Source organism: Giraffa tippelskirchi, chromosome 11, assembly GCF_054371585.1.
Source record: "Giraffa tippelskirchi isolate mGirTip1 chromosome 11, T2T-mGirTip1v1.2.pri, whole genome shotgun sequence".
Classification (NCBI taxonomy): Eukaryota; Metazoa; Chordata; class Mammalia; order Artiodactyla; family Giraffidae; genus Giraffa; species Giraffa tippelskirchi.
Genome location: NC_137285.1, coordinates 110,075,396 through 110,318,887, shown reverse-complemented (window position 1 = coordinate 110,318,887; position 243,492 = coordinate 110,075,396). Strand labels below are relative to the sequence as shown.

Sequence of the window (243,492 nt, the reverse complement as noted above, 5' to 3'; positions counted from 1 at the left end):
ACCCCACCCTTCGCACCCCAGTCTCCCTTTCATCTGTTATGGAGCTATCTACAAGTAATACTTAAAACCAGAGAATATTTTCCATTTTAAAATTAAAAATCAGTAGCTAAAAAAGCAGCAGTGTCCCCTCTTCAGAATGCTTTGGAATCTGTTCTCCCCACTTTAACTAGTTGGAAAGTCACTCTGCACTGCAGGGGCTCTTGTTGGCAACAGAGATCAACTGCCGTTAACAACAAACTCTAACATGCACGCGTCCCTAAACTGAACTGGCTTCCCGCCTTCTGTTTCAAGCATATATCACAAGTCAAAACGAAATAAATCCAAATCCAGTTTGCAATGGTCCGTCACTAACCCACCTCACTGGAATGAGCTGGTGGCTTGTGGGTTGGAAGAGGGTCTGTGGGGCTGTGGGGTCCCTCCCACTGTCTGGGATCACAGTCCGCCTGCCAAACCAGCCCCGCACGGGCATCCACAGCCTGTCCACAGCCCAGCAGCCCTTCAACTGGGTGGGCTAGGGTAGGGAGCCATCCTGAGCAGCTGTTGAAGCCCAGCCAAGGGCCTGAGAGCACAGGCCTTCCTCTCTCAGACCTTCAATGTCAATCAAGTGTCAAGACCTCATTGGGAGAAACTTCATAGGTGAACACTGCAGGATCAAGAGGTGACACTGGGGACTTTCCAAAGAAATAGAAAGAAGAAACTAACACAGGCCACTCATGGAAAATAGCCAGCAAAAAGCAGGAAGAGTACCAGGTTAATACTTTAATCTGTACATCACATTTTTTTTTTTTTGCAAACCATTACACTTTTTTTAAATTAACTTTTTCTTGCAAAATACTCATTTCATTTTCCCAACAAAATTTTATAAAGGCAAAAATAAAATCTTATTTTGGCAAATGTCATGAAGTTGATACTGGCAGCATATGGAGTTAGTTAAAAATAGACGGCAACTTCTAAATATAGTCAAGATTATTTTTCTGACCATAGTCAAAGACCAATTTTCATTTAAAGTGTGGCTCTACCCAATGGAGGTTTTTTTTTTCCTTTTCAATCTCATTTTCTATATGCAGAATATCATGCGCTCGTGACTCATATAAAGGGCCACAAACACGGCACCTGGTCTGGTGGCCCCTTCCCCATTTTAGGCTGGAAGTCAAGTCATCGTCCTGCCATTGTGGCCCTGCTGGCCATCAGAGATGATGGAGACCTGCTGCCTGCCCTCCAGCCACTGATCCAAGTCCTGGGAAGCTGACCTGTGTTCTGAGGGGCAGGCTGCAAAGGTCCCAGGATTGCTAGCTTAGTGTGGACACAGGGAGTTGCAGGTAGATGCCACCCAGTGTGACGTTTATTGCTTACGATACAAGTCGAAGATGCTCTTCTCGCCTTTTTTGTATTTCAAAGTGTTCTGTATTTCTTTTTTATTAATTAAAGCAAAATTTTTTTTTTTTTTGAGATTAAAGCAAATTTTTTTTTTTTTTTTGAGAAGAGCCCTTTGCTGAGAGAACCTCATGGGCGGGTTGGGAACCAAAGTTCTTAGACATGTTGTTGGGCCTAAGGCAGACCCAAGGCTGAGGCACAGACTTGGGCTCCGTCTCGGTGGAGCTTCACCCTCCAGACCTGGCCATCAGGCGGGCAAGGTCAGGGATAGATGACTACTGCCCCGGACAGCATGCCAATGAGCCCCACAATGGAATCCACTGTAAGCATGTCTCCCGTCCAAGCTCGCCTGCGTTCAGCAGATGCTGGACTGGCTTCTGCTCACCCTGCCCTTCGGCCCCACCCACACCCACCACCCCACAATACCTGAATCTGTGTGTGCAGCTCCAAAATCTTGCATCCTCACCTTCTCGGCCACTGAGCCCTTGAGGTGAACATTATAAAATATATCCTGATTCTAAAATACAGCATCAGTATTGTACAGTGTGTATCAAAAGTGCCTTTGTCACATGTAAAAGGAGTCTGAACTAAAACAAGCAGGGGTGTTAGGACCTAGCCTTGTGGTGAACGCCCCACAGCTGACGGGCTACTCCGTCCTCCAGGCTGAACCCCTGCTTAGCTGGAAGGGGTTTCCTTGGCGGAAGAAGGATTGATCTTTTCGGAGGAAACGGGTTCTGCTGGCCCCTGGCTCCAGACTTCTCTGTGTGCTGGATCACGGGTCAGTCACTGCCTGGGCTGGCAAAAAGCAGAGGAGACAATGAGGGGCAGGACCCCAACCCACTCTGGGGAGCAGGTGGTGGGCTTGTTTGCACACACATGGGACAGGGACTGGCAGGCTAGCAAGACAGAGTGCAGCCGGGCGGGGGCCAGGGCAGTGCGGCCGCTGCTGGGGACGCTCCGCTTCTAGGACTACGGGCGCCCCACCTTTCCTCCACCCCATCACTTCTAGGAAGTCTGCCAGACACACACTGGCCCTGAGACTGGGTCCCCGCTCTAAGAGGGCCATAGGCCTGAGCAAAGAGGGCTCTGGGTTCCAGTTCCTGCCCGGCCCTCCGTTTGCTGAGTCACTCTGGGTAACTTGCTCAGCTTCCGTGGCCCTTGTTTGTTTAATTTAAAAACACGGTGATCGCACCAATCTCCTAGGACCACTGAGGATGCTGGAAGGGTAAAAGGAAATGTGGATGGGCTCTGAAAAGAGCATCGGAGGCCTACTCATGGCCACAGAGGCAACAAAAACTGGGAGGAACAGAGCCTCTCTGTGACCTGGGACACTCAGATCTCTAGGAGAAAACCACACACCCCACCTGTGACCCCAGAGGATGCTGTGGCCTTTACAGGGTCCTCTGGAGCCAAGACCTGACTGGAGCATTTCCCTGGGGTTCCTCAGACACGGGGTCCCTACTGTATACCTCCCGAGAGCCTGGCCCAAGGCCAACCTCCTCCTGCCACCCTCAGGCTGGGGGACACCTGCCCGAGAGCATGCCTCTGCCCGGATGACACACCTCCATCCCTCACTGCACTGCCTTCTCCAAACACCTAGAGCTCCTGAGGTGGCCGGATGGGCCCACGGGTGGTGATAGAAGACTCACGAGGAAAGGGTCCCCACCCTAGTTCTGATACCCATAGCCACGACTCTTCGGGCCAGTCCCTCATGGGCTCTGAGCTGCTCTTCCTCATGTGTAAAATGGGGTGAATATCCCCACAGGGTTATGGCCAGTGCTCAGCAATGTTAACCATAAACACTAGAGAGAAAACCCTACACACCACCTGGCTTGCACCGGTCCCTTGGGGGCGCTAGGCCACCCGCAGGAAGGACAGCTGGGCAGGGAGGGGCGTGGCTCTGGTTCCTGAGATTTCAGGGGCTCTCCTGTATCGGAGCCACTGAACACTGAGTTCCTAAAAACCAACAGCCCCCGTCCTGCCCACCAGCCCGGGAGGTCTCCCCAGCGGCCGCTTTGCCCATGGAAGGAAGCATCAGCAGGTGGACTGCAATCGTCTCAGTAGTAGGGAGGGAACATGCTCAGCGCCAGGAGAGGGGCCACGACGCCAGGCAGGAGCTCTTACTTGGAAGGTGTTAGACAAAGGTGTAGTGGAGTCCGTTGCTTAAGGGGGGGTAAGGTGGCACGGTCCTGGAGGACAGGGGGGCTTTAGGCGGGAGGAGGGCCAGCTGCTGCGCTAGACGGGCAGACAGGAATTAAGCGGTGTGTTAGGCTCCTCGTCTGCTCCCGCAGCTCCAAACGCCCCACTCGGCAGGGCCGCGAAGCTGTGGGCCCCACCGCCCGCCACTAGTGGCCTGGGATGGGGGATACTTCCGTGGGGCCGGGTTGGGGCCTGGCCTGGGACTGGAGAAAGGGAGCAAGAGTGAGGAGAGGCTGCAGCAGAGGTGGCCACTCAGCGGGGGAGTGACTGCGGGGGTCAGGGTGGGAGGTCTGGGGTGCACTCGCCTGCTGGTGGGGAGGAAGCCAAGGACAGTACGTCCACACAGGTAGAGCAAGCACAGGCCAGAGAGGAGGGTGATTTACGGCAGGGCAGGTGCCCCCACTGGACCCCTGGACACAGAGAGGAATTCAAAACCGCCATGCAGGGCCTCAGGGACTCCCAGGATCATCAGGAGGACGGGCCTGGGGGAGCCGCCTGCTGTCTCCCCCCCAAGGACACCCTCTTGGCTGACACACATGCCCTCGGGGAGTCAGGACACGACCTCCGGACAGCAGGGACCTCAGGGACTCTGTACGGGACCAGAGCTGGGGGATAGAGAACAGGCTTCCCCTTGCCCTCAGTCATCCCATGGCTTCTTGATACAACTCTGCTCCCTGGGGCTACCACCTCAGGGCCTGGCGGGCCCCACCCTTGGTCACTTCTAGAACCTTTGGCCAGAGTTGGAGGACTGGTGGGGACTGTGACACCACTTTGCTCTACGCCCACCCCTCACACCTGGCCAAGGGCACCACCTGGACATGCAGTGGTCACTGCGTCTGGGGGAGAAACCGCGCTGGGTGAGCTGTGAGGGCTCACACAGGCAGGGCACGTGTGGGTGGGGAGAGGAGCCAAGAGTCTCTTTCCTAGCTGAGAAAGCCTTTTTTACATATGTGTACATGTACACACACAAATACACATACACTCCTGACAGAGAGAAAGCCTTTTTTACACATGTGCACATATACGTACACACACACACACACACACCACCCTTGGAAAGTCCCACTTTCCAAGTCCTGCTTTCTGGCACAGGCCACTCAGAGGCAACTCTGATAGGTGGACAGTGGCTCTGATTTGGGGACCAAAGCAGAGACCCCAAGGAGGGTTAGAGGGGCCCCTTCTGCCTCGTCCCAGCAAGAAATCCAAGCACCAGAGCCTTTCATGAGGCCAGAAATCTTAGCCTTGACCCCTCAGCTCAGGAGCCAGAAAAACCTGTTCTCAACCAGCAATCTCAGAGAGAGCGGAAGAGCACCACCACCCCCAGGTCTAACAATGAGCCGCACGCACGGCTGTTCTTCAGTTTCTAAGCCGGACGCCTGCTTTCCTCAACAGGCTGGGCTGGGCCCTGAACCCAGGGAGCAGGGGCTGGGGCCCAGCCTCTGAGGCTGCACCCACAGCCTCACCTGCCACCTGCTTGCTGCGCTGGGAGGCCTCCGAGGCCAGGGCGTAGGAGATGTTGATGATGCGCTCCTGCTCCTGCAGCTGCGAGTCCAGGTCGGCCACGCTGTTCCGGTCCTGGCTGGTGGTTGGCTGCAGGTTGCACATGCTGCGGGAGGGCCAGAAAGTGGGCTGTGGGCCTCCCCGCCCACGGCGTCCACCTCAGGAGAGGAGGGTCCCCCTGGCCTGAGGATCTCACCCTTCTGGGGGCGTCAGATAAAAGCAGGACACTTTCTCTCCAGACCAAGGTGCACAAGCTCCTCTCCAAATGCCCAGTCACAGCTTTGTCCCTCCTTTGGGGGATCACAGACCTCAAGGGAAGAGTTCTGGCTCTAGGCTCCTATTCCCTCCAGATGTGAAAAGGCTAACCTGGCTCTGAAAGGGAGGACCTCAAACACTAGCTTTATGTTTCTGAGGCTATAGGGGCTGATGGGACAGGAAAGCCACTTGCTGGGGTCCCCTCCTGGCCTCCAGGGGTGTGGACGAGGCCTCTGGCAGTTCAGGACACGGCTGGGCCCCTGGATCTGGTCTAGACCACAGGCCACTTTCAGTGAACAGTGGCTCTGATTTGGGGACCAAAGCAGGGACTCCAAAGGTCTAGGGTCTGAGTGAGGGAACATAGGCCCTGGGGCTGGGAGCGCCATCCTTGGGGGTGACCTCTAAGTGCGTCCACTTCACTGCCACACTTGGCTCCACTCCCCACACTTGCCAGGGCCACAGGACACAGATCTGGGGGCGAGGACCTAGCATGGCCCTCTGAGAGCTTCACAACCTTCCAGGAGACCTGGGTGAGCTTCCTCGCTGATCTGTCGGTGACATGCTGAGAGCCGGCCTGCCCCTTACAATGAGCAACACTTGCCTAAGACGGAGGCCTGATAAAACACACACATCCTGGCTGGCCCAGTCCAGGGCCCGTTCAGCTGAGACACCCCTGGGGCGGCCTAGCAGGCTGTCAGGACTTGGGCGGTGTGAGGGCTGACCTGGACCGGGTGAGGATGTTACGGATCTTCTCGGCTTTGCGGTACCGCGCCTGCAGCTCCTCCAGGCTGGGCGGCTCTTCAGGATCCAGCTCCACGTAACGCTCGGGGATGGAGACCTTCTCTGGTTTGGAGAGCTGAGGAAAGGACCGGCGGCGGTGGTTGGGAGGCACAGATGTTTGGTTTGAGACCCGGTCCCCCCACCAGGAGGCACATGGAGCCGCCCACACGCTCAAGTATTTGCTAAGACCACAGTGGCAGCAGTTCACCGTGGAGTCAGGATCTACATCTGGGTTTGACTCCAAAGCCCGTGCTCTTTCCACCATACCCGGCACCTCCTACTGGCCAAGGGAAGGGAAAGAGGAAGGCAAAGTAACTAGACCAGAAGACCCGAGAAGGACAGCAGTCACCCAAGACGCTACCCTCCGCGTGATCTGACCTGTGCGGACCTCGCCAGCCCCACAGACCCCCCCTCCGTCCCTGCTCTCTCCTCTGCCTGGGATGCTCCTCTCCGGGCTCCACGGACTCTCTCTCATCCTCCCAACCTCACCTCCAGAAGCCTTCCCTGACCGTGCCTCTCCCTGCCACTCCCTCTGCTTTCTGTTTGTTTCTCCACCGTCTAGCTCAGACACTTGGTACTCAGCAGCCCTTCAGCAAACACTCCTTGGATAGTTAGATGGGTAGGTGGGCAGATGGATGGGTGGCTGGGTGGAGGAATGAAAGAAAGTGACAGTGCCTTTTGTCCCTACAAAAGCCCTTCTGACCCAGACAGGAGGCAGCCACGTTGCATCTCTTGCTCTCAAAAGGAAACTGACCCCCACTCCTCCCCTCCAGTCTCTCATACAAACCCAACAGCAACCTCAGCTTAGTGAAACCTTATTTGGGCCAAGAAAGCTAAAGGCAACTTTTGCACACCTTAGGGAATTTTTTTTCTCCTTGAGTAATAGCAGTACATTTAAAATGAGGTTGGTTGAAACTCCTAAAGACAAGGTCAATCCAATCTCAGGGCAAAAATGGACTTGAATTTAAACCCACCCCTACCTTCCATTCTGGTGAAAGATGGCAAGAAAAAGCACCTATTTTTCCCAATGAAGGCAGGTCCAGAGCAAGGATGCAGATCACATTGCAGGAGCAGGGATTTAGGTTAGAGATAAGGAAGGACTTTTCCCCTTGGCTGGCAGGCTAATCAGGACACCACAAAGCGCACTTCCCACGGCCAAGGCAGCCTGTAGAAGCTTCTTTTGTGAATCTGAGAACTCATGGACTTCTAGATGCTTCAGAGGTGCCAAAGGGAAAGGGGCTTAAGGCAGGGGACTAACCTTGTTAACCCCTGGAGGCCCAGTGGACCCCAGAACCCAGGTACTCCACAGGCGTCAGTCTGCCCCCTCCGGTCTGATCTATCCTTCAAGTTGTAAGAGCACTTCCTCTCATGCAGTTTCAGGCCAGGCCAAGTCCTCACACAAATGTATTTGGGCTATCTGGGCCCTGCACACTTCATTCAAGAGAGTCGTCATTCAGCAAATATTTACAGAGTGGCTATTGTGTGCCAGGCCTGGTGCTGGGTGCATAAAGGTGAACCCAACAGCCACAAACACTGCTCTACAGAGCTTACGAGCGGCACAACACAGGTCTCAGGAGACCACCCTATGTCTTGAAGACCCTGAGTCTGTCATGCACTGACTCCCTTTCTCTTCCCTCCAGTAAAGACATTCCTGGCTGCAGTTATTTGCTTTTCTGGGCCTGCCTGGTCATGGTGTATTTGAGCCACCAGAGGGCGCAAGGAGACTTCAGACCAGTCCTATCCAGGTCTCCCAGCCTCTGCCACACCTGGAAATTTCACCTGTGATTTCTAAACCTGCCTCCCCTTTCCCCCACCTCAAGTCTGATTGCCTAAACTAGCCTGACTGGCCAGATGCAAGACCAACTCCTAGTTTTCCAGGGAACATATCCTAACAATAACAACTACCTCATCACATTCCTATTACGTGCCAGGTCCTGTGCTCATAGCTTTCTGATCACTGCCAATCGTTCGGGCAATGTGCTGAGTCTCATAACCCTCAACACAACTGACATCACTGCTGAGGAAACCAAGCCACAGAGAAGTTAAATGACTTGCCCCTAATTATAGAGAGATGGATCTGAGCCTGCATCACAATGTCTGGACTCCTCTCACCACCTCCAAGCTGTTGTTCACTCATCCTCTGGCCACGTTGAAGCCGAGCCTGTCCCATTCAGGGCAACCCCCCCAGTGCCCCTGGGAGGGTGGGTCAGGCTGAAGTCTGAAGGCCATGCCTCAGAAGGAATGAGGCATGAAGGAAGCCCCCGCCCTCACCTCTCTGCTGATGTCCACGTCATAATCTTGTGGTTCCAGGTCCAATTCAGTGACAGGCATGGCCTGCACTTTCAGCCAGCCATTCTCTTCCTTGTCCTTTCTGTCCCCTTGTACAGCCCGTTCCAGCAGCTGCAGGTCAAAGTCCTGCTCACGCTTCCACTGGCAACAGAATGAGAGGGTGAAATGTAGTCACTTCCTGACAGGCCCTCTTGGGGGGGTCTTGTGGGCACCAGGGTCCTTGGGAAGTTGGGTCTGTGACTCGTTAGGGAAAAGCTGTGTGACCATGGACCTCAAGACCATCTCTGAAAGAAGACAGCAGCGTCTGTGACATGGATGCTCTGTCGTGTGCTGAAACTCTGTGACAGGGAGAACAAGGCCTCTGCCCCTTTGATACAGCCTGACTCCAGACTGCTCATGTCTCTCTGATCTGGCCCTAGAGTGTTCAGACCTCCAGGGTACAGGTCTATGATCCACGACTTTAGACTTACAATAGTTTCCAGGGATACAGGAAGCCCCCAGGTCCCAGAAGGTGACCCCAAAACAGAATCTGGGACAGAGCTCCAGAGAAGGGGTTTGCCGCTTCTGCCACCTGACAGCTCATAGAAGACTTTCTTGGTTCTGGAGTCCTATGTCTCAGCTCAGAAACAATGGAAAAAACAAAACCCTCTGAGGCCCTGGTAAGCAAGTGGGATAGCCAAGATCTTCTCTCATGGGAATTCCCAACAGGACACAGTGAGGGGTGAGGAATACTGCACCCACAGTGGGGCTGGGGAGGCGCAGGCAGGAGCAGCTTAGGACCACTGAGGCAGATAAGCTGCCGTGTACCAGGCATCTATTTAAGTTAGAAAAACCAAAACCATGTAAGATTTAAATCCTAAATCAAACTCAACATTTCCAACTCTGTAACAAGCAAGCTTCACAGAGGGAAACTCTAACCCGGCCACTTTAAGATCCCAACACAGAGAATGGAGACATATATACACATGGCTGAAACTATCGCAACATTGTTAATCTGCTATACTCCAATACAAAATAAAAATTAAAAACAAAACCCAGTTCAATGGTTGGGCTCCACCTGGGCCTTCCTAATCAGCTGTGGCCTTCATCCCCACAGAACTCCATGTTGAACAGGTTGCTAAGAGGAGGTCATGGGCTCAAAGCCTCTCTTTTCTTGAGCAGAAGCCAAGCAGAAACTTCTCCACCCCAGGCTGCCTCCTCCCTCTCACCTCATCCACCTCACAGAGCCCCGAGTGGTCACAGTCGTCTTTAATGTCCCCTCCAGCCCCACTCACCCAAGCCCCAAACCCATAGCCATAACAGCACATTTCACCCATTCATGCACAAGCTCTCAATACTGACTCTACGTCAACATAATCGCTCTCAGGTGATGGCTTCCTACAAAAGTACGAAAGGATTAGACAGTTGAAGATTCAGGGATGAAAAATTAATTTAATGATTGATTCACAAAGAAAACACACATTTTCTGACACGCTCACCAATGCCCCAGATAGAGACAAGTCCTCACATAAACCCAGCCTGATTGCTTCCAGACAGAAAAAGTTCACTGGACTGTACAGTGTATCCTGGGGAAGAACCACGCCAATCCATCATCATTAAGCAACACGTTTATTGGCGCTGAGGCAGAGACTTAACACAAGTCTTTCTAAAGAGAAAAAATTACAAAGTATTCAAGTTACGATTTTTAGATCGTTTTTCTACATTTGAGACATCAGGTTGTAAAAAGTCAGTTTTATCTCATAAGACATTTACTTACAAAGTTTAAAAGTTACTGGCTTTGCAGCTTTTCAGGATATGAGTGTGCTGGGTCTTATCCCTTTGGTGTCTGAGCTAACAGCTGCCGAGAGGCTCTCTGAATACAGATCATAATGTCTCTTGCTATCTTTTCAAGTTATAAAATACTAGAACACGAAGTTTTCCATAAGAAATTGTGCCGATGGGGCTGGAGGAATTAAAACTGAACCACCTCAGACTTGGCAGAATTTATTCAAACGTGCAATCTCTGAAGTCCATGTCTACTATCCCAGTATAAGGCATGGACATTAATAAATTCATCACGCCCAGACCTCTGGCAAAGACCACCACCCTTGGGCAGTGGGGTTGGCTCAGCCTTGTGGGGCAGCTTTTGGGATAAGTGAATTATGAGTCAGTAAGCCTGCATAAAGGGGGCAGTAGAAAGTGAGTCACAAATGGGGGTGCTTGCTAGGCTATGGAGAAAAGAGCTGCTATTGTAAGCCTGGTAACAGGAGCACAGGCCAGTTAGAGAATGGTGGATGCAAATTAGAAGCTTCTGTAAACACAATCAGGCAGGATTAGAGAGGCAATGAGCGGTAATGCTAAAAGCAAAAGAGCTTGTGCAATGAATTAGGGAAAGAACAGTCAGGCTAGAGGTCTAGGGAAACATTTGATTTCAAACAATAGAGAAAAATCCAATGGAATGTTTCCAAAAGGGACCTAAGGCGACTGTGGGCAGGGTGCAATGCCTGGAAGCACCACCAGAGGGCAGCAAGCAGCCCAGCTCTCCTGGGTGCAGGGCCTGTGGGCATGAGCAGCTGTGGGAGACCCCTGCCCTCGGGGGTGTGGGGTGCCACACCCTGCTCAGTTGCTCCCCAGGGCACCTGCTTGGAGGTTGCGAGGCTGGCTGACTTGCACTCCTCAAATCATAGCACCATCTTTCTCCTCCACTGCTCCAACTCTGTATTTCCCAAGTCCTGGGTTCAGGTGAGAGACTGAGAATGCAGAAGAAGGGCCTCTCTCTCAAGCTCCACTGGAGACCTGACCGTGGACGCTTCCTCTGGCTCCTGGGCTCCTGCCATGGCATCCTCACTCTTTCTCTAGTTCAGGGCACCCTCTGACCAAGTCACTTACGTGGCCTGGCTTGTGGGCACACAGCCCACGGGGCGTTCTCTGACCCACTCTCTCGGGGGTGAGCCAAGCTTGGGTCTGGGGGACTCCGGGAAGCTCTGCTCCCTGTCCCAGCCCCGCCTGCCTGGACCCTCCTAACATACTGAGCCGAGGTCTCCTGGGAGCGGTTGGCTGAGGTAGCGGGAAGAGGGGAGCCCCATCCTCTCTCCTTGGCTCAGCGTCCTCTTGCGCTCCCGGACCAGTGCCTTCTGGTGCCGCTTCATGCGCTCCAGCTGCTCCTCCGCGCTCATCTTGCCCCGCTGGTGGTCTCCTGAGTACAGGCGCTCCAAGGCACTCTTGGGTCTCTGAGGGGCAGGAGGGACAGACAGGGCGGCTGGGCTGAGAACAGAGGGTGGCCGCCCACCTGGCTTCAGCCCTGTCTCTCTTACACACACACACACACACACACACACACACACAGACATACACACTCACATACACACACACTCACACACACACACACACACACACACACTCTCCCCTCTAAGCACACTCAGAGACATGACAACCCAGCCCTCACGGGCTCTCTGGCAGCACCCCATCCTGCAGATGCAGCCCTGAGGCCCAGGGCTGTCCAGGTGGGCACCCATGCGCCATGAGATGGACCAGACTCAGGGTGTGGGTCACTGGGTGAGAGCGGGGAGACAGGCGGGGGCCCTTGGGAAATGGAGGGGGTGCTGTGACGCCCCTCTTGGTGGGCAGTGGGGAAGGCATCATAAGCACGTGGTAACAGGGATGCTGAACTGAGGAGGAGCCAGGGCCTCCTCATGGGACAGCCCGTCACCATCCACCTCAAAGCCCTTCCCTCTGTACATGAGGGAGCAGTGAGCCCTTCGAGAACTTCTCAAGGCCTACTCACAGGGTAGGTCACCTTGCTGCTTTTGGCATCTAGACCCCTCCGGAGGGTGACGTAGGGAGCAATGGTGGACGATTGCTGGAGCCTTGACATGGACCCTGAGAGGCCTTGGTGAGGAAAGAGAAAAGCGAGTGGATTTGTGGTGAGGAGGACAGGCCACCAGCCCTTTCTTGATCACTTCCCACTCCCATGAGAGGACCACAAGGACCCAGCCAACAACCCATGCTTCTTCCTCCCCAGGGCCTAGAAGAGCAAGGCCCCACATAGGGAATGAGGGGCTAGCTCGTGGGTGCCCTTTGTCCTTAATAGGGGACAGTGTCCCTGAAGATCTGAGGGCTCCCCACATCTTCCCTCACATGCAGAAGACTGGGCTACTTGGCAGGAGGAAAGAACAGAGGGTGAGGAATGCCCTTCTTCTTGATGAACTCCTATGCATCCTGTATGACCCAACCTGGATGCCCTGCTTGTGAGAAGTCTTTTTAAATGCCCCAGGCAGAATCAGTTATTCCCTACACTCTTCAGTATATTCACTGGTTACTGCACTGACCACAGTGTCAACATGCCTGTCGACAAATTCAACACCACCTAGTTGAATGAATGAATAAATGAAGAAGGGAAAGAAGAAGGTACCAAGCATTCACTGAGTAATTACTATATAACAGGCAGGCACTGTGCCACGTGTCTCATATAGATATTGTTCCGCTGGCCCTACAAGGGAGCATTACCTAACCACTGTGACGGTGCACAACCTAAAGTTTAGAGAAGTTAAGCAACTTGTCCAAGATTATGTGGAGCCACAGTCCAAGCTTTGTCCACTAGCAACATTCTTATCAAGGCTGGTCCCTGACATCTGGAAACAGGCGTCATGTTGACACCACTAGCATTTAGCACGTAGGAAAAAGATTGACGAATGTCCTGCAGTGCCCAGACTCCTGAGCAACAAAGACCTGTCCTGCCCCACAGGCCTCTAACCCTGCCATTGACGTACATATCTAGGCTGAATGAAGAGAACAAGGTCCCCAGGCACAGTGCCAGGGGTCGCTGTGGCCCAGCTCAGCAAAAGCCAGTCCCCTGCCAGGACCAGCTCAGGCCACAGCAAGCCTAGCCAGCATGGTGGGCTGGAAGTCACATAACCCCATAGGTGCCCGAACCACGGCTGTGTGGCCTCCTGTTTCCACACCCTGTCTGCAAAGGAAAGCACCTGACCTCCCACCAAATGGGGGGAGTGTGGCTAACCTGCCCAGGGGTTCCAGGCAGCCTCCCTTTAAAAGGATTTCTGAGGAAGAGAATCTGGCTATGGGGGAAAATGAGGCATGGGTGAGCCTAAGGGCCTGTCTGCTCCCACCCCCATCCGGATAGGGGAGGAGAGTGAGAAGAGGGCCCAGTGGAGGAGAAAGGTGTGTTTGTTTAAAGAAGGGATTCATTGAGTCCTCGAGTGACATAGATGAGGAGAAAACCTATGGAAGACCTGAGATGGTCAAGCTGATGGCAGACAGCCAACATCCCAGCCTGTAGGATGCAGTGGCTCTAGAGCCAGGACACTGGCATTGTACTCTGACTCTATCCCTTAGTGGCTAATCGGCAAGTTATTTCATTTCTCTGGGCCTTGGTTTTCTTACCTCTAAAAATAGGGATAACAACAGTACTTCTCTCACAGGATTATTATGAATCTTAACTAAGTGAATATAAAGGGCTTATATTATAACAACAACCACAATTACCATTGTTCCCAGGGGGCAGATGTAATAAAAGAGGATGAGAATCAGGATGTGAGCCAGATGTAAGGACAGGCCCTGTCTACAGCCCAGAGGCCCCGGACAGCTCCTACCCCATGGAGGCCCCATGCTGCAGGCAGAAGAGTTGGGAGGACCGGGTGGGAGCTGGGGGCAGGCCATGGTGTGGCTGCGGTGGGGGTCCCCAGGAAGACTCCATAGCAAGTCGCGCCTTACCTCTGCCTGGCAGCGTCTGGTACCTGTTCTCAGAGCCCACGAGTCCCAGGGAGGATGGCGCCGTGTCCCCGCTGAAGGTGGCCAGCTCTGGCTCGCTGACGTAGGACCGGAGCTCCACCTGCGGGCAGTCGGAGGCCATCACAGCTGCCCCAGGTCCCGCCGCCTTCCCTCTCCCCACACTCAGCGGGCACCCCAGGGGTCCTCCCTGCTCACCCTGGAGTCCCCATTCACACACTGTCCCTGCTCCCGATCTCGCTTCCTCTCGTCCGACTGCCGCTTGAGGCCCCTCACTGAAGTGTGCCGGATGATGGTGGCCTCCCTCGGCAGCGGGGGCACGGCCGGGGGCTGGTCTTCTGGGCTGTAGAGCTCAGGGAGCGGGGGCCTGGGAGGTGCCTCGTCTTCCTGCTCAGAAACAAAACCACAACCAGTGCCCAGTAAGAGGATGCCGAGTGGCCCAAAGGGCCGGAGCAGGCCACCTGGGGCCTGTGGGGCACGACTACTTCAGCCCAAAGATGCCAACATTTCCCCTGGTTGAGCTGTGAGGGTGAGTACACCTCTGCTCCAAGCCCCTCCTTCCCTCGGACTCATACATCTTCCAAGTGTTAACTATACACAAGTCTCCAAGTGTTAGCTACACACAACCCAGAACTCAGGACATGGGTCCACGCTCTCACTTCACTTGCTCATCTGTATATGACAGCACCCCACCACCCCCACCCCACCACCCCCACCCCACCACCCCCACCCCACCACCCCCACCCCACCACCTCCACCCCACCCCACCACCTCCACCCCACCACCTCCACCCTACCACCCCCACCCCACCACCTCCACCCCACCCCACCACCTCCACCCCACCACCCCCACCCCACCACCCCCACCCCACCCCACCACCTCCACCCCACCACCTCCACCCCACCCCACCACCTCCACCCCACCACCTCCACCCCACCACCCCCACCCCACCCCACCACCCCCACCCCACCCCACCACCTCCACCCCACCACCTCCACCCCACCCCACCACCTCCACCCCACCCCACCACCTCCACCCCACCACCCCCACCCCACCCCACCACCTCCACCCCACCACCCCCACCCCACCCCACCACCTCCACCCCACCACCCCCACCCCACCACCCCCACCCCACCACCCCCACCCCACCCCACCACCCCCACCCCACCCCACCACCTCCACCCCACCCCACCCGGCTTAGACGGAGCTGGCTCATATCCCAGCACAGTCTCTGGATCCTTCAGCAGGCTGCGGATCTGAGCGAGGACCATCTACATCCTCCTGCCCTTTCTATCAGAAATGTGCATGGTTACGAAATATTTCCTCCTGCCTGACCCAGGCACTGAGCAGGCTGTCAGGATGGGTGACTCACTGCTTTCTCCGCAGCCCACTCCCTGGGCTGGGATGAATGTAACTATTTTCCTTGAACTGCCCTGTCTACAATGCTCTCCAAGGGCTGTGGCCTCCCTACAGGCTGACAGCCTGACCCCCGACTGCCATGAACACCCACTCCTGGGACAAATGACCATCCAGACTCTCTCCTCCTGAACTCCCCCTTCCTTAGCCTAATTTTGCTTTGGTTTTCAGATTTTTTCAGAGTTCAGGAAAGGGAGCTGCAAGCTTGTTTTGCAAAGGTTTATCAGCATTCTTCTAGAGTGACAGACTTCATTACTGTGTGAAGGTTAAGCCGCCTACCCGAGATACCCAGAGGCTCTCTGAGCATCAGTGGTTTCTAACCCTGAGCAAGATCTCAGAATTTTACCAATTCCTAAAAAGCCCCCCGGAAAGATAAACATAAACCATTGATTGCCTTTGACTGAAGGGAACAGAATGTCTGGAGATAGAGGGTGGAAGGGAGATATTTTATTACACACTTTTTTATATCCTTTCACAGTGTTGTCTAATAAAAAAGTAAAAGACATTAAATTTAAAAAAATCAAATAAAAATAAAAGAACTATAGCTGCATGCAGCAATGGGATGAACTTCATGAATATAATGTTGAAAGGACACAAGATAAAGAATAAATACAGTTATTATAGATGGGGAAAGTGTTCAGGATACAAATATAGGTATCAAAACAAAAAAAAAAGCAAGGAAATTATGTGAAAAGTCAAGATAGTGGTTACCTCTGGCAGAAAGAGAAAAGAGCCTGCGCTGGAAAGGGACCCACAGGCCCAAGGGCTTCTGACCACTGGCCAAGTCCTATTTCTTGGTCTGAGTGTTGGTATGAAATGTGGAGTCTCTTTTTATTATTTATTAAATTATATATTCATGCTTTATGTCAATTACAGATGAATATCATTATTTATAAAAATAAACATAAAACAATAAACCTGAAACAACAATAAAAAATGGTGAAACTGGTGAACACATATACAACTAGAAGGTGGGTTCTACACCACCCGCTTCCCATGACCCTGACAGCCAACCAAGCTGAAAAGTCTCGCCTCTGAGCAACAGCAACCAAGTGTGAAGAGGAGCCTCTGTGATCATCTATTTCATGCTGCTTGCTCTGCACAAGGGGAAACTGAGGATGCTCAGATGGGGGGCTGGGCCGTCCCAGAGAGAGACAAGGGCTAGAGTCCAGGCAATCCTGCTCCCAGGCCTTTTTTCCTTTGGCCCTGGTCCCAGGGGGCAGGCATCTTGCCTTATGGGAGCAGTGTCTGCCCCAGCCACTCCTGCTATTTGTTTTACTATTTTCTACCTCCTGCCTTGTAACTGGTGCTCCATGACGCTTAGATCTGGGAGTGGGAAGGAGATCTCACGACAAAGTTCACAGCAACCCCGGGTCCTAGCACCTGTCTTCTAGCTCTGGGCTCTAGACCATGGCTGGAAGCAGGTGGATGCTCAAGACCAGGTATGGGAACTCATGTGTTTTAGCCAGCACTGTGCACTGATCTTGTCAGATGTCCTAAGCGTACGGGTGCCTAGCTACAGCTCCTCCAAGCCCTTGTTGGCAAAAACCTGGAGGTCTCCATTCCATGGTCCCTTCTGCAATGGTTTCCCTGTCACTTGGATCAAGCCCCTCATGCTTTCCAGCCAAGGCTGGCCTGGCCCTGGAAACATGAGCTATCGCAGTGCCTGACTGCATCTTCTATTTCCTTACAGCCTCCTGTGCTCCCAGACTCAGGCAAGGGCTTGGCTCCTCTCTGTGCCAGGCAAGCCAAGGTGCTGGCTCAGGCAACCACATGGGCTAAATACTGACCTGAACATCAGGGCTGAATGTCCAGTTAGATGTCAGATGGCAAAAAGAATGGTCAGAAGACGTGGACTGGATTTGCTAATATGGAGACCTCAAGCAAATTTTGAACACCTTGGGCCTCAGTTCTCTTATCTGTGGAATGGGAATACTGACCTTCCTGTCTATACTCCGTGAGGTCACTGTGCAGATTGCACCCTCACAACCTAACACTGTGCTTGGCTGCAGGTAAAGATTCTCTTCCGCTAAGAGGTGCTCCCTGTCCACAGACTTAACTGCGGGTGTGCAAAGAAGCCTACATGGGGCAGCCACACACTTCCCTGCACAACACAGATCATAAACTATGCCTTACTCAGTGCAGTCACTTCCTTTTGCCCTGCCTCAGTCTTCCCAAATGAAAAATGGGAAGGATGGACTAGGTCACCTCTAAGGGTCTTTCCAGTTCTGGGAGACAAAGCCGGATGGCAGGGCCCCCCTACCTCATGGCTCTGGCTGGTTCTGTCTGACCAAGTTTCCCTAAAAGCTTCTCTCCCAAGAGAAGTGGACCTGAGGACAGGGTGGGACACTCACCTGCCAGAGAGGAAAGGACAGCGCTCGGCTCCTGGTCCTCAGTACTCACCACTTGGGGCTTGGTCTTGGTTGGTGACTGAAGGGGGGACGTCACCTTCCTCAGCTGGGGCGGGTGAGGTCGGTACGGCACGTAGGTTTGCAGCTGGGGGAAGAGTCGAACCTCCAGAGGGGTCCTCACGGGGCTGGTGGGAGGGCTGGGCTGCGGGGGCGGCTTGCTCTCAGAGGTCGAGAGTGAAGGCACAGGCGGGTGAGGATGCAAAGGCACCGTTTTTCTCTCTGAGGGGCGTGGAGGGAAGCAAAGGGTGTGATGGAACAAAGACCTTCCTCAGAGGACAAGAGCAGCAACTTATGCCACGAAGACCCAACCTCCCCAGGGCCATCCCCCAGCGCTGGGTGCTGGCCTCCCACAGCCCTTCCCCAGGAAGATGGTCGGCTCACCTGGATTTTTGACCGATTCCACCAGGATTCTGAAGTTCTCTTTATTTGCACTCAGGCCTGCAATGACGTCTTCAATCCTCCAAAGATCCTTCTGTATCTGCGATTTCTCCTGAGGAAGAGGAGGTGGGGGTTCATTCCCTTCTTAGCTCCTCACCAGAGGCTTCTTCCTAGGACTTCCATTGTCATTTCAGACAGAGACCCTCACTCTGGGGGACGGTATCCCCTTGGGGAACCCCACCAGGGCTAGAGACAAGCCTGCTTCACAGCTTCCTGGACAAATGCAGACGTGGGAGAGGCCCCAGGTCCAGGGCAGGAATCTCAGAGGAGCTCTCACCCGTGCACCTTGCCTGTTTCCACCCCATTTAAGAAAAGGCTGCCTTAACTACAGAGTGATTCTATGAGGTTATCTAGAGCAACCAAATTCAGAGACAGAAAGGAGAAGGCTGGTTGCCAGAGGCTGGGAGAAGGGAGAAGAGGGATTGTTGGTTAATGTGTACAGGGTTTCAGGTTTGCTAGATGAAAATCATTCTGAAGACTGAGTGTACAGCAATGTGAATACACTTAACAGTACCAAAGTGTATCCTTACAAATGGTTATGGCGAACTTTCATGTTAGGTACATTTAACAATTTAAAAAACAGACTGTCTCGGGCAAACACGGCAGAAGGGAAGAGAAGGCAAGGACGAGAAGTGACATGATCCTTAGAATATAAAGAGCATCTTTTTAATGACAGAGCTGAGTCCTGGGATTTGGGGTGTAATATAATGGGCAGAGTAGACATTACTTGGCAGTAAAAAGGAATGAAGTACTACATCTGCTATAACATGGAGGAACCTTGAAAACATTATGCAAAGTGAAAGAAGCCATACATGTAAGTGTCACATATTTATGGTTTCATTTCCATGAAATGTCCAGAATAGGTAAATCCATATAGAAAGTAGAGTAGTGGTTGGCTAAAGCAAGGGTGGAGAGTTGGAGTGGGGATGAGGAGGGACTGTAAACAGGACCACGTTTCTTTAGGGGTAAAATGGAAATGTTACACAACTGATTGTGGGGCTGGTTATACAACTCTCTGGATTCACTAAAAAATCAGTGAATTGTATACTTAAAATAGTGAATTTTATGGTATGTGAATCACATGATAAAGCTGTTGTTGTTTTTTTTAATAAAGTACAAAGAGCCAGGCCACATGACCATGTGCATACTATGACAAGTTACAACCAAAACCACCTGGGGAGAGGCCCTAGAAAGAGGTGAGCAGGATCTGCTTGATTAAGGGATCGTGGGCATCTTTTGATGGAATTGTTTAAACATCAGATATGGTATTCTTTTAACTTTAAAGTTATCGTGTCCCACCCCATGGACTTAAAAAGGAAGGCTCCACACCCATATTTGCTCTCAAGGTTCCCTGCCAGCCTCATCTGGAAGAGTTCTCATGTGTGTAATATTTGTGGATCATGGAGAAGCCTGGTGGGCTACAGGCCATGGGGTCGCTAAGAGTCGGACACGACTGAGCGACTTCACTTTCACTTTTCCCTTTCATGCACTGGAGAAGGAAATGGCAACCCACTCCAGTATTCTTGCCTGGAGAATCCTAGGGACGGCAGAGCCTGGTGGGCTGCCGTCTATGGGGTCGCACAGAGTCGGACACGACTGAAGCGACTTAGCAGCAGCAGCAGCAGCAGCTCCTGGATACCTCCCCACAGGGCCCAGCACTGAGCAGGTTCTCAGTACATGAATGCTGAATAAGTAAAAGACCAATCACATAAAACTCCCTGACCAAATATTGCCCAATAGCCAGGACACAGACGTCTGAAGCCTCCCTCCTAAGCAGGGCTCTTCTACTCTCTCTGCCCATCCAACACCAGTGCACATCCTCAGGACTGATGTGCAAAGAGCAGGCTTAATGCTTAGCTTCCCCTTAAGGTACAAAGGTCCTAAGACAGACATGTTACTGAGCTAATGGGATTATCTCTAGAGCTGAGGCCCCCAAGCAGAGGGCTGGTAAAGAAGGAGTATGGGGTTAAGGTCATCGCTCTCTGTCTCTCTCTTCCCCCGGCAGTCTACCTGGCATAGTTCTACCTGTCAGTTCACAATCCTGCCCTCATTTTCCCTGTCACCCCAACATGCAAGAGAAGAGCAGAGAAAAGCAAAGGCCAGAAAACTTGTATCTTTCTCCAAGGATGATAGAATTTCAGAACTGAACAACAAGGTAAAGGAAGCTTTTGGGGGAGCAGCAGAGTGGGGTTTCATTCCTGTGCCCTCGCATCACACTGGGCTGGAGGCTCCTATGTACTTCATTCAGCAAAGGTCTGAACTCACTGTCCGGAAGTAGGGACACCTACAGGTAGCCTCACCTATCACTGACTCTCACAGTCACCTAAAAGTTCTTTTATCCTCTGGCTTCCCTACTCAGGTGGCCGTGAGGATCTTCATAAATAAAGCCACTTATCTTTGCTGAAAAGGCCGTGGGCTTTCTCACAGCCAACCCTGGCTAAAGAGAGGTGAGTTTCCAAGCTTCATTACTGAGAATTTGCATATGGGGCTGCAAGCCTATCTCCAGTGTCAATGATTTATCTAGGACTCTCACAGCTTGCCTGGCCTAGAATTACACCAAAGAAGTTAACACCGAGCCTGCTCAAAGGAAGGCTTTGAGCTTCCCAGGTCACTGTGGCATTCAGGGAAAGCATGAGCAATGCCACTAGGCTAGGTAGAAATCAAGCTGCAGGGTCCTGGCTTCAGACTGGCCTATCTCCTAGTAATTTACAGGACTAAGTTCTCTACAAAGCCTGTGACAAGACCTGTATGTTGTACCCATTTGTTTGGAGGAGGGGAAAAAAGGATTCCGGGCCTTAAGTCACCAAGAACTAAGGCACAGTAGAGATACAAATAGCCAATAATCACATGAAAAAATGTTTAACCTACTAGTAATTAAATAAAAGGACATAAAAGCCAGATGTCCTTTCTTAGCAGGCAGACTGGCAAAAACTAAGGAGGTTGATAACATCAAGTGTTGGCAAGGATTTGGGCCAACAGGTTCAGTACTCTCATGCAATGTGAGTGGGAGGGCAAATGAATGCAGCATTTGAGAGGGCAGTTTCGAGTTACCTGCTAAGGCAATGGCACCCCACTCCAGTACTCTTGCCTGGAAAATCCCATGGATGGAGGAGCCTGGTAGGCTGCAGTCCATGGGGTCGCTAAGAGTTGGACACAACTGAGCGACTTTACTTTCACTTTTCACTTTCATGCACTGGAGAAGGAAATGGCAACCCACTCCAGTATTCTTGCCTGGAGAATCCCAGGGACGGCGGAGCCTGGTGGGCTGCCGCCTATGGGGTCACACAGAGTCGGACATGACTGAAGCGACTTAGCAGCAGCAGCAGCAGCTAACATTTAAGAGGTATACTCAATTCATGGCCATCATTAAAAAGCCTACAACTAACAAATGCTGGAGAGGGTGTGGAGAAAAGGGAACTCTCGGACACTATAGGTGGGAATATAAGTTGGTGCAGCCACTATGGAAAACAGTATGGAGCTTCCTCAGAAAACTAAAAACAGAACTATCATATGGTCCAGCAATCCCATTCCTGGGAATATACCCAGAAAAAACTGTAATTCAAAAAGACCCATGCACCCCTATGTTCATAGCAGCACTATTCACAACAGCCAGAACATAGCAACAACCCATGCCCATTGACAGATGAATGGGTAAAGAAGATGTGGCACATATATACAGTGGAATACTACTCAGCCATGAAAAAGCATGAAATAATGCCATTTGCAGCAACATGGATGCAACTAGAGATTATCATACTTAAGTCAGAAAGAGAAAAATATCATATGATATCACTTATATGTGATTCTTCGGCCACCTTATGCGAAGAGCCAACTCATTGGAAAAGACATTGATGCTAGGAAAGATTGAAGGCAAAAGGAGAAGAGAGCAGCCGAGGACAAGATGGTTAGATAGCATCACTGACTTGATGGTCATGAACTTGAGCTAACTCTAAGAGGTAGTGGAGGACAGAGGAGCCTGTCATGCTATCGTCCATGGGGTCACAAAGATTTGGACACAACAACATATGTGGAATCTAAGATATGGCACAAATGAACCTATCTGCAAGACAGAAACTGGCTTGTAGACACAGAGATCAAGACTTCTTATTGCCAAGGGTGAAGGAGGGAGGGAGAACGATGGACTGGAGTTTTGGGTTGGTAGATCCAAACTATTACATTTAGAATGGATAAACAACAAGGTCTTAATGCATAGCATGGGGAACTATATTCAATATCCTGTGATAAACCACAATGGAAAAAGAGTATTAAAAAACAATGTATATATATATATATATATATGTATAACTGAGTTACTTCACTATACAGCAGAGAGTGGCACAACACAGTGAACTCATCACACTTCAGTTAAAAAAAAATCTCACAAATTAAAAAGGATGTGTACTCATTTCAAGTCAACAAGTCCACTCCTAGGAGCTTATTTTAGATAAATACTCATAAATAAGTTCTGATAGGAAGTTACATAGATGCTCATTGTGACATCATTTACAAAAGCAAAACACCGCATATCACTTAAATGCCCATTAGAAGAGGAATGGCTAAAGAAAGTATGGGATATCCACCTATGAAATACTACGCAGCAGTCAAGAACTGATTCCATTCACTTAGACCAACACATTGGGATGAAGTCTAACACAATTTCTGAGATCATAGAAATCTATAATGTGTGCTGTCCAAAACAGAAGCCACTAGCCACATGTGGCTACTGAGCACATGAAATGATTCCGGTGTGACTAAGGAATACATTTTTAATTTAGTTAATTTTAATTAATTTATGTTTCAATTTAAATAGCTATCATGTGGGGTAGCATAAACTTAGGGGTATCTTTCCTGGAACGATTTCCACAACATAAAGTTATGACAAAAAAGCAAGTTACCAAACGACGTGTTAAGTATGATTCCTCTTTAAGTAAACCCAACTGCCTCCCCCAATAACCTATATGATACTACATACGTGCGTTCATTTGGAAATGCATAGGTCACGGTCTGGAAGGCAACACTGCAAACTAATGGCACTGACCACATGCAGGGAAGGTGACGGGACTAGGACAGAGAAGGGAAGGAAGGAAGAAGAGCTTTTGTGTCTTTTTCTGGTCTTGTTTCTCATTGTGTGGACTTTTCAGAGAGATGCATTTGTGTGTTATCTGTACAATCGAAGAAACAAAAGGAATGAAAAGCTAAAAAAAGAAAAATTACTGCTGAAATTAATGTGGATGGTTGAAGTCAAAGAAGATAAGTATAATGAAATAGTTCAAGGAACTAATAACTAGAAACAATCATTTGAGGGACTCTGCCAAGAATATCCACCTATTTATTTTTAAGCCACCATGCTAAATCTGGGGATACAAAAAGATTAGGCAACAGCTCAAATGAAGGAAAATTATGGGAAAACTCAACAGCCACAGGAGATAAACAAATTATAGGTAACCTCATAGGCCAACCCTGAACCACAGGCAAGAATCTCCTCCACGTGGTCCTGGAGCAAGCTCTCTGGGACCAACTCTAAGTGGTGAGTAAAAGCACAGTGGGGTCTGGGAAAAGCCTCCTGATCCACAAACCTAAACCTTCTCCCAAATTCCTTTAGTTTTCTGGGGTGATGCTGATGTGCAGAGAGTCAATACATTCATTAAATCACTTGAACAAAGAGGCCTGGCTAGAACTAGTTCATCAATTAGCAAGCCTCGCCCCAAAGCTGGCCCAGTATGGTACCTTGTACACAGGAAGCCTCAATTCAATGCTTGCTGACTTCAAATAAATAGAATTATGTCAGAGTCCTGAAGAGGGGGTACAGATCTGAAGCTGAGTTCAAAAGCAGGTTATTTTCCATTTTCAGAATTTTGAGGGTGGGGTGGAAGCCCAGTTGGGCACTCCAATGGAGGAACACTGGCAGCTGGAAGACCCACCTGAAGAAGGAAAACCACACAGGACCTTTCTTTCTCTCACCTTTGGAAGCAGAAGCAGCTATCAACAGGGTGGCCTGGTTTTAAGGTAGGGAAGCCAGGGCTCTAAGGCTGCCTATCCTGAGTGAGGCAGGGGCCACAGCAATGGGTATCACTCCATCTGGTCTGAATTCACAGTATTGAATGTGTGAGGGCTTGATAGCATCTATCCTCAGGAGTCAGGGAGGGGAGGAGATGGGGCTTCCTGCTGCTAAGTGACCAGCTAGGAACCCAAGACAGGGCCAAGGACAAGGAACACAGATCACCCTCCAGCCCCTGTAAGCTTCTCAAGGTCAGTACTGTCTCCTCTTGGGGCTGTTTCCCCAGATGATTAGTAGAGAAACCCTTAGAAAAATGCCGAGGAGCTTGTCTCTGAGAGCAGAGAGGCAGGGGGAGTTGAGGTGATGCTTCTCATGACAGCCTGGCAGTGGCAAGTGTTCCCCAAGAGACAGCTTGGGGTGGTGAGCAGGCTGAGTTCAAGTGGACAAAGAGAAGGCCTCGTAAATGAAGACTCCAAGAAGAAATCAGAGCTCAGAAGGGATGAAAAGCCCTTTGGTCACCTGGAAGAAAAAGGCTCTTCTGTGTTGCTCCTGCAGGGTCTGCTTTAGCTGCTCCACATCTCTTTCTAGCTTTAGGTACTCATTCCAGGCATTTTCCATCTCCTGTGGATCAAAGAAATGCTTCTGATTCTTAGTTATCCCATGCCTGCCCCTCAGAAGGCCCCGAGAGCCCCTGTACTCCTGACCACTGCTGACCCGACTACAGGGCAAGAGGGTAAGAGGTGCCTGATGCATCTCAGGCCACCTGCACTGTCCCATCTCCCACCCCTGTGGGTGCTTCGGTTCCTAGCTCTGGCAGAAAGGGCTTGCACCACATCAGACAGTCAAATAAAAGAGTAGAAATTCTGACGTCTCAGAGTTAACTGCACACAGATCAGAGGAACAGCCATGCAGGCTGCCCTGAGACGGCTGACCCCTTGGGTGTCACTGCAGTCACCCAGAGGCACTGACAGCATGCACCCTAAGGCACCAGTAGAGAGGGACGTGTCACCCCTGACAAAGTAAGCTACTGTCAGGAGGCAGTCTGGAGGAGTTCTGCTATTCCAAGACTCTCACCCCTGGCCACCTTCTCAGGTATAGGTTGGGAAACAAGAAAAGCAGCCCCCTCCCAGCCCATCCTGGGGAGGGCGGGGGTGGGGCTGGGGGAGCATCTACGTACAGTGGACTCTCTGGAGAGCTCGGCCCGGATGTGGACAAGGTCCTCTTGCAGCAGCCTCTGCTGGTAGGCAATCTTCTCCAGGTGCTGGGGCTGGTCTCGGTACTGCTCCATCTGTCTGTGCAACACCTCCAGCACGGACTCTAGCTGGTCCTGAGCAAGACCAGGGCCAAAGAGCAAGAGGATAGTAAGACAATTCCCTGGTGGTCCCCTGCCAGGCCAGAAACTAAACAAACCTGCTGGATCTAAGCAAGACTAAAGAGGCCAGCACCCAGCTAGGGGCCTGAGAGTCAAGGCCTCTGAGTCCAGCTCTGACTTTGTTTACCCACTGGGTGGCCTCCTGGAACAAATCGCCTAACAGTTCTGTGCCTCATCTATAAAGTGGGCATAAGGCTATCCACTCCTTAAGGGGATAAACTATGAGGCTAAATCAAAGAACAGATGGAAAACTCTCTAAGCTGTTGAAGAAGAAAATTATAAGCCAAATCCTGTTGTTTAGCCTAAGAGATTTATTTAGTAATTTCTTCTCAGGTACGGAACCACTGTCATAATTAACATGTTGGCCAGACTAGGACTGCTGGTTAAACCATTTTATTCACCATGAAGTGACCTTTTCAATATTCTGGATTAGATAACAAATTACCTTTCTTAGGTGTTCCTTATAAACTATACTCCTGCTTGAACGCTAAAATTTTATTTCTAAAGTTTAATTTTAAGATGTTTGAATGTTCAATTTATGTATTTAAACTACAATAAACCAAAAACCCTTTATACATATAAAAAAAGCCATGTTCTTTTATAAACTTTTGAGTATCACGAATATAACGCCTTGTTAAAATGCAGAAAAAAATTCACACAAAGTGTCTAAGAGACCAAACATCAGTGGCTACCAGCCCATTCCTCCGCTCCCAGGCACACTTGCTTCCTCTACAGCCAAGATCCTTAGAGGAAAGGAAGCTTGCTGCTGCTGCTGCTAAGTCGCTTCAGTCGTGTCCGACTCTATGCGACCCCACAGACAGCAGCCCACCAGGCTCCCCCGTCCCTGGGATTCTCCAGGCAAGAACACTGGAGTGGGTTGCCATTTCCTTCTCCAATGCATGAAAGTGAAAAATGAAAGTGAAGCCGCTCAGTCGTGTCCGACTCTTAGCGACCCCATGGACTGCAGCTACCAGGCTCCTCCATCCATGGGATTTTCCAGGCAACAGCACTAGAGTGGGGTGCCACTGCCCTCTCCAGAAAGGAAGCTTAGGAAGAGACAACCTCTGCCGCATTACGACTCTGGCCACTTCCCCCAAGGCGGCCCCCCATCCCTGGAGTTCATGGGCGTGGCATCATCACTACAAGCCAGGCCTACCTCTCAGGGCTGCTGGGGAGAGCTGGGTCAGTGCAGAATTAAGGCTGGGGACATGGTATTTGGAAAAAGTAGGCTGAGGTTGCCCCACAAGGCTTCCTCTGGGTTCAGACAGAAACTCCACAAGATACCCTTAAAATTCAAAGACTTTGCTCTGGATAAAGTAATACCTGCTGTCCGGTACTAACACGGGAGTCCAGTCTGTATCAAGGAAAGACAGGATGACAACAGCCCCGCCGCCCAGCCCAGGATTACACAAAACTGATACACACTTTGTTCTCCTTAAGGGCTCGTATCTTGTCTTCCAAGTCCTGGAGGACCCTATCTTGTTCACAGAAGACACTCAGCTTGACCTGTGAACAAGAACAGGTTGAAGAGGGCCTGGGAGGGCAAGGAAAGGGCGCGGCCTTGGAGGGTGACCCGAAAGCCTTTGGCTACGGAACCATCCAAGCCCTGCCTGAAGCTGCCCACCCCGGGTCTGGGGGCGGCGGGCAGGCGAGGGGTCGGCCTGTCACCCTGCTCACTCACGTCAATGTCACTCTCGGCGATCTTCACCGGCTTCAGACTTCGGTCCTTGAGGAGATCCCGGCCTGTCATCTGGGAGGTGAACAATTTAGAGAAGATTTAACCACGGGGTTCAGAATCAGAACTCAGGAGGGAAAGTTTGCCCTACAACAGACAGGTATGGAAATCTCGGCAGTGGTAGGGAGGGTCACGGCACGGAAAGGGGAGAAACGTGGGCAATACCTACTTTATTTTTATGCTTATTTCATTTCAGGGAAAAAATAAATGAGATTTTACTAGTACTTACAAATTTCTCAAAGAAAATATAGACTTTCAAGAATCAATAGTAAAGGCTTAAATTTGGTCCAAATGAGTTCACTATGAATCATAGAAGATTTGCCATTGATAAGAGAGAGTTTTGCTACTAAATCTGGGGTCAAGCATAATTAACAGAAGTCCATGACCCCCACCCGGGGCTACGGAGTGAGTGGACCAAGAAGAACCAGCAAATCCCTTGGGCATCATTGAGCCCTTAGTTCAAGGAAGTCCGAGCAGCCCACACCCCCATGAATATGATCAGCCTTCCTCATTCTCCACTATTTAGCAAGAGGATCTGGTCAAAGGAAGAAGCACCTGGGTGATTCCTGGCTGCGGTTTTCAACTGATCCCTGAATAGCTGAGGTTAGTCTGAACTTGCAATACAAGTTACCCTGTCCTCTCAGGAAAAGAAACCACAAAGCAGCAGACAAAAACCACCCAAACTTAGGGGCCAGCAGAATTTCACAAGGTCTGCCATCTTTTCCTGGACCAGCATGGGCGACATGTCACCTACCACTCACTGGCCCCTACAAAATTAAACACTAATTCTCTAGGCCATGTTTGCATTTCCACCAAATCTCCTTCTTTGTCAAAAACTGCAGGAGCAGAGGGACCTTTTTCACAGATGCAGCCCGATGGCCAAACCATGGTCAGGGATGGCCGGGTCAAGTGCCCCTTGTAGGGGAGGCCATCTTGCTGAACTCCGGTTTGCAGATCTGGCCAGAGCAATGGAGGGTGGAGCTAGCTACAGCAGAGAGAGATAGTGTGTGCGCTATGCAGAGGGTCCCACTACTGATGGACACACAGCTGCTGGAGAAACGGCCGTCACTTCCCCCCTACTCTATCCAGTTTGTGAGTGTGAATCAGAAGCAGAAATAGATTAGAACTCAAAATGTGCGTACCCAGATCCAAAGGTCAAGGTCAAGGGAGAAGCCCTCTCCAGGCCTTGAGCTGAGGTCCAAGTCTGGGCTACAGACCCACCCCCACCCATTCTCCTGCTCCCTTGGGTGGCAGAGTGGAGGACAGGAACCACTGTCTTCTTTATGTTGGGGGAAGTCGGCCCTGGACAGAAGGCCTGGCACTCTGGAAGGCAATAGGCAAATTGCTTACTGCCTCCCAGGTAGGTGAAAGGCAAATATATGTAGGTCAGTCCTAGAAAAAAGTAGAATCCAGCCAAATTCTGCTCTTCAAACTGGCAAATCAGGTGTACATACACAGTCACATACAGTCACAGAACACACTGACCACAACAAGTACCCACAAAAACAGACTGCGCTGGCTCCTGCAGGGGCAGGGGGTGTGTGGTGGGGGAAGGGAGGGAGGGGACTGAATCCTGGGGAACCAGGGACAGCTGAACTTCCCAGGCAGGACATGGGAACCCAGCGGGCAGAGGGTGGGGTCCTTCATTCTGTGTCACAGTCCCTTGCCAAAGTGAGGGGCCATGTGCTGGTCTACTCTCCCAGGGGCTGACCCTAGCTTGCTTCCTAGGAAGAAATCAGTTTCAAACTGAGATATGCTTTGGGGATTTTTTCCTCTTAGCAAAAACTCTTTCCTTTCTGTCACTGAAGCTTTTTTCGGGATGATACGTTTTTGATACTGAAATAGCAAAGGCAGAGGGTCCAACTGAGCAATGCCTCATTTATCCAGCACCGTCAGGCAAGGAATGAGGTATTTCTACACAGAAAGGGCACTTTCAGAAAGCTTTTAAACTTTTTGATGGAAAGCTTTCTAACAGTATGTCCTTCACTGCCTTCATGGAATACTGAATATAAATTTGACCTTTCTGGGGATGAATCAGAGTCATTACAAAAACCAGTAATATAGAATTTCTTAGAAGTTAATGTTCAAGACTATTTGCTTATCTAGCAAAATGCTCCCAAATTTCTGTGCTTTCATTTCCATTTCAGATTGACATAAAATGTTTCTTCTCTCTCTCAGGATATTAGTACTCTCTCTTTTCTAAGAAATAACTTTCTCTTTGTCCCCTCTTAATGGGCGGCTTCTAAGGTGCTACGACTTAGGAATTCAAGTGACCAGGTCTATTAGGGTTAGAGACTCAGCTGACGGGACCCACTTGCTCTTCCGTCTCCCTCCCTCCATCTGGGCCTGGTACCCATCCAGGGACATTCTCGCACACCTGTTGTCTGCCACTACGGGGGGCCTTAGTAGACAATCTGTTTCCCCTCACTTGACAGTAATCTATTTAGGAGTAACTGTGGGGACTGTCATGTTTTTTCTCTGTAACCTCAAAGCCCAGCCCAGGGCCCAAAGTACTGAGGATACTGGAGAAGCGTTTGTCTAGTGAGTCTGTGAATGTAACAAAACCAGGTGTGCTGGCTGTGCTCAGGGCCTGAGTCCTCTTTCTATGAGGCTTCAGAGCAGGGGCTACAGGACAGTGTTTAGATAGCTCATAGGCCCTTTAAGCTTCTAAATTTAGCTTCATTCCAGAGAATCGAGGCCACTAAACATAGTCATAGCAGTACCTTACATCTAATTTTCCTTTTCAAATTGCACTTTGTGAGAGCAATGCTTAAATCCATTCACAACATTAACCATGAGTCCACAGCTATGGGTCCAACTAAGTCACCAGAAAAAGGTAAATTAGTGGGCACTCGTTCATTTGAAAGAGTCTTGGCATCAGAAAGGAATTAACGGTCACCCAGGCATCTGACTCCCCTCCCATACACTCCAAGACACCTATGCTCAGGGCCTAAGATGACTGGACACAGCTCCTGTGTTCCCACCTGCAGCCTCCCTTGGGATGCTATAAGAGCTGGCCATGTTTCAGGCTCTACCTCCGCATCTCTCAAAGAGGAGGGTGCTGGGGAGGTGGGTGTTTTGTCCTAGTCCAGATCTAGAATGTTTTCAAACATCAACACCTTGCCCCAAAGAAGAGCCACCCTAATATCAGGGCTACGGTAGAATCTCAGGACACCCCAGCTCCTCCAAGGTGACCAGGAACTGCTGCTCCCTCCCCAGGAACGCATGCTCTAGGGCAGCCCTCACCATGGAGGCAGACGAGAGAGAATGGGAACACAACACAAGCTGGTGGCAAGCTAGGCAAGCCCCCGCTCCGCCCCCCGACGGCAGCACAAAAGATGGAGTCACAAAACACTACAGATGAGAGGCTCAGCCTGGTGCACCAGCCAAAACGCTGAGGGAACTTCAGGAGAAAGAAAATAAACCGAAAATGACTTGCAGGAAGCCTGGGGGCGGTCAGGAGAGCCCCTGGTTAAGCAAGTGATGGAGTCGGCACTGAGCCAGAAGCAATGGAATGGCCCCGCCTGGAGACACAGATCAGGTCATCTTACGCTTCTCCTGGGCCGACAGCCCCGTGCTGACTTCTTCAGCACTTTGTAAAGCACGTTGATCAAAGGTTCATTATTTTTTATCTGTTCCAAACAGAAAGGCAAATACAACAAAACGTAACAGGTAAGACATCAAACGACATTTGCAGGAGCCAGAATTTGGGGACATGGCAAGGGGAAACCTTAGGAGGATGTGTGTTGTACAGTTTTATTGAGTGGGTCTCAATTGGTTATGCTGCTTCCTAGCCAGTGGGCCTTTCCAGATTTCAGTTCCCTCATCTGTAAACCAGCCTCCTAAGCACTGCCTGGAGGATCTTCGTGAGAGGGCCGATTTCAGTGCCCATGTCCTTCCTGGTTCTGAAGGCAAGAGGGGACTCTGCTTCTTCCTGCGTCCTCCCCCATCACATAATGAAAGATACTGAATCTGTGGTTTAGCGTGGACCGATGCATTAGTCTCAGTGCCGCCAACATTTTCCACCTTTGGTCTCTCAGACTCTCGCCGCCACACCTAAACGATTGTCTTAACAATGACGCCAAATGCTTCCAGCTCCTTTGAGGGACCACTCTCCTCACCTGCTAAGACTGGATCTCAATTCTGCCTCCACCATTGTGATCATCCAGGAGCTTTAAAAAATACTGATGCCTGAGTCCCATTCCAAGAGAATTTGGATACAATTGATCTGTGGTGGGGCCTGGGCACTGGGATTCTCAAAAGCCCTTCTGGGTGAGTCTAATAGGTAGCCAGGAATGGGAGCCATGACACTAAAAAGGGGTTCTTAAATTTGAGCATCCTTCAGAATCACCTGGAGGGTTTTGAATATACAGATTTTCTGGGCCCCATCACCAGTGGTTCTCACCAAGCAGCTCTGGAGTGGGACCCAAGATTTCGCATTTCTGACAAATTCCTAGGAAGTGCTGACACTGTCAATCTGGGGTCACACTTTGAGGATCACTGCTTTGAAATCATGTTTCTCAGCTACAGCTACACATGAGAGACACCTAGGGAGTTTTTGTTTCTTTCCTTCCTTCCTTCCTCCTTCCCTCCCATTCTTTTCTTCTTAAAGGGTGATACCTGAGTATTACCAATTAAATCAGAGTCTCTAAAGGGTAAGACCCAAGCACCCATATGCATTTTAAAAACTCATCTGGTTGCTCTAGTTCACGACCAAGGTTAACAACCTCTCTCCAGAATAACAGACCTCAACTTTCTATGCACAAGAATACCTCCAGAGCTTGATTTTTAAAAACACAGAATTCTGGGCATCATTTCCAGAGATGCCCAGCATCCTTCAGACCTTCAATTTTTTAAATCAAGCTCCCAGGCCATCCTGAGACAGATGATGTCCCAGACCATGACTTAAGAGACTCTGCTCCGGAAACAGACTCTGAACAGAGAAGCCCAGATCTCAAGATCAGTCAGAAAAAGTCCAGAGGCCAGGTACCTGGAGCCACTGATAACGTCCCTCTCCAGGGACAAGAGCCCCTCTGGGGCTGATTGCAACTGCTCCACCTAATGTAGCTGCAGGTACCCTCTCCCCATCTCACTTTCCCAGCTGTGCTTTCCAGTTGCATAAAAATAATTCAAGCTGTCAATAACTGCAAACCCTCACACCTGCTTTTCAGACCTGGCTTAGGTGTAGGGTTCTGAAGACCAGAACATTAATGCCAAAAATACAACTCAGTGAATACAACTTCAGGGCAGGCTTAGTATCAGTACATGGCACACGGAAGAAAGCAGGCAGGTGTGAAGTTAGTCACAGGGTTCAAATCTCAGCTGCCTAACTTTGCAGAAATTACCTCTCTGGGTAATTTGATTAGTGTGGTGGGATAATAATTCATATTTGCTCGCAAAGGATTTAAGTGAGACGATGAACATCAGGTGCCCAAACATTGCCAGGCAGCAACAGATGCTCAATCAATGTGAAATCCTTTCCACCCTGGCAACATCAAGTAAAATGCCAGAGAAGTAAACAGTTCCGGAGAACACTAACACACAGCAGTTTTTAAGACAGTGGAGTCTGCTTCTACTTGATCCTTTGGCACCTCAGAAGGAATGCTCACTTTAGGAGACCAGACTCCACAACACGTGGGCAAGCACACACCACCGACTGGTTCTGGAAGCCAAGCATCAGCTGATGGGACATGAGCTTGGTATACTCAAGTCTGTGGCATTTGGGATAGAGACCTGGGGGGCCCTAGGCCCACCTAGTGGGGGCAGGGAGACTGTCTTTCTCCAGAAAGGCTTAGCTCTCCTCACGAGGACCCAGAAGGAACCTCTCCCAAGAAGCTGGTCACAGCAGGGGTGTGCTGAGCGGCATCTCTGCACCCAGGTTGGGCTACACGCCCATTCAGATGTCAATCTTTCTGAAGGTGACTCACAGTGCAAACCCCGGCATCTTTCCCCACAAGTGCTGCTGGTATGCCAGTGTTTCTCACCTGCTGGTGCTGTCACTGGGGGATGGGTTCTCTAAGAGGAGCTTAGCAACTGGAGTAACAACTATAAGACCAGAGAAGTGCTGGCATCAACACAGCCATTTTCCATGACAAACAGTGACAGTTTCCAATCACTAGCTACTGTTTTGGTCACGCATGGCTCCTAGCTGGTAAAGACACAAGGATGCACCTTGCCTGTCTCTATCGCATCATGCACATTTCCTGGCAGAAAAATCCCAGTTCAGCTCCATAAAAAACCTAATGCATTTGGGTCCACAGTAGTAGAGGCAGTATTGTAAAAGCAGCCGGGAGGCAGGGAGCTTAAGAGCATCAGTTTCAGAGTCAGTGCTACACCCAAGTACAGATTCCTCAGTGACTACCAACACAGCCTTGGAAAAGTCGTTTATTTCTTTGAGGTTCGGTTAGTGAAAAATATAACACCACCTCCTTTATAGGGCTACTTACAGGGGTTACTTAATTGAAGAGAAGTGAAGTAATACATGGTGACTGACACGCATACCCTCTGTAGCTATTCAGCTTCTGTGGGGAGTCAGGACTCAAAGGGCCTTCTGGCTCTGCTCCATTATCCTGTGCCTCAGTTACCCCTCCCCTCTCTCTCAATCCCTTTAGCTCAACGCAGGTTTGATCCTTGGATCTGGAAGATCCCCTGGAGGAGGCCATGGTAACCTACTCCATACTCTTGCCTGGAGAATCCCATGGGCAGAGGAGCCTGGTGGGCTGCAGTCCATGGGGTCACAAAGAGTCAGACATGACTGAAGAGACTTAGCACACACACTACTACAATCTTTAAACAAACCTGAGCTGGATCTCCTCTCTAGGACCCACTGTGAGATCAGCTATCCCACACAGATGGGAATCAGAAGACAGCTATTTCCTGTGACTCTGGCTCAGGCACTTTATTAAGTTCCTTCATACCATGCACCAAGCACGCTGAAGAGTTCTACGTGGTACACTTGTGCAGCCGTGAGCCACGCCCCTCCCATAGGCCCAGATAACATCATGGATGCTCTACAAATATTTCTGTGTGGACTGCATGGCCCCAGAGCCGGTAAAAGAAGAACCCATTCAGGGGGCATGGTGAGGTCAGGGAACGAGGATGTGGGGGATACCCAGGGCAGGTGGAGATCGGGGGCTGCTGATCCTCGCTCCAGGTCAGACGGGGGAGGTGGGCATGGTGGAAGGACCTGCCCAGGATCAGAGTACTGGAGGCTGGGCTGGGTTCCCCATCTGGCCCACACCACCATGTTTGAGCACTTGGCATCCTGAGGCCTGACTGCCACCACCGACAACACTCACTCATGTTCTGCGTGACCTAACGACCACATAAGCTAGAAGACATCCTGGTTTTGAGAGAACCCTCTTTGTTTAGCTCATCTGTGAAAGCCAAGTCTGACTTTTGTTCACTGCACCTTCCTTCCTAAAGCCTAGGACAGACTCAGGAACCTGGACAATCTGTCCCCACATCCCCCTAGCTCCAGCCACACCGGCCTCACCCTGGCTCCCACCGTTCCCTTCCCTTTAATTTCAACCAACCCAAGCCCTCTGGTTCTTCAAGGCTCCGGACACGTGCCGCCTCCTGCAGAAGCCTTGCTGACACAGCAGCCCACAGGGATCCTCTCTCAGATCTGAGCACTGAGCCAGACACATCTTTACACACTCCTTGCCACAAATCTGTGTTATTTCAGGATATTTTCTTTCCCCAACCCAGAGCATTTGGAACCCAGAGCATTTCTCAACGGAAGAAAGCCTGTTTTTCTCTTGCCTCTCCCCTAGTTTCTCCGAGCTGGGTATAGCAAAAATGCTCAAGTTAACAGATAGGTAAGTTAAATGAGCGATTCCTAATCAAAGGGCTCGATCTTGCCTCAGAGTGGGGAGGCCTCTCATCTGCTGCCTGAGGACCCAGCGTTCATACTCCTGCTTCTGCCAGGCTGGATGATGAGCCTGGGTTAAAAATAGGTCAAGCCAGGTACCCTGGGGGCTGAGGGAGGCATGCCCCTGTGGCCGTCACCTGGGTGTCCTCCCTTGGGGCCCCTTGCCCACCCTCTCACACCCACAGCAAATTAAAGGTCACATTCCTTCAGTCTATGTCCTGGCTCAGGCATAAGAAGTGCTTTTCACAGTGGGAGCTGTCAGAGAGCTGTGGGAACAAAACAATAGCAGCTCTCTTCCCGGCGGCGGAATGCCCCTCGCTTCTCCAGCAACTTGCCCAGCTCTCTCTGTGCTCCGGAGGTTGATTTAGAGCCTGAACTTCATCACCTACAGGGAGGGGTCTGGTGTTCATCTCCTAAACACCGGTGGAAGACCATAGTACCCCTCAGGGCCACAGGATTCCATGTGGTACCTGCCCCCCCAGCAACAAAACTGAAGCCACTAAACCCCTGGTGCCTAGAAACACACATCAGGGACACCCTGTGAACCAAACCCACCCCCACCCTACTGGAGGCTCTGAAGAAGCAACTGGGTATTATGTGGAGAAACCTTGTCGTTCTAACCAAGGACAGGAGGAGATCAAGATCGTGTGCCGTCACTTTGTAAACCAGAAACCTGACAGCAAAATTCACAAGAAACTAAGAGCCCAGAGTCTGAGGCTACAAGAAATAAAACTCCTCTGAAAGGGACAAACTTCCGGTTATAAAATAAATAAATCATGAGAAAGTAATATACAGCATGGTGACTATAGTTATCAATACTACGTTGCATATTTGAAAGTTGCTCAGAGAGTAGATCTTAAAAGTTCTCATCACAGGAAAAAAGAATTCATAACCAAGATTGGTGATGGATGTTAATCAAAGTTACAATCACTTCTTAATACATACAAATGTCATTTTGTTGTACTCCTGGAACCAATACGATGTAATATGTTAATTATATTCCATTTAAAAAATGAAATTTTCAAAGCCACAGCAACCAAAGGAAAAAAATCAAAAACACCAAAACAAAACTTCCCCCTCTGATTCAGATAGGAGACATCTTCATTTGAAACCTAGATTCATAAGACCTGCAAGGCCTCTGGCTTTGGGGCTGGTCTCTGATGAGGCTGACACTCTCAAAAAGGTAAGTGCCAAGGAGAGCAGACCCCTGAGGCCACTTACCTTTAGGTCCAGGTACTCCAGGTCTTTCTTCAGCTGGAGGTAGGTATCGTCAGCCTTCAAATGAAGCAGAGAGAGAAAAAAAGCCAGTTATGAAAACCCAAAGGTGTACCTTAAAGTGTGAATCATTTACACGGTGCAGCTTCAGGGACAAGGGACCACAGGAGAACAACACATCCGAGCCACAGAGGAAGCACAAGTGTCTCGGCGCAGCTCAGAGCCCCTCAGCGTGGCGGATCTCACGGGGCCACCATGGGGGGAAAGCCAACGTGCCCCCACCGTGGGCTGGGGACAGTCTGAGGGGGAGGAGGGGGCCAGCACACATCCCATCAGAGGGCTCAGACAGCAGCACGGCTGAGGCAGAGGTGAGCTCCGGACACAGAGCTAGAGGGGTCTACCTGGAAGAGGGTGTGCTATGCTCCAAGCCTGACCGTCAGACCTCTGCACTGCGCAGAGGGAAAGGACCCCTGATCGGTGCAGACTGGTGCCTGGAAGAGGCATGGAGATGACGCAGGTGACCCAGGGAGGTCCCCTTAAGACCTTGGATTCCAGGAGGATAAGTACCTGAGGCTACATAAAGTCCCCTGGAAGTTCTGGCTCCATTTGCTCAGCATGGAGTCAAGGTGGCTGTGCTGGGAGCTAGATCAGGAAGGTCCAGGCAAACCAACCTGCCTGCGTCATCTCTGACAGTCTGTTCAGTTCTTCAATATAATGACCAGAAGCAGTGAGAATAAGAAAAAGACTCTCTGATACCCTAGACCTGGTGCTTTCCATGTAATGGATCACAGAAGCTAACTGTGAGGCAAAAGGACTATGAAAGCTTCAGAAAAATAGTTCCGGCACTTTCTCAGCCAGCCAGGGCTGCGAGGGTGGTTTGGGTTTGGAGCTCTGATGTAATACCAACAAAAACAGGGACTTCCCCAGTGGTCAAGATGCTGTGCTTCCACTGCAGGGGGCATGGGTTTGATCCCTACCTAGTCAGGGAACTAAGATCCCAAAAGTTGTGTGATTCATTTTTTCAATCCCCAAAATTAAAAGATAGACTACAGGTTTGCTGAGATATTTTTGAAGAATAAATAAATAATGCTAAATGTTTAGGCCCTGCTTTAAAGCATAAGAAGGCCTTAAGGACCACAGCTAGGGACACCAGTGGCTTCCAAGATCTTATTTCTGCCGCTAAATTGTCTCCTCACCCATTTCTACTTCCTCAGTCAGCCCAATCCCACAGTAGTAAGAGGGATAGAGCCAAGCAATGTTATTAAAAAATCACCCAAATTCACAACTTAGGATTTTTTCATGTGTTGCCTTAGATTCACTTTTCCAAAGACATTTCCAGGGTCCTTCAGGTCCCACTAAAATAGGACAGGTAAGGAAGGTGACAATCCCTTACCCTCCTCATCTGTCCTCTACCTACTTCTGTGCAGCCAGGAGGCCAGCCTTGTGTGGACCAGCATTTTCTTTAGGATGATGCTCAGGATGTCCAGGAGAATGACTTCCTGGCCACTCAAGGAGCTTGTCTGCAACCCCCCATATCTTGGAAACACTGTGCCAGACAGGACCTGCAATTCAGCTCTGGCTTTGCATGCCCCTGACTGCAGCATCCTGGGCAAATCACTTCCCCACCTGTCTCACCTAACCTGTTCCAGGTTACTGTGAAGTTTACCAGGCTAAGGGGTGTGAGGATGCTCTGTCAATCAGCAGGGCACTGTCCAGATGAGAGGCATGATGCCTTCTTCTGGGCTGACACACACCTTTCAGCATCACAAGGAGTGCCCAAGGTGGCAACAAGGAAGACAACCAGCACAGCCCTTGGACGTGACCACACACCAGCCTGGCAATCACTACTCGCAGACAGAGAAGCCACAGTCCAGGTCCCTCACACCCCATGCAGCCTCCCCCCTGCTCCCAAGCACCAGGGGTGCAGGCCCCATGACGGCAGCACAGTGTCTGGCAGTAGCATCCAGAAGCGAACAGGCAGGAACAAGGGAGAGAGCCAGACAGCAGGACAGACGAGAGCATGGACACGAGGGAGCACAGGCCAGCATGGCACTCCCTGGTCCCCAGGGTGGCCCCCAGCCCTGAGAGGGCCCACCAGCGCTGACCTGGCAGGAGGGAAAGGTCAGCTGGTGCTGCAGTAACTGGCCGATGGCGAAATTTCGCACACTGGCCAACCTGGCCTGGTGCTGCCGTAACTGGGCGAGAAGCAGTGAGAGCTCCTCCAGCTGCGGGTGTGCAAGACACATCGTGAGGAAATGAGCCACTGCGGGAGCTCGACGCTATCATTATTCTTCACCCCGCTGCTGGGACAGCACTGATGCGACACCGGTAAGTAATTATGGCACTAATTCTGTCATTAGGACAAATAAAGGCACCGGCAGAAAGGGTGATGCAGGAAGTAGTGTGTATCAGGAAACAGCCACCAGCAGCGCAGCCTCACCCAGACTTGAACTTTGAAGACAGGGAACTCATCAAAGCAAATGCGGGGAAGAAAGGAGAGATGCCAACAGGGGGGAAACGGCAGGTGGCTGGAGAACGCTGCCCCATAAAGAAGACACACCACATCCTCCTCCATTCCACATTCTCTTCCACTTTCCCCAAGTTCTCCTGCCGACCTCGGGAGGACCCAGTCCTGGCGAGTCAGGCCTGGGCAGCTCATTTGACTTCTCTGAGCGTCAGTTCCTCATCTCTAAAATACAGATTGCCCCTGACTGGCTCCTGGGAGAACCCTGACGAGATAAGCCCTTCGCAGTTCAGTCACCCGGACTGGGACTGCTTACCGATTTTCCATGTAAACTGGGAGCGCTGACAGTGTGGGTCATGTAACCCATGGAGGGCATGGAGCGTCGGTCCACATGAGAGGAGTTCTGCAGGAGAGGAGACGAGACATCACACGGGGAGCCAGGCAAGGCGGCGGGGCCTCTGCCACTCACCTCTGGGGCAGCCGAGCCCGGGGCAGGGCCCCTCTCTCAGCCGGACTCTTTATCTGTCTAACACAGACCCACACCTTCCGCACGGGGTTACGACAATGCCTAACTGTGACAGACCCTCAAAAGCTCAACCTTAAGTCGGGTTCTTATAAATAACTGAACTGGTTGAACACAGACATCTTTCCCTGCCTTCCAAGCTGCAAGAAAGTAGAGTTTGAGTTGTGTGACCCTGTGCAAGCAACTTCACCCCTTAAGGCCCAAGAGTTCTCATATGTGAAATGGGCACACAGGGATCTCCTGCTTTCCAAAAATTTGTTATATGCCACTTTGATTTTACAAAAGACCTACCTTTAGTACCTGTCTTTTGATAACTGAAATCCAAAGGAGATTTTCGCTTTTACAGAAAAAGGTAATTGCTTCTTTGCTTTAGGCCATCTTGGCTTACGAAAGGTTTCATAGGAATGCTCTACCTGCAGGGAGCAGGGTCACCTAAGAAAACAGCACCCACCTCACAGGGCTGTGGCTAGAATTAAAGCCTTCAGTGCTGCACCCAGTGCTACAGTACAGAACTGCAGAAGTGTTACCTAGCATTACCCTGTATTGCTCGAATTCGTGTTTCAATCACGTGAGGCTCCAGCGCCATAAGGCGGGGGCCCGCCCGGCAGCTTGGCAGGGCCTCCAGCGTCTCACCTTGGTGGCGGGGCCCCATGCCTTCCTGGGAGAACCCCCCAGCGAGATGTCTACACTCCTCCTCTGGTCCGGTGGCTTCACAGTGAGCCTCTCTGCCGGCGTGTGGGGCCGCCGGGGTGGGAAGGCCCTCGGGGGTCCCGGGGGAGGGAGGTCCGAGGGAGACGGAGGCACAGAGATGGAGCGGGGCACCTCTAACATGCTCCTGCTCCGGCCCTGCTCGGTGAACTCCGGGGAGCCGGCGCAGATGGGGGCCGTGGGGCTGCCGTGCCGGAACTGCTGGCGCTGCTGCCACTCGTAGAGCTGCCACACGGTGCCGTCCCGGTGCGCCCGGCGCTCCTCGCTCGACATCTTCAGGTGGCTGGCTCGGTCCTGCGCATACTTGTAGTCGCTCGGCAGGTTGCGGGGAGGGGGCGAAGAGCCCCCCGAGGGGTGGCGGCTGCTCCTAGGAAGGGTCTGGTAGTTTTCTGGGAAGGACAGGTGCTGGCTGGGACCCTGGCGAGGGAGGGTCTGCTCCGGGGGCAGGCTGAGGGGAAAGGAGAGGACAGGTCAGGGGACCCGCAAGGGGTCTGCAGGGCTGCAGGAAACGCAGCGGGGCAACGCCACAGAGCCGGGCCCTGAGGCTGCCCTGCCAGAACCCCAAAGAACAGTCCACACAGACGGCCGGCACTTCAGTCACTTCCTCCATGAGCAGAGGGCTCCTGAACCACGTTCTCCATCAACCTTGCAGTGTCAACCCCCTCCACCAGGCCGACTTGGCCACACTACTTCCAGTGCAGCACGATTAACCTGCCTCTCTCCCTCTCTCTCTCTCACCATCGCTCAGCTCTTCCCACGGGTGTCCTGATCTCTAGGAAACGCCTCACAATTTCCCCCAGTCACCAAGATGCTCCCAGCACCAAGTTCTGGAGCTTCTTAAAGGAAGTGGCTGGCATCGGTTCCTTCCTTTCCCCATTATTCTAGTCCAGATACTGATTAACTACTGCCTTCCAGACAACTTGGCTCAGTTGGTAAAGAATCCGCCTGCAATGCAGGAGACCCCGGTTCAATTCCTGGGTTGGGAAGATTCCCTGGAGAAGGGATAGGCTACCCACTCCAGTATTCTTGGGCTTCTCTGGTGGCTCAGCTGGTAAAGAATCCACCTGCAATGTGGGAGACCTGGGTTCGATCCCTGGGTTGGGAAGATCCCCTGGAGAAGGTAAAGGCTACCCACTCCAGTATTCTGGCCTGAAGAATTCCATGGACTGTATAGTCTGCTGCTGCTGCTGCTGCTGCTAAGTTGCTTCAGTCGTGTCCGACTCTGTGCGACCCCATAGACGGCAGCCCACCAGGCCTCCCCGTCCCTGGGATTCTCCAGGCAAGAACACTGGAGTGGGTTGCCATTTCCTTCTCCAATGCATGAAAGTGAAAAGTGAAAGTGAAGTCAGCCAGTCGTCCGACTCTTAGCAACCCCATGGACTGCAGCCTACCAGGCTCCTCCAACCATGGGATATTCCAGGCAAGAGTACTGGAGTGGGGTGCCATTGCCTTCTCCAGACTGTATAGTCTATGAGGTCACAAAGAGTCGGACACGACTGAGTGACTTTCACTTTAACTTTTCAGACAACTTGGAGACCTTTCTATCTAGTCTCCCTGTTGTACACAGTCAACTGCTTGGATCCAATCACTCCTGTGCTCCAAAACCATCAAGGGTTCCCTGCTTATTTGCTGATGAAGCAAAGTCTAAACCCCTTCTCCTGATACTCACGGCTCTCTAGCACCTGACCTCAACCCTCATCGTCCTGCTGTTTTCTCACTGCTCCTCCTAACCAGTCCAAGATCAAATCAGGGCAAGTTGAGCATCAAAGGCCCAACATTTAAAAAGGCACCCCCTCTCAGTTGCACCCCTGCCTCACCCTCCTACATACTTGGGCAACTTGAATCCACTGGCTGTGTGACCCTAGGCAACTTACCTGACTGCTCTCCCCCAGCTTCCTCACCTACAACGTGAGGAACGAACTACTTCCCTCCTAAGGCTGAGCTGAAGAATGAATGAGACAGGCAGAGACTGCAGGCTCCATGAGACGCAGACAGTGGGTAAGCCCTTCCAGCTTCTCTCCTTATTCTCATAGTACTGTTCCTCTTTTCCCTACTTGCATGGGCTCATCTCGCCTCCTGCCAACTTTCAGTCATTCTTCAGGACACACGCCTCTTCCATGGAGGCCTTCTGCAACACCGCAGACCTCGGGGCTCCTGCCCTGCTCTGACCTAGTTACTGTACGGTCTGTAACTTTTCCAAGGTCCTGCATTGATGTAACCTTTTCTTACTTGTAAGCTATCTCTTTCCCAGCCAAGCCATAAATCCTTGGGGGGCAGGAACTGTGTCTCATTCTGTGGTGCTGTCCACGGTCTGAGAAAATTCTGACGCACACCCAGTCCTTCAACAAATACTCCGGCACACAAAAGCTGGATAGGATCATGAAAACCACTACCAACCAGCCATCTTATTTTCTTAAAGGAAAATTCAGCAAGGGGCCAAGTAGAGGGTTTTATTAAGCCTTGAATTTAGTAAGCCAGTCTGAGAGGCAGCATGATGTAAAAAGGACAGGCTTTTAGAATTAGGCCCAGGTGGGAATCCTGACTCTGCCTTTATCAATTTTATCTAACAAACCTTTATATTGTGCTTACCAGGTGCCAGACCTTGTCGTAAGCCAGCACTACTCACAGCATAGTCCAGAAGCCTCAACACCACCTGGGAATTTGTTAGATATGCAGGTTATCAGGCCGCACCCAAAATCAGAAACCCTGGGGCTGAGGCACAGCCACCCGTGTTTTAACAAGCCCTCCAGGGGCTCATGCTGGAGAAGCACTGTTCTGTTTTTAAACTCACTGCATCACTTCCTACCTATAGGACCTCAGGTTAGTATCTTTTATGTTCTCACTCTCCTTACTGTAAAATGGGGCTCATAAGAACCATTTAATAGACTGTTGTGAAGATGAGAAATCGTTGTCATTCAAAAATTGTGACTTTTGGGACTTTCCTGATGGTCCAGTGCCTAAGACTCTGAGTTTCCAATGCAGGGGGTGCAGGTTTTGATTCCTGGTTGGGGAAGTAAGATCCCACATGCCCCATGGTAAAACAAAAAAAATAAAATAGTGACTTTCTTCTCTCTTTTTATTGTTACCTTTGCAATTTGCTGTTGTTTAGTTGCTAAGTTGTGTCCGACTCTTGCAACCCCCTGGACTGCAGCCCACCAGGCTCCTCTGTCCATGAGATTTTCCAGGCAAGAATACCAGAGTGGTCTGCCATTTCCTCCTCTAGGGGATCTTCCAGACCTAGGGACTGAACCCGTGTCTCCTGCCTTGGCAGGTGGATTCTTTACCACTGAGAAGCCAACCTTTGCAATTAAGGAAGGTAATTTTAAGATCTCTTTAGCACAGATTCCTTGAGCTTGTCTCCTTGCCACCAGGTGGCAGATTTGCTATGGATTTCTGAGGGGACTGTGTTTGAGGAAGGGGCAGGGTGGCACCAGTGGCAGAAACCAGGCCAGGGGCTTCCCCCCGGGAGTTCATGACTGTACTAACCACCGTTTCCTCCACCTGAAGCAAAATGCAAACTGCAAAGCACGTCCCAGCCCTGCTCACCCCGTAAACCCCTCAGTCTGGCTCTGCAGCCCATTCCTCATGTCTGCCTATGGCGTCCAGATGGTCAGAGCCCCCTCCACCCACCCACTCACACAGGGCAGTGCCCCAAAGCCCCCAGCTCATCCTCTAGCCTGTGCCCTCTGCTAATACACTGCCTGCCACCCCCTCAGTGCTGGCCATTGGAGGGGTAACTCCAAAGACCCCAGCGTAACAGTGAGTCCTGGTGCCAGAGGCCAAACCACCGCTAACAGATGGTAGAGGGAAGGACACAGTGGATAGGGCTGTAAGATGAGATAAAGATCCCCCGGGAGCAGGGAGGAGCACCCAGAGCAGCTGTCCTAAGAGCAGACCCATTTGCTGGACCCCAACCCCAGCCTTCGGAGAAGGCAATGGCACCCCACTCCAATACTCTTGCCTGGAAAATCCCATGGACGGAAGAGCCTGGTAGGCTACAGTCCATGGGGTCGCTAAGAGTCGGACGACTGAGCGACTTCACTTTCACTTTTCCCTTTCACGCACTGGAGAAGGAAACGGCAACCCACTCCAGTATTCTTGCCTGGAGAATCCCAGGGGCGGCGGAGCCTGGTGGGCTGCGGTCTATGGGGTTGCACAGAGTTGGACACGACTGAAGCGACTTAGCAGCAGCAGCAGCAGCAACCCCAGCCTTATCCAAAAAGAAGACTTTAGACCTCCTGCCCTCTGCCATGGGCCTCCCTGTTCCAAAAGGCATCTACCTACATATTCTGATACAGTCCCTATAAAATAGTCATATCCAAATGTGAAATCAGTTATTATAACCAGTTACTTATGTAGCAGATGGCCCTCACCTGAGCTTCCACACCGACTGCACAGGCCTTTCACGTTTCCTCATGCTAACGTCTGCATCCCTGACTCTACCCCCGCCCCTGCCTTTTATTATACAAGTATGCATTATTTTAAATACTAGGAAAACACAGAAGGCTAGAATTTCAAATCAACCTCATAGAATATGGTAAGATTCTAAGGCTGTATCAGTCTGCCCTTGCAAACCACCATTCTAAAGGAGTTTAATAAAGTGAAATATAATAGACACCTCCATGTACTGAAAGAACTGTAAGAAATAATTCCTTGTGAGGTCTAGAGTCATGAATACAAGATCATATTACAGTTCAAATAACCCTCCTTGCCAAGTCCAACGTGCTCCAGCTAATGAGATTAGCAGAGTCTCCATCATACAGAGCATAGATATCCCTCTTCTGTATTTTCAAATGGAGGAGCTTCCTTTATTAAGCAGCCAGATCTACTTATTACTTGACTGTAAGAGATTATTAAAACATCATTAAGGGGAAAATAAAGATAACTCTGATATGTAATATGCAATCCTTCTCAGATACACGTGAATAATCAAAGACTGAGTGCTCTGTTGACCTCAGAGGCTGACAGCTTTCTTCTCCAAGGGTCGTCTTCAACCCCTAAGCCCACTGAGCACTGCTTCCACCACGAGGCTGAGAGTCCTCTCACTGAGTGCACAATGACCTCCAAGGCCAGTGAGCTGTTTTCATCCACAGACTTCATATCTGCCCCTTAGATAAGAATGGCTCCATGTCCTAGGGACAGTCCAACACCTTCCCCGACCACCTTGACCTCCTTGCAGTTGGCTTCTCATCCTTTAGCTCCTTGCTCTGCCCCCAGCCCCCAACATGTGTAGCAGAATAACCTAGGTCTGTGGGCTGCCAGGCACATTTCACAATCACAACTTGTAACTGCATATCAGGTGCACAGCTTTTGAAAGTCATTTCTGCATCTCTGTCACAAAGGTTTATCACTGGCCATGCCTTCTTTCTGGTTCCCTTCTGCCTTGCCCTCCCAGTACTCTGCCTTCAGACCTAACTTCAAAAATCTAGCTCTATTATGAAGGTCCACCCACCTAAGGCCCATTAAGTAGCTCGGTGAAACCAAAGGCCTCTGCTACTGAGTGCAAGACCAGCAGAGACGGTGATGTTTCAGATTCTCCTTCCAGGTGCCCAACCTCCTCAGAAAGCACCACACCTAGGAAGCAAGCTGCTGACTGGACTCCTTCCAAATGAATCCCCCCTCACCATACCCTGGTTTCCCTCCTCCGTCTCCTACTAGACTTTTTAAGCAGTCTCTGCTTTTGCCCACCCGCTGGGGCTGGAGATCCTCAGGCTTCTGCCGTTGAAAAGTGAAAGTCACTCAGTTGTGTCTGCCTCTTCATGACTCCATAGACTGCAGCCCACCAGGCTCCTCTGTCCATGGGATTCTCCAGGCAAGAATACTGGAGTGGGTTACCATGCCTACCTCCAGGGGACCTTCTTAACCCAGGGATCGAACTCACGTCTGCCAGCATCTCCTGCATTGCAGGAGGACCCACTGAACCACCAAGGAAGACTCAAGTCTGCTGCTGGTCCTCTGCTACTGTTTCCTCCAAGCCAGTTATTCTCAACCCTGAGCGCATGTTAGAATCACTAGGGGTAGGGGGTATTTTGAGAACTCCTGATGTCCAGGCTGAAATTGGGATCATCAGAATCAGATTTCCAGGCAGGGGACACAGGCCTCAGTAAATGTCAAACCTCTCTCATATACTGGTATCACCTGGAGAGACTTTAAAACAGAGTGATGCCCTGACCTTGCCCCAGACCAAAGAAAGCAAAATCTCTTGGGCAGAGCCTCAAATGACCAAACTGTGCAGCCAGATTTAAAAACCAACTGCTTGAGGCATTCAACCCTGGGTGATCTCAACTACTGCCTGGGCATCAGTTACCACCTACATGGCAATGACTTCCAAATCTCTCCCTAACCAGAACTCACATTCCCTAGAACCTATTGCTTATTTCCACATGGCCATTCCACAGGTACCACATTCCTCTTCAAGCTTATTCCTCTCTCCCATGCTCAGTACCACATCTAGCTATTAACCAAGTCAAACATTAAGGTTAACCCCAACTCCACCTGTGGCCCTCCTCACCTTCCAGCCCTGGATAAATCAGTTCACCAAGCCCCGTACCTACTCAGTCTCAGCATCCATGTATCCTATCCATCCCATCCTCACAATCCTCACCATCTTCACTGCTTTCATTGAGGTCTTCCTTGCCTCCTACCCAAAATATGACCAATTCATACTTGACCGTGTTCTTTCCAGACTCTTCTCCACTTAACTATCTTCTATATGGCCACCAGAGCAAGGAGTTAACTGAATATAATTTTCAGAGATAATATGAGGGTGGGGAAACAGGGACACTTTTGGCAGGGGTATAAACTGAGATAACACTGTTGAAGGTCAATTTTGTAAAATCAATCAAAATCGAAATCACATATATCCTCCGACTTAGTCATTCTACTTCAAGTAATCTGTTCTTCAAGTATACCTGCACTTATTTGTAAAGACAATTGGCCATGGACATTGACTGCAGCATGGTTTGTAATAGCAAATGTTAACAATCAACCTAATCTTCCATCCACAGAGAAATGGTATAAAGATCACTGTAGGTGAGTATAATGCAATATTCTGTACCATTTCAAATTAATTATCTAAGTTTATATGTCTGATACGGAAGGAGACCCAAGATATATTAAAATATCTGTATATTCACTGGGATATTAAGTGAAACAAAGCGAGATGAAGAACATGGATTTTTGTTTTGTTTTTAACACAGTGGTTGGTCGTCGGGGAGTAGATCTAGGTTTCTGAAATAAAATAGAAGGGCACTTATTTTTTAGTATTTACCCATTGTTATTATTTTGATTTTTTACCTTATTAGTAAATTACTGACTATTTGAGGGCCCTGAATAAAGAGAGATTTACACATCTAGCTCTGAGTTTGGTGATAAAATTAGTAATGAGTACAGAGAAAACTATGGTCCAGCAGTGAATATTTATATTTTACATTATGTAACTATGTAAAAATTGACTAGTGATCTAAATAAAAATTACAACTATATTATAAAGCTGGAATAAGAGTAAGTGTGTTTTTGGAAAAGAAAAGAAGAGAGGGGAATAAGAGACTTAAATCTTTATTTTCTAGAGTAGAATGTCAATAGCTAACTAAAACTGGAAAATCAAGAAACCAGGCAGTATAAATATCTTATTTGGAAATACAGAAATAAATACTGAAAACTACTAAAAAAACTTGACTGTGTAGTCTCATTTTGGATGACAGTACATCAGAATCCCCTGGGAAATTTCTTCACCATGTACATGGGTCTGCTGTGTTAGAACTGGGAATATGTAAGGAGTACCTAACCTTAAAATTAGATAATTAGGTTAAATTAGATTACCTAGTCTTGAAATTCTCCCCAGCTATCGTGATCCCTCTTCCCTGACAATAGCCTTCAAACCACTGTCCTAAATATTAAAAGCTATCATGCCACACTCCATTTTAAGTTCATCAGTGGCTTTCACTAGCCTTCAAGATTAAATCCAGACTCTTCACTCAGGCTTATCAGGGCCAAACCCATGCCCCTCCTCTCTGCTTCTATTTCTGATTTCTCTTGCTTTTACCTGCCCTAGTCAGCCCCATACTGATTTCAGTTCCTAAGAGTTGTTATATATAAGAGTAAACAGCTAACTTACCATGAGTAGCTTCTGTCTGACACACCATTTCCTCTGTTGGATCTCGCTTCTGTTGTAACACAAAGTGCTGGGCTATCACCTATGCACTCAGGGCTCCCCATCAACATATCCAACCAGATGCCAAACCTCCACACCACCATCCACATCCATCTGCCTCCCAGACATCTCCCCCATTGGAGATCTAATAGGTTCTCAAGTTTAAATGTCTAAAATGGAAACCCTCATTTGCTCCCCAAAACTTGTTCCTAAGACTTCCTCATCTCAGCAACCACTCAGAACAAATTTTGTTCAATTCAAAATTTGAGGGAATCGTCCTTATTCCTCCCTTTCTCTTATTCTGCACATCCAATTCATGGACAGGCTTTTCTGTCTCAACCTTCAAAATGTACCTCAAATCTATTGCTTTCTGTTTCCACCATCACCAGGCTGTCACCATACTGGACTACTGCAACAGCCTGTTCCCTAGGCTCTGATCTTTGTGAATCAGATCACACCGTTTACCTGTTCACAACCTTCCAGCAGCTCCCCCTATTGCTCTTTCAAATAAAATCCAAATTCCTTACCTTGGAGTACAAGGACCTGCACAATACAACCCCTGCTAGCTTTCCAATCTCAGCAGCAAAGTCACTCAGCACTACCTCCTAGGGGGCCTACTAAGCCTGGCACCAAGAACAGCAGCTTTCCCCTTACATGTCCTAGGGCAGTGGCTGTTTTCAATCAGACACAAAATCTGATCAAACAGAACTGACACCTGGTCTGTGTCAGGAGGGAATTGGACAGTATCTCAGCTATAACACCAAGGGCTGTCCTCACCTGACCCACAACAAGGTCTACCAACTGCTCAGGGAGCTTCCACTGTGAGTTCTCCACCATTTAACCTCACAACAGACCACCTGGATCAGATTACAGACCTTCTGAATGGACCAGAACTTTGCTGTCTTGTCTCCAGTCCAAGGCTTGTTTTAGAAGCCTGAGGATGGTGAAGGGGACCTGTTGTCTTCACAGTTTAGACAACACACAGTGGCTTCTAAGGACACTGGGAAAACTGAATGACCCTGAATTCTGCACGTTCAGAAATGTGTCCTAATGAATCTAAAATTATAAAATACAGACAGTGCTTTGCAAAGAGCAAGCGATGTCTTCCCTCTAAATAATTAAAACCACTTCTTGAAGGAATGGGTATAATAAAGCCAAAATGTCAACAGTGCCTGAGCACTTCCCTACGCCTGGAATTAAAAAGGGATCTGTATTTACTCTAATTGCTACAACTATATCCCTGATGCAGAGAAGTAGCGAAGTAAGAGAGGACCAGTTACTATCTATAAGCTGACAGTCTCAAGGTATGCTTCCTGGGGCATAGGGAACCCCCACTCTGTATATAATTTCGAGTGAGCTTGGCAGGCTCACGGACAGGCTCCGAACTCTGTGTTTGCCACTGATCTGTGTGCCCCAGGCAAGTTCCCTTACTCCTCCAAGCCCCAGTTTCTCTGTTTATAAATTGAGGCTCTTACCCTTCCTTGCAAAGTTGTTGCAGAGATTTATGGAGATAATGGGATAAAGAGTTTAAGGTCAGCATGTACCCAGCCTGTGCTAGGGAAGTGATAGCTGCTGTCACAACCTTATTATGCTCACTAGCAGCAGCAAGCCTGAAGCCGTGACTGACCTCCTGCCGTCCCCTTTCTGGGCCTTTGCCCACTGCTCCACGTGGGCCAGGCTGCTCTTCCTCTGGCTGTGCTTCTCAGGGTTGGTCCTGGAAGGAAAGGCCCGCTGGTACCCGGCGGTCCCGTTCTGCTCTCCCGGGCCAGACATGGCGGGCAGCACTCCATTCCTCTCCGCCCGCTGGGGCTGAGCCTGCTGGCCTCTCGGGCCGCTGGGTAAATCCACGAACAAGGCGTCCTCTTCGACTTGTGAGTACGGGGACCTGGCCTTGTTCCTGTCCCGCTTGCCCTCCAGTGGGTCCCTGGAGCGGTATCGGTCTTCCTCCTGCTCCCGCCTCTCGAATCCAAAGGAATCCTCGTGGTTGCGATGAGGACAATCCCTTGCATGTCCAGGTCCCACGTGGCCACACTCTCGACAGGACTCTGCGTGGTTGGCCTGGGGGACCGCCTGCCGCTCCACCTTCTCCGTGTCCCTGCAATGACAACAGCACGTTCAGCCCAGCCCAGCCTGGAACCCCTAGCCAAGACTTGCCAAAGAACACACTTTACACTCTAATTACCTCCAGGCTTTTGCATGGGCTATTCCCTCTGCTTGGAGCCCCTTTCATGCCTACTCCCTTACGCTGCTGGCCTAACTTCTACTCCTCTGGGATCTGGCTTAAATGTCACCTCTTCAAGGAAGCCACACTATACACGATCCCAGTCTAGATCAGGATCTTAGCTGACTCCACTGTCACACTTATCATACTGGACCATAACTGCATGTTTACTCATCTGGTGCCCAAGTAGACTACGAGTTCCTTCAGGCCTGAGGCCCAGATAGCCATTCATCATATGCCCGGAACTTCCACATAATGATGGTACAGAAGAGAAGCTCTATAAACACCGCTGAACAAATAAATGGTATATGTATGACATTCTCATGCCTTTTCTTTTTGCTGTTTGTCCACCTGTCTGTCTGGGGCAGGTTAGCTTGGATAGAAAGTTCCTGAGCCCAGGGTCTCTCCTGCTGGCATCCAGCACAGCCCAAAATACAATGAGCAGCATAATTAACAGTCTTTCAAGATGGTGAGTGAAGAGTCAGCATGGCAATCTCTCTGTATGACCACTTACCTATCTTGTCAAGGAACTGCTCAAACAGGAATGTAAGAACACTGACCTAACAACAATTTTCTGAAGTATTATTAGTCAGATTTCAGAGATAAGGAAACTGAGATACAGAGAAAATAAATTATTTGCCTAAGACCATCCTGCTGGGAAAAAGAGGCACCAGGGCTTAATTCCAGATAGATTGCAGAGTCCAAGTACTGGAGCCATGACTCTCTACAGCCTCTCCATCTGTTTGTCTATGATCCGCACACATGCAGACCTGCAAACTATACAGGAGAAGGGGGTAGCAGTGACAGGTGAGGATGTGAGCTAAGGCTAAAGAGCTTCCGGGGCACAGAGAAGAGAGCCTCTTTCATGGCCCATCTCCCACTGGAAGCGGCCTCTCTCCCCACTCCTTGAGTCAAAGTTGTATCTGCATTCTCATTACTGGGTACCAGGGACAAAGCAGCAGCTCCATAAGCTTAGCAGAATTTAGATTGAGGAGGCAGGGGAACACACTCTAGCCTAGCTCAAAAGGACCAGAAAAATTACCAGGGACCCTTGGACAGGCAGCCAGTAGACTTATACTCCTTGGTAAAAAGGTCCTGGCTTTGACGTCCATCACTTCTTGAAATGGCCAAGGCTGAGAGTTCAACAGAAGAACGAACATCAGAGGTGCTGCTGCATTTATATCTCAACGGTCAGACCTCAGGTGTCCTTGCAACAACCTCAGAACTTCAGCTACCAATAATCAGCACAGACTCAAGGCAGAATCCATCCAGTCAGGGAGCTGGTTAAAAGGTCAATATAAAGTGAAAATACAACCCCTAACACAGGTCTACTTCCTCATGTGTGCTGGCCTGTCAGCCTTAACACAGGTATGGAAACTGAGAAAAGCAATCTCATATCTCATGTCCGTGCGCTACTCCTTGCTTGCTTGCTTGCTGCCTTAACACAGGTATGGAAACTGAGAAAAGCAATCTCATATCTCATGTCCGTGCGCTACTCCTTGCTTGCTGTGTGTGCTCAGTCATGTTTGATGTTCTGCGACTCCATGGACTGTATGTAGCCCACCAGGCTCCTCTGTCCATGGAATTTTCCAGGCAAGAATACTGGAGTGGGTTGCTATTTCCACTCCAGATGATCTTCCCAACCCAAAGATTGAACCCACATCTCCTGCAATTGGCAGGTGGATTCTTGAACACTGCACCACTTGGGAAGCCCCATGTACTCATAACTTTTCCATGAAAGCCCAAAGCTTTTGGGGGGAAAGGATAAGCTTCTTTGGACTTCCTCTATCCATCACTAGGAGACATCTTTCCCCCATCTCCCACCCCTTCTGCTAACAGAGTTTGACTTTTCATTTGGGGATCACCCTACCCCACTCTCAGTACTTGTAGTTTAGGTCCTGCTGACTCTAGCCCCTTTCAATCTGAGGCTCCAAGTCTCAGTGACTGGCTCACAGGCTGACATGTCACCCAATCCAGGCCAATCAGAGCTAGTTCTGGGGCTTTGGCTGGAGCTGGTCTTGGGCTGCTACAACTACATAGGAAACAGCTATCTGAGAATGAGGCTTCCCAGGTGGTGCTATTGGTAAAGGGTGCCTGCCAATGCAGGAGATGTTAAGAGACATGAGTTCGATCCCTGGATCGGGAAGATCCCCGTGGAAGAGCACATGGCAATCCACTCCAGTATTCTTGCCTGGAGATTCCACAGACAGAGGAACCTGGAGGCCTACAGTCCATAGGGAAGCAGAGTCAGACACAACTGAAGCGACTTAGCACACACGCATCTGAGAATGAAAGCAGACGGGGAGAAATAGAATCTTAAAGACTTGTCCTGAACTCCTAGATTAACCATACCTAAATCAGATATACCCTTGGACTTTTTGGCTGTACATCAATAAATTGTTTCTCACTTAAGCTAATCTGAGTTTGGGCTCTGTTACTCATAGTAAAAGGAGTCCTATTACATCTTTTTATATTGACATATTTAGATGGTGACTTTTAAGAACCTTTCCATTCCTAAAGTCCGGTGGGTCTATAAGCTCTAGCAGAAGAAACATGCGAAATATTCAGGGGCCCACACTTTTAAGAAAAAGTAATCCTTTTTCTTTTTTTGGCTGTGCCAGGAGGCTTTGTAGGATCTTAGTTCCCTGACCAGGGATTGAACCCGAGCCTTCAGCAGTGAAAGCATGGAGTCCTATCCATTGGACAGCCAGGGAATTTTCAGAAAAAGTAAATCTTACTCCAAGTTTTTAAAGGGACAACTCTGTTCTACAAAGTACACTTTATAAATTTTAACTTTGTCTTTCTTTTCGCACCTTGTCATAAAAGCCATGCAGTGAAACAAATATGCACCTAAATGGAAGACACTAGAACTGAAGGGAAAAGAGAGTTTCTCCAATTGACAGATGAATGCATAAAGATGTGGTACACATATACAATGCAATACTACTCAGCCATTAAAAAGAATGAAATAATGCCATTTGCAATAACATGGATGGACCTAGAGATAATCATACTAAGTGAAGTAGCTCAAAAACAGAAAGACAAATACCACATGATATCACTTAATGTGGAATCTAAAGTATGACACAAAGGAATCTGTCTATGAAACAGACCCACAGACACAGAACAGACTTATGGTTGTGGGGGTGGGGAGTGGCAAGAGGGAAGGGTGGGATGGATTGGGAGTTTGGGATTAGCAGATGCAAACTATTACACTATTACATATAGAATGGATAAACAGTGAGGTCCTACTGAATAGCATAGGGGGTTATATACAGGAACCTCTAATAAACCATAATTGAAAAGATTATGAAAAAGAATATGTATATATATATATATATATATGTATGTGTATATATATATGTATGTGTATATATATGTGTGTATACATATATACACACATACATATACACATATACACATATACACCACTTCAGTATTCTTGCCTTGAGAACCCCATGAACAGTGTGAAAAGGCAAAAAGATAGGACACTGAAAGATGAACTATCCAGGTCAGTAGGTGCCCAATATACTAATGGAGATCAGTGGAGAAATAACTCCAGAAAGAATGATGGGATGGAGCCAAAGCAAAAACGATACCCAACTGTGGATTTGACTGGTGACAGACACAAAGTCCGATGCTGTAAAGAGCAATATTGCATAGGAACCTGGAATGTTAGGTCCATGAATCAAGGCAAATTGGAAGTGGTCAAACAGGAGATGGCAAGAGTGAACGTCGACATTCTAGGAATCAGCAAACTAAGATGGACTGGAATGGGTGAATTTAACTCAGATGACCATTATATCTACTACTGTGGGCAAGAATCCCTTAGAAGAAATGGAGTAGCCATCATGGTCAACAAAAGAGTCTGAAATGCAGTACTTGGATGCAATCTCAAAAATGACAGAATGATCTCTGTTCATTCCCAAGGCAAACCATTCAATATCACGGTAATCCAAGTCTATGTCCCAACCAGTAATGCCGAAGAAGCTGAAGTTGAACGATTCTATGAAGACCTACAAGACCTTTTAGAACTAACACCCAAAAAAGATGTCCTTTTCATTATAGGGAACTGGAATGCAAAAGTAGGAAGTCAAGAAACACCTGGCGTAACAGGCAAGTTTGGCCTTGGAGTACAGAATGAGGCAGGGCAAAGGCTAATAGAGTTTTGCCACGAGAATGCACTCGTAATAGCAAACATGCTATTCCAACAACACAAGAGAAGACTCTACACGTGGACATCACCAGATGGTCAACACCAAAATCAGATTGATTATATTCTTTGCAGCCAAAGATGGAGAAGCTCTGTACAGTCAGCAAAAACAAGACTGGGAGCAGACTGTGGCTCGGATCATGAACTGCTTATTGCCAAATTCAGACTTAAATTGAAGAAAGTAGGGAAAACCACTAGACCATTCAGGTATGACCTAGATCAAATCCCTTATGAGTATAACATGGAAGTGACAAATAGATTTAAGGGTCTAGACCTGATAGACAGAGTGCCTGATGAACTATGGACAGAGGTTCGTGACATTGTACAGGAGACAGGGATCAAGAAAATCCCCATGGAAAAGAAATGCAAAAAAGCAAAATGGCTGTCTGAGGAGGCCTTACAGATAGCTTGGAAGAGAAGAGAAGTGAAAAGCAAAGGAGAAAAGGAAAGATATTCCCATCTGAATGCAGAGTTCCAAAGATTAGCAAGGAGAGATAAGAAAGCCTTCCTCAGCGATCAGTGCAAAGAAATAGAGGAAAACAACAGAATGGGAAAGACTAGAGATCTCTTCAAGAAAATTAGAGATACCAAAGGAACATTTCATGCAAAGATGGGCTCGATAAAGGACAGAAATGGTATGGACCTAACAGAAGCAGAAGATATTAAGAAGAGGTGGCAAGAATACACAGAAAAACTGTACAAAAAAGATCTTCACGACCCAGATAATCACGATGGTGTGATCACTCACCTAGAGCCAGACATCCTGGAATGTGAAGTCAAGTGGGCCTTAGAAAGCATCACTACGAACAAAGCTAGTGGAGGTGATGGAATTCCAGTTGAGCTATTTCAAATCCTCAAAGGTGATGCTGTGAAAGTGCTGCACTCAATATGCCAGCAAAATTGGAAAACTCAGCAGTGGCCACAGGACTGGAAGAGGTCAGTCTTCGTTCCAATCCCAAAGAAAGGCAATGCCAAAGAATGCTCAAACTACTGCACAACTGCACTCATCTCACATGCTAGTAAAGTAATGCTCAAAATTCTCCAAGCCAGGCTTCAGCAGTACGTGAACCGTGAACTTCCAGATGTTCAAGCTGGTTTTAGAAAAGGCAGAGGAACCAGAGATCAAATTGCCAATATCCGCTGGATCATCGAAAAAGCAAGAGAGTTCCAGAAAAACATCTATTTCTGCTTTATTGACTATGCCAAAGCCTTTGACTGTGTGAATCACAATAAACTGTGGAAAATTCTGAAAGAGATGGGAATACCAGACCATCTGACCTGTCTCTTGAGAAACCTGTATGCAGGTCAGGAAGCAACAGTTAGAACTGGACATGGAACAACAGATTGGTTCCAAATAGGAAAAGGAGTCCGTCAAGGCTGTAATTGTCACCCTGCTTATTTAACTTATATGCAGAGTACATCATGAGAAATGCCGGGCTGGAAGAAACACAAGCTGGAATCAAGATTGCCGGGAGAAATATCAATAACCTCAGATATGCGGATGACACCACCCTTATGGCAGAAAGTGAAGAAGAACTAAAGAGCCTCTTGATGAAGGTGAAAGAGGAGAGTGAAAAAGTTGGCTTAAAGCTCAACGTTCAGAAAACTAAGATCATGGCATCTGGTCCCATCACTTCATGGGAAATAGATGGGGAAACAGTGGAAACAGTGTCAGACTTTATTTTTTTCGGCTCCAAAATCACTGCTGATGGTGATTGCAGCCATGAAATTAAAAGACGCTTACTCCTTGGAAGGAAGGTTATGGCCAACCTAGATAGCATATTTAAAAGCAGAGACATTACTTTGCCAACAAAAGTCCGTCTAGTCAAGGCTATGGTTTTTCCAGTGGTCATGTATGGATGTGAGAGTTGGATGGTGAAGAAAGCTGAGCGCCGAAGAATTGATGCTTTTGAACTGTGGTGTTGGAGAAGACTCTTGAGAGCCCCTTGGACTGCAAGGAGATCCAATCAATCCATCCTAAAAGAGATCAATCCTGGGTGTTCATTGGAAGGACTGATGTTGAAGCTGAAACTCCAGTACTTTGGGCACCTCATGCGAAGGTTTGACTCATTGGAAAAGACCATAATGCTGGGTAGGATTGGGGGCGGGAGGAGAAGAGGACGACAGAGGATGAGATGGTTGGATGGCATCACCGACTCGATGGACATGGGTTTGGGTAGACTCCGGGAGTTGGTGATGGACAGAGAGGCCTGGCGTGCTGCAATTCATGGGGTCGCAAAGAGTCGGACACGACTGAGCAACTGAACTGAACTGATACATATATAAAACTGAATAACTTTCCTATACAGCAGAAATTAACACAACATTATAACTCAACTATACTTCAATAAAATAAACTTTAAATTAAAAAGAAGAGGATTTCTTCAACTTCAGAACCCAGGGGTTATGGGCACAATGTCTTAGCCCAACCAACTGTAATGAGGATTTTTCTTTCAACCTCCATGTCTTTAATGAGAACCTACACATTCCCACTGAGGCGCGCACTTAGGGATAGAGTATAGAAAATAGCCTCTGCTACCAGAGCCAGACAACCCTAAAGCCTGATTTAATCACAGTGACCACATTTAACACTGTTTTCTTGCTGCTGCTGCTGCTAAGTTGCTTCAGTCGTGTCCGACTCTGTGCGACCCCATAGACGGCAGCCCACCAGGCTCCGCCGTCCCTGGGATTCTCCAGGCAAGAATACTGGAGTGGGTTGCCATTTCCTTCTCCAGTGCATGAAAGGGAAAAGTGAAAGTGAAGTCGCTCAGTCATGTCTGACTCTTAGCAACCCCATGGACTGTAGCCTACCAGTCTCTTGAGCTGATTCCAAATCATGGAGTTTGCCAGTCTTTTCTAACCTTGGAGTTAACTTATAACTATAAATCTTAATCCTTACAGTCTGTGTATATATATGAGTGTACACATCCCAACACATGCCAATACGTCCTAAAAATAAAGTTGACTGAGAAAGATACAACTTTTTTCTCAGATTGACACCAGCATTTACTCCAAAACAAACCCTAACAGGGTGCCTAAAAGAATGGGAGTCTGCTTGCCACCCAGCCCTAAGACTTGGGGTTATGAACAACAGCTCCTATTTCCATAGCTGTTGGGCCTTACCCAAGATAAGATAGATGCCTTTGTGTCCAAAATGTTAAGACTATGGCTACAGGCAAAAAAGGTGAAGGGAATGTTCCCGACTCCCCCACCTTACCTGACTTAAACATTTAACTTACTATGTTACAGGATTTAAGGCAAAAGTGTTTTTTGGTCTTCTCCCTGTCTCTTTGAATTCCCTGCAATGTAACACATGACCTCTCAAATCAGGAGACCTGTCACACAATACATCTGCAGTGCTCAATTTAGCACAGTGGTGGGGAAAGAAGAGGAAGTACCCCTTGGCTGTCAGTGACCATGTCATTCAGAGAAGAGGCCATGCACAGCATTGATGTTCAGCTAGGATGACAACAGCCCTTCCTGTGCAGGTCATTACTATTGATGTGAGCACCTGGTATCACTGACTATTTAAAAACCCAAGGAATTCCTGACATTTGGTGATCATTGTGGCCACATGTGTCACTTTCCAATCATGACAAACCCAGAGTGCACAGGATTAGTGCCAGTCAGACCTGGATTCAATAGCTGGCTCCACCCCATAGGAGCTGAGTGATCTTGGGCAACTCCCTGATCTCTCTGGTCTCAGGTTCCTCATCTGCAAAATGGGGACAACAACCCCTACATCCTTGGGTTCTTATGAGGAATAAAGGAGACAATGCACAGAAAGGGCACCGCACTGGGTCTGGTACCTAAAGTGCATGTGTTAGTTGCTCAGTCATGTCTGACTCTGCAACCCCATGGAATGCATCCTGCCAGGCTCCTCTGCCATGGAATGGAATTCTCCAGGCAAGAATACTGGAGTGGGTTGCCATTCCTTCTCCAAGGGATCTTCCTGTCACAGGGATCAAATTCGGGCTTCCCACTTTACAGGCAGATTCTTTAGTGTCTGAGCCACCAGGGAAGCATTTAGCACATCATCAAATACAAATGTACTAGCTTCCAACATCTTTTCCTTCCTTGCCCCCATTTTTTCAAAGTGGCAATGTACCCAACAAACTCACATTTCCTAACCTCCCTTGTAGCTGAGGGTGATCATGTAACATAAATCTGGCCAATAAGATGTGTGCAGAAATTGTTGGATGGGTCTTCCAGGAAAGCCTTTAAAAGAAAGAACACTTACCTGGCTTAGCTAACCTTTCCCTTCTTCCCGCCTAAAACTTAGACTGGAATGCAAGGTGACAAAAATGAGGATGAAAGACACCTGTCAAAATCTGGGTAGAAAGTGAGAAAGAGCCCAGGTCCCTGACAGTATCATGGAGCTACTATATGAGCCAGAACTAACTAACTAGATTCCTGTTAGTGAGCAAACTAAAACCCAATTTGATTACTCTGCTCTAAGTTGAGCTGTTCTATCACTGGCAACCAAACGGAGTGCCTGATACAAGGGGCTGAGCCCTGCCCCATTCATTTTCAGCACATGATGGCAATGCTTTATGTCTGCTTAGAGAAAATCCTTGTTTTCCCCTGCAAGTGGGAAGAACACAAATCTCAGGCTGAGGATACTTCTAGCTTATTCCTGTCCTTCATAAGAACTTGGAAGTTAACAGATCATACCAAGCAGTTGACACTGATTATTATTTTATTCTGCCTCCAAACCCTTAATTTCACCAGGAAATAAGGAATAATATTTACTTCTATCTTAATGTTACACAGATACTTTACACAAACCAGAAATCTCATGTGAAGACCTGAGTGAGAAAAGGAACCACACACAGCTTGTAGGGACTTAGCTAGATCTCAGTCCTGTTAGCAGACACAGCCCTCTATCACAGTCCCACTGGAGGATCCCTCCCTTCTCACCATACCTAAATAACCAAACTAACAGCTCAGGAACAAGGGTCAGGCCACTGACATCCTTGGAGTGTTTGGTCTGAACGTCAGGTGGCAGAAGTTCCTGTCCGGCTACTGAATAGCACAGGGAACTCTGCTCAATGTCATATGGCAGCCTGGAAGGGAGGGGAGTTTGGGGGAGAATGGATACATGTATATGTATGGCTGAGTCCCTTCACAGTTCACCTGAAACTATCACAACAATGTTAATCAGCTATACCCCAATACAAAATAAAAAAGTTTAAAGTTTTGGAAAAAAAAAAAAATTCTGTCCTGGAAAACCAGCTCAGCCTGCGTTGACAGATGCCAAGTCCTGAGCACTGACCCCAAGGCTCAGGAGGACAGTGGGCTTGAAAGCTGAAACCCAGCCTGTGCAGTCCATAGCCTTGTATAAAAGGCTGAAGCAAATGGGTCCAGAGTCTCTAGGAAGCCCGCAGGCAGGCTTGCTCACTTGAATTAGTTCCTAAATTTGATGAAGGAAACGTCTGGAGAAAAATGGGAGACAAGAGTTGATTTCTTCTTTTCCCAGACTTAACCAGGGCAGTTCCCCTGGGGTGGGGGAAGATAGCTGGCTACCTTTCAGGCTCTGCTCTAAATAAACAATAGGTGGATCTGTCCTCCCCCAGAGAAGAGTGAGGCTGAAGGACAAACGAACCACCACACTGCCAAGCTCAGGCCATCACTCCTCTCAGCAGTGGCTACTGGCAAAGTCCCTCGTAAAGTTTTAAGGACCTGACAAACCAGACAAAGAAGAAAGGAAAGATGCATAATGGTTGCCAGGTCTCCTCACTTTGTCCATTTCTGCCTGGAGAATCCTTCCCTCTTCCTCTCCCTGGGTGAGTAACGCTCAATTACCACAGCCCAACCTGAGCCAGCCTGGAGTTCTGGCACACACCGAGCTCACTCACTTTCAGTCTCGCTATGGCAGTTCCAGTCTGGGTCACTTATTTTTTGTGGCCAATGCTTGGCTGTTTTATGCTGGGTCCTACTGTGTGCCAGGAACCCAGCACAGACCATCTCTAACCCCTAGAGCAATCTTGCAAGGTCAGTACTGTCAAGCCCAGAGAGGCTGAGGGCACTCACGTGAGCACCAGATTACTGAAAATAAATTGTCTCTCCTGAAGGATAGGGATTACATACTAACTTACTAACTGCAAAACCCCGAGCTAAAGGACTTTAAATATTATCTCTTCTTATCATCGCACAAAGCTAGAAATATTATTCTTTCATTATAGGTAATGAACATGAAGCTCAGAGTGGTTAAGCAACTTGCCCTGGATCATGTAACCAGTGACATGCAAGTCGCTCAGTTATGTCCGACTCTTTGTGACCCCATGGACTATAGCCTGCCAGGTTCCTCTGTCCATGGAATTCTCAAGGCAAGAATACTGGAGTGGGTAGCCGTTCCCTTCTCCAGCGGATCTTCCCAACCTTAAGATCGAACCCGGTCTCGCACATTGCAGGTGGATTCTTTACTGTCTGAGCCACCAGGGAAGTCCAGCCAGTGAAATAAGCAGGACTCAAATTCCATCTGATCCAACTTGTAAGCCCTGTACTGGGGTTGAAGGCATGTCTTTAAGTTACTTCTGTCAAGGGTCCAAGGAGCTTGTCCAACCTCAGGTGTTGTTCCGTCACACTGTAACCAAAGAGGTCAGGGTCTGAAAGGCCAAAGATTCCATTCTCTGAAGAGAGTGGAGAGAGCCAGAAACGTGTGGGCCACTTCTGAGCAGACTGAGTCCCCACAACCAATCCCACAACAGTGCTCAGACTGCTCTCAGACACCCCAGGTCCCTATCTGAACATCTCTCAAGGAGAAGTTCCATTCATCAAGCTAACCACTCACCTGTCCAGCCAGCCAAACATCCATGCACTGTCCTTTAACTGACTATTTACTATGTGCCAGGCACTATTCTCACTTTTAAGGAACTTACAGTCTAGCGGGGGTGACAAAGAGAAAGCAGGCCAACATAACTTTAGCATGAAAGTTCTATGCATGCGGAACGACACAGTGCTATAAGCAGAAGCATCTAACATACTGAGAGTCAAAGAAGAAAGAAATACAAGTAAGCTAGGATCTGAAGAACGTGCTGAGTGGTCCTAGTAAGGGTGAGGGCCAGGGGAGCGGATGAGCAAGGCCTAGAGGACCTACAGGGAACAGACCCAGCCAGGGATTGAAAGCCATACTAAGGAGATTGGATTTTACTCTAACGGTGACTGGACTATAAGCTCCCTCAGTTCCATGACAGGACTATAGTTACACTGAGACCACACAGTTATGTAGAGACCAGACAGGTTGAGAGGCTGAAAAAAAAGAGGTAAGTTGCCTTCCGATAGGCCCTCCTATCTGAACTGCTTGTCAGTTTTGTGAACTGTAACAACAAGCTGACCTCCTTGCTTAGTACTTTAGCTTGTTGGAGAGGATAAGACATCCTTAGATAAGAGGGGGAAAAAAGGCAGTTCAATGGAGGAACTTGGAAGATAGATTTGAAGGAGGCTGTAGAGAATGAAAAACCAGAATCCAAAATCTGGCAAGTGGAAGAACATGGAAATAAGGGAGAAGAAATTATGGACAGAAGAAGGGAGACGGTGGGCTCTGGCCACGATGCTCAGTGTCCCTGACGGGGAAGGAGTGGGGGCTGGAGAATACTTGTCCATCAAGAGACCCTGAAGCCTGTAGGGAACAAGAGGACAGTGGAAGGAAGTCCAGCAAGGGTGCTCAGCTCCCTCTGGGGTTAGAGGAACAATGTAGGAAGAGGCTGGAGGAGGAGACAGTGGGGGGCAGGCTGAGGGATGGTCCTGCAGGAAGCCTGGGTTGCTGAACCACAGCTCACACTGCTAGGGGATGGGCACATCCTGGAGAGGAGGAGAGCATGACGTGCCCAGAGGAGATTCATTGTCATATAATTCAGAGGATTAACAATGAAACTGGATGGGTGCAAAAAAAAAAAAAAAAAGAATGACGCTGTTAAAACCTATGGGAGCTAGCATGTTGGATATGGAGTATCAACTATGTCTTAGCCAACATGCCAAGTAAGCACTTTACACATTCATTTCATTTTTACAAAAACCTGATGAACTAGAAAAATTTCTTTAAAAAGCATACCTAAATTGCACAAGTGACACAGCTAGAAAGTAGTAGTAGAGCTGCGTTTAAACTCTGGCCTATCCGACTTCAGAGACTAAACCCTAGGAGGAGATAGTGCTTAAGGCAAAAGAAATCGATATAGTAGGAAGTGGCTTGGATATTGGTTGCTTGCACATCATTTATCACATCCCATCAAGTCATTTCTCCTTCCTTTGTCCACAGCCCTAACGTCGCTTGGGAATCCACCCCTACCTCACTTTCGGTCCCCACGGTCAGGTTCTCAGAAGTGAAGCATGTATCTCAGGCCTGTGTCAATCAGCACATGCACTCCTTGGCCACGGTATGTGACTTGGGGAATCAGTGTGACTTAAGCCAGTCTGATCAGAAGAGATCTCAGAGGTTTTGGGTAAGATTCTGGCTCTTTCTTACTGGACTTAACTCAGATGACCTAAGTCTGGGGTTACTGCAGCCATCTAGCCACTAGATCCCAAATCTGCCAGGGACCTCTACACAGAGTTCAGGAATGAATCCAGCCCAGTGGGGAGAGAGATGACTTGTAATGCTACTGTCTGAGCCTTGAACACAGCTGATTTCTAAAGCTATAGTTATCCTGAACTTTTCAGTGATGTGGACCAATAAACTCCTCCCCTTTTAAGATAAATTTGCATTTTGTTACCTGTAACAAGAAGCCCTACCGTACCACATTCATAAAGAAAGAATAAGAATAGAACCATTTGGGTGAGAATCAAGGAGGGAGAGAAGGAAAAGCTACGGTTGGGACTGCCCACGGAACAGAGCTGGAGGTTTCCAGAGCAGATCACCAACGTGGAGGAGAGGCAAGATGTAGTCTTACATGATGAATACGTCTCACTAACTAAATGTCTGAACATCTTATTCTAGAAAAATAGAACATTTAATAAGTCTGAATTCCCTTGGCTGACAATTTCATCTCTCAGAAAATTAAGAGGGAATGCTACTCTGGTTTTACTGAGTCAGAAAGTAGAACAAGTTTTGTTTTGTTTATGTTTTTTTAAACAGGGAAGAAACCTTGGGCAAAGATGATTATGGGACTTCAAGAGTTTATTAAGAGCATAGCAAGAACACATTTTAAAAGTTCAGAAAAAAGCCAGAGATAATAAAATGGCCTGAGATCTGGAAGGCAGCCCAGTGGAGAAAGGGAAGGAGCCTCTCTGAAACCAAAATCTGAGAGTTAATTACAAAATCCTCTGGTAGGAAAAAGTAAAAAAAAAAAAAATCCTAATCTTAGCTAGCAAATTCATCCTAAAGAGTTCAAGGCAGACATCACTTACAATCACAGCACTTTTTCCTGTTAAGCCTGATCTCATTCTCAAGTTATCTTTGACCCAGTGCCCAAGTCAGGCACAAGACAACTGGGCAAAGCTGGGACACAAGAATGAACCTGACATTGCTGGTGGAAACAAACCAATGTAACAACAAAGGGAGCACTCAGAGCTCCCACTATGAGAAATGCATCAAGCGCAAATCCAGTGGAAGGGGCCCACATGAATGACCGCAAAAACGGTAAAGTCTAGAAGGAACTGAGGTTTGTCTATTTAAAACAAAGCAAAATAAAACAAAACTTTCCATTTTCAAAGAATTAAAATAAAGGAGAGGAGTACTTTAAAAAAAAATACAAGACATAGGTATCTCTGCTTGGGAAGATGACCACAGCACAAATAAAGTTGAATTCTTCAACTTCTGAATTTAGTTCCATATCTTCATCAAGGTGAGTGACCTTACCATGAACAATCTTGGTTCAGAGAGACTGAAAGACCAAGATGGCAAGGAAGATGGGGAAAGCCCAGTTGTCAGAACCCCAGGGCCCTAAGAGAACTCAAAGATGGGCTCTAGAAACCTCTCAGACCATCTCTGAGGAATCCAAGAGAACAGGGAAAATGCAAGAATATTACAGACTGACAAACAGTATCTTGGCTTTGAAAAGAGGGGAAAGCAGATTCTCCTAAATAACACAACTGAGAGCCTATAACCAACCTCTGCAAGAGGCCAAGCAGCATTCCCAACTGGGCAGATCTCAACACATGGAGGAAAGGAAGCATCGAAGAAAAGTAAGGAACTCACTAGGAAATGCAGAGAATAGGTACCAGCAATTCACTGCGGAGGAATACAAGTGATCAATAAATATAAGAGATCCCCACCATCATGAAAACACACATTAAAATAAACAGATACCACTTATCTACACAGCAGCTCAGCAAAAATGAAAAAGACTGATAATATCAACTGTTGGCAAAGATGTGGAGAAACGAGCACTCTCACTAGTGGAACATATTAATACAACTTACTTTAAAGGACAGTTTGGTGGTATTGATTACAATTTAAAATGCACTGTATATCGACGCAACAATCTGAAAGCCTCACACGTGCAGAGGCTTGTACAAAGTTTTTCATTACACAACCGTGCTATAAAAGAGAACACAAAATAAACTAAACAACATGTGGCATATGCTTAACTACACTATGGTACATTTACATTATGAAATACCATACAATAGTCAAAAATAAAGTCTGCCCATATATACTGATACAGAATGATTTTCAAGATCAGTATCATTCATGCTATTAAAAAAAGCACAAAAAAATGCTCTATATTTCTATAAGAGCATATATGCATATAAATGAATAGAAAATAGTTTAAAGAGATCCCTGTTAATCTGGTAACAGAGGTAATGCTGGGAAGGTGACTAAGGATATTTTTCTTCACTTTTTGTATTTTTTAACAAGAAGAATGTCTTATTGCATGTGTGTGGCATGGGAGAAGACTTCCCTCATGGTCCAGTGGCTGAAACTCTGCATTCCCAATGCAGGGACCCAGGTTTGATGCAAGTAGGGATTCACATGAAGCAACTAAAGATTCCATGTACCACAACTAAGACTCAGCACAACCAAAATAAATAGTTTTTGATGAACAACAAAATGACCAACAAAGACAAGGAAGCAGTGAGCTTCAGGGATCAGCATGTGCACCAGGAGTAAGTCGTGTCAAACCTGCCCATTTCCTTCTCCTGGGATGAAGGTGGAAATGTCGGTGTCACTGAACAGAGTGCCTGCAGGCTAATGGCACAGACTTTCCATTCATTATCATGCACACAACAGAAAAATTCAGGTTGGATGACACTGCTAGGAAGAGAGGCAAACCTGACTGAATACTTAGAGGTAAGAGTCACTGAGTCAGGGCCCACGGGGTAACTTCCAGGACAGTCTTTGTTCTTGTCCTGTCCAACATATTTATCCATTCTTTCAATTTCTCACTTACTCACTCAACAGATATTTGAGAGCGTACTGTGTGTCAGGTGTGCAGAAGATTCAAAGATGATACCCCTTGAAGCCTAGGATACTGAAAAGTAGACGGAAAAAACCCAGCACGACAAATGCTCAACTTAGGTGCTATGGAAACTCCAAGGGCAGAACCTGACCCCTACCTGGAATCTTGAGGGATGCTCCTAATTACATCAAAGACCTGTTAGTCTCAGGAAAGAGAGTATGAAGCTAGGAAGTACCACTAACACCCCAAATCGCATAAAACTGAGTTGGAAAAGGTGGACAAAATAAAACCACTCATTTGCAGTCACTGAGAATCCGGTCTTTAGGTTGCTGAAGGACACCACTCTTACGAGGCCTAAGAGACCTTTGTCAAAGAGGCCTCCAAACAGAGCAAGATGTCCAGTGAAGAAGGGGGCTCACATCAGGTGAGCACTGGCTAAAGGCACTGACTTTTCTAGAGCTACCCGACCTCCAAGCAACTGACTTCACTCATGTTCATCGTCTGTGCGCTCTCAGGAAATCACCCACAGTCAACAGACTCAGGAACCTCCAAATCCCCGATGGTACCCTGGTTGGCCCATTTGAGGGAAGGGGCAGCTGACAGACAGTGCCCATGTCAGATCCCAACAACAAGGTGGTGGGCTGCTGGTGGCATGTTTCCAGTTTCAAGATCTTTCTTGCTTGTAGGCTCCCTCCTCCCCAGACGTTGCCCCAAGGTTGTCCTTTCAACCCCACACAAGAGGAGAAAGACTGAGAAACACATGACCAGGTTCCAAGGCTGGGCATCCCAGCCTTTTCAATCATTTCACCCTTCCAGCCCTTCCCGTTTCTCTGTTTAATGAGGACAGTGGCCTCAATAATTCCCAGGGGACCTCTCAGCTCTGCCAGCAGTACCTGTAAGCATTCTCCTCTAGGAAGAAGTCACCATTTAAAATTCCAAGAGAGGGCAATGCTTAATAGGAGTGAGTGGATGGTGGAATCTGGGTCCCCCTCCCGCATACGCAGCACTCTGGCAGGGACCCTCCATGGGGACTGACCTCTTCAGTGACGATCGAGACAGCACCTGTGCAGCCTGGTTCATGGCCCGGACCCAAGCATTCATGTCCTCCTGCGTGTCAGCACTGAAGTAGTAGGTCCTCATGCCCGACTGCTCAGCCTGAGAGCTATTATAGATGAGAGCCCGCATCCCAGTGTGCACAGCCTGGAGACAGAAAACAGAGACCCAGGTCAGAGAGGTTAGTGTACGTTTCATTTCTAGGAGCAAAAACCGAGAGATGCTCCAGCCCAGTTCTCCCCTCTTCCAGACTAAATGCCCATGCACCACCCAGCTGATTTCCACACGTGAAAGAAAAGGGCTGGGTTCCCCTTCCTTGACACAGCCAGGCCCAGCAACAGCTGTGTCTGCTCCCCACAGAGAAAGCCCTGCAGCTGTATCTGTTTCCTACTTATCTTACTCCCACTTATGGAAGGGCACACAGTCAATTCAAGGTTTATGTGAGAAAGAGATTTAAAAAAAAAAACAAAACCTCATTCCAAAGAAGCAGACTCTCGGGAATCCCTGTCTCTGTTCTTCTGAAGCACCTGATGACTGGAATTGATTAAAAACAGCTGCTCAACAGCAGATAGTTTGGTGCACATATTCACTGGGCTTCCCTGCTTGGCATGAAATGTGATGTGTGCCCATCAAGGAAGCCGCTCTTCTGGCCCTCCAAAGAGGTACTACGAAGTTTGACTAAGCAGTCTAACACCTGACTGGGGATGCTGGCACACCTACTATGTGTCAGGAAGCCTCAAGGTGCTCTCACATGTTTTATAGGTAGAGGGAACGACCCCTGAAAAGCAACTGGGATGGACCGTGAAGAGGTAACACTAGTTTTCCCCCTTGGGTTCTGATAAGCAGGGCCTTTTAAATTTGCAAGGAAAAAGCTCATCAAATCCACAGAGCAAGATGATGCAGAAAGAGAAAGATTTATGGAGTGTCTTCTCTGTATCTCTTGGGTACCTCCATGACTTTAATCTCATTTTAATCCCAATAGCCTTGAAAGGTAGGAACATTCAGAATCCCTTTTATAGATATGGCAAGTAAAGCTCTGAGAAGTAACTTTCCTAGATTTCCACGCCTAGACACAGATTCTTCACGGCACTTATTACAAGGCATTGTTTATTTTACACTCTTGTTTATCATCTCTCTCTTCCTCGCAGAATATAAACTTGATGAGAGCAGGGATTCTGTCTATTTTGTTCACTACTGTATCCCCAGGAACAGTGCCTGGCACATAGTTGGTGCCCAATAAATATTTTTTTGATTGACTGAAAAGCTGGAGCCAGGATTCTAGACACTCACCTAGGAATGTCTATCTAGACATTCCAGACATGTCCATATCCAGACATGTCACCTAGGGTCTATCCAGAAATGAGTCTGATACAGCTCACTGATCTGATAACCTGGATCCACAATGACAGGCAGATACCATGCAAGGGCCAGTCAGAGAAAGCAAAATGAGAGAAGTGGAAACATGTCTAGAAAATGACATGTTTCTGAAATCACCAGTGGTCATGGATAAAATCTCAGACATGAACTGTAAGCATTCATTTCTCCTCTCACACTCCTAACATCCATGTCCAAAAATGATATTAAATACAAGTCTGCTTGTGACACTTAAAGATCTGAATCCATCCAGCCCAGTGCCAAAGGAGTCCAGGCAAACCCGGCTTGCAGCTAAGGGTTCCTACAGTGGCCAGAGCAAATCTGATTTCCTTTCTTGCACATATAAGGACTCACTATTCTAGGAAGGATTCCTCCTTTTCAGCAAGGTGGAGATGTGGCAATAAGAAGAGAACTAGAAGGGGCTTATTCATGTCTTACTGTCAACTGGCAGAAATTCTTGGAAAAGCTCCCTTGGACGTAAGATCTTTGATACCCCCTTCCCAGACTTTCTGCCCAGCCACAGAGGGTTCTGGGGCAGGCATCTGCTTGAGTAGTTAGTGGAATTCATTGAACCATCACTGACTTATAGAGGACTAAACATGAAATACAAGTAAGCTGAACTGACCTTAACTTGGGAAGTATAAGGAGTGTCACTGACCACAATTCCTACTACAAATGACAGCTTCACATGATCTGTTTAAAGAATATGACTAGCTCCATCTACCCTGACAAAGCTAGATGATGGCTAGTTTCCCTGGAGAAAGCTCTGGATGGGTAATCAACCATTTATAGGGCAGCGATACCAGAGCTGCAGATTTTCAAATAAAAGTACCGAACCCATCCAGAGGACTTAGGGAAGGCTTCCTGGAGAAGGTGGCCCCTGAACACCTAAAAGACAAGTAACAGTTCAGAAAGGGCATTCGAGGTTGTGACTGAAGCTCAAGCAAAGGCCTATGGCAAGAAATGGAGGAAAGGCATAAGAAGAAAGTGGGCTAAAACGTGGCTAGAGAGATAAGCCAGACCTTCTAAACCAAGATTGGGCTCTATCCTGAAGGCAATGGGGAGCCACAGAAGGGTATACAGTGGGAGCATTCTTGAACAGACGTGCAACTGAGGAACAGTGTGGAGGACAGACTGAAGGCTACAGAGGAGTTCGAGGGCTGAAGCAATGATGGCCAACACTCACTGAAAGTGAAAGTGAAGTCGCTCAGTCGTGTCCGACTCTTTGCAACCCCGTGGACTGTAGCCTACCAGGATCCTCCGTCCATGGGATTCTCCAGGCAAGAATACTGGAGTGGGTTGCCATTTCCTTCTCCAGAGGATCTTCCCGACCCAGGGATCGAACCTGGGTCTCCCACATTGCAGGCAGACACTTTAACCTCTGAGCCACCAGGGAAGCCCTACACTCACTGAATGCTCACCATGTGCAATGCATCATTCCAGTGCCTAGTAAGTTAGTTACCATGGGGTGGCGGGGGGGGGTGTGGGTGATGGCAGGCTAGACAGAATAGTGACAGTGGTAGGGGAGAGATGGATTTCAAAGATACAGAAAGCACAAAATTGAAATGGGAGAAGAGAGCAGCTCCTTCCTGTTCTCTTCTTATCCTGTTAATCCCCAGGCTCATGCGGACAAAGGCAAGGACTGTGTCCTTTCACTGCTGTATCCCTAGCATCTATCTCCTGCCAAGTAGAACAACAGAGCACAAGAGAAGTTTGCTGAGTATACATAAGTAAAACACCATGACACTTTGCTGGCCTTCAGCCAGAATCTAAAGCAGAGAGTCTTAACTTTTTTCTGGCATCTTTTTGATGACTTGGTGAATTCTATGAACTCTTCCTAGAAGGTGTTTTCGTGCACAAATAAGATAAAGGAAATATACTATATTGAAATACAGTTACCAAAATATTTTTAAATGTTGCAATATAGTGATATAGGTGCTTCCTTAATCATGTATCACATAACAAGTCTAGTGGCAGATGTAATAATTATTGTAATTTCGAAGTGGTGAAGAGCATAAACATTATTTCAAGATATCTGCAACAACTATAATGTGATATGAAAAAAATCTCTGGTTTCTACTGGTGACCAAAGGCATGGGTGCTGCCAATACCTACTGTTGTCTGCTTTCTCAATCAAAGGAGATGTTATGCATTAAAATAGGAAAGACATGATTTACCCGTGGACACTAAGGTTTAAAAAAGAAAGATATGATTTACCTACTGACACTTATGGGTCTGTAGGCCTCAGGTAAGCAGCCTTTAGTCTTGAGGGAGGGAGAACAGCTCAAAGGGAAGCAGTAAAGATGCTTTCCCCCTCTGGCTGCGTGGGGATGTTTTCAGCCCCAGACCTTGGATCTGCGGGGCCAAGCTTGCTCAGAGGTGACCAGCAGGCCAAGGGAGGCTGTGCCTCCAGTAGGCGCTCTGTGGGGAGATGTCCCAGGTGAGCCAGCAGAACACAAGGCCCGCTGGTGGCGGGGAGGGGTGGGAGGTGGGGGAACAATGGCACCTAAAGGCCACGGAGAGCCCTGCTGGCTCATCCCGCAGACCCAGCGGAGCCTCAGGGCGCATCCAGCACCCCGCCTCCCTGACAACGCCTAGGGGCTGCCAGGCTGGGAGTGCAGTTAGAGAAGACAGACAAGAGAGGAACACATAACCCTCCAGGCTCTGCCTATCTACCACTGCAGATACTCTGAACAATCTCAGGCAAGGTGTCCTAGCAACAGTCAGAGAATTGCAGTTCTGGAAACTGAGAAATGACATCAGAGGCAAGCATAAGGCCCAGGACACAAAACACTGCACACTCCTCGGTAGCCCAAGAACGTGGACCCTGAACTGCCCCAGGCCCACCCTTATGTCCCTGAAAGAATGACACTGCAACCCAAAGGGAAGGCACCTCTTCCACACTCAGGAAACCACAGTCCTTTCTAGAAAACCAGCTGAACATCACCAGTGCTGCCCATAGTAGCTTTTCTTTCCTCTCAGACCCTGAAGACCCCAATCAGCTCCCAAAACGGGCATGCCTTCTGTCTCCCAGACAAAATAGGGAACACTGTTGGTGAAGTCTTATTTCTTTTAAAAAGGAGAGAATGTGACAGCACATAAAAGATGTTTTCCTCGAATATATTTTTCACACCTCCCAATGAAGTGTTAGGATGAAATGTATATATAGTTATTATAATCTGTTACTTTGAAGATATTCCAAATGCTGTCCCCCACCAGCACCAAATCATATATAACAGCGTTATCCCAATTGTTTGCCCAGTAGCAACACTCAATCCTAGAAAGGAAGGTTTTCTAAGGAAGGCGTTCGGCTGCAAAAGACTAGTCTGAAACCCAGGGAACAAAACGTTTTCAGAGCCAACAATGAGCAGGAGAGGCTCTGAGCTATTTAATAGGTCACTATTACTAAAATAACAAGAAGCGTTCATTGAGACATCTCCCACCTCCTGCAATGGGTGTCCAGGTGACCAGAGTAAGATGGGGAGAAAAGCAGAGAAGAAGAGAGAAAAACTGTCTTCCCTCCCTGCACTGCACATGGAAGAGCACAGAGTTTTCGGGTGGGGATCTACCTCCACCATCTTCCACCTCTGGGACTGTGCTAAGCTTCTTCAGCTCTCCGATCCTTGTTCTCCTAATCTATAAAATGAAGCTAATCATACTAACCCCCCAGGCTCCCCACAAGCATCAAACGAGCTAATGTGGATAACAGTAGTTCTCAGTCACAAAAGGTTTTACAGGAATAAGGCAATACCACATCACGCAACATGAAGCAAAGGAGAATCCAGGATCTTCAACCCACAGCAACGCTGGAGTCACTGGAGATAGCAACGGTGGGTAAGAAAGCAGGAGACCCTGTTTTGTTTTGTTTTGTTTTTCTGAGACCCTGTCGCAGAAATAGTAGTGACAGGAAGAGAGAGGTCTAAATACTTAAGCAAGGCTGAGGGTCTCAAAAGCTCTGACACAAATAAAAGCACTTGTGATGGGATATTATTCTTGCTTAAAGAACTTATAACTTTGTTAACATGAATATGAAACACTCAACGTCTTAACTTCTTCCCCCCCACCGCTCCCAAAGAAAACAACTGTTTCTGTGAAGCCATTTCTGGGAACACAATGTATCTTAGGGGCTTTTCAGGTGGCCCAATGGTAAAGAAGCCACCTACCAAAGCAGGAGACGCGGGTTTGATCCCTAGGTCAGGGAGATCCCTTGGAGAAGGAAATGGTAACCTACTCCAGTATTCTTACCTGGAAAATCCCATGGACAGAGGAGCCTGGCAGGCTACAGTCCATGAGCTAACAGAGGAGCTGGACACGACTCAGCAACTAAACAATTACAATATTTCTTAGGACGGCATTGCTGCACTAAAGGAGAGGGACAGTACCTTAAAGGAATACTTGCGACTTATGCGATCCTCAGGGGCCACCGGTGAGATCACGTAGCTGGGCAGAGGGATGCTCCCAAGGACCACTTCTTCTCGGCTGTCTTTGAATGGAAGAACACATCAGGATAACCTCCTGTGGCACCCTCCTTAGGATGGTCCATCCCACAACCCTAGTTCAGTGCTCCTTCTCTCTCCCAGGATGACTGCAACCATGGATCATCCATTCAGCTGCTCTGGGGACCACTGTGCGTGCTAGTGCTGAAGCGACACGGGTGAGTCAGACAGGGCCCTCTCCCTGAGGGTGGGGACACACGTGTAAACACACTCGGTCCCACCTGCTAACTCCTGAAATACAGCAGCACACCATGTGCTGTGGGAACACACAGCCAGGAGGGGCACACAGCCTGGAGAAGTGAAGACGGCTTTGGAAGGTGATATTTAAAGTTTTGTGAAGGATGGGGAAGGGATTCTGGGTGTACACACCTCATGGGCAAAGTTAGAGCAGGTGGGAAATATCATACTTTCTACAGCTATTCTCTTCCTCCCCTAAACCATCTTCGTTACCAGAGGTAACTTCCTAATGACAAGTTAGTCCCTCTGCTCTCCCACACAAGGCACTTGCTGACTGTTCACGGGATACCGAAGGAAACCCGACTTCTTCTGTCTAGAGTCACAGCCCTTTTGCATTTTGGCCCTTACCCATCTCCTGAGCCTTATCTCCTAGTGTGTGTTCTGTGCAAGACTCACTCTAGCCCTGAAGGTCTATCATTCCACCTTCTTCTGCTTCTAGAACTTAAGTCAAGCTGTTTCTTCTGCGTGAACGCCCATCTTCCCCCAAACATGGGCAAAGCTCTACCCATCCTAAAAAGCCCAACTCATATCCTATGTCTTCTAAGGAGCCTGCGCAAGTTCTCTACAATGGAATTAACTTCTTGCTTCCCTTGTACTGCCTAAGCACTTTGGATGCCTTCCAAAGCATCTGTCACAGCCTAGTCTTCTCTTATAATTAGGCTATCTCTTCCTCCATATTTTGAGCCTTACTTCCTTCTCACCTTTGCACAGCCCCTAACTCTATGCACTGGGGCTTCACAAATATTCATACGGCCAATTTTATTCACCAGCTGCTCATCCAATAACAGGGGATAAATCCAGATAATAGGTTACAAAAGATAATGCTTCACCTATACTTCTCATCCCTCCAGATTGCATCAAAGGTGTGCCTATGGCTCAAGTGGGGCAGAAGCTGGAAAAACTCCAGATCTTGAGACCCTAAGTAGAAGGCAAACCAGATTCTATTATTTTTAACTTGACAAATGGCACTTCCAGTGCTGGGACTGATAAAAATGAAGTCACCAACCATCCACATATGTAAAAGTGAACACTTTGGCAGGTTAACAGGTTATTAATTAGCTCGGGCCACTGGTCCAAACACTGGATTTGAGAAGACCACCTTTTGTATCATCTCACCACCCCCTCGGGCACAAAGAGCCCTTGGTGGCCTGAACCTCAGCTCACCTTTATAGTAAAACAAGCAATAATCAGCAAGCACAAACCACCTCCTTTTCCACAGCCTCATCCCAGAACTGTCCTGCAAAGCAAAGAAAACTAGTCAGGGCAATATCTGAGCATACTGCTCCCCCTCCTTAGTTATGTACAACCTGATTCTGGAACCAAGGTTTGCCCATATTCACGCTTTCTTTTCATAAACTAATAAATTTTTATTGCATAGCCTTTCTTTGAATAGGACATTAAAATTTAAATCCAGTGATGGTTTATCCCCAGGAAGTTCTGTTTCCTGTAAACAGTCTAATATATCATAAGCATCCTACTTTTAGAAAGGAAGATATGAATTCAAAAATAGTTCTCCCAGTAAGAAAGAAATCAGTTTTTAACAAAAAGTTATTTATTCATTCATTCATTTATTCAATATGCTATAAAATATCTTCATTTGTACTGATTAGAAAATTGATTTAGCATAGCACGGGGAACTCTACTCAATACTCTGTAATGGCTATATGGGAAAAGAATTTAAAACAAAAGAGTGGATATATGTATAACTGATTCACTTTGCTGTACATCTGAAACCAACACAACATTATAAATCAACTGTACTCCAATAAAAATTAAAAAAAGAAAGAAAATTGATTTACATAGTATGGGACAAAGAATTTAAGTTAGCTAATTAATCAGTGAGGCAAAATTCTCATTTGACTAAGTTATCTACCGTAAGGGACTGGTTATGCTGTGTTTTCCTTCCGTTCAACAGAAAAAGACTTGGATTTTCTTGGATTACGAGCCCATTTGTCTCGTAACAAGACTCTGCCTCTACTAATCTAAAATGTAAATCATTACATTTATTTAAAAAAAAATTTTAGGTGACTATGAAAACATTTTAAATATGGCTAGGGTAGGAAAATAGTAGTTTTAGGGGTCATTTTTCCCCCAAACCTAGGAAAATTCCAGTCACTTTTAGCTATTTAAATTGTCTTCCTTCTGCGAAACTTTTTGACAGGCTTAAATTTTTAAAAATTTTTATCCATTCTCCATTTACTTAAGTGTTAAAAACTTGCTAAGCTCCTATATTTCTTGGTTTTATCTTCTGCATTAACTAGCTGACCTCTAAAGTCTTGGCATATGATATTTACTTTGTTTGAAGAGCTCTTCTCCACCTTTATATATCTGCTTCAAATGTCACTTTCTCCAGGAAGCCTTTCAGGACTCCCCCAAGCACAGTGATACTTTTTCTACTGTGTATCCACAGCATCTACACAGACCTTACAGCTACAGCACAGCCCAGGGCCCCAGGGGCCTGGGCAAGGGGGTGTCTGCTGGGGAGAAGGATTATCTATAATCCCTTCCATCTCCCTCCACATTTCAAAGGAGCCTTTTGTTTAACGGGGACAGGGACGCAAATGGAAAAAGTCAGAGGGTGACCCAGGTAAGAAAAGAGAATGAGAACAGACCTGTGAGGGAAGAGGGTCTCATTAAAAGAGGATGGTGCCAGGGGAGTATTGGCCAGAAGAGGCTGGGCAGTATTGGCCAGAAGAGGCTGGGGAGCTGTGCGAGCTGCCGTGGGGAACAGAACTAGGGGAGAGGGATTTCAAGGGGACATTTAGGAATTTCTTCTGTGTGTTGTACAAGTTAACACCCATCTCTGTCTTCCCATAAAGCCTTGAGTGAAAATATACATCACTGCTCTCAGAATTTGTGTTCATCTGGATAATATGCTACGTGGGAGTCCGTGCTGGGTGATGACATGACCCATGAGAGGTGTCCCCTACAGACCATGACAGGAGGTCCTCAAGTGCAGGAACCACACGTTACTCATCCCTTTGTCTTTGCAGTGAGAACACTTAGAACATGGCAGGCATTTGGTGGGTGAGTGGGGGAATGGATGGATGGATGGCAAGAAGGGAAGGAAGAAGACAGAAGGAACATATTCTCTGACCCTGGGACCTCACAGCCTATCCAAGGCCAGAGGACCAGAGGCAGAATAACTGGTGGTAAAGACAGAGATGAAGGATGGACTATGGGGGGACACAGAGCTGACAGGGTTTCCTGACTGAACAGATGTGGAAGCAGGAGAAGCTGGTGATGGTGCTGAGGCTCCTAAACCAAGTGCCTGGGAGAAGGATGGCACCACCACCATGACCCAGGAAAAGCAGGCTGGGGGAAAAAGACAGGTAGGGGGCTGAGGAGACAGTGAGTTGAGTTTGGCCGATTTGAAATCTGAGGTGCTAGGAAGCTAGATATGTGTGCTAGACAGGAGAAAAGGAAAACATGGGATTTTTCAGGCAAATGATAACAAAGGCTCTTTAACATCAGGATGGCAAGTGCTGGCAGGGGATTGTGGCAGTAAAGCTGGATGCAGGCTGATCCACCCACACTTGGGTCCGAGTCCCAGGACAGCCAGTAGTACCAAGAACCAAAGCGGTGAAGTGGGTTTGGGGAAGGAAACTGCAGCCAGAGTAGACAGTCCACTTACAAACATGAAGAGCAAATCACTTAGCATGATCGGTAGAATCTACTGGCCTCGGACAGACTCAGGAACAAAAATCTTATTATGAGCCCGTTCCCAGCTCCCGGGGGTCAGAGGAAGGAAGGAAATCAGCAAGAACCACCCTCCCTCCTCAGTCTCCTCACCTGCTTGTGTAGCCAGCCCCTCACCACCACTGGAACGTTGGGGTTCCTCCGAATGGCCTGGTCCCTCTTCCCAAAGCTGTGGACTTTATTGCTGGACTTAATGATCTAGGAAAGAGCAGACTCAGTCTCTAGCAGCTGGGATGATTTGGGGAAGCCCGCAAAGCACATGCATGATAGGAGAGCCATAGGCTCCCTGTGCCTTCATCTGCACAGCACCATCCTCTGATCAAAAGAACAGCAAGATGACCGAGAATGGGTGGGCGTGTGGCCACAGCATCCTAATTAAAAGGGGAGTCCAAGAGCTAGCAAGCTTCCTGTCTGGGTCACAGAGAAAACAAATGTAAAGGGATTTTTCAATAAACTTCTACCAGCAGCTGCTGGCCCCAACATGTCCTGTGGCTTTCTGAAACAATGATACTTTTTGGTGACAGTATTTACTAATTTCCAGGTATTTACCCCCCCTTTCTGGTTCCGTCCTCAGTGCTCTCCCTTCTCTACAATGCTGGTTCTCTTCCCTGCTCCTCAGTCAGTGCTTCCACAGCTTGGGCACAGACCTCTGGGACCTCTGTCACAAATTTTACCATGCGGTCTCCAAGACACATGTGAACAGAGGTGTGGCCTTCCCAAGACATGCCAGAGAAATGAAGAACATGGCCAAGGCCCTAGATGTCAGTCCTGGTTCTGCCAGGGTTATGTGACATAACCCCAACTGGCCTCAATTTCCTGATCTCTCATTTGGGGACAATACTTATTACGTGTCTCCTTCACAAAACTATGGTGGAACTGCTGTACTTAAAATGGATAACCAACAAGAATCTGTTGTATAGCACATGGAACTCTGCTCAATGTTATGTGGCAGCCTGGATGCGAGTGGGGTTTGGGGGAGAATGGATACATGCATATGTAAGGCTGAATCCCTTCATTGTTCACCTGAAACTATCACATTATAATCAGCTAAACCCCAATACAAAATAGAGTTGAAAAACACTATGGTGAAGGTCAAATGGGTTTTTGGCTACAAAGGGACTTGGCAAAATACAGAAGAGGGGAAGGCAAGGGCGAGTGGCCAAGAGCTCACCTTGGGGCCAGGCTTGGCCTCCACGGTGGAAGTAGTCCCTGCCGTGGACGTTTCACTGACCATGCTGGACGGTCTTTGGTTTCTCTCTTGCTTCGACATATGTGGATTTGGTCTGTGGAAAGACAGAAGAGAATCCAGTGAATAAGTGGCCAGGCTGCAATGGGAAGTGGAGTCTGAGGTTTACTTCAGGTTAGAACTGGTTGCTGCTGCTGCTGCTGCTGCTAAGTCGCGTCAGTCGTGTCCGACTCTGTGCGACCCCATAGACGGCAGCCCACCAGGCTCCTCTGTCCCTGGGATTCTCCAGGCAAGAGTACTGGAGTGGGTTGCCATTTCCTTCTCCAGGGCATGAAAGTGAAAGTGAAAGTGGAGTCGCTCAGTCGTGTCCGACTCAGTGACCCCATGGACTGCAGCCCGCCAGGCTCCTCCGTTCATGGGATTTTCCAGGCAAGAGTACTGGATAGAACTGGTTAATGGACATTAAACAACCCAAGACAGATCTTCTGGACACCACCTAACTCCAGACTGCAGTCAGAGGGTCACGATGTCCAGCCTACACATGCGCTTCTAGGAATCAAGAGCATGGACTGGTGGGCAGGGTCCACAGCCTGACACCTCACCAAGGGGCCAAGTCACTGCTGCCTGCTGTCGCAAGGCCCCTTCATTTCCTCTTACTCGGGTGTAAGATGGGCACACACGGTTACACCACCACTCTTCACAGCCAGAGCAATCCACACTCCTTACACACATACACACACCTCCATTTCCCTGGCTCCCAAAAAGAGCTGCATATAATTAGTAACAAGAAATCACTCGCTCACACCCACACCCCCAGATACACAGAGAGAATCGCTTACATAAATGCCAGTGGGGCTTGCCTCCCAAAATAGACTACTCAACACAGAGTCCTATTCTAGGAACACTCCATTAGCCCCAAAATAGAGCCATTGGTGATATTAACCCCTTGTGCCATGATATTAACCCCATGTGCAGGAAGAAGTGAGGCATGCCTGGGTCCCCAGTGCGGATGCCCCTGATGTGTCCCCATCAGCACCCAGCAACATCACACTTCCCACCAAGAGGGTTACACTTCCCACTTGCCCTGAGAAGGCTGGTACCCTGGGAGCATCGTGTATAACGCTTAAGAGGTATCATAGAGAACCCTTCTCACCTGCCTCTACAGAGCCCCAGCATTTGCCAGACTCTTTCAAAGCAGCAGCAGCAGCAGAAAATGATTCCACACAATCCAGTCCCTATCCTTGAGCAGCTCAACGCTTGATTCCCAGACCCTGCTAACTCCAGGATCTGTAAGCCTTCCTCAAAGTCTAAGTGCCAGCATTCTCTGGCTGGGTGCCTGCTGCTCCAATGGGTGACAGGATCCAGACAGCTGCAGTAAACTGAGGCCTTTTGCCAGAGGAGTAGAGAAACTGATTTGGAGGCCTGGGCCAGGGCCCTGAGGAGATGGAGCTGGAGGATCCAGGTGAGACACAGCCGAGGAAGACGCGTTCTGGATGTCCGCTCACCAGGATCACTTTTACAGAGGTGCCAGGAGGGAAAAATCCCAGTTTCCACTTTGGAGCTATGCTGCTTCCTTCAAAACCATGGCTACTCAAAGGACAGTGATCCTTGCCAGGCCCCAAAACAGAGCCCCAAAACCCTGCATCATCAGAAAGTCCTTTGCAGAAACAGCCGTGACCACCGTGCTTTCTGAGCTGTACTAGCAGCAGGACCACCGCGGCGGGCACCAGCTTTCCAAGGGGCTGGGCTGGGCTGGATGCTTGGCGGCTAGAGGTGCGAGTCCCACCAGGCAGAAAGATCACTGGCTCCTTATCAGCTCAGGCACTCACTCCGGATTCCCCGCCTCCAGCCTCCGTCCCAGCCAGACTTTTGTCACTGCTCCCCACTCGGAGAATGTCGCCACACTTAGAGCCCGCGCACTGCTGGCAGAGGCTGTATGCAGCAGAGAGAGAACAGCCAACCGCGGGTGGGAAGGGGCTCTGAGAGGCTGCCTTGTCCAGCCCCTGCCTCCAGGCAGAAGTATGCCTGAGACGTCTTCCTGGAACCTGGTCTTGCCTGACTTTTCAGATTCCCAGAGGTTGAGACAAGGAAAAAGAAGAGTTCTTGGCTCATCTCAGTTGTGACAGCTGCATCTCTAAGCCCAAATTCAGACACACAGTCCAACAATAAAAAAGGTTTGTTTGGGATTTTATCAAGTTTAATTGTCTCCCATTTAAGACACTGATACGAGGGTTATTATAGAATACTTGAGAAATACTAGAAAAAAGGTAGAAGCAAAGAAAACTGTAATCATAGTCCTGTTATCCAAAGGAATATCATTTTTAATACTTGGTATATTTACTTTCTTTCCTTTTCCTTTTTTTGCCACACCACACACGTTGCACAATCTCAGTTCCCCAGCCAGGGACTGAACCTGGGCCACAGCAGTGAAAGCCCAGAATCCTAAACCAAGAGGCCACCAGGAATCTCCCTGGTATATTTACTTTCATTCTTTGTAATATGCTTGGGGTTTTTTTTTTTTTGCGGGGGGGTGTCCTTTTTTGTGTTTTTAGATAATTGTGTATGCTAAGTCACTTCAGTTGTGTCCAACTCTTTGCAACCCTATGGACTGTAGCCTGCCAGGCTCCTCTGTCCATGGGATTCTCCAAGTAAGAATACTGGAGTAGGTTTCCATGCCCTCCTCCAGGGGATCTTCCTGACCCAGGGATGGAACCCATGTCTCTTATGTCTCCTGCAATGGCAGATGGGTTCTTTATGGCTAGTTCCACCTGGGAAGCCTAGATAACTGTGATCATATTGCTTTACAATTTTCCATATTGATTTTTAAAACTTGCTGTAATCTAAACATTTTTTTCCTTTCTTCTAAACTCATCCATGTCATTTTAAATGACTGCATCACATTCCATCACCTAGATATGCCGCTGCTCCTCAGTGGGACAAAGAACAGACCATCTGGGTTTGTGATGGCCCGGGAAATCCAGGACAGGTAGCCACGTTTGCCATTTCTGCACCTTACAATCTTGAGCTCTAACTGTAGTCATCTTCCTGTATTCTAACCCCATGTCCCCTCCCACACTAGCTTCTGGGATGCTGGCTGGCCAGGGAGCTCTCCAGTCAAAAGCACAGGAAGAAAGAGGACTTCCCTGCAGCCTCAGGTCGGTGAGGAAAGAAGGTATGGCCACCACCTAGAGAGCCAGGTGTGAATAGATTTCAGCTGAAAAAGGACTGGTTGTGGCCCCAACACTGAACTTCAGTGCGGGACACTGAGGGGTGGGTGGGCAGGGAGAAACACATGAAGAAAACCCCATACTCCATGACTACAGAGACCTCTGCTCAGCAACAATCCAGAGAAAGCAGCTTATTAGGAGACAGGACTAAAGTCCAAAATACATCCGCCCCAGGGAGGGGACCGTGTTGTCTCTATAAACAGGGAGCATGTCTTCACAGGACTCCCCACTCACGCAAAAGAGTCAACCATTACCTGGCAGTTCCTGACCTGGCTCTTTGAAAGAACAAGGCGCATACAGCTTACCCACTGGCCAAGGAACAAGACCTGTGTTCAGGGGATGTTGCTCTGAATCTCTTTGAGTGTGCAACGGTCTCTTAGGTCCTCTGTGTGTGTGTGTGCTAAGTCACTTCAGTCGTGTCTGACTCTTTGTGACCAATAGACTGTAGCCCTCCAGGCTCCTGTATCCATGGGATTCTCCAGGCAAGCATACTGGAGTGGGTTGCCATGCCTTCCTCCAGGGGATCTTCCCGACCCAGGAATCGAACCCACGTCTCTTGTATCTCTGGCATCAGCAGGTGGGTTTTTTACCATTAGTGCCATCTGGGAAGCCCCCTAGGTCCTCCAAGAATGACTAGACTTATGACTTTCAGAAATCACTAGAAGTGATCTGGAATTTCAACTAGTTAAAAAAAAAAAAAAAACAGTGGTCATGCTTGGGACACTATTTGATATTCAAAAATGAGGATATAAAAAAAGACTCAAAAACATTTTTCTTGAATGCCTGAAAAGCTGGCTCCAGTGGAAACTTCCAGAGATCTTTTACCACAATATTCTGAGCAGTGGAAACATCAGTGGTGCATGTGTATAGCCCATGCACACACAGCTCTGAGTGGATCCACACTCACTTGGATGTGGGCATTCTGGTTCATCTGCTTCAGCCAGTCACATCTTACAGGCATGTTCCCCACGTAAAAGTCTGACAGGGCAGACACTAACCTGTCCTCATGTCCTCTGACTGAGTTATACTCTTGACAGGTTTCACTCAAGCAGGGCTCCCTCCCCTAGAGAAGAGCCCGTGCCCCTGAGCAGAGCATCTGTGAAGGTGGTTCGGTTCCCAGCAGCTTGCCCCGAGGCACATGAGTCACAAGGATCCCAGGAGAGGAGACAAAAAAAAAACTGCACACGCTATGGGAAGGCAGACTCCTAGCATCATTAAATCAAATCTATTAACTTAAAAGCCTGTTTGCCAGGTTTCTGTGCCATCCGGATTCCCAAAGTGCAGTGGGATGCTCTGAACAAAGACTTCTCTTTCCTTGACTTGGGCTACATGAATGCTGATTATTTTGCTGGAGGGGTGTGGGCTGAAGTTCAAAACAGTGAGCTCGAGTTTTAACTGAACTGCCTCTTCTCTGCAAAGAACAAAAGAAGATAGAACCAGACAGAAATCAGTCTGGAGAAGCCCAGGAGGAAAGTGACTTCATTCAACTCTGAACTTCCTCAGTGATGCGTCAGGTGAACCCAGGCAGGAAGTCATTTTCTCTGTCCCTCCATTTACCCACCTACAAAAGGAGCTGCTTCTGCTCCCTATGTTTCCAGGAGAAAATGTGTATAACATTGACAGATGTAGTTAAAAAAAAAAGTTATAAATTCAGAAGCCATTTTTTTCCTTTGGGTCTGCATTTAGGTGAGTTTGGTCAATGGGCTCCTCAGCTATCTCTCAGTCAACATCATGAACTGGAACAGATCACAGCAAGACCCCACTGCTGCTGTAATAGGTAGGCTGCCAGGCCAAGTATCACCAACCCTTAGGGACAGGTACACAGAGTCAAGCAAGCAGAGGGGCCTGGCTGTACCTGTTCAGCACCTGCTGTGTCAGGCCCTTTGCTGGCATTATCTCACTTTCCCCTGCAAAGCCAGTTTTACCTTCTCCATTTTGTCAAAGAGGAAACTGAGGCTTAGAGAGATTAATGACCAGCCCAAGAGAGTAGCTGGACTCCAAAACCTGGACTCTGTCACAGAGATACTAACCCATGGCAAGTCCCAAGGTCTGGCAGAAATAGGCCTCTGCTCTTCTCAGCCCCAAGACCAATCCCCAAACCAAGAAGATCCTGGGATGGTGGAAAGACCATGAGCCCAGAATAACAGGATCTCAACCACCCTCTGCAGCTTACTGACTCCTCCATGCATCATACTGCTACTCTGGGCCTCAGTTTCCATTTCTGCAAAATGAGAAAAGAATTCTCATCTCAGAAGGTGGTTCTGTGGACAGAAATGATGCTTTGAAAACCATGAAGCATTACACTCAATGAAAAGCACTGTTTGTGACTATTACCAGTGGAGATTCCAGAACATAAATCTCAGGTACACTTTATTATTTCCAAGGCACTATCTCTTCAGAAAGCTCAGGGTACCAAACAATTAACTTCTCAACAGGAATCATTTCCTACTAACAGCCATTTAAATACCTTATCTGGGGCTTCTCTAATGTGTAATAACCCTATGACTAAGAGGTTGGCCTCTCATTCTTTGCCCAGAAGAAAGATACATCAAGAGTCTTCAAGGCTATGATAGGAGGTTAGGAAGCTATGGGGAATCAGGAATCTCTTACTAGGAAGATATCATTAGATGACATCTGTGTCCCATTAATTCCTAGAGAAACCGGCAACCCAATTCATGCTTTATCTACAAGGATTCTACATGGAGAACTCAGCTAAAATTACTGGGTACATGAGAAGAGGCACACTCACAAACAACCAGCACAACTAGCATTTTTTAAGGCACTCACACCCACCACCTAAGGGGTTTGGGGAAAGCAATACAGAATGAAAAGCAGGAATAAAACAAAGTTCTTGTCCGAAACAGGCGGACACCTCCACACTCCCTCTTCCAAGAAAAAGAGACACTCAGACAGACTGCCAACACCCCCTGTACACTCCCAACATCCTGGGGGAGGTTGTCTGACAGGGGTTTTCATTCAGCAACTATGGCCTCATTACTCAACTAAGGCTTTCTGCATTTCTTCCCCTTCCTCCCCAGCTCCTCTCTGGAATACAAGCTCTAGTTCCTCTCCCTACTCTGCATCACTTTGGGAGCTGGAAACCAGCCCAAACAGCACCCCTCACCTGGCACAGAAACAACCCAGTGAGCCTCGAAGGCGGCTCTCTCCTGCCTCCAAATCCAGAGTCCCACTCTGCCATGTGAGCCTGGTCCAGTCTTCTGCTGTCCAGGCTCCACGTCTCTGTCTACAACAAGAGAGAACCAGACTTTGACCTCTGTTTGCCATTTCAGAGATGCTGCATTCTAACCCCAGCCTTTGGCAAGCCCTCTTCTAGCGTATCTCCTCCTCCTGGATTACCAGGCAGTCACTTTACTCATTAGAAAATAGCCTTTTCTGATGGAGATCTGGGTACTTCCAAGACTAGGAGGAGGTAAAAGAAGAGGACAAGGAGGGAAGTTGTAGGAAGACAAAAATCACTGTGCAGGCAGCAGCTTCCCTTCCACATTCAGCAAAGCCACCACCGCAGCATCTCCCTCAGCACAGAGAGCCGGAGACGTGGTTGCTGTGTGGCAACCACTGAATCTCCGGTGCCAGTGCCCTCTGAAACAGCAGTATCAAGAGCCAAGCCAACACCCAGATGCCTGAATGAGCTAAGGACACCATCATCACCTCTTCCCTTACCTGTGATTGTCACCAACACCGTCTCCTAGACCAGGAAGGAAAACTGAACAGTCAAGTTTCTGCTTCTGGCTTGCAAGGTGTTCCCATTTTTCCTCATTTTTCTGCTGTCATAGCAACCAAATGCAACAGGCAAAGCTAGTCCAAGACTGCCTGTCTGGAAAGACAAGGTGCTGGCTGTATCAGCTACAGACAGCAACACATCAGCCTCGCAGCCCATGGCTCAGCAGACAAGTGATAGGACAGACTCCTTGTCCGAGCTCAGAGTTGTATGACGCCCTCTCTGCCATCCTGGGCTCTCAATCTCACTGCAAGCTTTCACCAACTTGAAACTGCAGGAAGAACGAGAAACAGCCATCTCTGGCAGCAGGAGATACCCTACCCCTAGGCATAATCAGCAAATGCCTTTGGAGAGTCTTGCCCTGCCACCTGCAAAATGAACCCCCAAAGAGGTCAAAGGTCAGGAAGAAAAGATGCACCTTCAGCAAGACAGTATCTTTTAAAGTCTTATCCTCCAAACATCACTCACGAAATTCTAGGCAATTCCAACTGTGGTTTTTTTTCAACACAGTCCAATGAGAAAACAAAGGACTGCTCAAATCCCAGTGGAAGGACCAAGCTAAACTTACTCAGATGCCCAGAATGACAGGCCAGACAGACAAGGGTCCTCTTCCTAGGTTAGGAAACTCCAAGGCGATCTTAGGGGCCTTACAGCTGGCTTCTGAGCACAACAGCAGGCTTCTGAAATTCCAGAACACATACTCGCTCAAGCAGGCCCCATCTCAACATCAAATGCTTGACAGAGCCTGGGATCAGTGTATACAGACTGCTGTCAATCAGCTGCCAGCGTCACGGCTCCAGAATGCTTCTCTCCTCTTCCCCAAGAGCTGCAGAGGCGTCTGTCAGTGGCTTCCTGGGCTTCCCAGCACCAAAGAGAGAATACTCCTGTGCACAGCGCCAGCCACCAAAACCATAGCTGGGAGTTCTCTGCACCCAGGCTTCCACCATAATGTATGAGGGCCCTTGGATGTGGCCCTCTAAGCCACAAGCTCCCAAGTCAAGAAAATCACCGAAACTCAGGAAAGAGACCTTCAGAGGAGACCAACTGATCCAGTCATTGGAAATGAGCCCTGTAAACAGCCTTGAGAATGCTTTCTGGAGAAGAGACTTTGAGGGGAAGCTGGTGCCTTTCAAGCAAGCATGAAGCTATTAGATCAAATTTCATTACTGCAAATACAATTAAAATTAAAACCTTTAAGTAGTAGTAGCCTACTTAGCCAGCACATTAATGCCTAAGCACAGCCAAGGAAGGGGAATGTCTCTCGAAGACCACTGAAATGAGAGGCAGTATGCATAGTAGTCAGAGGCATAGCATCTGGGGCCAGACTACCTGGATTCAAATCCTAACTCTGCCACTTATTAACTGTGTGACTTCTGGCAAGACTCTTAACCTCTCTGTGCCTCAGTATCCATGATAATGCTGGTATCTTCCTCAAAGGACTGTTGGGGAAATAAATACATGGAAAGCACTTAGAAAAGTACATGATAATAAATTATAAGGGCTCTAGGTATTACCTATAAAAAGAATAGTAATATTATTAATGGAAAAAGTCAACTCTTATCCTAAGAAGCAGATGACTTCATTTAGTGTTAAAAATGAGATTCTAGATCTTAAAACAAGAGATGATAGAAAATCACCTCCCTTGAAAATTATGGACTAAGCTAAAATTTGCCTGCCTTTAACTTTTACTCATTGATGCAATGCTTGCCTTCAGCAGCCACACAATAGACATACCCCACTTCCACCTGTCAGCCCTTCTTGAAGACTTCCAGTATATCCTTCATCTTCTCTCCTACAGACTAAACATAGGACAGGGTTTCCAGACCCCTTACCATAATGGTTCCTCTCTCCAGGGGAATCTCAGTTGCTCAACATCCCTCTTGAAATTCAGTACCCTAATCAAAGTGTTTGGGGCTTAGCATATCCTTGGGGCTCCATAAACTTGGAATGAATTAATGAATTAGTCCACAAATATCATGATAAACCAGAATTACTCTCCCCTTTTCTCTACACACTATATTTTTATTAATACAGCCTGGGCTTATATTAGCTCTTCCAAGAGATATTTCCTGTTGGCTTGGGTATGCAGAGGTCTCCCCTGGGGGTCAGGCTGCAGCACCTGTTGACTGATACCCAGGTGCCTTGAGGGTTCTGACAAAGAACTAGGTAGTATAACAGAAAAGGCAAAATGAGAAAACAAATGGTCTAGTCATGTAACAAGAGAAGCTTGTCCGAGCCAATCTCAAAAAGTCCTGCTTCCCTTAATAAATCTGCTCTGTGGATTATTAAGTGTAGTCATTAGTGCTGACCAACAAGTATTTCTGATTCTATTCCCAGATGCCTGGTAGAAAAGCATTTCCCTGCCCCTTTGGCGTGAGGAGTGGTCACGTGACTTGTTGTAGCCAATGAAATGTGAGTGAATGTGCTGGTGCACAGTTCACCGAGTTTCCTTTTTCTTGCCTTTGGCAATCATGGGAGCACAGAGATGCAGGTCCTTCAGTAAAGGGGACAGAGCTGAACCCCTCAGGTGACCTGTGATGGACATGGAGTGAAAGTGAGACATAAACCTTAATTGCTCTAAGTCATTGAGATTTTGTTTGTTATTGTTACCACAGCAGACCGTAGGCTATCCTGACTGACTCTGTATTACTGACACGGAAACTAGAACACTCAGAGGTCACGTCCTCTGGATCTGCCAGATCATAGCTTTCACTTTATTTCTCTTCTCCAAGTTTCAAATCTGTAAGATGGAAAACAGTCTTTTGGTGGACATGTGCCTGGTACACCAAACAGCTCAGGTAAGCCCCACCTGCCAGCGGTGGGGAAGATGGTTATCTGTTCACATCAGTAATGCTTTAAAGGAAGTCACCATGGAGAATTTTTTTCTTCCTACAGGAGAGAGGATCCCAAGATTACCTGACTAAAATCCAAGACTACCTGACTAAGATTGCCACTGTAGCCCAAAGAATGATGGGTTATCTGGAGGAGACTTAAGGATGAACAGAAGAATCCAGGAGTGATTTAGGGGAGACAGGAACAGCAAGTTATCTAAGTCATTGGTTCTCAAGCATTTACCAGAATCAGAATCACCTGCAGGCTTGTTAAAACATAGTTTACAGGGATCCCATCTCCAAAACCTCTGATTCAGTAGATCTGGAGTTGAGGTTTGAGAATCTCCAACAAGTTCCCAGGTGATGCTGGTTCAGATGGCTCGTAGAAGGATTCACTCCAAAAAACCAGGGTGGAGGCTCTGATAAGAGGAGTCAATGTGACCTTAACAGATCCTCTTTGGAGAAGGAAAAGAAAAGAGCCAGTTTTTCTTTTTCTACCAATATATTAATCTGAGAGCTGATATAAAGGACACAAACGGTCACCTCAGTGTTTTATTTTTTTCTCACCACGTATCACACTACAACAAAATTAAGCTCCTCCAAGGGAACAAAGCAGAAATCGTATTCGTTAGCACAGTTTTTAAAGGGAATGGTTTCTGTGAGGGGAAATCATGCCTCACTCACCCTCCGGAGCTCCCCCAGGATTTACCTAGAGGTAAAGCCAAGTCTATTTCAGTAGGAAGCAATTTGGATAATTGGCTGCAACATCCCTCTCCAACCTTATCTCCTTCACAAACCTCCACACCAAGTCAATCTTCTTTCAAGGCTAGTCACACTTGACCCTCACACACATGCATGCTTATCTTCTCTTATCTAAATCCTGCCCCTTCCTCCATGTTAGGGCCAGACACTTCAAGAAAATCTTCCCTCTCTTTAGTCACCATTACAGACAACCAATCGCTAAATCCTGTCCATTTTACCTCCCAAGTAGCTCCAGAATCCACTTGGTGCTCTTCGTTTTCCACTCTAACTCACCTCGTATGGAGTCCCCATGCTCTACCCTCTTGGTCTTTGAATAACCTTAACTGGACAGATCTCAATTTAAAACACGTTTTCCCAGCGTGGAAAGGCTTTCTACGATCCCCAAGGCCTAAGCCAGGTTAGAACCCTCATTTATCAACTTCCACTGAACCCTGTGTTCCCTCTATCCGGAATATTTATCACATTTGTGATCTCGCGTCATTATCTTCCCTACTCAACCATAAGCTCTTCACAGACAGGACCACAATCGTCTTGTTTGCTGTCACTGCACAGTATGGCACAGCCCCTGATGTAGGCACCCACCAAGTATTCAATAAATAAGTGCAGCAATCACCACATCAGTCCATAGAAACCCTCCCTTCCTCTCAATGCCTAAAGTATATTCTGTTTGCTTCAAGGAAATGTCTGGCCATACAGTTGTACCCATCATCTGAGTTAAGCAAGCACCCCTTATGACATCCAGGAAATGAGATCTAGAGGGAAAAAGTGACCCTTCAAAAGAAGGAATGTCTTTTCCTTAGAAACTGGATGGAACTGAGATTAGCTGTGGAGATATTTTGGTAGGATAAAGAGGCCGCCTCCTCAGAAGTAGTCAGGGGATAAAGTCTTCTGTTAACAAGGAGGAAAAGGATGTGTGTGACAGATGTGTTTAGTGATGGAAAATGTACATTTCTCCAGAAGCTCTTATTAAGGCTGGTAACTTCTCAAGCTAAGTGTTCTGATGGATTCTAGCAGACCTTTAATAATGACAGGCGCCCGTGTCTCTGGGATGCCTAAGGACTGGGGGCTGAACTCAATGGCCTCCCCAAAGCCTCTGACCTTCAGGATTCTATAAACAAACTCATTCCAAGCTGGAATTCAGAGAATCCACATTCTGACTTTGTCTTTACACAGCAGTTCTTTTTTGATGTAGGAGATAAGATAATCTTTACCTTGTACCTACTCTTTCTCTAGGAGTATTAATGCTTTCAAAGTCAGACATCCCTCCTATCCGCTACAAGTCCCACAGTCTGGCTGTCATGTCCTGTGGGCCACCAGCACCAAAATAATTGAGCAAACAGCTTCTGACTAGGGAAAGCTTAAACCTGACCAAAGAGATCAGGCTAGGGTGATATCCTGGCTTTTCTACTGCTAGCCAGGCAATTTGGGGCAAGTGACATGACTTTTTCGGGTCTTTGTATCTTTGCCTCTAAAATGGTGATGATGGTCTACCTCTCAGGATTATTGTATTAAATGAAATATGCACAGAAAATCCCCTGCACAGAGTAAGCATGCAGGGAATGCCAATATGATTATAATTACAGATTTCTGGTTTTAAAAGTTTTGTTGGATAATGATTCTAAGCTGAAAACACTGAGATGAAAAAACTGAGATGAAATAATATGTTTAGAATTAGCTTCAAAATAATCCAGTGGTGAAGGGGAGGATATAGACAAAATAAAATTGGCCATGTTTTAGAAACTGTTGAAGATAGATAATGAATATATCAGATTTATTATTGTATCTCTCTACTTTTGTATATATTTGAAGTTTTCTATCTTCATTTATAAGTGTAAGTACTACAAGAGGAAAACACTGTAAAAATATAAATACTGATAATATAAGATTACATTTGAACATATCTAAGTGATGAAACAGAAGAAAATTGGTTTGAAGGGGAAAAAAAAATACCTTTGGGAATTCCCTCCTGGTCCGGTGGTAAGGACTCTGCATTTTCACTGCCAAGGGCTCAGGTTCAATCCCTGGTCAGGGAACTAAGATCCCACAAGCTGTGTGGTATGGCCAAATATATATATATACATATATATGGGCTTCCCAGGTGGCACTAGGGGTAAACAATCCGCCTGCCAATGCAGGAGATGTAAGACACACAAGGTCGATCCCTGGGTCGGGAAGATCCCCTGGAAGAGGGCGTGGCAACCCACTCCAGTATTCTTGCCTGGAGAATCCCATGGACAGAGGAGCTTGGCAGGCTGTAGTCCACAGGGTCGCACAGTCAGATGTGACTGAAGTGACTTAGCACGCACGCACGCATATATATATGTGTGTGTTAAAGAAAGAAAAACCCTTAAAGCCAATGTCTCTATTAGTTTCTCAGACAGAACTGTTTCCTTCAAACAGAGCTGTGTCAAATGATCAGAATGAAGCACAGACACTTGCACATTTTTTTCTGCCTTCATTTTTGGGAGAACACATCCCCAAAATGTGTGCATGGGCCGTACATGCAATTTATAGCAGACAGGCCCTGGGTGGTAGAACCTGCCTCTGAGCACTCAGAAGCCCTGCTGAAATGCGACTGAGGAGCAAGAAGTTCCTGTGTTAGGAAAAGCAAGCACAAAGGACTCAAAATGTTCAGGGACAAAGGGTGCCACCAGCCCTCCTCTCTTCTAAGTCCTGGCTTTGGGCTCCTATACGAGGCTTCCTCGGGAGGCTATACTTACAGTACCTTCAACAACAGGAGAGTGGGTCCTCTCAGAGCATAACTAGTCTGTAAGGTGATGCTTGAGGGGAAAGGGAACTTTGAAGAGGCTCTGACAATACTCATCACAGCACACCCCCATATCATCTCCCCCCTTCCACATCTACCCTCTGAGAGAAGTCTAGAGATTGAAAAACAAAATTCTCGAGTTTCACCTTGAAGCAAACAACCCACTCCAAGCCCCTATGTCTGAGAGAGAAAATAGCCCAACAAGCTTTGTTTTGAGCAAATGCCTTTAAGTTCCCAAGCTGTGCCTAAAAAAGGAGAATACACAAATGTACTTACTCTTCTTCTTGAAGAATAAATTCACTATTTTCTGGAGAAAACTGCCCACTCACAGGATGCCTGAAAGCTGTGGTCTGCTGGTTATGGCTAAAAAGAAAGAAAGAGAGATAATGAATGAGAAATCATGTGAGTGGAAAGGCTCATAGACACAACAACAGCTCAGTGATGTCTGAAGACCCCTGCTCATCGCGGACTCCTCCCAGGGTGACACCGCCGGCCTTGCCTTGGAGAGACACTCTGTCAGAACCCAGCTGCATTTAAAAACCAAAACCCTTCAGCTCAGGTGCCAAAGCCCACTGAAGTCTTGCCCCCAAAACAACACTGGATCTTAGAGACACAGTCCATGACGCGCTTACTCCTACAAACTGACTCCACTCCTACAAACTGACTCGCTCAGCGAAAAGTTACTTTAAGAAGGCACGAGCTGAGAACAAGAATGAAGGAAAGCAGACGGCACTTTCAACAGCTTCCAAAACCCACGAAGCAGGGCAAGAATTCTAAGAATTAACACCCACCCAGAAAAATCTATCTTCTTAAAATTCTTCTCCCTACTACAGAATGTCTTCACTTCAGTGATGGGATATAAATGTATGGGCATGTCTCTGCAACATGACCTGTACAATTTCAACACTGTGCAGTTTCTATCACCCTTTTGATGTGAGGAGGGATCAGCTTCCACGCCGAGTTGACAGACACAACCAGAGTGTGTAGGTGTTTTGTGTATTCATAAAGGCTGCCTGCTTCTTTGAAAGGAAGAGGGAGTTGGCTTTAGAGGATGCTGTTCTGCTCCATGAATAAACTAATCTAACCTCCTCTTTTTTTCTTTAAAGAATATGATTTATGTTAAAATGTTTTTCTCAACTGCAAAATCATAGTTATTTTAGACATTTTAGAAAATATAGAAAGAAAAAAAGTCACCTGTGATCTCACTACCCAGCCATATACATCTGGGTATCTTCTCTTTCCTAGCTTTTCTTTTTTCCTTTAAATCATTTTATTTTTCTTAATGTGATTTTACTGTATTTAGAAATCTGTATACTGCTTTCTTCACATCCAATTAACACAGAAAATTTCCTATGTCATTAAGACATCTTCATTTGAAATAGGTGAATAATAGTCTTATCATGTAAATGTAAAATTTTTTTTCATATAATTGTTCAAAAAATGTTTACTGGCCATCTGTGTGCCAGGTACTGTCTTAGGTCCTAGAGGTACAAAATGAACAAAAAAGTCCTTACACCGTGGTGCTTACATTCTAAAAAGATTTACATTCTTCTAATGCTGGACATTTTAGGTGCTTCCTCTAACCCACTTCCCATTATTATAGTCAATTTATCTTTGCATATATGGGCTTTATCTGCAATTCAAATTATTTCCTTGCATTAAAGTCTCAGAAATAAAATTACTAAATCAAAGGGTATGGTCATTTTTTTAAGGCTCCTAATATAGACGGTTAAAATGCTTTTACTGTCAGAGTCAATATATCATCTTAGTTTGATAGTGTTAAGATATCAGTCTCATCTCCAAATTGAGCCCTGACTCACCCCAGACATTAGTAGGTTTAAATGAGCATAGCATAAAGGTTAAAGAAGAAAAAAAAAAAAATCTCTAAGCCCAAGTCTTTCTTACTCTGCCTGGGGCCGTCAGGGCATCCTGCGCTGGGGTGTCTGGGTAAGGCTGGCACTGAGGTCTGAGCAGCCGGAATTCTAATGAGCCAGATGTGAAGCAGGCAGAGCCATCAGGACAGGCTGCTCCCTGGCCCTGCGACCGTACACTTTCCCCGGCACCCTCTCAACCCTCCCAACCACCGCCAGCCTCCAAATTCTCAGCTCCTGGTTCCAGGCAAAGCCCTTGAAATCCCATGACCTCATCTGGCTGGCAGCAGGCTGTTCTTCCCCAAAAAAGCCGAGTTAAGGCATGAGCATCTAAATAAGGGTGAGAAGCAAGCCCCCTTGACATCTATTTCAGAAATCTTTGTATTGCGTTCATGGGCTAGGCTTGATTTATACCAGTTTCTTTTAGTCATCTCCATTCACCCTAAAGAAGTCCCTACAAGACATCTGAAAAACACTAGGGAATTTGAAAACACAAACTCTAACTTAAACCTGCTTCATTTCTTCCTGGAGAAAAACACTGTTCTGCTCATAATGGAAATAACAATAATTCTTGTCCACTATTAGCTCTAAAAAAGTCTTCTCTTACATAACTTAGCTATTAGTAACATCAACTCCTGCTTTATGAATGAGGAAATGGCTCAGAGAAGTTAAGTGACTTGCTCAAGATAACTTCGTCAATAAGCAATAAGACTGGGACATGAATACAGGTCTTCTATATCTAAATTTGATGCTCTTTGCATAATAACCTGCTGTCCCCTTCCCTCAGAAGTCTGCAGGGCTGGCAGCCTCCTAGGCATGATCATAAGTCCGTAAAAACAAAGCATGTGAAAAACAACAGCAGCCACTGCTATTCTCTCTCCCTCCCCACCTCCTTCCTTCCCCTCAGCCGGTGGCCAAGCTTCTGAATGACAATGCCACCTGTGTGGTACTCAGACACCCCAAAGGCACCCCCAATCAGCCTTTGGTTCTATCACAAGGTCAGCCTGGTGAATTTTTGGCAGAGAGAGGCAAAGAGCAAACCTTCTCTGTGCCTGGAGCAGCATTCAGCAAAGACTTCATAAACACTGTGCAACTAGAATACCAACTCCTAGCTAGGCTCCCCACGCTCAATGTGTACCAGCTTAAATAGGTCCAGAGTCTTGGGTAAACGAATCCTGAGCTGGAAAGTGTGGGCACTATGAAGATTTTCACATTCTAACATAAGAAGAAAGATAGTTTTTTAAAGTGGACAAAAATAGAGCTGTCATTTGATCAGACCTTAGAGGCAGCTCCCCAGCCTTTCTTCCCTAATACGGATGCTGCCCTTTTTGCCAAAAATAATTATCAACCACTGCACCATCACCACCATTTCCTGCACTTACATGAAGTTCTAAGTGTGGTCACATTCATCATCGTATTTGACCCTCCCACTGAGGTAGACAGCACAGATATTTTTATTTCTATATTACGCATAAGGAAATGAAGATCTGGGTTATGGGATGTTACTGGATCACTAAATTAAAAAAAAAAAAAAGGATTCAATACATTTGAGAAAAGAGATGAATCAAAGTACTGCCTCCTGAATACTAAGGTCTTAAAATTTGATGATTTCTGATTAAGTCTGCCCAGCTTGCTTATGGCAGAGCTTCTGGTTCAGCACTTTTTGAGCAAAGAAGAGTTAGGTGCTTGGACTATTTCATTTAATCTGCCTGAACACCCAACAGGACAGGCTGTGTTTCATCAGATCAAACCACAGGTAAGGAAAGGCCCAGAAAGGGTAAATGACCTGCCCTCAACAGTCAACTCCTGTGTTCCTGCAACTACCACCCTTCTGATGTCTTTATACCACTCCAGGCTCGCTCACATGAAATGGAGGTTACCTACTGAACGCTGGATCCCCACACCCATTTGGAGACCACAAGGTCCTCTGGCTTTACCTGCTGTCCTTGACCCCTCAGCCAAATCTCCAAGCTTGCTCCATTTCATGATTTTTGATTTTTTAAAACCCATGACGAATCTCATGTCCTATCACCTTGTCTTAAGACACAGTTAGCAGGCACAGACAGATCCCCTGAAATACCTGTTCTTAAACCTGAATTGCCACCTTGCTCCCCGGCAGTGATGGAGATGGCCCGGCCAGGAGCCAGGTGGCTGGTTTCAGTGGAGCCCAGAAACTCTCTTCCCTCCATACAAGGGCTTCTGTTGCTCTTCAGAAAGTTACTCAGCAAGTGAGATAGAACACAGCCTAGCCTTTATTCTCAGATCCCACTGTTCCTCCTAGGAACAGTCGTCCAGGTTGAATAGCAGTCAGTGTTGCCTGCGAGAGGACCAGGGAGCACGGGTGGAAGGTGGCAGCGAAGGACAATCCCCATACAGGCAGGCCATGGGTAACCATCCATGTAAACAAGCAGGTCTTCACAAGCCCTGGCTGGAAGGACTTGGGTTAGGCCCTAAAGAAGTCTGACAGTCAATGCAGGAGACTTGATATGAGAACAGAGTGGGGACCAGAGAGAACTGCAGGCTGATTTGAACTCAGTAGAAGGAAGAGTCCACCACAGACAGGGCGAGTAAAAGGTAAATGAATCCTACAGCTTCTTGCAATGTTTTTCCAAGTTTAATCTTCCATTCATACAGATTTTGACTATAATGTGAACAGTGACTCTGGCTGGTTAAACATAAAGGTTCCAATTTAGCACAGCCGTCCTTTTCGGCATGGGGAGAAGTTCTGGAGTTTATGTGAATGGTGCTCAAGAGTGGGGGTCGGACCAGCCTGATAAATCTACTTTTCTGCCAGTGGTGGTATTGGTATGCTGAGAGTGTGACAGATCTGCTCTGTCAGCACCAGCTCTTATCTGGCCCCTGCTGTAAGGAGGAGAAGAAACAGCTTAAAATGTAAGGAAAGTATCCGGCCTCAGAGCCCATGGAGGGACTCTATCAAGGCCCTTCTAATTGGTATGCTCGGCAGCAGCTCCCACTCTGGACCTTCTGGCTCCTCAACACAGCTCCCAGATTACTGTAAAAGGATCACCCTGCAGACCTCAAGCCACAGTCAGCACTGCCTCCAGGCTTGTTAAGGCCCTTACTATCTTTGTTCTAAATCCCAGTGTCTCCAGGAAACCAAGGCACCGAGTCACAAAATACTGCTCCTAGTTAGCTCCCCGAATTGATAACCCAAACTCCAAAAACGTTAAGAAATTGCCTCCCCACCTTCAGCTCCCATCTGGGCTGCAGAGTAAAGATGTAGTGGCCAAGAGTCCCGATGGCATCTCTACACTCCCTCAACACTTCTCAGGCAACGTTTGTTCTCTTTTACTTAATTTAGTACAAAGTGTCACTGCTATTCATGTGGCATTTCCTAAGGGGGGCTTAGGATGTTACTGATGTGGTCTTTGGAGCTTGTGCTGTTTTGAAAATGTCAAGCAGCTCTCTGCACACCAGCATGATTCTGACAGGCCCTTCTTCCAGAAACATGAGAAGCAGGCCTTGACAAGCCAACAGATAGTCCCCATCCTCTCTCCAAGTGAGTGCCATCAACACATTACTAACCAACCTCCTTCAATATCCACCCTGGGCACCACATCAGTCCAGAGTCCTGGGGGTCAGAAGATCTGGGTGTAAACCAGAACAAGCCACCTCAGGTCTCTGAGCCTCAGTTCTTCCATTTACACATAGGGAAACGTTGTTGTGAGGATATATGAAAGGGCATCACACAAGGCCTGGCATACAGAAGGTACTCAATTAATGTCCATGGAACCTGGCTGTGTCTTGACAATGGTGGTAACTAACAGGCATCTAAATTGGAACAGGGCAAAACCAGAATGAGTCTCCTCGCCTCACTCCCACCAGACCCAATAATCCTCCCTCCAGGTTTCCCTTTGTCCATTAACAGCATCACTATTCAACAACCTAGGAGGCATCCTCCACTCTTTTACCTTAATCTCCGCATATCATATATTAGCAAGTCCTGCTGCCTCCATCTAAAAACATACTCTGAATTCATACACTTCCTTCCATGTCTACAGCCATACCGTAGTCATCACAGCAGCCACCTAACTGCTCTTCTTGCTTCTACCCTGGCCACTATACCATCCATCGTCCTCACCGAAAGCCTGATGGAATCTTTTAAAATGTCAGATAACACACACTTCCCGTTTAAACCGTACAACAGCTCCACATCACCCAGAGTTAAAATTCAAGCTCCTTACCTTGGCTTCCAAGATCCCAGGTGATCTGGCCCCTGCCTAGCCCCATCCTCTTCCTGCACCACTCTCCTCCTTCCCTATCCTGCTCCAGCCACACTCATCTCCTTTCTCCTCCCTGAACACCAAGCTCTTTCCTACTTAACAACCTTTGTACTGGATACCCTTTCCCCTGTACTTAACTGGTGCCTTGCCATTCAGCAGAATTATCATCTCAGAGCCCTTCCCAACCACCCACTGAAGTAGTAGCTCCCAGTCATATCACATCACCCTATTTTAATTATCACTAACTGTTATTTTTCTTACTGATGATCATCAGTATCCCTGACTAATGGTGTATTCTAGGAGAGCAAGGACCTTGCCTGTCTTTTTACTGCTATTATCAGCCCGTAACAGAGTCTGGATCTGTTATATGTGCTGAATGAATGAATGAGAATTAATGACTAAGGAGACTCCTACTTTAAAGCAAGGTCATGCCTCCAAATAGGCTAGCTAACCCTATAGAAGTCTGGACTCGGGTCACAAAATGACAAGAACTTGAAGGGTCATAAGCCATCCAAAGGCAGTGGCTTCTGCTCTTACTACCTGAGGAAGGATGCATCAGAGACCAACATGCTGAGATTGCTTCATCCTTGGCTCTCTCCCAACTGTGTCACAATATAATTTGGAGAAATTAACCTTCCCCTGCAACCCCCTCTACCACCCCTGCAAAGGAGAAGGAAGTACACTCAGCAGAGAGAATCAAAGCATGGAATGCAAACACCCCGGAGGCAATTACTAGGTGATAAAAAGCACAGAGGAGGACAATACAAACATCACCTGTATCTCCTTTTTGTGAACTGGGAGAGTATTTGGTGTGAAACCAGTAATTTGGTGATGATTATACACTCTCACATTGCTTTCTACTATTTCATCTGTGTTTGCTCTCCTCCCCCTCTCCCCTAGCTCCAGTAAGATCCTAAGTTAACCGCAGGGCTGGGAGCAGTCCTTCACTGATTTCTAACGTATCTCCCACAGCACAGAACAGCAATGCCACGGAGCAGGCACTTGAACTCCTTTATCTCACCAGCCTGAGCACAAACTCACACCACCTTCAGGGAGAGGCTGTGCAGAACCCATCTCACTTTCTGATTTCAGCAGCCTAACGTATCACACATGCCCCAGAGAGAGTGGGGGAGGCCAGGGCCCCCAGGCCCTGATAAAGATCCTACATCCAGGCTGGGAGAGTCCACCAGTCCTGGGGAGCGTGGCGCAGACCAAGGAAGGGCCTTCCCCATCCCCATGATGTCCATGCTTGACTCATACCCAGCTAGGCAGAGACATGAAATTCAGCCAACCCTCAGACTCAACACCCTGAGGGGTAGTCAGGACCTGCTCTCCTCACCTAAAAGTGCCAAAGGGGGCTGAGCCTAGCGCAGACAGAGCTGGGCTCAAGGGAGTCACAAAATTAATGGAGTGAACTGAAAGCTCTCAAATCTTGCAAGAGGGAGGTGTCTCCTTCCCAAGCACTGAATTTAACAGACTGAAGTCTTCCGGCAAAATTTGAAAAGTTCTGTATTTCATTAGGCTCTCCAAGTGTTTTCAGATGCATTCAGTGGCCAATTCATTTCATAAATTACCTCTTCTGACCCAGTAACCCACACCGCAAGCCTCTCTTCTCCCCGAGCCCCCACATGGGGCTCCAATACTTAGGACTGCTGGTTTAATAGCAAGTTTTAATTGTGGCTCCATAGGACTTCAATAACCATGAAAAGACTAAAGCCCAACTCCTGACTGAATGAGGAAATCAAACCCAGATTGCCTCCCTCTCCTTTTTTTTTTTAAAGGAAGTTGGTAGAGAAGCAATGTAATGGGAGTGGGGAGACCAGTTCTGTTACTACCAACTAGTTTTACGCCCCTGTGCAAACACACAACCATGCTGGGTTTTAGTTTCCTCATCTGTCCAATGACGGGGTTAGACCCTCCACCTGGAGAAGCCACCTGAGGCCTCCAAAGCATGAACCCCAGGTTATTCAGAGTCTTACACGCTGGAGTTCAAACCCCAGCTCTGCCGCACACTGGAGGTGCACGACCTTAAAGGAGTTAATGACATTTCCGAGTGCGGTGGTTTCTTTATCTGTAAAAAGAGGAGCCAACTCTAATTCTGCAAGACTGTTAAAAAGAGCACTGATAATGTGCCTGCCCCACAGCAGACACTCAACCTTCAGTTCCTGTCATATTTTTCTTTTGCTAGCTCTAAATCTCCACTCTAACAGAGTTGTTTTGTCTTTTTCTATGTTACAAGCTTCAGTATTATTAGCCTGGCTAAAGAACACATTTTTTTCCCCCTTTGAGTTAAGGCAAAACACTCAGCCTTCTGTTTAAACTTAAACACGCTCACCAAGCCAAGTAGTTTAAGGTCAATAAGCACATTCCTTGAGCCACACTTCTGTCCCTCACTGGTTGGAGCCCTATGGCTCCAAAAACAGTGAACGTGTTAGTCACTCAGTCATGTCTGACTCTTTGCAACCCCACGGACTGTAGTCCACGAGGTTCCTCTGTCCATGGAATTCTCCAGGTAAGAATACTGGAGTGGGTTGCCATTCCCTTCTTCAGGGGGATCTTCCTGACCCAGGGATCAAACCCTCCTCTGCTACACTGCAGGCAGATTCTTGACTATCTGAGCCACCAGGGAAGCCCTCATGGCTCAGAAAGCACAGCCTAAGACAACAGCCTCCCCAGCAGGCTGTCTGAGCCAGGGACACATACTTTACAGAATTTTTAAAACTGCACAGAAACATTTTCTACCTTAAAGAACATCCAGTTTAATGCTTCTATTTAATGCTCTTCAATAAGTCAGACTTCTCAAGTGTAAAAGGAGAAGGCTAGACCAGGTGATGTTTTAGAGATCCTCCAGCTGTAACATCTTAAGAAGCTGAGGCTCATCTCAGAGTATTGCAGGAGCCAGACTGAAATGTAACAACACTGCACATAATTGAAAACACAAAGGAAAGAGGCAGAACAGCTGTCCTCCCCAGTCTCACTTGCCAACAGAATATCCTTTGTAATGACAGCACGGAGGTGTAGTTAATGATACTTTTGTCCTGTTTATTCCCAATTAAACTGGATTTTTTTTTTTTAACTGTAGGTGCTCCATCAAAAACTCCCTTTCTCTCAGTCATGACTTGATTTTCACAAATCAGAATACATCTCAGTAAACCGAATCCGAGAAACCAGTACAGAACTAACCTGCTCTTGGGCTGTCGTTCTCCATAGGAAAGGCAGCAGACGCGATTGCTCTCTGCTGGAGCTCCATGCTATGTCTTCCTAGCGTTCCCAGTTCAAGTCAGACTGGGAGGGAGGCTCACAGCCCACCCGCTCTATTTCAACTTTGGTTCTGGAGCAACTGCCTCCCAAGGTGTTACAAATCCAGCAGCCACTGGCTCCTACTCATTCATTCTCCTCCCTACCCCCTCATCCCCACCCTCCCCACACACAATCTGCAATCTGGCAGCAATGCAGGAACACAGTTCCAGCTGTGAGTCACCGCCCCACTGTGGCCAAGCAGAGCACTAGCTGGGGTAAACAATGAAGCAGGCACTCTGTCTCCAGGCCCCAGTTCTGTTCTTTGAGACCATGGGGTTGGCTGCCCCTCTGGTAAGAGGACATAAGAAATACCTCCGCTTGTGAGCCCTGGAGTCAGAATGAATTGCTCACTGAGTTCTGCTCTGCCACACTGGGGCTGAAATCAGGCCCAAAACAGAGAGCCTTTGGTGGGGAAATGAGGGATCCTTCATCACTATCTCTCACGGTCACGGTCGGGAAGAGCCTGAGCAGTTACCAACCATCATACTCACTCCTAGTATAACAATCTGTGATTCTTTCATCACTGCTTGGGATGGCTACGGTCCTCTCTGCATCAATTTAACCACGTTGCTCTCACTCCCAGAGCAGGCTTGGAGAGGAGAAGGGTCAGGCAAACTAAGGCATCAAGATGCCTTTATCCCCATGGACTGAGAGCAACACTGTGGCTCTCCACTGCCTCTAGGTAGGTCACAAGTTATGATGCAGTTGAAATATGAGCTCCACGGGGCAAGACTTCTGTCTTCACAGCTATGTTCCAATGCCTACATGGTGCCTGGCACATAGTAGGTGCTCAATAAATATTTGCTGGCTGAAGAAAAATGCAAGGGGTTTTGTTCCGAGTCTACTTGGGATGACAGTTTTACTAAAACTTGTATCCATTAGAATCGTTTTTTCCCTTTTAAAAATTTCTATATCCTTCATAACTCCCACCACTGCCTGTAGGGAGTATTCTATAAATCTTTAAATGCAGAGATGAATCACTGTGAAACTAAGGAATCTCGAGCATCAGGGCCCCTCACTTTCATCAGCCCTTTCTGAGGCCTTAGAAAGGGGCCTACCAATGTGTGTACATGCTTTCTACAACTGTATGTATTCTTAAAGAAGACCTCCAAAATTTTATAAACATCAAGCCCCACAAAACAGATCTGCCACCATAGAATGAAAGAATGAAGGACTCACAAGCCATCCTGATACATTATCCTAACAAGGGCATTTGAACTGACAAATCTTGTTTTAACCACAAAGGAAACATGCTCTCAATTACTGATATATCCTAATTGATCACAAGTCAACTGCTTGTTAAAGCTGGAGTAGGATTAAAAACACAAACTCCATCCATCCAACATTTATTTAGCCCTACTATGTGTTCAGTGATGAGTGTTTCAGGATAAGACAGTGACTAGAACATGATTATCCCCACTGAACAGGAGCTTACAGTTCAAAAGAACAAACTGATATAGTCATAAATAGATACAATATGTACTTTAACCATAAATAATATAAATATTTATAACTACAGATCAGAGTGAGTACCGCAATGTTAAGTACAGCAAAGCACAACTAATTGCCAAGTGTCAATCTGCTGGGTATAACAACTGGAGAAGGTGAATCATTCTATCCCCATTTTTCAAACATGAACACTGAGGCCCAAGGGGGTCAATATATGCCACCCCAAGGTCATATAGCCAGTAAATGACAAAGTAAGATTTCAAGCCCATATCGCCTGACTCCAAAGTATGGGCTTGTTCTCAGTGGTTACACTTAAGCCTATGGCCAGTTGCGTCACAGAAACTCCAAAATGTCTGGGGAGACACACTGGCAGCAGAGGTACAAGAACCACTTCGAGCACCAGCAGAGGCTGGCCACCCTCCAAAGCCCATGCTCCTGAGAGCTTACTCATCAGGTATATAGCCACAACCCTTGTTCACTCACTAGGCAACACACAGGCAAGGATCAGTGACAGCTAGATGGGAGCCGGATGAGGCCACATGAGCGGCTCCACCCTGGAGTCCTGCCTCCAAACTCCCTCATCCTTGCTGCCAGATGGATCATGCTGGAACACGGCTCTCATTCCATTACCTCCTGGTACACACCCTCCGTGGCTCATCACCTGCTAAAGCCTTCTCTGCTTCCCTAGACCCTCGGCTCCTACCAAATTTAACTGTTCACCAGTCCCCAGGTCACCCCATCTTGCCCACCACCCCTGGGCTTTGGCTCCTGCAGTCTTCCTCCTCTATGAGTTCTGCCCAACCTTCAAGGCCCCTTCTCTTCCCAGTGGTCCTTCCTAATCACTCCAGACCACTCAGCCTTCTTCTCTCCTTGTACTCTCAGCGCCGAAGTTTTACATTCGTTATACAGCAATTATACTTCCCAAAAGCTTTTTTCGTTTTACCTTACAAAAATTAAGTACAGTCGTCCCTTGGCATGTGTCGGGGGTTGGACCCTCCCTAATACCAAATTCCACAGATGATCATGTCCGTTGCATAAAAGGGCATAGTATGGTCAGCCCTCCTTATCTGCGGGTTCTGCATTCTGGGATACAGAGGATCAACTGTATTCCGAGTCACAGACGAGTATAAGCTAGAAAGCAGAAGGCCCCTTTCTTGCCTTGACTTCAGTGTCAGTGTCAATCTCAGAGGCAACGCCTTTACCAGTTTCTTGTGTGTTCTTTTTGTTTTTCGCCTATATGAAATTCTCATGCATTTAAAAATATATATACACATCATTTTATTTTTTTTTTTTGACAATGTCAAATCACTTTTTTTTTTTTTTTAAGTTTCTATATCTCTTTTTTTTTTTTTTTATTTTATAAATTTATTTATTTTAGTTGGGGGCTAATTACTTTACAATATTGTAATAGTTTTTGCCATACATTGACATGAATCAGCCATGGGTTTACATGTGTTCCCCTTCCTGGACCCCCCTCCCACCTCCCTCCCCATCCCATCCTTCTGGATCATCCCATTGCCCTGGCCCTGAGCCCTTGTCACATGCATCGAACATGGAATGGTGCTCTGTTTCACATATGACAATACACATGTCTCAATGCCATTCTCCCAGAACGTCCCACCCTCACCTTCTCCCTCAGAGTCTATAAAATTGTTCCATGCATCTGTGCCTCTTATTCTGTCTCGCATATAGGGTTATTGTTACCATCTTTCAAATTCCATATATATGCATTAGTATACTGTATTGTTGTTTTTCTTTCTGGCTTACTTCACTCTGTATAATGGGCTCCAGTTTCATCCATCTCAGTAGAACCGATTCAAATGTATTTTTTTTTTAATGGCTGAGTAATATTCCATTGTGTATATGTACCACAGCTTCCTTATCCATTCGTCTGCTGATGGACATCTAGGTTGCTTCCATGTCCTGGCTATTGTAAACAGTGCTGCGATGAACATTGGGGTACACGCGTCTCTTTCAATTCTGGTTTCCTCGGTGTATATGCCCAGCAGTGGGATTGCTGGGTCATATGGCAGTTCTATTCCCAGTTTTTTAAGGAATCTCCACACTGTTCTCCATAGTGGCTGTACTAGTTTGCATTCCCACCAACAGTGTAAGAGGGTTCCCTTTTCTCCACATCCTCTCCAGCATTTATTGCTTGTAGACTTTTGGATAGCAGCCATTCTGACTGGTGTGAAATGATACCTCATTGTGGTTTTGATTTGCATTTCTCTAATAATGAGTGATGTTGAGCATCTTTTCATGTGTTTGTTAGCCATCTGTATGTCTTCTTTGGAGAAATGTCTGTTTAGTTCTTTGGCCGATTTTTTGATTGGGTCGTTTATTTTTTGGGAATTCAGCTGCAGAAGTTGCTTGTATATTTTTGAGATTAATTGTTTGTCTGTTGCTTCATTTGCTATTATTTTCTCCCATTCTGAAGGCTGTCTTTTCACCTTGTTTATAGTTTCCTTTGTTGTGCAAAAGCTTTTAATTTTAATTAGGTCCCATTTGTTTATTTTTGCTTTTATTTCCACTATTCTGGGAGGTGGGTCATGGAGGATCCTGCTGTGATTTATGTCGGAGAGTATACACATCATTTTAAAAAGAAGTTACATAAATGGAATAAAACTGTACGTATATTTCTATAACTTGTTTTTTTATGCTATTTATCTTCTATTCCTTCATATCCACATGCAAGGATGAACATAAGCAGCCCCCTCCATACACAGCTCCACTAGGATCCCCTACCAGACCAACCTATATAGAGAGATGACCCAGGAGCCCACCCCATAGACCCATCTGTCCAAACATGTATGAGAGGGTTCAGATTGCTTACCCAGAAACCAATCTGTCCCCCAAATTCATTTTAGTTGAACCACAAAGACCCTGATGCTCAGAAAAATAGAAAGGAGGAGAAGGGGACAACAGAGGATGAGATGGTTGAATGGAATCACTGACTCAATAGACATGAATTTGAGCAAGCTTCAGGAGATGGTGAAGGACAGGGAAACCTGGCATGTTGCAGTCCATGGGGTTGCAAAGAGTCGGACACCACTGAGCGGCTGAACAATAATATAGATATTTTAAATTGAGCCCAAGTTTAACAACAGGAAATTTTCATATAAAAACTCAGCTCATCCTGGTAAATCAAAACCTATGACAACACTAGGACCCCATGAGAGGTGGGGTGGCCCTTCTAGCTCACTGCAGTCCCCGCCACTCCCTGCTGCTTCCCGATGTTGAGGGTGTACACTTAGTACTATTTGTCATCACACCTGCGTTTCTCGTTTCCTTACAGGACAGAAGTTTCTTTGTACCTGTATCTCAACCAGAATTAGGGAGACAAAAATAAATCAAGTGGACAGAGTAAAACTAAAACAAATTGGAGAGCATACATACAGTCAGCTTTTCCGTTATCCACTAAGCCTCTACAGACATTTGAGTTTGCAACCCCAACCTCATAACATCATCACTGATTCTAGAGAAGCTCTTCCTCTTAGGAAGGAGGTCTGTTGTAAAGAATAAAGATTTCTTGCACAAGAACTAAAAGAAGATGGCAAAAATAAGCCAGAAAACTTCCCTCTCTCAAAAAAACAGAAAAATCTTCCCAACAATAACAGCAAGTAGATGCGCCCTTAGCCTTCTCTGACTTGTCTCCTGAAAAGGTGAACCCCATGACAGTCAGCAGACTTCTTGCATAGCATGAAAAATCCAGAGAGGCACTGCCAACAGTCTGTTCCTAAAGAACTCAAAAGAACAGAGGTGCCAGAGACTGCAGCCCCCTATGGATATTCACAGGGGCCACTGATGGCAGGAGGGGGATCCTGAAACAGAAAAGCATCTGAGCATGAGTGTCTGGAATGAGACCACAGACCTCCTATGAAACCTGAAAAATTCATGTTTCCATGGTGTTTCAAGCATAGGCCCTGAAGTCCAGGCCTCACAGCCCTCTGTATCATAGACAAGGAAACTGCTCCAGAAAGTAACTTTGAAACATTGCCACCATCTTTAAAAGTAACTGCTTGGGACTTCCCTGGTGGTCCGGTGGTTAAGACTCCATGCTTTCAATGCAGAGGTCACAGGTTCAACCCCTGGTTGAGGAACTAAGATCCTGCAAGCCACACGGCAAGGTCAGAAGAAACTGCTTCTGGGTTGGGGTGAGGAAAGAAATAGGTAAGGGAGATTAAGAGATACAAAATTCCACTTGCAAAATGAATGAGTCATGGGAATGAAATGTACAGCATGGGAAATGCAGTCAATAAATAACTAATTCCTTTATATGGTGACATACTGTAATTATACTTATCCTGGTGATCATTTTGAAATAGAAAAAAATCAGTACTTTGTGTAAGAGGAATAAAATAGTACTGTAGGTCAATTACACTTCAAAAACAAACAATATAAAAACAAACCCACAGAAAAATAGATCAGATTTGTGGTTACCAGAGGTACGGGTGGGGGTGGTAAAGGTAGGGGCTGGGTGAGATGAGGGAGGGGGAATTGGATGAAGGTACTACAAACTTCAGCCAGTTTCCCTGTGGCTCAGACAGTAAAGCATCTGCCTACAATGTGGGAGACCCCAGTTCAATCCCTGGGTCAGAAAGATCTCCTGGAGAAAGAAATAGCAACCCACTCTAGTATTCTTGCCTGGAAAATCCCATGGACAGAGGATCCTGGTAGGCTACAGTCAATGGGGTCGCAAAGAGTCGGACATGACTGAGCGACTTCCCTTCACTACAAATTTTCAGTTATAAGGTAAATAAGTACTAAAAATATAATGTGTTGTTTTTATTGTTCAGTTGCCAAGTAGTGTCCGACTCTTCATGACCCCACAGACTGCAGCACTCCAGGCCTCCCCTGTTCCTCACTATCTCCCAGAGTTGGCCTAAGTTCATGTCCGTCGAATCAGAGATGCCATCCCACCATCTCATCCTCTGTCGCCCTCTTCTCCTTCTGCCTTCAATCTTTCCCAACACCAGGGTCTTTTCCAACAAGTCAGCTGTCAGCATCAGGTAGCCAAAGTATCAGAACTTCAGCTTCAGCATAATTTCTTCCAAAGAGTATTCATGGTTGATTTTCTTTAGGGTTGACTAGTTTGATCTCGTTTTCCAAGGGATTCTCAAGAGTCTTCTCCAGCACCACAGTTCAAAAGCATCAATTCTTCGGTGCTCTGCCTTCTTTATTGTCCAGGTCTCATATCCGTACGTGACTACTGGAAAGACCATAGCCTTGACTATACATACCTTTGTCGCCTTAGAGATGTCTCTGCTTTTTAACACATTGTCTAGGTTTGTCATAGCTTTCCTGCCAAGAAGCAATCGTCTTCTAATTTCATGGCTACAGTCACCATCCGCAGTGATTTTAGAGTCCAACTTGATAAATATAATTAGCACTGCCATATGTTATATATGAAACTTGTTAAGAGTAAATCCTAAGAGCTCTCGTTGTAATTTTTTTTTCTGTTTCTCTAATTTATAACTAGACAAGATGACGGGTGTTCACTAAACTCACTGTGATGATCATTTCATGATGTATGTAAGTCATTATGCTGCACACCTTAAAGTTATAGAGTGCTATATGTCAATTATATCTCAATACAACTAGAATATAAATAAATAAAAATAATTGCTTCTGAGAGGCACACTCAGGGGGGAATCTTTTTAAAAATATTTATTAATATATGTGGGTGTATCGAGTCTTAGTTGCAGCACGCAGGATCTTCTGCTGTGGCTCTCTAGCTTAGTTGCCCCGAGCAATGTGGGATCTTAGTTCCCTGACCAGGGATCAAAATCATGTTCCCTCACTGGAAAGCGGATTCTTAACCACAGGACCACCGGGGAAGTCCCAGGAGGAATCTTAAAAGGCCCATAGTTACTAGATGATCAGACCTGAATGATACTGCATTATTTGCTCCTAATAATAATGTGACATAAGTATATTCTTTCTTGCATGTAATAAATATTTAAGAGCTAACTAAATGCCAGCCCTGTAGGATCTTACACTTCGTGAGTAATCAAGAAGAGGGAAAGGATGTGTCACAGCTTAGACTCCTTATCCTGTCAAAGGTGAACAAAAGGACAGAGTTTTTCGGATTTTCAGATTAATAAATGATAATCTGCTTTCATCAAGAGCTGTGAATTCTCAGTTTAGTAAGCCAACTTGAGACCTTTTATCATCAACAGGAAGCCTTGCTTTCCAGAAACCACTGTATTAAGAATTTCAGAGCTGAAAATGACATAGAGCTCACCTCACCCAATCTGTTTCCCAGATGAGGAAACTGAGGTCAGAGAAGGTTAGAGAATTGCTTAAGGTCATAGTTATCACTAACCATAATATACCACTAGGTTCCTGAAAATAAGGATTATGGGGGGAAAAAAATCATCATCACATTGTTTTAAAATTATTTCCTGCCTTTAAAAAAAAATCCATCTTTCAGTGACTAATTACTACTAAAAAACATGAAAAATACATTTTAGAGAGCTGGGAATCCTCATGTCCAGTCAAAAAAACCTTGCACAGAAATCCAGTGCCACTGGTCTGGATTCAGGGAAGTGTTAGTTACTCAGTCGTGTCTGACCCTTTGTGATCCCATGGACTGTAGCCTTCCAGGCTCCTCTGTCCATGGGATTCTCCAGACAAGAATACTGGAGTGGGCTGCCATTCCAAGAAGCATATAAAACACGTATGGGGGGAGAGGGTCATGTGAAGACAGAGGCCAAGATTGAAGTGATGCATTGACAAGTCAAGGAATACCAAGAATTGCCAGCAACCCCCAGAAGCAGAGAGAGAGGCATGGAATGGAGTCCCCCACAGAGCCTCCAAAGGAACCAAGGCTGCAGACTCTGTGATTTCAGACTCCAGGCCTCCAGAACTATAAGAGGATAACTTTCTGTTGTTTTAAGCCACCAAGTTTCTAGTAACTTGTTATGGCAGCTCTAGGATATAATACAAACTCTGTATTAGTTTAGTGGTGTTGATTTACCACAAACCCAATTAGTGTGGAAAAGCTGTCACAAAGCCACTAGGACCTTGGGGCTCACTTAATAGTGGTGCAGGGTCTAAGAAAAGGGAGGTTTAAGAAAAAAGTTCTGTTTTGAACTGATCCAAATATTGTGTTCACTTCTGGTAACCACACCTACAGGCCAGAGTGGAAAGCTGGAGCATGTCCAGGAGAGAGAAGCCAGGGCTGTGAAGAGTCAAAGCCACTGAAGAAACTGGAGTTTTAAGACCTAGGAAGACTCAGGGCACACAACAGTTGTCATCACTTCTGAAAGGCTATCATGAGAAAGAGTGATTTGATTTGTCCCCCGAGGTCCAAGATGGAGACACTGGGAGGCAGATTTTTCAAGGAATCAAGTGTCCACAATATTACAGCGTGTCCTCTGAACATCAGACTGGCTGGCTGCCTCCTGTTGGTGGGCGTTTTCAAGCCCAGGCCAGAAAACCATTTGGCAACATGTTGGTAAGGAAAGGACACAAACCCCAGGCCTGCAATCTGCCAAGATGACCTTATGCTCTTCTCTCGCTCTGTGAATCTATTAATTCGTGAAACACACAATTTAGCAATTATGTGGGTCAAGAGATTTCTGAAATACATGGGTAGGATGATGAGATCCTGAGCATGAAGAGATATTTCGGTGGAAATACAGAGCAACAAGGCCTTGTATAGAGCTATGGCTGAGAACCTATGCCCATCTCCCAGGAGCCTGGCCGCAGGAGCAAGTGTTCACAGCCATGTAGTAGAGGCTGGCTTAGGTTCCTTAGCCCCTTCTCACAGGAAGCTTACACTAAGATTGACAATACCTATGTCAAGCCTTTTCTTTTAGATACACAGCTTTCACAGTTCAATGCAGCCAGGATCTATTAACAAACCACTGGGGCTATATTCAAAGTAACAGTCACCTCTTTCTGAACACCTGCCATGATGAGTAACTGCTTGAGATGCCTGCATATATTACCTCTAACGGTCACTTCAACACTGCAAGGTATTATCATCTTAGGAAACAGGTTACAAGCAGTTAATTCATTTGTCCAAGACCACACATTTCAGGATTTAGGATTTACACAGGAATCCAGGTCCAGAAGCCAAACTCTTTTCCTACATCACGATGTCTTCTCTGCACCCTACGTCAGGCATTTAATTTGTTCAAGGTAAACAACAATACCAGGCAAAGGGGAATGCAGGCAGGTGGCTTTCCCTCTCTGGGCCTCAGTCCTCTTGTCCGTAAAATGGGAAAAGGTTGGAGATGATGAGCACAAGGAGCCCTTCCATCCCTTGACACCTGGTGCTACTCAACTAGATTCCTTTACCCCATGTCACCTTCCACACTGGTGAGGCTGAGAAAGCGGTGACAGGAAAGGTGGTAATTCTGGTACTCACAGCAAAGTGGACATGGCTAGCAAAGTTGTTCTGCCTGCTGCCTGGAGGTCAGGGCAGTGAGGGAAGGAGGAAACCAAGAACAGGGACACATGTATGAGCTCATGTATGAGCTCATGTGCAGGTGTGCAGCATAGAATGGCCCACGTAAATCCTGACATTTAGCACTTCACTCCAGAAACCAGGGCTGTCCTGTAACGTATGAGCCCAGAGATCTGAAGGCTCCCTGTACCAGGGCCCTGGGATGTCCACAAGGATTTAAAGTGCAGGGTCTCTGTTTGGAAGTCGTCTGTGGGGTGTGAGAGGTAAAGTAGTCCAGCCACATTCCAGAGGGAGGAACCTCCTGCAGCTGCTCTGCCAGCACAGCCTCTGCGGTGCCGTCCTGAATCAGGTTAGGGCGCCAGTCCATCCTCCACAGCTGCTTCCTCATAGGCCTGCTGAGGACCTCCTAAGGCCTCCTATTTCCCAACTGTCCCTCTGGGGTCTTCCAGCAATGGTATTGACATAGCCAAGGGACTCCAGAGCCCTAATCACACAGGGCGACTGGCCCAGCATCCCTCCATGACCCAGGAAAGAGGGACCATCCCACCCTCAGTGCTGAGATGGGGGGCAGGCAGGGGGAAGGACTTCAGAAATCCGGTCAGGGAGGGGATCTCGCTGCCTATCTCACTTCTAGACAAGGGCAAAATGGGATGATTTCGGAAAGCCCCCACCCAAACCCATTTCCCTCTCAGTTTCCTAGTGATGCTCATTCAGGAAGGGAACCTCGGGTCAAGAGCCCAGCAGGAAGAAGGCGCCTAACCTACAAGACCCCGAGTACCCAGACCTTCCAGTAAGCAAACCACGAAGCCCAAACAGAATATCCTGACAGAGCTTTCTGGTTCTATTCTAGTTTTTATTTTCTTTGGTGGGGGAGGGGGGGGTGCAGGGAGGCAGGGCAAAGCAGGCCTCAAGAAGGGAGTAGTCATGGGCGAGACATCAAAGTCAGCGGAAGAGTATGGATTTGGAGCCAGAACTGGGTTCCATTTCCCGTCCCACACCGCAGTGTAGGTTCTGTGAAAGACCTTCTAAATGATGACTGGAATCAAGGAGGTAAATAGGGGAGATGGTCTTATCGAGGTCCCCTCTCCCTAAAGAAAACTCACTAGCTCCCCACATCCCTAAATAGAGAGCCCACCATGCTGAAGTGTCAGATTTCTGCAGATAGCCCAAAATGTGTGTGCAGGGGTCAGAGGGCTGTGGATAGAATCACACAAGGTGAGACAGAGATCTGTTAACAGTTACTGCAATAGGTACATCATATATCATATCAATATCATATTCCAGGTACTCTGCAGGCACTATCTCACGCCTTATTACAATCTTAAAAGTTAGGTATTATTATGTCCATTTTACAGATATGGAAACTGAGGATGAGAAAAATTAAGGGGTTTGTGCAAGATTACACAGTCAGGTAGGGGCAGAGGCAGGATTCAAACCTAGGTCCTTTGACTCCAACTCTGGAGACATAGATGATGGGGGGGTCCAACTGTCTGAAGTGGACTCTGGAGTCAAAGGATGGACTCCTCTCCATGAAAACATCAAGGCCAAACTGGCTCCTTATATTTCCAAGGAAAGAAGAAAACTTTGGTACAGGGTAACCTTGTACCTTGTACAATCACTGCCTTTTCATGGCGAAGGGGCTTGTGTAACTCAATGAAACTATGAGCCATGCCGTACAGGGCCACCCAAGACAAAAGGGTCATAGCAGAGAGTTCTGACAAAATGCGATCCACTGGAGAAGGGAATGGCAAACCATCCCAGTATATTCACTGTGAGAACTCATGAACTTATAAAAGGCCAGTACTTTGGTCATCTGATGCGAACAGACGACTCATTGGAAAAGTCTCTGATGCTGGGAAAGATTGAGCGTAGAAAGAGAAGAGGGTGTCAGAGGATGAGATGGCTGGATGGCATCACTGATGCAATGAACATGAACTTGGGCAAACTCCGGGAGACGGTAAGGGACAGGGAGGCCTGGCATGATTCAGTCCAAGGGGTGGCAAAGAGTCAAACACAACTGGGCGACTGAACAACAACAAGGGCTTACTAGAAGCCATTCTTACTAGCATCTTCACACTCTGAAAATAAAGTTCACCTCCCAGTCTGAAGTCCCAATCCCCCTAGCATGGGTACTGGCTAAATGCCTGAAGGTTAGAGCCTAGAACTTACCGCTAACCTGGAATGACTCCTACCTTTGAAGAAGGTAATGTAAAGGAAATGGGAATGCAAAACCTCTTAGACCCCCCACTATCCACCTCTCCAAGACCCCCACTTTGGACACAGCTGCACATCACAGGTGGTACAGTGGTAAAGAATCTGCCTACCAGTGAAGCAGATGCAGAAGACCTGGGTTCCATCTCTGGATTGGGAAGATCTCCTGGAGGAGGAAATGGCAACGCACTCCAGTATTCTTGCCTGTGAAATTCCATGGGTAGAGGGCTACAGTCCATAGGGTTGCAGAGAGTCAGACACGACTGAGTGATTGGGCATGCATGCACACATGTCACTGACTCTGAATCACACATTTAAACTGTGTTTTTCCAGATTCAGACTCAATTCCCCAACGTCAAGCTATGTTGGCAGGGAGAGATGCAGACAGCAGAGAGAGAGCTCAGTGAATCATTTTCTCTGCTAGTGATGGTATCTGATGCATGTTAAATGCCTCCCTGCAATTCCTCAAATGTCTATTAATCAGTGAACCAAGAACACAGAAGGCGCCAAGGAAAAATCTGCCATTGCAGGGAAAAAAGCAAATTGTGAAAAGTCTCCTTACTAATGCACAAAGACATCTAAACCCAAGGAGAGGCAGGGATAATAACAGCCCTGTCACTGAGACACTTAGTCCAACTGGTCACAAAGAAATACATCAAAGAGCCCAAAGGGCAAATCCAGCCTCATCTGGACGCTGGTTGGTCAAGGGGAGAATCCGCCAAACTGATTAAAAGACAAACTTGCAAGTGTCATTTGCTCTTGTTGAGCTTCAGTCTCCTCTCCCCTGTAGGCCCTAAGATACCACGTGTCCTCCCCACACACATGATCAAACAGGATACACGATGGTCCCCAAAGTTCTGCCATCCACCTACCTCCCTCTCCCCTGCCCCGTGCTAAATATCCTCCCTGGAAAGCTCCTTTGCTGCCATGGGGTGTCTCCTGAAGCAGTATTTCCAGTGTCCGCTCTCTTGTGCCCTGGATCCCTAGGTCCAACTGCCTGTACTTCTACCAAGATGTCAATCAAACATAAAATCAACATAGTCCACAAGGGAACTCTTCCCACCCTAATTCTCCTCTTTTATTCCCCATGTTGGTGAAACTACCATTTCACGGTTCTTAACCAAGGGCATCTGGAAAAATTACAGTGACGTTTTTGTTGTCCCAACCACCAGGGAGCATTTAGTGGGCAGGGGACCCAAGAGGCTTAACGACACTGTCCTGCACAATGAAAATTTTGCAATGTCAACAGTGATACCATTTAGAAATGCTGGAATCATCCTACTGCTTTCCCTCAGTCCATTTCAGTCAGAGACTCTCAACTTCACTTTTGGTTTCACCAGGCCAGCCCATCTTCTTCATCCCCAGGGCCAATTTCAGTGGATGACAGTAGGAGCCTCTGAGGTCATTATCCTATCTCTGTACTCACTCACCTATCCCCAGTTCACTTTCAACAGTCTCCACGCAACTACCAGTAGTATTTCTAAACCTATAAATTGTTGTCACTCCTTGCCTTCAAATAATAACCCATCAGCTCCCCTCACCTTCTGGATAAACACCCATCATTATTTGTTCCCTGGCTCACGGGTCACTGCCCCTCAGTGATGCCTCTGTGTCATTGCATACAGTGCGCCTTTTTTCTTGAAGGCTGTCTCCTGTCTCTCTGGCTAACTTATACCTATCCTTTAAGACTCAGTGCAAGGATCACCTCCACCTGGAATCCTGACATCAGTCTGAATTAAGTACATTTTCAGCTTATTCTTTTTTCTTTTCTTTTTTTTTCTCGGTCGTACCACGCAGCTTGCAGGATCTTAGTTCCCTGATCAGGTATTGAACCTGGGCCATGGCAGTGAAAGCACCGAGTCTCAACCAGTGGGCCGCCAGGGAACTCCCCTCCATTTAATTCTGATTACTGTTCTTGCCTTGCCTCTCTGTGGGTTCTGATTCTCCAGCACAGAGCCTAGTGTACAATATGAGCTTAATGAATTAGAATTTACAGCTTATACAGCATTTACAGCTGACAAAGCAACACCTCATGCAACACAATGCCTGGAGAGGGAGTTAGCATCATCGTTCTAGTTTTATGGAAGAGGAACCCAAAGTTATCTTCTTGCCCGGCTTCACAGGGCTAGCAAAGAGGTGGAGCTAAAATGAACCAGGTTCTGTGAGGGCAAATTCTTTGCTTTTTGTCACAATACCACTCTACATGAAAGATTATGGAAGAGATACCCAGTTGGGGGCGGGTGGTATCATAAGCCTGTCTTCTTCACACCTGCAGACCAAGCTCTGGAAAATTCATCCATATTACTTGACTGCACAACATCATTTTTCCCCACTTCCCCTTCCCACATCCATATCACGCAGTGCAGAAACCCCAAAGCCAGCAAAAGAGCCTGGTTTTACTGTCAGAAACAGCTACTCTGCCTGCATGCTGACTGATGGCACCCATGTGCAGTTAGGTGCAGAAGGGGGAGGACGGGTGGAAGTGGAAGCATTTAAAGTTGCCATGCATTAAGTGCAAGCCTCGTTCAATGGGCTGCCCATGGAGAAGGTGTGTCAGGCAAGACTTCTGAGTGCCAGAAGGGAGGCAGGAGTGCTGGGACAGGGAGGAGGACTCCCCAGCTGTCCTGCTGTGCCATGTGAAAGGTTGTACCTCCTAATTACTTTCTGAGAGCTTGCACGAGCACCTCACATATGCCATTTTGCTTCAGGAGCACAAAGTAATTAGAAATTGGGTTTCAGACTTTACGACTCTAACCATGGCTACAAGCAGAGCTCATTCCTTCACATGCATGCACGCATGCACACTGGCTCAAACTCAAATTTAAGGTGATTAGGGAACTGTGCAGTTTGGCTCTGTAGGCCTCTCAGGGGGCAGGGGAAATGATAAATGTGCATTTCAGGGCTCTGGACGGCAATCTCTACCCACGTCAGCAGTGTCACTCAGACGTCACCATGACAACCACCAAAAGGCTTCCTTCCTCTGTGGCAAAGACAATAGAAGTGTTAATTAAGGCCATTCTTTTTTTTTCTTCTGACCAATGGACAAAAAACATCAACACACTGTTACCCAGAAATACATGACCAAGAACACTTCCAGAACTCAAAATTCCTTCTGCTTTACACAGAATCACATGATCTCCATCCCCAAAGCTGTCCTCCTGTCCTCTCAGTTCAGTTCAGTTACTCAGTCATGTCCGATTCTTTGCGACCCCATGGACCACAGCACACCAGGCCTCCCTGTCCATCACCAACTCCAAGAGTTTACTCAAACTCATGTCCATTGAATCAGTGATGCCATCCAACCATCTCATCCTCTGTGGTCCCCTTCTCCTCCCGCCTTCAATCTTTCCCAGCATCAGAGTCTTTTCCAATGAGTCAGCTCTTCGCATGAGGTGGCCAAAGTATTGGAGTTTCAGCTTCAACATCAGTCCTTCCAGTGAACACTCAGGACTGATCCCCTTTAGGATAGACTGGTTGGATCTCCTTGCAGTCCAAGGGACTCTCAAGAGTCTTCTCCAACACCATAGTTGAAAAGCATCAATTCTTCAGTGCTCAGCTTTCTTTATAGTCCAACTCTCACATCCATACATGACTACTGGAAAAACCATAGCCTTGACTAGACAGACCTTTGTTGGCAAAGTAATGTAACCTTTGTTGGCAAAGGCATTACTTTGCCTGTCCTCTCAACAGCTCATATTTTATAGGTCTGGAATCTCATTAATTCCAGCTTGCCTAGCTTGATTTATCAAACATTATAAAACTAGGTAAACATTCCAATTTGATTTTCTGACCATGATTGCAAAGAGGATTCTCATCACTTTTATTTCAGTCATAAAATTCAAAAGGTCTAGCATATTTTCACGAAGTTCTTTCAATAAACTCTGAAAAAACCCCAAGATTAGACAAGTGTTCAGTGGCCTCTGGGCAGGAGCAGATCTAGATGTGAACACTAGCTTGGTTCCCCTGAGTGACCTTGGGTTACTTACTTAAACTCTCTGAGGTTTAGTTTCCTCACCTGGAGGGTGGAAGTAACAATATCTACTCCAGAGCACTGTGAGAAGTAACGATGACGGTAACATGCCAGCACTTGCTTGGTACACACTGAGATATCAGTAAATGGCAGCACGTGTTATTATTCTTCTGCCTTATTTTGCCCTGGAAGAATTAATTGGGCCCTGTCCAGTCTTCCTAGGAGATGTCTCTGGTGTGTCTTGGCTCCTCTCCCTTCTCACAGTCCTAAATCCAAGCTTTCATCTTGTCTCACCTCTTCACTGACTCCTTGCCTCTAGATTCTGCTCTCATCCACTGTCCTCATGGCCACCCATCCAATATTCTTTGGTCTATGAACCTCTGTTAGGATTCTCATGGAGAATAATGTGGGTTTACTGAAAATATGTTAAAAGGCTTAAATGAAAGGAGAGGTAGAGAACCCCAATGTCATAAAGATGTTGCTTCTTTCCTAAATTAACCTATAAATTCAATGTGAAACCAATCAATATTTCACAGGTTTTTTTCATAGATCTTCACACTCTGATCTTAAAATCTAAGTGGAAGAGTAAAAGGACAAGAATGCTCTGCTGTGCTTAGCTGCTCAGTCATGTCCAACTCTTTGTGACCTCATGGACTGTAGCCCACCAGGCTCCTCTGTCCATGGGGATTCTCCAGGCAAGAATATTAGAATGTGTTGCCATGCCCTTCTCCAGGGGATCTTCTCACCAGTATTGAACCCAGGTCTCCCACATTGCAGGCGGATTCTTTACCATCTGAGCCACCAGGGAAGCCCAAGGATACTGGAGTGGGTAGCCTATTCCTTCTTCAGGGGATCTTCCCAACCCAAGAATTGAACCAGGGTTTCCTGCATTGCAGATGGATTCTTTACCAGCTGAGCTACAAGGGAAGCCCAAGGACAAGAATAGCCAAGAACAATTCATTATCATAGAAACTTCTATTGGACAGCTTACTCTAGAGTAATCAATTTTTTGCTTCAATGGGTTTTTATTTTGAAGAAATGCATTCAATATAGACTAAAAGCTAACCCAAAAATAGGTAGGTGGGGGAAAAATATTTTAATAATACCAACAGATGGCCTTCAGAGGTGGTTACTTTCTCTGCCAACCCAGTGTAAGAATCAGGTGAGGGAAAGGGGAGGCAAAGAAATGGGTTGGGAAAGAGGTAATGATTTTAATAGGGCTTACTGTGTCTCAGGCACTGTGCTATGTATTTTCTGTATGATTTTCATTTAATATAAGCACACCTTGTTTCATTGCACATCACAAATACTGTATCTTTTTACAAATTGAAGGTTTGTTGCCACAAACAACCCTGCATTGAACAAGTCCATCGGTGCCATTTTTCCAGCAGCATTATGTTTAAATTAAGGTATATGACTTCCCTGGTGGCTCAGCCTGTAAAGAATCTGCCCATGATGTAGGAGACCTGGGTTTGATCCCTGGGTCGGGAAGATCCCCTGGAGAAGGGAATGGCAACCCACTCCAGTATTCTTGCCTGGAGAATTCCAAGGACAAAGGAGCCTGGTGAGCTACAGTCCATGGGATGGCTAAATGTCAGACACAATTGAGAGACTAACACACATGTACCTTTTTTAAGACATAATGCTATCACACACTTAACAGACTACAGTATAGAGTAAACATAAAATTTTTGGGGAGGCCAAAAAATTCACAACATTCTCTTTATCACAATATTCGCTTTATTGCAGTGATCTGGAATTGAACCCACAGTATCTCCAAGGTGTGCCTGTGTTCACCACAAGCATGGAGGGTAGTAGCATTATTTCTATTAAAGGTTAGGAAAACCTTAAGAAGGATAAATGATTTGCCCAAAAGTAAAGAGCTCTTGTGGGAGAAGGCAAAGGCACCCCACTCCAGTACTCTTGCCTGGAAAATTCCATGGACGGAGGAGCCTGGTAGGCTACAGTCCACGGGGTCACTAAGAGTCGATCACGACTGAGCAACTTCACTTTCACTTTTCCCTTTCATGCACTGGAGAAGGAAATGGCAACCCACTCCAGTATTCTTGCCTGGAGAATCCCAGGGACGGCAGAGCCTGGTGAGCTGCCATCTATGGGGTCGCACAAAGTCGGACACGACTGAAGCAACTTATCAGCAGCAGCAGCAGCAGCAAAGAGCTCTTGTAAGTGGTAGAGTGAGGATCCAAACTTTGCTCTCTGAGATTTCTCTTTCTACCATACTTGTGAGCTATTCCAGGTCTGCTCTTAAAGGTCCCAGGCGTCAGCAGGAAAAGAGAGAGCCAGGGTAGCAGGGGGTGTTCAGAAGAGTGCTGGCAGCCTCACTGGGGTGAGGTGGGGCCAGGAAGCTAGTAGACCTGCTCCCCCGACACTTATTCCTCACTTACCCCTTTTACCTGGAAGGCACCCGGATCCTACTTACAGACAAACACACGTGCACACAGTAAGCGAGAAGGCCTCAGGGCCCAGAGCTCACCACTTCTAGCCTCAGAAATCCAGGTCATGCTCCAAGTTGCCTACTTAACATGCAATGGGAAAAGAACTCTCCATTTACGCCTCTTATGGGTTGTAAATCCTCAGCTTTACTCTGATTTCTTGACAGCAAATTCTGCCCTCAAACATACAGTTGGATCTCAATACATTTTACTTCACTGATCCATAAATCCTGCTAAAAAGCAAAACAAAATGCACGTATGGTCTTACCTTAGGTAGAAAGATGGGGGCCATGGTGAATTTCCCTTCTGTGAAGGCCTTGTAACTTTCATGAGGTATTTTACTGGGTTGCAAGTAGACTATGAAATGCTGGCATCAGCAATGGAACAAATTACCTAAGGGCACAGACCCCACTACATTTCTTCCTTTTACTCATACTCAATTTGACCACCCATCACCACCACCCCTACTTCATGTTCCTGATCATCTTTCCCTTTCACGACAAGCTGTGCACAAAACTGCATGCAACATTGTGATCATTAACAACTCGGCGGTTCTTAGACACAAAGAGCAAATAAGAAATGAGAGGATAAAAGGCAGGAGGCTTCGAGAAGTGACTGGATTCCGACACCAGCTCAATTCAGGGCACACACTTGTGTTACCTCTCACTTTTTTCGCCCAAAAAATGTCTCTTCTAGGATAAGATTCTATAAAATTCTCAAACTAGTTCAAGCAGCACAACATGTAGAAGTCATGATGTTCTTTTGTACAACCCAGTGGAATACATAGTTTATGACATTCTTTATTTTTGGTTCCCTACTTATAAAAGTAATACATACACCTCAGAGAAAAACTAAAAAACCCAGAAAAGTAGACAGCTGAGAAAGCCACCTCTAGATCCACCAACCAGACAATCAACTGGGAATTAAATATTTAATTTTGAGCTAAATTAAATCCATCCTAGTGAGGACAAATTAATACAAGCCAAAAATGTAAGAGAACTGTATGGGATTTGTCTACTATTTCCTAAGTTCTACCATTAGTAATTCATTTCTTTGGGTAAGAATTGTCCTTCCTGGCTTTTCTTCTCACTCTTTTTAGTTTAGTAACAACTTAATGGGGCTTTCCTGGTGGCTCAGTGGTAAGAAAATCTTCGTGCCAATGTAGGAGATGTGGATTCGATTCCTGGGTTAAGAAAATTCCCTGGAGAATGAAATGACAATTCCAGTATTCTTGCCTGGGAAATCCCATGGACAGAGGAGCCTGGTGGATTACAGTGCATAGGGTCAGCCACAACTTAGGGACTAAACGACAACTTAGTGAATTGTTCACCTGTCAAACAACTCAGCCATTTAAAGTGTACAATGAGAGAATTCCTTGGCGGTCCAGTGGCTAGGGCTCCACGCTTCAACTGCAAGGGGCTCAGGTTTGATCCCTGGTCAGGGAACTAAGATCCTGCATGCCACATGGTGCAGCCAAAAAATTTTTAAAAATGTAAAAATAAAGTGTACAGTGAAATGGCTTTTAGTAGAGTCAAAGTAGTGCAGCCATAATCCCACTCAATTTTAGAATACTTAAAAAGAAATTCCATACCCTTTAGCCATCATCCCTCCCAGCCTAGGCAATCACTAATCTGTTTTCTGCTGCTGCTTAGTCGCTTCACCTATGTCCAACTCTCTGTGACCCTATGGATTGTACCCGGCCAGGCTCCTCTGTCCATGGAATTCTCCAGGCAAGAGTACTGGAGTGGGTTGCCATGCCCTCCTCTAGTGGATCTTCCCAACCGAGGGATTGAACCTGGGTCTCCTGCATTACAGGCAGATTCTTTACCACTGAGCCACCAGGGAAGGCCAATCTACTTTCTACTACCACAGAATTCCCTATTTTGGACATTTCATATAAATGAAATAATACAGTATGTCATTTTTTGTGACTGGCTTCTTTTGTTTTTCTTTTTATTGGCTGTGCTGCACAGCTTGCAAAATCTTAGTTCCCCAGGGATCTGAGTGGAAGGACGGAGTTCTAACCACTGGACCTCTAGGAAATTCCCTGATTTCTTTCATTTAACATAATGTTTTCAAGGTTTGTCCTTGTAGCAAATATCAACACTTCACCTTTTTTACTGCCAAATAATATTCCACTGCATGGATATACATTTATTTCTCCCTTCATTGGCTGGTGGACATTTGGGTTATTTCCACTTTGGGAATGTCGTGAATAATGCTTCTATGAACATCTATGCCTGAGCCTTTATGCAGATATACATGTTTTCATTTCTCTTGAGTATACACCTAGGAGTAGAACTCATGAGTCATAGGTGACTCTATGTTTAAACTTTTGAGAACCTGCAAACTGGTTTCCAAAGTGGTTGCACATTCTTACCAGCACTGTATTAGTGTTTCAATGTCTCCACATCCTTACCAACACTTAAAAATGAGATGTTCTAAGAGTAACAAATAAATAAGGTCAGACATCAAAAAAAAAAAAAAAAAAACCTTTTTGCATACAGACATCCTATTGTGTATGAAGTAGCATCTCATTATGATTATGATTCGCATTTCCTTGCTGGCTAGTGATGTTGAACAGTTTTTCATGGGCTTACTGGCCATCTGTGGAGAAGGAAATAGCAACTCATTCCAGTATTCTTGCCTGGAAAATCCCATGGATGGAAGAGCCTGGCGGGCTACAGTCCATAGGGTCACGAAGAGTCCAACATGACTGAGCAACTTCACTTTCACTTCGCTGGTCACCTGTATATCTTCTTTGGCCCAGCTTTTATTTTAAACTGCAGGTACCTCTTCAATGATACTGCCTGAATTCACGTGTACTTATTCACTGAATTATCTTGGGTAAGTCACTTAATTTTTATTAACTTCAGGTTCCTTATCTGTAATATGGAGATAATACTATTAAGTATGTAACAGAGGATGTGAGAAATGAGAGAAGGCATATAAAGAACTTAACACACAGCTGGGTACTTAGTAAAAGGGCAGCTTGTTGTTGTTTAGTCACTAAGCCGCATCTGACTCTTTGCAACCCCACAGACTGCAGTATACCAGGCTTCCCTGTCCTTCACATCTCCTGGATTTTTCTCAAACTCATGCTCATTGAGTTGGTGATACCACCCAACCATCTCACCCTCCCTTCTCCTTCTGCCCTTAATCTTTCCCAGCATCAGGGTTTTTTCCAATGTGTAGGCTCTTTGCATCAGATTGCCAAAGTATTGGAGCTTCAGCTTCAGCATCAGTCCTTCCAGTGAATAAGGCTGATTTCCTTCAGGATTGACTGGTCTGATCTCCTTGCTGTCCAAGGGACTCTCAAGTGACAGCTATTATTATTAACAACACATTCAATCATAAACACTTTATAATCCATTAATCCCAGAAAGGAAGAGTCTAAAAGCTGTGAAAGAGAAACTGGGGGCAAGGGATAAGAATTCAAAAGAGGGAGTAAAAGGAAAAAGCAAAGTCACTAGTGCACTATCTTCAAGTCTTGTTTTAGGAGTCACTGCGACGTGTCAGCTTAGATCTCCCTCCTCCACCTTCCCAACAATGATGTAAGCACCTAACCCACTGTATTCAATCCATGTCTGTTTAGAATGGCTGGTTTCTCATTACTGCCAGTGAACCTTGAATGAAACAGGAAGGAAGTCTTAGTCACAGCTGTGTCACTGCGGCTTTGAAACTGCATGACATACAATATTAAGGTGATCAATAACTAAAGTGAACCAAATAGAATTAATGAGTGAAGGAATGAATGGAATTTATAAATGGACAAACCAAACATGTACGGGATGTATGCCCTGCCAAGTGAACGAGGACTCCCTTCCCCAGAGAATCCTCAGAAAGGCCAAGAAACAGCACAATGGGACCCAGCAGCAGAGCTTCTCACTGCCCATCGCCACCACACAGACGTCTACATTTGAGTATTTTTCATTTCTTTGTTGCCAACGCTCAGGGATTAGAGAGTCTAGAGAATGCAGCTTTCCTTTATTTATTTCTTGAAGTCGTGAGTGAGAAGGTGAAAAGGCTTCCACTCGTGTTTTTTGGCATACAAATAGCTCACAGCGTAAAGAAAAGGGGAGTAAATGGTTCCAAATTCAAAACAGACAGGCTGTTCTGATAAGGTCCAAATTATAGAGCGCTCCAGGCACAAATAAAGAGAGACACTTTTTAGAGACATTCTAGTCTCCTATCCAATTCTGATAGAGAGACTTAAGAAAATCATCACAGCCTTCCACAAATTGATTTGGTTTCAGCAGCCATTTGGGTGGCACACAGTCAGACAAGAAACCATCTTTAGGTTTTCATCCTTCTTGCCATGCTTCCTTCCTCCAGGGACTGGTAAAGCATCAGTGTCACTTGATCTGTTAACGTGGCACAAAGGCAGAACAAGCTATACATTCCTACTATACAATTTTGCAAATCATTATTTACCCCCAATACCTTCATGGCCAAAATTACAGAACCCTCTCAAAAACTTGGCAGCTATCAGGGTATGACAGGCTTAGGTTTTGCAGTTCATCCTGGGGTCCCTATTGACAGGCCCTCACTGCTATAAAACCTTCTTTGTTCTTTTCGTGTTATCATTTACTGAAATCATTTATAGAATATTCCTTCACTCCAGTCCCCTCATTCACTAAGCACAAGCAACTGCTGAGTGCCTGCTGCATACCCATCCATTGGGAAGACAGTCTCTCTAAACTCTGGACTGATTTTTTCAAGGTTGACACTTCTAAGTGCTGTGTTCACTAAGTTGTTCATTGTGGTATTATGTAACAGTAAAAACTGGAAGTTACCTAACTGTCCAATCATAAGGGAATGATTAAAATAGTGTTTCTACTTGATAGAATATTCTACAGTCATTAAAAACAAAGTTTATGAAGAATCAAGCTTAATAAATGCTTATGTTAAATGAAAACCAAGCAAGATCCACTCCTGATATAAAAGATAATTTCAACTATGTTTATAAAATGCAAAGAATAAATACTCAATAAAAATTGACCGAAGTGCTAATTCTAAGATTATGGACAGTATCTCCTCGTATACTTCTCCGAATATTTCTGCTCATTGCAGAAAATTTAGAAATAAAAGCATAAAAAATAAAAATAAATATATCCAGACAAAACTAATTCAAAAAAGATATATGCACTCCAATGTTTATAGCAGCACTATTCACAATAGCCTCTAAAGACACGGAAACAATCTAAATGTCCATTGACAGATGGATAAAGAAGATATGGTGCATATATAAAACAGAGTATTACTCAGCTATACAAAGGAATGAAACAATGCCATTTGCAATAACATGCATAGGCTTAGAGATGAAGTGAAGTAAATCAGACAGGGAAAGACAAACACCATATGATGCGACTTATCCACAGAATTTAAAATATGACACAAATGAACTTATCTATGAAACAGAAATGAACTCACAGACATAGAGAACATACTTGTGTTGCCAAGGGGGAGAGATGGACTGAGATTTTGGGATTATCAGATACAAACTATTACATATAGAATGAGTAAACAACAAGGTCCTACTGTATAGCACAGGGAACTCTATTCAATATCCTATGATAAACCATAATGGAAAAGAATATGAAAAAAAGGGTGTGTGTGTGTGTGTGAATCACTTTGCTGTGAAGTAGAAATTAACATAGCAATTACATCAACTATATATACTTCATTTTTTTCTGGCTGCACCACGGGCAGTTTGTGGGATTTTTAGTTCCCCAACCAGGGATTGAACCCAGGCCCTCTGCAATGAGAGCATGGAGTCCTAATCACTGGACTGCCAGGGAATTCCCAGCTATACTTTAAAATGAAAGTCACCTGTAACATGTCACCAATTTGGTATTTTGCTGTCCACTTTATGTAAGAATAAAAATTTTAAGTATATTTTTACATATACTGCCTGCAAAACTTTTAAAATGGGAAAGAATAAGACATTGTTTAGACAAATGAAGATCAACTAATGTTAACTGAAAGGATCAAAATCATATGTAAGAAATGACTAAAAACATGTTCTATAAAAAGACTTATTTTTCACTGCTTTGTACCCTGTCAAAAGTGTGCCATTATGTATATCTATTAAAATAAATGAAAATTATTATCCCACACCTCCCCCAAAAATCCAGAAGAATTACATTATGATGAAATGAATATGGGTGCTCTTTCTTCTCTATTATCCAATTTTTGATGTAAAATATTTATACTACCTTCATGATGAAAAAAAATTTTTTCAATTCTCTGTACTCCTCAAGTCACCATAATCCAAAGTATCTATTAGCAATTTCCCTTTAAACAACCCAAGTTCCCCTAAGCAGCCTTCTTCTTTGCCCCAGGGAAGAGCAGGATGGGGCCTTCTGGTGAGTATCAGTAGGGAGGACCTGCAGAAACCCCTACTCCCTCATCAATGCCTGTGACTACTTCCTCCAGAGCAGGTAAGGAAGCAGAAACACATCCACACAAGGTGCACTGAGACTGTATGGAGGTGGAAGGCTGGGTGAGACGACCTTTGAATCGAGTGGAAAAGGAAGATCAGTTTGCTTCTTCTTGCCCAAAGTGTGCCTACATTTCACTGCCTTGAACATTCTCCCCCAGGCTCCCACTCTATCCTCCTCGGGCACGGTGATGATGACGCACTAGGCACTGAGTAATCGTTCGTCTCACAATCCCACATAAATCCAGAGTTTGTAAACATCTTTAATATGAAGTACTTCATTTCACACTCTCCAAAAAAAAAAAAATGTGAAACAGGAATTGCCTCCACTTTATAGCTGGGAGAGATGAGGCTCCAGAGGGATCTCTTAGAGATCCATCAACCAAAATTTAGGCCTTGGTCTCTAAGGCTGTGCCTCCCTAGCCAGCTGGCCTCTGAGGTCCTGAGTTGGGGACAGCTCTTCTCTTTCAGTCTCTCAGTCTCTTGGCACAGGCAGGCGGTGACCTAGTGAGCTGAGAGCTGCCCAGTAAGGACAGCTCCTGAGGTTCAAACTGGCCATCTAATAAACAGCAGGTCCTTAAGCATCCGCTTTGCCTAGAGAGGAGTGGGCTGGTGGGGTTCACAGTAACTGCCCCCAAAGGCGTCAGGGACAGATCAGGAAAAAGCCTATTCTGGTTTCATCAATTGGAAGGGTTTGAATCTCAGCTCACCCTCCCACTCTGTGAGCTTGAGCTAAGTTTCTTACCCTGTTTCCCCTTTATAACACAGACAGGTACAGTATCCTCTCAGTAGAGTTTTTGGGTGGATCGATCGAGATGTGCATGGTAAACACATCACAGGCACTGGCATACAGTAGACACTTAATAAAGAGCAGTAAGTATTAAAAATACTAACAATTAGTATCAGCGGTGATGATGATACAGAAGCAGATCATAGCGGGAGAAAATGTATAACCACTTTAAATGGTGTTCAAAGTGACTGAAGAAACAAGAGGAGCTCCAGTTTCTCAGTCTTTTTCCTCTTCAATGTTTTTAATGAAAGTGGTACCTTTCCACCTCAGGATATTCTGCTGCAAGAATCAGTGGAAATCATGCCGTGTACTGTGTGAATTCTGGGCAAGTTCCATCCATAAAAAACTGAGCAAAGACAGATGATCTCAGACCTATTAAGCAATACCTGACATTAAACAGGGGGCAGCCACAGCACCCTGGATACACAGTGGGGCCGGCTTCCCTCACACCATCCCATCAGCTGCCTGGACACGCATGAACATGTGTCAGGAGCCTCGCCAGCACCTGGAAAGCCCAGGCCACAATCCTACTCTGCGCCTGTGAAACCTCAGACAAGTTGCCGCTCTGGGCTCAGTTTCCTTGTCTGCAAAATAAAGTGCTGGACTAGCTGAGCTTTGCTGTGCCAAACAGCTTGGAGACCTTTAATCTCCACGTTCATTCGCATGTAATTCTTTACAGATTGATGCTGGCTTCAATGCCCACATTTAGGCCTCGAGTACCAATTATTACACCCTTCTCTGCGTGCTGGCAAAGAGGGAAGGGAAGGTGGTACTGGTTGTTATTTTCATAAAATATTTGACAGCCCTTCTGAAACCTCATCATAAAAAGAACCTGGCTCTTGCTAGTCATAGGTAATAAACAACCAATCTTGCAGAGACAATGACCCCAAAGAGGTATTGCTATGGCCACTAAGAAGGAAGAGATGAAATTTAAAGTGAGAGAGGGGAAGATTAACTTTATGGGCAGAAAGACGACAAGGGTAATATACTTGGCCAAATACAAGTCTAGAATTGCTGTGCTGAGTTCTGCACTTTGGAATTTGACAAGACCTCAAGTGCTGGTAATTAGACCTGAATCTTCTCATCACCACTTAATATACAAATGTTTTATAAACATTTCCACATTCAAGGTGTCACTTAATTCTCATTCAAAACAAACATTCATTTCTATCATAATCAGATGAGAAAAGGACTCAAGAAAGCAAGAGACTTGCCCAAGATCCCACAGCTAGAAGTGGAGGGCTGGCAGGCAAACCATGGACTAGAATCCAAATTCATTGGTCCTTCCAAGTCTATTTATGCCTTTCTTCTGCAGGCCAAAACAGAGGAGAAGAGAGCTTATATTCATCATGACTTCATTAATGTGTGCAATCCAGCACAGGAGCCAAGTCGGGTAGAAGCCAGCTATGCAAATTTTAAGTGAATTCCTAGATATAAAAATAAATGTCGTAGGATGATATTAGGGAACATCCCTGACACACAGCTTTTGCAGCTAAAGCTGCGATTCTCAGCTGGGGTGACTTTGATCCCTAAGGACATTTGATAATGCTTGGAGACATTTTTGATTGTCACAATGGGGGGATACTACTGGAATCCAGAGGGTGGAAATGCTGCTCAACATCCTACAATGCACAGGACAGCTCCCCACAGCAAAAAAAAGTAATCTGGTTCAAAACAGAACAAAGCTCTACACAATTATGAGGTGATATTAACATTCTGGACTTGGCTTAGGTTATTCCAGGCTTGGCTCCAGCGTGAATTCAATGCGTGATCCTGGGCAAGTCACTTAACCAGTCTGTGTTGTATTTCCCCTGTAAAACAAAGGGGGTGACTTAAAAAAGTGACTGCCAAACATTTCTGTACCTGATAATGGCCTGGGATTCTGGCTAAACTGAAAATTCCTAAGTTCCAGTCCCAGAGATGCTGTATTTTTAACAGGCACCCCAGGGGAATCGTTATAGAAGGCCAGCAAAACTGCAGTTTGAATAGCATGAGAAAACTAAAAACAAATAAAAACTGTGTAGCTTTTCCTAAGCAGGATTTGTGAGTTTGAGGAACAGTGCCGTCAGCACCCCAGGGGTTAGTCAAAAGGCCACCTCACCTCTGATAAAACTACAGGAGGCTCTCTTTAAGGGAGCTCCAACTTCTCTAAGGCTGAGAGGGCCTGGAGGTGCCCAAACCGTGAGACAGAAGCCAAGGAAAAGAGGAAACCTCAAAAGCAGCCCCTCAATCTGAGAGGATGCTCATGGGACAAAGCCCCAACCACAAACACCCTAAAGAGGGTAAGGGAAGGTATAGAACAGAGGACATCAAGTCAAACGCACAAGTCAACAGGAGCATAACCATCCTCGAATCACGTAAAGGAACCCACAGGTAAACCCAAACACGTTTAATGAAGGGGCTCATTCACTCATGGTAAGAATTCAGTTTCCTATTATCTCCTCTGGGAAGAGGTGTCTAGAACATTCAAAAGGAAATCTGCAGAAGTGACACCTCAGGGGTCCTAGCCTACAATGAGTCACCGAGAGCCACGAAGGGTTGATCGTTCAGCACAGACACTCACTGCTTTGACCGGTTTGTCCTCAAGCCTGAAACTGAGCACCACCCTCTGCCATTCTTTCAGCTCTGTTCCCCATCCGCCCCTTCTGTGACCCATGCTCCAAACATTTGAGGAAAAAGTGAATCCAGGCACTGGTTAGTGAACCAACCATAAGCAGGCTCACCGCCTGTTTGTTCCTTTTTAACTTTCACCTCACCCTGCCCAGGTCCCCTGTGGTATACCAGGCAGAGAGAGCACTCTGGGTAACAGAAAGGGACATCCACAGGGGCTCCCATCAAGCCAGCACCATCCCCAAAGGCCTGATACAATCCTCTCATTTCTCCTGTCATCCTTTCTGCTTCCATAAAGGATGTGAGCTGCAGACATCACAGGCTTCTAATACGGATCCTCTCATAAAGGGAAACTGCTGACAGGACAGCAGGGATGGACGTCTTACTCCTTATGCTGGGAGAATTACTGCACACTAGAACCACCTGTGGAATGTGACGGTGCCAGGGCCCCAACTGAGACTAAATAAATCAGAATCTCTGGTGTTGGGTCCCAGGCATCAATATTTTTAAAAAGCTCTCAGGGGGATTCTAACAGGCAGCCAGGGACAGCATTCACTAGGCTAAGGCCTCACAGTGAGGACACTGGGTTCCAGCTTGTCAAGGTCACAGTACCAGTGACACTCAACCACAAAGTGAACATGGGAACGCAGTGAGGTGAGGCAGGAAAGAAAAAAAAGCTAACCCTCTTCAAAAGAAGAAAAACCATCTGACATGGAATTTTCAAATGAGGGATGAAACTAGAGAACTGGCTTCTTTACTGAGTGCATAAAACCACTGGGTTTTGCTTCATCAATGCTTGTTTCAATAAAGCACGAGCACTGTACCGGGCACTGAAGGAAGGAACAGCAAATACGAAGCAAAGCACCTCGTCTTAAGACTGCAGACCTTCTGAGAAGGTAAAGCTGGAAAATCGAGTGGAGCATAGTAAGGCAGGATCTCCTGGTGCTGACATGCAGGGGACAGCGAGGTGCTGGAGGGGGTCAGCCAGCCTGGGCCAGGCCCCAGGGACCCTTCAGGCTCTAGCCATGCATGGATACTCCCACAGGTGCTGTAGGACTCAATCCCCAGTCTGTCTCCTGTAGGACTCGGTCCACTCTGCTGGCCTGTTGCCAGTCAGCTCTAAAACGCCTCAGTGACGGACACAAGGGGCCTACTTCTGCCCATGAAGTTGCAGCTATATTCATTTCCCTTCCAAATTAACAACTACTGCCCTGTAATAAAGCTGTCAGCTCTCAACAAAAGACGCTGGCTAAGAAAGGGGGCCAAGGCTCTTCAGGCAGAGGGCACAGCAGCTACCTGATGCCAAAGGTGGGAGGCCCAGGGTGGGGCCCTACCCTTTTCACACTGACAGTGGGCTCTGCCATCACCAGAATGCACTCAAATGCCCCTCCCTGCCTGGCCATCCTCCTTCACTGCACAGTCACCCCTTGGCCAGTGCACTTGGGACTGAAACACAATTAATCCCTGCTCCAGCCACATTTCTTTTTTTTCCCAGAGAATGAATCTGATAGACCCGCAGTGTCAATAGGAGAGCACCACTCTGAATGCTAATTAACCCCCACCGAGTTCTGCAGAGGGCACAGGAGAGACTGGGATGCTGGCATCCGTGCCGTGGGCACTCTCAGGTTTACAAACCCTACCTGGTGTTATCGGCAGCAACTTGATGCAGGGACCGCCCTCCTAGTTGCGACAGCAGTAGCCAGAGACCCTCAAGTTTCCTCCAGGGTAACATAAGGCTGGTGGCTGGAGCCGTGATGGTCAGGCCGTGGAGAGAGAGGCAAGTGGGCCGCCTGCAGAAGGAGTGCAGCTCTGTTCCTCTCTGCTCCAGTCCACTGAGGGGACCCGGCAGTGGGGGAGGATTTAAAATGCAGCAGGCAAGATTTAGGTTAGATCCACAGATGAACTTCCTGACAGGGAGGGAAGCACTGGAAAAGCTGACCCATTACTTAAATTTCACTGGGGAGGCACAAGAGGCCGATTGTACTGTCTGCCAGGAAGCGGAGCGAGCGGCGCGGAGGCAGCCTCCTGTGCACGATGGTCAGAAGCAGGAACCTCACCCAGCTGGCCCACGACAGCCTAACACGCCATAACGCTTTTGCTTTAAATACAATGTATACAGAACTAGTCTGATAATCCCCATCAGTGTGCACTTTTAAAAGCACTTATTCTTTGGTCTAGGAATTCTAGTTCTAGGAATCTAAGAAGACAGTTTAAAAAAAAAAAAAACCTAGCCAAATATTTTTTACATATTTTAGGGGAAAATACGTATTTATATATTTCAGTAGTCACAATCTAACTGCCCAACTACTGAATGGGCAATGATAAAGAAAATTATGGTACATGAACCAAACAGGCTATCATGTAGCAAATAAAGGTGCTTCTAAGGACTATGTAATAATCGGGGAAATGCACATGATATAGTGTTAGGTGAATAAAGCATATTAAGCTCAGTATTTTGTACAAAAAGTATATGTAGACTTCAAATAGAATGGAGCGAAATACACTAAAATGTTAGCAGTGATCATCTCTGGGTGTGGAAGTGCATGTCTTTATTTTTTAAAAATATTTTCCAAATATTCTAAAATAGCCACCACCTTAATAATAAGAAAATGCAGACATTTAAAAAAAAAAAGTTCATTCCTTAACATACCTCAGCACCATAAATCTACTTCATCGGCATGGCCATTATTCCCAGAAAGCAAAACAGTGACACTCAGTCTTGTACTTGGCAGGATGAACATATTCTTGCTTCCAAAATGGCTCAGCAGACCCACTGCAGCTACCTGAAAACCACTCGTCACCATTTCCCCCTGGGAAGCACAGGGCCTTTCCCAAAGAGTCACAGGTCTCTCAATCCGTGGCCAGACCTCCCTTCACATCCAATTACAACGTGCCTAAGTGAGCTTGAAAGGCAAGGGAGAAAGGTGGAATCCTGCAAAGAACTGGAATGTATTGGATTAACCCTGAGAAGTCTCGAACTGCCAGCTTTAGAGATGGTCCCTATTCACTGAAATGTCTGCTATATGCCAGGAACTGGGCAGGAGGCTTTCACATACTTTGCAAAGTTGGAATCATTAGTCCTATTTTACGCATGAAGAGACTGAGGCTCCAGAACTCACGTCAACTTGCCTCAAATCACTGCATGCTCCTCACCACACTTCCAAGTCAGGAAAGTTTCCCCCTCAGTCACCTCTAGCATTAGTATCTTTGCAGGGAACACAATGCAGACTACACTTCTTCCTTCCAGACTTACATCCCCACTCTCGGTACTCTGAGACAGGCCAGTCCCTGTCTCTTGCCCACTTTCTATCTCTACCACCACCCACAGATGCAAACACTCTAACCCCATGCAGACATGTTAATGATCCGCTGTGGCCAAATTCCTGACCTGCTTCATGACCCTTAAGGATGATCAGCACTGCAAGATGGGGCTCACTAACAAACAAGGACCGTTCTGGAGGTGTCAGAGACTCTGATGAAAGCAGAGAGGTTTGCAGCAAAAACACATTCCTTCAGGATCTCCTTTAGGTTCACATCTGTGAGAGAGGCAGACCTCCTATACCCTTTTACAGATGGGAATACTGAGGATAAAGCAGCATGGCTAGAACTAGAACTCAGGTCCTCTGATTGCTGGCCCAGTGATCTTTCTTCCATAGAGGAGAATACTAAGCGTGAGGGCTCCAAAACCTGAAGGTTTGGACTCAAACCTCAGCCCCACTACTTACAAGCTATGTGGTTATGGGCTCATTACTTAATCTCAATTTTCCTCAATCATAACATGAAGAAAATAACAGTCCCTACCTCTCACAGTTGTTGCCTGGATTAAATGGGAAAATCTATGCAGGTGCCCAAGATAGTGTCAGGTCCGTCATCACACAACCCTGAAGGCATAAGTAACACCAGAACTTTTCCATCTTAGCTCCCACTATGCAAGGCTTTAGTCTGAAAACAGTGCCATGAAGATCTGCACCAACTTAAACCGGTTTTCTGCCTTGCAAGGCCTGGCCAGTACCCTCCACCTAGTTTTTAGATCTTATTGAGATGACCTTGAACGTGGTCTTCTTTCTCCATAAAAGCTCTTCCCTGGCCTCCTTCATCCCCCAACTCCAGCTCTCCTTCAGTAGCACCACTGAGGCCAGCTCATTCAAGCAGTCTTTTGCCAGGCTGAATTCCCTTTTCTCCCACAGATTCCTGAACTCACGGCCCTATAAAGATACTCACTGCTATTGCCACAATTGGCTCTGTACCCACGTGTGTCCCCCACTGGACTGAGAGCCACTGAAGGCAGGAACGGACCGTGCTAGGTTCGTTGTTTGATCTTCAGTACTCATCTGTATTGATCTGTACTATACTGGTGGTATAACAAACTACCACAAATTTAGCAGCTTAAGACCACACACATTTACCATCTTACAGTTGGGAAGGTCAGAAGTCAGTTTCAATGGGCTAAAGTTAAAGTGTCAACAGAACTGCATTCCTTCTGGAGAATCCATCCCTTGCTTTTTTCAGCTTCTACATTTCTTCCCCATAGGCCTGCATCACTCCATCCTCAACTACCATCACAGTTCCTTCTTTTCACTCTGACTCTCCTTTAAGGATCTGTCTGATTACACTGGGCTCACCCAGATGTGTGTGCTAAGTCACTTCAGTCATGTCCAACTCGTTGCGACCCTTTGGACTGTAGCCCGCCAGGCTCCTCTGTCCAAAGGATCCTTGAGGCAAGAATACTGAGGTAGGTTGCCATACCCTCCTCCAGGGGATTTTCCCGACCCAAGGATCAAACTGGCATCTATTATGTCTCCTACATTGGGAGGAGGGTTCTTTACCACTAGCACCACGTGGGAAGTACAGATCACCACCCAGATAATCCAACATAAACTTCTCAATCCTCACTCACTTACACCTGCAAAATCCTTTTTAACACCAGAGGTAACGCTGACCAGTTCTGGGCATCAGAACATGAACACCTTTTGGGGAGGGAAGCATCATTCAGCCTACCTCACTATCACAGCTTTTACTGCATAGCAAATGGGCAGTGAATGACCGCTTCCTACAACAAACCCTGCTCCATGTGATCCTAAACCGAAGGTTTAGAAGGTTCTCAACTGGTTTAGGAAAAATGCAAAGCCTGGAACCCCTGCTCTAGCCAAAATCTCCCAAAGGGGGCCTTGTCTCTATAACCTGCAACTCTGAGTTTCAACAGCTACGGTGGGAGCAACCCACCCACCTCCACCCTAGATAAAAACCTACTGGCTGATTCTCTGAACTCTGAAAGTATGGATAAATGAATCAGCCTCAAAGATCATTTCATAATTGCCCTTTAGACAGACTGACAGGCACAGCCTATGTCTTCCTGGAGCTCACAATCCACACGGCATCATCACAATGTGTACAGAAGCCAAAAGGCAGCAGGATAAGGATTTTATCACTTACCAGCATGAGTCAGATTTGATAAATACCACATATTAAAAATACAGCACATTCTTTGAAATTCTATCAAAATCAAGCTTTAAATTAGCAGGCTACAGCAGCAACCTAGCAACCCAATCACAATCATTTCCACTTGAGCCTGGTACCTGAAGAAGCCGGTGTCAGAATCTTGGATAATCAGCACAGGCTGGGTGTAGGGTGCACCCACCTTGTGGAATGTGGCAGGTAGCAAGCAGGGCCAAGGGAAGGAGCCCAAGCTGGGTCTGAACCCTCACTCTCCAACTACCCTGTGTGACCATGGACTTGTTAATCAACCTCTCTGAGCTTTCTCAATATACAATATACATACAGTGAACCCATTAATACCGACCCACAGGTAAATGTCTAGCAAGTAATATGTTTCCACAAGGCTCTGCCCCTACTTCTTTCTGCTCCTCAAAGAATCAAGTAGGTAGGGCAAGCAAATCTTCTCAGAGAGTACAGCTTGGTGTATCTGCACTGTGTCCCTAATGTTATCCACATGTGGCCCACACACCACCTCTATTATTCTGCCTCCTCCCTGTCCAACCTGTACTTCCACTTTTTTCTTTAAATAGACAGTGCAGACTTTAGGCACATCCTAAGCAACAGTAGCTGCCAAATGATGAGTTTGATATTCTAGCCATATTTCACTTGAAAAAAATCCTATACCCATGTATAAAACTATTAAAATTTAAAATATTCACCCTGGTTTTAGTCCACGTCCTGTTACATTTGGGGAAACTTTGATGAAAAAATCTGATTTCCAGTCCTAACTCAACCAACAACTATTAGGTATGCTATGTCAGGTTCCTTCTCTGACATTCAGTTTCCCCAAAATGACAAAATAAAGAGAATGGTCTGGATAACTCTTCTATTTTCCTTCCCATTCTGAGATTATGAGATTTATTATCAAGTGGTCCAAATAAGCAAAAGAATCCAAACAGGAAACTTTTGAAAAAGGTAATGAATATCACTCAAAATAATTAGAATCATTCATCTTGAAAGATGCCAGAAGAAAAAAACGGATGACAGAGAATGACAAAGGGGTATATGCCACTCCTTTCCTCATCTCAAAAGACTCTGACTTTGTGCTTCTCTTTTAAAGGATTTTCAAAAGAGAGGGCACTTAGTCTTATAATGGGACAACCTAGATTTGAATCTCAACTTGGATGGTTGTCAGTTTTATCATTTTAGGAGGGTCATTTGACCTCACAGGCTTTCTTCAACTGTGAAACGGGTACTACCTCCTTCACAACGTTGCCTGGGGATTAAGTATGACTATTTCGTCTAAAGCGCCCAGGCCAGAGCCGGATGCAGTCACCATTTGCTATTATGGTTATACCTGGACTAACTAGTTGAGTACACATCTGTCTCTCCTGCTTAATTATAAAGGCAGGAATGCTTTGCTCATCTTTCTCTCCCCCACTGGGCCTAGTACTGTGTGTCACATAAAATAAAGAACTTGGCCTGAATGTGTAGGGAATCAAGCTTACAGAAGGAGTGCCTGCTCCAAGACAGGAAACTGGAGATGCCCAGGGACATATGACAAGCAATTCTTCTCTGACAAAAACAAACGCTCCCTCTTCCTAAAACAAGAGTCTCTTTAGAAATTCACCAAAATGTACACAATGGTTGTCTCTGGTGCCTGGGCCATGATTCCCTGATTCAATCTTCCTTTATAATATTCTAGGTTTTCCATCATGTGTCCATAATAGGAAACACTACTAAAATTGTCACAAGAATAAATGAGATTGCTTGCTTTTGAGACAGAAAGTCAGAGACCTGGGGTCCAGTCTCCAGTGTTACATATCTGGGTACCTGACCTCAGGCAAGTCACTCCATTTTCCAGTAAAATGACAAGAACAATACCCACCCTGATGACATCACCAGGTTGCTGTGGGAACTAGGGCACCGAGGTCTGTACTGTGAAAAATCACTGCTAACAAAAGCTCTGGAATCTTCTGAGCATGGCCGAGGCCCACCAGTTGCTTTTCTCTTTTTATTCCTAACCAGACCTTTATTCCTTTGTGTCACACCCCGCATAAATGTTATTCTTGTCATAAAAAGAATGACCCACAAACTTGCAGCCTTTTTCTTCTCCTATAAACATGCTACAAAAGTAATCAGAATGAATTTGAGGCTGTGATCATAACTCTCTCTTAATGAACACCACCCATGGTTGAATCACCACCAGCCATTGAGTCCTTATTTTCACAGGGTGTTTTGTTTCTTTCTCCCCACTCCTTTTTTTTTTTTCTTAACACATTTGAAACTTCAGACCTGAGTGCCTGTTGGCAGATGGTGTGGAGCAGAGGCAAGGAAGCAAAACAGCTAACCAGAACAGTTAGAAAGATGGGACCTTGAAAACTTTAAGCCTAGTGGTTGGCTCTAAACCAAACAAATATTTCTTCTGCCTAAAGTCAAATCAAACTAGCAACCTTTTTTCTTTTTTAAATCCATAAACATTTAGTTTATTTACATGAATTACACTCACGTCAGAAGGAGGTACAACTGATCCTCAGTTTCTAAGTGTTGCCCACCATTGAGGCAAGCTCATGTACAATCCCTTTTATGTACCTTACATTACTATACTAATAGCAATTATCTTTGATCCACCAACAACCTCCTTCTTAAAAGGCACCATTAAGTGAGTGAGCACAAGAGGGTTACAGTCCCATACAAATGACACTTAAACATTAACAGCCAGGAAGGTACTGAGTCTATAAGCCCCATCGAGCCTATGGGCGTAAGGGAGAGTAGACAACAGAGTAGCACTGAAAAACCAAAATGCTCAATAAAGACTCCTTTTAGTCATTTTATAAACATATCCAGAGTTAGCTAGAGATGTTAGAACAGGCGGATGTTAGAAAGCCATCTGCAGATGTATCTGCACAAACTTCAGTTTACTCTTACTCTGGGAGGCAGAGATCTTCAGATGCACGACTTCCGCAGAGGGTCAGCCACACAACGAAAACAATTTTAATTCCTAATAGTCAACTTTTTCATCAATAAGATGTGGGCAGTAATTAACTGTACCGTAAATTGTTGTGAGAATTAAGTGAGATAATGTATGAAAACATTTAGAACAGTCTAAGTCTGGCACATTAGTAATTCCATGGACAGAGGAGCCCGGCGGGCTACAGTTCCTGGGGTTGCAAAGAATTGGACACAACTAAACAACAACTGAGCCCACACACACGAGCTATCAGCAATCACCAGCATGCTGCGCAAGTTTTGTATATACTATTGCATTTAACCACAAGAACTGTGTGAGGCAGGTTTTATTACTCTCACAAAACACTGGCTCAAAGAGATAAAAGGACTTGTTCAGAATTACACAGATTAAAAAGTGCCAGGTGTCTGGTGGTTAATAATCCACAGTCAAGACTGGACCAGAGATGGCTGCATTAGCAAAAGTTTGAGGGATGCTACCTTTCCAGCTCAACTATGCTCTGTGCCTGCAGTTACGGATTTCATGGGAGATCCAAGGCCTCTGAATAATCTGAGACTAGAAAACAATCTTAATGTGAAGATCAGAAGAAATTTTCCAGGACAATTCTCATGCCGACCCGCTAGGAGCCCAGGTCTGGCCTTTGGGGTGGCACAAAATGGCATTTCTAATATTCTTATCATCTATGAAAAAACAAACTCTCTCAGCTACTGCTCCCAAGATCCTCTAGTGACCTTTAATTAATTTTTTTTAAAGCTACCAATGAACAAGCACTGTGTTCAATCCTTTGCAAACATCGTGAATAATCCTCATAATTATCCTGCTTGAGGGAGGGGTGAAGAAAAACTGAGACAGACTCAGCCCCACAAATATGAAGCAAGTTAAATAGCAAAGGCTGAGTTTGAACCCAAGGCGGCAGAGAAAACGCCACAAACCGATTGCCTCAATTAACTCCTCATCATTCTCTCTCCCCTCACCTGGAGACCCACAGGGCTTAGGCCTAGAATAACTAGCCTCTTTTCTCTTCACAGAGAGGATATAAAACCTAGGGAGGAATTCTGTATTTTACAAACCATGACTGCAAAGGCCGCCAGTGTGTCCATTCTGTTTCTCCTCTTGATCTTATGTGATTCAGAACAAACCTTCGGAAGCACCTCTCTCTTAGCCTGGGTACTTTCTCCAGCTGCCCATCCCAGGATGAAGCTCCCTGCCAGAGCTGGGGCTGAAGAACACAGTTACCGCCACCATTAAACCCAGCGCTGCTGTTAAAAGGGAAGGGAGAAGTTCAGGAGCTGGTGTACGGAGAGGAAGAGAAAGTGAAAGTGAAAGTCGCTCAGTCGCTGGACTCTTTGCAATCCCATGGACTATACAGTCCATGAATTCTCCAGGCCAGAATACTGGACTGGGTAGCTGTTCCCTTCTCCAGGGGATCTTACCAACCCAGGGATCAAACCCAGGTCTCCCACATTGCAGGCGGATTCTTTACCAGCTGAGCCACCAGAGAGAGGCGGACCCTTTTCCCAGGTGGAGGGGCAGGCAGTTCCCAGGACAGAGGACTCAGCTGATGCTGAACTCACTCAGCACAGCCCACTGTGCCCAGCACAGACAGTAGGATCAGGACACACTGGGGGAACCTCCAAACCATCCCTGCTCAATCCTTGGACCCTACCAATCTCAGTGACCCTGATCCCCCCCACCCCCATTCACCCCACAATCCCACAGCCTAACCATCGCCTCAGTTTCCCCAGAAGGTCACAATCCCTGATGACGGCTTGTTCTCTTGGTGCCCCCAGAGACCCACCCACTCTTTACAGAATCACCTTAAGTAGCTTCCCCAGGCAGTGGCCAGGCTGTTATTAATGAACATTCAGCTGCGACCAGCAGGCTGCAAAGTGAGCAGACATTAGATGGCAGCCTGAGGCAGACTTCCCATAATTTAAAAAAAAAATTGTTCTTAATCAGGACCATCTCCAAATCCTCAACTCACAGAGTGCCAGCAGGCCAGCAGATCCTGGCAGCTCAGGACACTGCTGGAGAAGGTGCCACTCTAAAAGCATGTCTGTTGGGGGAGGGGTGTACTGACTGTACATACTGCAAACCCAGTGGGAAGACAGGTGGCACAGACTCCCCAGTAACCCAGGGTGTCAGAATCAGCAGGCTCTCCGAAGCCACACTTTCCCTCACTCATTTCCTCCCCAGAAGGCTGGGGTGAGATGGGGACTTCTGTGTCCCTGGGCAGCCATCAGAACAGTCCAGCCCTGGAGACCAGAGCCAGGAAGAACCAGTAAGCCAAGCCACTGAGGTAAGAGGACAGAAAACAACGGAGGGATGTGGGGTGCAACAACAGCCTCTCTTACAAACCTGATACAACTCACAGCCTATGTCCGTGTATGTGAAGTTGCTTCAGTCATGTCCGACTCTTTGAGACCCCATGGACTGTAGCCCTCCAGGCTCCTCTGTCCATGGGGATTCTCCAGGCAAGAATACTGGAGTGGATTGCCATGCCCTCTCCCAGGGGATCTTCCCGACCCAGGGATCGAACTCATGTCTCTTTTGTCTCCTGCACTGGCAGACAGGTTCCTTGCCACCAGCACCACCTGGGAAGCCCACAGTCAGAGCTAAAATCCCCCTCCCTGCTCTCCCCCCCCCCCCCCGCATAAGCCCAGCCCCCTCTTCCACCCTCAAGAGTGTCAACTTCCAAGAGGTGCTCATCTTCTCATCATACATCTGCCAACCCTCAGCTTGCAAGGCTGAGTCCTCTATCCTAAACTGACAAAGACCCACCAGGTCTCTAAGGCACAATGCCTCCAGGAGGGCTGAAAGTGACAATTGCCTCAGGCCCCAGCCGAGGCAAACTCTCAGGCCTGCACCAGCCCCACCCGCAGCCCTCCATTTAGACCTGAGCCCTCTCATTCTCATCCAACAGCACACAGCACACCTGGGAAGACTACCCGCCTCAGAATCCACCTTCTCCCAGCCTGCCGGGAGGGAAACCGAAACCTGAGCAAGGAGCTCCGCCCTCAGCTCTTCCCCACCTGGACCTCCTCCTTACCCGGCGAGCTGAGGGAACGGGGAGAGGCGGGTCAGGTGACCACCGGCGCACACTTTTGCCTCCGCCCACAGTCCTACAGAGCCGGGGCCGGAAAACACACCCCAGGGCACTTGTTGAGCGGGGCGGCGGTTTACAAGCACTGAGGTGGGGCAGGGCGGCGCTTCACCGGACGCTTCAGACGGCCGGCTGCGGGCTCGGGTCTCAGACACCTGGGCCTGGAAGCTCCCTGAGGCGGCGGGTGGGGAATGAGGTTGTTTTCAGAAAGCAAAGGAGGAGAGGTACGGGCCGGTTCCAAAGTAGATAAGACAAGAGTTGCTCCCTTTGTGCCCTCCGGGGGGAAGGTGGCGGCTATCCCGCAAATGGGGAGAAAGGGGAGCCCTTTAGCGGGAGTGCCGGTCACTTGGGGAAGGCCAGCATCCTTCTCAGGAAACAGGCTGCAATACCCTGAGCTTCAACCTTGATGGCCAGCGCCAAAAAAAGGGGGGGGGGGCAAGAAAAACCTGCAGCCCACCAATCTCATTTCCAGATTCCCTCCCTCCAGCCTAGACACGTTAATAATTAACTTGCCTACCCGGGAGCTCGCCGGCGTTGCCAGAAAAGATGAGTAATGGCCCTGGAGTCCCGGCCCCGTGCCCGCGGGCTTCTGGGCTAGGGGCTGGGACGGGCCCTGGAACAAAGCCTCCGCATTCCTCCGGGAAGGTGTGTCTGAAACTAGACCTGTCATCGGCCGCGAGAGGCTGACCCCTCGCCTCGCCCTAAGCCGGTTCTCGGAGGGAAGGCGTGGGGGCGGAGTGGGTGGCCGGGTCGCCTTTGCCCACCTCCCCTCCCCCGCACCCCGACCAGTGCCCCCAACCACAGCCGATCTCGGGAAGCCGCGCTGTCTGCTGAGAGATAATCCTGTTACCATGAATGCAGGCTGTACTTGGAGACCAATTCTCAAAACAACAAGGCTCCCTCGGCGCCCTTCCCGATGAGTAACCCAAAGCCGGTCGCCGGCTCAATGAATTCTCTCCCTGAAACTCCGGCGGCGAGCTGCGGCTCCCACACGGATGGCCGGCCGGGGACCCACCGGCTCCCGTCACGCCAGAGCCCAGACACAAAGCACCCCTAAAAGCAGCCTGCGCACCCTGCGCCCTGCCCGCCCCAAAACAGCCCGCAGCCCCCCGAAAGTTCCGGCGCGCGCGGACACACCTGCAGGCCCCCCGCGGCGGCCCCCGCCAGCCCCCAAGGGCGGCGGGGCACGCGTCCCCGGCCGGGCAGCGCCGCGGCTCCATGAGCCCGGTCCGCGAGCCGGGGCCGGTCAGCGGTCAGCGGCGCTGGGCGGCAGAGCGCGCAGGGGCCTCAGCGCGCCCGCGGCGCATCTCGCGCCCTCCTCGTCCTCCGCCGGTCTGCCCAGAGAGCCCACACCCACTTGACATCAGCACCGATCAAAGCACGTGGCGCAGCGCCAGACAGCAGACCCCGGAGGTCCAGAGCGCGCCCCGGGGTGCCGCCGCTCGGCCAAGACTGCGCGCCCGAGCGCGGCACATTCCTCTCCTTGCAGAGGATGCTGCAAGCGGGAGTGGGCTGGGAGGCGGAGGAGGGGGAGGGAAACCGGCGGAGGGGGCAGGACCTGCTGCCGACCAGCAGCGCTGCTCTGGCGCCCAGCCAGCCACCAGCAGACCTTACAGCCACTGCTCCAAGTGCCCATCGACTGTGAAGACCGGGTCGCAGGTGACCTGGGTTGCTGTCCTCTCCCCGCCAAGGATTGTCCTGACCTTGAATTCTCTTCCCCAGAATGACTCAAGGAGGCTCCTCTCTAACCACCTCCACTAAATTACTGGGTTGATTCTGCCAGGCCAGGAATGAATGGTTGGATGTGGTTGCTGACCCCTTCACCCAGGAGGCCGCTATGGCGCACCCAGGGATGCAGACCATACCCTCCGGCTTGTCGTTACACCAGCACCCTCAACTGGGTCTCCTTTCCCTCTCTCTTCTCCCAGTGCCCTTGGCCATAAGGAACAGCTCTCCTGGTTCTGCAGGCAATCAGAGACAGCACCACCCAGCAGCCCACACACACTTCTAATTCACTAATTAGCATCCATCCAAATAGTCAAACATTCAAGCATTTATTAAGGCTTAGTATATGCCAGGAGCAACAGAAGATAAACAATATTCCTACACTCATAAAGCAGATAGTCTAGTGAGGAGAGAGATATTAAAGACAAAGCAAGGTAATTAAGGTAAGAGGTGCTATAAGATTGCACACAGGGACCCTAAACTATCTTAGCTGTCAGGAAAGGTTTCCCGGAGGAAGTGACTTTTGAGCTGCTGAGGCATGAACACAAGTTATCCAGGGGAGGGAAAGTTCAGGCAAAAACCCTGGTTATTAAAGTGTAGGCCCACTCTCATTGACAGGTGGGGAGAATCAAGCAGAGGTGGACTGCCATGCCCAAGACACCTAGGCCTTTGTCCAAGAGGGGCAAGAAGCAGCTCACAGGCTCTAGAAGAGAGCCTGGCCGTCCGTCCAAAGAGGCCCTTATGTCTGCTTCCTCATCTCCCCGGAGCTAGGCTGGTCCACATCGTTACTGAGCTTTGAACAGGTAGGTGGGAACCAACTCCATCATCAATTTGCTGTATAGCTATGCCTCTAAAGAAATGCATTCCACTCTCTGGTTTCAGTTTCTTTATCTCAAGTGAGGGTTTTAGATTAGAACAGTGTTTCCTCATTTTTTTAAAAACCCATACTCTCTTTTGGATAAACATACAAATGTCATTCCTATTCTGTAGTGTCTATGATGACATCAAATCATTTTCCAAATTAAAAAATTATCATTGAATTTGCTTTTAAAGCTCTACATGTCCTTTAAGTATTCACCACTAAAAGATCTCTGCTGTAGATAACTTGGAAGCAGGAGTAAAGAAATGGTCTCCAAGCTTACCCTTTTCCTGTCATCTGTCCCCATTCCTTCAACATGAACCTGGCCACAAGCATTTATCATCTCTAGACTCATTTCTTTTATTCTTTCCAGGATAAATTGGCCAGGCAATGAACAGAAGCCATGGGTCATCCAAAAGGCATGCTGTGAAAGACTCTTTTGAATAATAATTTCCAGTGATGCTGGGAAATAGACACTTTGAAAGAAACACATAATGTTCCTGGGGACAAATTAGCTATATGACTTAAAAGCTGTAAAAGTGTACATATCCTTTGAAACATCAATTTCACATCTAAGTATTTATCCTCAAGACATAATTATGAATGAACACAGATTTATAACAGCAAATGATTGGTTAATAAGCTGTGGTATATCTTTGTAATTGAATATATGCAACTTGAAAACTGATATACGGAATATTTACTATTGACTAAAATGAGGTGAAGATTACAAGACAAATGATCCCAATTGTGTGTGTGTATGTGTAGGTTTGAGGGGGGTGGTAAGCACCTACGGTAGAATGGTACTGTGCTCATTTTTCTTACTGGATGATTCAAACCCACTTCTTAGACCAAAACGTGACGGCTCTATGGTATGTCATCTTCACGAGTAAATCTACTAACCCATATGAAAGTTAAAGAAACTTAATATTAAAACAGAACAGAATAAATATTACAGGCAGGTAAGAATACAGTTCAATTCTCTACTGCCATCCACTTATCATCAGGGATTTGATAGTAATCTTAAAGGTAGAAATGTTTTTCCCCCAGACTTTTCATATAGATTTTTCTGTTGTTCTTTCTTTGAGTCTAGTTCAATGGTTTCCCAACTTTAGAGTGCATAAGAATTACTGTCCATGTGGCTTGGGGTAACCTTCACTTCATGAGATTTTTTTCCCCTTATATGCTGAGTTAAGAACCCAAGAGCTGTATTACAGTTCAGAGGAAAAAACTACCAGAAGTATATTTACCAGGACTTCCCTAGTGGTCCAATGGCTAAGACTTGGCGCTCCCAATGCAAGGAGCCCAGGTTCAACCCCTGGTCAGGGAACTAGATCCTGCATGCCACAACTAAAGATCCTGTGTGCCACAACTAAGACCCAGCACAGCCAAATTAAAAAAAAAAAATTTTTTTAAACAGACAATTACCAAAATGTTAACAATACCGCAATTAGAGCTTTCATCTTCCTTGGGATTTTCTGTGTTTTCCAAGTGGTCTGACAATAAAGATATATTACCGAGGTAATCAGAAAATAAACTACTGCTTAAAAATAAAGGGGTTTAAAATCCTCCAAAAGATAAAAAGAAACTATGCGTTGACTTTAAAAGGGGTGACTCTGACCAGGTCTTTCATATTCCTTCTCTCTGCAAGCTCTGATACTGCCCCAGTTGGTGCCCCAACACCCAAGGACAGACAGTACATCGTCGCTAGGATACCATGCAGGAAAAACTGGCAAGAAAATTATTTTTACATTTACCTCCTGGGTCGTGCTTATAATAATGCTTAAAGCTTAGATTAAAGGGTCCAAAAGGAAGCAGCCACGACCATTCGCTAATGGATCTCCTACCCCTAAAACTCTCTACCAAATATTCTAGGTTCTTAATAAGCTGAGAACATATAAAGCATATATCTTTGGTCCTGAGGACCAAAAACTATTCAGCCTGCTTTTTCCATATCTGATGGTGCCACAGGCCATAAATCAGACCAGGCTGAGCTAGTAACTAGATGAATGATCTGTGCCTCAGTTTCCTTGCTGTTAAACAGCCTAGTCAAGGCTCTACTTTTCTTTTAAGGGGTGAATATCCCTGGTGGCTCAGATGGTAAAGAATCTGCCTGCAACACAGAAGACCCAGGTTCAATCCCTGGGTCAGGAAGATCCCCTGGAGAAGGGAATGGTTACCCACTCCAGTATCTTGCCTGGAGAATTCCATGGACAGAGGAGCCTGGTGGGCTATAGTCCATGGGGTTGTAAAGAGTCGGACATGACTGAGCAGCTAAAACTTTCACTTTTTCTTTATAAAAGTATTCGGACAAAGTGAACAAAGTGAGTAGTACCTCAGTATAGCACATTATTGTTTAATGAAAGTATATCTAGAACTTTGGGGAGGAGAAGGAGCTGGCTAGTTGTTAGTTCTCTGGCACAAAGGTGGGAAACTGCAATTTGCCTCATATTTCAAGCTCTCTGAGAACGCAGAGTGCTCACAAACCAGATGAGGGAGGTGAGGTGGGAAATATAGCTGTGCTGACTTTCTCCTGTGGTGTAACTCAAGAACTCTTAAGTCACGGACAGAAGGCGGGTGGGATTAAAAATCCAAGCTGGAGGCACAGGTTTCTCAAAACACAATAGCTAGAAACCATCAGGGCAGCATCTAAAGATGAAGGATGCTTGTATTATTTGGCTACTTTAATTCAATAATCATTAAGTCCCCTACCAAGCACAGCAACCAAGTGCATTCTCTGCTCAAAATGAGGCACATGACTTCCAAGCCAGACAGAGCTGCCATTAGGTTACATTTTAAGTCCACCTAGAGTCTAATAAAGCTAATTTCACTGTTATGGCATCTATTACAACATGGGACCTTGTTTAGAAAGGAAACAGAGAGGAGGGAAGCACAGACTTCCAGATCTGGGGATTTTGATATTTCCAGAATTGTTTCTGGAAAGGAGGTAATAAGAAGAAACTTGATTTTTGAAAGTAATTTTAATGGGACCAAATGTATGAGAATGTCTGCTCTTGTACAACTACCTAGCCCCCTTGAGAACAGACCAGCCTCACCCCCCTACTCCCCGCCGACACACACACACACACACACACACACACACACACAGAGCCAAGCAACAGCACAGGAACAGAAATGAGGCACTCTGCTTCCCCTAAGCAGGAAACATTGAACATACTGACCAAGATAGCCAACCTGGGTCTGGGACTTAGAGCTTAAGAGTCATTAAGAATGGGAAAAAAGCCTACTTGCTCCATGGTCAGTGACTAAAAGCCATGCAAATGAGTTTTAATAAAATCAAAAATTAGTAAATATGTAGCTCTACAAATTAAAAAAAAAATCAAGAACAAAATCAAATCACAAAGCACCTAATTAGCTAGAGCATGTCTATTACCAGTGATCGTCATACATCCATTTTAATCAAAATAACCTTGGTTGACTGTAAAAAAGCACATTCCAGGGGTCCACCCCTAGAGAATCTCATGCCACAATTCTAGGGTGAGCCCAAGAATCCCATATTAGCAAACAACCCGAGTTGATTTGGCTCTTTGTGGTCTAGAGCCCACAGTTTGAAAAATTTGAAGCTACAGGGCCATGAGGACCTAACACACCCATCTCTCCTAATCTCCTAGCAGGCATCACCCTACTGGACTTGAATCAATTCATAATCTAAGCTGAATGAATCCAATTGCTGCTGCTGCTGCTGCTAAGTCGCTTCAGTCGTGTCCGACTCTGTGCGACCCCATAGACGGCAGCCCACCAGGCTCTGCCGTCCCTGGGATTCTCCAGGCAAGAATACTGGAGTGGGTTGCCATTTCATTCTCCAGTGCATGAAAGGGAAAAGTGAAAGTGAAGTCGCTCAGTTGTGTCCAATTGCTACATCCTATGAAACCTCAACAAAATTGCAACAAATCTAAGGCATGATGAAGAACACCAGGAAAAAAGAAAATAGGAACCAGTACCTAGGATAGACTCTAAAACTGTTATCTTTTAAAAAGAATGAGGATAATGAAATCTTGATACTTGTCTAGATTCACTTTGCATTCACACACCAGGTACAAACCCCATGAATTCACTAGTGTTATCACAGAAACACTGCATGGACTCAGCCAGATATAAGTTAAATTATCATGGCTTAACCACTTGCCAGCTTGTTGGCCCCAGATAAGTTTTTTCTTCTCTCAGCCATTCTATTTGTTCAACTGTAAAATGGGTGTTAAACTATCTATCCCCTTAATAATATTATGAGGAATAAGTAACAGAATTGTGAAAGTGTGTGGAACATAGTAAGTACTAAATAATTATGGCAGTTTCCATTACTTAGTCAATAGATAAACATTTATTAGGGCCTCTAATGGCAGAAAGTGAAGAGGAACTAAAGAGCTTCTTGATGAGAGTGAAAGAGGAGAGTGAAAGAGCTGGCTTAAAACTCAACATTCAAAAAACTAAGATCATGGCATCCAGTCCCATCACTTCACAGCAAATAGAAGGGGCAAAAGTGGAAAGAGTGACAGATCTCATTTTTTTGGGTTCTGAAATCACTGCGGATGATGACTGCAGCCATGAAATTAAAGATGTTTGCTCCTTGGAAGGGAAGCCATGACAAACCTAGACAGTATATTAAAAAGCAGAGATATCACCTTGCCAACAAAGGTCCATATAGTCAAAGCCACGGTTTTTCCAGTAGTCATGTACAGATGTGAGACCTGGACTATAAGGAAGGCTGAGCACCAAAGAATTGATGCTTTTAAATTGTAATGCTGGAGAAGATTCCTGAGAGTCCTTTGGACTGCAAGGAGATCAAACCAGTCAACCCTAAAGAAATTAACCCCAAATATTCATTAGAAAGACTGTTGCTGAAGCTCCAATATGTTGGCCAACTGATGCAAAGCGACGACTCATTGGAAAAGACCCTGATGCTGGGAAAAATTGAAGGCAAACGGAGAAGAGGGTGGCAGAGGATGAGATGGTTAGATAGTGTCACCGACTCAATGGACATGATTTGAGCAAACTCCAGGAGAAAGTGGAGGGCAGAGGAGCCTAGCGAGCTACAGATCATGACAACAGCATTTATAATCAGGCCCTGTTTATACAGGAGATACAGTAGTGACAAAAGAGACAGAGGGACAAAATACAGATAATAAACAACTAAATAACTTCAGAGACTGATGTCTGCTATGAAGAAAACACAGCAGTGACGTGATAGAGTGAAATGGTGGTTCAGAGTATGTATCAGGAAAGGCCTAAGATGCAACATTTAAACTAAGATCTGGTAGAGGAACACTTTCAGCAAAGTGGGAGCAAAATAAATGCATTCCTGCAAAGGAAGGGCAGTGAAGCTAGAGCTCAGTGACCAGTAGGATGGGTGGTAAAGGAGGCAACTGGGGAGTCAGACAGTGAAGGTTATGGAGGCCATGTAACACGTGGTAGATTAGATTCTCTCCCAAATGCAATAAGAAGACACAGAAGGATTTAAAAGAAAAGATTGTGATGGAAGACACATGGTCTAAGTTCCCTTTTTAAAGGACTTCTGTAGCTGCTATTTGGAGAATGAGTGGGGAGGCTGGGGACAATAAAACCCTAACATTTCTTTAGTGCTTAACTATGTGCTCAGAACTGTCCTAAGAACATTACATGTATGATCTCTTTTAATTCTCATGAAAACTTTTTCTATGAGAACTATTATTATCCCAGTTTTACAGATTCTAAACCCAAGCACAGAAAGATTAGGTAACTTGCTCATCACATTAAGTGGAGGATCCAGTATGCAAACCCAGATGGTCTGACTGCAGCACCTCTCTAATTCCTTTGAAAAGAAGTAGGGAGAAATAACAACACTATCTAAAGAGACTACTACAAGAGAACAGGCAAGAGAAGGTGGAGGCTGAGGGGATGCAGCTGTGCAAAATGTCTTGGTAGCAGAGCCAAGGGGACTCACTGATGGGATTTATGACAGGGGTATAGGAAAGAGACAGGCAAAAAAGACTCCCAAGTTTTTGATTTGAGCAACAGAGCAGATGCCAGTGCAGTTCCCTGAGATGATTAAGCCTGGGGAAGAAAAAAGAAAAAAAAAAAATCAAAGGAGAGGAGGGCATTAAAATCAACCAAGAACTCAGTTTTAGACTTGTTGGTCTGAGTGGAGACTTCTGAGTGGAGAAGTCCTGAAGACAGTGACCTGTAGAAGCCTCCGCTTAGAGGGAAGGTCAGGGCTGGAGATGTAATCAGAGGGGTCTCATCATCACATGACTCCTGACTTTGTGGAAGAGGAGCTGTTCCAGCTACGGACCTCTGGTTGGTTTTAACAAGCCAGGGCAGAGTGGCATCTCAACACAAGACTATAACCTGCTTTGAGGCTGAAAGCACCCTGCACAAGCTGCCCTCTGTGGTCCGGGCAAGTCTGTATCCCAGCCCCACCCCCTGGACCAGCTTCCTGGGAGCCTATTGGGCCAAATTCTCTCAAGATGACCCCCAGCATGCCGGATCCCCGGAAGGCAACACCAAGGCTGGAGGTCCTAGAGGAGAGATTGGACTCAGGAGCTGTGAAAGGAAGTTTATCAGGCATGCTGCCAGCTTGTGAGAAAAGGACTTCTGCCCCCCTCTTCCACTTCAATACTCCTTTTTTTTTTGGTCCTCTTATCATCGAAGCCCATCCAGGTGCAAGTCCTTGGAATTGCTCACAAGGGCCAGAGTGTGATAATAATGAAAGGGTTTCCAAAATAAGCCTCCCACATTCAGGCTTCCCAAAAGGCCAGCTGACCTCCCAGCTACACCATTTCCAGAAATACAGCAACCTCATTTGAAAAAATACTTTCAGTGCTGATACCACCTTGGCTTAGAGGAAGTGGGTGTGTGCTGGAAGTCAGGTAGAGGTTGGAAGGTAAAAAACAAAAGGCAATTTTAAAAGTTCAGCTGAAACGCCAGTAACACGAAGCTGCCCATGTTTACACAGAGCTTTCCAAAACTGAGAGCAGCTTCCAAGCAGCTTTTAAAAAAAATGGCTACATCAACATGTAAAATGAAGTGGCTTTTTAGCTTAACAGAAACAGTACTAGGCTGTTCGCATTCTCCTGTCTCCTTGGGCTTAATCTCCTAGTATAATTTATACTCTTGTTGTTGCTGATTGTTTTATTTTTCATTCATATTTTATGTCTTTCCCATAAGCCGCTTTGAATCCACTGTGTAATAGGATAAAGCAGTAGATGAACAGACACATAGTTAGGGTTTCCGCACTTGTCTGGCAGCTCAGACAGTAAAGAATCCGCCTGCAGTGCAGGAGATCCAGGAGACATGGGTTCAATCTCTGGGTTGGGAGGATCCCTGGAGCAGAAAATACAACCCACTCCAGTATTTTTGCTTGGAATTTCCCGTGGACAGAGGAGCCTAGTGGGCTATAATCCAGAGTCGCAAACAGAGACACGACTGGGAGACTGAGCACGCACATACTTGGATTCTAAGCTTTCAGATTTATGTAATCAGCAAAGGTTGTTTATCATGGATATTAATTGGAGGTTGGGGGAGCAAATGTCCTGATTAATATGTAAAACACTTAAAAATTTGATCTCTTCTTAAAAAAAAGAGTCTGGTAATGACTAGCATTTACATTTTTCACATTTTTTGTCTCTAATTGCCTAAACAATAATTTATAGGGAAAATGGGTGAAATCTTATGTCCTTTATATGTATGGATGATTTTGTGGCTCTTACCATTCACATTAGGAACAGGATGCTAGCTCAATAACTGTGCTGCTTCATCTTGCAAATAAGACTTGTCAAAGCCACTGAAGGAAATCAGAATAAGACTCAATCTAAATCAAACCACAAACAAGGCTGGAATCTGTCAGTCCTTTTCTGGTATAGAGAGGTACAGGCATGTCGACGTCCACTGCTATTCTCTTGTGTTCTTCTAAATGCAGAAACAAGCTTTAGGATATTAAATAGCCAGGAGCCTGGGAACACAACTTTGGAGACATAAAAATTGTTAGGTTTTCTAAATCATTGACAGGAGCCAAAATCCTTACTGAGACTAGTGGGTCAAAGATGGAACCAAAAGCCTCGTCACGTTTACAAGCATCCCCTTAAGTGCCTTCTTCAGGAGCATTCTCTAACATAAACCTGAGTAGAGCAATTATTCAGATCCCCATGTGCAGGCAGCAAATGTTTTTGAGGCTGTTCATCCTCAAAGAAGCAAAGGAAAAGCGGTGTTTTTTTAATCACCGGAAGTCAGTGGAACCGGTATGTTGACACTCCAGAGCACACAGTAATGACAGATGCTTACAAGGCTCACCCTGAGGACTTGCAAGCTTGTGGCAGAACAGATAGATCAAATTATGCCTTGTTGCAACTTGAAATGTGTTTTATTGTCCTCTTTCTGAAGACTGATACTCCATGCAGTACCCAGTAGGTGGCAACACTGAGCCATGAGAATCTCCCATTTGCCAGTCTTAAGGAGTAGACAAAGTTTAATATAATAATAAATCCCATTCTAAAAAATTAGGTCTCTAGTAAAAGAATGACAACAGGTACAAAGTAATTAAAAACACATGCCTGACAAATCTGGAATCAAACGTACCATCACATGTATGTCCCGGCACGTTGTCACTTCCCGCCTCCACTCTCCCAATCACTGGGCGAATCCAATTATTCCCTGCTGCTGCTGCTGCTAAGTCACGTCAATCGTGTCTGACTCTGTGCAACCCCATAGACAGCAGCCCACCAGGCTCCTCCGTCCCTAGGACTCTCCAGGCAAGAATACTGGAGTGGGTTGCCATTTCCTTCTCCAACGCATGCATGCATGCTAAGTCGCTTCAGTCATGTCCGACTCTATGCGACCTTATGGACAGCAGCCCACCAGGCTCCTCTGTCCACAGGAGTCTCTAGGCAAGAGTACTGGAGTGAGTTGCCATTTCCTTCTCCCTGAGACAACCGAATTGTGCCTCTTTTCTCTCTTTCTCTCTAGTGACTTTTATGAAAATAATATTCAACTTTAATGCGCCTGCAGTTCAGGAGACAGTGTGACAAGAGCAATAAACACATTCTCTGTGTGCAAAAGCCAGGACGAATGAGTTCTGAGACTGCCGTGGCCAACCCCAGGTGTGGGCTTTCTTTCCCCACCCAACTCAAGAGAGACTGGAATGTAACAGCTGTCAGAGAGCAGCAATGGCCTGTGCCAGAAATCCTGTGCTGTGCTGCTCTAATTGCCAAGAGATAAGAACCCATAACTCACGCAGGCACTTGTGGCTCAGGCTCAGCACAGCAGGAGGAAAGCAAACAGCATGTACTCAGACCTCGCTGAGTGCACTAAGACAGACCTACACTCTCTCACCAGCTACGTGACCTTGGGCAAGCCCTCTCCCTCCCCTGAGCCTCAGTTTCCCTCGCCTGGGAGGGCAAGCACCAACATGCACTGAGTCCTACTAGGGGATCAGACTTATAGCAGGTGCACGGTGCCCTAGAATTGTTATGAACAATTTCTGAAGGATATAGTGGAGTGAAATGAACTTGGAGACATTCTGAGAGCTACTGGACAAGGTGCTTGAGCTCTCTGGACAAGAGATAGCTTGTGCCCTTGAAAGAACCTTGGTTTCCTGTGAGAGCGCTACAAGAATCACATAAAACCCTAGGCTGCTTCTGCCTTACTCATTTGTTCAGATGAGTATTTACTGAGCGATCACCGTGTGCCAGGATTATGCCAAACACTGAAGGCAACATGGCCCTGGCCTCGCGAGACTTAAAATCTAGTGGAGAAGACAAACTGTCAAAATAAGCTCACGAGTAGATGTAAATGTACTTTGATGGTAAGTACCACAAAGGAGAGGTCCGCGGCCGTCTGTAACGTGGACACCTGAGCTGAGAGAATCAACCCAGTCTGAGGGGCTGCCAGATGAGGAGGACTTAATAAGAAAGCTAGAGGACACTGTTCACACCCTCCGTGGGCCCGACACACAAAACTCAGAGGAACAAACTAGGAGGCACTCAGCTTCCTCTTCATGACCAGGGTGTTTTTCTTCTCTAACAGTAAAATCCTGAAAACCTACTCTGTTCCAGTTTTGTTTTGACTGTCAGGAAGCACTAAGTCAAATGTAAAGCTCAGCAATAATGAAGACCCTTAGCGCATGCATATTTATATTCTACCCATCCCCCTTGGTTTGTTTTCTTATTCTTACTGATATTTTCCCCAGTCTGGATTTCAAATCCCTATTTGTTTTACGAATGTATCTATCATTCATGACGTGCATGCATACTTAGTCCTGCCCGACCCTTTGTGACTCCATCATCTGTAGCCCGCCAGGCTCCTCTGTCCATGGAATTTTCCAGGCAAGAATACTGGAGTGCGTTGCCATTTCTGACTCCAGGGGATGTTCCCCACCCATGGATCAAATCTGCATCTCTTGCGTCTCCCGCGTTGTCAGGCAGGTTCTTGATTTTACCACTAAGCCACATTGTTCATGAATCCTTGGTGAAAGGTGACAGGACACACATGGCGACATTAGTACTCTTTCTAAGGCTACCGGCCTGAGCTGGGAAGAATTAACAGACTGCCCTTTGTGTCCCGACCTGGTGTGTTACCCCCGAGTCAGAGAAAGACATGTGTCTTGGTCTACTTTTGTACAAGCACTGCATTCCTTGTGGTTTGTATGATCTAACACGATGGTGCATTTTTGCAGAGACACTTTATCATGTTATGTTTCTATCTTAACACGCAGCTTTTCTCTTGCTTATTTTCCTCTGAAACATTCAATGACCCATATTTTCAGTGAGCCTATATTCTGGATGTTCCTGGATATTCCCCTCCCTTAAAAAAATTTTTTTTTCGCAATTTTCTGTTTAATAAAGGCATTTCATTAAGTGTATAACTGGAATTTTCCTTTTATACCTCTGAAAGACATGATACATACACACAGATTCTTTATCAGATCATATGTCACGATTTTTGCATCAGAAAGCAGTCACTCTTGTCCTGTGATGAATTAATGTTCACACATTGAAGGTTGAAACCAGGATAGAGATGAGGAGGGAATGTGGGAAAGGCCATTACCATTTTTCAATTTGCAGTTTATCTGCACTTCATTAAAAAAAACAGGATGTTTTATGAGTAAAAACACCATTTTTTTTAAGAAAACGATTTCTCTTCCTGGGAAGATGAAATCTTTGTAAATGAAAATTAGACATAATTCCAAGAACTGCAAATTGTGGTTCTTCTTTGGTCTGGGCCCTTTCGCATGATGAAAACCTGAACTGTTTTCCCCAAGGAAAAAAGACATAAATACAATTTTGGCCAGTTTTAAGGGATTTGAAAACCTCTGAAAGTCCATTATTCATGAACCTCCTAGGCATAATCTCCTTAAGAATGGAGCAAATACTTGAGGGTACCTGAGATGGCAGGGTGGCAGGAACATTTGTAAAAATATAAATGCTATAAAACAATAGTTATAAATAACGTAGATAAGAGCTATGAAGGTTTATAAAAAGTGAATATAAAATTATATTTTAAAATTCACTTATTTGATGTTTGTTTTAAGTCAATTTTATATGTCTACTGCAAAAATGCAGAGGTGAAACAGGAATGCCTGAAATTTGGCATGCCTGAAGTTTAAGGAACACTGCATAGAGGATTCACAAAATGTGGATGTAAAACACTGCAGATACATTCTAAAAGTCATTAAACATTTGTCCAAATCCATAGAACGTACAGCCCCAAGAGTAAGCCCTAATGCAAACTATGGACTTTCGGTCATAATGATGTGTCAGTACAGCTTCATCAACTATAAGAAATGTACCACTCAGGCGAGGGATGGTGATAATGCGGGAGGCTGGTGCATATGTGGGGGTAGGGGTATGTGGGAAATCTCTGTACCTTCTGCTCAGTTTTGCTGTGAAACTAAAACTGCCCTAAAAAAATAAAGTCTCTTTTAAAAAAGTCATTCTCATAAAGCAGCTCATTCAAAGACACTGGTTCTTCCTTTTCTCTCTCCTCATGTTCCCCCAGACCAGCTGCCTTGGCAACACACACCCATGTCACTCTTGTCCGTCCTCCCAGCTTTCCTTCTATTACAAGCCAGGGGATTCCTGGTCTCCTGCAAAGATTACAAAGGGTGACAGGCTTCTCTGGCACCGGAGACATGTAGGGGTAAAGGGTAGGGATTTCCCTGAGCTGCTTGTGCAGAGGTAACTGACCAGGGTGAGGCGACAAAGACCAGCGGCGTTTCACTGACACCCAGGATCTGATGAGATCCAGCGTCGTCACAGGAAGGGAGTCAGAAAGCCAGGAGCTCAGACAATGTGCCAGGCTTGCCAAATTGAAGCCAGGGCCACTGGGGGCGGGACAAGAAGGGTAGGGATGACATTAAGACAGGTGTGGGGTGGGGGAGTCGTCTCCTCTTTACAAACAATCAGAACCTTAGATCAGTGACCATCTCGCCCTGCTGGACTGTAACTCCCAAGAGAAGGATCACTTGTGTCTATTCTCAGCTTCTTATCTCCAGGCCCCAGCACTGTGCCCAGCACACAGTAGGCACTTTGAAGGAACGGAAAAACAGTGGCTAGCAGGTGCTTTGTACCAGCAGACGCTCAGGAGATGGTTCTATTAAAGCAAATGAACTGCTTATCATTTAAAAGAGAAGAAAAGAGCAAATGAACCCAGAAAACACAGTCCCTTTGCTTTTTTCACTTCCTGTAGGCAAGTCCAAGGTAGCAAACAAAATGGAAGAATAATTGAGACCAAAATTAAAAGCTGGCTCTGGCTCCGCTAGAGCTGGCCAAGTGGTCCAGACACAGGTGAACTCCTCCACTAACCGCTCGGCTCTGAAGTCATTTCAGTCTACTCCATCCCCAGAAAAGGGGGACTGTGGTACTGAGACTCAGGTGTCCCTATTCTCTGGATACAGTGTGGTGAGGGAGTGACATGCCTCTCTCGGGCTCAAGCCTAGCACCTGTGTCCAGGAAATATCTACACTCAGAAGAAGAAGCGTTAGTAGCAGTGTCGGGCTGAGTGCCCCTCCTGGCTGCGGGGGGAGGAGGGAGTCTCCCAGAGTCACAGCTGCCTTTTAGAAACGGGTACCCCAAGCTGTTGGGATGATTGGGTACCTCTCATTAGAGATACCTTACCTAGCTGGACCCAATGTTGATTACCAAACAAACACTCCTTCACCTCAGAGCCGGAAGCAGTCTTCAAAACAACAAATCCAAGGACAACCCCTTTAAAATAACCCTGCTGACTAACGGTCTAGCTTGGACACCCCCTATGATGAGGGACTCCTACCTCTCCAGGCAACCAGCTCCATCTTTGGGTGCCTCTACTGAAATTCCAGACCTCTATTTTTCTCTAGAAAAAAAAAAGAAAACGATTCCAGGGCACTCCTGAACCACATACCCCAGGGAGAGGGGTACCACAGGAGAACATGCTTCAGTTTTCCCTTTTACCAGCCTGGGGAAACTTTTAATTTAGAACCACTGACTTCCAGAATCTCCAGAACTAGAAACGATGGCAGTAACAGCTAACGTTTCTACAACACTTACTATGGGTCAAACGTGCTAAGAGCTTTACAGGCATTGTCTCATTTGATGTAACATTTAATGCTCACACTCTCCTTTGTGCAAGATATTATTCATTAACTTTTTTATACATGAGGAAACGAAGCCTTAGAGAGTTAATAAAACTTGCCCAAGGTCACACAGTGAAGAAGTAGGTAAGCTAGGAATGAAACCCAAGGATTTGTATTTGCCTTGTTTTGTTTTATTTAGCAGTTAGAATACTTTTTTTAAAAAATGGGATCTTATATTGTCAAGACCCGATAAATAAAATAAAGCAGTACTGTGCATGCAGGCCCCTAAGACAATGACATACTTTGATTATAATTAATATACCTTAAATTCCTCTACTAAAAGTACTTCCCTCAAAGCGAGTCTTATCGCTTTGTTCACTGCTCTTCCTGGTGCTTGTAACAGCACCTGGCACATAAGAGGTACTGAAAAAATATTGTTGAATGAATGAATCCAATGTTCACACAATATTTACTATCTTCCAGGCACTGTTCAAAGGACCTTCCAGGTGTTAATTCAATTAACCTCACAATAGGTTCTATTATCCTCATTTTACAGATAAGGAAACTGAGGCACAGAGAGGTCAAGTAGGTTTCCCAAGGTCACACAGTTAGCAGTAGAAGAACGGGAATTCAATCTGGGGTCAGACTTTGGGTCTCTTTAACTATATTGAACTATTCTATTCCCTTAGTTTTCAACAGGAGAAAGATCTGAGGCCTACAGAAGTGAGACTATTTGCCACAGAAACTATTAACAGAAGGGGAAACTGATCTTCTGGGCTTTTACTATCAACTGTTTGTGTACCCTGGACATGCTGCCTTTTAATTTCTCATAATCCCATCATGAGGTAGACACAAGAGCTTTTTAGCACTACCACTTTGTTGATGAAGAAAATGGTCTGAATTCCCAGGAATGCTGCCATTTAAGGAGAAATTCAGTGACCAGTGCTACTCCAACTTGGCCACTGCTTGGTAGCTAAATCTGCCTTTCTTAACCTCACTCTGTGAATGCCTGACTGGGCCTCACACACTGTAATCACCAAACAACATCAAGGGAAGAGAGAGAAAGCAGAGGCCTAGAGAGAGGTCAAAAACGATTAGGAAAAAGGGTGAGCCGTGCTTCCATTGCTATTTCATTTCATCCCATGTCCACAGTTAAAATACAAACTGCAGTGTTCGCTATAAACTGCTGTCTTCAGGGCTTGGCAGGTCTGCAGTAAAAAGCCAATCTGAGCAAAGCAATTTCTCACTTAGGCTTCTTTCTTGCCCCACATAGAGATGTTAGAAGATTTTCTTTTAAAATAATAGATAAGTCGCACTTGCCCTTCAGACCAAATTTCATGAAATTCTCACCTCAAAACAAAGCATCAGTGATAATAAACAATACTACAAACATTTAAGGTCAAGTTAAATGATTCAGAATAACTCTTCTGGATGTTCATCTCAAAAGTAAAACCCATCTTTCGAATCTGCAAGGTAAACATCATAAACTTTTTGAACTGGCCCACAAGATTGACTTCAAACCTAAAGCAGCACTGTTGAATGAAATATGTGAGCCACATATGCAATTTCAAACTTTCTAGCAGTCACATTAAAAAAGGTAAGAAGAGGTGGGTAGGATGGGCTGGGAGACTGGGATTGACAGATACACACTATTATGTATAAAACAGATAACTAATGAGAACAGACTTTATAGCACACCAAACTCTACTCAGTGCTCTGTAGTAACCTAAATGGGAAGGAAGTCCAAGGAAGAGGGGATATATGTACACATGTGGCTGATTCACTTTGCTGTACAGCAGAAACTAACACAACATTGTAAAGCAACTATACTCCAATTAAAAAGGGGGGTAAAAAGAAATCGGTACAAACTAAATATATCCAAAATACTATCATTTTAAACATGTAATCACTATAAAAGTTATTGACATTTCACTTTTTTTTTAAGGATTAAGTCATCTAAACCTGTTACGTATTTCAAAGCCATAGTATAACTCAATCCAGACTAGGAGAAGTTCTAGTCCTAAGCAGCACAATAAAGGACAGAAACGGTGTGGACCTATCAGAAGCAGAAGATACTAAGAAGAGGTAGCAAGAATACACAAAACAACTATACAAAAAAGATCTTAATGACCTGGATAACCAAGATGGTGTAATCACTCACCTAGAGCCAGACATCCTGGAGTGTGAAGTCAAGTGAGCCTTAGGAAGCATCACTACGAACAAGCTAGTGGAGGTGATGGAGCTCCAGCTGAGCTATTTCATGTCCTAAAAGATGATACTGTTAATGTGCTGCATTCAATATGCCAGCAAATTTTGAAAACTTGACAGTGGCCACAGGACTGGAAAAGGTCAGTTTTCATTCTAATCCCAAAGAAGGCCAATGCTAAAGAATGTTCAAACTACTGCACAATTGCACTCATCTTCCTCACTAGCAAAGTAATGCTCAAAATCCTTCAAGCTAGGCTTCAACAGTATGTGAGCCAGGAACTTCCAGATGTACAAGCTAGATTTAGAAAAGGCAGAGGAACTAGAGATTAAATTGCAAACATCTGCTGGATCATAGAAAAAGCTAGAAAATCCTAGAAAAACATCTACTTCTGCTTCATTGACTATGCTAAAGCTTTTGACTGTGTAAACCACAACAAACTGGAAAATTCTTAAAGATATGGGAATACCAGACCACCTTGCCTGCCTCCTTCAAAACCTGTAAGCAAGTCAAGAAACAACAGTTAGAACCAGACATGGGAACAACAGACTGGTTCCAAATTGGGAAAGGAGTATGCAAGGCTGTATATTGTCACTCTGCTTATTTAACTTGTATGCAAAGTACATCATGTGAAACGCAGGGCTGGATGAAGCACAAGCCAGAATCAAGATTGTGGGGAGAGATATCAATAATCTCAGATATGCAGATGACACCACCCTTATGGCAGAAAGCAAAGAGGAATTAAACAGCCTCTTGATGAAGGTGAAAGAGGAGAGTGAAAAAGTTGGCTTAAAACTCAACATTCAAAAAACTAAGATCATGGCATCCAGTCCCATCACTTCATGGCAAATAGATGGGGAAACAATGGAAACAGTGACAGACTTTATTTATTTGGGCTCCAAAATCACTGCAGATGGCGACTGTAGCCATGAAATTAAAAAACTCTTGCTCCTTGGAAGAAAAACAATGACAAACCTAGACGGCTTATTAAAAAGCAGAGATATTACTTTGCCAACAGAGGTCCATATAGTAAAAGCTGTGGTTTTTCCAGTAGTCATGTTCGGATGTGAGAGCTGGACAATAAAAAAGGCTGAGCATCAAAGAATTGATGCCTTTGAACTGCGTTACTGGAGAAGACTCCTGAGAGTCCCTTGGACTGCAAAGAGATCATACCAGTCAATCCTAAAGGAAATCAGTCCTGAATATTCATTGGAAGGGTTAATGCTGATGCTGAAGTTCCAATACTTTGGCCACCTGAGGCGAAGGGTCGACTCACTGGAAAATACCCTGATGCTGGGGAAGATTGAAGGCAAGAGCAGAAGGGAGCGAGAGGATGAGATGGTTAGATGGCATCACCAACTCAGTGGACATGGAGTTTGAGCAAATTCCGGGAGATGATGAAGGACAGGGAAGCCTGGTGTGCTGCAGTCCATGGGGTCGCAAAGAGTCGGACATGACTGAACAACTGAAGAACAACATTATTGTTATAAGCAGGCACATGTAGCTAGCGGCTACCTTTATAGGACAGCACAGACCGCAAGCTTTCAACTCCCAATCATAAATGTCTGGCATGGTCTTCCCTCCACAGACAGACTAAAGCTCAGAATCAGAGGCTTTTTAACAGCAAAGAATTTGTTCTCAGGCCAGAGCACACGTTCTTGTTACTTACCATTAAATCCTATCAAAATCCACTGCAGGCTTAAAAGCTGTGTTACAGTGGTAACTCTGATTTAATCATTGCAGAAAAGGGGATTGTTATAATGATAAATAGGAACGATAATCCCTTACTTTTACTGAGCCCACAGAGAAGTACTGTCACTCATCACCTCATCAGATGCCCATGCTGGACAACTCTGGCACTCCCAGAGCCGGAGGGACAGGAAGTCACCCAGGCAGACAGAGGTAGCACCAAGAGAAGCTAAGCCCAGGGCTGGCCTCAGAGTCCTGGTTCTGTCTTGGGTTCCCTAACTGAGCCCTAGATCAGAAGCACCTGGAGGCGCTTATTTAAAACGCAGACTTCCAGGCCCTGCCCAGATATACTGGAGCAGTCTAGCGTAGGGGAGAAAGGCAGAATCCCAGAATCGGTATTTTAGAAATCTTTCCCAGGTGATTCTGTTGCCTATCTTTGGGTATGACTCCACCAAATCACCTTACAAGTATTAAAATGCCTCTCTTAAAAAAAAAAAAAAAACAACAGTGTGAAAAAACAAGGTGTTACTCTTTATGCAGGAGATTTCTTTTACTGATGAATTGAACTGTTGGAGTTACTCCTTTCACTTGTGCTGAGGTGTGTTACAACAAATAGGTTTATGAGACTTGTTGGATTCATGCTGAGCAAATTGTTGGAGATGTTTTTCTTTGCATTTTCTGACACTGATAATAATCACAACAGCCAATATTTATTAGTTACTATGTTCCACAAACACACATTATCTCATTTAAACCTTAACAACAATCCTAAGAGATTGGTGCTATTATTATGCCTTACTCAATTTATGGGTGAGGAAGCTGAGGCTCAGAAGAGTTAATACTTTTAATCAAGCTTAGTTTAGATCTGTATAATGCAAAAGCTTCATTATCATTATTCCTCCTAATATGAAAACTTGCTAGGCTTCTTCCCAGCATCTGGTGTGTTCTGACCTTACAAACACGGGGGGACCACTAACAGATTCAGCTCACTTTTACACAGGTGTTCCTCCTCTGTTATCCCACAGTTCACCAAACTTGTCTCTACTCGACTGTTGTCTGCCTTCTCCAACAACCTGAGAGTTCCTTAAGGATTACGCCCCTTTCTGTTGTATGTATCGCTGTATCCTTGAACTTCACAAAGCCCTGCAGTACTTGGTGAGTGTAGGATAGATGGATAGATACAAGTCTGAAAGGAGAAGACGGAGATCTAGATCACTGGACTTTATCAGCTGAATAAATGGAAGCTTCATATGGTTTCCAGAGAAGACAATGGCACCCCACTCCAGTGTTCTTGCCTGGAGAATCCCAGGGATGGCGGAGCCTGGTGGGCTGCTGTCCATGGGGTCGCACAGAGTCGGACACGACTGAAGCGACTTAGCAGCAGCAGCAGCAGCCATATGGTTTCTAAGCAGGGGGACAGGATAAAAGTTTTGATGCAAGAGTATCCGGCACTCTCTAGAGATGAGGGACTGATGAGGACATGGGGAGGGGGATGGGAGAGGGTGACATTGGCTTTACATATAGAAGATCTGAAGGGAAGAAGGTTTGGTACTGGAATACAGCAAAGATGATATTAAATATAGTTTCAAAGGAATCAAGGATCTGGGCCTAGGAAAAGGCTAGACCATGGGCCCAGTAGGTATGTGATCAGGAAGAAAAGTCCTACAAAGTCTCTACTTTCTCTCTCTGGCTCAAAGGACATTGCTGCTTCATGCTATCATTTAGGTCACAGGTGTATTTGGTTTTGTTTCTAAGGGAACATCCTTAAGGCCCATCCCAGTCTGCTTATGACTGAGCCACAGACAAGAACCAGGGGGATTGCCCGCCTCCATGGTTTCCTTGGTCTCCTCAGTCACAGGGCAGCCAGAGCCTCCACCGTTGGGAAGTTGCTCCCTTTCCAGAGTCCGCCTCACGAGGGCAGCAGGCACTGTCTGTGGTACCACCCACACTCTTGTGGTACCACCCACACTCTTGTCAGCCACTAGCTCCTGCTAGAGACCCAAAGGGAACCAGCACCCCCCAAGCCACATCCCAGTGGGTCTGAGGCTCAGGCTCCCAGGTTGGCTCCCAGGAGCTCCTCCCAAATGGTCGAGTCACTGGATAACAGCCTGAAGAGGACTGGACACCTGCCGGAGTAAAAATCCTGAAACCATGCCCCCCTGCACCTCTTAAAGTCTGACACCCTCCTTCCTGAACTTCATACCACAAGGCAGGATTACATCAGCCTGAAAGTGAGGGCAGACAGGAACTTTGAAATTGAACACTGAATATTTTTAAGGCTTAGGAATAACTGAGATTTTTGTTTGTGTGTGTGGACTTTTTTGATGTGTTCAAAGAAATTTCACTTCAAGTATCTCCCAAGAGGTTCACAGCATCAAGATGCACAGAGGGCGCCACAAACCTGCCCACAAAGCCCGACTCCAGTGCCTCATTAGAATGGCAAATCAGGGTATTTGAAGGCAAATCAGGTTGTGAAGTGAAATTTCTGTAGAAAACAGCAGAGAGTACTCATTACTGACAGGTCCCAACTTGCTGTGGGTCTTAATGAGCGTTGTTAGACTCGGGCTCTGGCAACACACTCCCACTGCGCAGAGGAGACCTAGGGGAACAGTCCCTCGGCCACCTCTCTGCTCTGTGAGGTATTTTCCTCTCTGCTGATCAAAGTAGAGGAAGAAGGAGTCATTCTCAAGTTAAAAAACCCATCCCAGCTGAGGAATTCAAAGGCCCTTAATCCCTTGGTAAAAGGGCAAAGTGACTGGGTTATCTGGGCTGGAGGTTCCAAAATGCAACTACATCAGCATCAACACGCTTCCCTGGGAGCCTGTAACTAATACAGATGCCAGGACCCTACAGGACCTGAGGAGCTGTGGCATTTGTAAACTGCTGTGACCACTGAAGAAGAGATTGTTTTCTCAAGTAGTGGATTGTAAAAACACATCTGAATGTATCTCAGTGCCTCACCCTCTATTTCCCTCACACCAGGAAGGTGACAGCAGTCATAGCAACGAGAAGAAAGGAAAATAGTAAAGCCACATCTGCACAAATATAAATATATATATAATACACACATACCCAGGTGAGCTGTGAGGTAGGATGAGGGAGACACACACACACACAGACACACAGACACACACACACAGACACACACACACACAGACACACACACACACACAGACACACACACACACACACACACCAGCCTCTACCAAGTTCACAGCAGGCGGAGACGATGGAAAAAAAAACACATAGAAACTTAAAGCAAGGAGATACACTTTGACGTTAAACATGGATGGAAGTGTTTCAGGACTGGATCATGACCTCTAGGTTTCCCACAGCCTCTCTTTTCCTTCCCCAACTGTCACAGCAGTTTACAAATGCCACAGCTCCTCAGGTCCTGTAGGGTCCTGGCATCTGTATTAGTTACAGGCTCCCAGGGAAGCGTGTTGATGCTGATGTAGTTGCATTTTGGAACCTCCAGCCCAGATAACCCAGTCACTTTGCCCTTTTACCAAGGGATTAAGGGCCTTTGAATTCCTCAGCTGGGATGGGTTTTTTAACTTGAGAATGCCCCCAGGGATATCCTCAGCTCACAGGGAGAACAGCATGCCCTGCAGGTGACCGGTCCACACAGATGCCCACACTCTCACTTCCTCAGCATTATCTTCAGGGCAGGAAGTCACCTCCTCAGTGTGGCGTTCAAGCCCTCATGACCTGACTTTTTTTGTGTGCTTCCCTGCACATGTTTCCAACAAGCCAAACCAGACCCCCTGTCATTCCCATACTCTGGATTTCTCACCTCCATGCCTTGCTCATGCTGGTTCCTCCTCTCAGAAAGCCCCCCCCCCCCCCGCCCTCTGAGCCCTCTTCTCTTTACCTTCTCATCTTTACTCATCAAGTCTTATCTGTCCATCTGGTTCAGTGTAACTCCCTCACCTCCTTTGTGCTCCCCTCCCATTCACCACGTTTCAAAGCCATGCCTTCCAACCAAGCCCTGATTCCACCTGTGGGGAGCCTAGGAGACATTTCAGGCTTAGCGGATTCATTTAAGATTGGCTCACAGTCCAAAAACCAGGAGTTCTCGGATTTCAGTGTGAATAAATTCACCCAGGAGGGGGTTAAAAATGCAGGCTGCAGAACCATAATCCCAGTGAGTCTGGTTCTGTAAATCTGAATAGGGCCCAAAAGCCTGGATTTTAAACAAATACCTCATTATACACACAAAACACTTGAGAAATAGAAAACACTTGGAGAAATATTACTCAGCAGTTAACTTACAACAAATCCCCCCAGAATTATACATTCATTTCATTGTCTGACTGCCCACTGGATGCTTGTCCTCAGCAATTGGGGGAGTAAAAAAGAGAATTAAGGATCAGATCTTGGCCTGAGAGTCTAGCACAGAGTTAAAAGAGAAATATAAATTACCAAAGTAAACCAAAGCACAAGAAAGAAAGTAGCAAATGCCATCAAAGTATGGAGATCATGAGCCACAGAAATTCAGAGAGAAAGCAACCAAACAGAAGACAAAGGGTAAGGGAAGGTGAGCATCCTGAATGATCAGCAAGATGAGGTTTTGAGAAAGAGATTCTGGTCACTAAAGTCAAACTGTCTAAAGAGGAGGGGGAATTAGGCCTGACAATGGCCTTTGGACTTGGTGAGTAGGAAGCCAAGCAGACCTTAAAGAGTGGAGGGTGAAAACCAGACAGCAAATTCTTAGAGTGAGTGAGTGAGTGGAAGCAGAGGAAGACCACAGAAAAGGGAGGGAGAGCAGAGAGCTAAGAATGATTTTCCAAGAGCTGAGAAGGGTTTCCTCTTTTCCTGTAGGCCATGCCTTAGCATTTGTGAGGTGAGACTATGGAGAACCATAGCCCTGGGCATGGCCCTGACTACCAGGTTGAAATCTCAGGTTAAAGCAGAGCAGCCCTCAAAGGAATGGAGGAAGAGCTCCTACACCAATGATGGGAAGAGAGGCCCACTCTGGGAAGGTTTCAGGATCTATTTATTCCTGGTAAAAAGTTCTCCCCTTATGTTCCTAAAGACACAACTCGGCTGTGTTTGGGCTGGGGTGGGTAGGGAGGTGATCCTGTCCCCTGCTGTCTGGAATACAGACAGAATGGCTGGAGTTCAAGGGGCCATCTTAAGCTTTGAGATGAAAGCCATGTCCTAGGGATGGCAGAGCAAAGCAGAGCAAGATTAGAGTTCTCGAGGCCCACAAGACTTTTTGAGACCAGTCTAACTGAGATGACTATCTCCAGACTTTTGGGTGAAACAGAAATAAACTTCTTTAAGTAAGTCTCTGTTATGTCAGGTTTTCTATGATTTGCAACTAAACATAACCCTAAGACAAATAAGAATAATGATTTTTAACTTTAAAAAATTCATAGACCTCCATTATAACAGTTATCACTTGCCACTCCATGGACTGACTGTAGCCCACCAGGCTCCTCTGTCCATGGGACTTTTCAGGCAAGAATACTGGAGGGGGTTGCCTTTTCTTCCTCCAGGGAATCTTCCTGGCCTAGGGATTGAACCTGCATCTCCTGTGTCTCCTGCATTGCCGGTGGATTCTTTACCCACAGAGCCATTGGAGAAGCCCATAACAGTTATACCTTTGGTATTTTTGGCTGTAAAAAATACAAAAGGACATAGAGCATCTATGAATTCAGTAAGGTATTTAAATTAAATTAAGATATTTTAATTTCACCTTTCATAATGGCATCTATGTACCTTTGAAAAATAATATTTTTGACAAATGACATTGTTTATTCAGTCTGCAGATAATGTTTAGCATCCATGTGAATTTGCTGACCTACTGCAATAATTATGAGGTTCCCCTCAAAGAATCTACAGCCCCAGGTTGGGGACTCACTGTCCTCAAACAAGACAGGGAGGCTCGAAGGCTAAGGATTAAGTTGCCACATGTACAAGAGGGGACAAAGAAAGGGCACTGCAGGCAGAGGGGAACAGCTTATGCAGAGGCATGGAGCTGATGCTACTAGATCCAACTGGATGATACATTCTCATAAACTACTCTTAAACCTTGGTCTTCTTCATAATAATCAGCCAAATACCTTGCACTGGTTAAATGACTAAATGCATGCAAGAATATATGAATCAAAGAAAATTATCAGCAAGTTCTTGTGAGATCTAGAGTGACTGTAATCTACAAGACACCCTAAAGTTAAAAAAAAAAAAAAAAGAGTAACAGCAATTATGTATACCATCCCAACTTAAAAATTAAATAAGCTAGACCAGATAGTGAGGACCAGGGCTCTTCAGAACGGTAATAAACTAAGACCTTTGGTCACATGATTGAAATACAAGATTTCATTTTATGCTCTACCTATTTTTGCACCAAAATAGACAGAAGAACCTATACTGACAAAGTTTAGATCAGAGCTTTTCACTGCTTAACTTTTAATGTTTGACTAAATAGTACTGTATTTAAGGGCACAACTTAAGCTACCTCCTAAAGATATATTTACCTGAATGATATTTTCTAGTTTGTGCTTATTTTACTTTTGTTGTTCAAACAACTGAAAAGTCTATTACCTACTCTCCAGGAAAATGCAAAGCCGATGGAGAGGGCGTTTATGCTTTTCTTTCCCTTCCTCCTCAAGAAACTGGAAAGACAAGAATGTGACAAATCACAAAGGCTTATAAAAGAATAATTTGGCCTTTATCACAATCAGAAAGTTGACTCACTACACACAAACTTACATAAAGTTCAGAAAGTGACCCCTCAGACCCACAGGAAACCAAACTGAATGGAGGAGTCAGAAGGATGTTCAGGGCTTCAGTAGGTAAGAAGCAAACTTAACAAAGACAAGGGATCTTCACAAGTTAAGAGGGATTTGTAGTGTTTCTGGCCCTATATGTTTTAACAATAACAAAATAATCATGAAATAAAAACATCACCATAAATGTTCTCTTCTCCAGCACTATCAGAGCACAGAAAAAAAAACTACAAATTATAGGATGCTATAGTTACCTGAAAGGTCACAGGAATCCTCCAAATAAATTTCTTGGGAAGAGAACAAAATAAAAACAGCCAATAAGAGAGGTAAATATTAAGTACACACCTTAAAGTTGTCTCATGTTTTATTTCCATACATATACTTGAATTTAAAATTCAGTTTCTGCAAACGTCAGAGTAATTTTTACTTCTCTATCAGATAGATTTTAATTTCTCAAATATTTCCTAAACAACTGTTATACAAAGCACTATGCTAGGCACCCTAGAGAACATAAAAAAGAGATTCTAAACTCCTAACAAACCAAGGTGCCTGAACTGTGGCGGGCCAGGAGGAGGGACTTGCTGAACAAATAAATGGAATGAAAGGTTTTTCCCAGAATGCCCTTTTCCTACCCATCCATATGGTGATATCCTACCTATTCTTTGAGGCCCATTTCAATGTTGCTTTCTAGTGAACCTGTCCAGGGAATGGACTGCCCTCCCATCTGTGTTCCTGTTGCATTCCATATAAATCCATATGAGGACACTCATCACACCACAGTTTATATATCTGCTCATCCCCACTGGACTGGGGCATTTTGAGGGATCATGATTTATTTATCTTTGATTTCCTGATATTTAGTATAGTGCCTGGCACATAGTGGGGGTTCAGTTAATGTTTGAATTGATTGAATAAGTCAGCTGTTCACAGACTAAAAGAAAGACAACATACACACTTAAGCAAGCAGCTACATTCTATCATCACAAAGGAGCAGCTCAGAGGAAAGTATGTGTGTGTGCACGTGTGCCCACACCTGTGCACGCTGAGGCTCACTCTGCCCCAGGCACTGTGTGCTAGGCTTAGAGAGAAGAGTCATCAAGGATGGTCTAGCAAGTGCAATTCTGAAGGGAAGCACCAATGTCCAGAACAAGTCAGCACCTACCTGAAGTATAGACAACCTGATTCCTAGAGGGTAGAGTCTTGCCCAGAGTCACACAACTAATTAACCGCATAGCAAAGCTTAGACCTCACTTCTGTGTTTCTCCCAACAGCTCATTCTGTGGTGTGCACATTCTTGCTCTCTCTCTCTCCTCACAGAACCAGTCAACAGCCCTTCAATGACCCCATGATCACAATGCCACAGTAAGAGTCAAAGGTAGCTTCTATTTTAATATCATCTAATTCAGGCCTGTGACAGGGATAAAGGGACATCCTGCCAGCCTTGGATTTTGTAGGAGATTTGAAGTCTCTCTGGGAACTCTGTTCCTGGCTGAACAGTAATCCACAATCTGTCTACACAGGGCATCTCGCAGCCAGTTTTACTCTGGCACTTCCTGTGCCTGGATGAGAGACAGGAAGCAACAAACAGCAAAGCTTTCACCTGAGGTCTCTGGCAGCTACAAGTTCCACAAACACTGGCCAGCCCTGTTAACTCAGTCTAAAGCAGTTTAACCAGTCTCTGCCAAAAAGTTATGCTGCCCATGAAGAGCAGAAAGATTCAGCAAAAACAGCCCAGATGGTCCAAATGGAAGTGGCAGGTTAAATGCTACTTTCTTGAGTGGTACCTCTGTGTAATGTGAGGTACTATGACCATGCATAGTTGAAAGTAGCATTAGTCACTTTGCCAAGGAATGGCTTTGATGTTAGAGATAAAACTGTCAAAAAAGCAACAGGGAGCCCAAAGGTTAGAAGTTGGAGTCTTTCATTCGAGGAGACAAAAAAAAATAGTTTATTGCAAACTAAATTACATGGGATATTAAAGAATGTGTGTCTTTGCTAATTTGAAATTTTTAAAAAAGGTTTAGGTACAAGAATGTTCAACACATTATTACTTGTGCATGCTGAGTCACTTTAGTCATGTTCGGCTCTGTGCGACCCTATAAACTGTCCATGGGATTCTCCAGGTAAGAATACTGGAGTCAGTTGCCATTTCCTCCTCCAAGGGATCTTCCCAACACAGGGATTGAACCCTCATCTCTTAGGTCTCCCGCATTGACAGACAGGTTCTTTACCACCAGTGCCACCTAGGAAGCAATTTACTTGTAGGCATTTTAAAAATGCCAACAACCTCGGAGGCCAAATACAAGGGTTTAGGGTCTTCCCAGGTGATTCAGTGGTTAAGAATCTACCTTCCAATGCAGAGGACCGGAGTTCAATCCCTGGTCAAGGAACTAAGATCCCACATGCCAATCCCTGGTCAAGGAACTAAGATCCCACATGCCACAGGACAACTAAGCCCTGGCACGGCAACTAGAGAAAAGTGCACATGCCGCAACAAAGACCCAGAGTGGCCCCCCAAAAAAGTTAGAGATTAGATAAATTATAGTATATTCATATGACAGAATCCCCAGCTTCTTGATGATAACATCTTACGCTGAAGATCCAAGGCCTGTTCAAACAGATCCATACAAGCATACTATGCAGCCATTAAAACTCAAGTCTCACTTATAATTCCATTTACATGAAATATCCAGAACAGGTAAGCTGATAGAGACAGAATGCAGATTGGTTGGTTGCTAGAGGCTGGGGGACTTGGGGACAAACTGCTTAATGGTAAGGAATTTTACTTCAGAGGATGGAAATATTTTGAAACTAGATAGTACAACATTGCGAACATACTAAATACTACTGAATTGCCCACTTTAAAATGGTTAATTTTCTCTCACATAAGCTTCACAAAAACAAATTATTTTTAAGAAATCATGTCTCAAAGCAAAACTTCATGTCATAACATACATTCATGGGATATTTTTAAGCCAAAAGGGAAAAGAAAGGGTGTCTGTATATGTATGACTCCAACCTAGAGCCAGACATCCTGGAATGTGAAGTCAAGTGGGCCTTAGAAAGCATCACTACGAACAAAGCTAGTGGAGGTGATGGAATTCCAGTTGAGCTATTTCAAATCCTCAAAGGTGATGCTGTGAAAGTGCTGCACTCGATATGCCAGCAAATTTGGAAAACTCAGCAGTGGCCACAGGACTGGAAAAGGTCAGTTTTTGTTCCAATCCCAAAGAAAGGCAATGCCAAAGAATGCTCAAACTACCACACAATTGCACGCATCTCACATGCTAGTAAAGTAATACTCAAAATTCTCCAAGCCAGGCTTCAGCAATACGTGAACCGTGAACTTCCAGATGTTCAAGCTGGTTTTAGAAAAGGCAGAGGAACCAGAGATCAAATTGCCAATATCCGCTGGATCATCGAAAAAGCAAGAGAGTTCCAGAAAAACATCTATTTCTGCTTTATTGACTATGCCAAAGCCTTTGACTGTGTGGATCACAATAAACTGTGGAAAATTCTGAAAGAGATGGGAATACCAGACCATCTGACCTGTCTCTTGAGAAACCTGTATGCAGGTCAGGAAGCAACAGTTAGAACTGGACATGGAACAACAGACTGGTTCCAAATAGGAAAAGGAGTCCGTCAAGGCTGTATATTGTCACCCTGCTTATTTAACTTATATGCAGAGTATATCATGAGAAATGCTGGGCTGGAAGAAATACAAGCTGAAATCAAGATTGCCGGGAGAAATATCAATAACCTCAGGTATGCGGATGACACCACCCTTATGGCAGAAAGTGAAGAAGAACTAAAGAGCCTCTTGATGAAAGTGAAAGAGGAGAGTGAAAAAGTTGGCTTAAAGCTCAACGTTCAGAAAACTAAGATCATGGCATCTGGTCCCATCACTTCATGGGAAATAGATGGGGAAACAGTGGAAACAGTGTCAGACTTTATTTTTTTGGGCTCCAAAATCACTGCTAATGGTGATTGCAGCCATGAAATTAAAAGACGCTTACTCCTTGGAAGGAAGGTTATGGCCAATCTAGACAGCATATTTAAAAGCAGAGACATTACTTTGCCAACAAAAGTCCGTCTAGTCAAGGCTATGGTTTTTCCAGTGGTCATGTATGGATGTGAGAGTTGGACAGTGAAGAAAGCTGAGCACCGCAGAATTGATGCTTTTGAACTGTGGTGTTGGAGAAGACTCTTGAGAGTCCCTTGGACTGTAAGGAGATCCAATCAATCCATCCTAAAAGAGATCAATCCTGGGTGTTCATTGGAAGGACTGATGTTGAAGCTGAAACTCCAATACTTTGGCCACCTCATGCGAAGAGTTGACTCATTGGAAAAGACTCTAATGCTGGGTAGGATAGGGGGCAGGAAGAGAAGGGGACGACAGAGGATGAGATGGTTGGATGGCATCACCAACTCGATGGACATGGGTTTGGGTGGACTCTGGGAGTTGGCGATGGACAGGGAGGCCTGGCGTGCTGCAATTCATGGGGTCGCAAAGAGTCGGACATGACTGAGCAACTGAACTGAACTGAACTGAATCTGTGGTGTGAGATAATGTGTGTATATGCGTGAGAAAAGAAAGACTGGCAGTGTATACATGCAAACAGTCACAGAGAATGGTTCTCTCTGGATGGAAAAGTAATTAGTGCAATTTCTGTTTTTCCCCTCTGTGCTTTTCCTCTGTATTTTCCAGATTTTCTACAGTCAAATATGCATTGTTTCCATAACAATAAAAAGAAATAACTATCTTATAAGATATATAGACTTACATATGAAGAGTGTAGACGTCAATAAATATTTCTAAATGTCTCCCCAAATCTAGAAGGAACTATAAGATCTTAAGTGTCATTATCTTGGAGTGGCACGAACAGGGTAACATTTTCTTATTTGCTAAATCCTTAATAACACAGCAGAAATAACCAGAGAAAAAATAATGAAGAGAAAAAGAATCATGAAGTCTCTCACCCAGAAGAACAAGCAGTGTCCATTGAAGAAAGGAAGCGTCAAGGCTGGGGGATGGAGGGAAGGGGATGGGGCCCCCAAACCCCTGCATGAGCCAAGAAGCTCCCTGTCTTTACACGTGGGTGACCTGCCGCCAGGCATGGCAGCCCTCCTTTCCTGCTTTCAGCCTGGCTTCCCTTCCACCACTGTCTGATGCCTTTCCAGTCCCTCTCCATACAGTGAAAACTGATGGAATTATTCATAAGCATGACAACTGGAAAGAACATTCGAAGCCCATCTTGTTTGTGCCAGATTACCTCAGGAAACCAAAGAAAACACGTTTGTAAATGTTTAATAAAATTCAGAGAGCCAAGATAACGTGCCTACATGCTTGGGCTATCTTTTTTCCGGGCTCAGCACCCTACAAGGGTGATATCTGAGAGAGATGCCAGGCCAGTAGTTAAATCAAGTTTGAAAAACTGGACCCAGTGGGCCCATAAGTAATAACATCAGGGCTGAATACCTGGGGTGGTAACAAACCAAAGTAATGAATCTGAACTGGTTCAGTGAAACCGCAGCAGTATTGAAACTACCTTGATTAGAAAGGCTCCTGCAACAAAAGGCCCACTCAATTGAAATCTAATCTGTGTTAATGAATGCCCCCAAGAATGAAAACACTTCTTATCAGTGTGCGGTTCCTGGCTCTGGCTCTCCCATAAAACGTGGCTCCTGGGTGGAGGGAAGCTTGGAAGCCAGAGAGGCCTGAACATCCCCATGGGACTCACCCAGGCCAAGCCCAGGGGGAGGAGCCCAGGTGACACAGGTGGATTTTTAGAGCTAAAACCTACTGCCCGCAAGAGACCAATTGATGACAGGAAGATGAGTGACGGCCCTGGTTCCTGAGCACCCCATGTCCCAAGCTCATACTCTCCTGCCCAGGTCAAGCACATACACACACCCTCTCCTCCATCCCCATCAACTTCCATCCCCCTGCATGGCTCTGCTGACCCACAACCCTTGCTGTAAACTGAGTCCTCTGTCCACCTTGGGCCACATGTCCTTTCAGTACCCATGGGACCTTCACTCCTGGACGCTGAGTCATTTCCCTTTTGTCCAGAATGCAGCCACTGGCAGCCCCTCTAACCCCACTCCTGCAGCCATCACAGCCTCAAGCCCTAGGAGAAGCTGGCACAACCACCAAGGAGCACCCAGAGCAGAAGGCATGTGCACCCAGGGCCTGAGCTGAGCAGCAAAGAGGAAAGAGTGGAGAAGCCACTGCAGATCTCGATTCCACACACAAGCCCTGCTTTGCCTGTTTACTGAAATGTTTCCTGAGACCTGGGAGCCAGGCAGCAGGAGCATGATGATCAGCCAGTCCCTGGAAAGGGGGAAGAACCGGAGGAGGCGAGGAGAGGGGAACACCCACACCCCACTGCAGAAACAAGTGCTGCAGGAGTCCACAAGAGGGGGCAGAGCATCCCTGGGTATTCCAGAAGGTTCCTCGGCCTCCAGGACTAACCCACGTGAAGCACTGGTGCAGTCCAGGTGAGCAATAGGTGCTAACTACAATCAGGCAATCTCAGGGTCCAGAGGAGAAAGAGTTCCCGCAGCCCAGGTGGTACTCCACTCACAGTCCCCAGCTCAGCCACAGGAGAGGTGCTAAATAATAAATAACAACAATGACTGTGTAACAGCTGCACCCCGAGGCTGAAGCCTCCGATGCTCCAGGGGACTTCACCCCCAACATCCAGATGGGGACACTGAGGCTCATAGAGGGCTGCCCAGGCCAGGAAAGGAGCTCTCACTCCAGTCACCTGCCAACTCTTTGAACCCAACTTTGTCCTCAAACTTCGGCTTCCTTGCACCCCCAGTCCCTATCGCCCAGGTCTCAGTCTGTCCTCCCCAGAACAGATCCAGCCAGCACCCCTCTCTGCACCCCTGCAGGAAGCTCACTGCCGGTTGTGCCTTTGTGGGGAGATGGGTCTCAGGCTGAAGAGCCTGACTTTTTGAAACATATTCCTCCCTGCTTCCTGACTACAGCTTTTTCCAAACCCCAAACACAAAGCCCTCAGGTTTTAGAAAAATCAGGTCATCCAGCAAAGTTTCCTCAGCAAGGTCTCCAAACTACCCGCGCCCCAGGCTGGTTTCTGACACTTACCTGGATGCCCGAGGCTCCTCAAGAGATGACAGAATCTAAAAAATTCAGCCAGACAAGGCTGCGGGGAGGCCCCCAGCTCCTTCAGGTGATCCTGACGCCAGGCTCCGCAGCTCACAGGAGGATGAAGAGGCAGCTCACGGGAGGATGTCAGAGGCAGAAGAGCACCTAACTTCTCACACCTGTCCTGGCCCCTCAAAAGCTCTGACCCTGCCTCGGCTTCCAAGCCAGCGGCCAAAAGTGCCATCCAGGGAGTTTATAGTTACAGCTACAGGCAACCAGAGAAGTGGCCCAGAAAAGAGGCCCTGAGCCCTGCACCCACCCCTGGCCACGTCCAAAGGGGGCATTCTAGCTGTTAGTCTCCCCAGGGCAGGATCTGCAGGACACCCGGGGGAGGTGTGAGGACCCCCCACCCCCATCTCTATTCCCACTATCTTTCCCAGAAAGGGAATGTGTTATTTCAACCTTGGCCCTCAGATCTAACCTGGCCTCTTCAAAGCCAGAGCCAGGCTTTTCGCAAAGCCACGAGCGTGGACGGTCACGGCAGCCCCACTGCACCCTCCTGGAAAAGGGTGGAAAGGTCACAGATTTTTTTAATCAGATGGTCCTGGAGATCAAACTGAGGTTCCGCCATGAATTAGCTATTTAACTTGGGAAAGTCATTCATCTCTCTGAGCCTCAGCTTTCTCACCTATAAATGGGGGCAGTAATACCTAACTCATGGACTGTTGCGAGATACTATGAGTGAAGCACGTGACATAGGGCCTGGCACATAGTAGGCCTGTGATAAATATGTCCATGGTGGGCCCAACCAAATGCAAACTGCAGAAAGCAGGAGCGTGCATGCTTAAGTCGAGCTGATATCACCCCACTCCAGCAGAGGAGCAAATAGGGGAGAGTGGGGAAACTTATATTCTGTCCTTTTTCCTGAAACAGGAAGCTGTGTGTGGCAGAAGCAGCAAAGCTCCGAGTCCTGACCCTGTGTCCCAGGTGAGGAGGCGGCCCTGTGGCTCTGACACAAATGATGGCTTGCACGTAGCGAGGTGCACAGGCTCTGGAGACAGACTGCATGGGTTCATACCCCATCTTTACCTCTTGCTGGCTGTGTGGTCCTTAGCCTAAGATTTCTCATCGAACTGGACATGATCATAGCAGTCACCTCATGGGGTTGGTGAGGTTGTCTGCATAAAGATTCCTGGAGACAGGTCTGAAATACAGTAAGTGCCCAATACTTTTCACTGTTTATTATTGTCTCCATGTACATACTCACTCCCTAAAACAACTATAAGGCCTGCAAACTCAGGTTCTCCCTGTTGGAACAGGCACCTCAATATGGCCCTTGAACCTCTGTTCCTACGAATCTCTCATGCACCCAGTCTGCCCAGTGCCCAGGACCAACAAAAAAAATCAAGTGCCCAAGATGTGGCACTTGGCCGCTGGAGCCATGGGAACGAGCTGGCACCAAGGGTGTTTCTGAGTTAAAGGCAGCCCCTCCCCCTCCAGAAGAACCAAGGGCTCAAGGGACATTCTGGGAGGGGGCTAATGAGGAGCAGGGGCAGCCCCTGTGACACGGGGGCAGTTGCCAAGGCCCCTCTTTGTTTCCACATCCCCACCTGCAGAACAGGCAGCCTCCACTCCCCCTGACCAGGGACCGCGCATCATGAAAGACAAGGCCTTGTACATGGTCCAGTCCTCTGGGATGATGGTGACATTGTCCCTGTGCAGCTGCACAGCTGGGACGGGGGTGGCAAAAATAGAAAAGCAGAGAAGCAAGCACCTGATCAAGCAGTCATATTCGGTATTTTCCAGATTTCAGCATCTTTTATTTTAAGATGTACGTGTTCCAGTTTGGTTGAGGTATCTTCAGATTCCATGTACCTTGCTTAATTTAGGACATTGTTTTTCTTTTTTGGGGAGTGGGGTAGTTGTTAAATACAGCTTCTCTCAGCCACCCCTGGGTTCTAAGCCCTAAATTTAACTCCAAAGAAACCTGTCTGTCCTACTTCATGATTCTAGCCCTCAGAGAAAAACCATTACCTGCTTCTGAAAATCTGAGAGCTCTGACAATGGAACACCCAGCAAGGTGTGTCCTGGATCACAGGGTGCTGGGTTGTGGTACCGGAGCTGTCATCAGGTGACTGGGGACAGGGCAAAGAAGGGGGACAAATGGCCCTGCTTCATGGCCTAAATCTTGATGACTATTCTCCTGGGGGCTGGAGACCTATCTGTACAGCCAGACAGAACGGCCAGGGCACGGCCACAGGTGTCCCATTTGAGCAGCCCTAACGCCGGGCATAGGGGCCCACAAAGAAAGGGACAGCCTGGCATCTGATCAGCAGTTGTAACATATGCAGACAAGGGAATTAACTGCCTGTCTCTCTCCTTTCCTTGCTTCCTCTTTTCTTAAAGTTTTTTTTTTCTTATTATATTTACAGTGTTGCATAACCATCACCATTATTAATTCCTGAAACATTTTCATCACCCCAAATCAAAATTATTATAATCTTTTGTTAGCAATAACTTCCCATTACCCCTCCACTAACCTCTGGTAACCTCTCAGCTTTCTGCTTCTGTGTATTTGTATGTGTATTTGTCTATCCTGGGTACCCTGTATAAGTGGAATCACACAATATTTGTCCATTTGTGTCTGGACAAATGGACAGCAGCATGTGTCTGGCAGCATGATGTCTTCAAGGATCACCCACATTGTAGCATATATCAGAATTTCATTTCTTCTTATGGCTGAATTATATATATATATAATTATATAAAATTTTATATAAAATTTATGTATAATAAATTTATATATTAAAAATAATTATATAAAATTTATATATAATTATATATGTTATATAATTATATGTGTTATATATTATACATATTATATATATATCACATTTTATTAATCTATTCATTGGTTTAGACAGATACTTGGGTTATTTCTATCTTTTGGTTACTGTAAATAATGCTGCAATGAACATTGGTTTACAAATATCTATTCAAGTCCCTGCTTTCAATTCCTATGGGTATATGCTTCCCTGGTAGCTCAATGGTCAAGAATCTGCCTGCCAACACAGCAGACGCGGGTTCGATCCTGGGTCAGGAAGATCCCCGGGAAAAGGAAATGGCAACCCACATCAGTATTCTTGCCTGGAAATCCATGGACAGAGGAGCCTGGCGGGCTAAAGTCTGCAGGGTTGCAAAGAGTTGGACACGACTGAGCAACTAAACTAACAACAATATACCTCAAAGTAGAATTGCCGAATCATACAGTAATTCTGTTCAGAGTTCTGAGGAGCTGACAAACTACTGTCCATAGTGGTTATACCAGCTTACATTCTGAGCAGCAATGCACAAGAGTTTCAATTTCTCCACATCCTCACCAACCCCTGGGCTATATCCAAGCCCCAGAAAACAGTTTTTCTCTTGTACCCTAGGATGTCTGCAAACTGTTGGGACTGACTGAGGGGATAAGGAATATCAGCGAAGTACTGCAGCCAGAGTAGCAGCTAGAAGAGTTTCCACCTTAGTTCAAGGCAATTTGGTAAAAATCTAAGCAAAAACCATGCAGGCTGGAAGGGCTGGGCTTGCCTGCTTTGCTTCTGAAAATCAGAGCACCTAAATATGGAAGGTCTAGCTAGACATGCCTTCTCTCACAGGGCACTGGACTACTGCAGCACGGCGTCCATCAGATAACTAGGAGGACCCAGGGGTCTCTATAGTGGGGCAGACTCAACCCAGAGGTGTGCAAATGACCCACTGCAGTTCATGAAGAAAATATCGGAACATCTGTTCATGCTTATTTTTATATCATTCTTTTTAAGTATGTGTGTGTGTGTCTTATAGGCATATTACCATAGTAGTTTATGAATATGATTTATAAATGTATATACATATATTAGGGTACATGCTATTTTATTAATAGGATATACATGGTCAAAACAGTTTGAAGACTCCTACCTTAGACCCATCCTTCCTTGTTGCCTTTTCTCCTTCCTGGTTTTTACAGTATATTGTGTCAACAGCAATGATAATGACAACAGGCAGAAATAAACTCAGAAAACCCACCACCCCAACCCCTCAGAGCCTGACACTTTCCTACTGCCAACTCATCTTCAGAGAGCGCCTAGTGCAGGGGGAGTGAGACGGAAGAGGAGGGGAGGGGAGCCAGAGCCACAGCTTTTCTTCCTGAGGCACTCCACTCCATTCCATCTCAAAGCCCCAGAAAAGGGAGGCTTGTAGGCTAGAAGTTAAGAACCCAGCTTCTGAATGAGGGATACCTGTGGGTGAGCAGTGGTATCACCATTAAGTTAAGTAGCAAATTAGTTCATCTCTCCTGACCTTGACTTTCTCATCTGTAAAATGGCAACATAATACTATCATCAACTTCATAAGGTGTCTATGGGGAGTCAGTGAGACAGCTGACATAAAGCACTATGCAATGCCTGCCTGGCATATACTGCTGCTGCTGCTGCTGCTAAGTCACTTCAGTCGTGTCCGACTCTGTGCGACCCCATAGACGGCAGCCCACCAGGCTCCGCCATCCCTGAGATTCTCCAGGCAAGAACACTAGAGTGGGTTGCCATTTCTTTCTCCAATGTGTGAAAGTGAAAAGTGAAAATGAAGTTGCTCAGTCGTGTCCAACTCTTAACGACCCCATGGACTGCAGCCCACCAGGCTCCTCCATCCATGGGGTTTTCCAGGCAAGAGTACTGGAATGGGGTGCCATTGCCTTCTCTGTGGCATATACTAGGTCTCCTAATAAAACAAGAATGAGGACACACAAGAGGCAAAAGAAAGAGACTGGAGCTGGACGAATGAGGGCAAAGAGGGAGAGGGCTGGAGGTAGCATGGATGCATGTGTGCGTGTGTGTACACTGCACACAGCTTTAAGTAACCACCCCACGCATTCCACAAACATCCATGGAGCGACCACTGGGTCGGGCACCTTGAGGGAGATAGGAACGAGCCAGGCAGAGTCCACTCTCTGAGCTCATTTCTGTGGGCCACACTGTGAACCACAAGCCCACCAGGGCACCAGAGAGAGAAAGCAGGGCGCAGGGACACCTGGAGTCACTAGCCAGGGTGTGACTGTAAAATCAGAAGCTTGAGCTAGGGAGGGCCTGTGATCCAGGGCCTCTAACAAAAGGTGCCATCTCCTGCAGTAACACACACCACTCAGAATCCAAGAGGAGCCTTTGTTTCGGTTTCCCTAAATTTTCCATTCAGAGATTTTTTTTTTAAACCTCTTCTCTTTCCCAAAGCAAACTCCTCAGAAGGACTTTGTCATCTCAGACACTGGACTCCCTTCTTTATCTCTTGGGTCAGCCCCACCCCTGTTCAACCATTAGGGTTTTATCACGGTGGTGTGCCTGGAGCATCTGTCCACATGGTGATTCCCTTTCCTGCCCAGCCACGTTCTCTGTGTTATCCTACCAGGGGCAGAGTTGCCCCAGCTCCGAGGCTTTACACGGTGGTGAGATGGCTTCCTGGTTCATCTACTGATGGGCAGCACCGTAGATTACTTTTCAGGGACAGGGAGCCTGGCATCAGGGCCTCCTGGAAAGGTCATCAGTGATAAGGGGGCCATTGAAACCCTCCCAGTCTGCACAAAACCACTGATTCCAACCGAAACACCGAAATCATTCCAGGACACGCATGTTCTCGATGTCTTAGTTTTTTAAATTCCCTACCTTGTTTTTTAAATCAGCTGTTAAACTTCAGCTCAACAACTCGCCAGGTACATTATTAACTGCAAACACCTCTATGGCTTTGTTAGTTAAAGTTTAGGAAAGAACATTCCTGTTAAAATCTAATTTCTCCAACAACCCCCAAGAATAGCCTAGAGTGCATTTCACCAGGGCAGATCTCAACTAGCACCCCTGCTTCCTCCCACGGATTCCCCCAGGCTGGCTTCTATTCTCCTATAGCAGAGATAAGGGAAAATCTGGACAATTCAAATTGACCCTTGGCTGGGTTCCAGAAGTCTGGGCGGTGCTGACCAAGGAAAAGCACTAGAGACATTCATGCTACGACTCTATCCAGCTGGGGAAGGGGGAGAAAGAAACAGCTCTCCTTGATGCCAGGCAGCCCTCCACGCCAGGGGCCCACGCTTCACAATCCATACTATGAACACAAGTCCCCTCCTGCCAGGAGGGGGGTGGCCAGCCTGCTATCACCTCTGCTCCGGCTCCCTCCACTAGATCCCCTTCTCCAATGTACAGGTGTTCTCCAAACTAGGCTACTCGGCTGTGACAGGCCAGGAGCCCAGAACGAGACCCAGACAAGCATGTGTCTTGTGCCCTCCAGATCCCAGTAAACTAGGCATCTGCATTAGACACACAGACTCGCCACTGCCAGCCTGCTGCCTCAACGCCTCCCCCTCAGCAGTCAATCACAGCATTGGACTCTAGATCATTCTTTGGACCAACTGCCCAGGAAGTGGGGCTCATCTAAATATGAAGACGTTGTTCCCTGTCTAACCTAGTCCCAACTTCCCTTGGGGTAAAACGGGGGCTCAGGACATGCAGGAAAAGGGGAAAGAAGTGATGCAGATAAGGAAGGAGAGAAAGAAAGGGAGGGGGAAAGAGAGGCTGAGACAGAGAACAAGCAGACAGAATCCCATTCAGGCCAAGCCAAAATAACAAGTCCCGTGGGAATGTGGTGCAGGCAGAGGAAACAGGACTACTGGGCTTGACCCACAGGAATTCACCTGGATGTCAGAAGACAGGCCGCCAAAGTATTGAGTGGTCTGGCAATCCCACCCTGAGGTGAGCAGACCTCAGGCACCCCTAACGCTCATCAGCAGACAGATTTGACTCCTTGTCCTCCTGGGCAACCACTGGGGAAACTGCTCCTAGACTCAGATCTGGACACAAGACACACAAACCCAGTGCACATGAGGCTCCATCAGGCCCGCTGGGCCACGTGGGAAAGGCCAGTCTCTGGTCTCATTCCCGCCCAACTCACAGGCGAGCCAGAGCCTAGATCAGGCCTCCTCCCACATCGTCTGTGATCTCAGGGCCTTCCCAGGCAAGCAGCCCCACCCCACACCATGCCTTCTGTTCCCCAGGGCTCCTCTGATGCTGCCATCCAGCTCTGCTTCTGCCAGGCCATCTGGATTGGGGTGGTTGACCCTGTGCTGCATCAGAGGAGTGTGACACACTGCCAGAACCACTGCACGCCCACCCACCCTCTGTCAAGGGCCGCTTTGTGTTTCTCGCTAGCAAAGGAAGAAAACTGTTTTTGCAGCTGAGCAACACAGTTTGGAGTTTTCAATAGAGTGATGGAGGCCAAAAGCCACCCGGCACACCCATGCCACCCCCCAGCTACCAAGAATGCCCACATGCAGAGGCTGGCATGCTGGACCTGTAAGCCCATCAAGGCTCAGAGGGACTTCCAGTCCCCTGCTGGCCACCCCCATAGACCTGCAGACCTCTCAGGAACCTGCTAGAGCCTGACAGCCTCTGGAAATGGACCTACCACTTTCTCCAGAATGCCTTCCCTACCCACTATGACAAGAAGTGATTAACATCTAACCGAGATCCTTCCTCCGTTGTTGTTCAGTTGCTCAGTCCTATCTGACTCTGTGACCCCATGGACTGCAGCACACCAGGCTTCTCTGTCCCTCACCACCTCCCAGAGTTTGCCCAAGTTCATGTCCATTGCATCGTGATGCCATCCAACCATCTCATCCTCTGTCGTCCCCTTTCCTCCTGCCTTAAATCTTTAAATCTCTTCCCCTCCCCCCAACCCCACCCCACCCCACCAAATATCTACACCTGACTGTACGTACAGAGCACTGAGCTGGGAGGGAGACCACAGTGACCCATGATGGAACTGGGGTTAAAAGATCTTAACAGGCTGATCCTCCTGCCTTAAATGAGTTGGCTCTTCACATCAGGTGGCCAAAGTCTTGCTTCAGCATTAGTCCTTCCAATGAATATTCAGGGCTGATTTCTTTTAGGATTGACTGGCTTGAACTTCTTACAGTTCAAGGGACTCTCAAGACTCTTCTCCAGCACCACAATTCGAAAGCATCTGTTCTTTGGCATTCACTCTTCTTTCCTTCCTACTTCAACTTAAGTTCATTTGCGGTCTCAGTAGAAAAGCAGACGCCTGATTCCCTTTCTGGTGACCTCTGACACACTATGAACCGGCAAGGCTGACCGTATGGGCCAGGAAAAGGAAACTCTAGAGGTCTGGGGTGGACAGGAGAAGGCAGGAGAAGATTCTGGCTCTTTTGATGCAAGTAATTACCTACTGCTATCTCATGCCCTCATCTCTTCCCCTCCCCCAACCCCACCCCACCCCACCAAATGTCTATCACCTGACTATACAGAGCACTGAGCTGGGAGGGAGACCACTGTGATCCAAGACGGAATTAGGGTTAAAAGATCTTAACAGGCTGATCCTCTGGACCATATACAGCCATAGGAAATCTACAAGGATAAGCTTCAAGACCTAATATTGAGTCCAAAATCTCCCAGCAGAGGTAGCACAAGAAAGAGACAAGCAGAGCAGTAATCTTTGATGACCCAGTAATATGATTACATAGTAAAAAGGAATCTATTTTGATTTTATGCTACATTAATAGAAGTATAATGTCAAGCGAAAGAAAGATGATAATCCCACTCTCTTCTGAACTGGCCAGACACCAGCTGGCACACAGTTCGATTCTACATATCACAATACAATAGGCTTGCATCGCTCACATGCACCCCTTCATTAGGGAAAGTCATATCTCCCCATCATGCTGTGTTACAGCAGTCAACCAGCATGCTCCACTCCTGGGGGGGGCGCCCCTGATCCAAGCAGGGACAACCAGAATCTTCTCTAAGAAGTGATCTATAGATCCTGAAAGAGGAACAATCTCTCTAACAAGGGAGCAGAAGTGAAAGGAGAGTGAACAAAGCTATCAAAATGCCCTTCGAGCACTGGGGTCCAACAGTGCCGGGCCAGGTCAGATCTACGCTTGAAGTTTCCAATTATTGGAGCCAATGTATTTCCTTGTCTGTTTAAGCTGGTTTGAGTTGGGTTTCTGTCACTTCCAACCTGAAGAGCTGATAACACACACTGATAAAGTGGAATATGCCCAGAGAGCCATCAAAGACAGTAAGCTAGTGGAAAATCAGTGTTGTGAAGTAACAGTCCTCCAATTAAAATAAATAAATAAATTGAAAAAAAAAAAAAAAACAACAAGGACGATTTAATTTGGAAAAGGGAAAGCTTAGAGCCACATAGGGGCTTCTTTAAATACTGAAAGGAAGAAGACTTGCTCTGTGATGGGCCAGAGGGCAGACACAAAACATCGGTTGAAGTTATGGAAAGTGGAATTTCTAGGAAGTCTGAATAATACAACAAACTGACGAATCTGAACTTGTTTCCTACTCTGTTCCTTCAGCCTCACTGGATTAAAGCAGTTCCCTTTATCATTCCAAAGCAGTTTCTTACCTTGAGCAAACTGCAACTTTTAAAAACCTCAGCTTCCAAAGTGTGTGGGGATAATGCATGTGGGGATAATAGTGCCTCCCAGACCAGTTTCAGGGTGCTATTTTAGGGATCAAAGGAGAAAATGTAAATGAAGGGTGCATTACCACAGGCAGATATCCTAGGACCCACAAATGACCCTTCTAAGAATTTATCCTGAGGACACAACCAGATGTTTGTAAAGACAAGGGTATTTATAACAGTATTAATAACAATAAAGAGAAAAATCAGTAACCACCTAGTGTCCAACAATTCAGAATCATTCATAAAAGCTAGACACTGGACAGCCACTGGAAATCATGTTGTAGAAGATCAACCACTGACAGAGAGAAGGGTCTCCAACAGATCAGTGAAAGCAGGGATAAAAACCATATGTACAACATGATCCCAAGTTCACAAAATTTATAATATTTCTGCAATGAGAAGAGAGGAAGAAAAAATATTAACAATCATTATCCCTCAAGAATTAGAAATATATTTTTCCTTCTCTGGGCATTTCTCTACTTTCCTAATTCTATAATAAACATGTATTTCTGATTTTGTTGTTGTTGAAGTATAGTTGATTTACAATATTGTGTTAGTTTCAGATATACTGTAAAGTGATTCAGTTAAACATACATATATATATAACATACATATTCTTTTTTCTCAATTATTTTCCATTATAGGTTATTATAAAATATTGAATAGTTCCCTGTATTATACAGTAAATCCTTGTTTATCTAAATATATATTCTTTTTAAACTCAGGAAAAAGTTATGTATGCTTTAAAGTACTTTACTAACTGTAAAGAACTGTAGAAATAAAGTAATATGATTGTCAAAGAGGTCTCTCTGCCTCATTTGTCTTTCTTGCTCTAAACATAGCAATTAACGCTTGATTACAGAATATCTTACTCTCTGTTTTTTAAATAACAGAAGCATCTGAGGATGGTGACAAACACACTGGATTCTTATAAAAGACCCAGATCCAAAATTCTGTGTGACCTTCAGGCAAGTCAGTTCCCTTACCAGGAAAGTGAGGAGGGTGGCAGTACTGTTTCGTATGCACATGGATGGAAACATTCATTGAGAGCCTCCAGATGCCGGCCTGTTTCATAATTTTCTTTTTATCTATGAAGTCACAGGGAATACTTTCCCTATCACTGGTTAATATTTTGCAGCACCGTTTTAAATAGATGCATAGCGGTTCACTGTATGGCAGTACAACAACTAATATGACCAAGGGGTGCTAAGTTTTTTCCTTGGTTTGGTTTCTGTACTAGAAAAAGTTAATCTCCTCACTAACCACTTGAGCTTAGGTATTCCGTGTCAGAGTGTGATGCACACTCAATAAACGTAAGCCATTATTACCACCACAGTTACTATTACTATTGCCACTCAGGTTCCAATCAGAAATGCAAGTTCTGTCGACTATCTTAGGCTGTTGAAAATGTTTCTCTGGAAACCAGGAAAAAATGCTGTTATGGCTACATTTTAAAATCGCCTCTTTCTTGTTTTCCAAACACTCTGATGAATGGATAGTAACATACCAAAACACATGTGCTGTTACTCACCAGCTAATTTTCATAAATGCTTGAAAAACTAGAAAACTTCTGGCCAGTAACCATACACTGTGCTATAAAATGGTTTCCCAAAGAGGCATAAATCCAAGGTCTTTAGCAAATCTACAGACCCAGATGGTTCTACCAAAAAAAAAAAGCAAACTGATAGTCAAACAGGTTCAACTCAGACTCACTCCTTTGGATCAAAGACCCTCTCGGAACCTCCATTTCCCCAACTAGAAAACGACTGCCTGGGCCATCTGCCCTATAGCTGGTTGGGAGGACTGGGTGACCCCATGTCTAAAGGCACCCCATGACCTAAAAAGTCACCAGGGATATGCATAGAATATCACGGTCTCCCTCCGATCCCTCCAGACACTTAGCAGGCCCCAATCTGCTCTCTTCCTCCATCCCCCTGGTGGGCGAGGGCTTCAGTCACATGAAGCCGTCAACTGCAAGGTTTAAAACTAGCAACCATCCCCACACAAGGTAAAGAGGAGATATGGGGGCCCGAATTCTAGTGAAAGGGCCACCAGCTTACAGATTCAGCAGAGACCACAGCAGGAAGCCCTCTGATCGACCACCTTCATGTTAGCCTCATACTCGCTGGCAGCAGCATGGAGGCAAAGGGAGAGGTTTCTCTTCGTGCCTCTCCTCAGTGCCGTGCCCTGCGCTGAGTCCTGGGGTAAGAGAACCAGCGTAGGTGTTCATGGTCTCACCACATGGTTCTCAACCCTGGCTGTACGTTAAAACCACTGGGAGCTTACAGAGAACAACGCCAGGGACCCAGCCTCAGAAACCCTGTTCGTGTATTTATTTTATAACCAGCTACCACAAGGAATGACACTCTCTTTTAGAAAACAACCCCTCAAAGTCTCATACACTTACTAGTTAGTAAATCAAAATGCCACTGTATAAGGAAATACTCAGCGCAGTTCAGTTCAGTCGCTCAGTCGTGTCTGACTCTTTGTGACCCCATGGACTGCAGCACACCAGGCTTCCCTGTCTATCACCAAGTCCCGGAGCTTACTCAAACTCATGGCCATAGAGTTGGTGATGCCATCCAACCATCTCATCCTCTGTCATCCCCTTCTCCTCCCGCCTTCAATCTTTCCCAGCATCAAGGTCTTTTCCAATGAGTCAGTTCTTCACATCAGGTGGCCAAAGTATTGGAGTTTCAGCTTCAGTATCGATCCTTCCAAAGAATATTCATGACTGATTTCCTTTAGGATGGACTAGTTTGATCTCCCTGTAGTCCAAGGGACTCTCAAGAGTCTTCTCCAACACCACAGTTCAAAAGCATCAAAAGGAAATACTACACAGCCATTAAAACTGATGAGGTAAATGTTAATTAATGTTACAGAACATATCATTAAGTAAAAACATGCAAAATAGCTTATAGTATTATCCTAGTTTTCTTAAAACACACACACACATATACATAGACACATATAAATAACAAAATGATTATCTTTAGTTGACAGGTTTACAAGAGATTTTTATTCTCTTCCTGTTGCTCAAATGCATTGTCTAAGCTTCCACAAATGAACAATGGATAACTTTATAACACAAAAAGTAATTTTTTAAATATTTGGAGTAAAGCTCCAATTTTGCCACCGTTAAAGCTTCTAATTAAAACTGTGTCCTTTTCCCACTAGCAAAATATATTGGGTGGATCTCCATTCCGTTCACAGGTGCAGCACAGCTGCTGGTAGGCCGGCCCACCTACCTCAGGCAGGGGCTGCTCTGTTACCTGCCTCCATGGGCCCTGGGGTCATTCCTAGTGGGGGCAGGGCATACGCACTTAAGAAAGACCTGAGGCTGTAACCACACAGGGATCTGTTTGGCCAGAGCCCCAAGGCTCAAGGGAAAGCCTCTGGAATTTTGGCAAGGTATTTGGCCTTCTGAAGTGAATGACATCTTGGCCTCCACCACTGAGGCCTTCAGAAATAAGCCCTGGAAATGAGCTACTGAACCATGGCAAATGGGGAAGATTTGAGCCTAGCTGAAGCCTCTGAACTTCTGATCTGGGGCTTCACTGGCCCACAGAGGGAGGGAGGCTGTTTCCCTGGAGCTTGTCCTGTTTGAAATATTTTTCTTGTTCCACTTCAAATGTCCATCCTATCCACTTTTTCTCCTCTACCTCCTCTTCCCACCCAAGGGCAGAAAGCAGCCTGGAAAGACTGGCTCAGCCAGAGAAGAGCCAGCATGGTTTGGGCAGGAGTGCTGGGAAGAAGGACAGACAGAAATTTGCTGTTCAGCTCCAAGGAATTTCCCCAATTTCTGGGAGGCCCCATTGCTCAACTCACCTCTAAGAAAGGGGAGCTGCAGGCTAAAACCCCACCCCTCTGGCAAGCTCTGTCCAGGAACTTCCTCTGTAAGATCTCATTTCTGCAGTGAGAAGCAATGTTTTCACGCTGGTGGAACAACAAGGCCAAAGGGCAAATTGTTTTCTTAGAGTAGCTCCAGTTTTTTTTCCCATTATTTTTTTTTCTCACATGACATGTACTTTCAAAGTCAGACCCAAGGAGTGGATCAGGTCTGTTTTGCTCACTACCATATGCCTAGCTTAAGTGACAAGGTAGACATTTAATGAATAATTGTTGAATGAATGCACACACTCATGTCAAGCTGAGCACCTGGCAAGGTGTGGTCACACACCCTCCCACCTCCTGGACCAGAGTGCACACAGCTATCTGTTTCCGTCTACTGTTGGGACCATCACACACCCATGTCAAAGCAGACCTGACAGCCCCAGTCCACCCCAGCTGGGGCATCCCCACCCCTCCACCACTGCTCTTGCAGGCGGGTAGATATCCCAGAGAGATGGGCAGCTCCTCCTCCCCGCCTCCATCACCCCACATTTCACAGCAGGGCTAGGTGCATCACCCTAGAACCTCAAGAGCCTTCAGTGGCTCCCTATCACACAAAGAATCAGGCAATGCTCATCAGTCCAGCATCTAAGCCTCCCAACCCACCCCCTCCGTGCTTCCCAACCAAGCTCCCACTGACTCCTCACCTCCAAGAAACCTCCACTTCAGCCCAGACCCACCATCTTCATATCATTGCTCACGCCTCCCCCTCTCTCCCCACCCACTCAGTCCTACGGCTGCTCCTTTTCAGACTTCCTCCACCTCTTGTTTCCTGTGCTATTCATCCCTCACCACCCCTTGCTGCAGCTCTCTGTGTAAGAAACAGTGACTTCAACCAGATGGTAGACCAGACATGGACAGTGTCATCCTGACCTCTTCTCTGCATCCCTCAGTGTCCAGCATCACGCTGCATACACAGCAGACATGAAATACACACCTGACTGGCTCTTCGTTACACTGCTCCAACTCAGAGCCTTCTACCCTCTGCTCACCATCCAAGGCCAAACCCACTTGGCAACAGTGCCCACCTGCCCAGACCATGGCCCAGTCCCTGCCCTAGGATTATTGGCAGTTAAGGCAAAGCACAGGGGGTCAAGGGCAGATAGACTTGTGGTCAAATCCTGGTTCTATCAGTTCCTAGCTGGGCAACCTCAGAAAGTTACTCAACTTCTCTGAGCCTTGGTAGCCTTGTCTGCAAAATGAGGGAGAATATTGCCTGGATGAAACAAGATAACATAAGGGGCTAGCGCCCAGTAGATGTAAAGCAAAGTTTTCCCCTCCCCCTCTGCCACCCCCAACAAAAACACACTGGCTCAGATGTTCTACACAAAAACCGGTTGGACAGCAGGCACACCTCATCCCCCCCCCTCACCTCCAGTTGGCTCCTGAAGACAGAGGAAACAAAGCCTGAATTTACTCCCACAACCCCCACCCCCACCCCACTAAAGCAGGGAGGTCTCTGGAAGAGGTCTTTGTGAACACAACTTTCGTTTTAAAGCTTCTTTATGGGCCAGATACTGTTTCTGTTTGTAACAGAGGAGAACCAGCCTACAGCTTAATATCACTTAATGGTGATAACAGGCCCTTTGTTTACATCCCTCAATTAAATTCTGAGTAATTAGCCGCCACCTACTCCTGTTGCTCTAGAGAAACAAGGCATGGTCCTTATTCAGAGACCCAGACATAAAACAGTTATCAAGTAATATAAGACAGAAAGTCACACGCTGGGAAAAAGAGCAAACCCAACCTTGATAGGCATTCAAGTCATGGAGAAAAATGGCAAATGGGTAGCAAGCTAAATGCTGTGCATATGTTCTTACATTCTTTCATTTGGATATATGTTATGTACCTGTTGTTTCATAAAAAAAGACCTGCAGCCTCATTTTAGGATTGCATGGCTCCATAATTTAGTTATCTGGTTACCAATTGATGGACAGATTGCTTTCAAACTCCTAGTGTTACATACAAGGTTGCAATGAACATCCTAGAACATGAACCTCTGCAATTTTGTCTTCTTACCCTGGAAGGATAGAGCCATAATATGAACTGTTTGATGGGTGTCTGTACTTTTGATTATCTCATTAAACAAAACAAAACAAAAAAACGATCCTCTGTGCATATAGAGGGTTTTAACCTTTCCCAGAACATATAAACATGCACACGTGTACACACACAAAAGTGCTTGGTGTTTTCCTCTGTGCCCAGTTCAGGTCTGCAGCGTCTCTCACTTAGACCATCCCAGGAGTCCCCTAGCAGGTCTCCCTGCCATTGGCCAAGTCTCCCCCTACCCATGGACAACAGAATGAGACTTGTAAACTACTGACCAGATTCTACACTCCACCGCCTCAAGTCACTTTGCACCCAGGCCAATACCTTCAAGGCAAAGCTGGGCTCACCTCCAGCCTGGTCCACAGGGTGGCCTCTCCTCCACATGCCCACAGCCACACCTCCACCCCTCAGCACGTTTCTATAATGCCAAGGTGTGTCTGCCTCTACCTGGTGACCTGCCTTGTACCCCTACCTTTCTTATCTCTGCCCCACTTAAGTGTCACCTGGGAAGCCTCCCCTGACCTTCCAAGAGTTGAGTACAAATATACCTTCTGTTGTGATTCCAGCAAAGCACTTGCCTGACTACCGTGTTCATGAAGTCCATCCACTCACACATCCCTCCACCTTCACCTCCATCTCTGGGCTCCACGAGGAAAGAGACTATTCTATCCATCCTTAGATGCCTGACTCTGGGACATAGGAGCTCTAGCAAAGGCTGGTTGGTTAAATGAATAAACACAAGAACATGTGATCTTTAATTCCTGACAATTCTACATGGTTATTCCCATTTTAGAGACATGAAATCGAGGCCCAACATGCTCAAGTTCACAAGGTCACATGACAGAACTGGGATAAAGCCCCAGCTCTCCTGACTACTGAGTCCAACAGAGAACTGAGGGGATACAAACCATGCATTGCCATAGCTCCCTGAAATTAAATTTTCCATTCTTTTCTCTTTCTAAGGCCTTTCATCATTTTCATTGTTTTCAATGAGAGGTACTCACAAAATACTTAGTCTCTGAGAACTTGGCCCTAATAAATTCATCAAGATGAAAAAAAAAAACCATATTCATTCTCCCTTTCTTGACCAGCGACTGGTTAGGTAGATAATCTCAAATCAGAGCAATTTTTTTGTCTACAAATGATTCTCATTTGGATATCAAGTGTCCCATTCACGGGTAGGCAAGTCTATCCATAAGCAGGTTTGTATACATAGGGTCTCCGCATCATGTGAAGCTACCTTGTAAGGTACCCAAATGCCACCACAAGGAGAGGCCACATCAACAAGCTTAGTCAGTGGCTGGAAAGCAAGGGGTCCTGCCAGGGACAGACTGGAGCAAGGCAGGAAGTGCTGGGCACGGCAAGGAACCCATGCTGAAACCTCCCTGATCCACTGTAGCTCTTCCACTCCTGTCACCCCCAAAAGAAATCAGTCCAGTGTGGAGCCTAGAAACAGAAAGACTCCAAACAGAAAAATCCTATATCAGACCTTTGGAAAGAGTTTCAGTGGCAGAAACAGCTAACTCATGTTGAACACTCAGTCAGACATTGATCTAATGCTTTATGTGGACTAACTTCTCACAAGAAATCTACGAGACGGCTGCTATTATTAGGACGTGTGGAGGGCCACAGAGTTAGTGGTGGAACCAGGATTCAACCAGAGCCAGCCTGGCCAGGAGGCTTTCACACAGCCTGGGTCCTCGGGGGATGGTGGTTAGGGAATTTCCAAACTCTGCCCTGAGCAGTCAATTCCCCCAGGCCTAGAGCCACCACTCACAGGGTATTTCCTGGTGGAAAGCAGTACATGCACAGAGGCATGGAGGATGAAAGTCAGTGCAACAGCAGGGAAGAAAATTGTCCTCTGGGGTAGAGTTATGTTTTTCTTTGGCTTGGTATAGGTGGGTAGGGGGGAAAAGACAGGCAAGATAGAGCCAGCTGATGAAGGGTCTTACAGACTTTGGACTTTCTCTAAATGAGCAGAGGTGCACCCAGGGCCCAGGACTTAACACACAGTAGGCTTTCAATACATAAAAGTTCCTTTCTCCTGTGCAGAAAGATCAATGGGAACTCACTTAAGTTTTCTAAGCCAAGGAGTGACAAAATCAAATTTCCATTTTAGAAAGAATGTTGCTCTGTTCATCTTGTAGTCTCAGATGAAGTCTTGAAGGGTAAATGAAATATTGATGATGATCAGGATATAATATTAAAATGACATAATAACAAATGCATTTTGGGGGTATTTATCATATGCCAGATATTACCTTTAGCATTTTATATATGTCAAATTCTTTTAATTCTCATGGCAAGACTATGGGTTAGACACTATTCTTATCCCCACTTTGCAAATGGGGAAGCTGAGGCCCCAAATGGGAAATGTTACCACTGGGATTCCAACCCAGCTGGCCTGACTTTATAGCCAGTCCTCCTAAGTCCCAGGCAGCCCTGTCTGAGGGCAGGAAGAGCTTCTTAGACACAGCACCTGTGATGACACTCCAGCCAGGTTACAGGGACTTCTCCCAGCCACCTCCAGCCCCTCACCCCCACACTCCTGTCTCTCACCATCACCAAGTCAGCCGAATGCAAACCGTATCCCATGCTGAAAACACCATTTTCCCCCAAGAGGCTGGTAATATTAGAGGGGAGGAAAAGGAGCTGCGATAAGTTGGCTCTTGAGCAGCAAAGGGAAAATGAAGGAATGAGGAGGAGTGGGCCACCAGATCCCCTAGATTTCAGGGTAGAAAGTGTTCAATTAAAATGTATTCTGCCCCAGCTCAGCAGCAGCGACCCAACAGAGCCCCCATTGTTCCCGTCTAAGCTGCTGCTGCCCACGGCCCAGCACGCGGCAACGGAACAGGCTGTCGTCATGGAGCCGGAATGCGGGGTCCTGGCCCTCAGACAGCACCAGAAACGCCGCTCTGTTTACCCACGTCGCCCCTATTTAAAACCAAAACAAAAAGCCCCACTCCACCCTCAGCCCATCAGCATCCAAGACCCTGGGGAAGGACAGACGGTGGTAGGAGGACACTCCATATGCCGGCAGTGCGAGGCGTGTCTGCCAGAAGGTTCCTAGTGAGCTGGCCAGCCTGGGATAAACAGGCCTCCGCCAGGAAGCTCGGAAAGTACCTTTGGGAATATATAAAAATCAGACACAAACAGCTATCGGCGTGGGGCATAAACAGCCCTGCAAGGGCCCTGGGCCCCTTCAAAAAATCCTTATGCCCAAAGAGTCTGGAATGTTTGGCCAAGGGCTAAGAGTCCAGGCATTACTCATGTAGGCCCCCTGCATAAAGAGAAGCCCTGCAGGGCAGAGCCAGGGCTGCATGTCCAGCCAGCTCTGGGGCAGAGGCAAGCTGAGGCCGGCCGCCAGCCACGGTTACCGCGTCCAGCCTCCACCCCAACCAGGGAAGGGGTGCTCAGAGGCCGGGGCCTGGAGCCAGGCTCACCCAGTGCGCTGAGCTCAGAAACACGGTATCAAGGGTGACTGGCACATTCAAGGTGCTGACTTACCCCTGCTCTGCTCAACAGAGGTCCCAAGGGCAGGTTTAATCAGTAACTCCAGAACTGAGCAAGAAGGAGAGTTTGATGTGCTCAGAAATCTATTCACCAGTTCTAGGAGAATGTGAAACCTGTGCTACCTAGGCCCCCCAACAAACCCATTTTTAAAACCCATTCTCCTAGGCCGCTCTCCGACCTCAGGTTCATGACCCTTGGCAGGTCACAGGTGTTCCTTCATGCTTTGGCTTACCTTTCCAGCTCCACCTCCATTATGGTTCCCCCTACACACACACACCACCCCCACCCACTGTTCCTGTGAACCTAGAGTTCCTGGACTCTACATATTATACTATCTAGAGTTCCTGGACTCTACATATTATTAGAAGACACTGTCTTACCTTTTGCCTCAAGGCTTTTCTCCCCTTCCTCATCTGGCTGACTCCTCACCCTGAGGACCCCACCCCAGCATCCTGTACTCGACAAACCTCTCCTTGACCTTCCCAGCTAGCTGATCACTCTGAGTAACAAAGCAAGAACTACAAAGAGCCTCCTGGGACACTGGTAAACTTTTTCCTAACTTGGAGAGCTAGGGGATAAAAGGGGTGAGAGAGAACATAACTAACTCCCTGTACTTCAGAATTAAAAGGAATGAGGGAAGTCAGAGCCTACAAGATTTCAACTCAACCTAGAAGAAAACTTTCTAACAATGAAGATGTGACAATTACAGGAGGGGCTGCCTTGCTAAGGAGCAAGCTCTCCTGTTATCCAAAGGAATTCATCAGACGCAATTTGATCAGCGCTGCTGCTAAAGGGATCTCTGTGTGGATGAGTGGATAAACTACATCAGAGACCACATCAGGGTCCCAAGACTTTTCCATAAAGGTCTGAGATTTTGGGAGTGGAGACAGGGAGGAGAGACACTTATGAGTGAATGAAAGCCCCTACAAGATAGGTGTTCTCACTAATCCCTTACTACATATGTAGAAACAGAAGCTCAGAAAAGCTGACTCACTTGTCTAAGGTCAAACAGCTAGTAAGGGACAATATGAGATTAAAGACCAGCCCTGTTTGAAGGAAACAATCTAAATATCTATCAACAGATGTATAGATAAGAAGATATTGTGTGTGTGTGTGTATATATACACACACATACATATACACACAAGGGAACACTACTCAGCCATATAAAAGAATTAAATACTTTCATTTACAGCAATATAGGTGGACCTAGAGGTTAACTAACATATTAAGTGAAATCAGAAAGAGAAAGACATACCATATGATATCACTTATATGTGGAATTTAAATTATAATACAAATGAACTTACCTATGAAATAGAAACAGACACACAGAACAAACAGAACAAACAGAACAGAAATGAGTTGTAGTAGCCAAGGGGGAGAAAGAGTTGGGGAGGGATGGATTGGGAGCTTGGGATTAGCAGATGCAAACTATTAAATATAGAATAGATAAACAACAGGGTCCCACTGTATAGCACAGGGAACTACATTAAACATCCTGTGATAAATCACAGTTGAAAAAGAATATGAAAAAGAATACACATACAACTGAATCACTCTGCTGTATACCAGAAACTAACACATTATAAATCAATGATACTTCAATAAGATAAAACTTTTTAAAAAGTCCTATCTGACACCCTCCTAACTCTGTGGTGGCATCTTCTTTGACCAAAAGAAGAGTCTGGGCATCCTACACCACAAATATCCTGGGTGCCAGCAGACTGGGCACCTCTTCACCCTGTCTACATATTCCTTAGTCTAGCCTGAGCTTCTCAATGCAGATGCCTCTGCCTCACTCACAGGTTCACGTGGAGACAGAGAAACCTTAGTGTAAACTAAGGTGAAAGGCAGCAGGAGAGGATGCTCAGGTGTAAGTTCCGTGAGCACAGACAATTTTGCTTCATTCACGGCTGTGCTCCCCAGCCCTCACAACACAGCAGGCTCATAAAAGCTTCTCATGACATACTTGTTGAATAAATGAATGAAAGCACCAATAAAAGGATGTCACAAAGCCTTAGTGAAAGGGGGTCAGGGAAGGTTTCCTGAGAGAATGTCTTAAGGATGCACAGGGACTGCAACAGCAAAGGCACAGAAAGAATAAAGTGCTAGAAGCACTACTATGTTGTTGGGTTGTGTTCAGGCCAAAGTGATCGCTGTGATCGGATAGGATGCAGACTACATAGAGAGATGCCCCAAGTTAAGAACACCTTGGAAGGCCCTGATCTGAAGGCACAATATAGTATGAGGTCTTTGGGCCCCTGGAGAGAGGACAGGACAACCAGTCAGACCAAGTACACTAGCCCAAGTTCGAGCTGGTTCACAGCAGGGCCCTCAGGAGGCACAGGAGCAAGGCACTGTGCAGGAACCTTCAGCAACCATAGGTGCCAGACCCTGCTGGGGAGGAAGACGGCCAAAATGAGCCACAAAACACAGTCAGCATGTGAGAGAAGGGCAGCCTAGGAATGCTGCAAAACTGCTTGAGGGAGATGGGAGCTGGACCATGTCACACCTTGTACACAATCACCACACCAGGGAACAAGGAAGAAGTCAGAGCAGAGAAACCAGAAAAAAAGCCCACCATCTATTTCACTTTCACTTTGAACACAGAACTGGGAAGAAGACGCCCAGGCCCAGGAGTGGAGAAACCTGGCTGGAGTCCCAGTTACCACCAATGACCCGAGTGACCTTGGGCAGGTGATCTTACCCTGGGGCTCAGCTTCCCCACCCATAGCCCCAGTAACAGCCAGGCTACAATCAAGTAAGTACCACAGTACTTTATAAAGCACCTACTGTGTGCTTTTCCTTGTTCCAAAGGAGAGGCAAGAAAAGGACAGGCCGGACTTTGCCCGCAGGGAAGGTTTTAACCAGGGGCCCAAATAGGCAGTGCAGGAATCCAGGGAGAGCATTCTCAGGACATTCTCCAGTCAGCCTGACTGCCTAGTCCAGTCCAGGGAGGGGGAGAGGAAGTGGAGAGCTGTTTTACCATCCATCAGATTAATTGCCCCAAATGGGAAATTTACAGCCCTCCTACAGCCTCCTGTGTATCCCATAATCTCCCATGGCCCTAATCTCCTGAGAAAGAATGTGTGCGCTGTAATCTTTCCAGCCCACTGTTCTCAGGGGCAATGCCTTGTAAAACCTCAGTTCCTACCAGTAGTGGTCACTCCTGACCAAACGCCCTCCAGCTGGGGGCTGGCCAGGGCCTGACTCCACCCACCAGGAGCCAGGGCAGCTGACCTTGGCCTAAGACATTGGTCTCAGAAAGAAGACCTGCCCAACCAGCCTCTTTGGTAAATACAACTCGGCTCTCTCCTCTTTTACCTTAAGAGGAATAGCCTGCCGAGGGGCAGAACCAGAAAAAAATGGAATCTCGGCCAACTCACGCATGGGGCAAGGTGAAAACCTGGGCGAGGTGTCAGGCATTGGTTCTAACCTCAGCTCACCCTAAACCTGCCAGTAAAGGCCTCACTTTTCCCTGAGAAATGAAGGGAATGTAAGACAGCCTCCCCCAGACTTCTCACCCTGCCCCTTCCTGACCCACGTTCTGTCAAACTGCAGTCAACCTGCTTCTTGTTCAACCACCAGAAAGCTTCATGCTCTACTGTCAAGAACAGAAGAGTCTTCCAGCTGGGGGGCAACACCCCACCCCAATAAGGAGACTCCCTACCCACCCCAGCATCTGATTTTCTCCCTCATGTCATCTGTACCCCACACACGCCCTTGACTCCTCCAGGCCATTGCTGCCTTCCTCGCATAATGAAATCTTTGTCTAGGTCCTACTCAAATGTCACTTCCTCCATGAAGGTTTCCTGGATCGCTCTCTTCTCAACACCTGTTCCAGTCTCTCCTTCTGACTCTATACTCATGGGCCCTTGAAGGCAGAGGACTCTCCCTGCTTAGCTCGAGTGACAGGAAATTCACTTTGTCACAAAACATTTCAGAGGACTGTGCACAAACCTGGAGCCAGTTCTCCAAAACACTGGCACCTAACAGGTCCTCTACCACCACTGGGTGAGTTTCCTAGACACAGGACGCCCAAGCTCCTTGAGGTTGCTTATGCTCCTAGTGGTCAGAGCTGCACCCGTTACCAACCAGAATTGGTTGATATGAATTGGTTGAACCCTCTCTCCTTGACAAAGCATTTTTTTTTCTGACAAAGCATTTTGTCACTTACTACCTGATGAAAGGCCAACGGGTGAGGAGCTGACATGACCCTCTTTACAGAGAGAACAAATGCACTATCCAAGGTCACACAGCTGCAGGGGGCTGAGCCAAGGCTCAAACCTCGGTCTTCTAATTCTGATTCGAACCCTGTGTTTGCTCCACCACTCCTGGAGGTACCTGCAACCCTGGAGTCTGCTGCGGAGACCTGGGTTTGGGAGAGAGAAAACCTAAACCCTTCCTTTCTGCTGTACCCCTCCCAGGACACACACCTGGAACAGCAGAGACACAGTCACAGTCAGGGGCTCTGGAGCAGAGGAATGACAGACAGCATTTACTCCATACTCTCCACTGCTTCCATCCGTGCTTGATTACCTCTGATGACAGTATCTCACTACGTCCTGAGATATGTTAGAAGGTTCTGTTAAAAACCCAGAGCCATGCCTTTCTTTCTGTAGCTTTCTCAGAGAATAAGACTCTTCTGCATGACAGTCCTTCAAATATTTGCAGCCAGCCCTCATTTCCCTGGGGGCCTCCTCTTGCTCACATGAAACACCTCTGGTTCCTGCAGATGGTCTTCAGGATACAAGGTTTCCTGTGCCCATCACAGTCACCCCCTCAGAAGGGCTTCACCTAGTCACATCTCTCTTATAAGGGTGATCCCAAAAGGGACCCCAATACTCCATGTGTGATCTCCCCTGAGCAGAAGAGCACCACCTTCTCCCATGTCATAAGCACCACATGTCCATCCACGCAGGCTATAACAAAATTAGCATTCTGGCTGGTCACATCATCCCTTTGACTTCTATGGAGTCCATGCTCACTCAAACCCTTGGCCCAGTGCTGCACCTCCCAGAGGGCCCTGGCCATGCTGGGGCATGGATAAAACTCATTTTCATCAGCTGGATACAACAGAAAGCACAGGAACTTTGGAGTGAGACCTGGGCTGGAATCCTGATCCAGTCACTTATTTACCTAGTGACCCAGACAACTTACTCACCCTCTCCAAATTTCTACAAAACGGGAGAACATTTTCACCTCGGCAGGCTGATCTTAGGAATAACTAAGATAAAGTATGGAAGCACCTAGCCCAGAACGAGAGCTTGCCCAAGGTCAAGTAACTGACTGGGTTGGGATAAGAGTCAACTCCAGTCTGCCAACCCAAAGCTTTGTGGCCTGAGGCACCACGCTCCAGCCTCACCCTGTTTTCTTTGTCCCACAGCCTCTCCACACTAAATATCATCTTTGGTTTGTCTTTCTCCCTGTGCTGGATGGTAAATTCCTTGACAACATTCTTGTCTTTGTAGCCACAGAATCTGGCATGGTGCCAACCTGGTAAAGAGTAGGAGCTAATGAATGCTGATAAACGAATTAGAAGAAATTAATTAAACTGATGTCAAGAAGACAGGCCCCAATCCCATCACCCAGGGACTAGGTAGTAAGAAGTATTCATTTCATAAGGGCTTTGAGGTTCTGAATCATGCCAGCACTACCCGGCCCCCCTAGAACAGGGAAGCCCATTTCACAGCCCCATTCTTTCCTCAGGTTCTTCCCCTGCCCATGAGGTAATAAAGTTCTCCCTTCCCCAATCACGAAATCTCCATGACTGGTGAGGTCCTGGAGCCAGGCTGAGCTGAATGTACTTACATGAGCATTGTTTGGGATGGTCCCTGAGATTCATAGGTCCTATGTGGGGGAAGGTTGGTGCCAGGGTTTCTCCAGCCCCAGATCGCCGGGGCTTCATTAAAACTATCTTCTCCCTGTTCTCAGGTAATTCATAATGGGGAGGGGTGGGGAAAATCTGTTCGTGTTCAACAGGCTATCTCAAAACCATCCAAGCCACAGTTGAGAGAGCACTCCTATCTCCCCATCTGTGTCACGGCTTGATGCCACACAGCCCCTGCAGCCCAAATACTAACAGTTCTCTACAGCCTGCTGTGAGTTCCCTTTCAGAGCCTTGTCTAGTTATTATTTCCAAGACTCTAGAGTCAGTGAGAGCCTTGATTACATCACCTCTGAGCCTTAATTTCCCCATCCCATAACAGGGACACTCAATCATCAACGTCAAGGTTAGAATATGGTTACAAGTGAAATAACCATTTCGGCCATGTGCAACACATAACAGGAGTTTGTTCACTCAACCTTGGCTTCTTTCCTTCCAGTCTATTATATCCTGAGCCCTGAATCACACTGTTGTCCTGGACATGGCTCTGCTTCAGTTGTGCAGAGAGAACTTCAAGAGATGGACGCCATCTCCTCCAGCCACTTCAGGTATTTGTACGGCTTTGAGAACTCAATGGGTATTCAAATACCACTGGTGGTTAGCTGGTAAGCCTACCCATTTTAATTCCTTGTGGTCAGTGTGGACAGGCATGATAGAAAATGTCCATTTTCAGGTAATTCTCCACAAGGGGTGACTGGAAGCCAACACAGAAATAGAGGGACACCATGCCGTCCCCACACTGGAAAGGAGATGCTGGGGACACCCGAGGCAGAGCACTCAAGGCCTGTGTTCTTGGGGCCAAGGAGAGACATCACTTAGTAGCTGATGGGCTTCTCAGGTAGAGTACTAAAGAAAGACTATTATAGAGTTCACTGAACTATTGAATAAATTCATTCAACCATTATTTTCTTTCACCACACACACACAGAAAAAGGAACCATGTGAAGCGATGCATCTGTTAACTACCTTGATTGTGGTGACCATTTCACAATGTGTATATATATATCAAAACATCAAATAGTACATCTTAAATATATATAATTGTTATTTGTCAATCATATCTTGTGCATACATGCTAAACGGCTTCAGTTGTGTCCAACTCTTTGCGACCCCAAGGACTGTAGCCCGCCAGGCTCCCCTGTCCATGGGATTTTCCAGGCCACAATACTGGAGTGGGTTGCCATTTCCTTCTCCAGGGGATCTTCCTAACACAGGGATCGAACCTGTGTCTCTTACATCTCCTGCATTGGCAGGCAGGTTCTTTACCACTAGCACCACCTTGGAAGCCCCCAGTCATACCTCAAACAAGCTAAAAAAAATTATTTTCTGAACACCTACTTGATCCAACCACTATTTGAGGCACTAGAGGTAAACCCTGAACAAAGTAGGCACTATTCTGTGTCATCACAGACATTAAATTCTAGTGGGAGACAAACAAATTAAAATCATAATATATCCGGATCAAGTTGAGAATGCCTTAAAAAAAAAAAAGAAAAGTAGGGTTAAGGAAATAGATTGTGCTGGAGGAGAGGACTCAAGAAAGGCCACCATGAAGGGTGACACCTGACCAAAGATCTGAAGACAATACGGGAGCAGTAGGCCATGGGAATATACGAAGGAAAACATTCCAGAAAGAGGGGACAGTGAGTGTGAAGGCCCTGTGGCCGGCTGTGCTCTCATGTTTAAGGAACAGCAAGGCTGGAGCAGAGCATCAGGGAGAGCAGAAGGAAATGAGGTGACATGGGGGTGAGGGAGAAGGTGACACAGGGCCTCCTACTGTGAGGGCTTTGGAGTCCCCGTGTGAGATGGAAGCCCTTCCTTAGGTGGTTTGAGCCGATCCAACTTCCACTGAAGAACAATCTCTGGCTAGGAAATGGCAACCCACTCCAGTGTTCTTGCCTGGAGAATTCCACAGAGGAGCCTGGCAGGCTACAGTTTATGGGGTCGCAAGAGTCAGACACGACTGAGCGACTAAGCACAGCACACCGTACCAGGCGAGGGGGAGAGAAACACAGGGGCCACCTAGGAGGGTAATGTGACAGTCCAGGCAACAGACGACAGTGGTGAGAACCAGGATGGTAAGAGGCCGTGAGAATGGTCTGATTCTTGACATATTTCAAAGTAGAGCCATTCCATTTTTAAAAGTTCCCTGGAAATGTGTATATTGCCAGGTAGTCCTGGGGTTTACCAGCTGCTTGTACTGGGAAGACCAAAAGACAAACTGAATTTGGTCTACTGAGCCCCAGCCCGGGCAACAAGTATGGAAAATGCACCAGTGCAGGGCTTCAGGCAGGAAGCCACGTGACTCTGTGTGAGTGCCACGGGAGGTGGGGACGTTGTCACCTGGCCAGGAGGGGCCTCTCCCGGCAGGACTCACCACTACTCCCACCTCCCTTCAGACTCCACCCCATTCCACCCCCAGCCTCTGAAGGGCTGTGGGACTCAAATGCAAACTGCTCCTGGTTTTTCAAGGTGGAAGGAGAAGTCAAGGAAGCCCAGTGAGGCACTTGGGGTCTGGGTCCAAGACCAGCTCCCACCACCCACCCCCAACCCTACCCCACCTCTGCTCTGTGACTCTGGGTAAATCATTTACCTCTGGATCTCAGTTCCACATGCGTAAGTGAGAATCATAATACACCACCCAGCCAGGGGAGGGTGGGGGGGTCGTTCTTGTGAGGTTTCAGTGAATTATAAGTACCATGCTCTGCAAAAGCTGGCTTAGAATCATAACACACCAGCCATTCCAGCTGTATAACCTTGGACTTAGAGCCTCCCTGGTCCTCTGTGTTCTCATCTATAAAATGGAGGAAAATGACACCTTTTAGGGCTACCATGAGGCTCAAAGCAAATAATCCATAAAAGTGTTGATCACAGAAAAGCACCTCAATGGCTGTCCAACAGCTGTGAGCCACTCCGCCAAGGCTCTATGTTCCCAGCAATTTTAAATGTGGCCTCAGGCTCCAGTTCACCAGAAACAGTCAGCACCCTGGGTCACCTGTGCAGGCTCTCGTGCTCTCTCTGGAGGTTTTCCCTGCAGATGACGCCAACCTCCCAGGGCCATTTGGGTGAGGAGCCAGTGAGCACACAGTAGGGGCTGACCAGGTGGTGGTCCTGGGGCACCCTCCTGACTCAGGACTGCAGACCCAAAAAACACCACCAGGGGTCACGGGTAGATGGTTTCACCTCACATTCCTGCAAACAGCATCTCCACACAATTTCCATCACACCCACAACCTCTGTTAAAGTTTAAAAGTCCTATGCAAAGACCTTCAGCACATAAATTACTAGGCACAGAAATAAGTCCTAAAGGCCTCAGAGAAATCAGGATGGACCAATGAAGAAAGAGGCAAAGAAAAGTAAAAGCCTTTTCCTTTTTCCTCTTTTCTACTATCTCTGGGTGGGGCTTAGGAAGCCGAGGCGGGGGTGGGGGGGGGAGGAACCAGGGAGTCTAAGTGTGTTACTGTCGGTCAGATAACTGAGTCTATGAGGAATTATGATACACTGTGGGCAACAAAAGCCTAAATGTAAAGAGTTTTTCCTCCAAGTCTTCTTCACTTGGAGTTACTAAATGCATAGGTTCCATTAACCTGAATCCACTCACTCGTTTTTCACCCCCTTATTTCTCTTACTCTCAGTTCCCATACCCTCAACCAGCACCACACCGGCCTGGGAGACAAACTTCCTCTGTCGGTGGGGTGGGGCCGAGGCCCTCAGTGACAGGACTTCTGCACAAAGCCCAGGGCTGAGGAGCGGCAAGATGAGGAAGGTAAGGCCATGCTCGGCAGCTGCCCCTTGGAAGGCCCTGGCATGTGAGCGAAGGTGAGAGTGGTTCTCGCACTTCCAGGGACTCGGGTTTTAACTAGGTCACCCCTTGGACACTCACACCACCTCTCACTCTTTATCTCCATCTCCTTCTATTTTAAGGCAGGAGCGCTGCCAGGCAGTGGTGTGGGTTTCCCAGCCTCTCTTTCTCTAGAGGCCAAGCCCTCACCTGCCAGGTGATGGCTGGGATGTCTCACAGGCTTCAACCTGCTTCCTCCAGCCTCACTTCTTTGGACTCCTAAACTGGAGTCTGGGAGAATGACCAGCACAGCCAGGATATCCCACCTTCCTCCCCCACAACCATGCGGTTGGGGGGAGGCCTTACACCCCTTCTTAAGCCCAGATCCATGCTACCCTCAGGATGAAGCCCCAACTCCTCAATCTCTCTGCAGCCTGCTTCCTCTCTTGATGTCCTTGAACACGTCACACTCTTAGCCAGCTCTGCCCACTCTGCTTTCTCTTCCCTGAACATCCAAACTCTGTCATCACCTAGAAGTTCCCTGCTTGTTCTTCAAGGTCCTGCTCAGGCTCCCCCATTCCCGCAGCAAGCCTTTCCTGGCCACCCCTCTCTGTGTCTCTCCAGTCCACATGCTTCCCTTATCCAGTCACATGCCGAGTCTCCTCTAGTTGTTGACACGTCTGTGTCCCCACCCGCGAACAGGCTCTCAGGCTCCCTAGGACACCAGTGGCGCTCTGATTCAACTAATGCCGACGATCTTCTGGTATACTAGATACCTGCTGAGAGCCAGTGATACAGCAAATGAACACAGCAGACAAAATGCCTGCCCGCATGGAGCCCATATTCTAGTGATAATAATAGCCAACACTCCTGAGTACTTCATATATTCAAGACTGTTCTGAGTAATCTTAATTCATTTTAATACCCACCACAATTACTAGCATCCCCATTTTACAGAGGAAGAAACTGAGGCCCCATATTACATAATTTGTTCAGGATCCACAAGCTAGTAAGTGGGAGGGAGGGCTGGGATTCGAATCCAGGCAATCTTGTTCTGGACCATGCTCCCAATCACTGGACCTTTCTGCCTCTCAAGGTTGTTTTCTCTATTCTGCTTTACCCGTATTGATATCCCCAGCCTCCAGGCCAGTGCTTGGCACACTGAGAGAGGGTAAAGGTCTGCTAAATGAAGGGATCTCCTTGAACAGAGGAAGCTGACTCCCCTGCTAGAGGCACCTGCTCTTCCTCCAGTTCCCACCCAATCCAGCACACAAGACCCCTCAGCCTTCCCCGACACATCCATCACTGAACTGTTTCCCCATGAATGCTCCTCTCCATGCCGTACCCACACCACTCACCTGACACTTCATCACACACCACCTGACCTATAGCCTGAACTTGTGTGGACATCTTACTTTGCCAGCTCCCTGTGATCCCTGACATCCCCCAGAGTACAAACAGTATAGTGCCAGGCATACAGCACAAATAGACACAGAAATGCTAAACTGAATCTTGCCTCCCATCTTCACTTCTTCATTATCACTGGAGCTATTTTTCCCTTTCCCCAGGGGAAGCAAGCCAGAGCCTGGTCAGAAACAATCTCTGCTGCAACTATATCCAAACTGCCTAAATCCATAAGCCAAAGCCATAATTAGGGTGTAGCTTTCCCAGGTGGCTCAGTGGTAAAGAATCACCTGCCTGCCAAGCAAGAGACGTGGGTTCAATCCCCGGGTCGGGAAGATCCCCTGGAGAAGGAAATAGCAACCCGCTCCAGTATTCTTGCCTGAGAAATCCCATGGACAGAGGAGCATGGCAGGCTACAGTTCATGCGGTCGCCAAAGAGTCAGACAAAATTTAGCAACTAAACAACAACAAATGGTTAAAATCAGCAGATAGAGTTGGCCATTTTTAACCACTTGGGCAAAACACATATTCAATGCCCTCTATTAGAAAATGCCCATAACTGAGAATCTGAGCTGGGCAATATCCACAGGTATCCTCTGTGTGGATCAGAAGACAAGAGTCCTTGCAGGATGTAAGTCAAGGAATCACTCAAATGCACTTGGACCAGCACAGCCGTTGCAGAAAAAAGACAAATTCCCTAGAAATACTTGCTAAAATTTATTGAATTATACAATGCTCTGGGGACTGAGTACTAACATGTATTGTTCTCAAGTGACCAGTGCAAAAGTCCCAGGAGTTAGATGACAACATCGCCTCATTTTATTTAGAGGTTAAATCAAATGACAGGGCCACAAAGCTGCGCTGCCTGTGCGCTCACCCACAACCCCAGGGCTGGCCTATCTGAAGTCCAGAGGGGAACAGCTGAACCGTGTGTGAGTCTGAGCCCAGATGGAAGCACTCCACACTCAGGGAGGGGATCCTTCTGCTGACCCCACTTGCTCCACAGGCAGATACAGCCAGGGCGAGGAGGGGACTAGGCCTGAGGCCACAACCAGCTCCAGAAAGTTTCGGGGGCTGGGGGTGGGGTGGGATATCAGTCCGCAGGAAATAGCCGAGTTACCAGGCCATCACATAAGCACTGGCGGGTTATGGATCAGTCAGAACCCACTGCGATTCCCCTGCCCCTCTGCTTCTGAAGTGAAGTGAAAGTCGCTCAGTTGTGTCCGACTCTTTGCGACCCCATGGACTATACAGTCTGTGGAATTCTCCAGGCCAGCATACTGGAGTGGGTAGCCTTTCCTCTCTCCAGAGGATCTTCCTGACCCAAGAATTGAACCAGGGTCTCCTGCATTGCAGGCGGATTCTTTACCAACTGGGAAGAGTCAAGGACATTTCTGCTTGCTCCCCCAGGTGGCCAGTGCTCCCATCACCACCCCCCTCATGAAACCCTGAGGCAACTATGGAAAAAGGAAAGCCAGTCACCTTCTCCCTGCTTCAGTCCACAGGCTGTCTCCATTTCCTCCCACCAGGAATATCCCAGGACAGGGACCCGAGCAATAACCTGCAGGCTGCGGGAAAGAACTAGATGTGAGGTTTTCACTCTCCTCCAAAGGCCAAACCTTTTCACTATGAAGAGGAGTTGACTTTCAAAATCTTCTTTCCACTTTGGGTGGGACTAGGGGAGGGAGGTGTCCATCCCTAAAAGAAGGCAAGTCCGAAGCAAAGGCTTTTGGTTTAAAGGATCTGTTTCCTCTCCCAGACTCAACCCACCATGCAGCACAGTGGAGAAAGGCCGAACAGGTACAAAGGGATGGTGAGGAGCCCAATGAGGGACAGCTGGGGCTGATCCCACCCCTGCCACCTGCCACCTGCCCCTGTGTTCCGTAAGCCACCTTGTCTTCATAGACATTTTATAATGAGGATAGTGATAGGACCTGCCTCATAGGGTTGGTACGAGGACTGTGAGCTCACGTCTGTTAAGTCCCTAGAGCAGTGCACACTGTCATTCAGTTGCTCAGTCATGTCCAACTCTTTGCAACCCCATGGACTGCAGCACACCAGGCTTCCCTGTCCGTCACCATCTCCCAGAGTTTGCTCAAACTTATGTCCATTGAATTGGTGATGCCATCCAGCGCGCACACAGTGTGCACTAGATAAACATTCATAAAACAAAAAGCAAATAAGAACTGGACAAAAGCAACTGGCTTCTCAGTGTGACAGTCTTCCTGCCCCAGCGTTCAGCTTACTGTACCCCCAAACCAAGCAAAATCCAACAAAGGCCTGAAAGAAAAAAATTCTCGAAACTTTCCATGAACTCAAGGAGGCAAGCCAGCATCAACCAGGTCCTCCCTGCCCCAAGGAGCAGCTTCTAAAAGCCCAGCAAGATCACTGCACAGCACAATTATTGCATCTGAAATCACTGTGCTCCTCATCTCAAAATACAAGGGGTTTTTGAAATAAAAAAGAGTGTGCTTTGGGTTTTAATTTAAATATCTACCTGTTCAGGGACTAGGAAGCCAATTACTTTGCCCTCCTTCAAAGAATTACTATCCCCCCAGCCCGAGTTTTAGAAACCATATAGTGCCAAACCCACCAACACATGCATGCAGTTTCAGATGAAGAGGGCTGGGAGAAAGTTGAAGCAGAGACCAACTGAGCTCTCCCCAGCTCCCACCTACACACTAGCGCTAAAAAAAATGTAATTATTCAAAGCCTCAGCAAGCGGATGTAATTTCAGGTACCGCCAATTCTGTTTAGAAAAGGATTAATGGGTACAGTGATTATAGATATTTAGCTTCACAGCATTCATGTGTCTATTTTTTAAAAATCCCAAGGTTAGAATGTGTTGAGAAAAGAAACCTTTCCAAACGCTTTCATGGGCAGGGGAGGGAATCATTTGCCCTCCCTGGGACCCTGACTTTGCGTCCCTCCTCACCCCTTCAGTTTACAACCCCAATTTATCCTTAATTCCAGTCAACCCTCTCTCCTTGTGTGCCTGCCAGCGTCGAGAGGGTCAAGCCAAACGTCAAGTCTACAAAGCCACTCTGATTTGGTTGAACACTGACTCAGTGCCTGACACTGTCCCCGGGGAGTTGGTGAGCCATTCACGGTGCTGAGTCATAGTCCTGCCCCCGCCCCATCTCCCCCAGGACCAGCTCAGGAAAGACTGTAATGCCAGACTCCTCTAGGACTCATCAAAACAACTGTCTTCTGGGACACATTTCTTCTCCCACACAGAGGAAGCATCCCCATTTCTCAACTTAATTGCAGCCGGCTTGCCTGCTCTGGCTGGCAATGTCAATCACTCACAACAGCCCATCCATCATCCCAGCCCCTCCTCCGTCAGGAGGATCTCTGAGTGATCGCAGGGTTCTGAGATGTAGAATGGCTAGCCCACCCACGAGGTAGACACAGTTCTCACTCAATGGTCACTCCAAAAGACCAGCCACACCGCCAATGCTGCCAACAGCCACCAATAGCATCATCTGGATAGTGGGGAGGAGAGGGAATTCCCAAACTACGCAGAGCAAACCAGAGGCCCCAAGGAGCCTGGCCATCCAGGATCTAGGCAGGGTCATGGGCTGTGCATTACAGAGAGCTGTATCCACTGACTCGCTCAAGGCCTTTCTCACAGCTCCATCGAATGAATCCTGATGGATGTCCTCTCTAAATGAAAAGGCTCACAAGGCCTACAGATCCATTATGTGCTAAACAGCATGCTAGGAGGCTCAGATAGGCCATCACGTTTCATTCTCAAGTAATACTCGGAAGGAACGGAGCGCTTCCATCATTGCACAGATGGGGAAGCTGAAGCTCTGAGATGTTTTCATTTCCAGGGTCTATAAGCACCCACAGAGCTTATAATAACACGGATTCCCAGTCCACTCCCTAGAAGTTATGCCTCAGCACAGAACCAGCTTCTACTTCGGGTTGACCCTCCCTGCTCCCTCATCGAGTGCTCTAATACAGATACCAGGGTTACTGCTTCTAAAACAAAGAGTTTAGATGCCCAACCAGGCAGTGCAAACACTAGTACCAACACCTGGGAGCCCTCTCCGTGGTGGTGGTGGTGGATGGGGAAGAAATCAAAACTGTCCATTTGGAAAATATGTCAAACAAAAAAACCTGTTCATCTTCCCTCAGGTTGGACACAGCCACACAGGGCTTCAAGGAATCATTTCTTTGATATTTAGCAACAGCCATTTAGTGCCATTTCTTTTCCAGATAAGAAAGCACAATTCTCCCTCCTGTTAGCCTGATCTCAGGAGATTTTCTCCAAGGGGACAAGCTCTATCTGCTGATTGTGCTGCGTTTATACCATAGGAGGAGACTCCCTTTATGGGAGTGGCAGGAATGCTAGTTACACAGCACGCACGATCTGCCAGACATTGTTTAAGCCAGCAGGACAGGCATCGTCCCCATTTTACAGATGAAAAGACATCTGAAGACACAGAGAGCTTTAAGTGACCTGCTCAAGCGGGCAGTGGCGCCAAGATTACAACCCAGGCACTCGGACCCCAGAATTTGCGTTCTGTAACCCCCACACAGCACCACCTCTCAGATACAGAAGTTGGGGGAATCCTGAGACAAAACCTCCAATTATGTTACTCTCCTAAAGCCCAGCTACTGGTGAAAGGTGGTATCCAGGCCCAGTTCCTACTACTCAACTCAGTGCCAGCCTCCTAGGGGCGCAGACAGGTACATACATACCCTCAGCCCCAGCCCCTTCGTCTTCCCTCCACTGGCCTCTCTGGCCTCAGGTTGCCCTCTGCTCTGCTCCACAGCGGTCTGGCCTTCTTCACACTCACCCTCTGATGCTCCCGAGGGCTCCCTTCTCAGGCCGCCAGCCTCGTCACCCACACTGAAACTAGCCAGTGTCCCTCTCCCTCTTGGACTGGGCAATGCTGGAGGGCAGAGACAGGGACCTCCATCTCTCTCTACACCACCCAGTGTGGAGACTGGCGTACACTGGATGTTCATCAGAGTCTAGATGAATCCTGGGTCAAAAGCCAGCCAGCCTCTGGTTACATGCTCCCCCAGGAAGGTGCTCTCTGTGGACACGCTCTGAACTCAGTTTGGAGAGGACAGGCTTATCGCAGAGGTTACTACATTAATGCACAACATTGCTCTGCTTCCATGCCTCCGGGCAAGGAGACAGTCTCATCTTTTATTTCATCCAAGGGGTGAGAACACAGGAGCCGTGCATCCAGGGGCCCAGGCATAGGGCTGAAATGGGATCTCTGCCCGCTCCATACCCCTAGCACGCTGCCCACCTCCCTACTTTCTCCCCACCCCCCATCCCACACTGCAGTGTTCCAGGGAAGCACAGGAGGTAGCCAGCAGCCCCTGGAAGAGCCTGCATGCTAACTTCCAGCTGTCAGACCTCACAAGGCTGAGGGCTCTGCCTTGGCAGGAAAAGCCCCTGAAAAACCCTGAGAACCCTGGCTGTGACGTTGGGAATGCTCTTCTGGCAGAAGCTGAAAGAGACAGCCGGGCTCTAAGCAGGCTTAAGAGGCTCATCAGCCCCTAAGCTGCGATCAGCTGACATCTGCAGGGAGGTCAGGGGACCTACTCCCCCAGAGGACCAGGAACACAACCCACTGCCCTGCCTGGGAACCATCTACCCGGCCCATCACTCTTGTATCCTGTGGGGTACTTTCCGAGGGAGGCCCAAGGAGACTTCTGCCTCAGGGTCCTCAGGGAAGCGAAGCGAAGGTACAGGGGACGAGTTTTGGGGAATGGACTGAAAAGAGAGAATTCAGGACAGAGGGAGAGGTGATGGGAGCCAGAAGACACCTCAAACCTTGGTAGAAACAGCTCATACATTTGTAGCCAAAAGGACCCTGGTTCAAGTCCCAGCTTCCCCACCAATGCTCTGGCTTTGAAAAGATCTTTTAACCCTTCTCCCACCGCATGCCTCAGATGCTTGTCTGATCTGTAAGATGAGGACAATAACATAATAAAAATACCTGCTTCTAAAAAGAATGTGTTTTTCAATAATCAAACACCATGGAGATGATTACTGTTGACATCTGTGGCCCAGGCAGCACCAGTCAATGTCTGTCCTTCAGCAGTCAGAGCTGATAACCAGGCGGCTGCCCAGATTAAGAATCAGACATCTGTGCGGCCCTCTAAATGCCCAGGAGAGAGACAAACCAGGAGCCGTCTTCACACCTCATTACCCAGGGCTCTTGGTCCCCGGGTCCCTACAGCCTGGACGAGGTACCCGTGGCCTTGGGACAGCATAGCTGTTGTTGGATAAGGTTATGTAGTGGTTTTTTCAATTAACTTTTTATTCAGAAAAATTTCAAACCTACTGAAAAGTTGCAAGTCTAGTACAAAGAATGTCCATGTACCCCTCACCCTGACTTACCCGCTGTTAACATTTTGCCCCATCTGCTCTCAAGAGTGTATTCTACTCCCCTGAATACACAGATGGATATTTTTGAGTTTTTTGTCAAACACATAAAAGCAAATACTTTAAGGACATCTTTTTTCCCTTACTTTCAAGTTGTATTTTATTGTAAGCAAATAATTTTTAAAAGAAATTTGCTTCATGAATGGAACCCTTCACGAATTTGCATGTCATCCCTGTGCAGAGGCCATGCTAACCTTCTCTGTATTATTTCAATTTTGGTATACGTGCTGCCGAAGCAAGTACATCTTTTTAATAGCCATAATGGTTACACAGTTTTTATTAGTCTAAACCAATTCCTGAGCTGAGTCCTACCATTGGTTCCCAAGCCAGGCAATCCCAGTTCAAGGCCAACAGACTCCAGCAGCAGCGGCTGAACACGATTAGGACTCAGAAATCACATACGTCTCTACCTCACCTGATAGCTGAGTGGATACCTGCAAGAAAAGCTCACATCTATTGGCACCCCACGCACTAAGTCACTGCCTCCTTATACAGGCTACCACCACCTAACAACACCTATGCATTTTTCTGCATGATAAAGTTGCCCAACTGTGCTCTGCTTCAAGAAAAGTTTGATGTTTGGTAGAAATCAATGCAATACTGTAAAGCAAATATCCTTCAATTAAAAATAAATAAACAAAAAGAAAAACTGACCCTGATGCCAGGCCAGCACCCCAATGACTGTAAGGAGACCGGATTCAAGAGAGGAAGGTGTCCTGGCACAATTCAGTACAGCCAAAAGAGCACCTGAAGTCCCAAAAGCTGCTAATGTCTTCATGGAGGCCGGCAGGAACAAGTTCATGTTTAGGAAAACACAAAGCCACACCCCAAACATGATGCATCCTGACAAAGAGCTGATCTTAATGGAAGACGAGGGAGGGGACTGTTTTAATAACTTAAATTGAGGATAAAGTCTATTTGAATTTCTGGACAGAGTCATTTTGAAGATGTTATCCACCACCCGGTCTCCCAGGTGAGTTGGCCTTCACCCTTCCGTCATTGGGCTTCCCAGGTGGCACTAATGGTAAAGAACCTGCCTGCCAATGTAGGAGACATAAGAGATATTTGATCCCTGGGTCAGGAAGATCCCTTGGAAGATGAAATGGTAACCCACTCCAGTATTCTTGCCTGGAGAATCCCATGGACAGAGGAGCCTGACGGGCTAGTCCATAGGGTCACAAAAAGTCGAACATGACTGAAGCAACTTAGCAGGCACGCTTCTGACATTACAGCTGTGGTTGAAGGTCTGAGAAGCCCTGGGCTGAGACAACATGCCCACCAGCTTCTATGAACTATGAAAAGGCTGAGTTAATATAGCACTTGACTTTAGGAACTCACTTTATCCCTCTGAGCCCACATCTCTGAACTTAAAAATGCCATAATTGTGGGCCTCCAACCTGATAACATTCATAAAGCACTCCATAAGCAATAAATCATTAACCCAAAACACTTCTTAGTGTTTTGGAAATAAATATTTTGACAGGCATTTAAAAACAACAGACAAACAAAACCATATTTCCCCATGTTTTTCCTCTGCCAATATTTACTTAAGACACCTTGCCAGTTTGCAGAGATGCTGTTGTTTTACATGGAGCAAAAAGACTCAAACCCATGCTCTTTTCTGAAGACACAGAAAACCAGAGTAAGCACCTCACTAAATCACCAAACAGCTCACATCATGAACTGCTTTCTTAAATAAGCTCCTTTTCCCAAAGTCCTCCATTTAGGAAGCCCAAAATTTACTCCTATAAATATCAAGAGAATGAGATCTACACCCACCCTCTTCACACACACACTGCACCGCAAATCACCCACCCGTCCTTTCTCTGAAAATAAGAGCCTTAAGAAGCCACTTGCCACCATTTGTCTTAAAGAGGTTTTCCCAGATCTTTTCTGGGTTGGTTTTGAGACCGTGGCACAAATCACGGCTCTTAATCCTTCCTCCAGCTCTCTACACAACAACGCTCTTGTTCCTTTCGCACAGAACCTAACATTTCAATCTATGAGCCAGTTTTCACCCTTGATAAAGCAACCAGGAAATGAAACATCAAGTGTGGGATTACGCCAAGGCTTGCAAGCTGGGAGAACCTTTTCTTAACCTTCAACAACAAGAGGTTGCAGAATTTCCCTTCTAAATAGATGTAAGCTGCTAATTTCCCAGTCATTCTTTGTGGAACTGTTGCTTTCTGGTTTGAAATAAAGTTGCTGGGACTGCTGTTCCCAGCAATATCTCAGTGAGAAAGATGACAAATACCTGAATGAACAGGCTGGCATGCTACAAGACAAATTTCGCCACCATGTTCATCATTTGTCTGGGGAGGAATACGTGGCAGACGGGACAGATTTCTTCCTAGGGGTGCCTGGAAGACTCTTCCTTGGCTGATGGCTTAATTAAACTTCAAGAGGGCACTTTCCTGGGCCATCCTGTATTCACAGGCTTCTCTACCTAGTGCCTATAGCCGACTGGGGTCCCCAACTGGACATTCTGTCACCCCTGGTTCAACCTTCACTCCCCAACTCCTCCTCTCTCCCTTTAATTTCAGGCTGTGTTTGTAGAATAAAAACACACACTCTAGATATTCAGCATTATTCTAGAGAAGTAATCCTTCTGAAGGAGGCCTGAAGCCTTGGTTCATGCCTGGTCTCCACTCCCTGCCTCCATAAGATGGGTTCTTTTAACTGCCCACTCCCAGCCGCCTCAGAGTACTCAGCTCGGCCCAGCACTGCTGCTCCTCACTCCTGTCCAGGGGCTCTGAGGACCAGCACTCTTGCCCTGTGGTGTCTACAAGTGGGGCATGATGGTGGTGATTCAGACTGTGAGGTCAAAGACCTAATGTTTGCACTGAAAACTTCATATTCCACAATACAGAGAGGAACCACAAGATTTATGCCAAGAACTTAAATTTTTTATTTTTCTAAACTTAGAATAACATTAAATATCGATAGCAAATAGAAATGCCATGACAAGTGTAGGGAAAGCCTGCAGAAGCAAAGAAAGGATCTTTATACTTTAATACCTTTAATGGCACTTTTTTTGTGGCTTTTACAACACTTTGATTTTGAACAGAGTCCTACAAGTCAGGTTTCCAGTCCTGCCCTGGGATCTGCTGCAGTCCAAAGTGCTGGGAAGAGAAACTGGCCTTAATCCAGTGGGCACCCACAGGGAGAATGGCACCTACACAGGACAGCCCTGGAAGGCTCCAAAGCTAAAACTGAGGGCCTTCAAGCTAGAAGAGACCTTGTGGAATCAGCTGTTTCCCACCAGGACTCTGAAGCCAAGTTACAGCAGACACTAAAGCCTGGTAACCAAGGAGGGTGGGAGGCCTGGTCCAAAGACCAACAGACGTCTCGCTCCCCAGACACACGGCATGAGGTTATGAGGTGAAGAAGCCAAAGGACGCCAGGTTCCCGCACTGAGTGCTGTCTTGACAGCAAGCAACAACATCCAAGAAGCCTGAGGTCCAGGCATCAGACTTGACAGATGTGGTTTCCAACGGCTTTGTTCCTTCAACTTGCCCAGTTTCCCCGACACCCCTGATCTACTTCAATAAATACCAATGCCTACTCAGTGCCCAGTGTTGCGCTGCGGATGAAAGTCTCAGAAGAGCCAGGACCCCTCCTCTGTGCCATTCATCCTCCTTGTCGACTTAAGATCTATTCAAAAGTTGCTGTAGGGAGAACCCAACTTACAGGATTCCATGAAACCCTGAAGACCAGCCCACTGTAATACTCTAGCTCCCAAAGCCTCTTCTATAATTTTTCCCTCATGGGTTTCATGTTTGAAAAGGGTGTGTCTGTCAAACTGTTTTTGCTAAGTAATAGTTAATGGAGAATTCCCTGGTGGACCGATGGTTAGGACTCCGCACTTCCACTGCAGGGCACATGGGTTCCTCTCTGGTTGGGGAACTAAGATTCCCAATAGCCATATAGTGCAAGAAAAAAAAATTAATGTCTTCCATTTCTTACTCATCAGAGACATGCACCACCACCACCAGTCAGCACAGGATACCAAGGGCTGCTGCCCATTCAAGGCACCTCAATCCCCAGCAAAACAAAGAAGGGGTGTGGCCACGTGAGCCCTGGCCAGCCTGGCTCGGAGTGATGACACATGATACAAGCCTGCCTCAAGTATCAACACGAGCTCTCACTGGTGATCTGGGGTAGAAGCCACCACCATCACCATGGTGACCATGAAGACCTACAGTCTAGTCCCAGCTCTAACACATCAGCCAAATAACTGAACTTTCATGAACTTGAATTTCATCATCTGTAAAACAGGATAATCCATGATTTGCTGCTTCTAGGGCCTGTTAGAAGGATCAAAAAGAAAAGGTACTGGATGGGGCTTCCCCGGTGGCTCAGTGGTAAAGAATCTGCCTGCCAATACAGGAGACACAGGTTCAATCCCTGGTCCAGGAAGATCCCACATGCCATGAAGCAACTGAAACCAGGTGCCACAACTAATTGAGCCTGTGCTCTAGAGTTTGCAAGCCGCAGCTACTGAAGCCCACATGCCCTGGAGCCTGTGCTCTGCAACTAGAAGCCACCGCAATGAAAAGCCCACACATTGTAACAAAGAATAGCCCCTGGTCCCCACAACTAGAGAAAAGACCACTCTGCAGCACCAACGAAGACTGAGCACCACCAAAAATAAATAAATAACATTTCAAAAAAGAAAAGGTGCTGAAGAACATCAACTGCCCTTTTCCACCTGAATACCCAGAATTATACAAGATTCCTCGTTGGTAAAATGGAACTAATAACAGTTCCTACTTCATCAAGTTGTTGTGAGAATTAAATCAGATAATAGTTACAAAAACAGTTTCTGGCATTTTTCAAGGACTCAAAAAGATGAAGCTATTACATAATTGTTGGAGAAGGAAATGGCAACCCACTCCAGTATTCTTGCCTAGAGAATCCTGTGGACAGAGGAGCCTGATGGGCTGCTGTCCATAGGGTTGCACAGAGTCAGCCACGACTGAAGCAACTTATCATGCATGCATGCATTGGAGGAGGAAACAGCAACCCACTCCAGTGTTCTTGCCTGGAGAATCCCAGGGACGGAGGAGCCTGGTGGGCTGCCATCTATGGGGTCGCAGAGTCGGACACGATTGAAGCGACTTAGCAGCAGCAGCATTACATAATTGGTACTACTACCATTTCTATTGCTGTTAATGACACTACTATCCCAATTACTATCATAACTTGGTCTCTGGCTAAGAGAAAGTAAAGAAGTGTTGGATTACAGGAAGTCTTCCTAGGGAATACCAGCATCATGGAGTCTAGAACCGGGAGAACCAGAAGTAGAGTCCTTGTTTCTGTCCCAAGTTAACCCCAAAATGAACCAAAAGTGCAGAAATCAAACTAAAATCCACCTGCCTTAGCTCCAGGTTTTCTGCTTCAAGAAATTTTTCTCTGGAAAGTATTCAAACATCTGCCAAATATACTGATGCATCCTAAAAAATTCACATGACTCTCTAGTCTGAGGATCCAGTAGGGAAAATACAAGCAGCTGCACAAGTGCTTCGTCCCTCTAACTGAGCCCTATTGGAAGAGGATCCACAAAAAATACAACACTCAGAAATGCTCATAGCAAATCTAAGAAAGCAGACTGAAAGAATATTTTTATGCAGGGAAAAGGAGAACAGTTACTCGCAAACCCTTAAGTCTCTCAAGAAATTATCAGGGGAGGTAGGAAATATAACTGACTGCCATAGGGTCTCAGCTTCCCCACATAGATCACCTTTGAGCGCAGGGACACTCTCATATACTGCTTTCCCCTGGGCCTGGAAGGACTCAGTCAAGGCCCTAGGCGTTAGAGAGCCAGGTAGGGAGCCAGGGCTTGCTGTAAGATGATCACCAGGGGCTTGATACCAGCTACTGGAGAAGAGTCAGCAAAAGACAGGAAGGTTGGGAGGCTGTGACTATAGAGTCCTACACACTCTTCAAGTCCCCCAGCCCAAGACTTTGCCTAGTACCTCATGGAAAAGACAGAACCTATCAGACAGGAATACCTACCTCTCCTCGCACCGACCCTATCAACTCCTTATATCAGCTCTGGCACTCAGCCCCTTCTTTTCTGCAAATGGGTGAAAGGCCTGGTTCCTGTCTGAGACCAATGAGACTGAAGTCCTGGATGTCTTCCCTCCCACTATCTCTGAAACACTGCTCCAGTAACTGTCCCATCTCTTTCTTGCATCATCTACTTCTCCATCTCTACTGGATCATTCCCATCCAAACAAAACATGCTCTATAATCTCCCTCTACAACAATGCACTCCCCAAAATGCACATCCTCTCCAGTTCTCAGTTCTTCAACTCCACTTTGCAACAAAATCACCTGAAAGATTCACCTATACTTACTATTTCCTCACCCACGTATTCTTTTCTACTTATTTCACTCAGGATTTGTCCTTTAGGCTTGTGGGAACCCTCATTCTCCTGGGCTTTCTCCTACCTTTTCAGTCCTTCTCTTTTGCCGATCTCTAAACGCTACTCTCTCCCAAGGCTTAGGTGATCTTTTCTCTAAACTCTTTTTCTAAGTGATTCCATCTAATCTAGGCCTTGAATAACCTTATGATGCCCAAATGTATATATCCAGTCCTCTCTCTCCTGGGCCCAGATTCACACATCTGACTAACTGATATAGTCACATCAAAATGTAACATGGCAAAACAAGATCTCATGCTCTCCCTCACCCCTCACTCAAACCTGCTCCCATCCTTCCTATTTCAGTGACATAAGCACCATCCACTCAGGTGCTCAAGCCCTTGGGAGTCATCCCTGACCCTTTTCTTTCTCTCACAGACTGCAACCCAATCACCAAGACTACTTCTCTCCATCTCCAGTGCTACCTGCCACCTTCAGTTGGGCCTTCATTAACTCCTGCCTGGACTACAGCAATAGCCTCCCGCCACTGTCCCTGCACTTGGCCACCTACAGCCCACCCTAGAGCAGGCAGAGTGATCATTCTGAAAATGTAAATCAGGTAACTCCCTGGCTGTCCAGTGGTTGCCTGGACCCAGGTTCAATCCCTGGTTGGGGAACTAACATCCTTGAACTTGAAGCTCTTTTGTGCCTTAAAGCCCTTTCACCAGCAGCTTCTCTCTTCCAGAAATGCTTTACCAGCTCATCAACACAAAGATGGCTCTTTCTTGTCATTCAAATTATACCTTAAATGTCACCTATTCAGAACTCCAACACTAACCTCCAATCCAAACAAACCGCCCAGTTACTTACTACATCACCTTACTTTAATTTTCTGCATGCTAGTTACCACTATCTGACATTACTCTTGTTTGTCTTTTTACTTGTTTTTCTGCTTCCTCCCCTCCTCTACTCAGTTGCAAACTCCCTGAGTACCCCACCAGTGTCTGCCTCATTCACTTCCGTAGTCACAATACCTAGAACAATGTGTGGTACACAGGAGAAATCTCATAACATCAATAAATGCAGTTATGAGCCAGAGAAGCCCACTGACCAAGAAGTCTGAGGCCCCAGTAAGAAACAGAATATTTCCTGCCATATCAGGAAACAAGGACGAAACAGTCACCAGCGATTGCAGCCCTAAGGAAATTCAGGAAGGAGAATACCTGCCATCTAGCAGCCCTCAGACTACAGTCACTCCCTACCATAAGCCCTTGAGGAAAGGAAGCTCAGGATGTGAAAACCAGGATCCTAGCTGAGGTGCATATGAAAAAAATGATTTCATTGAATCCAGACTCTTGTATCTTCCCATACACAGAAGACACTAAATTCCTTAACTTGGGATATATGGTTTTCTTTAATTAACAATACTCTTTTGATGTTCAGACAACCTGCCCTTTGTTGCAAAACGGGCTCCTCCCCTCACCTCCTGAGCAGTTCTCTCAGTGTTACTTGACATGCTGCCTCCCAGGCTTAAGCCCTAAAAATTTCCACCAAATAAACCATAACTCTCAACTTTTAGGTTGTGACTATTTTTCAAGTTGACACCAACCAGCTCCCCAACTTCTCTCTCAAACACAAATGTGAGGTAGAACAGCAAAACAGCTATTGGTCCTTATGATAAATCTCATCCAACAGAATTTCAACCACCTGCCAGAGCCCAAAAACGGGGAGGGAGGCTCTGGGATATTTTGGACCATTCGAGTTTCAAATATGTTCCTCCACTACTGACTAGCAATGTTTCAGTTGGTGAAGAAAGAAATTCTGACTCAAAGTCCCTTAACATACACCCGCGTCCATCTTTGGCTAGTTTATTCATTCCTTGAGCAAACATTTACCGAGTACCTACTCTGTGCCAGGCACTGGGGCAAAGGATCAAAAGCAGTTTCTGATCTCGTGGAGCTCTCCGGCGAGCAGGCAGGAGGCTGCAAAAAAACGCTGCAACCCAGGTACACACCCAGAGTGAGAAAGTAAAGACTTTACTAGTGTTAGCGTCGGAAGAGCGCCTGAACTCCCTGGGCCTCGATTTCATTCCTGCACACCTAGGTCTAGGGGACCTGCCGACTGGGGCTCCCGAGCTTTTGCGGAAAAGCTGATTGCCTACCAAAGGCAGGAGTGCAAGTCCTGGTAGAGCACTAGCTGAAGATATACATAGTCTTCGAGGAACGTAATTGGCCGACCGCTCCCTCCCCTCTCTCTCCCCCGCAGGCCCCGGCTTTGGAGCTGTAGGGAGTGCGGTTCCGACTCTCCACCGAAGATGAAAGGCCCCCAGACGAGACACCGTCCGTCTCTCTTCCTCCCTCCCGAGCCCCAGCTGCTGGACCCGGATCAGAACTCCTACTTCTGCTCTCCCCAACCCCGGCGCGCGCCAGATTCCTTGCAGCCGGAGACCCCAGTAAGGGGGTGTGTCCATCCCTTCGCAACAGCGCCCGAACCCCCGCCCGGTCGCGGTGTCCAGGGCGCAGTTTGAAGCCCCCGGCGCCCGCATCGGACCCTACTCCGCATCCCCCTGTGTAGATACGGCCTCCACCCCGCCTCACCCTGGAGCCCGCCACACAAACCAGGCACAAAAAAACCTCACACGAGTACGGCTCAGTGCGCGCCAACCCGCCGGGACCCGCGCGAGGGGAGGGAGCGGGGGCGCGTCGGAAACCCGATCGGACCCTCGGGGCACAGCTGCGGGCGCGGCGCCCCCGACACTCACTCGATGAAGTAGCTGGCGCCCTCCTCCGTGAAGCCCTCCTCCCAGCCACGGGGCAGGTCTGCGGGAATGCGAGAAAAGTCCGATCAAACTTGGGTCACCCAAGCGCACGCCCCCCTCCACGCGCCCCCCTCCTCCCGCCCGGCGCCCACCTGAGCGGATCATGTGGCCGGAGTTGACGGGCTCTCCGGTGCGTGGGTGCAGCCAGGTGGTGTAGCGGCGCTGATCACTGCGGGGAGAGAGAGGTGCACCTGTTAGCGCCGCCGCCGCTCCGGGGGCGCCCGCCCGGCCCGCGCCCCCGCCCGCCCGCCCCCCGACCCGCGTCCTGGCTTTCCCGCGCCGCACTTGATGAAGAAGACGCGGCCGTCCCGGCACACGCCGTAGGACCAGTGCTCAGGTAAAGTGTCCCGCCCGACCGTCGCCGCCGCCATGTTCGCCGCGCGCGGAGCCGCCGCGGGGAGAGGAGGAGGGGGCGGGGGCGGGGGCGGCGGGGGCGGCGCGGGCGGCGGGCCGACGGGCTCGGCCTGCGCCGGCCGGGGCTGCGCCCCCGGGCGATCCATTGAGGCGCTGGCTCTTCGCGGCGCGGGCGCGCGGCCAGTGCCCGGGCTCGCCGGGTCCCGGCACCGCGACGGGACTTGGCCGCCGCACCCGCCCTCCGCAGCGCGGTAGCCGCGGCCTTTGTCCCCGCGCCTTCCCCGCCCCCCAGCCCGCCGCGTGCCCCTTGGCCCCTGAGGCCGCAGCAGGGCGGGGGCCGCCTTCGGGGCGAGGGGGGCAAACTCCTGAGACGGGCAAACTCCCCAAATGCACCAGTGAAGCCCACCGGACCCCCGCGACACAACTCTCCAGGAACAGTACTTCTTTTCTAAACCATCTAAAACCTCAACAGGTTACTTCCATATTCCGAGCCCTGGTTTCTTCCATTGTAAAAAGTTAGCAGTAAATACCGCATGGGTTAGGACGGTAGATCAAATAGCAGTGGTGTGAAGTGCTTAAATGGACCCTGGCACCTATATGTGCTCTGTTAGTCCCAGGCCGGGCATGATTTCATTTTCCCAAGTTTGCAGCTGGCAGATGAAGCAGTAGGGCACGGGTCTTCCCCAGACACACCAAACACGGAAACCCTGAAGATGTGGAGATTACAGGTCTCTACCTTCAATTCTTGTCAAGTAACAGATGCTGAACATGCTTCATCTCATCCATCTTTAGAAGCACAGACCCCACCCCACCCCCCAGTCAGGGCCTCTAGTGGGGGCTCTGGAAGCTGCTTTGTGTGGCTGAAGCCTTTTCCTGTTCTTTGCTTTCATCTCATCTCCTGAGGGTGCTCTCCCCTGACCTGTCTAAAGGAGACCCTTTCTCTCCCCTTACTGTCTGTTCCTTTACTTCTGTGCACTTAGTTGACATTCTTATTTGTTTATTGCCTGTTTGTTGTATATTATCGAACACACCCACCAGTAAAACGTCAGCTGGATAAGAGGAGGTGCTTGTTCTGTCTCACTCACTGCCATATCCCCAGTTCCTGGAATAGTGCCTGACTGATGTATACAATAAATGCAGGTTGAGTGCATGAAACACACTCCCTCCTGACTGCCCTACACACTGAGAGTGGACATAGAGGAAGATGGGCTCTGGGAAGGCTGTAATTGGTGGGGTGAAACTCATGTAAAAGTGAAACTGTAGGCTAGATTCAGAAAGTGAAAGTGAAAGTGAACGTCGCTCAGTCGTGGCCGACTCTTTGTGACCCCATGGACTATACAGTCCATGGAATTCTCCAAGCCAGGATACTGGAGTGGATAGCCTTTCCCTTCTCCAGGAAGGAGCCCCACTAATAACGACCTTGGTCGTGCTAGTGGTAAAGAACTTGCCTGCCAATGCAGGTGACATAAGAGACCCTGGTTCAATCCCTCAGTCGGGAAGATCCCCTGGAGGAGGGCATGGCAACCCACTCCAGTATTCTTGCCTGGCGAATCCCACAGGCAGAGGAGCCTGGAGGGGTACAGTCCACGGGGTTGCAAAGAGTTGGACACAACTGAAGTGACTCAGCAGGCAATAAAAACCTACATTATAGCACAGGGAACTCTACTCAATACTCTGTAATGACCTATATGGGGAAAGAATCTAAAAAGAATGTATATATGTATAACTAACTCACTTTGCTATACAGTAGAAGCTAACACAACATCGTAAATCAACTGTATTCCAATAAAAATTAATTTTTTTTTTAAAAAAGAGGGAATTCCCTGGTGGTCCAGTGGTTAGGACTCCATGCTTTCACTGCTGCGGGCTCAAATTTGCTCCCTAGTTAGGGAACTAAGATCCCACAAGCCACGCACAGTGGCGAAAAAGAGAGAAAGAAAGACATCCCAGATAGGTGGAATTCAGCTGGACCCTGAAGGACTGGTCAGATTTGACTGAGAAGAGAGCACCGCTGAGAGGAGGGATGGGAGAGCAAACAGGGATTGTGGGAGGGGTGTGAGATATGAGGAAACCATAAAGGTACTCTTCCTTGGGAACAGACAGTAGTGTTGGGGGCAGAGGCCCATATGAGATAAAAAGAGGGAGTCGTGTGATAGCTGAGGACCTTGAACACCTGTCTCAGAGGGCCTCCTGCCTTTGAGGAGACTCAAGCAAATCACAAGGGGAAAGCAGTGTCTTTGTTGTTAAACATTAATTTAAAAGAATGCATTAAGTGGGCAAAGAACATGAACACTCAGTTCACAGAAAATACTTTTAAACAAATGAAAAAATACTCAACCACCTCATAGGAGAGGTAAAATGCAGATTTAAAATAAGGTAAGATTTTTTAGTATCAGACTGACAAAAGTGCACATTGTAAAGAAAGATTCTTGTTTATTGTTGGTGGGACTATAAAATGGGTGTCTCTTTGAAGGCAATTCGGCAACAGCTATTCTAATTTAAATGCATTTTTTTTAATGCGTGTATCTTTGTATCTTTGCCCTAGCAATTCCACTACTAGAAATTTATCCTACGTTAATGCTTGTACAGGGGCACAAAGACATGTGTAATAGCGTATTCACTGCAATAGAGTATTCAATAGTTATAAAAGACCAAAACAACCTAAGTGTCTATCCCCCAAAAAATGGGTTTGTATGGTGACAGATGTTAACTAGATACATTGTGGTGATGTTTTACAATATAAACAAATATTGAATCATTATGCTGTACACCTGGAACTAATACAATGTTGTATGTCAATTACACCCCAGTTTTTTAAGTGGGTTGAATTATGCCATACTCCTAAAATAGAATGCTATACAGCTATTTAAAAGAATGAGATAGATCTCTATGTACTGATACAGAATAGTCTCTGAGATATTAAGTGAAATGCAAAATGCAGAACTGTGTATATGATATGCTACTATTAACATATAGGGTACATCATGGCTGATTATTTGTGTCCCACCTTCAACAGCAATATGGCATCCATCCACAGAAAGGAGTGCTTTTATGGGAGCTGTGGGACCCAGCATCATATGCCAAGGGACCCAAGAGGAGTCTTACCTACATATAGTTCAGTCAATACCTTGATCCCAGCTGTGGACCCTTGAGGGGCCTATGAACCAACTGTAGCCCCTCTCAGACACGGCCCAGGAGTCATGGAAAACACTGTCTTAGAAAATCACCCACAGACAAGAGGGTCTTCATGGAAGTTCAGGTTTGGTGTGAAGTTCCAACACACCAGTGGAGCAAAAAAATACAAATTTGGATGCATTGAAAAGGGCAGTAAGTAAAAACTAGAGAAGGGAGATGCTCTTTCAAATGCAAAGACTGCAACTCAAAACTTTAAGGAACATGAAAAATCAGTGAAACATGATACCACCAATGAATCACAATAATCCTCTAGTGACCAATGTCAAAAACATGGAGATATGCAATTTACCCAATAAATAATTCTAAATATCTCTGTTTTAAGGAAACTCAATGAGCTACCAGAAAACTCAGAAGGATAATTCAGTGAAATCAGGAAAACAATATATGAACAAAATGAGAAGTTTAACCAGATAGAAATAAGGAAAATAATTTAAAAGGTAAACACTTTATAGTGTAATAGCAATCGAATTATAATGCTGTACCAGAAACTTAAAAACAAAAAAGAAAAGAAAGAACTACAAAGAAATTCTGTAGCTAAAGAATACAATGAAATTAAAAAAAAAAAATTTCAACAGAGAACATCAACTGCAGAATGGATCAAATACAGGAAAGAATCTGTGAGTTAGAAAATAGGAATTTTGTTAGGAAAATTGAAAAAAAGAAAAAATAGGAATTTTGAAATTATCCAGTCAGAGGAGAACAACAACAAAAAGAATGAGAAAGAGTAAAGAAAGCCCACTTCATCTATGAGGTACTATCAGAAGAAATAATTTGTGAATTATTGTAGTTCCAGAGGGAGACAGGGGACGAAAGCTTTAATAAAAAAAAAAAAATAGGGAATTCCCTGGCAGTCCAGTGGTTAAGTCTTAGTCTTCCAATGCAGGGGGCACAGGTTCAATCCCTGGTCTGGAACCTAAGATCCCATATATCTGCCGTCCAAAAACCCAAAACATTAAAAAAAGAAAAAAGAAGAAGCAATATTGTAACAAATTCAACAAAGACTTTAAAAATGGTCCACATCAAAAAAAGTTTGAAAAAATTAAAAAACAATGACTAGTGAAAATTCCATGGAGGTCCAGTGATCAGGGCTCTACACTCTAACTGCCGAGGGCCCAGGTTCAGGTCAGGGCCCTGGTCAGGAAACTAAGATCCCACAAGCTGTGCAGCTGGGCCAAGAAATAAAACATATTCAACAAAGTAAGTCAGAAAGAGAAAGACAAATACCACATGATATCACTTATATGTGGAACCTAAAATACAACACAAATGAACATATTTACAAAACAGAAACAGACTCATAGACATAGAGAATAGACGTGGTTTCTGGGAGCGGGGTAGAAGAAAGGATTGGGAATCTGGGATTAGTAGGTGAAAACTATTATGTATAGGATTGACAAACAACAAGGTCCTTCTATATGGTACAAGGAACTATATTCAATATCCTGTGATAAACCATAATGGAAAAGAATATGAAAAAGTGTGTATATATATATATATATTTATTTATTTATTTATTTATGTGTATATGAGTGAGTCACTTTGTTATATAGCTGAAATTAATATAACATTGTAAATCAAATAAATCAACTACAATAAAATTTTAAAAATCAGTGCAATTCTATATACTAACAACAAAATGTCTGAAAAAGAAATAAAACATTTCCATTCACAGTAACATCAAAAGCAATAAAATACATAGGAATAAATTTAACCAGTGTTGTGAAAGATCTGTGCACTGAAAACTATAAGATTTTGACAAAAGAAAACTGAAAACACAAATAAATGGACAGATATCCTGGTCATGGATCAGAAGAATTAATACTGTTAAAATGTCCACAGTACTCAAAGCCATATATAGATTCAGTGCAATCCCTATCAAAATTTCAATAGCATTTTTCACAGAAATAGAAAAAAAATCCAAAAATTCTTATGGTACCACAAAAGACCCTGAGTAGCTGAAGTAATCCTGTGAAAGAAGAACAAAGCTGGATGGATCACACATTCTGATTTCAAACTATCCTACAAAGCTACAGTAATCAAAACAGTATGGCACTGCTATTAAAATGACACACAAAAAAATGGAACAGAATTGAGAGCCCAGAAATAAACCCTCACATAAACTGTCAACTAATATTTGACAAGGGAGTCAAGAATACTCAGTGAGTAAAGGACAGTCTCTTCAGTAAATGGGAAAACTGGATAGTCACCCCTGAAGAAAGAAATTGGACCGCTGTCTTAAACCACTCACAAAAATTAACTCAAATGGATTAAAGACTTAATCATAAGACATGAAATCATAAAACTAGAAGAGAACATAAGAAAGAAGCTCCTTGACAATGGATTTGGCAATAATTTTTTAGATGACACCATATGCATACGCAACAAAAGCAAAAATAAACAAGAATACTTTAAACTAAAAGCTTCTGCAAAGAAACAGTCAATTTAGTGAAAAGGCAACCTACAGAATGGAAGAAAATATTTGCAAATCATATATCTGATAAAAGGTTAATATCCAAAATATGTAAGGAGCTCCTACAACTCAATAACCAAAAGAAATTAAAAATAGGCAGAAGAACTGAAAAGACATTTTCAAAGAAGATATGGGCTTCCCTGGTGGCTCAGACTGTAAAGAATCTGCCTGCAGTGCAGATGACCCAGGTTTGATCCTTGAGTTGTGAAGATCCCCTGGAGAAAGGAATGGCTACTATCTACAATGTTCTTGCTTGGAGAATTCCATGGACAAAGAAGATATACAAGTGGCCGAGATGGTCAACATCACTAATTATCAGGGAAATGTAAATCAACACCACAATGAAATAACACCTCACACCTGTTAGGATGGCTAGCATCAAGAAGACAAGAAATAACAAGTGTTGGTGAGGATGTGGAGAAAAGGAAACCTTTGTGCACTGGTGGGAATTTAAATTTGTAGTCACTATGGAAAACAGTATGGTGATTCCTTAGAATTATCTTATGATCCAGCAACCTCACTTCTGGTATATACACGAAGGAAATGAAATCAGGATCTCAAAGAGATACCTGCACTCTGATGTTCCTTGTAGCATTATTCACAATAATCAAGATATGCAAACAACCTCAACTGCCCATCTATGGATGAATGAATAAAAGTTGTGAGATGTATATATTTTAAAATTTTAGCCATGAAAAAGAAGGAATTTCTGCCATTTGTGACAACATGGTTAGATCTTGAAGGTATTATGTAAGTGAAATGTCATACAGAGAAAGACAAATATGGCATAATATCACTTACATGTAGAATCTAAAAGAGCCAAACTTATAGAAACAGAATGGTGGTTGCAAGGGGCTGGAGGATGGGGGAAGTGGGGAGATGTTGGTCAAAGGATACAATTAATCCAGTTATTATATAAGATGAATTAGTTCTGGGGATCTAATATACAGCATGGTGATTAGAGTTAACACTACTGGATTATATACTTGAAAGTTGCTAAGAGGCTAGAGTTTAAATATTCTCACCAAAAAAATAATTGGTAAATATGAAAGGTGATAGAGGTATTAACCAACTGAACTGTGGTAATCATTTCACAGTATGTAAGTGTATCAGATCAGCACATTGTACTTGTTAAACTTACACATGTTATATGTTGATTTTATCTTAATAAAACTGGAATATATATATGTATATATATATGTATTATATACATATATATAAATTACAGTCCCTAGATGAAAACACAAGAAAAAGATTAAAGTGATTGTTCTAGTGATAGCAGTAGGAAGAGATTTACTTTTTCCTGTGTTCCTTTTTGTACTATTTGATTTTTTTTACCATTTAAGACCTATTTATAGGGACTTTCCTGATGGTCCAGTGGTTAAGACTCAATGCTTCTACTCAATGCTTCTTCTGGTCAGAGAATTAAGATCCCACAAACTGTGTGGCCAAAAATAAATAAGTAAATAGCTTTTAAAAAATAAAGAAAGAAAACCTATATGTAGAATTGGCAGTGAGCCAACCCTGAGGTGGCTGAGGCTTTCTCATGGAGTCTTGTTGGAGATAAACAGCCAGATTCCCTCCAATGACTACCTAGTGGTTTTCCTGCATGGATTCCTCCTCGTAAGAGGGTATACCACGCAGACTACAGTGCTGCTGCTGCTGCTAAGTCGCTTCAGTCGTGTCCGACTCTGTGCGACCCCATAGACGGCAGCCCACCAGGCTCCCCCGTCCCTGGGATTCTCCAGGCAAGAACAGTGAAGTGGGTTGCCATTTCCTTCTCCAATCCATGAAAGTGAAAAGTGAAAGTGAAGTTGCTCAGTCGCGTCCGACTCTTAGCAACCCCATGGAATGCAGCCCACCAGGCTCCTCCGTCCATGGGGTTTTCCAGGCAAGAGTACTGGAGTGGGGTGCCATTGCCTTCTCTAAGACTACAATGAGTTGTCCCAATTTCTGCACCAAATGGTCACACTGAGAAAGCCCCCTGGAGTGGGGTGCCATTGCCTTCTCCAAGACTACAATGAGTTGCCCCAATTTCTGCCCCAAATGGTCACACTGAGAAAGCCCCCTGGACTCAGTTGGGATTTCACATCTGAGTAGGAAGGGCCTCCCAGCAAGGCATTTTCATCTCCAAGGTGATTCTTGACTCTGATGCACACTGCACAGGACTTCAGGAAGGGGACCAAGTTCTAGCTGTGAATGATGTGGATTTCCAGAATGTTGAGCACAGCATGGCTACTGAGATCCTGAAGACAGCTAGTGAAGCCAGCATGCATGTCTGCCTTTTTTTTGTACAATTATCATCATCAAAAAAAGAGGACTGTGCACTAGAGCGTTGCAGCCCACAGCCCTCCACATGGAATCTGCTATGACAGGCTGGCTAGGCCCCTGCACAAACACTGAGGACACTGTATTCTTAGGCCCTCCCTGACCCAGCAGAGCGGGGAAGATGGGGAGACAGACCATGCACTGAGTCAGCCAGCCAACTGCATTACCCAAACTGTGCTGCACTTTCAGTTGCCTAGTTTTCTAGGTGACCTTCATTTCCTGAAAGGAGAAAGATGATTATGTTCAGGTACAACCTAGCCTGTGGAGAAGTCTGCTAGAAAAGGCAATTGACATTTATTGATTACTATGTGTTAAGCCTGGCATGCTGCAGTTCTTGGGGTCACAAAGAGTCAGACACAGCTTAGCAACTGAACAACAAATGTATTAGGCACTTAATATGTCATATTTTCATTAGATTATAGAAATCAGTAAAAAAAGAATCTTGGGGGTCTTCCCATCCTATATATCTAGTTTCATACTCTTTGGAAATTCCAGTGGGACCCTGCTTTTTCTCCCTTACTCCCCCAAAAAGTAAAATGCACCAAGAGATCCAATAAGAGATACCATGGAATTATGTATGTATACAAAACTCAATAAATATCAGAAGATGTATTTGAGAAAACCATGACTCATTTTAAAAATTATGTTAGAATCTAAATGAAAAATAGTGATAATATCAAATGCTGGTGAGTGTGCAGAGAAACTCACTCTCTCACAAATTGCTAGTGGGAATGTGAAATGGTATAACCATCCTGGAAGACAGTTTGGCAGTTTCTTAAAAAACTTTACATTCACTTACCGTGTGTTCCAGCATTCTCACTCCTGAATATCCCAGAAAAAATGAAACATTTCCACATGAAAACTTGTATGTGATTGTTCATAGCAACTTTTGGTAATAGCCCCAAACTGGAGAGTCCTTTGGACTGCAAAGAGATCAAACCAGTCAATCCTAAAGGAGATCAATCCTAAATATTCATTGGAAGGACTGATGCTGAAGCTGAAGCTCTAATACTTTGGCCACCTGATGCAAAGAGCTGACTCATTGGAAAAGACCGTGATGCTGGGAAAGATTGAAGGCAGGAGAAGGGGATGACAGAGGATGAGATGATTGGATGGCATCACCGACTCGATGGACATGAGTCCATGTGGTCACAAAGAGTTGGACACGACTTGGTGACTGAACAACAAACCCAACTGGAAACAGACAAACTGTCCTGTAGTAGTTGAATTGTTTTAAAAACTGTGGTACATCTATACCATGGAATACACTTGGTAATAAGCAGGAACAAACTGTTGATACATACAATTGAATAGATCTCAAGGCATTATTATGAGTGGAAAAAAAAAGCCAATCTGAAAAGATCACATTATCTGATCCCATAACATTCTCAAATTTTTAAACTTACAGAGATGGAGAACTGATCAGTGGTTGCCAGAGGTGAAGGACGGTGATGGGAAGGAGACAGATGTGGATAAAGGAGTGGCATGAAGGAGATCTTTGTAGTGATGAAATGGTTTGTATATTGATTGCAATGGTGGTTACATTAAATTGATAAAATGACAACAGCAAATTCTCATTGGCTATCTGTTTTGGGGCTCTGTGACAATCTAGAAGGGTGGGATGGGGAGAGAGAAGGAAGGGAGGTTCAGGAGGGAGGGGATATGGGTATACCTATGGCTGATTCTTGATGTATGACAGAAAACCACAAAATTCTGTAAAGCAAATATCCTTCAATTTAAAAAGTAAGTGGCAATAAAGTAAAATGACAACAGAACGAAATCGTCCGTATTCTATAGACTATAGGATAATGCACACATACATTGTGCCAATGTGGATTTTCTAATTTTGATATTGTCCCACAGTTACGTAAGATGTAACCATTGGTAAACTTGGGTGGAGGGTAAATACAGACTTCTTTACTGTCTTTGCAAACTTCTGTTTGCAATCTATGATTATCTCAAAACAAAAAATTTAAGAAATGTGTTAGAAAATTACAGATAACCAAATGTTTCTTTTGAGAGTATCTCAGACACACACAATTTTTTTTCTTTTGGGCCACACTGTGTGGCCCAGGGGATCTTAGTTCCCCACCCATCAGTGAAAGTATAGAGTCCTAAGCACTGGACCGCCAGGGACCACTGTGTATGTATGAGTCCTGACATACACATTCTTTAACAATGAAACATTTAAAGATATTCTCATTAAAATAAACATTTTTTAAAAAAGAACAAGCATACCTATAGTGATGCTATTATTAATGTTGTTGTAGAAGTTCTTGCCAATACAGGCAGACCTGAAACAGAAATAAAAGATTTTAAGTATTGGGAAGGAAATAAAATTATCTTCATTTGCAGGCAATAGGGCATAATGTCTTAAAACATGGAGAACCTCAAACACTTAAAATTAATAAGGGAACTCAGGTCCAAGCTAATATCACAAAATTAATAGTTTGATAAGCAGTTGAACTCTTTTCCCCATTATAATAGGAGCAAGAATATAAACAATTTAGAAAGAAAAAATATATGCAAAACATATCTGTAAAGATATGTAAATATAAAACCTATATTTTACCTATCTGTAAAACCTATATGATGAAAACCACAAAGCTTTATTGATAGTGTTATAACAATTTTGTTTTAGATTGAAACTTGTAAGTGTAAAAACAACAATAAAAGCAATCAGTTCAGTTCAGTCGCTCAGTCGTGTCCAACTCTTTGCGACCCCATGAATTGCAGCACACCAGGCCTCCCTGTCCATCACCAACTCCCGGAGTCTACCCAAACCCATGTTCATCGAGTTGGTGATGCCATCCAACCATCTCATCCTCTGTCGTCCCCTTCTCCTCCCGCCCCCAATCCTACCCAGCATTAGGGTCTTTTCCAATGAGTCAACCCTTCGCATGAGGTGGCCAAAGTATTGGAGCTTCAGCTTCAACATCAGACCTTCCAATGAACACCCAGGATTGATCTCTTTTAGGATGGATTGATTGGATCTCCTTGCAGTCCAAGGGACTCTCAAGAGTCTTCTCCAACACCACAGTTCAAAAGCATCAATTCTGCGGCGCTCAGCTTTCTTCACCGTCCAACTCTCACATCCATACATGACCACTGGAAAAACCATAGCCTTGACTAGACGGACTTTTGTTGGCAAAGTAATGTCTCTGCTTTTAAATATGCCATCTAGGTTGGCCATAACCTTCCTTCCAAGGAGTAAGCGTCTCTTAATTTCATGGCTGCAGTCACCATCAGCAGTGATTCTGGAGCCCAAAAAAATAAAGTCTGACACTGTTTCCACTGTTTCCCCATCTATTTCCCATGGAGTGATGGGACCAGATGCCATGATCTTAGTTTTCTGAACGTTGAGCTTTAAGCCAACTTTTTCACTCTCCTCCTTCACCTTCATCAAGAGGCTCTTTAGTTCTTCTTCACTCTCTGCCATAAGGGTGGTGTCATCCACATATCTGAGGTTATTGATATTTCTCCCGGCAATCTTGATTCCAGCTTGTGTTTCTTCCAGCCCAGCGTTTCTCATGATGTACTCTGCATATAAGTTAAATAAGCAGGGTGACAATATACAGCCTTGACGTACTCCTTTTCCTATTTGGAACCAGTCTGTTGTTCCATGTCCAGTTCTAACTGTTGCTTCCTGACCTGCATACAGGTTTCTCAAGAGACAGGTCAGATGGTCTGGTATTCCCATCTCTTTCAGAATTTTCCAGTTTCTTGTGATCCACACAGTCAAAGGCTTTGGTATAGTCAATAAAGCAGAAATAGATGTTTTTCTGGAACTCTCTTGCTTTTTCGATGATCCAGCGGATGTTGGCAATTTGATCTCTGGTTCCTCTGCCTTTTCTAAAACCAGCTTGAACATCTGGAAGTTCACGGTTCACGTATTGCTGAAGCCTGGCTTGGAGAATTTTGAGCATTACTTTACTAGCATGTGAGATGCGTGCAATTGTGTGGTAGTTTGAGCATTCTTTGGCATTGTCTTTCTTTGGGATTGGAATGAAAACTGACCTTTTCCAGTCCTGTGGCCACTGCTGAGTTTTCCAAATTTGCTGGCATATCGAGTGCAGCACTTTCACAGCATCACCTTTGAGGATTTGAAATAGCTCAACTGGATACATGTATTCTAATTGTAAGATTTAGAAATTCTAGCAATTACTAGTAACATAATCCAATGAATTATTGGGGAAAATGCTCATATATTCTAGCTCTGTACTACCTCAAACAATAGCCATTGGCCACTTGAATTGTAGCTAGCCTACACTGTCTCAATTGGTATGTGCTCTGAGGAATAAAATAGGGACTTCCCTGGTAGTCCAGTGGCTAATCAGATTCCACACTGCCAATGCAGGGGGCTTGGGTTTGATCCCTGGTCAGGGAACAAGATCCCACATGCTGCAATTAAAACTCAGTTCAGCCAAATAAATAAATAATTTTAAAAGAATAAAATACACAGCAGATTTTGAAGACTTAATATAAAAAATGTAAAATACCTCATCCTTCAGTCAGTTCAGTTCAGTCGCTCAGTCGTGTCCGACTCTTTGCGACCCCATGAACCACAGCCCGCCAGGCCTCCCTGTCCATCACCAACTCCTAGACTTTACCCAAACTCATGTCCATTGAGTTGGTGATGCCATCCAACCATCTCATCTTCTGTCATCCCCTTCTCCTCCTGCCCTCAATCTTTCCCAGCATCAGGGTCTTTTCACATGAGTCAGCTCTTCGCATCAGGTGGCCAAAGTATTGGAGTTTCAGCTTCAACATCAGTCCTTCCAATGAACACCCAAGACTGAAATCCTTTAGGATGGACTGGTTGGATTTCCTTGCAGTCCAAGGGACTCTCAAGAATCTTCTCCAATACCACAGTTCAAAACCATCAATTCTTCAGTGCTCAGCTTTCTTTATAGTCCAACTCTCACATCCATACATGACTACTGGAAAAACTAAAGCCTTGACTAGACGGACTTTTGTTGGCAAAGTAATGTTTCTGCTTTTTAATATGCTATCTAGGTTGGTCATAGCTTTTCTTCCAAGGAGTATGCGTCTTTTAATTTCATGGCTGCAATCACCATCTGCAGTGATTTTGGAGCCCAAAAAAATAAAGTCTGCCACTGTTTCCACTGTTTCCCCATCTATTTGCCATAAAGTGATGGGACCAGATGCCATGATCTTAGTTTTCTGAATGTTGAGCTTTAAACCAACTTTTTCACTCTCCTCTTTCACTTTCATCAAGAGGCTCTTTAGTTCTTAGTTATTTATAATAACTTAGTTATTAGTTATAACTATAGTTATAACTTAGTAACTATAACTATAGTTATAATTTAGTTCTTAGTTATTTATAACCTCATTCTTAGTTATTTATAACGGTTACAGGTTGAAGTAATAATATTTTGGATATGTTGGTTACATAAAATATTAAAATAGTGGTTATTACAAAAGTTCAAGTTAACATTTTGTGGCTCACATTATATTTCAATTAGACAGTGTCTTCCTAGCTTTTTCCTTGTTTTTCCCAGTTTTGTTGAGATATAATTGACATACATCACTGTATAAGTTTAAGGTATACAGCATAATGATTTGACTTAGACACATTGTGAGGTGATTACAATACATTTAGTAAGCATTCATCATCTTATATAGATAAAAAATTTTTTAAATATTAAAAAATATTTTTCCTTGTGATGAGAACTTTTAGATTTTACTCTCTTAAGTTTCATATACAACATACAACAGTGTTGTATGTATTTATCATGTTGTACATTACATCCCCTTATTTATCTTATAAATGGAAGTTTGTATCTTCTAAGGGCCTTCATGCAATTCCCCTTCCTCCCACCGCCCGCCTCTGGTAAACACAAATCTAATCTCTTTTCTATGAGTTGTTTGTTTGTTTTTGAAGTATAATTGACCGAAAACACTATGTTAGTTCCTGTTACAGAATATGGTGATTCAATATTTCTATACATTTCAAAATGATCACTATAGTAAGTCTAGTTACCATAGAAAGATATTACATAATTATTGACTATATTCCCCACGCTGCACATTTCATGCCTGACTCAATTATTTTGCAACTGCAAATTTGCACCTCCTAATCTCCCTTACGTCTCTCTCCTCTACCGGGGTCCCTTCCCCTCTGGCAACCACCTTTTTGTCTTCTATATCTATATCTGTTTCATTTTTTTTTTTTTTTTCTGTTTTGTTCTTTGTTCATTTGTTTTTTAGATTCAACATATAAGTGAAATCATATAGGATTTGTCTTTCCCTGTCTGACATACTTCATTTAACATAATACCCTCTAAATCCATCCATATCATCAGTAATGGCAAGATTTCATTCCTCTTTATGGCTGAGTAATATTCCATTGTATTTATATACATCACATCTTCATCCATTCATCTGTTGGTGACTGCTTAGGTTGCTTCCATATCTTGGCTAATGTAAATAATGCTACAGTGAACACAGGGGTAAATGTGTCTTTTCCACTTCGTGTGTTCATTTTCTTTGGATAAATACCCAGGAGTGTTATGTACTTATTGCCATTTTGTTAATTTGAGGGTTGTTTTTGTAGTTCTCTTCTGTTCCTTCTTCTTTTGCTCTCTTCCCTTATGATTTGATGATTATCTTTAGTGTTATGTTTGGATTCCTTTCTTTTCTGTGTATATCTGTTATAGATTTTGGGTTTGAGGTTAACATGAGGTTTATGTATAGCGATCTTTATATATATGTTATTATTTTAAGTTGCTGATCTCAAATTTCAGTGTGTTTTAACAGCCTGCATTTTTACTCTTCCACACAGTACCCCCCCTTATTTACTGTTTTTGACATCACTTTTTACACCTTTTTGTTTGGTTTATCCCTTAACCACTTATTGCAGACATAAGTGATTTTATTGCTTTTGTCTTTTAACCTCCCTCTAGTTTTATTCTGATTATCTTCATTGTACCAAATAATAATAATAATGAAAAGAAAAAAATCTCATTGGTAAAGGCAAATGTTCAGTGAAGATGCTTTGACTATATGGACCTTTGTCAGCATAGTCAAAGCGTCTTCACTGTACATTTGCCTTTACCAATGAGATTTTTTTCCTTTTCATATTTTTAGTTGTGACCTTTTCTGCTTAGAGAAGTCCTTTTTAACATTTCTTATAGAGCTAGTTTCATGGTTCTAAACTGTTAGCTTTTGCTGGCCTGTCAGACTTAGAGTGATTCTGTACACCCTTTGAGAGTGGAGTGTCTTTCCTGCAGCTCTCTGGCTCTTCTGAATGCAAGCTCTGCTGGCCTTCAAAGCCAAATGTTCCGGTGTCTTGTCTTCCTGGTGCAAGACTCCCAGGCTGAGGAGCCTGATGCAGGGCTCAGACCGCTCACTCCTTGAGGAGAACCTCTGCAATTGTAGTTATCCTCCTGTTTGAGGGTCGCCCACCTGGGGATCTTGACTATCCTGTGACTCCACCCCTCCTAGCTATCTTGTTGTGGTTCCTTCTTTACATCTTGAGTTGTAGAAGATCATTTCTGCTAGATCTCAGGTCTTTCTCATCAACAATGCCCTGCAAATAGTTGTACTGTTGCTGTGCCCGAGGGAAGAGGTGAGCTCAGGGTCTTCAAACTCTACACCTTAGCCACTTCCCCATTTTAGCTTTCTCATATCACGCTTTCATGTACCTACAGACCTTACTGCCTATTAGAATTACTTGGGAACTTTAACAAAAATCCCTGTACCCTACCACAAGCAATATAATTGGTATTGGACTTCCCTGGTGGTCCAGTGGTTAGTTGTCCCTGTCAATGCAGGGAACATGGATTTGGTCCCTGGTCCAGGAAGATTCCACATGCCGTAGGGCAGCTAAGTCTGTGTGCCTCAGCTACTGAGCCCACATGCCCTAGAGCCTATGCTCTTCAGCAAGAGAAGGCATCATAACAAGAAACCCAGGTACCACAACTAGAGTAGCCCCTGCTTGTCACAACCAGAGAAAGCTTACAGGGAGCAATGAAGACCCAGGGCAGCCAAAAATAAATAAATAAATAAGGCATCAAATATATATATATATTATAAGTAATTGGTGTTGGTGCATTGGTATGGCCCTAAATCTCCCCAGGTGATTCTAAAGTACACCCAAGATTAATAAGCACCACTACTGACTATCAAGCACCACTACCAAGCTATCAGGCCCTCAAGAAATCTTTTCCAAATTTTTCATTTTATATAATTAAGAAAAGGCTCTCTACAGGCTAAGAAGTAACATTTGAATTGAGCGTAAAGGCATGGTGACAGTTCTATTCTGGATTACCTCCTGGAATTGATCATATTTGAACTGGATGGAATTTAAAACACAAAAGGCTTGTGTGCTTTCTCCCCTTTTCTGATCATAGCATCTCTAGGAGGTGGGCAAGGCAACAGTTTTAATCCTCATTTTGAGAGGAGGATACAGAGGCCCACAGAGGGCAACTGGGTCTCCTAAGATCGTGTGGCTAGTAATGTGGCCTGGCCTAGACTCCACCAGCACAACTCTCTACATCTGTCCAAGGGCCTTTGCAACCTAATTATCAGGACAAATCACCTCCACTCATGATAAGAAGAGCTTTTGTCCAGAGGCTTCCCTGGTGGTCCAGACAGTAAAGAATCTGCCTTCTATGCAGGAGACCCATGTTCGATCCCTGGGTCTAGAAGATCCCCTGGAGAAGTAAATGGCAACCCACTCCAGTATTCTTGCCTGGAGAATTCCATGGACAGAGGAGCCTGCTGGGCTACATACAATCCATGGGACTGCAAAGAGTCAGACAAGACTGAGCAACTAACACTTTCACATTTTCTTTCTCTTGACTGGCCTTAGGCAAGGACTTTGTATTAGACAGTCCTGCTGAAATAACATATCACTAAGCCATCAGCTTTTTAAAAAATTATTTTATTTATTTATTTGGCTGCACCAGGTTTTACTTGTGGCATGAGAAGTCTTTTAGTTGCAGCGTTTGTAATCTAGTTCCGTAACCAAGGATCAAACCTGGACCCCCTGCACTGGAAGCATGGAGTCTTAGCCACTGGACCACTAGGGAAGTCCCTAAAGAGCTTATTATTAGTGTATGATCCAACAAATAGAAGGTGCTCAATAAGCAAAAATTCCTTTCTGTCTTCCACTCAAACATTTACCACTACTTCCTTTTCCTCCCTTGTCCCACCCAACAGTATCTTCATCTGTGCATTTGATCAATACATATTAATTCAATACATATTATATGCCAGGCACAGGTCTAAGGGTACTTACACCTGTACGTGATTGCATAAACAAACACCATCCCTCCTTGCCTGCATGGAGCGTCTAGTCCCCATCTTCACATCTGGCAATTCTGACCTGTTAATTCCTGCCTCCCTAGCTCTATACAGCCCATCCCTCCACAGAAGCCTAAAGCAGCTTTCCCACTCTATTCCTTCAGAATCTGACCTAGATTCTTCTCCATGGAACCTCTGAATCCTCAGGGACACTCTCAGCAGAGGGACTCACTAGAGCCTCAGCCAGCTTCCTGCTGCCCTCTGGTGGGACTCTCTGGGAACTGCCGCTCACTTGGGTAGGCAGGTCCAAGAGATCTGTGTACCCACAACCTACTGGCTTTCCCTGGACCCTGTGGCTCAAGGCCGGGATCTGTGTGACCCTGAGTCTGAGCCAGAAATGTCCCAAAAGCCATTACCATCACAGAGACAGTGCTGTAAGGGAGGGCAGTGGTACTGGTGTGTGTGTGTGTGTGTGTGTGTGTGTGTGTGTGTGTGTGTGTGTGTGTATGTGTGTGTGTGTGTGTGTGTGTGTGTGTGTGTGTGTGTGTTGGGATGGGAGCTTCAGGTGAAATACCTTTAATAGAACTCTTTCATTCTTTTACTGTGTTGTGTTGTTGTTGTTTTACTCTTGTATTGTGTTGTATTGTTCAGTAGCTTAGTTGTGTCTGACTCTTTGCAAGCCCATGGACTGCAGCATGCCAGGATTTCCTGTCCTTCACTATCTCCCAGAGATTGTTCAAACTCATGTCCATTGAGTCAGTGATGCCATCCAACCATCTCATCATCTGTCACCCCCTTCTCCTCCTGCCTTCAATCTTTCAGCATCAGGGGCTTTTCCAGTGAGTCAGCTCTTTGCATCAGGTGGCCAAAGTATTGGAGCTTCAGCTTCAGTTCTTCCAATGAATATTTAGGGTTGATCTCTTTTAGAATTGACTGGTTTGATGTCCTTGCTGTCCAAGGGGCTCTCAAGAGTCTTCTCCAACACCACAGTTCAAAAGCATCAATTCTTCAGTGCTCAGCCTTCTTTACGATCCAACTCTCACATCCATTCATGACTACTGCAAAAACCATAGCTTTGACTATACAGACCTTTGTCAGCAAAGGGATATATCTGCTTTTTAATGTGCTGTCTAGGTTTGTCATAGCTTTTCTTCCAAGGAGCAAGCGGTTTTTAATTTCATGGCTACAGTCACCATCTGCAGTGATTTTGGAGCCCAAAAAAATAAAGTCTATCACTGTTTCCATTTTTTCCCCATCTATTTGCCATGAAGAGAAGGGCCTGGATGCCATGATCTTAGTTTTTTGAATGTTGAGTTTTAAGCCAGCTTTTTCACTCTCCTCTTTCACCTTCATCAAGAGGCCCTTTAGTTCCTCTTCACTTTCTTCCATTAGGGTGGTGTTATCTGGATATCTTAGGTTATTGATATTTCTCTCAGTAATTGTGATTCCAGCTTGAGCTTCATCCATCCTGGCATTTCACATGACGTACTCTGCATATAAGTTAAATAAGCAGGGTGACAATATACAGCCTGACGTTACTCCCTTCCCAATTTGGAAGCAGTCCGTTGTTCCATGTCCGGTTCTAACTGTTGCTTCTTGACCAACATACAGGTTTCTCAGGAGACAGGTAAGGTGGTTTGGTATTCCCATCTCTTTAAGAATTTTCCACAGTTTGTTGTAATACACACCGTCAAAAGCTTTAGCATAGTCAATGAAGCAGATGTTTTTCTGGAATTCCCTTGCTTCTTCTATGATCCAACAGATGTTGGCAATTTGATCTCTGCTTCTTTGCCTTTTCTAAATCCAGCTTGTACATTTGGACATTCTTGGTTCACATACTGTTGAAGCCTAGCTTAAAGGATTTTGAGCATTACCTTACTAGCATGTGAAGTGAAGTGAAGTGAAATCGCTCAGTTGTGTCCAACTCTTCGCGACCCCATGGACTGTAGCCTATCAGGCTCCTCCATCCATGAGATTTTCCAGGCAAGAGTACTGGAGTGGGTTGCCATTTCCTTCTCCAGAGGATCTTCTTGACCCAGGGATCAAACCCGGGTCTCCCGCATTGTAGGCAGATGCTTTACCGTCTGAGCCACCAGGGAAATTCTGCTAGCATGTGAAATGAGTGCACATTTGGAAAACTCAGCACTGGCCACGGGACTGGAAAAGATCAGTTTTCATTCCAATCCCATTCCAATGCCAAAGAATGTTCAAACCGCTGTACAATTGCACTCATTTCATTTTTATCTTGTACCCAAAGCAATTCATACTCTGACATAAACATCAGAAAATAGAAATATGTAAAAGAGAGATTTAAACAACTCACATAATCCCACCTAGAGACCATTTCTGCTCACACATGGAGCAGGAACACAGGGGAAAGGGGCACTAGGCCAGGAGCTGTGTAACCCTGAACAAACCCCCTTCTCAGAGCCTCTCCTCATCCATACAGAAAGCAGTATCGTAGTGGCTAAGACAGTAGAGAACCCACAAACCAAGCACCCTAGTAAAGGGCCTCCTCTGGCTTTCTTCCTCTGTGACTCTGAGTCCATAGGCCCAAGCAGTCTCCACATCACTGAGACCTTTAGACAGTTACAACTTCCAACTATTTTAAATATTGAAAAGCAGTAAGGTGGGCTAAAGCAAATTACAATTGGGTAAAAAAAAAAAAACAACCCTGAAAATGGACAAAAATGCTTAAAAACTATTACACAGTTGAAATTTGCCTTAGGAAGCAAAAAAATCACCAATACTATAGGAAAAGAAAAAAACCAGCAACTGGGGAATACTCATTTTTGACCAGGTCATTGTTTCAATCAAAATTGATTGAAAATTGATTTTGTTGTGTCCACAAAAATGCTTTCAGAAAAACTGCTTTCAACACAATGTGATGTCTCTGTGTGAGTGTCCAGGGAACAGCTTCCGTCCAGCATGCTATGTCCTTGGAAGAAGTTTGAGATCCCCGCTCCTGGTGAACAAGGACAAAGTTTGAGATCCCCGCTCCTGGTGAAATAAACGTCAGACCAACTGTGGACGGCAGGTACCAGGCAAGCACTTACTGAATGCCTCATGTCCGGTTCTGTGCTGGACACTGAAGACTCAAGGCAACTGGAAGGTCCTGCCATCTTCCCTCGGCAGGGCCACAGCCAGTCATATAGGACAGACAGACAGACCCATCAGCACGTGACTCCAGTTCAGGGTGAGACAAAGTGAGAACTGGGAGTCGTGGTAAGTGTAGAATGGCCAGGAACCCGCTGTCCCTCTACCAGCCAGGAAGCTGCAGAAACTCGGCCTCCCCATCCTCAGTAAAATGTTCCTGCCTGTTATTTTTGCTGTGAAACACATTATCCCAATACTTAGTACCTTAAAACAATCGCTGAATTATTCTCAGGATTCTGCAGGTCAAGAATTCAGATAGGGGACTCCCCTGGTGGTCCAGTAGTTAAGAATCTGCCTTCCAATGCAGGGAACACAGGTTCTATCCCTGGTCAGGGAACTAAGATCCCACCTGCCAATAGGCAACTAAGACTGTGCAACACAACTACTGAGCCTGGGCACCTCAACTAGAGAGAATCCCACGCTCCACAGTGAAGATCCTGCCTGCCACAACTAAGACCCAGTGCAGCCAGTCAGTTCAGTTCAGTCGCTCAGTCGTGTCCGACTCTTTGTGACCCCACAGACTGCAGCACGCCAGGCCTCCCTGTCCATCACCAACTCTCGGAGTTTACTCAAACTCATGTCCATCGATTCGGTGATGCCATCCAACCATCTCATCCTCTGTGGTTCCCTTCTCCTCCTGCCTTCAATCTTTCCTAGCATCAGGGTCTTTTCTAATGAGTCAGCTCTTCACATCAGGTGGCCAAAGTATTGGAGTTTCAGCTTCAGCATCAGTCCTTCCAACGAATATTCAGGACTGATTTCCTTTAGGATGGACTGGTTGGATCTCCTTGCAGTCCAAGAGACTCTCAAGAGTCTTCTCCAACACCACAGTTCAAAAGCATCAATTCTTTGGTGCTTAGCTTTCTTTATAGTCCAACTCTCACATCCATACATGACCACTGGAAAAACCATAGCTTTGACTAGATGGACCTTTGTTGGCAAAGTAATGTCTCTGCTTTTTAATATGCTGTCTAGGTTGGTCATAACTTTTCTTCCAAGGAGTAAGCGTCTTTTAATTTCATGGCTGCAGTCACCATCTGCAGTCATTTTGGAGCCCCCCAAAATAAAGTCTGTCACTGTTTCCTTTGTTTCCCCATCTATTTGCCATGAAGTGATGGGACTGGATGCCATGATTTTAGTTTTTTGAATGCTGAGCTTTAAGCCAACTTTTTCACTCTCCTCTTTCACTTTCACCAAGAGGTTCTTTAGTTCTTCATTTTCTGCCATAAGGGTGGTGTCATCTGCACATCTGAGGTTGCTGATATTTCTCCCGGCAATCTTGATTCCAGCTTGTCCTTCATCCAACCCAGCATTTCTCATGATGTACTCTGCATATAAGTTAAATAAACAGAGTGACAATATACAGCCTTGACGTACTCCTTTCCCTGTTTGGAACCAGTCTGTTGTTCCATGTCCAGTTCTAACTGTTGCTTCCTGACCTGCATACAGGTTTCTCAAGAGGCAGATCAGGTGGCCTGGTATTCCCATCTCTTTAAGAATTTTCCACAGTTTGTTGTGATCCACACAGTCAAAGGTTTTGGCATAGTCAATAAAGCAGAAATAGATGTTTTTCTGGAACTCTCTTGCTTTTTCTATGATCCAACAGATGTTGGCAATTTGATCTCTGGTTCCTCTGCCTTTTCTAAATCCAGCTTGAACATCTGGAAGTTCACGGTTCATGTACTGTTGAAATGCAGCCAATAATAAATATTAAAAAAAGAAGTAAGATAAGCTATGGCAGGACTGGCTCAGGGCCTCGGCTGAGAAGGTTGGGTGGCTGCAGGAGACTTCAGGGCTGGGCCAGGAGTCATGTGGAGACACCCTCACCCAGGTGCCCAGGTAGTACTGGCTGGTGTCCGGGCCTCCAGTGTGGCTGGATTCCAGGGCACCTAAGCATGGCCTCTGTGTGGCCTCGGCTCTCTCAGCTTGGAGCTCTCAGGGTCAACCTTCCTACCCCGAACCTGAGTGTCCCAGGTAACAAGACCTTTTCTGCCCTAGCTTCAGAAGTTCTGAAGTGTCACTCCTTTTGAATTCTATTATTTAGAAGCAAATCACAGTCCTGGCAGATTGATGGGGAGGACGACTAGACCCCAGCTCTTGAGCAGAGAATGAAGAGTGTGGGTCTCTCCTATCCAGCACGGGGCCGTGGACCTGAGCAGAGACTAGCTAGACATGGGTGGAGGTAAGATGGGAGAGAAGCTGAACTTGTCTCTCCTTGGGCAGTTTCACTTGACTGCGGCTTCAGTTTCCCTGAAGACTCTACATCTCCAGTCTAGAGCTTTCTTCTGAGCTTCAGACCTGTATGTCCAATTACCTGCCTGCTTTCTCTTTCTGTGCCCTGGTGTCTTTTGGGAAATTGAGATGCTGATGCTCT

The 243,492-nt window shown here is 46.3% G+C and overlaps 1 protein-coding gene, 1 long non-coding RNA gene and 1 other non-coding gene across 10 annotated transcripts; all 3 read right to left on the bottom strand.

Moving 5' to 3' along the window:
• Nucleotides 1-744: 744 nt before the first annotated feature.
• On the bottom strand, nucleotides 745-220,976 carry PLEKHA7 (pleckstrin homology domain containing A7). 8 transcript variants are annotated; one of them, XM_081541486.1, is made up of 28 exons: nucleotides 220,631-220,976; nucleotides 220,438-220,514; nucleotides 220,289-220,346; nucleotides 91,847-91,933; nucleotides 78,230-78,341; nucleotides 77,152-77,256; nucleotides 74,524-74,596; nucleotides 73,009-73,109; nucleotides 67,236-67,399; nucleotides 50,054-50,521; nucleotides 40,200-40,722; nucleotides 39,360-39,446; nucleotides 36,586-36,639; nucleotides 27,438-27,506; nucleotides 27,182-27,262; nucleotides 25,562-25,711; nucleotides 24,904-25,005; nucleotides 18,330-18,438; nucleotides 17,941-18,167; nucleotides 14,320-14,508; nucleotides 14,107-14,224; nucleotides 12,161-12,264; nucleotides 11,406-11,606; nucleotides 8,380-8,538; nucleotides 6,051-6,184; nucleotides 5,037-5,179; nucleotides 3,499-3,609; nucleotides 1,908-2,169 (listed from the first exon to the last, which is right to left on the bottom strand). In XM_081541486.1, exons 1-27 carry the CDS (start codon nucleotides 220,843-220,845, stop codon nucleotides 3,509-3,511), a joined length of 4,011 nt encoding a protein of 1,336 aa, XP_081397612.1. In that variant the 5' UTR covers nucleotides 220,846-220,976; the 3' UTR covers nucleotides 1,908-2,169; nucleotides 3,499-3,508. The 8 variants fall into 8 exon arrangements, with proteins under 8 accessions (XP_081397613.1, XP_081397614.1, XP_081397618.1 ...); XM_081541487.1 differs by lacking the exon at nucleotides 3,499-3,609 and having other exon boundaries at nucleotides 745-2,169; nucleotides 14,320-14,511; XM_081541488.1 differs by lacking the exon at nucleotides 3,499-3,609 and having other exon boundaries at nucleotides 745-2,169.
• On the bottom strand, nucleotides 43,362-48,737 carry LOC145526252 (uncharacterized). The gene is made up of 2 exons (XR_014068801.1): nucleotides 46,139-48,737; nucleotides 43,362-44,376 (listed from the first exon to the last, which is right to left on the bottom strand). It is a non-coding gene; the product is annotated as an uncharacterized LOC145526252 (long non-coding RNA).
• On the bottom strand, nucleotides 211,296-211,402 carry LOC145528026 (U6 spliceosomal RNA). The gene has a single exon (XR_014070105.1). It is a non-coding gene; the product is annotated as a U6 spliceosomal RNA (small nuclear RNA).
• Nucleotides 220,977-243,492: the final 22,516 nt, after the last annotated feature.

Bases quoted from the DNA above. Each gene is read 5' to 3' on its own strand.
- PLEKHA7 (XM_081541486.1), bottom strand. From the start codon at position 220,845: ATGGATCGCCCGGGGGCGCAGCCCCGGCCGGCGCAGGCCGAGCCCGTC. The intron at 74,597-77,151 runs GTGAGGAGACTG...TTTGCTTTGCAG, and splicing joins GGGGCTGGCTACACAAGCAG to GACAGTTCTGGGATGAGGCT. The intron at 8,539-11,405 runs GTATGTTAGGAG...TTCTGTTGCCAG, and splicing joins TCCCAGGAGACCTCGGCTCA to TGGAAGCGTGAGCAGGACTT.